The sequence below is a fragment of the Anopheles coluzzii genome, chromosome 3 (assembly GCF_943734685.1).
Source record: "Anopheles coluzzii chromosome 3, AcolN3, whole genome shotgun sequence".
In the NCBI taxonomy this organism is placed as follows: domain Eukaryota; kingdom Metazoa; phylum Arthropoda; class Insecta; order Diptera; family Culicidae; genus Anopheles; species Anopheles coluzzii.
The window spans coordinates 24,423,266-24,710,165 of record NC_064671.1 but is presented as its reverse complement, the minus strand read 5'-3'; the positions used below and the strand labels follow the sequence as shown (position 1 = coordinate 24,710,165).

At 44.2% G+C, this 286,900-nt stretch overlaps 15 protein-coding genes across 19 annotated transcripts; 5 read left to right on the top strand and 10 right to left on the bottom strand.

The window, feature by feature from the left end:
- Positions 1 to 48,449: 48,449 nt before the first annotated feature.
- Positions 48,450 to 49,794, bottom strand: LOC120958809 (lipopolysaccharide-induced tumor necrosis factor-alpha factor homolog). Its single transcript, XM_040381824.2, has 2 exons — positions 49,038 to 49,794; positions 48,450 to 48,953 (listed from the first exon to the last, which is right to left on the bottom strand). The coding sequence occupies exons 1-2, from the start codon at positions 49,060 to 49,062 to the stop codon at positions 48,685 to 48,687; spliced, it is 294 nt and encodes a 97-aa protein (XP_040237758.2). The 5' UTR covers positions 49,063 to 49,794; the 3' UTR covers positions 48,450 to 48,684.
- Positions 49,795 to 50,672: 878 nt separating this feature from the next.
- Positions 50,673 to 51,417, bottom strand: LOC120958810 (lipopolysaccharide-induced tumor necrosis factor-alpha factor homolog). The gene is made up of 2 exons (XM_040381825.2): positions 51,308 to 51,417; positions 50,673 to 51,191 (listed from the first exon to the last, which is right to left on the bottom strand). Exons 1-2 carry the CDS (start codon positions 51,309 to 51,311, stop codon positions 50,947 to 50,949), a joined length of 249 nt encoding a protein of 82 aa, XP_040237759.2. The 5' UTR covers positions 51,312 to 51,417; the 3' UTR covers positions 50,673 to 50,946.
- Positions 51,418 to 52,907: 1,490 nt separating this feature from the next.
- LOC120954914 (lipopolysaccharide-induced tumor necrosis factor-alpha factor homolog) lies at positions 52,908 to 54,369 on the top strand. Its single transcript, XM_040375233.2, has 3 exons — positions 52,908 to 53,133; positions 53,199 to 53,339; positions 53,668 to 54,369. The coding sequence occupies exons 1-3, from the start codon at positions 53,130 to 53,132 to the stop codon at positions 53,916 to 53,918; spliced, it is 396 nt and encodes a 131-aa protein (XP_040231167.1). The 5' UTR covers positions 52,908 to 53,129; the 3' UTR covers positions 53,919 to 54,369.
- A 1,694-nt stretch (positions 54,370 to 56,063) lies between these two features.
- LOC120954911 (lipopolysaccharide-induced tumor necrosis factor-alpha factor-like) lies at positions 56,064 to 59,986 on the bottom strand. 2 transcript variants are annotated; one of them, XM_040375230.2, is made up of 4 exons: positions 59,870 to 59,986; positions 59,149 to 59,443; positions 58,927 to 59,062; positions 56,064 to 56,709 (listed from the first exon to the last, which is right to left on the bottom strand). In XM_040375230.2, exons 2-4 carry the CDS (start codon positions 59,390 to 59,392, stop codon positions 56,607 to 56,609), a joined length of 483 nt encoding a protein of 160 aa, XP_040231164.1. In that variant the 5' UTR covers positions 59,393 to 59,443; positions 59,870 to 59,986; the 3' UTR covers positions 56,064 to 56,606. The 2 variants fall into 2 exon arrangements, with proteins under 2 accessions (XP_040231164.1, XP_040231163.1); XM_040375229.2 differs by lacking the exon at positions 59,870 to 59,986 and adding an exon at positions 59,734 to 59,823.
- Positions 59,987 to 66,268: 6,282 nt separating this feature from the next.
- On the bottom strand, positions 66,269 to 67,480 carry LOC120954912 (uncharacterized). The gene is made up of 2 exons (XM_040375231.2): positions 66,591 to 67,480; positions 66,269 to 66,525 (listed from the first exon to the last, which is right to left on the bottom strand). Exons 1-2 carry the CDS (start codon positions 66,964 to 66,966, stop codon positions 66,269 to 66,271), a joined length of 633 nt encoding a protein of 210 aa, XP_040231165.2. The 5' UTR covers positions 66,967 to 67,480.
- A 1,045-nt stretch (positions 67,481 to 68,525) lies between these two features.
- Positions 68,526 to 169,258, bottom strand: LOC120954910 (cyclic nucleotide-gated cation channel subunit A). Of its 3 annotated transcripts, XM_040375225.2 has the most exons (13): positions 166,649 to 169,258; positions 118,897 to 119,498; positions 118,307 to 118,715; positions 89,219 to 89,467; positions 85,506 to 85,668; positions 80,616 to 80,884; positions 80,247 to 80,517; positions 79,698 to 79,816; positions 79,418 to 79,612; positions 79,113 to 79,323; positions 77,644 to 77,784; positions 77,332 to 77,482; positions 68,526 to 72,370 (listed from the first exon to the last, which is right to left on the bottom strand). In XM_040375225.2, the coding sequence occupies exons 2-13, from the start codon at positions 118,992 to 118,994 to the stop codon at positions 72,085 to 72,087; spliced, it is 2,562 nt and encodes an 853-aa protein (XP_040231159.2). In that variant the 5' UTR covers positions 118,995 to 119,498; positions 166,649 to 169,258; the 3' UTR covers positions 68,526 to 72,084. The 3 variants fall into 3 exon arrangements, with proteins under 3 accessions (XP_040231159.2, XP_040231162.1, XP_040231161.1); XM_040375228.2 differs by lacking the exons at positions 118,307 to 118,715; positions 118,897 to 119,498; positions 166,649 to 169,258 and adding exons at positions 92,451 to 92,737; positions 99,688 to 100,057; XM_040375227.2 differs by lacking the exons at positions 118,307 to 118,715; positions 118,897 to 119,498; positions 166,649 to 169,258 and adding an exon at positions 92,451 to 92,995.
- A 3,453-nt stretch (positions 169,259 to 172,711) lies between these two features.
- Positions 172,712 to 173,963, top strand: LOC120959491 (chitotriosidase-1-like). The gene is made up of 2 exons (XM_040382931.2): positions 172,712 to 172,808; positions 172,881 to 173,963. Exons 1-2 carry the CDS (start codon positions 172,799 to 172,801, stop codon positions 173,915 to 173,917), a joined length of 1,047 nt encoding a protein of 348 aa, XP_040238865.2. The 5' UTR covers positions 172,712 to 172,798; the 3' UTR covers positions 173,918 to 173,963.
- Positions 173,964 to 176,234: 2,271 nt separating this feature from the next.
- Positions 176,235 to 178,391, bottom strand: LOC120958787 (protein arginine N-methyltransferase 5). Its single transcript, XM_040381794.2, has one exon. It carries the CDS (start codon positions 178,279 to 178,281, stop codon positions 176,392 to 176,394), a length of 1,890 nt encoding a protein of 629 aa, XP_040237728.2. The 5' UTR covers positions 178,282 to 178,391; the 3' UTR covers positions 176,235 to 176,391.
- Positions 178,392 to 178,644: 253 nt separating this feature from the next.
- Positions 178,645 to 179,963, top strand: LOC120956537 (replication factor C subunit 3). The gene is made up of 2 exons (XM_040378062.2): positions 178,645 to 179,345; positions 179,415 to 179,963. Exons 1-2 carry the CDS (start codon positions 178,755 to 178,757, stop codon positions 179,898 to 179,900), a joined length of 1,077 nt encoding a protein of 358 aa, XP_040233996.2. The 5' UTR covers positions 178,645 to 178,754; the 3' UTR covers positions 179,901 to 179,963.
- On the bottom strand, positions 179,949 to 182,182 carry LOC120956535 (U3 small nucleolar RNA-associated protein 18 homolog). The gene has a single exon (XM_040378059.2). It carries the CDS (start codon positions 182,068 to 182,070, stop codon positions 179,998 to 180,000), a length of 2,073 nt encoding a protein of 690 aa, XP_040233993.2. The 5' UTR covers positions 182,071 to 182,182; the 3' UTR covers positions 179,949 to 179,997.
- A 96-nt stretch (positions 182,183 to 182,278) lies between these two features.
- LOC120956538 (small integral membrane protein 4) lies at positions 182,279 to 182,713 on the top strand. Its single transcript, XM_040378063.2, has 2 exons — positions 182,279 to 182,525; positions 182,599 to 182,713. Exons 1-2 carry the CDS (start codon positions 182,369 to 182,371, stop codon positions 182,682 to 182,684), a joined length of 243 nt encoding a protein of 80 aa, XP_040233997.1. The 5' UTR covers positions 182,279 to 182,368; the 3' UTR covers positions 182,685 to 182,713.
- Positions 182,714 to 182,742: 29 nt separating this feature from the next.
- Positions 182,743 to 182,979, top strand: LOC120956539 (protein BRAWNIN). The gene has a single exon (XM_040378064.2). It carries the CDS (start codon positions 182,743 to 182,745, stop codon positions 182,938 to 182,940), a length of 198 nt encoding a protein of 65 aa, XP_040233998.2. The 3' UTR covers positions 182,941 to 182,979.
- On the bottom strand, positions 182,968 to 185,542 carry LOC120956536 (coiled-coil domain-containing protein 93). 2 transcript variants are annotated; one of them, XM_040378060.2, is made up of 8 exons: positions 185,332 to 185,542; positions 185,055 to 185,263; positions 184,516 to 184,969; positions 184,369 to 184,407; positions 183,990 to 184,297; positions 183,809 to 183,922; positions 183,542 to 183,747; positions 182,968 to 183,479 (listed from the first exon to the last, which is right to left on the bottom strand). In XM_040378060.2, the coding sequence occupies exons 1-8, from the start codon at positions 185,413 to 185,415 to the stop codon at positions 183,082 to 183,084; spliced, it is 1,812 nt and encodes a 603-aa protein (XP_040233994.2). In that variant the 5' UTR covers positions 185,416 to 185,542; the 3' UTR covers positions 182,968 to 183,081. The 2 variants fall into 2 exon arrangements, with proteins under 2 accessions (XP_040233994.2, XP_040233995.2); XM_040378061.2 differs by lacking the exon at positions 184,369 to 184,407.
- A 264-nt stretch (positions 185,543 to 185,806) lies between these two features.
- Positions 185,807 to 193,606, bottom strand: LOC120957062 (VWFA and cache domain-containing protein CG16868). The gene is made up of 4 exons (XM_040379006.2): positions 192,631 to 193,606; positions 189,635 to 192,565; positions 188,269 to 188,545; positions 185,807 to 188,196 (listed from the first exon to the last, which is right to left on the bottom strand). Exons 1-4 carry the CDS (start codon positions 193,030 to 193,032, stop codon positions 187,232 to 187,234), a joined length of 4,575 nt encoding a protein of 1,524 aa, XP_040234940.2. The 5' UTR covers positions 193,033 to 193,606; the 3' UTR covers positions 185,807 to 187,231.
- Positions 193,607 to 194,793: 1,187 nt separating this feature from the next.
- LOC120957280 (angiopoietin-related protein 3) lies at positions 194,794 to 279,867 on the bottom strand. The gene is made up of 8 exons (XM_049608627.1): positions 279,644 to 279,867; positions 274,007 to 274,618; positions 203,903 to 204,892; positions 203,539 to 203,833; positions 198,044 to 198,175; positions 197,785 to 197,972; positions 197,506 to 197,692; positions 194,794 to 197,419 (listed from the first exon to the last, which is right to left on the bottom strand). Exons 2-8 carry the CDS (start codon positions 274,297 to 274,299, stop codon positions 197,234 to 197,236), a joined length of 2,271 nt encoding a protein of 756 aa, XP_049464584.1. The 5' UTR covers positions 274,300 to 274,618; positions 279,644 to 279,867; the 3' UTR covers positions 194,794 to 197,233.
- Between the last annotated feature and the right edge of the window lie 7,033 nt (positions 279,868 to 286,900).

Here is a 286,900-nt window from a genome sequence, read left to right as displayed (position 1 = left end):
CGCAAAAACTTTTGCGACTTTTGCGACTTTTGCGACTTTTGCGATTGTCGCAAAAACTTTTGCGACTTTTGCGATTGTCGCAAAAACTTCTGCGACTTTTGCGATTGTCGCAAAAACTTTTGTGACTTTTGCGACTTTTGCGATTGTCGCAAAAACTTTTGCGACTTTTGCGATTGTCGCAAAAACTTCTGCGACCTTTGCGATTGTCGCAAAAACTTTTGCGACTTTTGCGACTTTTGCGATTGTCGCAAAAACTTCTGCGACCTTTGCGATTGTCGCAAAAACTTTTGCGACTTTTGCGACTTTTGCGATTGTCGCAAAAACTTTTGCGACTTTTGCGATTGTCGCAAAAACTTTTGCGACTTTTGCGATTGTCGCAAAAACTTCTGCGACTTTTGCGCTTGTCGCAAAAACTTTTGCGACTTTTGCGATTGTCGCAAAAACTTTTGCGACTTTTGCGATTGTCGCAAAAACTTCTACGACTTTTGCGATTGTCGCAAAAACTTTTGCGACTTTTGCGATTGTCGCAAAAACTTTTGCGACTTTTGCGATTGTCGCAAAAACTTCTGCGACTTTTGCGATTGTCGCAAAAACTTTTGCGAATTTTGTGATTGTAGCAAAAACTTATGCGACTTTTGCGATTGTCGCAAAAACTTTGTAAAGTCGCAAAAGTCGCAAAAGTTTTTGCGACAATCGCAAACGTCGCAGAAGTTTTTGCGACAATCGCAAAAGTCGCAAAAGTTTTTGCGACAATCGCAAAAGTCGCAAAAGTTTTTGCGACAATCTTAAAAGTTTTTGCGACAATCGCAAAAGTCGCAAAAGTTTTTGCGACAATCGCAAAAGTCGCAAAAGTTTTTGCGACAATCGCAAAAGTCGCAAAAGTCGCAAAAGTTTTTGCGACAATCGCCAAAGTCGCAAAAGTCGCAAAAGTTTTTGCGACAATCGCAAAAGTCGCAAAAGTTTTTGCGACAATCGCAAAAGTCGCAAAAGTTTTTGCGACAATCGCAAAAGTCGCAGAAGTTTTTGCGACAATCGCAAAAGTCGCAAAAGTTTTTGCGACAATCGCAAGAGTCGCAAAAGTTTTTGCGACAATCGCAAAAGTCGCAAAAGTTTTTGCGACAATCGCAAAAGTCGCAAAAGTTTTTGCGACAATCGCAAAAGTCGCAAAAGTTTTTGCGACAATCGCAAAAGTCGCAAAAGTTTTTGCGACAATCGCAAAAGTCGCAAAAGTTTTTGCGACAATCGCAAAAGTCGCAAAAGTTTTTGCGACAATCGCAAAAGTCGCAGAAGTTTTTGCGACAATCGCAAAAGTCGCAAAAGTCGCAAAAGTTTTTGCGACAATCGCCAAAGTCGCAAAAGTCGCAGAAGTTTTTGCGACAATCGCAAAAGTCGCAAAAGTTTTTGCGACAATCGCAAAAGTCGCAAAAGTTTTTGCGACAATCGCAAAAGTCGCAAAAGTCGCAAAAGTCGCAGAAGTTTTTGCGACAATCGCCAAAGTCGCAAAAGTCGCAGAAGTTTTTGCGACAATCGCAAAAGTCGCAAAAGTTTTTGCGACAATCGCAAAAGTCGCAAAAGTTTTTGCGACAATCGCAAAAGTCGCAAAAGTCGCAAAAGTCGCAAAAGTTTTTGCGACAATCGCCAAAGTCGCAAAAGTCGCAGAAGTTTTTGCGACAATCGCAAAAGTCGCAAAAGTTTTTGCGACAATCGCAAAAGTCGCAAAAGTTTTTGCGACAATCGCAAAAGTCGCAAAAGTTTTTGCGACAATCGCAAAAGTCGCAAAAGTTTTTGCGACAATCGCAAAAGTCGCAAAAGTCGCAAAAGTTTTTGCGACAATCGCCAAAGTCGCAAAAGTCGCAAAAGATTTTGCGACAATCGCCAAAGTCGCAAAAGTCGCAGAAGTTTTTGCGACAATCGCAAAAGTCGCAAAAGTTTTTGCGACTATCGCAAAAGTCGCAGAAGTTTTTGCGACAATCGCAAAAGTCGCAGAAGTTTTTGCGACAATCGCAAAAGTCGCAAAAGTTTTTGCGACAATCGCCAAAGTCGCAAAAGTCGCAAAAGTCGCAAAAGTTTTTGCGACAATCGCCAAAGTCGCAAAAGTCGCAGAAGTTTTTGCGACAATCGCAAAAGTCGCAAAAGTTTTTGCGACAATCGCAAAAGTAGCAAAAGTCGCAAAAGTTTTTGCGACAATCGCAAAAGTCGCAAAAGTTTTTGCGACAATCGCCAAAGTCGCAGAAGTCGCAGAAGTTTTTGCGACAATCGCAAAAGTCGCAAAAGTTTTTGCGACAATCGCAAAAGTCGCAAAAGTCGCAAAAGTTTTTGCGACAATCGCAAAAGTCGCAGAAGTTTTTGCGACAATCGCAAAAGTCGCAAAAGTTTTTGCGACAATCGCAAAAGTCGCAAAAGTTTTTGCGACAATCGCAAAAGTAGCAAAAGTCGCAAAAGTTTTTGTGACAATCGCAAAAGTCGCAAAAGTTTTTGCGACAATCGCAAAAGTCGCAAAAGTCGCAAAAGTTTTTGCGACAATCGCAAAAGTCGCAAAAGTTTTTGCGACAATCGCAAAAGTCGCAAAAGTTTTTGCGACAATCGCAAAAGTCGCAGAAGTTTTTGCGACAATCGCAAAAGTCGCAAAAGTTTTTGCGACAATCGCAAAAGTCGCAAAAGTTTTTGCGACAATCGCAAAAGTCGCAAAAGTTTTTGCGACAATCGCAAAAGTCGCAAAAGTTTTTGCGACAATCGCAAAAGTCGCAAAAGTTTTTGCGACAATCTTAAAAGTTTTTGCGACAATCGCAAAAGTCGCAAAAGTTTTTGCGACAATCGCAAAAGTCGCAAAAGTTTTTGCGACAATCGTAAAAGTAGCAAAAGTCGCAAAAGTTTTTGCGACAATCGCAAAAGTCGCAAAAGTTTTTGCGACAATCGCACAAATCGCAAAAGTTTTTGCGACAATCGCAAAAGTCGCAAAAGTTTTTGCGACAATCGCAAAAGTCGCAAAAGTTTTTGCGACAATCGCAAAAGTCGCAAAAGTCGCAAAAGTCGCAAAAGTTTTTGCGACAATCGCCAAAGTCGCAAAAGTCGCAGAAGTTTTTGCGACAATCGCAAAAGTCGCAAAAGTTTTTGCGACTATCGCAAAAGTCGCAAAAGTCGCAAAAGTTTTTGCGACAATCGCAAAAGTCGCAAAAGTCGCAAAAGTTTTTGCGACAATCGCAAAAGTCGCAAAAGTCGCAGAAGTTTTTGCGACAATCGCAAAAGTCGCAAAAGTTTTTGCGACAATCGTAAAAGTTGCAAAAGTTTTTGCGACAATCGCAAAAGTCGCAAAAGTTTTTGCGACAATCGCCAAAGTCGCAAAAGTCGCAGAAGTTTTTGCGACAATCGCAAAAGTCGCAAAAGATTTTGCGACAATCGCAAAAGTCGCAAAAGTTTTTGCGACAATCGCAAAAGTCGCAAAAGTCGCAAAAGTCGCAAAAGTTTTTGCGACAATCGCCAAAGTCGCAAAAGTCGCAGAAGTTTTTGCGACAATCGCAAAAGTCGCAAAAGTTTTTGCGACAATCGTAAAAGTTGCAAAAGTTTTTGCGACAATCGCAAAAGTCGCAAAAGTTTTTGCGACAATCGCCAAAGTCGCAAAAGTCGCAGAAGTTTTTGCGACAATCGCAAAAGTCGCAAAAGTTTTTGCGACAATCGCAAAAGTCGCAAAAGTTTTTGCGACAATCGCAAAAGTCGCAAAAGTCGCAAAAGTCGCAAAAGTTTTTGCGACAATCGCAAAAGTCGCAGAAGTTTTTGCGACAATCGCAAAAGTCGCAGAAGTTTTTGCGACAATCGCAAAAGTCGCAAAAGTTTTAGCGACAATCGCAAAAGTCGCAAAAGTTTTTGCGACAATCGCAAAAGTCGCAAAAGTTTTTGCGACAATCGCAAAAGTCGCAAAAGTCGGAAAAGTTTTTGCGACAATCGCAAAAGTCGCAAAAGTTTTTGCGACAATCGCAAAAGCCGCAAAAGTTTTTGCGACAATCGCAAAAGTCGCAAAAGTTTTTGCGACAATCGCAAAAGTCGCAAAAGTTTTTGCGACAATCGCAAAAGTCGCAGAAGTTTTTGCGACAATCGCAAAAGTCGCAGAAGTTTTTGCGACAATCGCAAAAGTCGCAAAAGTTTTTGCGACAATCGCAAGAGTCGCAAAAGTTTTTGCGACAATCGCAAAAGTCGCAGAAGTTTTTGCGACAATCGCAAAAGTCGCAGAAGTTTTTGCGACAATCGCAAAAGTCGCAAAAGTTTTTGCGACAATCGCAAAAGTCGCAAAAGTTTTTGCGACAATCGCAAAAGTCGCAAAAGTTTTTGCGACAATCGCAAAAGTCGCAGAAGTTTTTGCGACAATCGCAAAAGTCGCAGAAGTTTTTGCGACAATCGCAAAAGTCGCAAAAGTTTTTGCGACAATCGCAAAAGTCGCAAAAGTTTTTGCGACAATCGCAAAAGTCGCAAAAGTTTTTGCGACAATCGCAAAAGTCGCAGAAGTTTTTGCGACAATCGCAAAAGTCGCAAAAGTTTTTGCGACAATCGCAAAAGTCGCAGAAGTTTTTGCGACAATCGCAGAAGTTTTTGCGACAATCGCAAAAGTCGCAAAAGTTTTTGCGACAATCGCAAAAGTCGCAAAAGTTTTTGCGACAATCGCAAAAGTCGCAAAAGTTTTTGCGACAATCGCAAAAGTCGCAGAAGTTTTTGCGACAATCGCAAAAGTCGCACAAGTTTTTGCGACAATCGCAAAAGTCGCAGAAGTTTTTGCGACAATCGCAAAAGTCGCAGAAGTTTTTGCGACAATCGCAAAAGTCGCAAAAGTTTTTGCGACAATCGCAAAAGTCGCAGAAGTTTTTGCGACAATCGCAGAAGTTTTTGCGATAATCGCAAAAGTCGCAAAAGTTTTTGCGACAATCGCAAAAGTCGCAAAAGTTTTTGCGACAATCGCAAGAGTCGCAAAAGTTTTTGCGACAATCGCAAAAGTCGCAGAAGTTTTTGCGACAATCGCAAAAGTCGCAGAAGTTTTTGCGACAATCGCAAAAGTCGCAAAAGTTTTTGCGACAATCGCAAAAGTCGCAAAAGTTTTTGCGACAATCGCAAAAGTCACAGAAGTTTTTGCGACAATCGCAAAAGTCGCACAAGTTTTTGCGACAATCGCAAAAGTCGCAGAAGTTTTTGCGACAATCGCAAAAGTCGCAGAAGTTTTTGCGACAATCGCAAAAGTCGCAGAAGTTTTTGCGACAATCGCAAAAGTCGCAAAAGTTTTTGCGACAATCGCAAAAGTCGCAAAAGTTTTTGCGACAATCGCAAAAGTTTTTGCGACAATCGCAAAAGTCGCAAAAGTTTTTGCGACAATCGCAAAAGTCGCAAAAGTTTTTGCGACAATCGCAAAAGTCGCAGAAGTTTTTGCGACAATCGCAAAAGTCGCAAAAGTTTTTGCGACAATCGCAAAAGTCGCAGAAGTTTTTGCGACAATCGCAAAAGTCGCAAAAGTTTTTGCGACTATCGCAAAAGTCGCAGAAGTTTTTGCGACAATCGCAAAAGTCGCAGAAGTTTTTGCGACAATCGCAAAAGTCGCAAAAGTTTTTGCGACAATCGCCAAAGTCGCAAAAGTCGCAAAAGTCGCAAAAGTTTTTGCGACAATCGCCAAAGTCGCAAAAGTCGCAGAAGTTTTTGCGACAATCGCAAAAGTCGCAAAAGTTTTTGCGACAATCGCAAAAGTAGCAAAAGTCGCAAAAGTTTTTGCGACAATCGCAAAAGTCGCAAAAGTTTTTGCGACAATCGCCAAAGTCGCAAAAGTCGCAGAAGTTTTTGCGACAATCGCAAAAGTCGCAAAAGTTTTTGCGACAATCGCAAAAGTCGCAAAAGTTTTTGCGACAATCGCAAAAGTCGCAGAAGTTTTTGCGACAATCGCAAAAGTCGCAAAAGTTTTTGCGACAATCGCAAAAGTCGCAAAAGTTTTTGCGACAATCGCAAAAGTAGCAAAAGTCGCAAAAGTTTTTGCGACAATCGCAAAAGTCGCAAAAGTTTTTGCGACAATCGCAAAAGTCGCAAAAGTCGCAAAAGTTTTTGCGACAATCGCAAAAGTCGCAAAAGTTTTTGCGACAATCGCAAAAGTCGCAAAAGTTTTTGCGACAATCGCAAAAGTCGCAGAAGTTTTTGCGACAATCGTAAAAGTCGCAAAAGTTTTTGCGACAATCGCAAAAGTCGCAAAAGTTTTTGCGACAATCGCAAAAGTCGCAAAAGTTTTTGCGACAATCGCAAAAGTCGCAAAAGTTTTTGCGACAATCGCAAAAGTCGCAAAAGTTTTTGCGACAATCTTAAAAGTTTTTGCGACAATCGCAAAAGTCGCAAAAGTTTTTGCGACAATCGCAAAAGTCGCAAAAGTTTTTGCGACAATCGTAAAAGTAGCAAAAGTCGCAAAAGTTTTTGCGACAATCGCAAAAGTCGCAAAAGTTTTTGCGACAATCGCACAAATCGCAAAAGTTTTTGCGACAATCGCAAAAGTCGCAAAAGTTTTTGCGACAATCGCAAAAGTCGCAAAAGTTTTTGCGACAATCGCAAAAGTCGCAAAAGTCGCAAAAGTCGCAAAAGTTTTTGCGACAATCGCCAAAGTCGCAAAAGTCGCAGAAGTTTTTGCGACAATCGCAAAAGTCGCAAAAGTTTTTGCGACTATCGCAAAAGTCGCAAAAGTCGCAAAAGTTTTTGCGACAATCGCAAAAGTCGCAAAAGTCGCAAAAGTTTTTGCGACAATCGCAAAAGTCGCAAAAGTCGCAGAAGTTTTTGCGACAATCGCCAAAGTCGCAAAAGATTTTGCGACAATCGCAAAAGTCGCAAAAGTTTTTGCGACAATCGCAAAAGTCGCAAAAGTCGCAAAAGTCGCAAAAGTTTTTGCGACAATCGCCAAAGTCGCAAAAGTCGCAGAAGTTTTTGCGACAATCGCAAAAGTCGCAAAAGTTTTTGCGACAATCGTAAAAGTTGCAAAAGTTTTTGCGACAATCGCAAAAGTCGCAAAAGTTTTTGCGACAATCGCCAAAGTCGCAAAAGTCGCAGAAGTTTTTGCGACAATCGCAAAAGTCGCAAAAGTTTTTGCGACAATCGCAAAAGTCGCAAAAGTTTTTGCGACAATCGCAAAAGTCGCAAAAGTCGCAAAAGTCGCAGAATTTTTTTCGACAATCGCAAAAGTCGCAAAAGTTTTTGCGACAATCGCAAAAGTCGCAAAAGTTTTTGCGACAATCGCAAAAGTCGCAAAAGTCGCAAAAGTTTTTGCGACAATCGCAAAAGTCGCAAAAGTCGCAGAAGTTTTTGCGACAATCGCAAAAGTCGCAAAAGTTTTTGCGACAATCGCAAAAGTCGCAAAAGTTTTTGCGACAATCGCAAAAGTCGCAAAAGTTTTTGCGACAATCGCAAAAGTCGCAGAAGTTTTTGCGACAATCGCACAGGTCGCAAAAGTTTTTGCGACAATCGCAAAAGTCGCAAAAGTCGCAAAAGTTTTTGCGACAATCGCAAAAGTCGCAAAAGTCGCAGAAGTTTTGCGACAATCGCAAAAGTCGCAAAAGTTTTTGCGACAATCGCAAAAGTAGCAAAAGTCGCAAAAGTTTTTGCGACAATCGCAAAAGTCGCAAAAGTTTTTGCGACAATCGCAAAAGTCGCAAAAGTTTTTGCGACAATCGCAAAAGTCGCAAAAGTTTTTGCGACAATCGCAAAAGTCGCAAAAGTCGCAAAAGTCGCAAAAGTTTTTGCGACAATCGCCAAAGTCGCAAAAGTCGCAGAAGTTTTTGCGACAATCGCAAAAGTCGCAAAAGTTTTTGCGACAATCGCAAAAGTCGCAAAAGTTTTTGCGACAATCGCAAAAGTCGCAAAAGTCGCAAAAGTCGCAAAAGTTTTTGCGACAATCGCCAAAGTCGCAAAAGTCGCAGAAGTTTTTGCGACAATCGCAAAAGTCGCAAAAGTTTTTGCGACAATCGCAAAAGTAGCAAAAGTCGCAAAAGTTTTTGCGACAATCGCAAAAGTCGCAAAAGTTTTTGCGACAATCGCAAAAGTCGCAAAAGTTTTTGCGACAATCGCAAAAGTCGCAAAAGTTTTTGCGACAATCGCAAAAGTCGCAAAAGTTTTTGCGACAATCGCAAAAGTCGCAAAAGTTTTTGCGACAATCGCAAAAGTCGCAAAAGTTTTTGCGACAATCGCAAAAGTCGCAAAAGTCGCAAGAGTCGCAAAAGTTTTTGCGACAATCGCCAAAGTCGCAAAAGTCGCAGAAGTTTTTGCGACAATCGCAAAAGTCGCAAAAGTTTTTGCGACAATCGCAAAAGTCGCAAAAGTTTTTGCGACAATCGCAAAAGTCGCAAAAGTTTTTGCGACAATCGCAAAAGTCGCAAAAGTTTTTGCGACAATCGCAAAAGTCGCAGAAGTTTTTGCGACAATCGCAAAAGTCGCAAAAGTTTTTGCGACAATCGCAAAAGTCGCAAAAGTCGCAAAAGTTTTTGCGACAATCGCAAAAGTCGCAAAAGTTTTTGCGACAATCGCAAAAGTCGCAAAAGTTTTTGCGACAATCGCAAAAGTCGCAAAAGTCGCAAGAGTCGCAAAAGTTTATGCGACAATCGCCAAAGTCGCAAAAGTCGCAGAAGTATTTGCGACAATCGCAAAAGTCGCAAAAGTTTTTGCGACAATCGCAAAAGTCGCAAAAGTTTTTGCGACAATCGCAAAAGTCGCAAAAGTTTTTGCGACAATCGCAAAAGTCGCAAAAGTCGCAAGAGTCGCAAAAGTTTATGCGACAATCGCCAAAGTCGCAAAAGTCGCAGAAGTTTTTGCGACAATCGCAAAAGTCGCAAAAGTTTTTGCGACAATCGCAAAAGTCGCAAAAGTTTTTGCGACAATCGCAAAAGTCGCAAAAGTTTTTGCGACAATCGCAAAAGTCGCAAAAGTTTTTGCGACAATCGCAAAAGTCGCAAAAGTCGCAAAAGTTTTTGCGACAATCGCCAAAGTCGCAAAAGTCGCAGAAGTTTTTGCGACAATCGCAAAAGTCGCAAAAGTTTTTGCGACAATCGCAAAAGTCGCAAAAGTTTTTGCGACAATCGCAAAAGTCGCAAAAGTTTTTGCGACAATCGCAAAAGTCGCAAAAGTCGCAAAAGTTTTTGCGACAATCGCCAAAGTCGCAAAAGTCGCAGAAGTTTTTGCGACAATCGCAAAAGTCGCAAAAGTTTTTGCGACAATCGCAAAAGTCGCAAAAGTTTTTGCGACAATCGCAAAAGTCGCAAAAGTCGCAAAAGTCGCAAAAGTTTTTGCGACAATCGCCAAAGTCGCAAAAGTCGCAGAAGTTTTTGCGACAATCGCAAAAGTCGCAAAAGTTTTTGCGACAATCGCAAAAGTCGCAAAAGTTTTTGCGACAATCGCAAAAGTCGCAAAAGTTTTTGCGACAATCGCAAAAGTTTTTGCGACAATCGCAAAAGTCGCAAAAGTCGCAAAAGTCGCAAAAGTTTTTGCGACAATCGCCAAAGTCGCAAAAGTCGCAGAAGTTTTTGCGACAATCGCAAAAGTCGCAAAAGTTTTTGTGACAATCGCAAAAGTAGCAAAAGTCGCAAAAGTTTTTGCGACAATCGCAAAAGTCGCAGAAGTTTTTGCGACAATCGCAAAAGTCGCAAAAGTTTTTGCGACAATCGCAAAAGTCGCAAAAGTCGCAAAAGTTTTTGCGACAATCGCAAAAGTCGCAAAAGTCGCAAAAGTTTTTGCGACAATCGCCAAAGTCGCAAAAGTCGCAGAAGTTTTTGCGACAATCGCAAAAGTCGCAAAAGTTTTTGCGACTATCGCAAAAGTCGCAGAAGTTTTTGCGACAATCGCAAAAGTCGCAGAAGTTTTTGCGACAATCGCAAAAGTCGCAAAAGTTTTTGCGACAATCGCAAAAGTCGCAAAAGTCGCAAAAGTCGCAAAAGTTTTTGCGACAATCGCCAAAGTCGCAAAAGTCGCAGAAGTTTTTGCGACAATCGCAAAAGTCGCAAAAGTTTTTGCGACAATCGCAAAAGTAGCAAAAGTCGCAAAAGTTTTTGCGACAATCGCAAAAGTCGCAAAAGTTTTTGCGACAATCGCCAAAGTCGCAAAAGTCGCAGAAGTTTTTGCGACAATCGCAAAAGTCGCAAAAGTTTTTGCGACAATCGCAAAAGTAGCAAAAGTCGCAAAAGTTTTTGCGACAATCGCAAAAGTCGCAGAAGTTTTTGCGACAATCGCAAAAGTCGCAAAAGTTTTTGCGACAATCGCAAAAGTCGCAAAAGTTTTTGCGACAATCGCAAAAGTCGCAAAAGTTTTTGCGACAATCGCAAAAGTCGCAAAAGTCGCAAAAGTTTTTGCGACAATCGCAAAAGTCGCAAAAGTTTTTGCGACAATCGCAAAAGTCGCAAAAGTTTTTGCGACAATCGCAAAAGTCGCAAAAGTTTTTGCGACAATCGCAAAAGTCGCAGAAGTTTTTGCGACAATCGCACAAGTCGCAAAAGTTTTTGCGACAATCGCAAAAGTCGCAAAAGTCGCAAAAGTTTTTGCGACAATCGCAAACGTCGCAAAAGTCGCAAAAATTTTTGCGACAATCGCAAAAGTCGCAAAAGTCGCAAAAGTTTTTGCGACAATCGCAAAAGTCGCAGAAGTTTTTGCGACAATCGCAAAAGTCGCAAAAGTCGCAAAAGTTTTTGCGACAATCGCAAAAGTCGCAAAAGTCGCAGAAGTTTTTGCGACAATCGAAAAAGTCGCAGAAGTTTTTGCGACAATCGCAAAAGTCGCAAAAATTTTTGCGACAATCGCAAAAGTCGCAAAAGTTTTTGCGACAATCGCAAAAGTCGCAGAAGTTTTTGCGACAATCGCAAAAGTCGCAAAAGTTTTTGCGACAATCGCAAAAGTCGCAGAAGTTTTTGCGACAATTGCAAAAGTCGTAGAAGTTTTTGCGACAATCGCAAAAGTCGCAAAAGTTTTTGCGACAATCGCAAAAGTCGCAAAAGTTTTTGCGACAATCGCAAAAGTCGCAGAAGTTTTTGCGACAATCGCAAAAGTCGCAAAAGTTTTTGCGACAATCGCAAAAATCGCAAAAGTCGCAAAAGTTTTTGCGACAATCGCAAAAGTCGCAAAAGTTTTTGCGACAATCGCAAAAGTCGCAAAAGTTTTTGCGACAATCGCAAAAGTCGCAAAAGTTTTTGCGACAATCGCAAAAGTCGCAAAAGTCGCAAAAGTCGCAAAAGTTTTTGCGACAATCGCAAAAGTCGCAAAAGTCGCAGAAGTTTTTGCGACAATCGCAAAAGTCGCAAAAGTTTTTGCGACAATCGCAAAAGTCGCAAAAGTCGCAAAAGTTTTTGCGACAATCGCAAAAGTCACAAAAGTTTTTGCGACAATCGCAAAAGTCGCAAAAGTTTTTGCGACAATCGCAAAAGTCGCAGAAGTTTTTGCGACAATCGCAAAAGTCGCAAAAGTTTTTGCGACAATCGCAAAAGTCGCAGAAATTTTTGCGACAATCGCAAAAGTCGCAAAAGTCGCAGAAGTTTTTGCGACAATCGCAAAAGTCGCAAAAGTCGCAAAAGTTTTTGCGACAATCGCAAAAGTCGCAGAAGTTTTTGCGACAATCGCAAAAGTCGCAAAAGTCGCAAAAGTTTTTGCGACAATCGCAAAAGTCGCAAAAGTTTTTGCGACAATCGCAAAAGTCGCAAAAGTCGCAAAAGTTTTTGCGACAATCGCAAAAGTCACAAAAGTTTTTGCGACAATCGCAAAAGTCGCAAAAGTTTTTGCGACAATCGCAAAAGTCGCAGAAGTTTTTGCGACAATCGCAAAAGTCGCAAAAGTTTTTGCGACAATCGCAAAAGTCGCAGAAATTTTTGCGACAATCGCAAAAGTCGCAAAAGTCGCAGAAGTTTTTGCGACAATCGCAAAAGTCGCAAAAGTCGCAAAAGTTTTTGCGACAATCGCAAAAGTCGCAGAAGTTTTTGCGACAATCGGAAAAGTCGCAAAAGTCGCAAAAGTTTTTGCGACAATCGCAAAAGTCGCAGAAGTTTTTGCGACAATCGCAAAAGTCGCAAAAGTTTTTGCGACAATCGCAAAAGTCGCAGAAATTTTTGCGACAATCGCAAAAGTCGCAAAAGTCGCAGAAGTTTTTGCGACAATCGCAAAAGTCGCAAAAGTCGCAAAAGTTTTTGCGACAATCGCAAAAGTCGCAGAAGTTTTTGCGACAATCGCAAAAGTCGCAAAAGTCGCAAAAGTTTTTGCGACAATCGCAAAAGTCGCAAAAGTTTTTGCGACAATCGCAAAAGTCGCAAAAGTTTTTGCGACAATCGCAAAAGTCGCAAAAGTTTTTGCGACAATCGCAAAAGTCGCAAAAGTTTTTGCGACAATCGCAAAAGTCGCAAAAGTTTTTGCGACAATCGCAAAAATCGCAAAAGTCGCAAAAGTTTTTGCGACAATCGCAAAAGTCGCAAAAGTTTTTGCGACAATCGCAAAAGTCGCAAAAGTTTTTGCGACAATCGCAAAAGTCGCAAAAGTCGCAGAAGTTTTTGCGACAATCGCAAAAGTCGCAAAAGTTTTTGCGACAATCGCAAAAGTCGCAAAAGTTTTTGCGACAATCGCAAAAGTCGCAGAAGTTTTTGCGACAATCGCAAAAGTCGCAAAAGTCGCAAAAGTTTTTGCGACAATCGCAAAAGTCGCAAAAGTCGCAGAAGTTTTTGCGACAATCGAAAAAGTCGCAGAAGTTTTTGCGACAATCGCAAAAGTCGCAAAAGTTTTTGCGACAATCGCAAAAGTCGCAAAAGTCGCAAAAGTTTTTGCGACAATCGCAAAAGTCGCAAAAGTTTTTGCGACAATCGCAAAAGTCGCAGAAGTTTTTGCGACAATTGCAAAAGTCGCAGAAGTTTTTGCGACAATTGCAAAAGTCGCAGAAGTTTTTGCGACAATCGCAAAAGTCACAAAAGTTTTTGCGACAATCGCAAAAGTCGCAAAAGTTTTTGCGACAATCGCAAAAGTCGCAGAAGTTTTTGCGACAATCGCAAAAGTCGCAAAAGTTTTTGCGACGATCGCAAAAGTCGCAGAAATTTTTGCGACAATCGCAAAAGTCGCAAAAGTCGCAGAAGTTTTTGCGACAATCGCAAAAGTCGCAAAAGTCGCAGAAGTTTTTGCGACAATCGCAAAAGTCGCAAAAGTCGCAAAAGTTTTTGCGACAATCGCAAAAGTCGCAGAAGTTTTTGCGACAATCGCAAAAGTCGCAAAAGTCGCAAAAGTTTTTGCGACAATCGCAAAAGTCGCAAAAGTTTTTGCGACAATCGCAAAAGTCGCAAAAGTTTTTGCGACAATCGCAAAAGTCGCAAAAGTCGCAAAAGTTTTTGCGACAATCGCAAAAGTCGCAAAAGTCGCAAAAGTTTTTGCGACAATCGCAAAAGTCGCAAAAGTCGCAAAAGTTTTTGCGACAATCGCAAAAGTCGCAAAAGTTTTTGCGACAATCGCAAAAGTCGCAGAAGTTTTTGCGACAATCGCAAAAGTCGCAAAAGTCGCAAAAGTTTTTGCGACAATCGCAAAAGTCGCAGAAGTTTTTGCGACAATCGCAAAAGTCGCAAAAGTTTTTGCGACAATCGCAAAAGTCGCAAAAGTCGCAAAAGTCGCAAAAGTTTTTGCGACAATCGCAAAAGTCACAAAAGTCGCAGAAATTTTTGCGACAATCGCAAAAGTCGCAAAAGTCGCAAAAGTTTTTGCGACAATCGCAAAAGTCGCAGAAGTTTTTGCGACAATCGCAAAAGTCGCAAAAGTCGCAAAAGTTTTTGCGACAATCGCAAAAGTCGCAAAAGTCGCAGAAGTTTTTGCGACAATCGAAAAAGTCGCAGAAGTTTTTGCGACAATCGCAAAAGTCGCAAAAATTTTTGCGACAATCGCAAAAGTCGCAAAAGTCGCAAAAGTTTTTGCGACAATCGCAAAAGTCGCAGAAGTTTTTGCGACAATCGCAAAAGTCGCAAAAGTTTTTGCGACAATCGCAAAAGTCGCAGAAGTTTTTGCGACAATTGCAAAAGTCGCAAAAGTTTTTGCGACAATCGCAAAAGTCGCAAAAGTTTTTGCGACAATCGCAAAAGTCGCAAAAGTTTTTGCGACAATCGCAAAAGTCGCAGAAGTTTTTGCGACAATCGCAAAAGTCGCAAAAGTTTTTGCGACAATCGCAAAAGTCGCAAAAGTTTTTGCGACAATCGCAAAAGTCGCAAAAGTCGCAAAAGTCGCAAAAGTTTTTGCGACAATCGCAAAAGTCGCAAAAGTCGCAGAAGTTTTTGCGACAATCGCAAAAGTCGCAAAAGTCGCAGAAGTTTTTGCGACAATCGCAAAAGTCACAAAAGTTTTTGCGACAATCGCAAAAGTCGCAAAAGTTTTTGCGACAATAGCAAAAGTCGCAAAAGTCTCAAAAGTCGCAAAAGTCGCAAAAGTTTTTGCGACAATCGCAAAAGTTGCAAAAGTTTTTGCGACAATTGCAAAAGTCGCAGAAGTTTTTGCGACAATCGCAAAAGTCGCAAAAGTCTCAAAAGTCGCAAAAGTCGCAAAAGTTTTTGCGACAATCGCAAAAGTCGCAGAAGTTTTTGCGACAATCGCAAAAGTCGCAAAAGTTTTTGCGACAATCGCAAAAGTCGCAAAAGTCGCAAAAGTCGCAAAAGTTTTTGCGACAATCGCAAAAGTCGCAAAAGTCGCAAAAGTTTTTGCGACAATCGCAAAAGTCGCAAAAGTCGCAAAAGTTTTTGCGACAATCGCAAAAGTCGCAAAAGTTTTTGCGACAATCGCAAAAGTCGCAAAAGTTTTTGCGACAATCGCAAAAGTCGCAAAAGTTTTTGCGACAATCGCAAAAGTCGCAAAAGTCGCAGAAGTTTTTGCGACAATCGCAAAAGTCGCAAAAGTTTTTGCGACAATCGCAAAAGTCGCAAAAGTCGCAAAAGTTTTTGCGACAATCGCAAAAGTCGCAAAAGTCGCAAAAGTTTTTGCGACAATCGCAAAAGTCGCAAAAGTCGCAAAAGTTTTTGCGACAATCGCAAAAGTCGCAGAAGTTTTTGCGACAATCGCAAAAGTCGCAAAAGTTTTTGCGACAATCGCAAAAGTCGCAAAAGTTTTTGCGACAATCGCAAAAGTCGCAAAAGTCGCAAAAGTTTTTGCGACAATCGCAAAAGTCGCAGAAGTTTTTGCGATAATCGCAAAAGTCGCAGAAGTTTTTGCGACAATCGCAAAAGTCGCAAAAGTTTTTGCGACAATCGCAAAAGTCGCAAAAGTCGCAGAAGTTTTTGCGACAATCGCAAAAGTCGCAAAAGTTTTTGCGACAATCGCAAAAGTCGCAAAAGTTTTTGCGACAATCGCAAAAGTCACAAAAGTTTTTGCGACAATCGCAAAAGTCGCAGAAGTTTTTGCGACAATCGCAAAAGTCGCAGAAGTTTTTGCGACAATCGCAAAAGTCGCAAAAGTTTTTGCGACAATCGCAAAAGTCGCAAAAGTTTTTGCGACAATCGCAAAAGTCGCAAAAGTTTTTGCGACAATCGCAAAAGTCGCAAAAGTTTTTGCGACAATCGCAAAAGTCGCAAAAGTCGCAAAAGTTTTTGCGACAATCGCAAAAGTCGCAAAAGTCGCAAAAGTTTTTGCGACAATCGCAAAAGTCGCAGAAGTTTTTGCGACAATCGCAAAAGTCACAAAAGTTTTTGCGACAATCGCAAAAGTCGCAAAAGTTTTTGCGACAATCGCAAAAGTCGCAAAAGTCGCAAAAGTTTTTGCGACAATCGCAAAAGTCGCAAAAGTTTTTGCGACAATCGCAAAAGTCGCAAAAGTCGCAAAAGTTTTTGCGACAATCGCAAAAGTCGCAAAAGTCGCAAAAGTTTTTGCGACAATCGCAAAAGTCGCAAAAGTTTTTGCGACAATCGCAAAAGTCGCAAAAGTTTTTGCGACAATCGCAAAAGTCGCAAAAGTTTTTGCGACAATCGCAAAAGTCGCAAAAGTCGGAAAAGTTTTTGCGACAATTGCAAAAGTCGCAGAAGTTTTTGCGACAATCGCAAAAGTCGCAAAAGTCGCAAAAGTCGCAAAAGTTTTTGCGACAATCGCAAAAGTCGCAGAAGTTTTTGCGACAATCGCAAAAGTCGCAAAAGTTTTTGCGACAATCGCAAAAGTCGCAAAAGTTTTTGCGACAATCGCAAAAGTCGCAAAAGTCGCAAAAGTTTTTGCGACAATCGCAAAAGTCGCAAAAGTTTTTGCGACAATCGCAAAAGTCGCAAAAGTTTTTGCGACAATCGCAAAAGTCGCAAAAGTCGCAAAAGTTTTTGCGACAATCGCAAAAGTCGCAAAAGTCGCAAAAGTTTTTGCGACAATCGCAAAAGTCGCAAAAGTTTTTGCGACAATCGCAAAAGTCGCAAAAGTTTTTGCGACAATCGCAAAAGTCGCAAAAGTCGCAAAAGTTTTTGCGACAATCGCAAAAGTCGCAAAAGTTTTTGCGACAATCGCAAAAGTCGCAAAAGTTTTTGCGACAATCGCAAAAGTCGCAAAAGTCGCAGAAGTTTTTGCGACAATCGCAAAAGTCGCAAAAGTTTTTGCGACAATCGCAAAAGTCGCAAAAGTTTTTGCGACAATCGCAAAAGTCACAAAAGTTTTTGCGACAATCGCAAAAGTCGCAGAAGTTTTTGCGACAATCGCAAAAGTCGCAGAAGTTTTTGCGACAATCGCAAAAGTCGCAAAAGTTTTTGCGACAATCGCAAAAGTCGCAGAAATTTTTGCGACAATCGCAAAAGTCGCAAAAGTCGCAGAAGTTTTTGCGACAATCGCAAAAGTCGCAAAAGTCGCAGAAGTTTTTGCGACAATCGCAAAAGTCGCAAAAGTCGCAAAAGTTTTTGCGACAATCGCAAAAGTCGCAGAAGTTTTTGCGACAATCGCAAAAGTCGCAAAAGTCGCAAAAGTTTTTGCGACAATCGCAAAAGTCGCAAAAGTTTTTGCGACAATCGCAAAAGTCGCAAAGTCGCAAAAGACAATCGCAAAAGTCGCAGAAGTTTTTGCGACAATCGCAAAAGTCGCAAAAGTCGCAAAAGTTTTTGCGACAATCGCAAAAGTCGCAAAAGTCGCAAAAGTTTTTGCGACAATCGCAAAAGTCGCAAAAGTCGCAAAAGTCGCAAAAGTTTTTGCGACAATCGCAAAAGTCGCAAAAGTTTTTGCGACAATCGCAAAAGTCGCAAAAGTTTTTGCGACAATCGCAAAAGTCGCAGAAGTTTTTGCGACAATCGCAAAAGTCGCAAAAGTTTTTGCGACAATCGCAAAAGTCGCAGAAATTTTTGCGACAATCGCAAAAGTCGCAAAAGTCGCAAAAGTTTTTGCGACAATCGCAAAAGTCGCAAAAGTCGCAAAAGTTTTTGCGACAATCGCAAAAGTCGCAAAAGTTTTTGCGACAATCGCAAAAGTCGCAAAAGTTTTTGCGACAATAGCAAAAGTCGCAAAAGTCGCAAAAGTTTTTGCGACAATCGCAAAAGTCGCAAAAGTTTTTGCGACAATCGCAAAAGTCGCAAAAGTCGCAAAAGTTTTTGCGACAATCGCAAAAGTCGCAGAAGTTTTTGCGACAATCGCAAAAGTCACAAAAGTTTTTGCGACAATCGCAAAAGTCGCAAAAGTTTTTGCGACAATCGCAAAAGTCGCAAAAGTCGCAAAAGTTTTTGCGACAATCGCAAAAGTCGCAAAAGTTTTTGCGACAATCGCAAAAGTCGCAGAAGTTTTTGCGACAATCGCAAAAGTCGCAAAAGTCGCAAAAGTTTTTGCGACAATCGCAAAAGTCGCAAAAGTTTTTGCGACAGTCGCAAAAGTCGCAAAAGTCGCAAAAGTTTTTGCGACAATCGCAAAAGTCGCAAAAGTTTTTGCGACAATCGCAAAAGTCGCAAAAGTCGCAGAAGTTTTTGCGACAATCGCAAAAGTCGCAAAAGTTTTTGCGACAATCGCAAAAGTCGCAAAAGTTTTTGCGACAATCGCAAAAGTCACAAAAGTTTTTGCGACAATCGCAAAAGTCGCAGAAGTTTTTGCGACAATCGCAAAAGTCGCAGAAGTTTTTGCGACAATCGCAAAAGTCGCAAAAGTTTTTGCGACAATCGCAAAAGTCGCAAAAGTTTTTGCGACAATCGCAAAAGTCGCAAAAGTTTTTGCGACAATCGCAAAAGTCGCAAAAGTTTTTGCGACAATCGCAAAAGTCGCAAAAGTCGCAAAAGTTTTTGCGACAATCGCAAAAGTCGCAAAAGTCGCAAAAGTTTTTGCGACAATCGCAAAAGTCGCAAAAGTTTTTGCGACAATCGCAAAAGTCGCAAAAGTTTTTGCGACAATCGCAAAAGTCGCAAAAGTTTTTGCGACAATCGCAAAAGTCGCAAAAGTCGCAAAAGTTTTTGCGACAATTGCAAAAGTCGCAGAAGTTTTTGCGACAATCGCAAAAGTCGCAAAAGTCGCAAAAGTCGCAAAAGTTTTTGCGACAATCGCAAAAGTCGCAGAAGTTTTTGCGACAATCGCAAAAGTCGCAAAAGTTTTTGCGACAATCGCAAAAGTCGCAAAAGTTTTTGCGACAATCGCAAAAGTCGCAAAAGTCGCAAAAGTTTTTGCGACAATCGCAAAAGTCGCAAAAGTCGCAAAAGTTTTTGCGACAATCGCAAAAGTCGCAAAAGTTTTTGCGACAATCGCAAAAGTCGCAAAAGTTTTTGCGACAATCGCAAAAGTCGCAAAAGTCGCAAAAGTTTTTGCGACAATCGCAAAAGTCGCAAAAGTTTTTGCGACAATCGCAAAAGTCGCAAAAGTTTTTGCGACAATCGCAAAAGTCGCAAAAGTCGCAGAAGTTTTTGCGACAATCGCAAAAGTCGCAAAAGTTTTTGCGACAATCGCAAAAGTCGCAAAAGTTTTTGCGACAATCGCAAAAGTCACAAAAGTTTTTGCGACAATCGCAAAAGTCGCAGAAGTTTTTGCGACAATCGCAAAAGTCGCAGAAGTTTTTGCGACAATCGCAAAAGTCGCAAAAGTTTTTGCGACAATCGCAAAAGTCGCAGAAATTTTTGCGACAATCGCAAAAGTCGCAAAAGTCGCAGAAGTTTTTGCGACAATCGCAAAAGTCGCAAAAGTCGCAGAAGTTTTTGCGACAATCGCAAAAGTCGCAAAAGTCGCAAAAGTTTTTGCGACAATCGCAAAAGTCGCAGAAGTTTTTGCGACAATCGCAAAAGTCGCAAAAGTCGCAAAAGTTTTTGCGACAATCGCAAAAGTCGCAAAAGTTTTTGCGACAATCGCAAAAGTCGCAAAAGTTTTTGCGACAATCGCCAAAGTCGCAAAAGTCGCAAAAGTTTTTGCGACAATCGCAAAAGTCGCAAAAGTCGCAAAAGTTTTTGCGACAATCGCAAAAGTCGCAAAAGTCGCAAAAGTTTTTGCGACAATCGCAAAAGTCGCAAAAGTTTTTGCGACAATCGCAAAAGTCGCAAAAGTTTTTGCGACAATCGCAAAAGTCGCAAAAGTCGCAAAAGTTTTTGCGACAATCGCAAAAGTCGCAGAAGTTTTTGCGACAATCGCAAAAGTCGCAAAAGTTTTTGCGACAATCGCAAAAGTCGCAAAAGTCGCAGAAGTTTTTGCGACAATCGCAAAAGTCGCAAAAGTTTTTGCGACAATCGCAAAAGTCGCAAAAGTCGCAAAAGTTTTTGCGACAATCGCAAAAGTCGCAAAAGTCGCAAAAGTTTTTGCGACAATCGCAAAAGTCGCAAAAGTTTTTGCGACAATCGCAAAAGTCGCAGAAGTTTTTGCGACAATCGCAAAAGTCGCAAAAGTTTTTGCGACAATCGCAAAAGTCGCAGAAATTTTTGCGACAATCGCAAAAGTCGCAGAAATGTTTGCGACAATCGCAAAAGTCGCAAAAGTTTTTGCGACAATCGCAAAAGTCGCAGAAGTTTTTGCGACAATCGCAAAAGTCGCAGAAGTTTTTGCGACAATCGCAAAAGTCGCAAAAGTCGCAAAAGTTTTTGCGACAATCGCAAAAGTCGCAGAAGTTTTTGCGACAATCGCAAAAGTCGCAAAAGTTTTTGCGACAATCGCAAAAGTCGCAGAAATTTTTGCGACAATCGCAAAAGTCGCAGAAATGTTTGCGACAATCGCAAAAGTCGCAAAAGTTTTTGCGACAATCGCAAAAGTCGCAGAAGTTTTTGCGACAATCGCAAAAGTCGCAGAAGTTTTTGCGACAATCGCAAAAGTCGCAGAAGTTTTTGCGACAATCGCAAAAGTCGCAAAAGTTTTTGCGACAATCGCAACTTTTGCGACTTTTGCGATTGTCGCAAAAACTTTTGCGACTTTTGCGATTGTCGCAAAAACTTTTCCGACTTTTGCGATTGTCGTAAAAACTTTTGCGACTTTTGCGATTGTCGCAAAAACTTTTGCGACTTTTGCGATTGTCGCAAAAACTTTTGCGACTTTTGCGATTGTCGCAAAAACTTTTGCGACTTTTGCGACTTTTGCGATTGTCGCAAAAACTTTTGCGACTTTTGCGATTGTAGCAAAAACTTCTGCGACTTTTGCGATTGTCGCAAAAACTTTTGCGACTTTTGCGACTTTTTCGACTTTTGCGACTTTTGCGATTGTCGCAAAAACTTCTGCGACTTTTGCAATTGTCGCAAAAACTTTTGCGACTTTTGCGACTTTTGCGATTGTCGCAAAAACTTTTGCGACTTTTGCGATTGTCGCAAAAACTTTTGCGACTTTTGCGATTGTCGCAAAAACTTTTGCGACTTTTGCGACTTTTGCGATTGTCGCAAAAACTTTTGCGACTTTTGCGACTTTTGCGATTGTCGCAAAAACTTTTGCGACTTTTGCGATTGTCGCAAAAACTTTTGCGACTTTTGCGATTGTCGCAAAAACTTTTGCGACTTCTGCGACTTTTGCGATTGTCGCAAAAACTTTTGCGACTTTTGCGATTGTCGCAAAAACTTTTGCGACTTTTGCGATTGTCGCAAAAACTTTTGCGACTTTTGCGACTTTTGCGACTTTTGCGATTGTCGCAAAAACTTTTGCGACTTTTGCGACTTTTGCGATTGTCGCAAAAACTTTTGCGACTTTTGCGATTGTCGCAAAAACTTTTGCGACTTTTGCGACTTTTGCGATTGTCGCAAAAACTTTTGCGACTTTTGCGACTTTTGCGATTGTCGCAAAAACTTTTGCGACTTTTGCGACTTTTGCGATTGTCGCAAAAACTTTTGCGACTTTTGCGATTGTCGCAAAAACTTCTGCGACTTTTGCGATTGTCGCAAAAACTTTTGCGACTTTTGCGACTTTTGCGACTTTTGCGATTGTCGCAAAAACTTTTGCGACTTTTGCGACTTTTGCGATTGTCGCAAAAACTTTTGCGACTTTTGCGATTGTCGCCAAAACTTTTGCGACTTTTGCGATTGTCGCAAAAACTTTTGCGACTTTTGCGACTTTTGCGACTTTTGCGATTGTCGCAAAAACTTTTGCGACTTTTGCGATTGTCGCAAAAACTTTTGCGACTTTTGCGATTGTCGCAAAAACTTTTGCGACTTTTGCGACTTTTGCGATTGTCGCAAAAACTTTTGCGACTTTTGCGATTGTCGCAAAAACTTTTGCGACTTTTGCGATTGTCGCAAAAACTTTTGCGACTTTTGCGATTGTCGCAAAAACTTTTGCGACTTTTGCGATTGTCGCAAAAACTTTTGCGACTTTTGCGACTTTTGCGATTGTCGCAAAAACTTTTGCGACTTTTGCGATTGTCGCAAAAACTTCTGCGACTTTTGCGATTGTCGCAAAAACTTTTGCGACTTTTGCGACTTTTGCGACTTTTGCGACTTTTGCGATTGTCGCAAAAACTTCTGCGACTTTTGCAATTGTCGCAAAAACTTTTGCGACTTTTGCGACTTTTGCGATTGTCGCAAAAACTTTTGCGACTTTTGCGATTGTCGCAAAAACTTTTGCGACTTTTGCGATTGTCGCAAAAACTTTTGCGACTTTTGCGATTGTCGCAAAAACTTTTGCGACTTTTGCGACTTTTGCGATTGTCGCAAAAAGTTTTGCGACTTTTGCGACTTTTGCGATTGTCGCAAAAACTTTTGCGACTTTTGCGATTGTCGCAAAAACTTTTGCGACTTTTGCGATTGTCGCAAAAACTTTTGCGACTTTTGCGATTGTCGCAAAAACTTTTGCGACTTTTGCGATTGTCGCAAAAACTTTTGCGACTTTTGCGACTTTTGCGATTGTCGCAAAAACTTTTGCGACTTTTGCGACTTTTGCGATTGTCGCAAAAACTTTTGCGACTTTTGCGATTGTCGCAAAAACTTTTGCGACTTTTGCGATTGTCGCAAAAACTTTTGCGACTTTTGCGACTTTTGCGATTGTCGCAAAAACTTTTGCGACTTTTGCGATTGTCGCAAAAACTTTTGCGACTTTTGCGATTGTCGCCAAAACTTGTGCGACTTTTGCGATTGTCGCAAAAACTTTTGCGACTTTTGCGACTTTTGCGACTTTTGCGATTGTCGCAAAAACTTTTGCGACTTTTGCGATTGTCGCAAAAACTTTTGCGACTTTTGCGATTGTCGCAAAAACTTTTGCGACTTTTGCGATTGTCGCAAAAACTTTTGCGACTTTTGCGATTGTCGCAAAAACTTTTGCGACTTTTGCGATTGTCGCAAAAACTTTTAAAATTGTCGCAAAAACTTTTGCGACTTTTGCGATTGTCGCCAAAACTTTTGCGACTTTTGCGACTTTTGCGATTGTCGCAAAAACTTTTGCGACTTTTGCGATTGTCGCAAAAACTTTTGCGACTTTTGCGACTTTTGCGACTTTTGCGATTGTCGCAAAAACTTTTTCGACTTTTGCGACTTTTGCGACTTTTGCGACTTTTGCGATTGTCGCAAAAACTTTTGCGACTTTTGCCACTTTTGCGATTGTCGCAAAAACTTTTGCGATTGTCGCAAAAACTTTTGCGACTTTTGCGATTGTCGCAAAAACTTTTGCGACTTTTGCGATTGTCGCAAAAACTTTTGCGACTTTTGCGACTTTTGCGACTTTTGCGATTGTCGCAAAAACTTTTGCGACTTTTGCGATTGTCGCAAAAACTTTTGCGACTTTTGCGACTTTTGCGACTTTTGCGACTTTTGCGATTGTCGCAAAAACTTCTGCGACTTTTGCAATTGTCGCAAAAACTTTTGCGACTTTTGCGACTTTTGCGATTGTCGCAAAAACTTTTGCGACTTTTGCGATTGTCGCAAAAACTTTTGCGACTTTTGCGACTTTTGCGACTTTTGCGATTGTCGCAAAAACTTTTGCGACTTTTGCGACTTTTGCGACTTTTGCGATTGTCGCAAAAACTTTTGCGACTTTTGCGATTGTCGCAAAAACTTTTGCGACTTTTGCGATTGTCGCAAAAACTTTTGCGACTTTTGCGATTGTCGCAAAAACTTTTGCGACTTTTGCGATTGTCGCAAAAACTTTTGCGACTTTTGCGATTGTCGCAAAAACTTTTGCGACTTTTGCGACTTTTGCGATTGTCGCAAAAACTTTTGCGACTTTTGCGATTGTCGCAAAAACTTTTGCGACTTTTGCGATTGTCGCAAAAACTTTTGCGACTTTTGCGACTTTTGCGACTTTTGCGACTTTTGCGATTGTCGCAAAAACTTTTGCGACTTTTGCGACTTTTGCGATTGTCGCAAAAACTTTTGCGACTTTTGCGATTGTCGCAAAAACTTTTGCGACTTTTGCGATTGTCGCAAAAACTTTTGCGACTTTTGCGATTGTCGCAAAAACTTCTGCGACTTTTGCGAATGTCACAAAAACTTTTGCGACTTTTGCGATTGTCGCAAAAACTTTTGCGACTTTTGCGATTGTCGCAAAAACTTTTGCGACTCTTGCGATTGTCGCAAAAACTTCTGCGACTTTTGCGATTGTCGCAAAAACTTTTGCGACTTTTGCGATTGTCGCAAAAACTTCTGCGACTTTTGCGACTTTTGCGATTGTCGCAAAAACTTTTGCGACTTTTGCGATTGTCGCAAAAACTTTTGCGACTTTTGCGACTTTTGCGATTGTCGCAAAAACTTCTGCGACTTTTGCGATTGTCGCAAAAACTTTTGCGACTTTTGCGATTGTCGCAAAAACTTTTGCGACTTTTGCAATTGTCGCAAAAACTTTTAAAATTGTCGCAAAAATTTTTGCGACTTTTGCGATTGTCGCCAAAACTTTTGCGACTTTTGCGATTGTCGCAAAAACTTTTGCGACTTTTGCGACTTTTGCGATTGTCGCAAAAACTTTTGCGATTGTCGCAAAAACTTCTGCGACTTTTGCGATTGTCGCAAAAACTTTTGCGACTTTTGCGACTTTTGCGACTTTTGCGATTGTCGCCAAAACTTTTTCGACTTTTGCGACTTTTGCGACTTTTGCGACTTTTGCGATTGTCGCAAAAACTTTTGCGACTTTTGCGACTTTTGCGATTGTCGCAAAAACTTTTGCGACTTTTGCGATTGTCGCAAAAACTTTTGCGACTTTTGCGACTTTTGCGACTTTTGCGACTTTTGCGATTGTCGCAAAAACTTCTGCGACTTTTGCGATTGTCGCAAAAACTTTTGCGACTTTTGCGATTGTCGCAAAAACTTTTGCGACTTTTGCAATTGTCGCAAAAACTTTTAAAATTGTCGCAAAAACTTTTGCGACTTTTGCGATTGTCGCCAAAACTTTTGCGACTTTTGCGATTGTCGCAAAAACTTTTGCGACTTTTGCGACTTTTGCGATTGTCGCAAAAACTTTTGCGACTTTTGCGATTGTCGCAAAAACTTTTGCGACTTTTGCGACTTTTGCGACTTTTGCGATTGTCGCAAAAACTTTTGCGACTTTTGCGACTTTTGCGATTGTCGCAAAAACTTTTGCGACTTTTGCGATTGTCGCAAAAACTTTTGCGACTTTTGCGATTGTCGCAAAAACTTTTGCGACTTTTGCGATTGTCGCAAAAACTTTTGCGACTTTTGCGATTGTCGCAAAAACTTTTGCGACTTTTGCGATTGTCGCAAAAACTTTTGCGACTTTTGCGATTGTCGCAAAAACTTTTGCGACTTTTGCGATTGTCGCAAAAACTTTTGCGACTTTTGCGATTGTCGCAAAAACTTTTGCGACTTTTGCGATTGTCGCAAAAACTTTTGCGACTTTTGCGATTGTCGCAAAAACTTTTGCGACTTTTGCGATTGTCGCAAAAACTTTTGCGACTTTTGCGATTGTCGCAAAAACTTCTGCGACTTTTGCGACTTTTGCGATTGTCGCAAAAACTTTTGCGACTTTTGCGATTGTCGCAAAAACTTTTGCGACTTTTGCGACTTTTGCGATTGTCGCAAAAACTTCTGCGACTTTTGCGACTTTTGCGATTGTCGCAAAAACTTTTGCGACTTTTGCGATTGTCGCAAAAACTTTTGCGACTTTTGCAATTGTCGCAAAAACTTCTGCGACTTTTGCGATTTTCGCAAAATTTTTTGCGACTTTTGCGATTGTCGCAAAAACTTTTGCGACTTTTGCGATTGTCGCAAAAACTTTTGCGACTTTTGCGATTGTCGCAAAAACTTTTGCGACTTTTGCGACTTTTGCGATTGTCGCAAAAACTTTTGCGACTTTTGCGACTTTTGCGATTGTCGCAAAAACTTTTGCGACTTTTGCGATTGTCGCAAAAACTTTTGCGACTTTTGCGATTGTCGCAAAAACTTTTGCGACTTTTGCGACTTTTGCGACTTTTGCGATTGTCGCAAAAACTTTTGCGACTTTTGCGATTGTCGCAAAAACTTTTGCGACTTTTGCGATTGTCGCAAAAACTTTTGCGACTTTTGCGACTTTTGCGATTGTCGCAAAAACTTCTGCGACTTTTGCGATTGTCGCAAAAACTTCTGCGACTTTTGCGATTGTCGCAAAAACTTTTGCGACTTTTGCGATTGTCGCAAAAACTTTTGCGACTTTTGCGATTGTCGCAAAAACTTTTAAAATTGTCGCAAAAACTTTTGCGACTTTTGCGATTGTCGCAAAAACTTTTGCGACTACTGCGACTTTTGCGATTGTCGCAAAAACTTTTGCGACTTTTGCGACTTTTGCGATTGTCGCAAAAACTTTTGCGTTTTTTGCGATTGTCGCAAAAACTTTTGCGACTTTTGCGACTTTTGCGACTTTTGCGATTGTCGCAAAAACTTTTTCGACTTTTGCGACTTTTGCGACTTTTGCGATTGTCGCAAAAACTTTTGCGACTTTTGCGACTTTTGCGATTGTCGCAAAAACTTCTGCGACTTTTGCGAATGTCGCAAAAACTTTTGCGACTTTTGCGATTGTCGCAAAAACTTTTGCGACTTTTGCGATTGTCGCAAAAACTTTTGCGACTTTTGCGATTGTCGCAAATACTTTTGCGACTTTTGCGATTGTCGCAAAAACTTTTGCGACTTTTGCGATTGTCGCAAAAACTTTTGCGACTTTTGCGATTGTCGCAAAAACTTTTGCGACTTTTGCGACTTTTGCGACTTTTGCGATTGTCGCAAAAACTTTTGCGACTTTTGCGACTTTTGCGATTGTCGCAAAAACTTTTGCGACTTTTGCGATTGTCGCAAAAACTTTTGCGACTTTTGCGATTGTCGCAAAAACTTTTGCGACTTTTGCGATTGTCGCAAAAACTTTTGCGACTTTTGCGATTGTCGCAAAAACTTTTGCGACTTTTGCGATTGTCGCAAAAACTTCTGCGATTTTTGCGACTTTTGCGATTGTCGCAAAAACTTTTGCGACTTTTGCGATTGTCGCAAAAACTTTTGCGACTTTTGCGATTGTCGCAAAAACTTTTGCGACTTTTGCGACTTTTGCGACTTTTGCGATTGTCGCAAAAACTTTTTCGACTTTTGCGACTTTTGCGACTTTTGCGACTTTTGCGATTGTCGCAAAAACTTTTGCGACTTTTGCGACTTTTGCGATTGTCGCAAAAACTTTTGCGACTTTTGCGATTGTCGCAAAAACTTTTGCGACTTTTGCGATTGTCGCAAAAACTTTTGCGACTTTTGCGACTTTTGCGATTGTCGCAAAAACTTTTGCGACTTTTGCGATTGTCGCAAAAACTTCTGCGACTTTTGCGATTGTCGCAAAAACTTTTGCGACTTTTGCGACTTTTGCGACTTTTGCGATTGTCGCAAAAACTTCTGCGACTTTTGCAATTGTCGCAAAAACTTTTGCGACTTTTGCGACTTTTGCGATTGTCGCAAAAACTTTTGCGACTTTTGCGATTGTCGCAAAAACTTTTGCGACTTTTGCGATTGTCGCAAAAACTTTTGCGACTTTTGCGATTGTCGCAAAAACTTTTGCGACTTTTGCGATTGTCGCAAAAACTTTGGCGATTGTCGCAAAAACTTTTGCGACTTTTGCGATTGTCGCAAAAACTTTTGCGACTTTTGCGACTTTTGCGATTGTCGCAAAAACTTTTGCGACTTTTGCGATTGTCGCAAAAACTTTTGCGACTTTTGCGATTGTCGCAAAAACTTTTGCGACTTTTGCGACTTTTGCGACTTTTGCGATTGTCGCAAAAACTTTTGCGACTTTTGCGACTTTTGCGATTGTCGCAAAAACTTCTGCGACTTTTGCGATTGTCGCAAAAACTTTTGCGACTTTTGCGATTGTCGCAAAAACTTTTGCGACTTTTGTGATTGTCGCAAAAACTTTTGCGACTTTTGCGATTGTCGCAAAAACTTTTGCGACTTTTGCGATTGTCGCAAAAACTTCTGCGACTTTTGCGACTTTTGCGATTGTCGCAAAAACTTTTGCGACTTTTGCGATTGTCGCAAAAACTTTTGCGACTTTTGCGATTGTCGCAAAAACTTTTGCGACTTTTGCGACTTTTGCGACTTTTGCGATTGTCGCAAAAACTTTTGCGACTTTTGCGATTGTCGCAAAAACTTTTGCGACTTTTGCGATTGTCGCAAAAACTTTTGCGACTTTTGCGACTTTTGCGACTTTTGCGACTTTTGCGATTGTCGCAAAAACTTTTGCGACTTTTGCGATTGTCGCAAAAACTTTTGCGACTTTTGCGATTGTCGCAAAAACTTTTGCGACTTTTGCGATTGTCGCAAAAAATTCTGCGACTTTTGCGACTTTTGCGATTGTCGCAAAAACTTTTGCGACTTTTGCGATTGTCGCAAAAACTTTTGCGACTTTTGCAATTGTCGCAAAAACTTATGCGACTTTTGCGATTTTCGCAAAAAATTTTGCGACTTTTGCGATTGTCGCAAAAACTTTTGCGACTTTTGCGATTGTCGCAAAAACTTTTGCGACTTTTGCGATTGTCGCAAAAACTTTTGCGACTTTTGCGATTGTCGCAAAAACTTTTGCGACTTTTGCGATTGTCGCAAAACTTATGCGACTTTTGCGATTTTCGCAAAATTTTTTGCGACTTTTGCGATTGTCGCAAAAACTTTTGCGACTTTTGCGATTGTCGCAAAAACTTTTTCGACTTTTGCGATTGTCGCAAAAACTTTTAAAATTGTCGCAAAAACTTTTGCGACTTTTGCGATTGTCGCCAAAACTTTTGCGACTTTTGCGATTGTCGCAAAAACTTTTGCGACTTTTGCGACTTTTGCGATTGTCGCAAAAACTTTTTCGACTTTTGCGACTTTTGCGACTTTTGCGACTTTTGCGATTGTCGCAAAAACTTTTGCGACTTTTGCGACTTTTGCGATTGTCGCAAAAACTTTTGCGACTTTTGCGATTGTCGCAAAAACTTTTGCGATTGTCGCAAAAACTTTTGCGACTTTTGCGATTGTCGCTAAAACTTTTGCGACTTTTGCGACTTTTGCGATTGTCGCAAAAACTTTTGCGACTTTTGCGATTGTCGCAAAAACTTCTGCGACTTTTGCGATTGTCGCAAAAACTTTTGCGACTTTTGCGACTTTTGCGACTTTTGCGACTTTTGCGATTGTCGCAAAAACTTCTGCGACTTTTGCAATTGTCGCAAAAACTTTTGCGACTTTTGCGACTTTTGCGATTGTCGCAAAAACTTTTGCGACTTTTGCGATTGTCGCAAAAACTTCTGCGACTTTTGCGACTTTTGCGATTGTCGCAAAAACTTCTGCGACTTTTGCGATTGTCGCAAAAACTTTTGCGACTTTTGCAATTGTCGCAAAAACTTTTGCGACTTTTGCGATTTTCGCAAAATTTTTTGCGACTTTTGCGATTGTCGCAAAAACTTTTGCGACTTTTGCGATTGTCGCAAAAACTTTTGCGACTTTTGCGATTGTCGCAAAAACTTTTAAATTGTCGCAAAAACTTTTGCGACTTTTGCGATTGTCGCCAAAACTTTTGCAACTTTTGCGATTGTCGCAAAAACTTTTGCGACTTTTGCGACTTTTGCGATTGTCGCAAAAACTTTTGCGACTTTTGCGATTGTCGCAAAAACTTTTGCGACTTTTGCGACTTTTGCGACTTTTGCGATTGTCGCAAAAACTTTTTCGACTTTTGCGACTTTTGCGATTGTCGCAAAAACTTTTGCGACTTTTGCGATTGTCGCAAAAACTTTTGCGACTTTTGCGATTGTCGCAAAAACTTTTGCGACTTTTGCGACTTTTGCGACTTTTGCGACTTTTGCGATTGTCGCAAAAACTTTTGCGACTTTTGCGATTGTCGCAAAAACTTTTGCGACTTTTGCGATTGTCGCAAAAACTTTTGCGACTTTTGCGATTGTCGCAAAAACTTCTGCGACTTTTGCGACTTTTGCGATTGTCGCAAAAACTTTTGCGACTTTTGCGATTGTCGCAAAAACTTTTGCGACTTTTGCAATTGTCGCAAAAACTTATGCGACTTTTGCGATTTTCGCAAAAAATTTTGCGACTTTTGCGATTGTCGCAAAAACTTTTGCGACTTTTGCGATTGTCGCAAAAACTTTTGCGACTTTTGCGATTGTCGCAAAAACTTTTGCGACTTTTGCGATTGTCGCAAAAACTTTTGCGACTTTTGCGATTGTCGCAAAAACTTATGCGACTTTTGCGATTTTCGCAAAATTTTTTGCGACTTTTGCGATTGTCGCAAAAACTTTTGCGACTTTTGCGATTGTCGCAAAAACTTTTTCGACTTTTGCGATTGTCGCAAAAACTTTTAAAATTGTCGCAAAAACTTTTGCGACTTTTGCGATTGTCGCCAAAACTTTTGCGACTTTTGCGATTGTCGCAAAAACTTTTGCGACTTTTGCGACTTTTGCGATTGTCGCAAAAACTTTTTCGACTTTTGCGACTTTTGCGACTTTTGCGACTTTTGCGATTGTCGCAAAAACTTTTGCGACTTTTGCGACTTTTGCGATTGTCGCAAAAACTTTTGCGACTTTTGCGATTGTCGCAAAAACTTTTGCGATTGTCGCAAAAACTTTTGCGACTTTTGCGATTGTCGCTAAAACTTTTGCGACTTTTGCGACTTTTGCGATTGTCGCAAAAACTTTTGCGACTTTTGCGATTGTCGCAAAAACTTCTGCGACTTTTGCGATTGTCGCAAAAACTTTTGCGACTTTTGCGACTTTTGCGACTTTTGCGACTTTTGCGATTGTCGCAAAAACTTCTGCGACTTTTGCTATTGTCGCAAAAACTTTTGCGACTTTTGCGACTTTTGCGATTGTCGCAAAAACTTTTGCGACTTTTGCGATTGTCGCAAAAACTTCTGCGACTTTTGCGACTTTTGCGATTGTCGCAAAAACTTCTGCGACTTTTGCGATTGTCGCAAAAACTTTTGCGACTTTTGCAATTGTCGCAAAAACTTTTGCGACTTTTGCGATTTTCGCAAAATTTTTTGCGACTTTTGCGATTGTCGCAAAAACTTTTGCGACTTTTGCGATTGTCGCAAAAACTTTTGCGACTTTTGCGATTGTCGCAAAAACTTTTAAATTGTCGCAAAAACTTTTGCGACTTTTGCGATTGTCGCCAAAACTTTTGCAACTTTTGCGATTGTCGCAAAAACTTTTGCGACTTTTGCGACTTTTGCGATTGTCGCAAAAACTTTTGCGACTTTTGCGATTGTCGCAAAAACTTTTGCGACTTTTGCGACTTTTGCGACTTTTGCGATTGTCGCAAAAACTTTTTCGACTTTTGCGACTTTTGCGATTGTCGCAAAAACTTTTGCGACTTTTGCGATTGTCGCAAAAACTTTTGCGACTTTTGCGATTGTCGCAAAAACTTTTGCGACTTTTGCGACTTTTGCGATTGTCGCAAAAACTTTTGCGACTTTTGCGATTGTCGCAAAAACTTTTGCGACTTTTGCGACTTTTGCGACTTTTGCGATTGTCGCAAAAACATCTGCGACTTTTGCAATTGTCGCAAAAACTTTTGCGACTTTTGCGACTTTTGCGATTGTCGCAAAAACTTTTGCGACTTTTGCGATTGTCGCAAAAACTTTTGCGACTTCTGCGACTTTTGCGATTGTCGCAAAAACTTTTGCGACTTTTGCGATTGTCGCAAAAACTTTTGCGACTTTTGCGATTGTCGCAAAAACTTCTGCGACTTTTGCGATTGTCGCAAAAACTTTTGCGACTTTTGCGATTGTCGCAAAAACTTTTGCGACTTTTGCGATTGTCGCAAAAACTTTTGCGACTTTTGCGATTGTCGCAAAAACTTCTGCGACTTTTGCGACTTTTGCGATTGTCGCAAAAACTTTTGCGACTTTTGCGATTGTCGCAAAAACTTTTGCGACTTTTGCAATTGTCGCAAAAACTTATGCGACTTTTGCGATTTTCGCAAAAAATTTTGCGACTTTTGCGATTGTCGCAAAAACTTTTGCGACTTTTGCGATTGTCGCAAAAACTTTTGCGACTTTTGCGATTGTCGCAAAAACTTATGCGACTTTTGCGACTTTTGCGATTGTCGCAAAAACTTTTGCGACTTTTGCGATTGTCGCAAAAACTTTTGCGACTTCTGCGACTTTTGCGATTGTCGCAAAAACTTTTGCGACTTTTGCGATTGTCGCAAAAACTTTTGCGACTTTTGCGATTGTCGCAAAAACTTTTGCGACTTTTGCGATTGTCGCAAAAACTTTTGCGACTTTTGCGATTGTCGCAAAAACTTTTGCGACTTTTGCGACTTTTGCGACTTTTGCGATTGTCGCAAAAACTTTTGCGACTTTTGCGATTGTCGCAAAAACTTTTGCGACTTTTGCGATTGTCGCAAAAACTTTTGCGACTTTTGCGACTTTTGCGATTGTCGCAAAAACTTTTTCGACTTTTGCGACTTTTGCGACTTTTGCGACTTTTGCGATTGTCGCAAAAACTTTTGCGACTTTTGCGATTGTCGCAAAAACTTTTGCGACTTTTGCGATTGTCGCAAAAACTTCTGCGACTTTTGCGATTGTCGCAAAAACTTTTGCGATTTTTGCGACTTTTGCGACTTTTGCGACTTTTGCGACTTTTGCGATTGTCGCAAAAACTTCTGCGACTTTTGCAATTGTCGCAAAAACTTTTGCGACTTTTGCGACTTTTGCGATTGTCGCAAAAACTTTTGCGACTTTTGCGACTTTTGCGATTGTCGCAAAAACTTTTGCGACTTTTGCGATTGTCGCAAAAACTTTTGCGATTGTCGCAAAAACTTTTGCGACTTCTGCGACTTTTGCGATTGTCGCAAAAACTTTTGCGACTTTTGCGATTGTCGCAAAAACTTTTGCGACTTTTGCGATTGTCGCAAAAACTTTTGCGACTTTTGCGATTGTCGCAAAAACTTTTGCGACTTTTGCGACTTTTGCGATTGTCGCAAAAACTTTTGCGACTTTTGCGATTGTCGCAAAAACTTTTGCGACTTTTGCGATTGTCGCAAAAACTTTTGCGACTTTTGCGATTGTCGCAAAAACTTTTGCGACTTTTGCGATTGTCGCAAAAACTTTTGCGACTTTTGCGATTGTCGCAAAAACTTTTGCGACTTTTGCGACTTTTGCGATTGTCGCAAAAACTTTTGCGACTTTTGCGATTGTCGCAAAAACTTTTGCGACTTTTGCGATTGTCGCAAAAACTTTTGCGACTTTTGCGACTTTTGCGACTTTTGCGACTTTTGCGATTGTCGCAAAAACTTTTGCGACTTTTGCGATTGTCGCAAAAACTTTTGCGACTTTTGCGATTGTCGCAAAATCTTTTGCGACTTTTGCGATTGTCGCAAAAACTTTTGCGACTTTTGCGACTTTTGCGACTTTTGCGATTGTCGCAAAAACTTTTTCGACTTTTGCGACTTTTGCGACTTTTGCGATTGTCGCAAAAACTTTTGCGACTTTTGCGACTTTTGCGATTGTCGCAAAAACTTTTGCGACTTTTGCGATTGTCGCAAAAACTTTTGCGACTTTTGCGATTGTCGCAAAAACTTTTGCGACTTTTGCGACTTTTGCGATTGTCGCAAAAACTTTTGCGACTTTTGCGACTTTTGCGATTGTCGCAAAAACTTTTGCGACTTTTGCGATTGTCGCAAAAACTTTTGCGACTTTTGCGATTGTCGCAAAAACTTTTGCGACTTTTGCGACTCTTGCGACTTTTGCGATTGTCGCAAAAACTTCTGCGACTTTTGCGAATGTCGCAAAAACTTTTGCGACTTTTGCGATTGTCGCAAAAACTTTTGCGACTTTTGCGATTGTCGCAAAAACTTTTGCGACTTTTGCGATTGTCGCAAAAACTTTTGCGACTTTTGCGATAGTCGCAAAAACTTTTGCGACTTTTGCGATTGTCGCAAAAACTTTTGCGACTTTTGCGACTTTTGCGATTGTCGCAAAAACTTTTGCGACTTTTGCGATTGTCGCAAAAACTTTTGCGACTTTTGCGATTGTCGCAAAAACTTTTGCGACTTTTGCGACTTTTTCGACTTTTGCGATTGTCGCAAAAACTTTTTCGACTTTTGCGACTTTTGCGACTTTTTTGACTTTTGCGACTTTTGCGATTGTCGCAAAAACTTTTGCGACTTTTGCGACTTTTGCGATTTTCGCAAAAATTTTTGCGACTTTTGCGATTGTCGCAAAAACTTTTGCGACTTTTGCGATTGTCGCAAAAACTTTTGCGACTTTTGCGACTTTTGCGACTTTTGCGATTGTCGCAAAAACTTTTGCGACTTTTGCGATTGTCGCAAAAACTTTTGCGACTTTTGCGATTGTCGCAAAAACTTCTGCGACTTTTGCGATTGTCGCAAAAACTTTTGCGATTGTCTTTTGCAACTTTTGCGATTGTCTCAAAAACTTTTGCGACTTTTGCGATTGTCGCAAAAATTTCTGCGACTTTTGCGACTTTTGTGATTGTCGCAAAAACTATTGCGACTTTTGCGATTGTCGCAAAAACTTTTGCGACTTTTGCGATTGTCGCAAAAACTTTTAAAATTGTCGCAAAAACTTTTGCGACTTTTGCGATTGTCGCCAAAACTTTTGCGACTTTTGCGATTGTCGCAAAAACTTTTGCGACTTTTGCGACTTTTGCGATTGTCGCAAAAACTTTTTCGACTTTTGCGACTTTTGCGACTTTTGCGACTTTTGCGATTGTCGCAAAAACTTTTGCGACTTTTGCGACTTTTGCGATTGTCGCAAAAACTTTTGCGACTTTTGCGATTGTCGCAAAAACTTTTGCGATTGTCGCAAAAACTTTTGCGACTTTTGCGATTGTCGCTAAAACTTTTGCGACTTTTGCGACTTTTGCGATTGTCGCAAAAACTTTTGCGACTTTTGCGATTGTCGCAAAAACTTCTGCGACTTTTGCGATTGTCGCAAAAACTTTTGCGACTTTTGCGACTTTTGCGACTTTTGCGACTTTTGCGATTGTCGCAAAAACTTCTGCGACTTTTGCAATTGTCGCAAAAACTTTTGCGACTTTTGCGACTTTTGCGATTGTCGCAAAAACTTTTGCGACTTTTGCGATTGTCGCAAAAACTTCTGCGACTTTTGCGACTTTTGCGATTGTCGCAAAAACTTCTGCGACTTTTGCGATTGTCGCAAAAACTTTTGCGACTTTTGCAATTGTCGCAAAAACTTTTGCGACTTTTGCGATTTTCGCAAAATTTTTTGCGACTTTTGCGATTGTCGCAAAAACTTTTGCGACTTTTGCGATTGTCGCAAAAACTTTTGCGACTTTTGCGATTGTCGCAAAAACTTTTAAATTGTCGCAAAAACTTTTGCGACTTTTGCGATTGTCGCCAAAACTTTTGCAACTTTTGCGATTGTCGCAAAAACTTTTGCGACTTTTGCGACTTTTGCGATTGTCGCAAAAACTTTTGCGACTTTTGCGATTGTCGCAAAAACTTTTGCGACTTTTGCGACTTTTGCGACTTTTGCGATTGTCGCAAAAACTTTTTCGACTTTTGCGACTTTTGCGATTGTCGCAAAAACTTTTGCGACTTTTGCGATTGTCGCAAAAACTTTTGCGACTTTTGCGATTGTCGCAAAAACTTTTGCGACTTTTGCGACTTTTGCGATTGTCGCAAAAACTTTTGCGACTTTTGCGATTGTCGCAAAAACTTTTGCGACTTTTGCGACTTTTGCGACTTTTGCGATTGTCGCAAAAACATCTGCGACTTTTGCAATTGTCGCAAAAACTTTTGCGACTTTTGCGACTTTTGCGATTGTCGCAAAAACTTTTGCGACTTTTGCGATTGTCGCAAAAACTTTTGCGACTTCTGCGACTTTTGCGATTGTCGCAAAAACTTTTGCGACTTTTGCGATTGTCGCAAAAACTTTTGCGACTTTTGCGATTGTCGCAAAAACTTCTGCGACTTTTGCGATTGTCGCAAAAACTTTTGCGACTTTTGCGATTGTCGCAAAAACTTTTGCGACTTTTGCGACTTTTGCGATTGTCGCAAAAACTTTTGCGACTTTTGCGACTTTTGCGATTGTCGCAAAAACTTTTGCGACTTTTGCGATTGTTGCAAAAACTTTTGCGACTTTTGCGATTGTCGCAAAAACTTTTGCGACTTTTGCGACTTTTGCGACTTTTGCGACTTTTGCGATTGTCGCAAAAACTTCTGCGACTTTTGCGAATGTCGCAAAAACTTTTGCGACTTTTGCGATTGTCGCAAAAACTTTTGCGACTTTTGCGATTGTCGCAAAAACTTTTGCGACTTTTGCGATTGTCGCAAAAACTTTTGCGACTTTTGCGATTGTCGCAAAAACTTTTGCGACTTTTGCGATTGTCGCAAAAACTTCTGCGACTTTTGCGACTTTTGCGATTGTCGCAAAAACTTTTGCGACTTTTGCGATTGTCGCAAAAACTTTTGCGACTTTTGCAATTGTCGCAAAAACTTATGCGACTTTTGCGATTTTCGCAAAAAATTTTGCGACTTTTGCGATTGTCGCAAAAACTTTTGCGACTTTTGCGATTGTCGCAAAAACTTTTGCGACTTTTGCGATTGTCGCAAAAACTTTTGCGACTTTTGCGATTGTCGCAAAAACTTTTGCGACTTTTGCGACTTTTGCGATTGTCGCAAAAACTTTTTCGACTTTTGCGATTGTCGCAAAAACTTTTGCGACTTCTGCGACTTTTGCGATTGTCGCAAAAACTTTTGCGACTTTTGCGATTGTCGCAAAAACTTTTGCGACTTTTGCGATTGTCGCAAAAACTTTTGCGACTTTTGCGATTGTCGCAAAAACTTTTGCGACTTTTGCGATTGTCGCAAAAACTTTTGCGACTTTTGCGACTTTTGCGACTTTTGCGATTGTCGCAAAAACTTTTGCGACTTTTGCGATTGTCGCAAAAACTTTTGCGACTTTTGCGATTGTCGCAAAAACTTTTGCGACTTTTGCGACTTTTGCGATTGTCGCAAAAACTTTTTCGACTTTTGCGACTTTTGCGACTTTTGCGACTTTTGCGATTGTCGCAAAAACTTTTGCGACTTTTGCGATTGTCGCAAAAACTTTTGCGACTTTTGCGATTGTCGCAAAAACTTCTGCGACTTTTGCGATTGTCGCAAAAACTTTTGCGATTTTTGCGACTTTTGCGACTTTTGCGACTTTTGCGACTTTTGCGATTGTCGCAAAAACTTCTGCGACTTTTGCAATTGTCGCAAAAACTTTTGCGACTTTTGCGACTTTTGCGATTGTCGCAAAAACTTTTGCGACTTTTGCGACTTTTGCGATTGTCGCAAAAACTTTTGCGACTTTTGCGATTGTCGCAAAAACTTTTGCGATTGTCGCAAAAACTTTTGCGACTTTTGCGATTGTCGCAAAAACTTTTGCGACTTCTGCGACTTTTGCGATTGTCGCAAAAACTTTTGCGACTTTTGCGATTGTCGCAAAAACTTTTGCGACTTTTGCGATTGTCGCAAAAACTTTTGCGACTTTTGCGATTGTCGCAAAAACTTTTGCGACTTTTGCGACTTTTGCGATTGTCGCAAAAACTTTTGCGACTTTTGCGATTGTCGCAAAAACTTTTGCGACTTTTGCGATTGTCGCAAAAACTTTTGCGACTTTTGCGATTGTCGCAAAAACTTTTGCGACTTTTGCGATTGTCGCAAAAACTTTTGCGACTTTTGCGATTGTCGCAAAAACTTTTGCGACTTTTGCGACTTTTGCGATTGTCGCAAAAACTTTTGCGACTTTTGCGATTGTCGCAAAAACTTTTGCGACTTTTGCGATTGTCGCAAAAACTTTTGCGACTTTTGCGACTTTTGCGACTTTTGCGACTTTTGCGATTGTCGCAAAAACTTTTGCGACTTTTGCGATTGTCGCAAAAACTTTTGCGACTTTTGCGATTGTCGCAAAATCTTTTGCGACTTTTGCGATTGTCGCAAAAACTTTTGCGACTTTTGCGACTTTTGCGACTTTTGCGATTGTCGCAAAAACTTTTTCGACTTTTGCGACTTTTGCGACTTTTGCGATTGTCGCAAAAACTTTTGCGACTTTTGCGACTTTTGCGATTGTCGCAAAAACTTTTGCGACTTTTGCGATTGTCGCAAAAACTTTTGCGACTTTTGCGATTGTCGCAAAAACTTTTGCGACTTTTGCGACTTTTGCGATTGTCGCAAAAACTTTTGCGACTTTTGCGACTTTTGCGATTGTCGCAAAAACTTTTGCGACTTTTGCGATTGTCGCAAAAACTTTTGCGACTTTTGCGATTGTCGCAAAAACTTTTGCGACTTTTGCGACTCTTGCGACTTTTGCGATTGTCGCAAAAACTTCTGCGACTTTTGCGAATGTCGCAAAAACTTTTGCGACTTTTGCGATTGTCGCAAAAACTTTTGCGACTTTTGCGATTGTCGCAAAAACTTTTGCGACTTTTGCGATTGTCGCAAAAACTTTTGCGACTTTTGCGATAGTCGCAAAAACTTTTGCGACTTTTGCGATTGTCGCAAAAACTTTTGCGACTTTTGCGACTTTTGCGATTGTCGCAAAAACTTTTGCGACTTTTGCGATTGTCGCAAAAACTTTTGCGACTTTTGCGACTTTTGCGATTGTCGCAAAAACTTTTGCGACTTTTGCGATTGTCGCAAAAACTTTTGTGATTGTCGCAAAAACTTTTGCGACTTTTGCGATTGTCGCAAAAACTTTTAAGATTGTCGCAAAAACTTTTGCGACTTTTGCGATTGTCGCAAAAACTTTTGCGACTTTTGCGACTTTTGCGATTGTCGCAAAAACTTTTGCGACATTTGCGATTGTCGCAAAAACTTTTAAGATTGTCGCAAAAACTTTTGCGACTTTTGCGATTGTCGCAAAAACTTTTGCGACTTTTGCGACTTTTGCGATTGTCGCAAAAACTTTTGCGACTTTTGCGATTGTCGCAAAAACTTTTGCGACTTTTGCGATTGTCGCAAAAACTTTTGCGACTTTTGCGACTTTTTCGACTTTTGCGATTGTCGCAAAAACTTTTTCGACTTTTGCGACTTTTGCGACTTTTTTGACTTTTGCGACTTTTGCGATTGTCGCAAAAACTTTTGCGACTTTTGCGACTTTTGCGATTTTCGCAAAAATTTTTGCGACTTTTGCGATTGTCGCAAAAACTTTTGCGACTTTTGCGATTGTCGCAAAAACTTTTGCGACTTTTGCGACTTTTGCGACTTTTGCGATTGTCGCAAAAACTTTTGCGACTTTTGCGATTGTCGCAAAAACTTTTGCGACTTTTGCGATTGTCGCAAAAACTTCTGCGACTTTTGCGATTGTCGCAAAAACTTTTGCGATTGTCTTTTGCAACTTTTGCGATTGTCTCAAAAACTTTTGCGACTTTTGCGATTGTCGCAAAAATTTCTGCGACTTTTGCGACTTTTGTGATTGTCGCAAAAACTATTGCGACTTTTGCGATTGTCGCAAAAACTTTTGCGACTTTTGCGATTGTCGCAAAAACTTTTGCGACTTTTGCGACTTTTGCGATTGTCGCAAAAACTTTTGCGACTTTTGCGATTGTCGCAAAAACTTTTGCGACTTTTGCGACTTTTGCGACTTTTGCGATTGTCGCAAAAACTTTTGCGACTTTTGCGATTGTCGCAAAAACTTTTGCGACTTTTGCGATTGTCGCAAAAACTATTGCGACTTTTGCGACTTTTGCGATTGTCGCAAAAACTTATGCGACATTTGCGATTGTCGCAAAAACTTTAAAGATTGTCGCAAAAACTTTTGCGACTTTTGCGATTGTCGCAAAAACTTTTGCGACTTTTGCGATTGTCGCAAAAACTTCTGCGACTTTTGCGACTTTTGTAATTGTCGCAAAAACTTTTGCGACTTTTGCGATTGTCGCAAAAACTTTTGCGACTTTTGCGATTGTCGCAAAATCTTTTGCGACTTTTGCGATTGTCGCAAAAACTTTTGCGACTTTTGCGACTTTTGCGATTTTCGCAAAAATTTTTGCGACTTTTGCGATTGTCGCAAAAACTTTTGCGACTTTTGCGATTGTCGCAAAAACTTTTGCGACTTTTGCGATTGTCGCAAAAACTTTTGCGACTTTTGCGACTTTTGCGATTGTCGCAAAAACTTTTGCGACTTTTGCGATTGTCGCAAAAACTTTTGCGACTTTTGCGATTGTCGCAAAAACTTTTGCGACTTTTGCGATTGTCGCAAAAACTTTTGCGACTTTTGCGATTGTCGCAAAAACTTCTGCGACTTTTGCGATTGTCGCAAAAACTTTTGTGACTTTTGCGATTGTCGCAAAAACTTTTGTGATTTTTGCGACTTCTGCGATTGTCGCAAAAACTTTTGCGACTTTTGCGATTGTCGCAAAAACTTTTGCGACTTTTGCGACTTTTGCGATTGTCGCAAAATATTCTGCGACTTTTGCGATTGTCGCAAAAACTTTTGCAACTTTTGCGACTTTTGCGTCTTTTGCGATTGTCGCAAAAACTTTTGCGACTTTTGCGATTGTCGCAAAAACTTTTGCGACTTTTGCGATTGTCGCAAAAACTTTTGCGACTTTTGCGATTGTCGCAAAAACTTTTGCGACTTTTGCGATTGTCGCAAAAACTTCTGCGACTTTTGCGATTGTCGCAAAAACTTTTGCGACTTTTGCGATTGTCGCAAAAACTTTTGCGACTTTTGCGATTGTCGCAAAAACTTTTGCGATTGTCTTTTGCAACTTTTGCGATTGTCTCAAAAACTTTTGCGAAAACTTTTGCGACTTTTGCGACTTTTGCGATTGTCGCAAAAACTTTTGCGACTTTTGCGATTGTCGCAAAAACTTTTGCGACTTTTGCGATTGTCGCAAAAACTTTTGCGATTGTCTTTTGCAACTTTTGCGATTGTCTCAAAAACTTTTGCGAAAACTTTTGCGACTTTTGCGACTTTTGCGATTGTCGCAAAAACTTTTGCGACTTGTGCGATTGTCGCAAAAAATTTTGCGACTTTTGCGATTGTCGCAAAAACTTTTGCGACTTTTGCGATTGTCGCAAAAACTTTTGCGACTTTTGCGACTTTTGCAATAGTCGCAAAAACTTTTGCGACTTGTGCGATTGTCGCAAAAACTTCTGCAACTTTTGCGATTGTCGCGAAAACTTCTGCGACTTTTGCGATTGTTGCAAAAACTTTTGCGTCTTTTGCGATTGTTGCAAAAACTTTTGCGACTTTTGCGATTGTCGCAAAAACTTCTGCGACTTTTGCGATTGTCGCAAAAACTTCTGCGACTTTTGCGATTGTCGCAAAAACTTTTGCGATTTTTGCGACTTTTGCGACTTTTGCGACTTTTGCGACTTTTGCGATTGTCGCAAAAACTTCTGCGACTTTTGCAATTGTCGCAAAAACTTTTGCGACTTTTGCGACTTTTGCGATTGTCGCAAAAACTTTTGCGACTTTTGCGACTTTTGCGATTGTCGCAAAAACTTTTGCGACTTTTGCGATTGTCGCAAAAACTTTTGCGATTGTCGCAAAAACTTTTGCGACTTTTGCGACTTCTGCGACTTTTGCGATTGTCGCAAAAACTTTTGCGACTTTTGCGATTGTCGCAAAAACTTTTGCGACTTTTGCGATTGTCGCAAAAACTTTTGCGACTTTTGCGATTGTCGCAAAAACTTTTGCGACTTTTGCGACTTTTGCGATTGTCGCAAAAACTTTTGCGACTTTTGCGATTGTCGCAAAAACTTTTGCGACTTTTGCGATTGTTGCAAAAACTTTTGCGACTTTTGCGATTGTTGCAAAAACTTTTGCGACTTTTGCGATTGTCGCAAAAACTTTTGCGACTTTTGCGATTGTCGCAAAAACTTTTGCGACTTTTGCGACTTTTGCGATTGTCGCAAAAACTTTTGCGACTTTTGCGATTGTCGCAAAAACTTTTGCGACTTTTGCGATTGTCGCAAAAACTTTTGCGACTTTTGCGACTTTTGCGACTTTTGCGACTTTTGCGATTGTCGCAAAAACTTTTGCGACTTTTGCGATTGTCGCAAAAACTTTTGCGACTTTTGCGATTGTCGCAAAATCTTTTGCGACTTTTGCGATTGTCGCAAAAACTTTTGCGACTTTTGCGACTTTTGCGACTTTTGCGATTGTCGCAAAAACTTTTTCGACTTTTGCGACTTTTGCGACTTTTGCGATTGTCGCAAAAACTTTTGCGACTTTTGCGACTTTTGCGATTGTCGCAAAAACTTTTGCGACTTTTGCGATTGTCGCAAAAACTTTTGCGACTTTTGCGATTGTCGCAAAAACTTTTGCGACTTTTGCGACTTTTGCGATTGTCGCAAAAACTTTTGCGACTTTTGCGACTTTTGCGATTGTCGCAAAAACTTTTGCGACTTTTGCGATTGTCGCAAAAACTTTTGCGACTTTTGCGATTGTCGCAAAAACTTTTGCGACTTTTGCGACTCTTGCGACTTTTGCGATTGTCGCAAAAACTTCTGCGACTTTTGCGAATGTCGCAAAAACTTTTGCGACTTTTGCGATTGTCGCAAAAACTTTTGCGACTTTTGCGATTGTCGCAAAAACTTTTGCGACTTTTGCGATTGTCGCAAAAACTTTTGCGACTTTTGCGATTGTCGCAAAAACTTTTGCGACTTTTGCGACTTTTGCGATTGTCGCAAAAACTTTTGCGACTTTTGCGATTGTCGCAAAAACTTTTGCGACTTTTGCGACTTTTGCGATTGTCGCAAAAACTTTTGCGACTTTTGCGATTGTCGCAAAAACTTTTGTGATTGTCGCAAAAACTTTTGCGACTTTTGCGATTGTCGCAAAAACTTTTAAGATTGTCGCAAAAACTTTTGCGACTTTTGCGATTGTCGCAAAAACTTTTGCGACTTTTGCGACTTTTGCGATTGTCGCAAAAACTTTTGCGACATTTGCGATTGTCGCAAAAACTTTTAAGATTGTCGCAAAAACTTTTGCGACTTTTGCGATTGTCGCAAAAACTTTTGCGACTTTTGCGACTTTTGCGATTGTCGCAAAAACTTTTGCGACTTTTGCGATTGTCGCAAAAACTTTTGCGACTTTTGCGACTTTTTCGACTTTTGCGATTGTCGCAAAAACTTTTTCGACTTTTGCGACTTTTGCGACTTTTTTGACTTTTGCGACTTTTGCGATTGTCGCAAAAACTTTTGCGACTTTTGCGACTTTTGCGATTTTCGCAAAAATTTTTGCGACTTTTGCGATTGTCGCAAAAACTTTTGCGACTTTTGCGATTGTCGCAAAAACTTTTGCGACTTTTGCGATTGTCGCAAAAACTTTTGCGACTTTTGCGACTTTTGCGACTTTTGCGATTGTCGCAAAAACTTTTGCGACTTTTGCGATTGTCGCAAAAACTTTTGCGACTTTTGCGATTGTCGCAAAAACTTCTGCGACTTTTGCGATTGTCGCAAAAACTTTTGCGATTGTCTTTTGCAACTTTTGCGATTGTCTCAAAAACTTTTGCGACTTTTGCGATTGTCGCAAAAATTTCTGCGACTTTTGCGACTTTTGTGATTGTCGCAAAAACTATTGCGACTTTTGCGATTGTCGCAAAAACTTTTGCGACTTTTGCGATTGTCGCAAAAACTTTTGCGACTTTTGCGACTTTTGCGATTGTCGCAAAAACTTTTGCGACTTTTGCGATTGTCGCAAAAACTTTTGCGACTTTTGCGATTGTCGCAAAAACTTTTGCGACTTTTGCGACTTTTGCGACTTTTGCGATTGTCGCAAAAACTTTTGCGACTTTTGCGATTGTCGCAAAAACTTTTGCGACTTTTGCGATTGTCGCAAAAACTATTGCGACTTTTGCGACTTTTGCGATTGTCGCAAAAACTTATGCGACATTTGCGATTGTCGCAAAAACTTTAAAGATTGTCGCAAAAACTTTTGCGACTTTTGCGATTGTCGCAAAAACTTTTGCGACTTTTGCGATTGTCGCAAAAACTTCTGCGACTTTTGCGACTTTTGTAATTGTCGCAAAAACTTTTGCGACTTTTGCGATTGTCGCAAAAACTTTTGCGACTTTTGCGATTGTCGCAAAATCTTTTGCGACTTTTGCGATTGTCGCAAAAACTTTTGCGACTTTTGCGACTTTTGCGATTTTCGCAAAAATTTTTGCGACTTTTGCGATTGTCGCAAAAACTTTTGCGACTTTTGCGATTGTCGCAAAAACTTTTGCGACTTTTGCGATTGTCGCAAAAACTTTTGCGACTTTTGCGACTTTTGCGATTGTCGCAAAAACTTTTGCGACTTTTGCGATTGTCGCAAAAACTTTTGCGACTTTTGCGATTGTCGCAAAAACTTTTGCGACTTTTGCGATTGTCGCAAAAACTTTTGCGACTTTTGCGATTGTCGCAAAAACTTCTGCGACTTTTGCGATTGTCGCAAAAACTTTTGTGACTTTTGCGATTGTCGCAAAAACTTTTGTGATTTTTGCGACTTCTGCGATTGTCGCAAAAACTTTTGCGACTTTTGCGATTGTCGTAAAAACTTTTGCGACTTTTGCGACTTTTGCGATTGTCGCAAAATATTCTGCGACTTTTGCGATTGTCGCAAAAACTTTTGCAACTTTTGCGACTTTTGCGTCTTTTGCGATTGTCGCAAAAACTTTTGCGACTTTTGCGATTGTCGCAAAAACTTTTGCGACTTTTGCGATTGTCGCAAAAACTTTTGCGACTTTTGCGATTGTCGCAAAAACTTTTGCGACTTTTGCGACTTTTGCGATTTTCGCAAAAAATTTTGCGACTTTTGCGATTGTCGCAAAAACTTCTGCGACTTTTGCGATTGTCGCAAAAACTTTTGCGACTTTTGCGACTTTTGCGATTGTCGCAAAAACTTTTGCGACTTTTGCGATTGTCGCAAAAACTTTTGCGACTTTTGCGACTTTTGCGATTGTCGCAAAAACTTTTGCGACTTTTGCGACTTTTGCGATTGTCGCAAAAACTTTTGCGACTTTTGCGATTGTCGCAAAAACTTTTGCGACTTTTGCGATTGTCGCAAAAACTTCTGCGACTTTTGCGATTGTCGCAAAAACTTTTGCGACTTTTGCGATTGTCGCAAAAACTTCTGCGACTTTTGCAATTGTCGCAAAAACTTTTGCGACTTTTGTGACTTTTGCGATTGTCGCAAAAACTTTTGCGACTTTTGCGATTGTCGCAAAAACTTTTGCGACTTTTGCGATTGTCGTAAAAACTTTTGCGATTGTCTTTTGCAACTTTTGCGATTGTCTCAAAAACTTTTGCGAAAACTTTTGCGACTTTTGCGACTTTTGCGATTGTCGCAAAAACTTTTGCGACTTGTGCGATTGTCGCAAAAAATTTTGCGACTTTTGCGATTGTCGCAAAAACTTTTGCGACTTTTGCGATTGTCGCAAAAACTTTTGCGACTTTTGCGACTTTTGCAATAGTCGCAAAAACTTTTGCGACTTTTGCGATTGTCGCAAAAACTTCTGCAACTTTTGCGATTGTCGCGAAAACTTCTGCGACTTTTGCGATTGTTGCAAAAACTTTTGCGTCTTTTGCGATTGTTGCAAAAACTTTTGCGACTTTTGCGATTGTCGCAAAAACTTCTGCGACTTTTGCAATTGTCGCAAAAACTTTTGCGACTTTTGTGACTTTTGCGATTGTCGCAAAAACTTTTGCGACTTTTGCGATTGTCGCAAAAACTTTTGCGATTGTCTTTTGCAACTTTTGCGATTGTCTCAAAAACTTTTGCGAAAACTTTTGCGACTTTTGCGACTTTTGCGATTGTCGCAAAAACTTTTGCGACTTGTGCGATTGTCGCAAAAAATTTTGCGACTTTTGCGATTGTCGCAAAAACTTTTGCGACTTTTGCGATTGTCGCAAAAACTTTTGCGACTTTTGCGACTTTTGCGATTGTCGCAAAAACTTCTGCGACTTTTGCGATTGTCGCAAAAACTTCTGCAACTTTTGCGATTGTCGCAAAAACTTCTGCGACTTTTGCGATTGTTGCAAAAACTTTTGCGTCTTTTGCGATTGTTGCAAAAACTTTTGCGACTTTTGCGATTGTCGCAAAAACTTCTGCGACTTTTGCGATTGTCGCAAAAACTTCTGCGACTTTTGCGATTGTCGCAAAAACTTCTGCGACTTTTGCGATTGTTGCAAAAACTTTTGCGACTTTTGCGACTTTTGCGATTGTCGCAAAAACTTTTGCGACTTTTACGACTTTTGCAATTGTCGCAAAAACTTTTGCGACTTTTGCGACTTTTGCGACTTTTGCGACTTTTGCGATTGTCGCAAAAACTTTTGCGACTTTTACGACTTTTGCAATTGTCGCAAAAACTTTTGCGACTTTTGCGACTTTTGCGACTTTTGCGACTTTTGCGATTGTCGCAAAAACTTTTGCGACTTTTGCGATTGTCGCAAAAACTTTTGCGACTTTTGCGACTTTTGCAATAGTCGCAAAAACTTTTGCGACTTTTGCGATTGTCGCAAAAACTTCTGCAACTTTTGCGATTGTCGCGAAAACTTCTGCGACTTTTGCGATTGTTGCAAAAACTTTTGCGTCTTTTGCGATTGTTGCAAAAACTTTTGCGACTTTTGCGATTGTCGCAAAAACTTCTGCGACTTTTGCGATTGTCGCAAAAACTTCTGCGACTTTTGCGATTGTCGCAAAAACTTCTGCGACTTTTGCGATTGTCGCAAAAACTTTTGCGACTTTTGCGATTGTTGCAATAACTTTTGCGACTTTTGCGACTTTTGCGATTGTCGCAAAAACTTTTGCGACTTTTGCGATTGTCGCAAAAACTTTTTCGACTTTTGCGACTTTTTCGACTTTTGCGACTTTTTCGACTTTTGCGACTTTTGCGATTGTCGCAAAAACTTTTGCGACTTTTGCGACTTTTGCGATTGTCGCAAAAACTTTTGCGACTTTTGCGATTGTCGCAAAAACTTTTGCGACTTTTGCGATTGTCGCAAAAACTTTTGCGACTTTTGCGATTGTCGCAAAAACTTCTGCGACTTTCGCGATTGTCGCAAAAACTTCTGCGATTTTTGCGATTGTCGCAAAAACTTTTGCGACTTTTGCGACTTTTGCGATTGTCGCAAAAACTTCTGCGACTTTTGCGATTGTCGCAAAAACTTCTGCGACTTTTGCGATTGTCGCAAAAACTTCTGCGATTTGTGCGATTGTCGTAAAAACTTTGTGCGACTTTCGCGATTGTCGCAAAAACTTTTGCGACTTTTGCGATTGTCGCAAAATCTTTTGCGACTTTTGCGATTGTCGCAAAAACTTTTGCGACTTTTGCGACTTTTGCGATTGTCGCAAAAACTTTTGCGACTTTTGCGATTTTTGCAAAAACTTTTGCGACTTTTGCGACTTTTGCGATTGTCGCAAAAACTTTTGCGACTTTTGCGATTGTCGCAAAAACTTTTGCGACTTTTGCGATTGTCGCAAAAACTTTTGCGACTTTTGCGATTGTCGCAAAAACTTTTGCGACTTTTGCGACTTTTGCGATTGTCGCAAAAACTTTTGCGACTTTTGCGATTGTCGCAAAAACTTTTGCGACTTTTGCGATTGTCGCAAAAACTTTTGGGACTTTTGCGATTGTCGCAAAAACTTCTGCGACTTTCGCGATTGTCGCAAAAACTTCTGCGATTTTTGCGATTGTCGCAAAAACTTTTGCGACTTTTGCGACTTTTGCGATTGTCGCAAAAACTTCTGCGACTTTTGCGATTGTCGCAAAAACTTCTGCGACTTTTGCGATTGTCGCAAAAACTTCTGCGATTTGTGCGATTGTCGTAAAAACTTTGTGCGACTTTCGCGATTGTCGCAAAAACTTTTGCGACTTTAGCGATTGTCGCAAAATCTTTTGCGACTTTTGCGATTGTCGCAAAAACTTTTGCGACTTTTGCGACTTTTGCGATTGTCGCAAAAACTTTTGCGACTTTTGCGATTTTTGCAAAAACTTTTGCGACTTTTGCGACTTTTGCGATTGTCGCAAAAACTTTTGCGACTTTTGCGATTGTCGCAAAAACTTTTGCGACTTTTGCGATTGTCGCAAAAACTTTTGCGACTTTTGCGACTTTTGCGATTGTCGCAAAAACTTTTGCGACTTTTGCGATTGTCGCAAAAACTTTTGCGACTTTTGCGATTGTCGCAAAAACTTCTGCGACTTTTGCGATTGTCGCAAAAACTTTTGCGACTTTTGCAACTTTTGCGATTGTCGCAAAAACTTTTGCGACTTTTGCGATTTTTGCAAAAACTTTTGCGACTTTTGCGACTTCTGCGACTTTTGCGATTGTCGCAAAAACTTTTGCAACTTTTGCGACTTTTGCGATTGTCGCAAAAACTTTTGCGACTTTTGCGATTGTCGCAAAAACTTCTGCGACTTTTGCGATTGTCGCAAAAACTTTTGCGACTTTTGCGACTTTTGCGATTGTCGCAAAAACTTTTGCGACTTTTGCGACTTTTGCGATTGTCGCAAAAACGTTTGCGACTTTTGCGACTTTTGCAATTTTCGCAAAAACTTCTGCGATTGTCGCATAATGTTCTGCGACAATCGCACAAGTGTTTGCGACAATTGCAATAGTGTTTGCTATAATCGCAGTAGTATTTGCGACAATCGCAAAAGTGTTTGCGACAATCGCAATTCAAAGGAATTTGTACAGTGTAATAAGGAATATATTTCATTTTAAATTTGTGATAAACTGTAGAATGAAAACGAACAGTAGGCGAAATTTACCGTGTTGAAGTGAAGAACTATTTATTATATTTTGTCAGTTAATGAAACACATTTCTCTTCTTTTTAACGTTATGTTATACAACCGCTGCATATTACATGAATTAAAGATTAAAACGCTGTCTAAAAAGCTCTTCTAGCGTTGATGCACCGGCTTCTGCAGGTGTTTGTTCTGGTTGTTAATCGCACTTAATGGCACCAATGTTAGAAAACTTTCGACGACCGCCGAAACTTTAGCGCCGATACACACCGATGAACGATTTGCAGCGAGGGCAACGGTGTACAGTGTCCCGGCATGAGGTACAGCAGTACGGCAGGCACACGCACGGCCAGCACAAGGCCAAACACAGCAACAGCGCGTAGATGTGCGTTTTGGTGTTTGCCTCTTGCTCGGTTTGGGTAACGATCTCGGCGTGACACGATGGGCACACAACCTGTGCCGGTTCGGGACCAGTCGTAGCCGACACGACACGTGTTGGTGGAACGTACGGTGGAGATGGATCTAGAACGCAACGTGTATCGATTACTGTTTTGCATTGAAAGGAATCATTGTTCACACTTGACACTTTTCCGCCACAAAACTCACCCATCTTATCCAGTGGGACTGACATAGGGTTTTGATGAAAGCAAAATGCTGAATTACAGGAATGAGAGCACTAATCTGCTGGACTGGCGCAGCACAACTGAAACGCTGCAGAAAATTGACGATGCAGCCAGGCACGAATTGTCGTAATACGCTGCTAGAATTCATGCTTTCAAAACATATGCCACACGCCATTCGTGGAGAACAAAACAAAAGGGTCGTCTGTGTAAATGTCTGTAAAGGCGAGAGCGAGAAAAAATCTCGTTATTGTGTCCACAGCCCGAACGAAGCCGAAAGAGGAGAAATGGTAAAGTGCTATCGACAGCAGAAAATGATCGCATTCTCATCGATGTTTGCAGCGCGTCCTACCAAAGCCTACAGAAGGGAACGAACGAGTTGATCTAGCACGAAGTAATTTAAATCAGAGTTTGTTTACACCCCAGTTTGCTTCATTGTATTATTATAAACAAACGATTCATTTGCTCTTATCAATTAAGGATAGCGAGGGCATTTGTGAGATGTTCATACGCGGCAAGCAGGAAAGTATTTTTTGTGTAGTTTTAGTTTAGTGTACTTTCTTTGTGGTAAATTCAAAGTACCATTAGCACAATCGATTTCGTTGGCAATTAGCTCCTTCGATCGTAACTTTTAAAGTGTTTCGGTTTGTTCAGAATAGTTTGCTAGACTCACGGTGGACCCAGAACGAAGTGATCTCATTCTTCTCTGGAAACGGCCGTCGCAACCTTGGTTACTTTTTGTTGATGTAATATATACATAAAAATTATAAATAATAAATTTATAAAAATATTCAATAACTATACTTAAGCAATCAGTGGACAATTATTAGCTGTAAATTGTAAATTGTAAATCTAAATTGTAAATTGTTTGATGCCACACATTAATGATTATCAAATAGAACACATTCTCAAAGCACATAACCGAAAAGAAAACCTTAAAATTAAAACCATTTGGTAGTGATCGTAAAAAACATGATTCAAAATATGGTGTACTGAAGGTGTATGAATTATTTCATATGATGTAAAAATTAGGTAATATAAAAGTTTACTGAAGAGCTGCATTCTAAACAGTAAAGAACATAGAAGATACCATAGCAAAACTGGTTTGAAGAAGAAATGTGTTTCTTGTTCGACTACCGTTGTTTGCATTTTAAACATAATTGGAGGACTGGTGTAGGAAGACTCCGTGACATAACGAATACAAACGAATTATTTGAATAGCGTTTATATTTACCGCATGCAGAATAGCAGCAACTCGAATAAAATTGACATGACAAACTTATAAATAAAATGATCTTGGCCATATTAAGCAAGTAAATGTATGTTTTGTAGTACAACATAACGTTTTAAATTAAATATAATTATTTGTTTTTATTGCATTCAATGATCTTTAAAATGTCTAATGTTTCGAAAGCAGAATAAGAAAAGGATTTGAGCATCGAATATTAGCGGAGGCCTTCTCCGATGCGCTGCAATACGCACATTTGTCCGTTATCTGTCGAGGAACTAATTAAATAGACAAATATGTACATCGAACAGGCTGCGATAAGATTGGCCACAAAGTCATTGTTCCATGTTTGCCACTGTTTGTAATGAAATAACAAAATATACTGCGCCCGGGTTTGTGTTTAATGGAATATTCCCTAATTTATTTTACACCATTATTAAATAAATAACACAACATGAGATGTACTATACAACATACGTACAACACAGGCAGTAATGAACTTAATAACACAATAGACACTTTTTCTTAATCAAAACGAGAAACAAAGAGTCCAAAGTTTAAGCAAAAGCTCACAATTTTCACTTCTGGCCTGCCTGGTTGGTGAAGCAAACGCGATGAACGCAGTTACGCACAGTTTGCGTAGCTGCGTGCCGGTGTCTGATGTCCTTCAATGTTTGTACGAGCCAATGAACGTGTTGCATCTTGGGCAGTAGTGATTCGCGTCACGGCACGAGTTGCAGCAGTACGGCAGGCACAGGCAGGGCCAGCAGACGATCCACAGCAGCAGGGCGCAGGCGTGAGTGGACGTCGTCGATTCGTGCTTCACTTTCGTGCGTACCGTTGCATGGCAGGTCGGGCAGGTGATCGTCATTGGGTCGGGGCCAACCTGCGGGTTCGTCACTATGATGGTAGCTGCAATGGGTGAAGTGGGAGAAGCGAGGGAGTAATGTAAACAATGCCACAGCCGGTAAATAGATGCGGCTAGAAAAAGCTCGACGCGTTGGTGGTCGACGTACTAAGGTACTTACTCATTGCGGTGCTTGCGTTGTTCACTTGGCTGTGTCTGTACCACTACTAGGTCGTTTGGCCGTAAATAACGTCTGTTATATTGAGCGGAGGGTTAACTGTAGGTTGGTGCTGTTATCTCTCTTGAGGCACCGTACACGAGTTTGACTCTCGCATAGCTTCGCAAAAATGCTCATTTTGATTATTCTATAATATTTTAATGCTGCTAAAACTTATAATACTAATTATGAGGAAATGACTCTAATAGTATAAAAGCTACGACAAAATTTTGTCTAAAAATTTTTTTCAAAAAAAAGGTCAGTTTTTATTGCTTCGTTACCTACAATAAAAAGGAAAATACATAATCAAAAATAATGTTTTTCAATTTTTTTTTATTCCTAACCATTCTTAACAATCGTACAACCGAATTGTTGTGATGATCATCTCACGCACACACAAGCCGGCTTTACTACAGCCTCACAGATGCTGGTGATTCATCTCTCCACGGTTGAAATAAGATAGTTCACACGACGATAAGCGCTATCAAAATACGGAGTGTACGGAGTGTGTTCCATTCAATGTTATACAACGTATTTGTTGAATTATTTCTGTACGCGTGTTCGCGTGCTCATAGTAAATTGTGCCATTACTCACAACGCATCCGCCGATGAATCATGCCCGTTCGGTTTAGAACGAGCGTTTAATGTTTATTTTTGGGCGTATTGTTGATAGAACAGGCTGTTGGGGGTACATGCAAGAAGTATGTGCTGGAATTTTGACATGTCCTTCAGCGAAGGAATATCGACAAAATGATAACAAGTGTGAGGAACACTGTAATTGATTACAATTCGCTACAATTAATTTGTTATAAAATTATATGAGTGACTTGTCTTTTTTTGTTGAATTTGATACATTTGAATATTTTGAGGAATACTTATTTTAAGAATTAATTTAAGCTGCTTAATATGCATCTTAGTATTCTAAAAGCTTTCGAAGTGCCTTGGATTCAACTCAACAGTAGAATGATCGATGACTCTGATTGCAACTCCAGAAAAAACACATTCTTGCTCTAAATTTATTGAGATCTTGTCACATTGAAATGCAGCAGAATACAAATGGTTAGCATTACCTTAATGTCAACAGTTCGGCCCCAGCGTTAGCATGTAACCGAGCCTGTTATAGTAGTAGTAGTAGGCGAATCTGCATGTGCACACGCGAAAGCTGTGTAGAGCGACTTAATTGAGCCGGTAAAAACAGTTGCACTGCGGTAGCTCCCTTAACCAACACCCTCCCCACAGCACCAGCTAGTAATATCCATTTTCAGTAGCTTTACAGCAACAAATACTCACACCTACAACACACATGCGCTAGTATTAGAACGCGTACCTTTGGCACGGCAAATCAATGAATCATTTGCCCCACCACACCGTTGTGCAGAGCAAATACGCGGGAACCGGCCGCCCAGTTTCAAAGTTTTTTGGGGGTGCCCCCTCCCGGCAAAAAAAAGCTCACGCGGAACATGCAATCTTATCATTCTTATCGAAAGGGGAAGGTGATTATTCCGTCGCCCGTCCCCTCTCACGCCTCGCCGAAGCAGCCTCAAAGGCCACAAAGCTGGTACATAATTTAGTACGACAAGTGCGACAATACTGCTGGGTGGCAGGTTCCTTCCTCCAGCGTGTATCGAACCGCCGTCAGTGTGCCATTCCATTTCATTTGTGGCAGTTGAGGTGTTAGTCGAGCTGTCCGGACGCGATACTACTACTCCAGGGCAGTGATTCAGCCAGCGAGGTGAACTTCTGCTTCGATTGAGTGCGTGAATTTTCGTAGGAAAGCGACAACATAATGGGTAAGTGAAGGAATCGTGCCCTGCTCTGCCCTTGACTAACATCCGTTCCAACAACGATCCCAAAGACGGAACGGGTACGACCGATCCACCGTCGTACGATCAGATCAGCTCCCATCCCGTGCCGGCTGCCTATCCCCACCAGCAAGCGCCAACGGTCGAACCGTTCAAATCCGCTAACTTGCACACCCAGGAACCGCCATCGTTGCGTAAGTTCCGTACCATCATCCCTTCTCCCTTTGGTACCGGTGACGTCAATCGTGTGTGTGTGTGTGTGTGTGTGTGTGTGATGGTGTACGTATGTGTGTATTTGTGCATTGTTTGATGTCAGCTTTGAAGAGTTACCCCAAACTCCTGGATCTGGCCCTTGCAACCTGTCTGGGATGGGATGGCATGGCAGGGATGTGCAGATCTGGTCACAGACCTGTCGGTCTAGCGTTGTTTCTTCTGTATTCTTTTTTCGGGCAGTCGTTTGCTTGATCCCTTTGACTCACTATATTTACTATCTCTTTTCTATTCGCTTCCAAAATACAACAGAGACCACCGTGATCGTTACCAGCCCGAATGTTGGCCCCGATCCGACCACCATCATCTGTCCGTCCTGCCGGGCGACGGTGGTAACGAGGCTGGAGTACGAAACGACCACCAAGACGCACCTGTGTGCCGGGCTGCTGTGCCTGTTCCTGTGCTGGCCGTGCGCCTTCGTGCCGTACTGCTCCACGTCCTGCCGGGATGCGAACCATTACTGCCCGAACTGTGGTTCGTTCATTGGCACGTATCGGAAGTAAAGTGCAGGGACAACAACACGGCTATCGATTCATTGTTCTAGTACTAGTACGTGTCTGAAAGAAGAAAAAACAGTCTACATTCTTGTACTGCTAGTGTTTATGTGTGCGTGTGTATGAGTGTGTTTAGTCAATGGTCAGCTTCTTATCAGCAATCGTGAATCGTGTGGAGAGTTAGAGTCAAGCGAACGCGCGAAACCAAATCGACATTGCGACACCGTTTGGTAGATAAGATAGGGAGCCGTTTATCGACGAGTTGCAGGACGCTTTGCTGCCCAGTGCTGGCACCGAAACACGAATTTTCGTTACTTCACCCCACAAGCTGCGATTGTGAGTGCAGAAATGGGCAATTGAGCGATGGCGTGGTCCTCATTAGGGGCGATATCGATTAAGCTATATTAACACATATTAATCACAAAATAAAAATCATTATAATTGCTTTTAATCGTTTAAATGTACTAGCGACTTACTATTTTGTACTATAAAAAATAATCAGCCTTTTTCTTTCAATATAGAACTAATAACAATAATAAACCATAACATAACACAAGATGAAGCGGTCGTACGCTTCAAACATACCGTCGGGTTTACCCGAAAGAATTTTCAGTCCGCCACATCTGGTAGCAATAAACAAAAGGATCCTATTTCATTGGGCTTGCATATTTTCACCAAAGTGTCATAAAATCGAAAGCACCCTTTTTCGGTTTAGCCATGTGGTTTAAGTAAAATAATTAACATTTGTTATTTGAATCCTTGCTTCAGGGTGGTAGGATTTTGTTTTTGTTTTTGGAAAGCGTACGTGTCTTTGGAAAGAGACATAACGAAGAAAGTTGATAACAAAAGCGGTACAATCGGTACAACCGGGCAGCTTGCACACAAATGCGCAACATTTGTAAGGTTCTGTCGGTAACGTTATTCGGCGCAAGCAGAATGATCAAAGAGCACAGCTGATCACCGCAGGCAACGATTTCATTGAAGTTTGAAGAACGGTTTGAAGAAGGCAATGTATGAATTTAATTATATTTTGCAAATAATTTGAAATTTTGGTGAATTAACAGAGCACGTATTTATTGTTTTATCTGCCATTGAAGTATGTTCCTCATCGACAGTTTTGTCAAACGTTATTTGTCCCTGGGAATTTTAAGAATTTTATGTGCCTATTTTCATTGAAATAGTCATGTTATTGGTTGCGTCTTTGATTTAACTTAGAAAACCCGACATTTCAATCCGTCAGTGGATAAAAATGATTCATTCGAGTTGTACTTTCCATTTCCAATCGACAATTGCGTGCTGCCATATTCGGTAAGTGCGCAGAAACACCGTTTTGCTTTCCTTTAGTTTTACGTGTGGGTTTGTATGGTGTTTTGACGTGATGTTAGATATTAACATTATAATATTCAAAATATGTATAAAAAAATGTTTGAAATTGATAAAACGCAATGTCAGCAAAGTGAAACTGAAGGGTGGAGAAATATGAAATACTTAAATAAAATAAAACAAGATGGCACTACAAACTCATAATAAGAATTGTAAAAATTATACAAGCTAAGCAGCAAAGAATTTGATTAATTACTTATTGAGTTACTATTGAATAAGTATCTTTTTTCTTTCTTCGTTGGCACGCTTATGATCACGATCGTAAGCACGATCACTTGTTTCATGTTATAAGCAGATTTCCAATCATTGTCCAGGATATCCGGAATATGGCTACTTCGATGCAATTAGAGTCTGTATTCGATCTCCAACAGGTGTTGCGACTACGGTTACATCAAACACGCAATTATTTTGTTGATCAAGGGTTGAGGCTTGGCTTGATCAAGAAATTGTTAGTAAGTATATAAAATCCCAATTCAATCATCAGTCTTGCCGCTTTTCGCGTTTGTTGCGTGTCTGGACCTCAATTGCAGGTTTAAAGCATAAAACTTATATATGTTCTAAAATTTATCTATGTTATAATATTGAATTCAAAACAGTTTAGTTAGTTTTGCTAAAATTAATAATGAAAATAAAATATCACCCATTTATTAAACTAATATATTACGTTTGATTGTGCATCAGCTGTTAAAATTACCGCAACTGGGCCGTTCGCTCAACTATTTGCTTCTATTAGAGGTGAATTCATAATGAGTACGAGCCATAAGCCACCGGTTGAAGTGTTGATAATGTAAATACATTTATTATGCAATTTTCAGCGTACGACGAAATCAACAAACAATGTTCAATACATAATAATAATAAACGTAATAACAGTCGTCTTGACAAAGCTATCGTTTTCACTTTTCACATACTTTCCTCTCTCTTTCTCTTTTGCGGTCCTTATCCTATCTACTTCTCTTACAAATATGCTTTCTGTTGCAGGCACTTTCTTTTTTCTCCTATTTTTTTTACCGTCTTCCCGCATATTCCCTCTTCCTTCACACATTTCACAGCAGCTTCCCTGCCGTTTTGCGTCCCATGCTGAACGACGGGTTTAAGAAAAAACAAGGGGTGGGAATGATCATTACATCACAATAGTCTCGCACACGTACACGTTGGGGGATTATCATAATAATAATAATTTTTGGTGACCATGGGCAACACGTAGTAGGCGCGGTGCGCGCATCTTGATCGAGGGTGGTGATCGGTCTGACTGGCGGGTGTGTGTGTGTGTGTGTATATCTTCACATGGTCGGTGAGGTTAGGGACTACGCCTTAGCCACGGTATGTGCCAATGTACGCCCCACAGTTCGGGCAGTAGTGGTTGGCGTTCTTGCACGAATCGATCACGTACGGGATCCAGAAGCATGGCCAACAGCTGAAAAAGGAAAGAAAATATTATAATATTGGTATTTTTATATTATTTTTAAATATTTCTATTCTTAATTTACATCGCATGTGTACACTTTGGCATTGTTTTTCAAACATATTTATATCATTTTAAGAAAATTACTCATTACTTTCAATTGTAAAACACACGTAAGCTAATAAATATAATGGGTGCTTAAGAGGTTCATGAGTCATTTCTGCTGCTTCTAATAAATCATTTTAATAGAAATAACAAAAACCACTCTTCTAACGAACAGATCCAATTCTTTTTCGGCACTTTTTCAAGGACCACCATCGTCGCCAAGGTGCTGCGCTTATTGATGGGCAAAAACGGAAAAATAAACAGTCCTCCAGGATTGGATTAATTTAGCTTCATCGATAATGTGGTTTGCCCTGTCAACGGGCGGTAGACTCCATTTTCTGCCCCTTCTTCTTCCTCCCGAACATTCATCATGTACTCCCGCACCGTCCATCAATCAAACCTCACACACAACAATAACGATGGTGCACGCAAATGGTGCAATATGAGCGATTGGAAACGATGCGGGGCTCTAATGAGGCTTTCCTAACCGTTTTTTTTTTCTTCATCCAAATCACCCCACCCACCTGTTGGCATCGGTAATGGCATTTTGTTTGGTCGGTGCGATGGGGGAGTAAAATGGGGAATTTGTTATCTTTCCGTAGGTAAGTTGAGGCGGCTGACGCGTGGTAACAAATAGCAGTGGTGGAACAAATGCGAAGAGCATTTTTGCTTCTTGTTCGCCTTTGTTTGAATCTCTAACTGGCCTCTAAAGACGAGTATTGTTGCGTACTTTAATTGCTACGAAAAGGGGACCACACGGGGCAGGGTAAAAAGTAGTGAAAGCGAGGGGAGCTTTTGCAAACAAGATAAGATAACAGACTGTTCGCGTTGATGGTTAACGTTGAAGTTAGCGTAAAAATTCGTTGAAAAATACGTTTCATTACAATTTATTTTACATTGTACTTCCCCAAGCAATCAGAAAGTGACAATGAAAATATAGTGATAAGGAGAAAAAAACGCTAAAACTGAACATTTAACTGCTCACCAGGCAATTTCCGGTGTGCTGTTTGAACGAACACTTCAACGAGTTGATAGCTACACCTGCGGCTACACAGCTAACAAACTCGTGAATGTGCAATATGCAACACTTGACTGAGTCTGTTTGTATGCACGAAGATAACAGGAAATAGTGTGTGCCGCCACCCTTATTCTAACCTCGAGTGCTTTGAGCACTTTATTTATCTTGGTTCAACAGTTACGCGCTGCATGAACTCATTTCTGGTGGGATTTCGACGCCACCGTTGGCCGCAAATATTTGCCATTTGGACACATCTGGTGGGTTCTGGTGCTGCTGTGACTGCTTTGCTTAATAATAAGCACGATAATGTACCGGTAGCGGTACTGAAATTGTATAGAATTAGATACAAACTCGAGCAAACAGATTGAAGAGCGAATTTGACTCTTTCCGATGGTCGTTTCTCAAAATTATGCAAACATATTACGTCCAGCTATACAACTATCTCCAAAAATCAAAACCGGATTTCATCTTCCGATGCCGTCGTTCCGTCTGCCAGACAAGACACCTGTATCCAGTCATAAATGTGTACCAACAAACCAACAAAAAAGAAGTGTCTCCCAAACGTGAACGAACGTGAGAAGCAGACTGGCAGAACCATGTCGAATGTTCGCACGATCACAGTTGATTCTTAATTTTGTGTGCGGTGTGGTGTTCTTCTTGTTCTTCGATCACTCTCTCTCCCCCCCCCCTATAGCAACATTCTTCTCCCTTAAGATCCGGTTCGACTTAAGGTGTTAGCCGAAGGCTGTGTGTTGGGAGAAACTGAACCAGCCCAGCTCGGACGTAGTGGCTTAAGCTTGCTCAAGAACGAGCTAGTTCAACGACACAGCCAGCGGCAAAAGATCGTTCGAAGATCGATGTTGGGATATTGGAGAATGATTTGAAGCAAGAATAAGTAAGCTTTGGAAGCCACTATTTTACTAGATTTTGATGTTATCAGAGTTCCAGGAAATTGTTAGTATCTCACAGCCGCTTATCTTAAGATGGGTACAATTGCTCAAAGCCGTATTGCTTACTTCCAGTGCAGATTACTCCAACGGGGGATCATAAAACTATAAGCCCCAAGCCCACGGTCATTTGTCATGCCCCTTTACTCGAACACTTACATGAACAAACAGAGCAAACCGGCCGCGATGTGCGTTTTGGTCGAGGTTTCATAGTCCAGCCGGGTGATCACGTGCTTGGTACAGGAGGGACACACCATCGAGGCCGGATCGGGCCCTACCTGAGGTCGCGTTACCACTGTGTTTTTTTGTGGGAAGGGGGAAAGAACCATATTGTGTTATTATAAAGACTGGTGAGTTGACCGTCGAGACCACCGTGTCTACCTTGAACATAAGTCGTCGCTGCAGTCTGTGCCGGTGGGATTACGTTCGAGTTGGCATCGTACGGTGGCGGCGGTGGTGGATGCGCATAGTTTGGTGCGTTGGTCGTGGCATGCGGATAGCCACCACCGGTTGTAGCTACCGGCACCTGGCCCGGGTAGGGCGGTGATTGGGCAGGGTATGGTAGCTGATTTAGCGGCTGCGTTTGAAACCCTTCCGGGCCGGATCCCTTACCACCGGGGTTCATTTTGGAGAGTGTGTGTTTCTTTGAGTGGTTTTGCTGGTGTAACTTATTCAACTGCAAAAACATAACGAACAGACACGATAAGAATATGGTCACAAATAAAAGGAAAAGTTCAACTTAAAAGTACACTTCGACAGTACGAGTCACAATCAGAATTAAAGGAGCAACTAAGTCACTAAAAATAAGGGGAATCCAGCTTCAAATCACAACTGGCACCAAGCAACGACCGATGCACACACACACAAGCACACTCTCGGGCACTTTCACTCCGTTTTCCGTTTGCAAAACTCGATCGTGCGATCGTGCTGATCTTCTCGCCGCCTCACGACCACGGGATCACTCACCGGGGGCACCGGTTTCTGTGCGATCACTTTCCCTTTTCGTTTCAGGTTTTCTGCACTCATTCCTGGCTACAACATTCTACAACCTGAAGTCTGCAAGTCCGCAAATGGGGGTACCAGGTTCAACGACAAACTATACCTGTTTTTGTTATCTGATCCTCGCCTTGCAATTGCACTATGTGTGTGTGTTGTTTTCGATTTCCTGTTCCTCTTCCAAAGACGCACACAACACGGGACTGGATGCGTGTTGCGCGTACGAAAGTTCGTTGCTCACTGAGCAGCCGCGATAAAGCCGTCCGCCGTCAGCCGGTACCTGATGATGGCGGTGGCTCGCTGTTATTGCTGTGTGTGCGTGTATGGTCAATTCTAACAATGTGGTAGTTTTATGCTTCACCATGCGACATCGGCTGCTGGTCGGTCGGCTTGGGGGGGCTCGGAAGTCGTATGGAAACCCCTTGCCGTTTTGTTTGTTCAGTTTGGTTCCCGTTTTGTGGTGCAGTGCGAAGAAACGTTGATCTAATTTTGAAGTAATCATCTTCATACGGATGTTATACTTGGATGTGGAAGTTCACTCATTTGATTAGAGTTCTGAATAAGTCGTTTTTTCTTTTCTTAATTTAAGTCAGAGCAAACTACATTCGATTCTAGATGAATGGCATTGATAGCTCACGTTCTAGACGTTGCGTGGCTGTTTGGAGTTTTGCATAAATCAAGAATTAAGATCGGTTTCTAGAAATTAATCGAAAAGGCTTCCAATGTTTTGATTATCAGCAGCAGACATAAAACTAACCGAATACCGGAAGGTTTTTTGCTCAGCAAGAATCGTTTCAAAATTGTCACACATTGCGTAATGCGTCGCAGACAATGTGCCCGTCCATAATCGGCATACACATTTTAAAAACTAATTCACTAATGCCACACCACACATTGCTGTATTCAAATTCCATCATCATGATATGAGCTACTGCCTGGTGGTGGTGTAAGCGGGAAGTCTGCATGACTCAAGCGCAAGCACAACCATTACTCACCTATTATCTGTTACCAATTGTAAAACAAAAAAAGAAATGAAAATACAAGTAAAACACATTTCACAATGAAACAATGCAATGGCTGCCAAGTGGTGTGATAAAAGGGGTTCAGTGTGATAGCCGCACTTCAAGTTGCGGATGACGCTATAGAGTGCCTATGTTGGCGTGGATCTAATCAATACTGGTGAGCCCCTCTTCTGGTGTCATTTCAATATGATGGTTGTCCCCTTTTTCTTTCCGATCCGGGACTTTTTGGCACGTGTGCGAGTGTGTGAGTGTGGCAAGGAAGGAAGGAAGAGAAATGGTGGTTACGTGGTGGTGACGTTCACCAAGGGTGGAGCTTTTACCCATTACCTCACCTAGGCTCTTGCCTAGTCCGTTGCCATCCGTTTGGTAATTGGGGCTGTAAGGTTCGTGTTAATGTGCGGTGCAAGCTTTGCCTGTTCCCGTACACCTATGATTTGGTGATCGTATCGCAACGCCCTGTTTCCAAATGCAGTGTGTGTGTGTGTGTGTGTGTGTGTGTGTGTGTGTGTGTGTGTGTGTGTGATTGTATGTTTGTTGTGATTTTAGTTCGGTGATGGGGAAGTCACGCACGACGCGGTCAAGGTGGATGATGTGAGTTAGGTTTTGTTTTTGGAGTACTGCAGCATTAAACACGCAATGCATGTTTGTTTGATACTTCATTTACATGCATTTTTTTAATTATTTGAGTACTTCGGCTACTAAAACTAGTGTAGGATGTTGATGATTTGATTCAATTATTATTTCATCTAATGCGTATCATTAATTTGCTTACTTACACAAATATTTATGTATGTCACTTTTGGTCTAAAAGTATAGATTTTTAAGGTTCAAGTGTAAGGGTACGTATAACCTTATTGTCCTCTAATATCTCTAATACTTGTTAAAAAAGAAAGAATTGGAACTTAAAAATTTTTATTACTTTTTTACAAAAATATCGATTCGATTGAACATATTTTTTTGGTTATTACTTGCGTTGTGGTCTTGATCATACTGCAAATTGATCACACAGTCCTCGCGTCTTAGTCTGTCAATCCGTTATCCCGGAATCAACGGCGAACGGCCTAAAAGGACTGTGCAGGCTGTGTCGTCTGGTTCCAAAACCCCTTCTGAACATCTTCCACTCGAAAGTAAGTTAGCAGGGTTTTGTCAGATTGGCACAGTGTCCATGTCTTGCGTATGTGGCACCCGTCAGAGGCGTATGAGAGTTCTGGTATATTAAGGCCGGGCTACATTGATCGTACTCCGTAGTGTAATTTCGATTTTCACTAGCGCATCTGGCGGCGGCTGGTGGAAGCATTTTTTGGTCTTCAAGGGAATGGTCGTGCCGGATCTCAAATTTAAGTTGTTTTTTCACCGTTTTTTGATGCGAAAACGGCTGAAATACTTGCAAAACATATTAATCTATCAATTACAAAGCTTTTCCAGTCCAGTTAAGGTAAAAAACATGGAAAAATAACATATTTTCTGAAGCGGCTCCAAATTGTTTGGAAAAATGCTTCGGTCAGCCGCCGCCAGATGCGCTAGTGAAAATCAAAATTACACCAGAGAGTACGATCAATGTAGCCCGGCCTTTATAGGTACGATTTAGTTCCAGCTTTATTCGCCGCGACTGTTAGCAGTTGGCTGCTAGGATCTTTTCGCTCAAAGACGCCATACTGTTGTTGACCTTTGACCCGATATAGGTTAAATCTTGCTGAACTTTAAAAGTGTACACCTATCTAGTTCTGGTTTTGTTAGTATAATAGTATTGCTGGTAGTGTCACCATCCGTTTGGCCTTTTACTCGTTTATATCAATCAATCCGAGGTGCTCTACCGCTTGGTAGATTCTTTGGTAGGCTTCAACTACAAAAGAAGAGGCATAGACCAATAATGTTTTTTTTTATAAGTATAAGGCAGGATAGGAGATCAAGGCCAAAAGACGCTGAGAGATTTTGTATTCATCTTCACCTGATATGGGGTTTTAAAGGTTCTCATAGTTGTCGGAAATTTTTCTTACTTCTTACGACGAAAGGTACAATATGTGATCGAGGAATTGGACTCAATAGCAACCATTTTGTACAAATATAATTGGGATTTCCAATGAGCTTTTTCGAAACAGATGCCGTATAGTCTTATTCGCATTATACAGAGCTCATTTTCCACAAGAAAGCGTTAAGAATGTGTCCCACAACTCTGAGAACCCCTGGAAAGTCCCTGTGTGTTGCGCGCAGTCATGCTAACCAGTTTTCTGACAGAATTCAGTTTGCTCGGAGCATTAAAAGAGCTATCACATCCTAGTTATTGCAATCTTTGCAGAGATGGTACGTGTTTTGTCTATATTCTGCTTTATTTCTGTATCTATGTCATGTCTGTAATGTCTGTGACTTTTCCAAGATCCTGCGCATGATGATGATGAAGATCTGGTCATTGGTTGATTATCCGTTACCTATTCTTTTTTGATAGTTTTATACACCCTAATAACCCTTATGTTTCTTGGGGCCACCTCGTAAGAGACTGCGTTTTTTATCCTTAAACTAGCCGTATTAAACCTTATTTTTGAATACCGCATTTGAATGCTCCTATTCAATGGTAATTGTATGCATTATCCTAGCTTATGTATCCTGCGCCTTCCCTTGCAGCAACAGGGACAATGAGGTCACAGGAGGTCATGAGACCACTCACGCGCGCCAGACAGACAAACAAATCACCACACACACTCTGCACTGATTGCACGCTCACGCTGCGGTGGATTAGTTTTCCCGCAATAACGCACAGTGAGTGGAAGCGCCACAATGACCCCATTTCCTAGACCAGTTCTAAAGCATCAACATGTTTGTTTAGCCGATAGCGATAGCAGAGCCGCTCGGTGAATCATCGCTCGCTCGCGCTAAGCAAAGGTACAACACAAACAACATACAGTGTCTCTTTGGTTCTGAAATGGAAAACATTAGCAATTTAACGCCACGCTAGCCGTGTCATTTTAAAGCCTAGAATCGTGCATAAAGGAGCTAAAAAGTGAGCCACAAACACTTAGCCCGCGTTTTGACGCGCTGGAAACTACACCGCCGGTCATTGACGTCACTTGGCGATGGCATTGTATGCTTCCGTGTGTACGTGTCATGCTGCCTCGTACGTTCATCTCAGCGCTGTGGACGCTTCGGGCTTCGGTTATCGGTTCTTTCATAACCGCTTGGATGACCATTCGCCGGGTGCCGGCCGGATTGGGGATTGTGGAGTGTCCGCCCCGCCCGCCGATACAGAAGGTCAGACCGATGTGGCATCGACGCATCATCCCGTAGCGAGATTAATACGATTTTCACGCGCACTTGCGCTCTCTTATACGCGGGAAGTAAGGCTGTTTGCGTGCCGTGTCTGCGTTACCCAGTGCGTCACTGCTGTGGACGTACTTTTTTAAGGGGTCTATTTTTTGTTCTTGGGATTAAAATTTGGCGGCAAACAATTGAATGGGGATTGTTACGCGCATTAAGAAGTTTGAACAGGGTTGATAGAAGAAGAGACAAAAACAACGGCTCTGTCTGCTGTGCTGTTTTGTAGGCTTTGTGTCATTCAGGCAATTCAAAACCCGGTAAAGCCAGGTGCTTGAATGTCCTTCCGATTGTCTCAAGGACAGTATTAATAGATGTGACAACCATTTTTTTAAAACGGTTTAATAATTGTTCTTACACGTCTAGATTATGAATATGACCAAACACTCGTGAGCTCGTGAGGGTCAACCTCGACAATGAAAATGTTCATTTAAATTTTCTCATCACTGATAAATGCCACCTCAGCCACCGACACCGCTTGCAACAAACTAATAATCTATTTTTAACGTCCCGATGCCCGACCCCTGACTGCTCACCTCTCAGGGTTAGATATTTTCCATCCCATCCCAGGCGGCTGACCGTGACGGTGGCGGGTGGCGCACCGAGCCGCACAGGGCTTCGATTACGACATGGAATTGATCTTGACGCGGTGCATCGCGCCGTCACCGCGCGTTGCACAATCTCGGGCGCAAGCTGTGAATTGCAGTTCGACATCGGTCAGCCAGCCACCAAGCTCGAGGTTAATCGCGAGAACTCGCACTCCCCATCTGCATAATGCGAAACGGAAAAGTACGACGACGAAAGCAGCATCAGCATCGGTCGTGCTGAAACCGTTTTCGCATGCAACACATAGCGACGTTTGGGACGGTATTGGAAAATCCAACCAGCTGCGTCGTTCGCTCGGACTGCAACCGGTTTTTGTACCGGTCGGTCAAAATGTGCACTTGCACTCTCGCTTTCAATGCAGCTTGCTGTTCGGTTCGTTGGCGCACGCAAAAGCTTCCAACGAAAAACTGTTCTGTAAATAAATTCACCTTCAATACACACCCGGTGCGGCGGTGTAAAACCGCTTAAGAGTAACGTTTTTTTCCTTCTTCATCCCACCGTACGCGTTCGCTTCGATCGGTTTCGTTGATGTCTCTCCATTCACGTACATTCTAAAAGATTGCTGTGTGTATGTGGAATCCGCAACCAATGCATACCAATTGCTGCACCTCGGGACGAAACGATCATTGACCAGCCTTGTGCCAAATTATGGCTAGAACTAGTTCTTGATTTAGACAAACATGAGCTGCTCAAGAGAGCGTTTCGCTTGGGGTGGGCTACAACATGGTATGGGTGGGTAGAGTGTACCGTTCTGCACGATTTGATTTGCAACGGCACTAATGCTTAAGCCGAGGGAAAGTTATTGGCGGAGGTGATCATTGGCACAAACGTTCCGTGAGAAAAAATGTATTTCTGTCCTCGAGGTTTATTTCATTTATGGCTAATGGTATGATTATTACCTTAAACATTTTAAAAGGGAAATGTAACGCAAGGGTGTGGTTTCACATTCATATTGATTTTTGAACAACTGGAAAAAAGTAGTTAAATAAATACCTTAGCAGTTTGAATAACATGAAAAGCACAGAATACACAGTTTTATGATGTCGAAAGGAGCGTATTTTGTAGACTTTTTCTTTCAATTTGTTGTATTGAAAATTACTTGTGCAGCATAAACGAAGCTAGTGCTTTAAGTACGCCGATGATGTAACGTTACCGATGTGTTATTAGCTGTAGCTCCCAGCGATTACACTAGGTGGCGCTGCTTGCGAAATTTATTCCAAAGACACAAACCATGTATACGAATATGAAAAATAACGCTTTTATGCTCTGCTCCAGTGGTCGGCAATGTCATGGTGGCTGGTGCTATCCGCTGCTTGCTTTAAAAAACTGAATCAAAACATTTATGATTATTTCAACTAAGTTTAGGCATTTTATGTGTGAAACCCAAAACCTTATGAAAGCTTTAATAAGCCTTTATGGGTGTAACATCTTTAAAGAACTACATGAATAATTGGAAAACTAAACAAAAGAAGTATAGCAAACAAGCATTATTTAGTATTTATGATCTGAAATTAATCAAAATGTTGCATTATAACAAATCAAACAAATAGTTTATTCATGTACTCTCCCCCTCAGGCTTTTCCTTCCTTCAAGCAATCACGCTCGACATCGTACAGCCCGAGATAAGCGTTACAGTTCGAGCAGTGCAGATGGTACTTGCTCGCTGTGGTGAACAGTGCGGGCAGAAAACAGAACGGCCAACAGGACAGTATGCAGGCAGCACCAAGTCCGTTCGATATGCGGCTCGCAGCATTACGAATGGTGGGATAGAAACGGCCACCACACTCGCCGCACTTCACACGAAATCGGGCCGGTTTCCATTGCGTAACTGCGTAAGGTAAAAACAAATGAATTTTAAAAAGAAACCATCAAACTAAACACCCTTCTATTTACCGGTAGTTTTGTAGACAGTTTTCCTCGCACCAAGCAGCACATTCCGCGGCCGTTTCGGCCGATTTGAGCGGACCGCCCCAGCGTCTTGCCGTTGCTCCTGCTCGCCCGAATCATCATCCGCCACTAATTGATTTGATCTTTCGCAGCGAGGCACCGTGAGTTTCGTTGGTGGGTTTGAATTTTGATTGCACGCTAGCGGCATAGCTTCCGGCGGATGGTGGTTATCCAGCAAATGACGTATCAGTATCCACGAGTTAGAGCTCTCGAACGGTAACCTAGCCTGGCACAGGATGCAGGTCGCAATTAGGCTCATAATCTTCCGCGGTGGTTTCGTTGTTTTGCTTTCGCACTGTTGCGGCTGTTTAATTTGCCACATTAAATTAGCGAATGACGTTTTGTGCCGTTCCCATGGTTACTCTGATCAGGGTGCACACGTGAGACGAATGACATTTCGAGCGGGGAAGACACATCCATACAGTAGCTGCTAAAAATAAGCCCATATTGAATGACGATACGCACAGTAATGAAATTGCAATTATTTTCCAAACCGGCGTCTAATGATGACTTTTGCTGTGCGTGTGTGTGCGTGTTGTAAATTTAATTTCTCAGTCCCATATCATTTTGTTGCTTGCACATGAACCCAACAGCGATTGGTATGTTTTCCGTTAACACGACTTTTATTACCCAACATTTGGAGAACAATTTGCTAACACTTGCGCTACCCACCCTCCCCCCGCTACCCAACACTGCCACCTGGTCATCACCGAATGGAATGCATTTTTCTGCATGCCACATCCAAAACGGACCTTCTGCTGTGGACGTTTACGTCTTCTCCTTCTTGCCCTCAATACAGTGTCACTATCTGCTCTCAATACATAATTTGTGTTCTTGTTTGTTTTTTTTTTTTAATTTTGTTGCTGTTGTTGCAAACTATTATGCCCGTGGCGATAAACACAATTTCTGTTTTTCTCCCGCCTAATTCCTCCGTTTACGTTAGTCACTAAAAAATATACCCTATGTTAGTTCCGCACTTCGGCTACGCCAAACCTTTATTTATTTGTTTATGCTGTTGTTTTCCTCTTAATTATCTTCCACGTAGCTTCTTTCTTCATTGTTTTTTTGTTGTATCATAACCCTTGCTAGAACCTCCGCACAATTAGCAATTATGCTGCACTTTTTATCGTGCCATGTGTTGTTTTTATTTTTATGTTTTTTTCAATTTTTGTAAATTCGCTTTCGCTAATGTTTCTTACAGTAATTGTCTGTCAACCACTCATCTCCATCGGGCCTGTTTTTGCCTACTTATTAGGAATTGATTTGCTGCTGTGTCAATTTCCAATGGCCGCAATACATATTTCGGCTTGATCCAATGTTAACACTAGTAGGTTTTTGTTTGTTTGTTTAAATGTTCGACCATTATGAACTAGGACTCTTGGTTGCTTATTTGCTTACTTATTAATTTCTATTAAGACGTTGCGGTTTCTCTTTCAGTAAAAAACAAGGTAAGATAATGTTAATTGGGGGTACAATTTATATGATGAAAACAGTATGCATGCAGAAACTAATGCCCATGGTATTGTTATTCGATTCCAATGCTAAATAACTACTCCTTCAACTGTTTAGTGACAAAAGATGAGACATGAAAAAGGTAAACCCAAGCACAACCCAAAACTGTCTTCACAATAGACGAATAGTGTGTTAGTATAGTGTGTTCCGTATATAACTTGTCCAACGTTGCAACGGACAATGACCACGGACCGAGTAATCGTATCGCGCAATTATTATCGATTTGGCTTAAGGGTTAGGGAAAAAGTGATGTTTAGATCCTTAGTGATAGGGGTTTTTTTATACTTTGTTAGACGCTAGCATTGTTTGGTAGAGTTAAATTCAACTTTGTGGTTTTTTTTGTTGTGTGTATGATATTCTACGCTCCGAACGCTCGTTCGTGTTAAAGGGACACATTTGTCGCACTCTTTTAACTCTTCCATGTAGTTCTACTGATTAACATTTAATGGTGCGCTTTCGATTAGTTTTGGGACAAATAAAAGAGCAGAAGTGAATGTGAATTTGTGTTTAAAACAAACCAACAAACAGGAGAAAAAAATTCGTTGCACATTATTGCCAAAAAGGAGTTACACACAGAGTGAACGTTGCCCGCTAAACTGCTACTACTGCTAACAGATATGTGATTTTGTGCGCAAAAACATACACGACGGACCCACAAGAAGCACGGAAATCATGCTTAACCTCTTCCCAACATTCCGGATGATGAATTATTATTCAAACTGAAGCCGAATGTGCAACGACGGAACAAAGGACAGACTCCCCAAAACCCAATGATCCAGCTCCCTCCCCAGTTCCAGCACGGCGTCATCGTCGTCGTAAAGCTATATCCGTCCCTAATCGCAGCGAAACTAATCTATCATCCCGTGGCACGGGGGCGTACGGTTTTAACCGATAGATTGTGTTCGTTCTTACAAACTAAAAAACTGCAACAACAATCACCACAACGATTACCGCGCTATCCGCTGCTATTGTATTTTTGTCCTCGAAAATATGACTTGTTTCCGCCCGCTTCTGGTTAGCGGTGAAACTCGGCAGAAAGATGGAAAGGCGAGCTTTTATCATTTTTGAGCAAAAGAGGCAAAAGCAAAGCAAAAAACGCAAACGCCGAATGATAAGGCATGTGTATTATTAAAATTTGCATATTAAAATGAGCCGCCTGTCCCAAAGCCCGGCCCTACTCGAAGTTACTCGAATGCTCGAAAGTTCAATGAAATCGATCTGCCGCTACGGAAGGTTGCGCAGATATGGCAACTCATCTCACCTCACCTCAGGATGCTGGCAGCACAACAGTCCTTGTGCCCGCGCGAAGGTGCTGGGGCGTTTTTACCCGCCTACTTCGACATTCAGTGGGGGCATTGATACATTGTTGAGTTATTGTTCGAAAGATGTTTTCGCCCGCATTTCGTGCTGCATCATCTCACGCTACCACGTGGCGCCACGCATGCATGCGGAAGAAGACATGGGAAGGAGAATACATTTCCGCTGCTATGGAAATCGTTGAGCAAAGCAGGGCCGGGTTATGCTGGTGATCGGTTATGCAATGGCGTGGTTGCTTTTATTGGGTTCTCGTTGCCTTTTCAGGTATGTGTATATGCCCCGAACCCAGCTTTTTGTTTTGCTGTGTTTTTGGTGAATGATTTCTCACATGCTTTGTTATCCGGGGCGGGTGGCGAGTTGGCTTCAGCAGAACGTCACTGTCAAAGGCGTTGTTGGGATGATTTCTCCTTTCTTCAAGATTGATGTAGCCTGTCATAAACGGTTATGGGAGAAATAAGAGCAAGCTGATCGGCTCTGTGCGTGCGGGGGGCAGAATTTGAGGTTCGTATGCGTGAAACTCGGCAAACAAGCTTTGTTATGGTTGCGTAGCGTGGCTTTAAACTCTTCCTCTGCATAAAATATGGCACAATCGCATTAAAAAAAAACAACGTAAAAGTGGTAAACCGATGTGGTGATTGTTGTTGCCTAAGGTTAACAGCTAACTATTCCCACCGCGACCATTTGCAGGCCGCTTCCGTGGGAGCGTCTTTTAAACGCGCTTTAAGTTTGCATTTGCTTGATGTTTTCTTCTTACAGTGTGTGTTTGTGTCTTATGTGTTGTGTGTGTGGGGGTTTGTATGTGTATATAGTGGTGGAAAAGCTTTTAAACCTTTTTCCGAAACATTTCAATGGTTTGTAATATATATTTGCTAACAATAGTAGAACTAGAAGGAGGGATGGGTGGATGGGTAATAGAGAGCTAGAGTTGTGGGTGATGATGTGAAGTGAAACAGGAGGAGAGAGAGCAGAAAGGGAAGGAAAGAGAGGAGAGAAAGAGAACGAGACTGTGTTAAGAGAGCGTTAATTGGAGTTGTAATCGATATATTGATTGTTTTCTATTATTGAATTGAAGAGCGTTTTGTTTCCAAAAAACAATTCAAACAAAATGAAACACAGGACATGCCAATTGTGTGCATTAACGTGAGATTCTACTTTGAAAAGGTAGCTAACAACTAGCACATTAAGTATTTATCAATAAAAATAATTGATTTAAAATAAAACCATCTACAATTTACAATCAAATACAAGATAAGCTCCTCAAGGCTCTAACGTTCTCTTTTCCTCTTAAAACGTTTAATAGTCAACATTAGTTTGTTTGTTTTTTTCATCAATTTAACACTAGTAGTTAAGTTTCTCTGTTTAATGTTTGAACGTTTAGTACCTTTTGCACTGCTACCTTAGTATTTGTTTAAGTTTTGTTTTAAGTTTTTCGTTTCGTTTTCTTCAATTATTTGCCCCACAAAATGGTATTGGTTTTTTCGTTCGTTTTGGGTTAGTTTACTCAAAACTGTCGTGTCACACATGCGGTTTTACTTTAAACGCACTTTCATCACTTTACTACAAACGCTGCTACCACCACAAATCCAACCCTCAACCAATAGCCCACCAGTACCACCACGTTACTACTACTACCAGATGTGGTTCACTGTGTGTGGTTGAGATTGTTGTTTTTCCCTAGCTTATCACAATCATTAAGTAAAAAACTAAATAGTCATTTCGAGGCACGTTAAATGTTTTGTTTCCATTTTTTGTTTTGTTTTCTCTACATCGTTTGTTACCATCGTTTTGTATTCGAATCATGCATGTAGTTAGTTGCTAGTTTTATTATTATCAACTTATGATTAACACGATGCTGTTCACAAGGTCTTCAATGGTTGTGAATGAAACAATTACTTGCTAGTTACTGGTTGCTAGTTTTGTTGGCCTTTTGTTTTTTTGTTGTTGTTTTTCTCCGTTTGTCCGCACTGGTTAGCTTACTTTTAAATGAAGGAAGAGATTCATTGCTCCAATAACTGCACCGTCTTGAAGGTGTTGTTTAAATTTATAGAAAAATCAGAGAAAAAAAGGACAATAATAACAAATAATATCTTTGTCCAACTGACAGAAACATAAAATGTCTTATGCAACAGAGAAGTGGAATTGTTTCGAAGAAAATGAAGTAATGTGAATTTATTTATAAAGCAACAAACAAAACATGAAAAATGCGGCCATCATTTAAAAAGAAATGAAAAACAATATTGCACAATCAAACTGATCAACGGAAGAAGCACAATTGGGACACAAATGAAAGAACCAAATACCGGCACGTTTGATGTCCTACGGTGCAGCTTGTCTGAGGCAGCTCTCCCGCTGACCGCCACCCTTTCTTTGCAGCAGCCGTCTTGTATAAACCCGTTTTGAAGTGCGCTCCTGCTCGCCGGTTCAGAGGAGGAAGCGCATCCACCCATCCACTATTAAATCATCTTCGATCTGTGTCACCCCGTTATCGTCCGAAACCCCGGAAATGTACGACGTCATCGTCACGTTTCACATCTCAGCCCCACGCGCCACTCGCCAGCAGGATGTAGTAGTAGTGGTGGTAGTACCACGCTGCAAGATGGCGAATGCATATTCATAACGTATTCTGTCGGGCTGGGGCACTACTGCTGGTCCCGCTGCTGGCACTGCCCGCTGCACCCGGCACGGTCGGTGTCGTCCCGGATGCCGTCACCGTCGTCAAGGACTCTTCGGCGGCCGTCGTCGTCGTCGTCGTCGTGGTGGACGAGTGCGATTTGCGTCGTTGCGTGCGCAACCGTCCGGCCGCATTGGATGCCGCGGATCCTCCTGCAGGATGCTGCAATTGCTGGTGCGCCGCCTTCGCTTCTGCACCTCTGCTGGTGGGCGACGGCTTTTGCACTCTGCGCGCACACGTTTTATCATTCCGTGTTTTGTTTTGTGCGTGTTTGAGAAGAGTTTTTTTTTTTGGTTTGGTTTGTTTGCGTCCATTATTATCATAACATCAGCCACCCGCCGGGAGCGAACGGGAGCGTTATTTACGTCGGATTTTGAGTTCATCCGGGAGCCGGATCGTGCGATGATAATCCATGGTTACGATGGTTGCGATGCAGCATCCAAGTGCGCGAAAGTCAAATCCAACCGAAAGAAAGGAAAACAGAGAGAGTGAGAGGGAGACAAAGAAAGAAAGAAAAGAGAAAACAGACACAGAAGAAAATGAGAAATGCACACCGGGAGCCCGAGTTTGCAAATGAGGCGATGAAGTACATCATTGGCCGGCGCACCAATGTAGGTTAGGAATGATTGCAATCTTATCGCTCTCGCCGCACGTCTTCTTTCGAGCCCGGGCCGGGGCGAGAAATGTGCAGCATTCAGCATATTATTGCGCTCACGTTTTCTGCGCTTCACGTGGTTCCGCGTTCTTTGAATAGTTAGGTTTTTTTCTTTCTTTTTTTATTTCGATTGATCTTTTGTGCAGCGTCTCGTGCACATCTTGGTAAGGTGCATACTCAATGGAAGTTTAGTCTATTTTATGTTCCTTAGTCGGTGAATCGATAATAAAGAATAGAAGAAAATTGTAAGGATCTTTTGCCATATGATTGAAATGCCTATTGAAATTCATTAAATACTATTGAATTTCCCATAAATATTCACGATCAAATCAAGTTTTTAAAGGCGTCCTATGTTATTTGCAATCTAGGAGATCAGAATTCTGAATATATTTCCCTGTACCAGTACAGAAATATCGAAACCTTGCGGTCAATGAGACTAGGAAAAAAAACAATAAGCACACTCTCTGTAGTGGACAGTTGTGCAATCAATTAGTCAGAAGAAACGGAAAACCGATAAATTAAATCAGTGAATGGATCTGAATCGGCACCACAGTACCATGGATGGAACGTTCCTCTTGCAGGCAGGTGGCGCTGAATAATTGAACGAGTTTAAAGTCAATTAAGACTCAATACTTAATATCAAAACACAGAAAAAAGAGAATAGGAAATAGCTTCAACTCGCCTGTAATGAAAATGTTGCCTTCGAAAGCTCCATCAATAAAGAATGGCTAGAAAAGCGCCCGCACGATAGAGAGAGAGAGCGAGAGCCCATACTTTCGTAGATTCTGCACGAAAGCCACCAAGACAAAAGTGTGGACGACGGTTCTCGTTCTTGTTCCTGCCCTTCGTACAGCAGTTCAGACATTTCGAATGCTATCCTTACACCTTCCCTTTCTCTCACCGCCTGTACTCCCTTTGGCAGGTGGTTTGATGGCAGGCATAATTTAGAATTCGAAGCTCGTTTTCCGATTTAATCTTCGTTTCGCGTACGATTGTGTTCTATCCTATCTTTCTGGTGTGTGTGTTTTTTTTGCTTTGTTTTTTGGGATCTGAAGTCGAATTTCCCAAAGTTCAAACAAAACGCTGTCAGGCGGGCTTGTCTCCTGAATCCATTCGGTAGCCGCATACCAAGCGCTAGCACACTTTAAGGTGTAGAGTTACATTTAAAATTAAATCTAACTCCTACACAAGCACTCACCAACCGTTGAAATGGGTCGCATGGTCAGTTTGGAGAACGTTTTAAGTGTACAGTTTATTGAAATGTTGGTGCTTTTTTTCTCTTCTCGATGAAAACTTTACTACTTTTGATAACACCAAAGGATATTTCAATAAAGGAAAGAAAATCGTTTTTTTTGTCAACATGCCCGTTCTATGAACCAATCCTAGAAGGAGCAAGATGGAAAGAGGATTTGCAATCAACAATCCCATTCATTGAATTGAACGTAGACTTTATCGCTCCGATAGCGCCGGAAGTGTTGGCGCTTTCACAATCAATTAGTTGCAATTCACTTAGATTGCGGTTTATTTTTGCACGAACATAATAGAATAGCATATTTTTAATACATACAATTACAAACAAGTATCACTGGAACAGAAGAACCTTAATTAAGGTTTCACATCAGGTGGTTGATGTTACGCGTCCCGTGCCTGGTGCTGTTTAACTAGATTAGAATTTAATTGATGCAAGCACGTTGATGATTAATGGCAACCTATTACGGCTTGTTCTGGGAATAGCGCCTTCAAGTTGATTTCATAATGTAATTGGCAAAACTCGATGGCAAGGAGAGTAATCTCTAGGGGTAATTTTTACGATAATATTCTATAAGCTAATCAAATATTTTGCAGGATTTGTAAAATAATAATTAATGTATCTGTTAAAAAAACATTAATACAACTTGTTTTTTTTTAATAAGCGACTGGATTTGAGTTAAAAACAGTATTAAGACGGTTAGACTATAAATATCTTTTTATAGTATTAGATAACTGAAATTGTGTTCAAAATGTATTTTCCAAAAACAAAGTGCAAAGTGGTCATTTTATTTTAGAAGACAAAGCACATTCAATCCCTTTCTCCCAAAAACAAAAGCTGTAATGGCGGGAATTGTACCCCATATCAGATGTCCTATGACGAAAAAGTTGTATTTGTTTCAATACAGGATGCAAAATCTGACTTAAAAACTGGAATTAGTCGCAGAAAACAAAGAAAAATGTTTAAAAAATATCAATGAAGAACATCATTTTCACGAAGAATCATTAAAGACTGATTGAAAACGCTAACTACTGGAACTAAAAAAGGTGATAAAATAGGGTTCAATTTAAAGGTTTTCTGTTACAGTGGTTCTTTGCTCAAGCTTCAATTTCATAAGCAATTCCAATTCAGGTTGCCAATATTCAGACGAAAAGCATGCAATAACACCACCATCAACAACCAATCGGGAAAGCGAAATGAATGCACTTTAACAGCATGCGAGACCGATTGCGCGGTACTGAAATCATTTCAGCACAAAAGCACACCACCAGCTCCAAAGTAATAACGTGCAAATTGTAAGACATTTCTCGTAAAACACATTGTCACCGATCGTTTTGCGGTTCGCCCGCAATTGGCCGCAAAAGTTATTGTCGAATGAAACCTGCACTCCCGTCCTCTGCGTAACCTTAACTGCATTTGGAGCAAATGCGGAGCGAAGGGAGGAGGACAGAAAGGGTAGAATATGCTCACCCCTCACCGGGGTTAGTGTGGTGCAACTGTGCTTAATGTGATTGGCGAGTGGAATTGAAACAATCGCAGCAAACGCAGTTTACGTAAGAAGGTGGTTGCATGCGCAAGCGAACTCTCGCATTGCTTGCATCCACCTGCCACCACATCACCATCTTTATCAACTTTCTCGATGGTCGAGCTCGAGAAGTGTGTCATAAGGAAGGTGGAGAAAGCTGCTGCTCCTTCCATCACTGCAGTGTCCATCGTTCGTGTGCGTTTCGTTCCGGGACTTTGGTTACCGAATTGGATTTCCTCGGCCTGGAGTTCTGCAGATCCACAGGCACAGGCGGGTTGAGGGGTTAGTGTCGTTAACAGGGACCTCCGATTTTGAAAGCGATTACATTTGGCGGAATGCACTCGGTATAACAGGGGGATGTAAAGAGAAAAACGCAACGAAAAAGAACAATCCAAAGGCGCATCCGACTGCACGAGCACTCCGTTTGCGATGTGGAACGTGACCTGCATCCAAGCGCTGGAGCCGGTCCAACCTGGTGCCGGGGCCGTCGAATAATAAACCCAACCACACGTTTAGCCCCGGATTATGTTCGTTGTAGGGTGTGTTATGCTTTTCAGGTTTGGGAAAAACTAGGAAAAACACGTTCTAGGCAAGGGAGAGGCTGCTGCTGCTGCTGCTGCTCCATCTCAATGCCACAAAACTTACACCCGTCAAAGGCAATGGACCGAAGCTGAGTGAGAAATGCGCGAAATAATAGCGAGCTTCACTGGCGACTGCACTGTTTCCGGGGCTGTGGGGATAAATTTCTACAATGTACCTAGAAGAAATCAGAACACAACAGCACAACACAACACCGGAAGCTCTACAGTCGTCCGTTGCTAAGGAAACCGCGCAAACGAATCGGCTCTAAGTACAGCTGCTATCACGTGCTTCCGAACAAATCCGCGCAAGATTGGTTCTGCTTTTGCAGGTTGTTTTACGACGTCTAAGCTGCAGCAAATCTACCTGCTGCTACTATCGGGAGTTTGTAGCGCTGGGAAAACTTTCTTCCACGTTTCCTTGAGGGCTGCACAAATGGTACCTCCCCCCTTCCATTTCCGTATGCCGTTGACGCAATACTAAATTTTGTCGTTGAAGCTTCCGGATCGTTCATAATCCTTATGTTCTGGCTGCTAGTTTCACCCGATTGAGGACATTAAAATTACGCTTGACCTTTTGTGGATTATCCGCTCTCGGTGCTCTAAAACTCAAGCCCCGAATGCTAAATGCTTCAGTTCGCTGACCGCTGAACCAAATCCAAGGACGATAGTTGGTACGTTCTTTTTTACAACCTCGTTTACTTCCCGAGCAGGCCACTGCCACTAATGGACTATCAACGTGCTACAGTTCAGAGCAACTCCCGGCTCTTGCGGAGGTGTCCAATAACTCTATCCCCGTGGAGCGTTGAACTCGGTAAACCTTGAGAGCGTTTCGTGCTCCGGCTACAGGATGCTGCTGGGAGGGACTACCTAACCTGCCACCTGCCCTCTTTGGAAAGAACGATGCACAAAGTGGACAAACTCACAGCAAACTGGACAGCGATGGTCTGCCGTGGGATGGCTTGGTAATGATGATGGCGATTTTTATCGAGTTTTGACTGCCACTTGACAGTTCACAAAGCTCTGGGATGAGATTTAAAGGCAGGCGCAACCGTGCATTGGGGTAATTAATGCTAATGAAAGCTGAAAGACCATCCGGGCACGCTGGCGCAACACGCACCTGAAGCGTTGGAAGCTTATGGAAATGTGTCGCGTGACATCGGTGTGGGGCATCACTTACCTGTCCTCCAGCTTGGAGATGCGCTGCTTCAGCTTCGCCTGGCTGGCGGAATATTCGGCCAGCAGGCGGGCCAACCGAAGGTTCAAGTTTTCCACCGTCTGCTCCAACCGGGCCACCCCACTCTCGAGCGAATCCTGCGTCTGCTGGGCGTCTGTGAGGTTGTGGAAATGAGAGAAAGAGAGAGGGAAAGAGAGAGAGAGAGACAGAGAGGGAGAGAGAGAGAGCAAAAATCCCGAAATGAAGATCCTGCATACTATGCGCCCCAAAGTATGCAAATGTCAAACGTTATCACCCTGCCACGTGGTTACTCACTGGCAAAGACTGCCTCGTCCAGCAGACCATCTTTTCGCAATAATTGACACCCACGCTCGGTCAGCGACGCTCGTGCCTCCGGATAGTCGGCCAGCGTTTCCCACAGGTCACGCTTCGCCAAACAGAACAGATCGGAATAACCTGTGGGAGAGCAAACAAATACAACAAAAAAACAGCAAGCGGGAAAGTCCCGGTAAGACTCGAGCTCAATTTCGTAGCGTGCGGGTACGGTTGGCGGGGGAGTCCAATTATCCTAGTCCGTGCCCTGGTGCCGGATGGTAACGTCATCGAACCCACCGGGTGGTTCGCACCGGATCGATACAGGTCGATTGCTTTAATTGGCAATTTTTGATACGATGTTTTGCTGTTAGCGCACGCGAAGATGCGAGATTTGAAAGCCCCCGGTGCTTGAGGCACGTTGCGAGGGTTGTAATAATTTATGCCTTTTTCACTCAGTTCACTTTCAGGCGATAAGTATGAGAATTGAACGGGACGAAAAAGCTTTTTTTTACCAGTAAAAGAACTTAAAATTTTATTTCTTCTTATAGACGCAGATCCTTTTCGGAACTTTGTGCGTAGGAGCAGATATAAGTCTTGTTGGAAGTTAGAAGTTAAAAGAAAGTTTCTCAAATCCAAATTAAGAATCCTACCAGCTCAACCCAATTTCCTTCGTGGGAAACGAAACAGGGCAATAAAAATCGATACACCAAACAGACATACGTAAACAAAGTTCCCAACGAGGTCCCAAAACCTCCCAAAAACCTCAATTAGAAAATGAGCCCAAAAAGATGAAAGAGCACAGTCGAAGCTCGAAAAACGATGAGTTACAAAATTAAGTAAACTTTCCGTCACTGTGGCACTGCTTTCTGTGGGCGCGTCAGGAGGATAGCTGAAAGGATGCTATGCTAGCCCCACTCGGTGGTCGAGACTTCCGTCCGCCGTTCATTTCAAATTGAAAGCACTGGGGAGGGTGAAATCAAGCCGCTTAACGGGTCATTGGGCACGGGTTGCATGTTGGAAGCGGTTCTTGTAGCGTACCGCTGTCTTTACTGCTGTCTCTGTAAACAATGCTCGAGCAAAGCTTATGAATTATTCAACCCGGCGTTGGAGTTGGTGATCAAAATAAAAAGAATTGGCAAAATTGGCTGTTTTGCAGACAGAGTGGTTGAATCCAATGATAGATGAGTCGAGAATGTTGTAATTTCGTTCATTGGAACTTCTTCAAAATGTCCTGTCTTCTTAAAGTGTAATTTACAGCATTTTGTGGTGAAATTTAATTAATCTTCCAATGTCTGTTTAGATCATTTGTTCTTACTCCTGAGCGAACGAGTTACTTGGCAACATGGCAGCTCATTTAAGTGAAAAGCTTCAATTTAATTTCCTTTGTGTTTTTTACAAGAATTCTACGAATTAACATTCAATTTGCAGTCAAACTGAAAGTTCTGTACACAAAGCGTTAAATTACTTACCAATGGAACGCACATTAGCCGTCCGGCGGTTTCCGGTACGATTGCCCGCAATTTCCAGCACCGACACCTCACCGAACACGGACCCAGCCCCCAGCGTGGCCAGCACCGTGATGCCATCGTCCGCGACGACCGACAGGCTGCCGCGCTTCACGATGTACATCTCCTTGCCGACGTCACCCTTGCGGCAGATGTAGTCACCGGGGCTAAACACCTATGCGTTGTGCGAATGAACGAGACACCATCGTCGTTAGCAACCAGGGGCGCGTGAAACCTAAAACTCTGCTCCCATCTCCCAGCATATTTACCTGTAGCTTCAGCTTGAGCACAAGCGCCTCCAGCAGGCCCGGCTCACAGTCCTGAAAGATGCGGACCTGCCGCAGCGTATCCATGTGTACCCGTATCGCAATCTCGGCCTTCAGCTTGTCCGGCAGTGCGGCCAGCACGCGCTCCTCGTCCAGCGCACCGCTCTGCGCCCAGGTGTAGGCAAACCAGCGTATGACCTGGTCGGTGTGACATCAAAAACACACAAATACGATTTGAAGAGAACACGAAATCGATGGCTGAACAAGGACTGGCTGGACTTACCCGTGCCTCCAGCTCGCCGCCCACCTTCCGAAAGGCCATGTATTGCTTCACACCGTCCATTCGGTTTTGGAACTCGACTCGCGTTACGTTCATGTTGGATATCATCGAACCGATGTTTCCTGCGGGTGAAAACACACAGCGCGAGTGGCAGAGAAAGTTGTAAGTTGAGTAGAAGCACACCCACGAGCACGCAACGGGACGACACTGGCGGACTGACAAACAGATGTTGCGTTTGAACGATCAGTTCTCAACTGACACGGCTGGTGTGATCAATCTTTTGGTGGATTTAAAGCGAATCGAAAGGGATTTGTTACTGGGAAGATGGGACTTGGAGGTTGTATCTATTCACAAAAGCTTCATGGCAATGGATCAAAATAATGTGCTAGCATTTCTGAATTAAAGCCAGATTAAATAAGAATTTCAGAATGCGTGAGAGTTTTGACATACGATTAAAATTGTAGCATTCTGCAGACCTTTTCCAAATAAATGTTTTAACTAATTCCAAAAAAACTCTCTCCAAAATATCCAACCCCCTACAACCAAATTTACCGACAATGGTGGCAAAGATGAGCACGCCCGCGAGAAAGTCCGCCACGACAAACAGATACTCGGCATCGTTTTCCGGCGTCGGCGTCTCGCCGATCGTGGTCAGCGTGAGCGTGGACCAGTAGAAGCTGTAAATGTACTGCCGGGACAGTGTCAGGTTCTTGGGGCCGTTGATGTTGTACACCCAGTTGTCGGTGCTGAAGCCGAGCGCGTAGCTGATGGCAAAGTACAGACACGCGTTCCAGTGGATGAGTACTAAAATAGCTAAAACAACCTGCGGGACGGTAATGAAAAAAAAACGGCAAGCTTGTAGTGAGCTAGTCCAGAGCTACGGTTCAAGGTGATTGGGCTTGTGCTGGCATGCACACTTACTTTACATATCCTAAAGGCGTTCGGGTAGCCGGTGGCCGTTTCCGTTCGATCGAACCATTCCCACATTCTTGGAAGACGCAGTAACCTATTAATTCTAACTATAATTGGACACGGCAGCCGGGTGGCGGCGCAGGAACTCGGCGCCCACCAGATGTAGGCGAGGTCGGTCGGCAGCATCGAGACGACGTCGAGCCACCAGCGCTGCTTGGAGAAGTAGTGTTTCCGCAGCTTGGGCGCATCACGCACCAGCAGCCCCTGCTCCAAGTATCCTGTTTTTGGGAGAGAAGATAAGCACGAAGTTGAGTGACTGGGCACAGTAATTCCGAGATTCCAGCAAATAAAAGGATTCAATCTGCTTCCTGTGTAACGTTAGGGGTCTTTTTTTTTCTTTGTTTCACTAGCAATTGCTTTGACGATGCGAACCGTTTTAAATGCTCTGGATTAGAATTTGCATGACGGTAAGATTGGTTGTCAAGTTAGTAGTAGGCTATACGTTAGTCCGAAAATGTTGGAGTAATTGCTTCCTTCACGATCAAATACTCTAGGGCTCTCGTAGTATGCTCCCAAAAAGGAAAGATTCTCTCGAGTTCGGCGTCACATTCCAGCCGCTCGGGATAGCTGCCCCATTTCATTTGAATTAGCGTCGAAACAAAAGGCTAAAAAGAGCCTTGGGTAATGCTCTCATCATCAAAGAAGCAAAGGTTCAGTGCCCGAAAACCCCTCCGTCTGTAGTAGTTCCAAAGAAATGCAAAGGCCAAAAAAGTGCCATCCCCAATAAAAGAAGGATTCTTCCGTGCCGTTCTATAGCGCCACGCAACGCTGCGCCTTCCAAGTCAACCAATTGTTGCTTCCTTCACGGCAACTCGCAATCCTGAATGAATTGAATTTCGAGGTTGATTTGATTTATGCTATTTCAGACGACGCCACAGCACAGCCCGGGAAATGACGAGATTTTGGCAGATTGTGTTTTACTTTTGGTTTATTTCCAGTTTCATGTGGTACGGCACTCGTACAGGCAAGCCGTGTGTGTGTGTGTGTGTGTGTGTGTGTGTGGTGGTTGTTCCCTGTGTTTCCCGGGACGAGGGTTGCTTTATGGCACTTGTGCGCTCCCGACATTCCGGGGACAAGTAGGGTTAACGTTTCGCCAGCCCACCCCAAAGACGGGTTTCGGGATCTCATGTTCCGCGGGCAGGGAACCCAGGCCTCCGACTCGACGATTGGATAATCAATAAAATATATATCTCGTGCGTCACAAAGCGCCTGCCTGCGCTCCATATGCTGTCGCTACCAACGGCGGGTGGTTTGCCAGAGCATGGGTTGACGTTTGACGGGAGCCACGGCCATAAATTGATTGATTTTCCTGTTTGCTTCCCACTTACATGCAGGCTGCGTGAAAAAGCCGCCCTTGCGTGTAGTATTTTAATTTCGCTCGATGTAAGCATCATCGCCCGGCCATCGCCCGGTCTGTGGAGTTGTTTGCTGTCGAAGCGGAGATGGCAAACAAAATAGCAGGCAAAAAAAAGAACGCTCCGTCTAACCGGTGAAGAAAAATTGTGGAGAAAAAGCTCCCGATCTCCCGAAGTAAAAGTGGTTGGATATGTGTTGGCGTGTATGTAATTGGAGACTTTTTCATAACGGCGCGACGGCGTCATCGATGATGTTGTGTGGTGACCTTTTTCAAGTCGTTCGATAGTCTCGAATGGCATCGGTAGACTATGTAGGAAGAAGGGTAATATTGTGACGTTGTGATCATTAAATGGTTTAGTGCTCCTTCATTGAATTCTTTTGCATCAGTTTTTGTTTTCTTTTCATAAGGATATGTACAATAAAAGGCCAGACTGATACATATACATAAGAGGAACATGGGATGAAATTTTCCAAACTCTTATAGTAAATTAGCTACTTTTTCGAGTTCTCCGACCAGTTCTTAAGGTGGGCTCACTATTTTTGACAGCTTGCTATTGCTGAATCCCAAGCTTTTTTGACGCTCACGACCCCATATTCTGCCTGTTGGCGAGTCTTTAACTCCGTCTGTGACCTGTACGAGCCAGGAATTACGGCGGCGAGGCAGGAATTAATCACACTTGTTCAAAGTGCTTTTGTATCAACGTATGAGTATATCACTAGCAATTTCAAGTGAGCTAAACTTGACAAAACCTATTAAACATATTATACATATTAAACATTATTATTTGATCCATCTTCAGTAATGTCAGCCCTGCGTGAGAGATGACGGTGTGGATGAGAATTCATGCTATCTGGATGAGTCAGTTATTGGCAGCCAATTTCATCAGAACGATCATAACGATAATCGCATGAACTTAAGAGGTTTCTTGGACATAAACTTAACTGGTCACTGTAATGTCACCTTTTGTTGTAAAAGTATAAAATTAATTAAAAGGCTTGCTTAAGCTTGTTTGAATGATTTTTAGTTGGCATGCTTCTTAGTCTTAGTTTGAAGTCTAACAATTGAATAATTTTGGTTAGGAATATCAGTGCACAAACAAACATCGCAAGACCACCTAACCGTATCAACTTGCAAAAGAGTAAATTCAATAGTTATCATTGACAATTGCATTTTCAGATGAAAGTTTGAAATACGATGCAGTGTTATTGCAACATACCAAAGTCACATGTTGAACTTGATGTGATATTTTACAAAGAAAAACAGATTATCTGTACTACTGTCTGGTATTTCGCAGAACTGCCAGTTACTCTATTGTGGTATGTTAAGTTATATGGAATATTGGCATCACTAGAGTGTCCTTCAACCCATCTAAGCATGTCCAATAAACCAAGCACATTTCAAGGATAGCAGCAACCATTCGGTGAAAACGATCGGAAACAACAATTACAAGCACCCGCAAGCTTCCATGTTTGGTGTAGAAGCTGTTGAAAATGTTGTCCTGATAGCTGCTGAAACAACACTCCTTCCCCAACTTCCCCATATCGTGTGCACTGTGATAAAGTTTTTGTTTTTTACTTCCAGCAGCCCGTTCAAAATGTTCGGGTTCGGTTCGGGCAAATCTAGTAGTAAAAGACCTTCCCGGGAAGACGACCGCCACAAATCACTACACACTACTTCGCCCCACGTCACACACACACTTCGCACACTTCTGTCCAAGGCTCGTGATGGGAAGATCCCGAAGAAAGGCGGCCCAGCTGGGCTGCACGAATTCTACAAGCTGACCGGGGCACAATTTAATGAATCACTCGTTGCTACTGCCTTTTTGCGGAAACAGAATGGAAAACCAGAGAGAGAGATAGAGAGAGAGCAAGAGAACGATTGCCAACGGGCGCATCGCTTTCCGGGAACCAACCGATGGCATTGTTGGCCACACTACTTGGCCAGTTCAATCTCATTTTCCTAATCTTCGAAGAAACCCTCTCGGGCTGGAGCTGCAAAACCATCGCAACCCCAGAAAGAGGCTGTGCGGGGTACAAGTAGTTGCCTGCATTTAAGCCCAACCAGTGTCGGATCCTTCCGCACAGTGGATCTGCAACGCGAGCCAATCCGGCCAACCCGGCCTGACCTTCTTGGACTTGGCAGCTTGGGGAGGGTGTGCGAGACATGGCTTCGTGTGTCAGCGCCCTGTCACCCAGCCAATGTCTTCTACCAGCCTTTTCTCTTCTCCTCCTGGGAACATTGTGTGCCAGCAGGAAATAAATTATCTGGCCCGGCGATCGATTAACCTATTTTCTAGCTTCAGCAACAAATTCTTGAATCCAACCGCCCAGCCCCAGTTTGTCCCAACTCGCTTCAAGAACACGTGGCGGATATGGTCGGAAGCATCGGAAGCAGGAAGCAATCGGGCGTTTGGGCCGCACAAAACGGACACCGCAGTTGCTCGCATATTGTCTTGGGACGATCGGAAGAGCTCTGGCTGGGTTGCACAAAAAGGGAGAAGTTTTCGTATAATTTTCAAAGGCAAGCAACTTTTTCCGTGCCTCAGGGGCACCCCGCGCCGATGGTTGGGTGGCACATGATCGTAAGTCTAATGATGGGAGGATGGAGTACGAAACGGAAGTCGGCGGCCAAAAGGCAGAAATGTGCTTCCGGTAGCGCATTGTCAACGGCCTCCTCTAGACGACCATGGCGAACGAGCGAAGCGACATTTCCGTGACTTTGCTTTCGTTCGAATCCGAGCTTCAGTCCGGTGGGACTGTGCAGTTTCTTCAGACGGGAAGCGTTTCCCGAACTTTTCCCCCGAACGCCTCCGTACACGTGTACTGGTACTGGTCGAAATGATGCGGCTGCGGTAATTAAAGCAAGATCCATCGAGATTACAGATAATTTGTGAGTTATGCCACATTCTGCGGTCGAGTGGGAACATTCTTGGTCGGCTCCATACCATCCTTTGCCCATTCCATACTTGCTAGACGAAAGTACGCTTTCGTTTTTCGGATTGGTGTCCCAACACACACACCCACCCGGGGAGGGGGATATTGTGGTTTGTACAACTTTTCTCTCTCGAAACGCACGAAAAAGAAGTCTTCCCGCAGCAGCATCAGCATGCAGAGAACGCTTGTGAACGGTGGTGCGATGTTGTTGTTTATGGAACCGAAAAGACTTGCAGCTTTTAGCTCGTGAATAAGTGGCGGGGCGTGGTAAGGTTTTGAGATTTTCGGGCAAACGATGCTTGCGTGCACAACATTAGCCACGATTTTTCCGCATAACAAAAGCGATCATCGGGGGAGATTACGCTCATTATAGGTTTATTAGGAGTGTCAAAGAGGCGGCACATGGCTCCTGGGAGCGACGTTTATGTGCTGATGAGATGTGACTAATTTTAATACCGGTTTATCGGAGCAGTAAGCTTATAAAGACATTCCAAAAGCATGGAGTTTAGTCCACGAAATTGTTATTCATGCATAACAAATTGCACTTACCCTCATGACAATGCACCAGCGTGTCGGTCAAGTAGATGAAATCACACAGATAGTCCAGGATCCACCAAAGCACGGAGGCTTGCTTGTTTAGCTCCCAGAAGACCGCTCGTCCTATCACAAATATGATATTGTACAGTACAGCCAGCGAAACGACAGACAGCCACTAGAAGATTACAAAAAAAGTTGATTAAGTAGATAGAACTAAGTGTTGAAACTGGAGATTTTGAATAAACATGTAAATAAAGCTTCAATAATAATGGTCTGCAAACCTGATGAGCGTTTGCTCTGCAAATGAAGTAGGATTAGGAGACATGCAATTTCTTGGGACTCTTGTAATCCCACTCAATTGAAAGTAATTCCAATCTCCAGGATAATATCGACCGAACTGCGACGAAATATGGGTTAACCCGTTGATTGAACTTGTTTTATAGCTTCCTTTTTATGATCTCGGACCATTTTCGCGGCACGGAATGAACTGAACTTCGATCAGCCAAAAACTCATTCCGCAACCTACGCACGTCCGATGTACTTAATGGATAATATTGACTCACTCGCATCAAACCCCGACAAGCCTGGCATGATTAATCAATAAGACGAATCATGATGAGCCACCGTGCTGCTGCTGCTCCATCTGCCATTACCATTAATCCTTATTCGCTGTCTGGGCTGTCTTTATCCTTAGCAACCGTAGCGCGTCCCTCTCCAAAGCTCGCGAGGAGTGTTCAATATTCAAAGCATCCTAAGCAGCCTAAAAACGTTCGAGCGCAGCTTTTCTCATCGCGTTGATGTTTCATTTCGAAGGATTTGGAAGATGCCACCACGGTGTGTCTGTGTGTGACTGTGGTGTGGGCATGAACGTTATTACGTAAAGTAGGGGGTGTGTTCTCCCAGCCAGCAGTGTCTATGAAGCAAAGTACAGTGCTGCTACACCAAAAACCACGCGGACCACCACACGGTCGTGTTTTGACTTCTTGTGTACTTCAGCCAAACAAGTGAGTAAGTCAAGGCGGGGGAAACGCACGTCCCGTGCGACGGGTACGTTTCGTTAGCGGGCGGGAAACCGCAAAACCAAGCCAAACCCCACGGACCGAGCCAAAGCAAACTAAGCTTGAGGAGGGGTAAGGGTGCTTAATTCTCGCTCATTATTTACCACCACACAGTACGGTACCCACGGCAAGCGGGCGAGCGAGCAAGCGGCCATCAATGTCGATGAGTTTGGTCGAGAATATTTCCTATTTTGCTAATGTTTTCCGAAAACGAGGGCATCTTCACACTTCTGTCCCCCCGACTACTACGTTGAGGACGATCTCGGTGCTGAGGAACTTTAATGACCTTTGCACATTTGCCTGGAAACTGAGCGCTTCATTCGATGCTCGATGGGCAATCAGAAGTCGAGGACGTGTACTTCGCGGGTTGCTACGATCGTTGTCCGTGGAGTGTCTTATTAATTTATTTTTTCCAACAGCGATCTTACGAAATCTTTGTTCGGTGGAATGGTATCTTCTTTATTAGTGTAATCATAATAACGATAATTGTATCAGTACCTGGTGAAGAAGAAGGAATAACACCATTTTGGCCTACTCTTTTGCTCTGAGGAAGTAGACTCCCAGGGATGTGCGCTGTGCTATGAGCTTTGTGTTGTGCATTCTTAAGAGTAGGCCAAACTTCTTGAATCTATTCTGTTATCCTGCTATACACATGGTACTAAGAGAGTGCTTTAGAATTTATCGTATACGACAGCTGACATAAAAGAAACGTGTGGCGTTCTATGGAGATGCTCTGGAATGCCATATCAAACATGACAAACAGTTTCTAGAACACCTTCATAATAGTGCCATACTTTTGTTTTTGTCTATAGTTGGATACGACAGATTCTAGAGAACTCTCCAAGTGTAGGTGTAGGTTCAGAATCCATTCCACGACTGATATGCGCAAGATCCTGGACTGGTAATGGGTGAGGATCTGTTCCAGAAACGGTATAGGAACGGGGATTGATTCCAGAACCGGTAAGAAGTTTAGGAGATGTTCCAGGACAGTTATGGTGTCGAAATCAATCACATAACCGATATGATGGTTAGGACAGGTTCCTGTGTCAGGATGGGGCTAGGATCAGTTCAGCGCCGGTATTGGTATTGGAGTTCCAGAAACAATAAAAATAGAGCATAAGATCCAGAATGGGTAAGGATTCTGGAATAGGTAAATAGTACAGAGTGCCTTAAAATTCCGTTGCGTAGTATTGTAACCTGGCCAAATCATCTAGTCGATACAGAATGTACTCACATCAGTAATTAATCGATAGAAAATTTCCCATTTTTTCACACCAACATGCCTCATCTCTTCACACCATCTTATGATCATTCGTTTGCTCCCTTGTTTAGGCTTACGTTAACGTGATCAATAAGATGGCAGGCTCAGCATCTGAGACACGCACCGGTAATGTTGCTCTACTAAGCCATTCAAACAAGCATGAAATTGATACGAAGGTTTCATCTGATTGTGCTGAAATCCGGAAATCGGGATTTTACGCCTCGTTGCCACAGGTTTCTCTTGGCAGACAACAACGGAACAACACGTCCATCCAACGGGTGGAGAGGTGTTCCGGTCGATCAAAACCCAGCAAAAGACGACAACGAATAAGGATGAACAACGCCTTTCAACCGAGTTACGAATGAGTTCGCTACAACCCTGAATTGCCTGAAGGTTTTTTGGAAAGGGCTGGCGTTCGGCAATCGGTACAATTTCTACCGCCCACTCGGCTTTACGGTGGGTTTAACTAACAGCCGTAGACCGAAGGGCACTGGGGCACTGGGTGGAATTGCATTCGAAGGAAAAATGAGCATCATTTTTTTGTCTTTTGTGATGTCTGTTTCCTTTTTTGTTGTTGTTGCAGCTCATCTAATGAATGGGCCAGATTAATAAGATCTTCCAAGGGTCCTCCGCCTTACGGCCAAACCGTGTGTAAAACACACGCAAACAGCACACAAGATAAATGCTTTTCGAGAATTTCCCTCATTTAGCATGGGCTTGGGCATCGTTTATGATACATCATTTGCTACCGGCTTGCTTTTAGTTCGACGACGTTTTTGTTTCAGGTTTGTTCATTTCTTCAAAGTTGGTAACTTCATCTGTATTGATCTGAGAGATCAGAAACAGCTCATTACTCTAGAATAGCGTGGATGGATAATAATAATAATAATAATAATAATAATAATAATAATAATAAGTTGATTTTTTTATCTAAATCCTTGAGGGACCTTTTAAGCATAATAAACAGCTGATAATTACAAACCTTTCCTTAATTTAATAAACATTATGCCATTTCATCAAATGTTAGCTACTAAAACCTTCCCTTAAAACCCATTCATATTTCATCACCATGAAACAAAAGGCCAGCAGTTGGTGGCATTTCATTGCGCGCCCCCCCCCCCCCCCCCGCCATGCCAGCACCGGAGGGAACTCGCAAACCAATTACCCTTGATTTCTTCTAATTGAAACGACAGCAATCAAGCTGCTAGCGCTTGCCGTTTCAGCGCGTCTAATGAGCTATGGCGGTGTTGATGGGAGTGGAAAAATAAAAATTAAACTCACACAATTGGCGACACAATGGTAAACTGCACGCGTCGCTCGGTCGGAAAAAGTCGCTACAGCATCCACCTCCTCCCCGAGAGCGTTTCCCGCTCAGCATCCCCTCCTCAAACCTCCCCCATACTTACCCGATAGTGCGACGGAAGGGACGGATCGACCGACAGCCGGCTGCAGACACCGTCGGACGGGACGGCCTGCGGCGCAACGCAGCCGGCCTGATGCAGGCGGGTGTCGGAGGTGGCGGAGGCGGCCGAGAATTTGTCCAGAAATTGGTCGGGTGGCTTGGAGCGGCCTCGTTTCGATATCCTACAGCGGAGCGCGTTCAGCGAACGGCGCAAGGACGACAGCTTGCCCCGCCGGCCGGCCGATGGTTGGTCCTGGTTTGGGGGGGAAAGGGAGCGTATTAAAAATGAAAGAGAATGAGAACGAAAGAAAATTCAGTGTATAGCAAGTGCATGCTAGCAAATGGTACGTAATGGGACGCAAACGGAAATGGTTCATCTTTTCGCTCGTTTAGATCGTATCACACTTTCGCCGTTGTCCTGGCGTTAGGCTACTAGAACAGCAGAAGGAGGCATTTATTTAGTCGAGTCGAAGGAAAGGAAAATGAACAAGAACGGGCACGCGATTGGGCCTTCTATCAAGATAACCGGTGTGTGTGTGTGTACGTCAAAGGGAGATAGAGGGCAAGTGGATCGTTGATGGAATTTATCGTCAAACAATGAGCCGCCACTACTTCCGCTGGCAATTGACTCATAAAAAACTGAAATTCGTTTGCTTTTGCTAGCGCGGCTTTTGTTACCATTTTCGTCCTCGTGCTTTGGACCGGACTTTTCACTTGAGTGCGTTGAATAAAATATAAGTCATGATAGCGAAATCGAACCATAGCATTAGTTGGCCGGCACACGACTGATGGAATGTTGCTGTTCAGCGTGCAAAAGAATCCCTTCAGGACTTCAGGGATCGTGAGGTGGGCTTTTGTGGCATTTATTTCATTATTCCTAACAGCCGAATCGTTTTCCCGAATTGTGAACTAAGCTTGTTTGAAAGGAACCCTAATTGTTGTATAGATATGTCATTAAATAATAATATCGCCTGCTTCTAATGCTTTTATGATGGACAGGCTTTCGCCAACAAGACGAAACTTCAACAGCCTATTCGCTCAATGAAGACTTTTGAGAGCTGAAACAAGATTTTCAGCTTTTGTGGCAATATTTCTTGGAACGAATCGGATTCAACGGTCCCCACTATACCACTCTTAACGTAAATAATCCATCATATCACTTTATGTCCATTACTGCGTCCCAAAAAGAATACCCTGCAATATTATCGACATAATCATGCCACCGTGAAGGTCACTTACAGTCCCACAGTCCCGGTTTTCTGTTGCATTGTGTCGGTAATATTGGTACGTGACGGCGACTTCTCGCGTTGTTTAAAGTATCACCAACACTAGTGCGACGCTATGCGCACGCTAACTGATGGGACGTGTCTTCGGGGTGGATCTCTATCTCAAGGGTTTACATACAACCTGCAAAGCCAAACCCTTTACACCATGCTCTCCTTTGGGGTTTTTTGTGTGTCTGTGTACAGGGAAGACGCACGCACATTCCCTCCCTCCTATACAGCTTCGTACACCCACCGGTAGACGTGTTCGGAATAATTGTTCTTGAACTTCACGAAACCACACGAAGTGCAAACGGCACCTGTACCCATGGCCACGGGTAAGGGTTAATACGTTAACGAGGATGGGAGTCATGCCGAAGCGTGAACGGGGAAACCTTTTTCGATGACCCTTAAATCGAACGTGTCGCTTCCGGCCGGGTATTACCGCACAACGCTGTTACTATTCGTGGCAACCTTGTGTTCGGTGTCGTGTCGTGCCAATGATGATTCGATGGAATTTTGCATCTTAACCGTGTACTTCAACGTGAGAATGAAGACGTCGGGCGGAATATGTGAATGGAATGTTCGGTATGTGAAACATATGACATCGATCCACGAGGATTTACCCACGAGGCTGAATAGGATCCAGTTAGGGACATAGTTTGATTATTACACAGAATGTAAAAGCAGATACTGACAGTTTTTTCAATTTAAACTCCTTTATAAAGGTTTGGTTTTGAGCTTTTCCATTACAATAAACAATCATTACATCAACTCACTAATATTCTTATCGATGCCAAAATTGCAATTACTCGCTTCCAGCTATTACACACCCACGAACCATTGACCATTCCAAAGGGAACGTCTCCGATCAGCAAAAGCGTCCCCGTCGATGGAGTAATTCCTAATTGCACCCACCTGATTAGGCACGCTCAATTAAGTTTGATTACGTTTCAACCCACCGCGCGGGAAGTGTTCGGTGAATAGGAAGACGCTACGTTCGCTAACTGTTCACCGATGGGAATGAGACTCGTCTCCAGGCGAGTGAGCCGAGGGACCAACAATTTCTTGGCTCATTTGAAGCTATTTGTTAATTTGCGTTGTTACACGGTTTTATGTCTTAACAGTCCCACCAACGCCAAACAAACGCCAACGATGAAGCGCTGTTTTGGATAGTTATTAAAGCATATTGAACACCGAAAATCATTGATATGGTGATACTTTTACGATACTTCTTCACAGCAACTCCAATTCCAATTATCTTAAAATTTGCCTCAATTTCTTTAATGCATACAAAGAAAGGGATCCAACAAGTTCTTATGAACGGACATAATTACTTAATTTCTCACCGCTCCCACTTTATCGACACATTAAGCGTAACCGTGTCTTGCCTATTCAAGAGTACATTTAATCAATTAACGGGGAACTTCGCGTAGTGTTGTTCGTAGTGTGCGGTAAACTTTTAATTAGCCGAATACACACTACAGTGTGCGAACGGGGCGAGGGTCGAGCTTTTGCCGGAATGGTGCTCTGGTTAAAGGGGCAGGCTGGATGGGTGGGTGGTTTGTCGATGAGAGCGCCCTTCCTGATCGGAGGCCCCAAACCCACAATCGTGGAAGGAAGGCAATGAACTTTGATCGGGAAGCTAACGATCTTCCCGTGAACTATGAGCTGCTGTTTACTCAACCGTAGGTGTGCTTACACCATGTAAGTTTTCTTTCACTAGACAAATGTGTTATGAATGTATGGTTGTTTGCATGTTTGTATGTATGTATGGGTGTTATTTAGCTATGAACGTGCACGCATCCTTTCAAACTTGATGACTGAATTAATGTGTTTTGTGTAAGATGTATTTTATGTCGCCTCGCTAAGTTCGAAAGGATAGATGCTACTGAAGAAATTAGTGAGAATTAATATGTTAATCGATTTATATTTCATCACCTTACAGAATGGCTACTATCTTCCATTACATACCAGTATTTTCTCCCCTCCGGAGATGGTAGATATGTCAATTCGTTGTACCATTTTGTTGACGAATTTCTGCTACCACGCTGCTTTTGGCACTGTACACGGCACTATTTGTACTGTTGATGCTGTTCCAGAAGCTTAGCCTTAGCTCTCACCATAAAGCTAGCTTTACGTTGATTGGAAAACTAATTAAGGCACACGCGTGAATGTTCCTCGTGAATTAGTGTACAAAAAATTCACTGAATGGGAGAAATGCTCTCCGGACTAGTTTTGTTTCCTCATATTGCACCCATCTATGAAACACTCCATAAAATGTAACTATTGTTTGAAATAGCGAATTATTCACTGATTTAATTACTACTTCACTTGCTTACTCTTTAAAGCGATCTTAAAACGACAAACATTTCTGTACACCGTTTCAATGCCACGCTACAAATCTCGCCAGGCCTGGTCCATTAGGCGGGATTTACATCATTTCCCCAAAACCTTTATCACGACGCCATCGAATTGGATAATTATCTTGGAATATTTTCATTTGCCCTCGTTTGCCTAGCAGAGCCGAATGGCTAACCAGAGCTAACTGTTTCCTTTGAAACGAAAGGACAAAAAAAAAACAACAAACATTTGCCAAGCGTCTTTCCGTACGCTTAATTCCCGTATACAGTGATTATGCCTTCTTCCATTTGCATTCCAAATCACTTTCATTTCCAGGAGCGAGCGACTACATCAGCAACCAAAAGAAACCAAGAAAATCTTTGCTCTCCGGGCCTTCGGGGGCCGGTGATTGAAGCCTGGTGGCTTTGGCCGTCGAATAGGCACAGACGCGCGGCGCGCGATAAATCGGGCTGACGTCAAACGGTGCAGAAAATGGTGCTCTTCTTCGGAAGGACCACTTTAAGCAGTCGTTTGAGCGAAACCATTACAATTATGAGGTAGCGTGCGATTCGGACGATGCGCGAGCGGAGAAAGCCTTTCGCTAAGTGCATGGTAACAAGCAGACAGAACAGTGATTTTTGTCGCGCGTGGTAAACGGATGGTGAGACACTGAGGTTGGTTTGCTTTCCCGTTGCAAAACCGTTGCATAAATTTGTGGAAGCAACATTGACGCTTCAATGTATATGAGTTATTTGAATAAATGAAATAAATAAGCATTGCATCTGTTCGCTACAATGTTTTGATATGAATGAAATGTTTGAAAGAAGACAATTTAAAAGGATTAGTTAGCCCCATTTGGCAAGTATTCATGAAGAATTATTTTTAAAATTCTAATGATAGGAACTGACAAATGTGGGAAGAAAGACTAGCATAACAATATTAATAGCGCATAGTAGTACATCGTAGCTCAACATCTTATTCCAATATGAATTGTTCCATGTAAGCTGACAAATAGCACATAAACTTCTGTGCTGTGGGTAATTTCAACTATACTGCCACATCTCTCAGACAAGTTAACTACATTTAGCTACATTAAACTGATATGTAACGTTCAATCAACTTTATGTAGCTTAGTAATATCCCTTCTATTCCAGCATGTTACACACGATGAAACGATGCCATTCACCGCACACAACAGCACACAATGCACAGTACCTCCTATCACACCTTACAGCCAATTAAAATTCTACCACGAACAATTTGACTTCAATGAATCAATAATGTTGCAGCAGATACTGAAGCATAAGCAACAAGCGAATGATAAGACCGGCCACGTCTACCATTCGAGCGCGCACAAGAATGGTCGATGGAACACAACCAATAAACATTAAGATTGACACAAATGGCTAATGGTGTATTGTGTGTCGCTTTGTTGTTCGGTTGCTCCCGTCAACCTGTCCCGGCAACCCCGATAACCGCTCCGCGGCGTTTGATGGTACAGCAACATCAAAATACATTACCATGAGAATGCTTCAACTGCTTCCGTGCTGAAGCGGTTTCATGTTGTTGCTGCTGTTTATTTATCATTTTACCTCTTTCTTTTTTTGGTTTGGTTTGGTTCGTTTTGCTCTTTCGCTTCTTCATTCATCCAGAAGTGCGTAGCGAATTTTGCAGTTAAAAAAGCATTATTTGCACACAGGCGGCCAACTCGTCCTCTGCTACCCACGCGGTAAACCAGTGCGCATTGCATTTGCAGGGAGAGAGGGAGAGAGAGAGAGAGATGGGACAAACGAAGCCGTCCTTAATCCGCGGTTCATAAAAATCATCTCCGTGGACGTAACGCAAATGGGAGCGTGCGCAGGCACATTCATTCAATGTCACCGGTAACCGCGCAACGAGCATCTTCAACGAGCGAAGCTTGGATGTAAAGGGGAGCAGGGGAACGAGCCATCGAAACGCCATCATGGACGTTTTGTGTGAAATCAAACGGCCGTAAAGTTTTATTTTATTGCGTTTTTCATTTTCAATCATATTTTATCGAGAGTGGCCAACGGTTTTGCTGACGGGCGGTTTACCTGCTTTATTCAGGGTGAGTGTTTTGTGGTAAACCCCGTTACCGGGTCGTGGGAAGCGTGCTTGAAATATGTACCCCATGGCAACTTGCGGCCATTTGTATTTACCACACATTGAACAGGGTTTGTATTGAAGTGTTTTGTGTAAAGAATAAGGCAGTGGACGTATCCTTATAACGAGTGCCACTTTTTGCGGAAGTTTTCGCAAAATCCCTTTAAAATTCATCTTTTTAAGAGCAACATGTCAAGCGCAAGTAAATGAGCGAACGAAATGCGCTCATGAAGGTGATGATATCTGAAATATGGTATTAGAAAGCATGTCGTATAATTCTGTGTAATTTCTTTGTTTCTATGTAGCCTTTAGTCCAGCCAAATGAATGGCAAAAATATGAGTAAAATACATTAACCATTGCTCAGTCCGCTACAACAACATTATAATACATCCAGAAGTGACAAAAGTGTGCGCGGGCACGATCAATGCTATATACCACCAAGCAAAGCACGATCAATGTTCACCGTCCAACACCACCGTCGCTAGCACTATATCGTAATGACATGAGCACGTCGTTGTCGACAAGGTAAGATTGTCAATTTATGTTGCGTTGCATTATGTTACGGGCAGGCGTCTTACCCACTCAGCCTCCTCCAAGACGACGGCCACGAACCTTTTGCTCGTTTGCACTCATCATTTTATACCTGTTTTGTCATTGCACGCTCGTCCGGCACGCGGGATGGGGCTAGGAAACGCTAGGAGATTCAAACCATCCAGTGCCAGTCTGCCAGTACCACCACCAACCAATGTCAACCGTGAGACATGAATAGCATTCGCAATGTGATTAGGAATGGAGGAAGATGAAAAAAAGAGTGCTGCCGCCATACGGTTGGGTGATGAGTTTCGCTACGGTTTGCGATGAGTTTTAAGCAACTAACAATATTGTGCTGCGGGACGAGATTTTTACGAGCTGCCCGGTTGCCGCGATGCTGAGACATTTGCGCCATTTGCGACAGGTCGAGTGCAGTGCTCGGAGGGGATGGATGATGCTTTTGCTATCTTCTGAGGAAGCACAGCATCTGATTGTGGTATCGTTGGTCTCGTTTGCAGTGGTCGTTTGTATTCACACTTTCTTATTCTGCTAATGCTTTTTGCAGATAAGATGTTTGAAGAGGACAAGCTTGGGACATGGAAACGGACGAAATTGTTGACTAGAAAGATTATGTTTCTGTAGCGTTTGTTTATATTTTCCTGCAGCTCAGAGAATACAATATTAATTTTCTTCTATAATTTTAAAACATTTTTAATACTCAGCAATCAAAATATATTTTTCATAGAAGATTCTACATGTACCAGGAGGATTAAATTGATTAGTTTGATTAAAATAGAATCAATAAAAACATTGGAAGCAAACAAAAACAAAAAAAAAAAAATTGTCTATTTTCTTTTATCAAACATTCTAATATAAAATTCATCTAAAAGATAGCATCAACTTTATCCAAACCAAAACAACAACCCAGACAGGAAAAAAGCTCCACTGCTCCGGTATGCAGTACAACAGTGTGAAAAACCGGTCTGCCACCGTGACATTCCGCCATACATTATCGTTAACAATTCGGGTGAAAAGCCCACACGCTCACAAATCTTTCCTTGCTGTGCTGTGTTCTCCCGGTAACGATTCCATCATTCTGCGAAGATAATCTTGCAACCGAAACGGCCCGAGCGGCCCGATATATGGGGCCAGTCGGGTCAAAAGGGGGAAAAAATTGCCCCCTTGAAACTGCCCGCAGACTTGCACACACACACACACACACACACACACACACACACACACACACACACACACACACATACACAGCCCACGGACGATACACGCGGTCTGTTGACACAATCATACTCGCAAGGAAAACTAACCAATCCATCTTACGGTGGAGCTATTTGTCGAGCAGAAAAGATGGATTTCCCACAAACGATTTTCACCCCTGAGGCCGAAGCGCCAAGGATCCCGGCAATGAACATGAAGGTGTGGGTTACATGGGGGGGTGGAGGGGCAGAGACTCTTACCAACGCATACCGATTGAACAGCCGAAGCTCTCAGCGTTGATTAATTACTTTCCTAATCTCTGTGAATTGCTCAAATTTACACACCCGTTTACACTCTACCACTCCCTTTAACCTGCTGCTTTCCGAAAAAGCCGCCTTGGCCGTTACAACTTTTGCGATCGAATCGCAATAAATCATGGCTTGCTTGCTATGAACGCGTTTTTCTCAAGCACGCGCTGGTGTGTGCTGCTGCTGCTGCTGCTTGCGTACCGTGCCGTTCGCGTGACGTATAGAGCGCAAGAAAGCAAATGTAAACAAGCCCCAGAGGTGCAAATATTTGGTCAAAAATGTCTCTCTGCCAAGCTGTAGGTTGGTGATTGATTTTGGTTGACTAATTGCGTGCAAAGGAAACAAAGGAAACATTTGCTGGGAGGAAATTCCACTCATCAGTATGTGGTTAATAAATCATTTAATGACACGTCAATCATGAAATATATTTAAAAAAAGAGCTTAAGGGCAAGATAGTCAGTCATTGAGCTTTGATTGCTTAGACAACATACGCATAACAGCAAACAGTGCTTAGTGTGTGCAAATTGTCGCAAACTACACGGTACTATCTTAATTGAGCACCAAGTACCAAGTCACTTACACAACACAATGCTTAACCAGATTGAATGTCTGACACACTTCCGGCACTTTGTCTGGTGAGAAAACATTTGCCCCAATCTATTGGACGCAAATATTGACCTACAACTTAGACATCTTGACTACATTAGTGGCGGCATCGTATGCTTGCCTGTACCACGGATGGCGCTCGTAATGTTTCCGCACTGTACGTTCCCCTCGGTTGGAGTACGTACCAGAGTACGTGATTCGATTTTAAACTGATTATGAATGTTGTAGCATGAACTTTCGAGTAAGCACGGCTTGTCTCTTTGGAAGGAAAAAAGTAATAAAGTCAAAACTATGTTGCGGAATGGAAGATGCTATGCTATGCTATGGAAGATCAGTTCGGCCAGTCTCTTAAACCCCTTGCCAAATAGTGTGTTCTTTTTTAATACATTTTCTCTCCCGCTCTCACTTTTTTGCTCTGCAAAATGCATGTGCATTAAAAGTTCTACGCCGTCACTTGCTGCACAAGATGCAGCGCAAAACTTAACCCTTTTGCTCCGATTTTGCTTAATTTACCGGAACGCTTATCGCAGTTCGTAATGTACGAACCCACAGCAGCAGTAGTCTTACTTTGTTTGGCCCGGTGCTAGCCGAAATGGCGCCTGCAAAGTTGAACGATTCCGAGCGATCCCCTGCGTTCTTAAGCCAGAGCCTAGCCAGTTTCCCCCTTATCCCAGATTGGCCAGTGATAGAATTCATTAGCAACAAATCATCCGAGGCAACTGTCCGAAGCGACTGTAGACTGTGTCCGTACACTTCTATTTCCCTTTTTTCACGTGACAGTAACGGCAGAGACGGGCAGAACGATAGCACACTCAGACACACAGAAAAAAAAGAACACGAGACGGGAAACCTAGAGATAAGTTTTCATTTCTGCCAGGGAGAAAAACTGTCATGGAGGATCATAAATTTTAATTGTTTCCGGGAAGAAGGCGACAAAAAAAACGAACTCCCCCCGAAAGGCTTGTCCTGCTGTGCCGTTTGCCACTGTCAACCAATGGACCAATGGAGCCCGAAGATTGCACGGTAGCATAAATTGTGTTTCTTTCGACGGGCTGGGAAGGGACGGCGTTTGTACCTGGGCCGATAGACCCCGCCTGTCCGCGCGCAATGATTCCAGCTAAAGCTAGCCCGCGCTGGAAACAATTATTAATGAAACATTGTTCCCCATTTCGTGGCTGGAAGGAGGCAGGCATTAAGCAAAATACAGCGAAACACAGTGCGCAGTGTGTCGGACAACGACTTGAGCAATCGTATTCATCCCCTGCACACAACTAGCACGCCCGCGCTTGCCTGGGTGGGGAAGTTGCTCTGGTAAATGATTTTTCTACGTCGCCACGTCATTTCACTGGTTTGATCTTTTTTTTTGAGTGTGTGAAAAAAAGGAACTAGCTTAAAACGGATTGCAATTCACATTCGTACGGACGGCTGGCAGAAATGTTTCAATTTTCATCTACAGAACGTGGGAAAAGCATGAGCAAAAAAGCGTTGCAACGCGCCCGTAAATCACTATCACTTAGACAGCTCTTGGATGTCAACCGAGCTTAAAAGGCGACCAGCAAGCAACAATGTGACACTTTTTGAACACGAAGCCCCAGGAACACTTTAGGCGTGTGTGGATGAAGTTCATCCCCTTTTTGTTGTATCTTTTTTGCCTACGGAGGACCTGCGATTGAAACACTTGCTTGCAATTTCACACTTTACGCAAGACAATGTAGAAAGGGGATGAAAAAGCACAGCACATATTTGCTAATGCTTGCAAACTTTCGAGCACTTAGTGTACGCAACATACACGATAAACCATAAATCACTGAGCTGGAAGGACATTTTAGGACACTTTTAGGCATCTTTTGTTGGCACTTTTGTTTTTCATATCGGTCACATGTTTTGTTGTAGCAGTTGATTGTACTTTCTTCTATTAATGCTTCTCATTTAATCACACTTCATCACACAAGCCACGACAAGCAACACACTTCAATGCGAGTTTGCTTTAAAGTTGCCTACCAACTATCGATCAATTTAGAAATTAATTACACAATCGCACACTTGAAACTACACCCTCCCGCAATAGCGAGTTTAAAGGACGAACCGTCAACTTGACTTTAAACAATTAAATTCACCCCGCGCATCGTACGCGCCAGGACGCCAGAGCACGCAAACACTTTGACCGTAATGACCAGGGGGTTGCTGCTTTTTTTGTTGTATTTCTGCTTGCCGTAGTCACCACGGTTTTACGCGTGCCTGCCGTGTATAGAGCGAACGCGTCAGCTACGCTAGAACCGTACCGCACCGCGGTGGGCGCGCAGGTGATCCATTCAAGTGCACGCCGAAAGTGAAACTAATGAATTGCATTCCCCGCAGGCGTCGGAGCGCAATCGTCACCGCGCGACAGACGCAATCGAATCGCCAATCGCGCGCGCCCAGGTCCGGAGGTCCGCGGGCAGTGTTTAAGCAAATAATCTTCCTCCCCCACCTGCCAACCCCACCCCAATCGGTGGTTTTATCGTTGTTTTGGATCGTCGTTGCTGTCGCTTCTTGCCGAGTCGTAGTTTCGGTAGCGCCGAGCGTCTTCAACGTGTCGCGGTATTAGTAACGGCCAACCACCTGCGCCTCCTTGTTCGGTTGGTAGTGGGTGGGTGGACGAATCGACCTGCTTCCTGCCGATGATGCCCTTGAGCGGGAGAGAGGGGGGCGATGTTGGCGACGGACACAGGATGGATCCGATCGTTAAGTGCGTTATTATTCGCGCATTCGAACAGGTGCCTTGAGCTGGTGTTGGTGGAGCAGAAGTTCAATCGAAAAGACTTTATCGAAAAGGGGACCGACTGTTCTGTCTCTCTTTCTCTCTCTTTCTTTTTCTGGAACCCTTACCCTTCGACCAATTATTAACCACCACTATCATCATTATAGGAATGGTCCGAAGGCGTAGTAGATGGAGCCAAAACATATTTACGACAAAATTCAACAATCAACAATCCAGAGGAGAAAGGAGCAACAGGGAAGGGAAAAGTGGTCAGAAACGATCGCGTTTTTCCTATTACTACCCACCAGCAGGTCAATTGCGGTGCCTGCGTTCCGTTTTGACATAATACGGCGCAAATAATTGAATGTCAGTGGAGGCGCGTGACTTTCGGAAGCCGCGTTGGTCGCGTTGGCCTTCCTTTCGGACAAAACTTTTGGGCGCGCAAAGGACTATTGTGTATGTGTTCTTTGGCCTATCGTTGAATACAGAGAGGAGAAAGTAGTCGTAGTAGCAAAAGCAGTCGATTCGCGTGTTTAAGGTGTATTTGTGGTGGTTTTAATTGTCGACCCTGCCCTACCGGGTGGTTAGAATTAAAGATGAGACAGCACGAGAATGGTCGTGTCAGCAGCAGCAGCAGCAGCACCAGCAGAAGCGCTTTCAATGTTTGACAAATAATTGCCACCCCACCCCTCCAATGATGGTTCGGAATGGTAAGATGTAATAAAACTTAACGTCCAATCAGCTCGAACGAACAGGCGAACAGACGGACAGACGCGCGATGCAAGTTGCTTCATGTTGTTCAGCTCGGGGTTAACCGGTGTGTGTGTGTGTGTGTGTGGGCTGGTAGCGTGCGTAAGAGGAGAGAGATAGTGCGTGCAGGTACTTGTGCAGAGTGCAGTTGCAGCACGGTGCAGCACGGTGCAAATTGGCGGATAATTAATTTATGGACTCCAATTAATAGCCGTACTGCGTAGACCGTGCTGCCTTATCGCCAATTGCCTGTTTTGACACATAACCGTGACAGCTGTGCGGTGTCGATTGGGGCTTGTGTCAAAACAAGTGTTAATTTGTCATGTTGTGTGTTGATTGCGGCGCCCTTCTTTGCATTCCTTGCAGCGCTACATTCGCTGTAGGCAGGAAGGAACATTAAAAAGAATCTGCGCACTTAATGGTTTCATTTTTTGCTTTTTTTTCAAATTCATTTATAAATTTGTACATTATAGAAAAGATAAAAAAAAAACATAAATAAAACACACGCACACACCCACCGCAGCAGTAAGCTGCGATTAATAATCATCATCAAAGCAGTTTAATGACACGCCAACGCCAACCACCACGCCAAGTGAGACCACAAAGAAAGTCCACAAAGAACGGCGTAAAACAACGGCGAAAGGTAGCGAATCAAAATGGTCAAAAGCGGGTGCCACACCCGTCACACCACAATGCAGGGGCACAAACACAAACACACACCGGAGACTGCCCACCAAAAACGGTGGGAGTAATTAAAAGTGAATGACTTCAACGACGGCAATAGAACGAGGCCACCGAGACCGAGGGTTTGGCATTGTGTCTCACTCTCGCCCACACCCAGCCGGGTCCTGGTAGCTTTTAAGTGGGTTCAACCGTTCTTCCCCAACACTCCTGATTGCTCCTAGCAGACGATCTCACCACAAGGGTCTGCTATCGCCATAGTAACGGCCACCCACCCCCCGAGGGCGTTTGACGTGATGAGCCTGATTGTGTGCTTTTTGGTGCGTTGTTATTAAGCCAGTGAAATACAAAACCATCTAACCCATGGTGGCGCCATCCGACCGGAGCCGGGACCAAATGCCCAAAAAAAAAGATGGACCGGAAGTTAATTATCTGCCACCGTGATGGGGAGGGGGATGGGATGATTTTTGTTTTGTTTTGCTGCCCCTGCGTCCCTGTAGACGGGAAGAGATGAAAAGCCTCTGTGAATAAGGTTCAATTACCGCATTCTCGACACGATTCAAGGATCGCCAGGGGAAATGGTGTTTCCCTCGCTGGACACGCTGCTGAGCTGCTTTATTTTTGCACACACCCGCGGCACGCCTTGCTACCGTTTGGTCAATGTTTACCTTTTTTCACGGTCCGGGACCTTCGAGCGGTGTGCTCGTTGTCGTGCCCGGTTCGTCGTCCGTGAATGCAATGGTGATGGCAATCGGTCTATAAATTCATCAACCCACTAACCCGGCCCCGGGATCGATTCGTGTTGTGGTGTCATGTAAAGCCGAGGGAAACACATTTATTCACCCTGTCGCTCAGTTGCACATCACGCACAGCTCGAACAAGCTTGACCTCCAGATGTAAGGCGGGCAGCAGCAAGGGGTAGTCGCGCATCCTAGGCCAAGAAGTCGCCCCAGTGACGGTACTTATGCTTGCCGCACTGAAGCTATGGCATTGATCGTGGGGACGTTAAATGCACGATTGCATTGACGGCGGTCAGTGTTACGCCGAGCGGGGAGGGACGCCGTAAAAACTGGACGGCAAATTACTGCACTTTGAATGCAGCGCACAAACACACTGCCCGATGGTTCGGATGGCGTGCGGCCAGTTAGTTGCACTGTCGGATCGAACCATGCGTTTTTTCCTGCCAACAGCCAACAGCGGGCAAATTGTTGCTTTATGGATATTTGCATTGGAATTTATGTTAACACGACAGGGCACACCGAAGCATATTTCCGTAAAAGGAAGCAAAAACAAAAACACGAAACAAAACTGTCTCAAACACTGTAGTAATGAGCATCCGGTGTGCTCAAGGACCCGGCACCGTACGATGGATGATTGTGTGCAAATTTGCGACGATAAATTTCGGTTCAATTTGCCATAAAAATTTACTGCCGTCATTGATTGGCGGCGTACCGAATCAAAATGTCAGTGTTGAATACTATGTGTTGAGATGGTTGAGATGGTTGAGATGAGATGATACAAATCATGTCGAGGTTACAAGTGACATCGTTACATCGGCTAGCCAAATGCATCGTTAAATAGTTTGCTGTGGATGTTTGAAGTATTTCCTTTAGTTAACCAAAAAAGCCTAACAGTGTACGAAACGTTGTTATTCTTGGATTGCGGTTAATTGAGTTCCAAATTAATAGAAATAGATAATATATTGCTTTAAAGATGTACTGAAAATACTTCAAAAACAAAAAGTATTGCTAAACAAATGCGATACAGTCGTTGCCACTATAGTTTGTCTCTAAGGCATCCATTGTAGACAGTGCGTATCAATTTTAGGATCTAAGGCATCAACTTTCGACTGTAAGGCAATTACAAAATTTAACGACATATAATTTAATTTACGTATTTGTTATGTTTATGTATAGTGTTATGATCACCATTAAAGTCAACCATTAATCCTTCTTAAGGTCGCTTTAGTCCTTGCGTGAAAGTGAAATTTTGGGCTATTCTGATATATTCTGATTTGTTAGGCAGTGTGTTAGATCGTCGCCAGGAAGTCTGTGATCTAGGTATTATACTAGATTCTAGTTTAAATTTCCGTTTACATATTGACAACACTGTTAACAAGGCATACAAGATGCTAGGTTTTATCTTTCGAGAATTCCGTGAATGTAATGATGTCTTATGTCTTAAGTCGTTGTTTGCTGGTCTTGTGCGCTCGTGCGTGGAGTATTGCTCAATTCTTTGGTTCCCGAATTGCACTACGATGATTAACAGAATAGAGCCAATACGATGAGAGTTTCTAAGACTTGCTTTAAAATTCGACCAATTCAGAGGACTTACAACCATGGCAAATTATCGCTCGCGTTGCCTTCTGCTTGGCCTACAGACGCTCGAACACCGTTTAAAGGTTAACCAATGTGTATTTGTAGCCAAAATATTAAAAAAAACGAATTAGACGTCCCTTATTTACTAGAGAAGATCAATATCTATGCGCCATCGAGACTCTCGTAATTTACTTGTCGGCGAGAACAGGTGTACCTTATATGGATACAACGAACCGTTACTAGCTATGACAAGGCAATTCAATACATGGTCCCATCACTTTGATTTTAATTGAACGACCAACGCATTTAAAGAAAACATTTCATTAATCTTCAATTTTGGCGACACATCAAGGAAGATGTTAGGGGAATAATTTAGGATTTAGGTGTAAGATAGGTTTTAAGTATTTTTCACAGCCTCAAGAGTGCAAGACACATTTGTTGGTAAATAAATAAATAAATGAATAAATATATTTCATTAAATATTTATCTTCTTCTTCTTTGGCACAACAACCGTTCTCGGTCAAGGCCTGCCTGTACCCATTAGTGAAGTGAGCTTAGCTTTCAGTGACTTATTGTTACCATAGCAGGATAGTCAGTCCTACGTATGGGGGCACAATCTATGCGAGACTTGGACCCATGACGGGCATGTTGTTACGTCGTACGAGATGACGACTGTACCACCAGACCGGTCTAAATTTTTAAAATATTTATCAGACAATAGCTTATTATAGACCAAAGGAAAGGATATTCAATGTCCCAACTATTAAGACTGTAACACATATTGAAATAATTAATTTAATACATTTCCTTGGGATTCCCCGCTGAGCATTATCTTTTCACCGTGAATCACAAGGAAATGCATTTAATTTCTTACTTCAATATGTTTCGCTGTCAAAATAGTTGGGAAATTATATCAGAATAACCCAAAATTTCACGCACAATTCCACTGGAGCTGTAACGCGGGCTTTAGAGGCAAAAATGGATGCACATTGTGAAAAACACGTTATAAAAGTTTACAAAAGTAAGTTATAAATGTTTTACAAACTAAACACAATTTAAAAGAATATGTTTTTAAGTTAAAAATAATGTAACTAATAGTTCCTCAAAACCCACATACAAAAAGCCGTCCGTCTTAACAACGAACGCCAATTAATACACCCACCATCACACTGAGACTCATCTTTCCGTAGCCCTTTTTCCGTGTAGGAAATTTGGTTTTGCTTAAAGTCTGATTTACTGCACCGAGCACAGGCGCAAAGAATCAGTGGCTTTTGGCATTCGGGGGGTTGAGATGGGTATCGTAAAGCACGGCGTAAAGCAGGGGCGTTACATCGAAACGAGTTGAGCAAAGATCGTAGACAAAAAAATGACCCCCTCCGCCGTAAGGAGACGCTCTCGTCCGGAAAAATCCTATTACGCGTGAAGCTGAAAAATGTGCTCATCGATTATTATGGAAATAATGTGCCCGTCCCCGTCGCACGTGCTGCTCCTCCGCAAGGGTGTTCCTACTGTATGCAAATAAAGCCGTTGCCTTGACACTGGCATTCGTACGTGTGCAGCAGACTGGGATTGAGCTCGTTTGTGTGTGTGTGTTATACGGCTGTGTGCATGTGTATTTGTGTGTGTGTGGGTAGATGTGTGATGTCTCCGCTTACATCAACGTCCGAAGGATGTAAAAACAACGCAACCGCACCCAAGGGAAACGGACCAGAAATGACAAAACCCCGAGGCGGAGCATTCATCCAGTCCCCTTTCGCTCCACAATTCAGCAAGCTTCCTTGAGTGCGTCCTGCGTGGGAGAGTGTTGTGACGTGAAACGGCAGGCCAGGATAACAAAACATCCTGGCCGTCCCGTTTGACTCCGCAGCCGTCCCGGTTTCACGCAAAAGCGCTTTGCTGAAACGCAACGCTTTATGCGCCACCCGGCACCACTTCACCAAACGCTCACCACACAACCCAGCTTCCGTCCGGCTATAAATTCATTTTCCGCGCTGTAGCGGTTTTCCAGCGAAGCGCTTCACTTTCGCAGCGAGGTGATATGCAATGGTTAGTGGCGTTTTTTTATTTGCAGGCGAGCATTAGGTGCAAAAACACGGCAGTCGCGACCCACTTGGTGGAAGAAGGAGGGGGAGGGCGCCAAGAGAGTGAGAGAAAATAAAAAGAACAATGATTGAAATTGAAAAATAGCCCCCATTTTGTTACGGCGAAGAGAACGCAAATGGTTCACCAGAATCAGCTAAAACCACGAGATAAATTGGTATGAAAGGGTTGGATGATGAAAGGCGCCGCTTGTTTGTTTGTTACTTCTAAAAACTAAACAAACAATATCAATTTAATTCCCAATTTAACAGAGCTACGGATAGGACATTCGTTTTACATACAATAATATGCAAAATTCATTCCTCATTTTTTACGCAATTTCTGTACGAAGCTGCAACTGCTCCGAGCCAGCCAAGGTGAAAGAAATAACTGTGTGCCAGCTGTTCCAAATCAGCTCTCATATGTGGCGCTGCTACCGAGGTTTCCCTGTTCTACTACCGACCATATGCAGTGAACACTCCCCTCAGCTGCGGATAACGAGAGCAATTCTCGTGACACCATTTGAATAAATGTGACCCTTGAATCCAGGGTTTACGCGGCTGCTCCAGATGGGGTTTTCGCGCCGCTCCAGGCACAGACTGTGTTTTGCACACGTACTCCACGGTAACGGCTCTTCGGGCGAAGGTAAAAGTTCTAATAGAAAGGAGCAAAGTTTTTAAAATTCCGAAAACAATCGTCACGGGAACGGAGGCGAGGGGGGGGCTGATTTACGGGGAAGCACGGTAAAAAGCAAATGCTAGTGGGAAGGACGGATTGGAAAAAAACAGCGCTTCAATTACACGGGGGGCCTTCCCGTGGCACCCAAGTACGCGGAACGGTATTGCCGACAATCGAAAAAGTTTCCGGTGAGGTTTGTTAGGGATTCTTTCATACATCAGAGGCGCATGTTTGGTTTCATTAATTAAATCCAGGCACAGCAAGTTCTACGAGCGTGAAATCTTCGAAATTTAACGACCTCTACACATTGGTTTTGCCGTAGAGTTTTGTGAAGCCAAAATATGTTTGCAAATAAAATTAAATTCCAACTTTGACACGGTAGACATGACTTTGATTCTGTAGGAGAGAGATTTGCCGTAAAAAAAGCTCCAAAGCTCAAATTACAACCCAAAAATTAAGCATAATTGAAGCCAACAGCAAATCTTCCCATTCTTCGGTGGAATAGATTCTCATTGCTCAGGCTATATGAAAACTTATGTGGGTCAAGCTTGCCAACAATCCGCCGGAAGCTAATGGATACTACGAGCTCCGTAATAACCGTTTGCTACACAACCTCGGCTTAAAAACGATCATAATTTTTGCTCCCTTACCGCCCCTTCAGCCACTTGCGTACATCGCGGTTTGGCACCGTTCGGGCTTTGGCACCGCAAACTCCGACAGCAATTGTAGATCATACCCCTTCCTCACCAGAGGCGTACTAACCCACCTCAGAGGTTTGGAAGGTTTTTTTTAAACCTCGTTTGACCCCAGTTCGACCCCCCCAGAACTAGCAATGTGGACACCGGATGGTCTACCGAACCCTTTCACAAACGGGAGCGCGATGGTACGCAAACCGGATCAAGCGTAGCGCGGTTAGTGGCACGAGACGAGACGACAGACGCGCGCGGTTGACATCTTTACTGCTGGTAAACAGAGAACTTTGCGTGAATTGATCTTATGAGGGCCGTGTGCAGCAGGAAAGGAGATCACCCCAAAAAGCTTCCCCCTCCCCCCAATTTCAGGGAACGCAGACAAAGACATGATGAAGATTTTTAGAATAGAAATGTTACGTACGACACTAACTGGCATGGAATGGATGACAGCTTTTAGACAGTGGCTTTTTTTCCCCCCCAAGACTGTTTTCAGACGCTTTCAAACTTTTCGCCCGACTAAAACGTCTCGCTATAAAGGAAAGGAATTTTTAAGGAGAAACCATTGTGGGATGCCCGTCAGCGGGAGAGAGAGAGAGAGAGAGAGTTTGAGGCGGTTAAATTGGAAATGATTTACGAGTACCGTGGTCGTGGAATGGCTACTGCTACTGTGGTGTGTTTGTTCCCTCTTGTTCCTTTAGATAGCCGAGTCCGAGGTCTGCAGTAGGGCACAGGAAAAAGAACGAAATGGATGGATAATATTTTATGCTTGCTTTCTTTGCAACATATTTCACCCCTTGCCTTGCTGCTCTCCAGTGCAGGTTTCTTGCAATTTCAAACCTTTCCATTTATCGGTGTGGCGGCGGTGTCCGTTTTTGGACACGGCTCATCGCGCAGTATGTGTCCGGTCCAACCTAAATCCGTCGACCAGTTCGAAGCAGTACGATGGACATACAAACGGACAATGGACAGGGAGGAAACCTCTTCATCCGGCACGTTTTGGTCAGCAAGAATTTTGGACACAGAAAGGCTTAGCCCCGCACGATTGGATGGACGGTTGAAAGTGTGCGCGCGCGCGAAGGAATTTTTTCGTCTCGAATTTCTCCACCGACACCCTGCTGGGACACGGAAATCGGTGGGACAATGCTTCCTTGCTGTGTTCCACTTTGTCGAGAGTCTATCAAACAAAAGATCAGTTCCGGGCCGCAGGGAATGATAATAATGTAAGCGCTATGGAATGCAGTGTCAGTGTCGGTGGAAATGGAGCTGAAAACAAAAACGCGTTATTTGATGGGGGAAAAGCTTAAAGCTGACTAACGACTTTTTAACGAAAATGCCATCAGCATTAGGAAGAGCAAAGCACAGCTTGAATGAAAACTTAAACACGTTCGAGTATGAAACGTTTTGTGTAAATAACGATTAAACGACATCTCTGCAGGAATTGGGAAGAAACAATCCCGAAAGCAAATGAAAACGCCGAACGTCCGAGCGCTCGACCCTGTCCACTGCTGCGGCTACAGTTCCGGGCAGCCGTTCGGGAGCCCACAGCCCAGCGCCCACACAGCTCTCGAGTCGACGAAAATTCATCATCAGCAAAGCCGCAGTCACATCAAGCCGTTGTCAATCAATTTCGGACCGAGTAGTGTGTGGGGTGGGCTTGGGCGACCCAAGCCACCCGTTCGTCTCGCCAAAGCGGCCGTGCGCGCCAGCCCGCCCGCCCGCGCGATCCCATGCGAGCGAAACCGAGAGCGCCGTGCTGGCGCCCGAAAAATCAATGTCCCGGGCTCCGAAAAAAGAGCGGTGTGTCCGCCTGGGCGCCGGGCACATTTCGGAGGTTGAGTTTATTTACCGCAAATGATCACAATCGGAAAAGCACACAGCATACACAACCATTGCTTACCATTGCAAACAGAAATCGCTGTTAGATCAGATCCGATTCCGATTCCGTCTGGGGAGGGGAGGATTGATTTGCAGTGGACGCGTTTCTTTTTTAGCTTTCTTTCAGTTCTCCTTCCGGGAAACAGTCCCCACTCACGGCCAAGCGGAGGCTGTGGTGTGTATTTGCCTGCAGCCGCTTAAGGACACACAATTAACGCTCGAGGACGTATCGGGGAATCGATTCGGTCGGTCGGTGAATGTTTAGCGTTTTTCCAAGAAACATGCCAAACGGCTGTGTCGTGTCCGCTGCGAATGCCCACCAAAGTGGAAATAGCACAATTCATCGACAAGTTGATTCTCGATCGAATTTCTCGTCCGTTCGTTCGACGTTCGGTTCCGTGGGTAAATATTCTGGAGCGAAGATCTGGAGCGAAGAGTGCAGTCTTTGGCTGGTTGTAGAAGTGCTGTTTGCGATGGAATTATCCTTATGCTTCTTTTTACCTCCCCGTTAAATGAAGCACCCCTGACCTACCCCAGACCTGCAGGCAAAGGGCAACGGGCCAGCTCGGGGCAGGGAGGTGAAAGTTCACTGCCCTCCTCCCGAGCGTTGGACTGAAGGAATGTGCAAAATCGAACGCAAACAAACGGGAAAACATTAATCTTCATCAGAACGGATCAACTACACACTCGCCTTCAAAACGGGAGCCTTCGCTCGCTTCGTTTCATCGTTTAGGGTTCGAGGATAGGGGAAAAGGTGGTGGCTTGAGGGCAGGCCGAGATACCGGGGAAGTATGAGCCCTCCTGATAGTGACTGTGATGGTTCAATGGCAGCTGTGAATGAGTGGAAGTCACGCTTCCGGCACACCGGAACCAACATCCGGTGGCTTCTTATCGACTTTACAGACTTGAAAACGTTCTTGGCCAATCTCGCGCTGCTTGCCGAATGTGTATGTGTGTGAAATTATCTCTATATTCACCGTAGCGTAAGGCGAGAGTGGATTTTTGGTGAACATTTGGAGCGAGTGCTGCACTTGCTGCACGAAAAGTGATAACTCATTGGCTGACGAATGGTGCCGAGATGATGGCTGTGAAGTGTGAATGGAACAATCGATTACTATTTATCATCATCCTCATCCTGCTGCTGCAGATATTGAATGTTTGTTTTCGCGCTTACTTTTGACAGCTTTGATGTGTAAGTGACTCAATTTGAGGGCGGTAGCAGGTCGGTTCGTTGGACAGGTTGATTGAGTGTTTTAGAAACTAGAAACGAATTCCAAAGGCTAAGCATTACGAATTTGATCTATTTCATCATTTATATAATACTAAGAAAATAAACATCGAGACATTTCTTCCTTAAATTATGCACTCATACCGCTAACCGAAATTAGCATTCACATCCTCTAAAACCTAATGTCATCTCATTCTCTAAAATCAACATTTGAATAGAGTTTTAATAGAGACGACAATTTACGACGCTCTTCACTCATTAGAAAAGTATACAAACATCCTGCGCAAAGGACATCATTAGCAGTGGGAATATATCAGTCAACAAGCACGTACATTCGCAGCTGCTGTAATGAGTTCCATAGAAATGAAATAACCATCAAGGCCCAGGTACCGCTCTACCGCAGCTCGCACCGTTGCGGATAGGTGTCTAGCGATGCTAGCGTGCTGCTCACCATAAATATGCTTCCCAACCAGGTTGAATTCCGTGAATGGGCCCACATCCATAAGCTTCTTAACGCTAGAAGTCACACGGCGTGTTTGTACGTGTGTGTTGTATGCGAGTGTGTGTGCTGAAGTTGCATCGCAGTGAGGACGCACAGAGCGACGACTACAATTTCCTGCAGACTTGGCCCGGTTCACTTGACGTGTTACCTACGGGGAACGGAAGCGCAATTTATCGTTCAAAGAAGCTTTGCGTCTCATCCCGAGCGTAAGACCGGGGATGAGTTTAGATCGTGCGGCCTGGAGGCTCCTATCTGAAAGGGTGTGTGAATATTATGGGCTTAAAATTATAGCTGCTTTGTGTTAGGCCCCTCCATGCGGGTAGAATGTTTTTGTGAGCGGGGTATACGTTTCTGGATGTCAGTTGGCATGCTAATTGTTCTTTGAGAGCAAAGCAGAACGTTGCATCAACCAACCGTAGACGCAAAAAGATAAATTTCAACTGAACTTGTTAAATAAAGCGTTTGTAATGGGTGATTCGGTTTATAAAATAATTACCTCTTCATTGACAATTTCACAAATGAAACGAATGTTAACATATAACTCATACAGTTTTCTCAGCTGCTTCTGAATCACTCCTGTGTTTTTTTTTCGTATGTGTTCTTTCGACAATGTATGTGAATGAAAGCATCATACGATAAGAGCTATGTTTAAGTGTGTTTGAACCATGCGGTTAGATTGTTTGTCGGAACGCCTCATCAAATTGACGAATGAAGCTATTGATCTATCTATCATTCATTTGAAATTGCTTCACACACCGTACAATTTGTTGTACAGTTTGTAAGGAAGCACCTAAAACGTATCGGAAACAACGGTACAACAGCATGATTGCTATCATCAGCAGCATGCATAACGAAAGCTTAATTACTGACGTTACGATTTGCGTCGAATGAAAGGCAATCAATCTACCGCCCTCATTTCAGGCTTCAATGATTTGCCGTGTTTTACTCAAAATTTAAGCATTTGATTACTTGCCATTATGAGTTTCTACAAATCATCATTTGTGCTATCAATCACATTCGTTCGTGCAGTTATTTTGGTACTTTGCAAACTGTTATTTTGGTAATAGTTTTGAAATTGTAACACTCATTGAATATGTGCAATAGAAATATTTGTTTATTTAAAAGAACGCACAATAGGTTTTCTATTTATGATTTAAATTCATTTCCGAACAAACCAAACTTTGCTTCAATAAACAACATGAAACTTTAAGCAAACAATACGCGTCAAATATTGTACATCGCTGCGCAGTGCTTTAGGTCCAAGCGAACAGGATACGTTCACTTTTACTTTTCCATTACATTGCACGTTAATGGATCGTGTTGCAATAAACACTGTTGGTTTGAAAACATATTGTTTTGCAGGTGCAAACAATGTGTATATGTACCAACCTAAGCGACTCTGTTCTCTTTTTGTTTACAAGAACTTCTCGTTTTGGTTAAAATGAAATTTGATATTCAATTTACAAGAAAAGTCAAGTATTGTTTACTTCCTCCATTATTGTTCTTCAAATTCTAGCTAAAAAAATATATACCGGATACGTACGCAATCATTGCAACCTATGTTGAGCAAAACGTACCGAAAACAGAACGTCATGTTTTCCCTGAATGCCCCAGTGTTCCGGTCCTGAACTGTAGATAAATGGTTCATTTTAACATGATAGTACCGAGACAATGAACGAACACCAAAAAAAGAATGACAATTTTTTTGCACTGACATCTCTCTGTAATGTGTTGTGTGGACGGTGCCACGAATTGTGATGGGTCATTCATCAAACAGGAATGGTTGAATGTTTGTTCAATGCACTCAATATAAAAACATTGTATTCCATTGTACCTATTGCCATGGTATGGTATGTAATCTGCAAACAAATGAATTTTAATTAACCTTTTTTACAGGAAGTAGTAGCCAAAAAAATCAATCTCTAATTCAACAAACAACCAGCAAACTCCAAAGTCAAATAGCACCACAACTAACGAAGTGAATAGCTCTCCAAAGGCAAACAAGCAAACGCTCCAATTGGTATGCAAAATTCAAACCGGAATGATTTGTGTCCCGGCTATTTGCAAAGTGTATCTTATTCATCAACTGCGTTATTTCATTCACTTTTCTCGCCTAGCAACGGGACCGGGCAAAGGAAAACGCGAACACAGATAAGAGTGTGTCGATCTGTTGTCGGGCATGCGCATTCATGGTGTATTTTCATTAATAAACTGTAGTGTAGTGGAAACAGTGGGAGGAAAAGTATTGAAGAGAGCTTTTTCCACCATCCTTAAGTTTTCCAAAGAATGAAACACACTTGCTAATTTATATACAATTTTGCAATACTGATTCCTCTAACTCGTTAATCACAATTCAAAAACCAAGCGATCTTTAATTCCCTTTAACTAACAAAATAACAAAAAGATAATCGTTAAAACGTGTACGGCGTAACGAACAGTTTTAATATGCAAAATGAATAAACTTTTTACAACGCATTTTCATAGACGCTCTAATCTAATTTTAAAAGTACGCACGAATGGCTCGAAAATCGTTTATCGGTTTTGCCAAATGCATCTGATTTTACGACTGTGTTAAAGGAAATCGTAAAAAAGGGCAACTTTTGCACCGGGTTTATTTGCTCCAGCAGTAAGGGTGCCGGTGTGTGAGTGGGTAAGTGTGTATCGAAACAGTCAAACAAACGCTCTCCATCCCCACAAAAAAAAACCGAGAAGAATGATTGCTCTTAACAGTATGTTACAACAATGTATTGAACCGTGAAGATGAGAGTAAACTGGAATATCGGAAATCAGTGAAACATTAATAACGAAAATTTATGTTCACACCTTCCATCACGCCACCACGGGGTCGCGTCGCTCGGTCGTCGTTCGCCCAACACGCTTGCCCTATGCGGATGGCATGTGGATCAATGGGTCCGGATTGGTTAGGTGTTGTCAAGAAAAAAAAAACAACACGCTCCAACACACTGTAATTCCTTCTCCGTATTTATTTTCCGGTTTATGTCAACACCTGAAACGGGAAGTCCTGTGTTGTAGGAGCGCGAACGGTACCGGGGGAAGGCGGTGTGTGATATGCGAGCGCCCGGGATGAAAAATTGGAGTGGAAAATTATCATAAGCCAATACAAATGATGATTACACATATTTCAAAATGAAGTTTTCACCACCCTCAAACGGATGGTACCGGTGGTACCGGTTGCGCGTAGGAAGGATACGACGCGGCAATGGTGCGGCCGGTAAAGATGAAAATTTACTCTGCCGCTAGAGCGTCGTAATTTATGCCCATTAAATTGCATGCCAACGGTTTAGCTGGTTCGGTGAGCTTCATTTAGTGTGTGGACTTTTTCTTCTACTCTTTTTTTCTTGCTTTGTTTTTGCATACACCGAACGCTAATGTGATGATGATGACAGTACGGGACGTACGGATACGCATTGTGTGCCCATGCAATAATGCCGTGCGACTAGGCTTCGACCGTGCGCCATTCATTATGCATTATGGTCGCTGATAGCACGGCACGAAACGAAGCATCGACCTTCGAATGGATGTCGTCAACAGGCTTGCATGTTGTTCATTAACGAACCTTGGTTCTTGGAATCGCCATGGAGCCGAATTAAGCGCGTCGAGTGTGATATGCAGCGATGTACGTAACAGGGACATTTGAAATTCCTTCGGCACATAACAAGTGGTTTATGATTAATGGTGTCATGAGGATTTTTTGAACAAAGAACAGTTTTAATTAAAGTACTGAGAATACGGAATATAGTTTTCAACTACTAGCATTTATAGGTCAAATACTCTAAAATATAATAAATGGTGAAAATGCTGATTTTTGTCTCGTCATTAACTGGCATGTTAGAAAGGGGAGTCACACCAGTAGTTGATATAATTCTCAACTCAATAATACTTATGATTCCTTGCTTTCTTAATGTTTTAATTGCAATGTTGGAGCTACTATAGTTAAAATCAATTTAGATAAAAAAACCATAATATGACGAAAGGTTTAACGTACAACTTCAATGACTTACTTAAGCATTGAGGAATACAACGACTTATTCGGCTATAAAACTAAAAGTCACCAAAATATGTAACGTTGTATAAAATCTTAAGAGTAAGTTATAGTTTATATAAAGCTGTTTGATACATTTGAGTACAACTGGATATAGTGGGTTTAAACATTGATTTGATATTTGCCACCCATTAGCTATTGAGTGCAATTTTACTCATTTTAATGGAGTTGTAATCTAATTTGCAAGCACAGTGACAGTAATTGCGCGCTGCTAGACAGCAAACCACCAAAAGCGGTAAATCTATAACACTGCCCCATTTATTAAACAAATCCTCAAATCGGACCCACAAATCTAAGCAAATGACCTACTTGTTCGGGTGTCCCCAAGAGAGATTAATCAAATGATTATTTATCAAACATCCACACACCCTTCCGCTCGCTGCATGCCAGTTCTATTGACTATCTGCGATTAGTTTAAATTAGTAGTGGATGTAGTGAAAATCCTGTTTTCTTTCTTGCGATTCCACCAACGGCAGTTGTTTTCACGCTCGACGTTTGATTTACCGTGCGTACATTGAACTACTGATTTTACATCACGCCTCCCATGTACACCCGCCCGTGCCTGCCATGTGCAATCGTGTTGGCCACACAGATGACATTTGCAAATTAACACCACTGAACAGCGCTGCAGGCGAACAACCAACCCGCCCCAGGCCGGAGGACAAAATGCAGCACGGAATTTGCATTTGCAAATCCAAACACGTCCCCATCCCCATAACCCTGTCCCCGTTAAGCTTGCGGTCGTGCGCTCCATGCGCGCCAATTACGCGACAGTCAAAACCTAATCAGGAACGCAACCCCCGAATCGATCGAGGTCTCGCGGCCTCGTCCCGCGGTCGGCCGGACTTTCGCAGGAGGTCACGGTGCGCGAGAGCGCGCGTTGAATTTACCAAATTGATGTTTTTCATTAGGGGGCTCTTTTGTGGCGAAGGCACGTGCCGCTCTTGGTACGCGGTGGTGGTGGATCACACTCACAGGAAACGGCGCGCAGAAGGCAGATGCAGGTTTGGATGAATGTGCTGCATTAAATGAGTGGAGGAAAAAAGCAACAGAGTACCATCACCTCTCGGTATGGTAACATTTCATACACAGATTTGTATGTGGCGGGCGAAGCACAAAATCCCCACCCAACACGGCGCGTGTTAGCCGCAACCCTGGTCGCTGTCTTGCACAATCACAGCAGCGGTGGTGGTCCGAGCAGTGCAACGCAGCAGTACCGCGCCTGCACGCCAACCGTCAAAAAGCCTTCGGTTTGCACGTAAACGGTGTCTTGGACGGCGGTCTTTATCGCAGCCAGTATGGGTATGGTATAAGGTGAGCTTGAATCGGTTGCAAATTAATCACACACGCGTAATGGAGACACCGTTTAGCACGATGTGCAAATTTAAACGATGCTGCACGGGTGGGGTACGATGTATCGCTCATTAGTGATTACCACTGTCAGCTGGGGTTTTGTGTAGAGTTGGATTGCCTCCGGATCGGAGGGGACGAGCAATAATTAAGTTTGTGCGATTATTTACACATATTAAAATATTTGTCTTACAGAGGTGATATAAAGTGTAGTAATGTTGAATAAATAAATTTCAATATTTGTGCTGCGCTGGATATCAATGACGGCCTCACACGCAAATATGTAATAGAAGAATGCTAGATTTTAAAATTAGATTTAATTCTTGATTTAACAGGCGAATGAGGCCAAGAGGCTGAAAATGTCTTTAAAAATGCTGATATGTTAGCCTAAATCCTTTGCTTTACATTTCTTTGATAAAAAAAAGAATCTTACAAATTGGACAAAAACGTGTTTAAAGTGAGGTTACGTAGAAAATCTGGATTGCTTGCTTGCTCTGACTACAATTTCTTCCATTAGTTAAGTCTCTTTTTGTAGATTCATCTTGACTGATAAATTAATTTTGGAATTCGACCTACATTTGCCGACAATTGTTACGTGAAATTCCAGCAATGATGCACAAGATTATAAGAAATCAATTTCAGAACACTGAAGTGGTTGGTTGGTACCAATAACAGTTCAGTAGTGTGTTCAAGATCAGTTCCACAGCCAGAATATACATGATAGTCATTGTATATGTTCAATATTGTTTACTAAACCGAAATAGATAGTACGTATAGTTCCTGTACTTGTATGCGCTTGCTACTACTTCCCGGTCCTAAAAAACCTTCTTCTTCTTCTATTTGGCGTAACGTACTGAGACATATTCAGTACCACGCAGGTAGATAGTCAGTCCTTGCTACGGGCAGACGGTCTATATGAAGATTGATCCCATGACGGGCATGTTATTGAGTCGTATGAGTCGACGACTGCATCGCAGGCCTTCCTTAAACCTTGCAATCCTCTATAACTTAAAAACTGCTTGCACTTTTGATTATCATATGCTCTTAAGTATTACTTATTCAACATGAGTAATTTTGTGATGGAAAGATGCTGGATATACTCGCAAATCCAATAACTCGATAATTTTACTTAACATGTGTATAATATTTCATGTTTAACTTGGTAGACTTGATGTTACCATTCATCAAGATGATGATTTGTTGAGATTTTAAAAGCCTAACGTTGGGCCTCGTTATTTGGTAACAGTTGACAAATATGCCAACAACTAATAAGGAAAAGAAAATTTGCACCTAACATAAACATAAACAATTATGTTGAGGTTTGAGCTCAAACGTAAACTGTTCCTTGCGCTTCTTTGAATCTGATGAGGTAAGCACGTCAAATTTCAATCCGATTTGCACATAAATGGCAAAATTTGTATATAATCAATGGAAAACAGTCAATTTAAATTAATTTTTTGAATCATGGATTGGTTTATCCATTCCAGCTTAAATTTGTAGAAAATGAAGCAATTTCCGGCATCTTATTTCACATTGCGAATGTAATGGTACTAACAACATCACTTTCAAACATTCACTAGAAGAAGTAGTCATTATCAAACACATAATTTATACACCTTCTCCTTTTAATTGCAGAGTTTTTCACCATTTCCATTGCTTTTTTCACGTTGATTCTCAAACTCATAGCCAAGTCATAACTTTGCTATGTTCACTAACGTTTCAATTTTCCGTTCACTTTCTTTCACCTACCTGAACATCGCCCCGCTCGCTCTCTATCACAGCTTGGCTTAGATGGTTGTTCTTCGGCGTGACCGGCAGCTCCGTAGCTACCTCAGGCCGGTTGCGGGTCGTGAAGGGTAACGCTGCAGTGGCCTGCTGTCGCCGTCCGGCCGTCGGTGTGGTGCCGCTTCCGGTGGCCGGCGCAACACGGCCGGATCCACCGAGCGGCGGCGGCGGCGTGCCACCCGTGGTCGAGAAGCTGGGATTCGTGGCCACACTGTTGAAGCTGTCGAGCGAAGCGGTCTGCGGCATGTAGCTCTGGTAGATCGTGTTGCTCCCGAACGGAGTCGTACTAATGCTGACCGGTCCATTGGAGAGCTGTGGTGCCCGGTGCGTCGTGTTGTACAGTGGTCGTTGCACTCGATTGAAGTGGTAAATGCTGTGGACACGACATGTGTGAGTGCACGCGATGGAAGTAAGAAAGAATAGAGAGCAAAAAGATCAATTGAAATTGAATGGCCCAAGCACCAGGCGCATACTGGCTAGGTGGTTCTGTTGCGGTACATAAAAGGAGCGTGTGCGATCGAGATTGCAGATCGGACAGCTGATCGGCCGCTTACCTTGGCGAGTCAAACTCATTCCGATTGCTCTGATGACGTGACGATATCGATGACATTGCCCGGTCACCTCGGGCCGCTGCCATCATGTAGGTCCACATAGCGGCTCATTTCATCGGGTTTCGGGTCGGTGTGCAAGCGAACGGTTCTTATCGTCCCATGCACCGGTGCCTCGTTTAAGGGTGGTTCGGCTCTCAATGGATGGATCTCGCTCAACACGGCACTAGTGCAGACTATTTTCTAGTTGTGGCGAAACACCGTATGCCCTCTATGATCGACACGTTGCTACTGGCGATGCGGTGGTTTGGTGAAAAACCGGCTACTCTTTTGTCAAGCAACGCCCGTATCGTTCACTTCCGACTTGCTTCAGCAGCACGAGACAAGGGAAATTCCAAGGCTCGATCTACATCTACCAAAGCGTCAGGGGGTATGTGGAAACCTTTCTTTGGGTCAAGGCTTTATGGGGTGGTTCAGTTGCTGTCGTCAATCGAAATGCGGGTCTCAATTGATCCAACCAAACCGCATTGGGTGAGTGGAACGAATTCAGCAAACCGTGTCAATTTGTTGTCGTTGTGCTTTTCGTGACTTCAGTACAGGTGTGTTGGCTACGTAAATAAAACGAGAGAAAATAGATACAGAAAAAGCAAATGAAAAATCCAGTTTATTCAGAAGTTATCGGAACTGTAAATAAGAAAAGCAAATTTCATTATCACATCTAAAGAATGTCCTAAAGCAACCAGCCCAACCGAACGTGCCGATATCCGACGAAAATGGGATTAAACATAACTTGACGGTGGTGCGTGTAATGATCAGCACGTTCCATTGTGTCCCTAGCGTTGGCAAGATTTATTACAGCCAAAGCATATCTTGCCTTAAAATCCCTGTAAGCTGTAGGAAAGTGAAATTGTAAATAAATCTTCACCGTCGGCAACGTCTTCATGCTCGGGCTAGTCCTTGAATGTCTGAGGGACTTTTTTGGTCTCTTTTGGAAATCGTGCAAACCGATGGTTCAATAATGGCCCCCTCAAAAAAAACACTGCGTTAACGAGCTTCAGGTTCGATGGAACACGTGTGTGGTCGTTGTGTCTGCGTTATTTTGAACGGCTTTATCATTTTGCTGAAGATTGCTCACGCTCATTATTAAACGACGACCAGAACGCGATCCGTGTCATGTTGAGCGTGTTGAATCGTCTGGAAACACTTTTTGTTTGATGTGATAAGGAAACATGATGGTGCTTACAATGCACAGCAGTTTTGCTTGCCGAGAAAAAGGAAGAACAGTTTTGGTTTACTTTGAATTTACACAACAATCATACAAACAGTGTGTGTGTGGCTCAACAAAACCAATTAGTTATATGTTTTATGAGTCTGCTACAATAAGTAGCGTAATATACGTCATGATTTTCACTTAGTAGTATATACATCAAGTATAATATCTTTTAGAAATATTTTAGATTGAATATTAGACATTACTAAAACGAAATACTTTTAGTACGCCTCTTTATATAAAACCATTGTTTACTGTTATGATTGTACCGAGCTCAGTCACTTATTTACTACCGCTACGAATTGCTGATGCTCGTAAAACAAGAAGAGTGCCTTTTCTTTCCATTTGGCTTCGGCAAAGGGTTGAAGAGTGTAACAGTATTTGACGAGGTTGATGTTATTCCTCCTGAATGTTGTTCTTTTTACATCAGCTCATAAAAAAGGGTGCTCGAATGTTGAAGGTTCCGCAAAAGCTATTTTGGGTTATTCTTGTTTTTTATTTGTTTTTACAGAGATCTTCTTTACGTATGTTTGCATAAACGTCTGTGGATTTTCAACAAGAGTTTTGCAACAAAAAAAAACATTTTGCTTTCCAAACAGCTTGAATAAATGTCCATATAATTGAAATGAAATCAATGAAATATGCAAAAATACAAAATAACCTAATAGCTTTATAATTTTGTTTCTGACACATTGAAGCAGCTCACATCATTTCACCTTTGTTTTTATATTTGTTAATTGAAAAGGTTTTGAAAATAAAATGCAGTAGGTAATAAAATGGCCGGTCTCGTAGTACAGTCGTCAACTCGTACGACTTAACAACATGCCCATCATGGGTTCAAGCCCAAAATAGACCGTGCCGCCATACGTAGGATTGACTATCCTGCTATGGGGGGAAATCAATTAGTCACTGAAAGCCAAACCCACAAGAGGTAAAGGCAGGCCTTGACCGACAACGGTTGTTGAGCCAAAAGAAGAAGAAGAAGAAGGTAATAAAATAAAGTTCTTATTGTTTACATCAATTACCTATTACCTCGGACAAAAGTACCATTCAATCATGAAAAACTTCCGTCCGTTAACCGTCCATTTGTCAGTTGGAAAGGAAAATTCAAGGAAACCGATCGTTCGCTGTGTAAAACTACCCCGAAAGCAGACCATTAGCAGGCAAGTGGAAAGTTTCCTCGAAAACTATCACAAGTAATTTTATGGCCTTTCACATTATCACAGGTCGTCACAATCGAGCGAATCCATTGCCACGGTGGTAAAGGCAGCAGAAACGGGATCCGTTGCACGAAAGTGCAGTCGAGTTAATCGGAAATGGCGTGCAGGCGAACGATCCTATGCTGCATAATCTCATCCTCCTCATCCGTGTGCCGTGTCCGCCGATTGGTAATGCACGGTGTGACGTAAAACTTTTCAAAGAAACAGGTGGTGGTAGTGGTGGTAGCGCTATTCTTCAACCTGTCAGCAGCAGCAATCCCTGACGAACTAGCGTAACCCATACCCTGAATGCAGTGTGTTTTGCTCCAACCATAATCGATGATCCATTCATTGGAAAGTTTTTATCACCCTCTCATCCCCTCACTCCTCCCCAGGAGCATCCGGGCGTTCTGGGACGGTTGTGTTACTTCACACCGGTGTTGTAATTGTTTCCACTTCGTAGTATGAAACATGGTTATCCGATTGCTCGCTCTCTCTCTCTCTCCCATTCGCTGTATTTCTTATTTGCCATTTCACATTCAGATTATGTGAAACAGGACAAATGGGGAAAGTTCGGCAGCGCGCTGCGTACTATGCGTACTGTTGGTAAACTCATTAATGAAACCAATTCACCGTTTTGTACGCCTGAACGATGCTCATTAACCTGTTTATTTGAAATTGAATCAAATTAGTTCGACTCCGACTTTACCAAGCGTTAAAAGCAATGGAGAGCAACGGTTGCAGATATGGGGGTGGTTTGAAACAAACAAATCGTTCAACTCACAAACGATTAGCATAAAACAATAGAATTCGGTCGGGCTTGATGCAAGGTGTTCAATACAATTTTTTAACAAGATGGATAAACAAGGCTTTAACGGGCGTTTAATTTCCATTCGGTAGAATTATAGCAAACTCACTCAAACTACCGTAAGAATCTTAGATTGGAAAAGTGTACAAAATGAAGAGTTTTGTAAAAAACAAAACCTGATTTAACGAATCTTTCTTCTTGAAATATGGGAAAGAACAAACACAACAAATTTGAATTAATACTTAAAGTTAGGCTCAAAGCGAATTTGAGATACTACAAACTCATGCTAAATTTCCGCTGCAAGTGTCGTAATAAACATATGTAAGTTGTAAACAATTTGAACAATTTGCAACTTGATTTTTCGTTTTCAATTTCTTGGTTGGTTTTTGGGAAATCTCTCCAAAGCTTAGTATCTCCATACTCCTCGTAAGACGCCACCCTGCCCATCGTAATTGCCATATAATATAAAATTGTTTTTCAACTATCATTCAGAATGTAATAAAATACTGTCCTTATGCACCCTTAAACGCAAAACCGTGGAACTTTAAGCTGAAAAGAATAGCTCCCTCCCCTTTTTTGCGAAATTCTTTTTCTCCCCCCGTCACTGGTGACCAATTAACCTAGTTGCGAGACGCGTGAGTAAAATCTAGTTTTTACAATCGTGCACAAAAACACATTCCGTGTCATAAAGTTTTGTTCGCCGGCGATTTTTTTGTCACTTCCTGTCAAAACTAAACCATCCATCATGCGTCGCTTAACGACCTACAGCAATTCAATTGTGAAATATGTCGCGCAGCTCGCGCAAACTATCTCCAAACGGACGGCAAATCCAATTCCGGACCATTTGCTCCGTGCCATCGACCATGAGCATAAAACTTTCGCTCTTGCAGCTTTGGTGTTTTTTTTTGTGTTTGCCTCTTCCGTGGTATGTTCTTTATCAAACATAATTAATCGCCATTGTCGCCCGTTATCTGGCGGATATCCTCGTCGAAATGGAATGTTGCCAACCGAGCGTTCGCAGGTCCTGTGCGCATAAAAACGCGCACACGAAGGAAGATTAAAAAAATATTACCCCAAAAGTGGGTTACAATCGGTGAATTGAGACCAACTGAAACGCAGACAAATACAGAGGCAAAAAATGCCCACACGGCTCAAAGGGCACATACAGCGTGACGCCGGGGGAAAATGGGTTTTCGCTTTCGCTTTTTCGCCCGCCTTTTGTTTTGCACTATTTACTACGGCGAACATGACTTGCCGTTCCGGGATGTAATGGTTTTCCTTCTGTGCGGTACGATATTTCTTTACCACTTACTATTGCAAGAAATGGCGTTTTTTTTCCTCATCCGACTTTATTGGAATACAGTTGTGGAATAGAAGAAAAACCCCAACAACAACAACAACATCAACGACAAAATGAAGAAAAAGCGAAGGTACCTCGGAAAGGGATTGATTTCGTTCGATTTCAGGAAGGAACGGTTCGCTTCGTTTTCATCCCATCCCCGGGGCAACAAATAAAGGATCATCGTCCCACAGGACGTCCTCTTAGGTTTCAGGTGCTCGATCGAACAATGAGAGTGGGGCAAATAATAAAGAAAGAATATTATACCACCATTTTACCATTCCTCCATGCCATGCAACCCCATCAGTAGCCGGAACGGTTAGTTGGTCAGTTGACCCACGGTCTTTATCTTTGACACAGGGGGCGTATCGAAGGGCCTGGCGTTCGCTGCTTTAGCAAACAGAATAATGTTGCCTCGGTTTGAATTGTTGTTGCTGCGCAGCAATAACAGGGCAAAAAGGCACACACACACAGACACAGGCAAAAAGTCTGCTTTCACCAGTGTAGAGCTCTATGCAAACCAGCAACAATAGCCAGCAAGCCAGCTTTGCCTTTTCAAACACTGCTCTGCGGCTTCGGCAAGGCTTTGCGAGGCGAATTACGGCGAAAAATAGAGGGCTACGGCCCACAAAAGCATAATAAGAAATGTCAACAGTGGCGAGGTCCGAACAATTTCTACATGTTTCCATTCGCAGGCAGACTACGGCCACGGTACTACATCGACTCCGGTGCCGGTGAGTGTTGCGGTTGGGGCGATGTTTTAAAAGGCGTTTTCTTTGCGAAAGAAATGAAAATACACTCAAAAAATGTACGCACACACCAGGCCAGACTGGTGTTTAATGTTTTGTTGTTTATTTTTGCCTTCCGCGAATGTTTGCTCGAGGCTACGTGCGAATGAAGGTGGTTGCGTAAAACAGTGCTGTATTAGATTAAAGATTAAAATTTAAACCATTTCAAGTGCTTTTTTTATCTACCAAGATTAAATAAAACGTTGCAAATATGTACATACTTCTTCTTCTTCTTTGGCTCAACAACCGATGTCGGTCAAGGCCTGCCTGTGCCCACTTGTGGGCTTGGCTTTCAATGACAAATTGATTCCCCCCCATAGCAGGATAGTCAGTCCTACGTATGGCGGCGCGGTCTATTTGGGGATTGAACCCATGACGGGCATGTTGTTCAGTCGTACGAGTTGACGACTGTAATATGTACATACATTCAATGCAAATTTCATTCGAAGGAATGAACAGTAGTCAAAATTAGCGTCAGAAAACAGTACATACGAATGTTCCAACACATTTTAAATTTCTTCATTTGAACGCTTTTCCCAGTCCCTCCCGTAAGGGGTAAACTGTAACGAATGGTTCGGTATGTACTCGCGCCGATTAGATCCCTTGTTGACCGTTTGCCGAGCAGTGAATCGCTGTAGGTGTAGATTATTTTTCACGGGCACTTCATCACCAGCGCACCAGTTTTTGCCGGGAACATCCCTTATCGCCAGCGCACTGAGCATTTCAGTGACGGAAACATGTGTCTACCGTATCTAACAATCTGCACCGTAGCGAAGCACTGCGTAGCGTATTGGTCCCTCGTGTATGTGAGCTATCCATACACGTGTGTGCCACCCCTTACGGTAAAGCACAGACAGACACGGTGGATCAATTCATTTCCGATCGGATGTTTGCCCGATAGTCGGCATGCGGATGCAGCCAAGCGCCCGGAAATCGGGTAACGAATCATACACCGATATACCGGAGGGAAGGATTGCGTTGTGGGTCAAATTAAAAGGAAGCTGTTTCGAGCGCTACCTTCCCGGTAGTGCGGTACATTGGGCAGAGCCCGGGACTGAGACGGATTGATTGAACTCAATAGCATGCATCATCATATCGATACGTTTTCATTGATCGAACGATGCACGAGACACGTTCCCGGGATTGAGTTGTACATCTGTCGAGGTAACAGTGTTCGCAAGATTGGTTCGCAAAATTGCGCACTATGAATGGTTGCATAGGTATTAGCATGATTTTATTATGAATGTTAAAGCAATGGCGATTGTTGGTGGAATTAAGTAAAAAATAGTATCTAAATAAGTTTTATATTTGTTTTTGAAACACAGCTTCTATTATAAGGTTTTACGGCGTTACACGGCTAATGTTATTCGATGTAAAGTTTGGTTTCGTTCTAAAATTTATTGGGTTTTCAGAGTTATTTGGACTATTTGTATTGATTTTCAACGGGAAAATATCAATAAATCGTGAGAGTTTTTCAAAAATATACGATAAACGGTGAATAAATCGTGAGACGAAGTCACAAAATTACAAAAAACAATAAAACAAATCATGGCAAACCAAATAAAAAGAGTTACTGCCGTTTCAAATCATTTAAATCATTGCTACCGTGTTTGCAGTCACGAGATGATGTGTTTGTCAAACTGTATATGTTTGATTAAAATCATTTTAAAGTTATCAATTTGTAGATTGGAAAGCGATAAACGGTTACGCTAAACTGATAATTTTGGAACGATCTGAACGTTGGTGCCGTGACCAGGAGAGAATATGAACAGAAAGACACTACCACAATTAACTTTTTCTTCTTCTTTTGGCTCGACTACCGCTGTCGGTCAAGGCCTGCCTATACCATTAGTGGGGTTGGCTTTCAATGACTTTTTGGATTACCCCCCATAGCAGGATAGTCAGTCCTACGTATGGCGGCACGGTCAATAAGGGGATTAAACCCATGGCGGGCATGTTGTTAAGTCGTACGAGTTGACGACTGTACCACAAGACCGGCACCATTTACACAAATAATAATAATAATAATAATAATAATAATAATGATAATAATAATAATAATAATAATAATAATAATAATAATAATAATAATAATAATAATAATAATAATAATAATAATAATAATAATAACAATAAAAATAATAATAATAATAATAAAAATAATAATAATAATAATATTGATAATAATAATAATAATAATAATAATAATAATAATAATAATAATAATAATAATAATAATAATAAGAATAAGAATAATTATAATAATTATAATAATAATAATAATAATAATAATAATAATAGTAATAATAATAATAATAATAATAATAATAATAATAATAATAATAATAATAATAATAATAATAATAATAATAATAATAATAATAATAATAATAATAATAATAATAATTCAATAATACTAATATTAATCAAGAGATTTTAAATCTGCACAGTTTTTTATTTGATTTTAATCACACATTCTTGCATAAGTTGGACGTATGACTAAATATATTTAAAAATGGCTGTCGCATAGACAGCATATAGGATTATGAAATGCAAAATTTCACATTTTCATATCATTTCACAATCTTTCATCAATTGATTCCGGACGCACGCAAATGAGTGAAAAGAAAACTCATTTCCTTTGACCAACAAGCAATCAGCCACCCTTCAAAAAGCCGTTTCTTCAACTGCGTAATCGATTCGGTAATATACATTGCAAATTAATTAAAATGTTCAATCCCACACCTTGCAGCAGCGTCTGCATAACCTTCACAGTCTACATTTTACTGCTTCAATCACATCGTTTCTCCATTTAATTTCGCACAAGCAATTATCCGCAGCAACCGCTGCAGCCCGAACCCCCGCCCGTACCGGCGGCCCGTACCGATTGACCGACGTACCGATTAATATCCGATTCGTGCACATCTTGGGAGAAAATCGTTCAAATTTGCATTCACACCCGCCCGCCTGCTGAGTTCGGCCGGCACAGCAGACGGTGTGATTTTGTTGTGTCCCTGGCCGGATAATCTGCTCACGATCTCTCCCAAAACTCCCTCCCGCTCCATTCCCGCTCACCACTGCTTTGCGTATAATCTAACCGAGATGCGAGATTACAGGCCAATGGTATCGTGCGGGAAAGCCTGCCCGATGTTATGGCATCATTAAGCGATGTAAACCACCACCGCCAGCAGCTACCAGTCTCCTGCAGGCCCTTCAGGCACAGCGGGTCACAGGATCATGGTTCTCGGAACCACCCGTAGCACCACCCTAAAGTGGTGTGTGCTGTGCTGAGTGAGTTGTCACGAAACATGCTTTTCATTCCACGCCGAAAGGACCACCACCAGCCCATCGGCCTGGCAATACTTACCGCACCTGCTTCGAAAAGTGATTGAGGAATAATTTTGTCATAACTTTAACGGATGAGTGATTTATGTTAAGCAACATGCACCGATTTCAGGGTTGACTGAGGTTATCTGGAGCATCCCGCTGCCGGGGCGAGTAGGGTGCGGATGCTGTTACGATTCACCGCGGAGTGGAGCGGTTTATTGCTTTTAGCACCACCTTAAGGGTAACCGCTCACGCCCCGGGTGTGGCGTAACGGGCAGAAAAGCTACCTTCATCATCACCAAATCACGCAACGTGGTATGATTTTTAACCACACTTTATTCTCGGGCCTGGTTTCGGGCTGGCACGTAGTGCCGCTGTGTCTGCGCGAATGCTAACCGATCCGATGGACAATCTTTACCAAGTGTTTCCCTTCCGAAGGGTACAAGAGCACGTTACGGATGATTTGAAGGTAATCAAAATGTTTTATTGAATTTTCAACACCCACAATCCCGCTATCGATTTGTATCATACCCAACGATGAGCGCAAATCACGAAGAAGAACAACTGCCACAGGAGCAGCACATACTGGGCGCCTCCATGTCCTTTTGGCGAGTAAAACACCAGGCGTCTGCAAGTACTGCTGTTTGCAAAAAGGTTTCACTGCTGCTGAAATGTTGGGCCTTTTGGTATGAAAATTTAATGTACCCTGTTGCTGGATTGCGCCCGGTAAGTTCAGCGTACGCTCGCCCGTCGTTGATTTTCTTTCAAAAATAAAAGACGATGGTCTCGGCAATAAATCCAGTAGCCCGGGGCAACGGAGCCAATCAGCAAGTATCGATTTGAATTTGCTTTTTTCGAATCAAAACACACATGTAGAAAAGCATACACACACACACCCATACAAATACAAAAAGCACAGTCTATTTTCAAGGATGCCTTTGATTGCACTGCTACCACGATGGTAAGTTTAATTTGCCCCTCCCCTGTTTTCCTGCTTGTGTCGTGTTTCCCGCTTCACTCGGTGTTTACAGCAGCTTCGTCGGTCCTGCTGAAGCACTGATCGATTTTATCCTTCGGTTAATATTAGCAACCGTGCAGCGTATGCACAAAAAGGGACCGCGTTCGATGCTGGTAGTGGCCCACGGGAGATGAGCAGCTAGTTGAACTGGTACCGGCAGGGGCGAGGAAACACATACATACACATGCGCGCACGATAAAACCCCGTACCCGTTTAACCACACGACCACGATTGGGTGTTGGTTTTATGGCAAAATTATTCAAATAACAGCTGAACGCTGATCTCGGCTCGGTGGCAAAGGTTACATTCAACATGATAGCGCCGCCAATGGTCGACTGAACGGGCAGCGATGCTGTACTGCGGCCAGCACAATTGTTTAAAAAGTAAGCAAAAAATAATTTGAGATGAAACTACAGTTCAACGCGCCACTTGACGCTATGAAAACAATCAGTCGAACTTGTAGTTTGGCGTATTTGTGTAGCAGCATTTTGCAGTTTAATTGTTTTCTTTAGTCACTCTCTGCAGCGTGGTAGGAAGAATCATTCGCAGAAGTGCAAACATATTTTGGTTGGCTGCACAATGTAGGGCATTCGCTGTTTGCAGAAGGAGATGAAGTTGATCATTACAGTGCTTGTTATGTTTCCCATTGCTACATCGTAGTTTGTGCATGGTTGTTATTATGGCAGACGCTCAGAACGTGAAATAGCAAAACCTTCTGTAGCTCGTACCGTAGCTTCCAAAAAGCATCATTTTAGTACAAAACCTTTTTACTGAATGAACACAAAACCTGTTCGAAAACCACTCGCCCACCCGTGGCGTGAAATTAGAGTACCTATTTGTACGCAACACAACACGGCACCTACGCACGAGCTGTGCACGAGTGCAGCAGCAGCAACACATCATCCAGGGGCTGAAGGAGTGTGATGGCTCGGCGGGATCGATATTTGATACAGCGGACCAGCTTTATTAATGCGTTTCGCTACAGGTGACCATTCATCCCCTCGCACACCTACCTGGCTACGTGCCTCTACACTTCTCCGCCATGTGGTTAACGTATGGTAAAGAAAATTTTACGTTTGCAGCGACATAATTCATTTGCATGCAAATGAGGTTCGGTGAACGACGGCCAGAACGATGGGCAGAAAATAAGTGCCCCGTAATTGTGTTACTGTGGGAAAATTTAGGATTAATAGTGTTCCAAGGGTGTCATTGCTTTATGTTGGTTCTTTTTTGTGTAGCAGAAGAATGATAATTGGGATGTTTTGTTCCGCGTTCGTGGAGAGCTTAATTGACGAGCTTGTTTATAATACCTAATGACGAACGCTGGCTCATTGCATTTTCTTACATAAGCTCATTAAAGAGTGTATTGAAGCTCCGTCCATTATCGAAAAAAAAACATCATTTTAGCCACCTAGTAGGAATGTATGGCTATGAGCAACTACGACCTTCAAAAGGCATCTACCACGAGGCTCCAAAGATCTGTCACATCAAACGATAAATGCCCATAGCGCTCTAAATAGCATAGCCTATATCAACGTTAGTGTAGATAATCTTAAAATGATTCTTCGAGGCGCATACGAACGACCAAAGTTCTTATAAGTTAAGGCCTTAAGTTCTTTATAAGTTTGTTAATTCATTTACTTATTTATTTATTTAATTATTTAGTTTTTACTCGTTTGCCGTAACAACTTGTTTGTAATTCATTCACAGTATGTTTTCTATGATGTAAATTTCAGTTATGTCCAATGTTAGGCAGTGTATGTAAAAACTTAATAATCATAATAATAATATTAATAATAATATTATTTAATATATTATATTAATAATAATAATAATGATTATAATAATAATAATAATAAAAATAATAATAAAATAATAATTATAATATTAATAATAAGAATAATAATAATTATAATAATAATAATAATCATAATAATAAAAATAATAATAAAAACAATAATATTAATAATAATAATAATAATAATAATAATACTAATAATAATAATAATAATAATAAAAATAATAATAATAATAATAATAATAGTAATAATAATAATAATAATAATAATAATAAATGTAATAATAATAAAAATATTCATAATAATAATAATAATAATATTATTATTAATAAAAATAATAATAATAATAATACTAATAATAATACTAATAATAATAATGATAGTAATAATAATAATAATAACAATAATAATAATAATAACAATAATAATAATAATAATAATAATAATAATAATAATAGTAACAATAATAATAATAACAATAATAATAATAATAATAATAATAATAATAATAATAATAATAATAATAATAATAATAATATTTATTATTATAATAATAATAAAATTGAAAAAAAAAGTATTACAATAAAATCTCGTTTGTTTTTGGAGCGTCTTTAAGCAACAACTGAAAATTTCGTCTAAAACAACAACTAAATATGACTGCAGCAATCTGCAAAGCTCTTCCAATCAGGAACTTCCCTGACCTATCCCACACGTACAACCCGCAAGACTTGTCAGTCAGAAAAATTCGCCTCTCCCGGGCGAAAAACACTGCAACGGACAGTGTGCAACATTCTGCATCGGATTAGCTGCAACTAAAAAAAAACAAAAATCGGTGACACATCTGGAACGATCCGGTTCCCTATTATTGCGTGTGCGTGGGCAACGCGAATGACAACGCGTGTGCACTTGTGAGAGTGACACTCCAGGCTCGATGCTCGGAATGGAAACCAATACCGCAATGGTTGCGCGAGCTGTGGTGTCACCCACAGTTGAGATTGCGCTGCGAACCGAACGAGCTGGTGAAAGTGCATTGGAGGGTAAAAAAATGAGAAAGGGGAGTGGGGGGGAGAAGGGGACAAGGTTGGTTGCCTTCCCACGCTTGGCATTGCAGTAAAATGCCAGGCAATCTGTGAGCATGTTTTTAAACCTTTTCCACTCTGCAATTGAAGCACACTGGAGCGGAGATCGATCAACAGTTTCGTGGAAAATGTCTTCCCGCATGGGGTTTGGATGATGATGAATGGCTATGCTGATGAGGATATTATTGACAGTGAAGTTGGCTTGCTCATGGTGGATTACAAATGCAAGAAGCATTCATGACTTTTTGAGCCTTAGCATAAAAATAAAAAAATAAACGAATCAAAAACGAAACTTTGTTCCAGATCGCATATTTTAAATGAATTTCTGTTGTTTGTTCTATATACTATGTCATTGACCCGATTCACGCGATTTGTCCTCCTTTCAAGACTTTAAATCTACGGGAAAACATTTCCTTACCTGCTTGATCATTGCAACCTCATGAATGTTTCAACAGTAAGCCTCAATTCCCTTTAACGGTACATCTTTTCTTAGAAAAAAAGTCAATCATACTTATCACTGGTAAAAGTTGCATTATCTTTTCACCAAGGAAAAACCTCATATATATAAGTCTAAAGAAAAAAGGCATCTCAAGCCAGCAACTGCCCCCCTCCCCCCTCCCCCCAATCAGCACTGCCTGTCGCCCGAAACCGTCACCCCGAACGAATGGCAACAACAAATCAAAAAGCCATAGTAAAAGCGCAAACAAATTCATGCAAATGGTTCGTCCGCACGTTGTATCAGTTTTCCTTACCGTCCCGGCAGCGGCGAAAAGCGCATCGTTTAATGAATTAAACATCAGTATGCAAAGCACCCCGTTCGCATAGCGAGATGAACACTACGCCACACAGCGCCGACGGAGACGGAGCAACGCCGAGCGGTGGTGGAACGGCAGAAAGTGCTGAAGTGCGGTGCCTAACAAAGGAAACCCTGCGCCACTTTTCCACAGCCCCGTAGCACGACAGACAGCTGGGTTGGGTTGGGCTGGCCTAGGCAAACAGGCTTATAAGAAACAGGCACCAAAAGACAGCGGCACGTGTTTGTGACGCTGCCGCGCGCGCAAACACGGATCGAATGTCGTGCAATTTGTTACCACGCGGGAAAAAGGATACGGGACGCGCAAATGCCCCGTATCCCGGACGCGCATCGTGCGGTGCATTTTCTGCTGTGGCGCTGCTTAGCATCGCGTGGGCGACATACAGCGACGCCATTGGGTTCTTGTGTTGGTGTGTGCATCGCGCACTGTTACTTGGGGCAACGCTGAGCGGATGAAGGGCTTTTTTTCGCCCAGCAGCAGCAGCAGCATGATGTGTTGTAAAAGATGCAGCGTCATGCTGCCGCGGAAAGTGGCATTCGAACAATAACAAAATAGAGTGGACCGGTGGAAATAAGAAAAAAATCTAGAAAAAATTATGAAATAAAAACAGGGGAATTTGGTTAGAGTTAATGGTACACGAGTGATATTCATTTATTTGCTGCACAAGGAGAATTCCTGTAGCCTCAAATTTAAAACATTTTTAATTATTTTTCATTAGTAAATGTTTTTCGATAAAAACTTAAAATATGAAAACAACCTAAAATTGAAATCTGTTTAGTGTTCAACGTTGCACATTTCATATTTTCATACCAAAAATTCTTCACTATTCTTCACTTCAGACGAAAAATCAACCCAATTTGCACTGAAAGTTCATCGCGAGAGCGCTTTTTTCTACCACACAAACCAAAAATAGACAGTTCACCGCAAATATCGAGTGAATTACCAGCCTAGCCTGCTAAAAAAGCCTTGTTACGCTTTTATAACCAGTCTATTAAAAGTATCCTACCGCTACCGACCGCAACAAACAATGGCGCTTGCCAAGTGGCGATTAATTTTGTTCATCAACTTCGGGGACCGCCATTTCGGGTCCCGCCGAAAGCTAATCCCAACTCAAAAGCTGTAATCAACCGGCTTGCGCCTCCCTCGGCACGACTCCGGTGCGGTGGTGGTTCCACTCACTCGCTCGCTCGTCAAAACATGCCACCGACGTCACGGCGTCGCAATGAGTTTCCATCACCATCGCACCATGCATCTACGACATCCGCGGATTAAGCGCGCGGTTGAAAGTACACAATGGATGCTGGATGGAAATGGTTGTGACAATCAAAAAAAGCCAAGCAAGCGAGAGGAAACAAAATATAACACAAGTCGAAACAATAACCCCGCCACCCATGCATACGTTCTTTGGGGGGTTTGCCTTCGTCAGCAATGGAAATGACACGCGCACTTGAGGCGAAGGACAAGTGAGCGAATGAGGTCATCTTAATTTGTGCTGGTGGCATCAAATCCACTTTGTGTGGAGTCTGCGGGCTGGAAAGTTGGGTTCTTGTTTTTGTATACATATTTTTTTTGTATCGCAAGGAATCAAGGAATTGCTGGAAGGAGTTTGCATCGAACTTAGTATCTTGCTTCGAGTGTGACAGCTGAGCGGCAGCCCCACACACACACTCATTCGGGTTGAAGCAGAAGTCCTCGCAAGAAGGCTTCAAAACAAAACAGAGGGGCAGATCAGCGGCGTTAGTGCCGTGGTGCCGTGGCAACGAGGAAAAGTCAAGATGGGTAGAGCCCGGACCGAAGCACGTAACAGCAGTATGTTTATGTATTTCAGCTCAAGCTTCAGCGAACGGCACCCGAACGCTTCTGCCTGAAGGACTTCAGAAAACGTCAAGATGCACATAGAAAGCGGGAAGAAGGGATGGGGGGGGGAGAGAAAGCGACGCTGAGAAGCGACGAACGGAATCAAGTAAACTGCAGCAAGTGCAGTCAAGAGTCACCGTGTGGCAGGATGCTGCCGTGCCGGGGGTGCTTGTGGGTTCAAGGATCGAAATGCTTTGTAAACATGCAATTCTCGGATCGTTGAAGGTGGAGTGCTTCCTGGGCTTGCACGACGGCCTGTTTCGCTTTTCGCCTGGTTACACTTATTCACGTTTTCCCCCAATCCTGCAAAAAGCCCTTATCGTGCACACTCTTTACCGATCCCGAGCCGTCAATCGCTGGACAGTGCGCCCGAGAACGGGGGAGATACTTTAATATCCTTTCCGAAGCACTCTTACTACTTACTACTGATTTTGAACAACAGCGTGTGCAGCGAGTGAGGCAACGAAAGTATCACGAAAAGTGTTTTTAAAATCCCACACAAAAAGCCATTCAATGCACTCAATGGAACGTTGAAAATGTTTGCTGCGGCGTGTCCAGTTCAATCGTTTGGTTGGTAGAGAATACACCAGCAGCACATTATTTACACGTGTAGCGAATTCTGCTTGGTTCAGACGATCCTAAAACATTCAGTTAAAATAGTTTAAAGTGACGATAAAAACAAGCAGAAAGCAATGTTTCTTTTTTATGTTTTTAAGAACCAAAAAGAAATCACTTTCCTGAAGCACTAACAACTCCTTTACTCCCACCGAAACCGCCGGAAAACAAATCTCCCAGCACTGAAACACTGCTGCCAACTTCCCTCTCTCTCCTAAGAAAAGTCTTCTCCTTCTCCTTGCCGGTTGTTGCGTAAAGCTTCATTCTGCAAGTCAAAGTTTTATTTTTGGCAACAAGCATCGGAACACCGGCAGCCCCAAGAGAACAACTTTTGCTCACGTAACACGCTCGACTAACTCCCATGAATGAAAGGATGGTGCAAATAAGTGTAAAAAAATAAATCGCACACACACACCGTCAAGCACGAATGTTTGGTCGCACGAGCAACAACAAAAGAATTGCTGGCCGGCACAATTGCATCGGCTTTTTGGAGTGTGCAAAGGGAAAAGGAGATGAAAGTAAAAAAAAAAAAGCCAAACCCATAACACAACGAGCGGGTGGGAAAGTGAGCTAGGGGCAAGCGTTATAAAGATTCAGCACAAATAACTGGCAAGCTCGGGTGTGGGAAACAACTTGCATAAGAAGCCGCTAAGGATAACGACGCAGCTCGAGAATGGGACCTCCCAATTCGGGTCGTTGATTTTGAGCCCCGCGGCTGTTTTTTCTCCATTCCTCCCCATCGCTCGCCATCGCTCCCCATCGCAAGTCCTTTCCCGATCTTCAAAACCGTAAAATCGCGTAAGACTGTTCCCTCAAGATGCGTATGCCTGTGTGTGTGTGTGTGTGTGTGTGTGTGTGTGCTAGCCCTTCCAAAAGATATTACCACGTGGTGAGGCTGTGTTAGCTGTACAAGATGGAACGCGCACTTTCCCGGACCAGAATTTGTAAGTACCGGGGCTTTTGTTTTGACACCGACGCTCCGAAACACCGCTTCAAATACACTGCCCGTGTCAGATGAGGCAAGAAGGCAACCAAAAAGAGGCAAAACAGCCCCCAAACAAACGGTGGTTGTGCTCCCGTTTTGCGTAAGATAAGAGAGATGGCGATAACCGTACCACAAAAGGGCTCGTTAGGTGTAGGCACTCGGTGGTGTGTGGGCCACATGTGCGTCGTCGTGTGGCACTGCTTAGTGTTTTATTCATGAGTTCATTTTAAAGGTGATGTTTGATCAGTTTTGCTTTGGTTGCTTAATCTCCGGACGATAGCAGCGGTGGTTGGTAAATGTCACAAAAGGTTTTTGTTTTGTTTTAAAATGTCATTAATTTCGAGTGTTGTTGCGTTAGTTCATTGTCTTTTAAAAAATAACGTCAATAATCGGACAACGTGTGATTGAGTTAACCACATTCAAACATCCCTTGTGCTATTGCTTTAAGGACATGTATTCATGATTTAATGTCACAAATTTACATAATTCTAAACGTATTGAATGCGAACCAAAAAAGACCCAGGTAAACGAATCTCTACCGAAGCACCTTCATACCATTCAAGAACATAAGGAAAGCGCGAGAAAATGCTTCACTTAAAAGAGCAATTAATCTCATTAGTGCAGTCTTAACGGCGGCGTGCGTTCCTGCACGACTGTACCATCTGCTTCATAATTACTTCGTCGCACCTTATTTCCGTTCTCCATTCGCAAGACGACATTGCTAAACGCGTGAACGGTTGATATTAATTAATGAAACGCACTGTGGGATTTTTTTCCTCTTTCGCGCACCGCACACACATTTACCAGAGTACATTTGGCAGAAAAGGGAGAAAACAAAACAAGACAAAAACCATCGTTAAGTGTGACTCCCGGTGGTCGGGAGAGATGAAGCGGTCGGACTGGTATTGTTAGAATTTTTGAACGCAAGCGAGCGTGTATAAAATTAACTTTCCCGGAATGTGATGGTGGGTGATTTTTTGATTTTCCCTTATCTTAAATTATGCTCATTACTACAATCGCGAATGACAATGCTTTCCATGCGCACTAATTAGCATTTAAATGGGAGTGTTGTTTTTTTTTCTTGCTTCCTCTGTGACCCCCCCAAATACATGAGCATGCCCTTCGTTTTCTTTTCGCACAGTGACAAAAAAAAAACGGTCCGCGTAAAATGACTCCCGTTCCGTGCAGCGCAGATGATAATGCTATCTTTCGGTATATCAAAGTTTAGATGGTTGGGAGGGCACGCCGTACGAGAGGGCCGTTATGCAAAGGCACACAGTGTTAGTTCATATTTTTTTCTGCTTCTTTCATCTCATTCTCCTGTTCTATGAACTTCATGCTTGTGACGACGAAATAATGGGAATGTATTTCAGCGCGTTCTAACGCAAAATCGGGCAAATGCAAAAAGCCGTAACGAACGACCTCGTGGGTGTCCCCTTCGTTCGGTTTCGTTCTGGGGACTGTCAAAGCAGTGCGATTACTATTTACATGAAGAAGTCGCATATCGTGAGGGTTTTATTGCTTCCTTCTCCATAGGCGTATGACCTTTACAGCTTTAATGTAGATGAACCCGTTAAATCAAATGTGCAAATGTTGTTCGGCACGCATACTAGTGCTGCAACGCAGAGCATTTCTAGAAACAGTGAAGTGATTGTGCACGTAATTAGGGTTTCCATGTTAGATATTATGCAAATTGTTGGCTGTTCTTGTTTTGGCTGTACATGATCATTTGCATGTTATTGGTTTTGTGATAGTTGTCACGAAAAGGTCGCTGTGTATTGGTAATTTAATTTACAGTGTGTTTATACAATTTCATTGTTACAAGCAAAACATTCCACAACATGCCTGGTAAGACGCTGTTTAATGTCACCATTATAGTTTGCGAACTACACAAGTTCCAGTTCTGGTATGGGTTTACTATCAGTTCTTATACCCAATGGGTTCGTGACCAGTTTTAGGACCTGTTTGAGTTCAAGTTCAGTTCCTGAATCGTATTGAATTTAATATTAGTTCCACGACCGGTATAGATATAGGATTAGTTCCAGGATCGTTATGGACCCAGAATCAGTTCCAGGATTGCAATGAGTTCAAGTTCAGTTCCACGGCTAGTTTGGGCTCAAGTTCAGTTCCTGAATCGTATTGGATTCAATATCATTTCCAATACCGCTTTGGGTAGAGAATCTGTTCTAGGATCGTTATGGGGCCAGGATCAGTTCCTATGCCCAAAGGCTTCGCGAACACCCAGTTATAGCTAAAGTTCCGTTCCTGAACCGTGCAGGATTCAATATCAGTTCCAAAACCATCATACGTACAGGATCAGTTCCAGGATCGTTATGCACCCAGGACCAGTTCCAGGATCGGAATGGATTGAATATCAGTTGCACGACCAGTTTGGGTTCAGTTGCTTTTTCTGGACCGTATTGGATTTAGTAGCAGTTCCAGGTCCGGTATGGATCCAGAATCAGTTCCAGAAGCGATATTGGTTAAAATTATATTACAGCAGCACATTCGGTTCTAGTGCAGACATAGTCTCAGTACCGGTTTCAGGCCCGATATGGATTCTGGATAACTCTGGAATAGTTTCAACGTCAGTTTTAATAATTGCAGTATTTTCCTTAAGGCCGGGCTACATTGATCATACTCGCAAGTGTAATTTCGATTTTCACTAGCGCATCAGGCGGCGGATGACCGAAGCATTTTGCCAAACAATTTGGGACTGCTCCATAAAATACGTTATTTTTCCATGTTTTTCACTTGAACTGGACTGAGAAAGCTTTGTAATTGATACATAAATATGTTGTGCAAGTATTCCAACCGTTTTCGCATCGAAAAACGGTTAAAAAACTACTTAAATTTGAGATCCGGTACGACCATTCCCCCGACGACCAAAAAAAGCTTCCACCAGCCGCCGCCAAATGCGCTAGTGAAAATCGAAATTACACCTGCGAGTACGATCAATGTAGCCCGGCCTTTACATTTCGGGGTGATTGACAAGCCCTGTAACTGCGTCACATAAAATGAGATTTGACACATTACTTTTCTAATTGATTTGTTTACGTTGCGGATCTAGCGACACAGTTTTATCCCAAAAAATAAATTAAGTCTTCTGTTTTGTTTGTCTCTTATTTCGACACCCAACTAGAAAGCACTCTGCGTTAGCACAAATGCAAACACGTAATGCAAACCAGTGTGAACCAGTCACACAACGAACCCATCACGGCCCGCCCTGCACGCTGAATAGAGTTGATTTTAATTTCATTATCACGATCCTTGGCCCGCACACACACACACACACACTCACATCGTACGGCTCGTGCCAGTGCCAGTGGACATTGTGTCCTTGGTTGCATCTTGGCTACGGCGGCGGATCCTACCCATGCATATGGCAAGCTGCATGCATCAAGGCAACATTCTTGGAAGCTTGGAGAGCGGCAAAAACAAGCCGGGAAAAGAAGCCACTGCCGCTGCATAACATAGGGTCTAAGTGTGATTGTGTGTGTGTGTGCCTCTTTCGTCAGTCTGAAGGACGGTACTGGCGACTGCATGGGTAATGAACAAAAGAAGGAATTTTAATTAAAAAACTTTTGTTCCGACCCGCTCCATCACACGGGTCCGGGAACGGTTTGCCATACCAAAACCGAACCGCAAACGCCTGGACAGATACCTGTCGAGGCTGAGCGGCCGAGAGTGCTACCGGTTCGGCACTGTGTGAGGCAGGTCATGTTTTCGGAAAGGCCAGCCCAAAAGCATAACAGACTGTGGTTGTCACCAGATTTGTGGGAATTTTTGTTTCTTTTTCGTTTTTATGGTCATTATTAGACCTAGGACGCTAGGACGAGCGTTGTTAGTGAATATCGTTAGAATGTTTCCCCTGTCTATGTAACAAGAGCACAACTCATCGGACTGTATGTGCAGGAAGGTCTGCGGATGACTGCATGATTGGTAATGGTTATCATTCTTCGCATAATCCTTCCGAAAATGGAACATAACTTTGTTTGAGAGAAGCTATAAATTTGAGAGCAGAAATATTCAGGTATGAGTGACTTATGGTTAGCAAAATATTATCATAACATTGCTAATATATCGTATATCGTTTGAAAGTCCTTACTAGATAGACGCTCAAAATGGTAAAATTAACAAATGAATTATTAAAAATGGGCTACCGCTCATAGTACAATACTATAATTACTATTCCAGTGTGAATTGCAAAGCACATTCATCAGCTCGCTTGCTAATCGCTGAAATTACTCGTGCCAGCTGGGTATGTGTTCGTTTCTGGCCCTTCCGCGTGTGTTAAAAAAACCACAGCTAAATCCAATCACACTCAATACACACAATCACAAACACAATCGGATCGATGGTTGATAAATAGCAGCAAAACTTTTTCACATACTATCGCAAAACCTCGACGATACGTGACCAGTAGACCACAGTGGCGATCAGCATCGCCCCTTTCTACCTACCTTAAGAGATAACTTTGGCCGCTGGTTTGCCGTGCTTCTGATTTCATGCTTTTTTTCCTTTTCTAGCAGAACAATTGTTGCTATTTTTTGTTTTGAAATATTTTCTCCACCAATTGAGAAAAGTATCTGTATTTGTGCGCAGATGAAACCAACACGGCCACTCTGGAATATGCTTTGTAAGGAGTAGAGGAAAATCCCCACGGTATTGTAGAACATGCCTAGTTTGTGCAAAACACTTGCAAAGTTCGTGTTGATGCGGTTCTTGAGCAATTGTTGGTAGAAAGCTTTGTTGAGGTGACGTGATCGAATGTCTGCATTTGCACTGCATTAATAGGGATTGTATATGCTAGGATAAGTTCGTTTCTCATGGGAGTGGAGTCATACTGTGATAATGTACATAACTAGGAAGCATTTGAATCAATCATTTAAAATCCATAGGCTCAAGAGATGTTATTTTTCTTTGTAGTTTTTCAAATATTAGACTTATGTCATTAAGTCACCGATAACCCAGCCCATTGTGATATAGGGCAGGCCTTGGCCGACAACGGTTGTTGAGCTAGAGATAAAGAAGAAGTCTCAAGCCCTATGAACATATAGAATATCTAGGACATATTGAATATATTGCAATTCACCACAAACAAATAACGGGAATATTCTCTTCATATGGATCATTAAAATTCAACTTTTTCATTCAAAAAAACCTTTTTTAATTTTTCTCTAGATCTTCAACGACAGTTTTGTATACGATTGCTAAGTGTTTAAAAATTCCAAATAAATGTAGATATAATTTCAAAAATCGTTCCAAATAATTGAGCAGTTTAAAAACCACTACTTCAGTCTGAAATTCAAATCTAAACTGTATTCAAAAAAACAAGCATTCGCAGCAAAAAAAATCATAAATTTCCCCCAAACTCGCTACCCTAAACGCTTTGACAACTGTGCGAAATAGAGGAGCAAAAAAAAGCACAAATCGCATGCAAACGAGTACACTACCATCGAAGAAAACGTTTCGGGGATTCAACGGGAAAATCAAATTTCTACCGATTCACTAACAGCTGCAGCTTATGTGGATGGGTGTGAAGCAGGAGAGAGGCAACAAAAAAGTGTCACCACTTTTACGCCTTTCTGGGTGTCTGCGACAAAACTGGTTGCAAAACCCCCCCGCCTGTATCAACATGGAAATTGTAGCAAGAACATACAGGAACCAACCGGAACACAACAATGGGGGGAAAAATCCAGCATGAAAAACATAGCAAGCGGGCACTGAAGAATTTGCACCGAAGAGTACGAACGGATAAAAATAAAATGCAACAGCAGGCACGTGCACACCAACTGACAGGTGGCTTTCTCGGTTGTGGTGTACATCCTCCAGCCACATCACACAAACCGACGGTGGGCACCCGAATGTGCAAATGTAGTTGCATTCGGTGTCAGTTTGCTTTACGAAATTTAGTTTTTTTTTATTTTAAAAAACACTTTTTAGAGTTACGCAATGTTTTTCAATGATAAGGAAACAAATAGAAAATATAGATATTAACGTGAAGATTTAATGGTAATGCAATGAATCAAGCTTAAACAAACGTCTGTTTCTGATGTTAGTTTTCAGCTCTGATTTAAAATTAACACTTCCGCCAACTATCCAAACAGGAGAAAACGATTTGCTCTCTCTTACATAAACCAAACGCAACACTCTGTAACGTTTCCAGTCACAAAAAAGTGCTACTCCTGTGATGCAGGATGCATTTTTCGTGTGTACTACTTACAAGTATCGTTCCCGTACCCAGCGCAGTTGCAAAAATGCAGAACAAATAACAGCCGCCAATGCGATGAATGCAGCCAAACCCCCCGTTTGGCTCGTAGGGTAAACTTTCTCGTTGCATTTTTCTGGCCCTCGGAAAACTATTTTACTTTTCAGCCAAACTATTCATCCACCCCGCTCCCCTCTCGGTCACCCACGCATATGCACACACCGGAAAAAAACTGGTTGGCACTGGAGGTAAAACGAAAACACATCGCAGAATGATAAGTTATTTCATTTAAAAGTTAAAAGCAGCAGGTCCTACCTTCTGCGGTCCCATCGCCTCTGTCTGCTGCTGTGTGGTTTGCCAGTTGCTTCACTCGCGCTGTACATATTTTGCTGAGTGCAAAAGACAAAAAAGGGAGCAAGTAAAAACAAGACGCGAGCAACGAGGGCAAAAGAGAAACACATTATGAAATGCATCCGAAAGCGAGATGAGATGCAAAGCAAATGCATTACGTTCTAGCAATTTGTTCGCCAATCGGAACGAAAGTGTCGCCCCCGGGGGGCTGAATCAGTTAATGTGCACCCCCCGAGATCGGCATCCATCTTTCAGCACCTCGGACCCCTTTCTGCACCGGATCCGTTGTTGAAAATCCGTACCGTACCACGTGCATCCCTCATGTGGATGAGGTTTTTCGCCGAACAAAGAAAACAACGGAGCTGATAGTGCAGCGGTTGCTGGCTGGCTAGCTGACACAGTCCAACGCATGTGTGTGTCCATGAGTGTGTGAATGTATTTATTCAAATGTAGAACGATATGTTGCAAGATGGCATTGTACGGGTAGATGCGCACATGCGGGAGTGCAAATTCCGCACTGGCACTGCTGAAGAGCAAACGGTTCTATTACTTTACCAAGCATAGATAGAGCCGGTCGACCGATTTCAGCAACCGAAAGCGTCGCCAGCCATATCGTATTGCCCGATGTTTTCACTTCCCTCCTTTCCACTCACTATCATGCACTTGACATTGCCGATACTATCGCCGTCCATAGCCAGCCAGGACGGCCATTTTGTGCACCAACCGACCGCAGTTTCGATCCCGGGGCTTTGCGGGTGGCATCGTAAGGCTCCCCTCAGCAGCTTACAAGGTGATTAGTTGTAATCTCATAGCAGCTGCACCACCCGTCCCACTTACCAAACCAACCAAGGGATACCGAGGCGGGAGGGCTTAATTTGTGTGCGCAGTGCAGCCCGGCCTGGTCCTTCTAGGCATTACAAATCAACCAAAGTCATTAAAGAATTGGGAAATCGTGTGACTTTCCCGAATCGGACCAAACCATGCCCGATGATGATAGTTAAAATTCGCACTTGGTGGCGGTTTGCGCCTGGTAAGAATCAATTTGTAGTGATTAAATATTTACCTAAAATTAATTGAATGTTACAGTGAATGAGGGTTTCTTGGAAGTCAGTTCGATAGGAGTGACATTGGATGGTATAAGCAGAGCGGCTTTAAAGAGTCGTGTACATTCTCCTCCACAATAGTTCATTAGATTTGTGTGAAATGTTGAATTTTGCGAATCAATTCATTTAATGAATTTTAAGTAATTTTAGGCAATCAGGTACTCAAATGGGAAGTTACTCGAACATACCAATCCCCCAGTACGCAGAATAAACTATCTTCCTTTGGTTGTGCCGGTCGGTCATAGATAGCCGAAGATAGCCCAGGAAGAACCATCAATCAATTGAGTACATTCAAGAAACAAAATCAATAATTTAAAATTATAATAAAGATTAAGGCGGTCCCATGGTACAGTCGTCAACTCGAACGACTCAATAACATGCCCGCCATGGGTTCAAGCCCCAAACGAACCGTCCCCCCATAGCAAGGATTGACTATAAGGCTGCGTGGTAATGAATTAAGTCTCGAAGGCCTGTATAGCCCGGCATGTCCACGTAGGACGTTACGCCAAATAGAAGAAGAAGAATAAAGATCAATGATTATGAGGACGATCCCGTGGTACAATCGTCAAATCGCACGACTTAACAACATGCACGTCTTAAAGCCTCACATAGAACGTCCCACGACAGACTGTGACTATTATTCGGCTGTTTGATACTTCATAAGTCTCGAAATCAATAGAAAACGAATTGTCGAGTGTACATACTTATCATGTTTTGCGTAATTCATGGATGACCATTTAGCCAAACCAATACTGATTAAAAGTAAGTCTCTGCTCCGAAGTCATCACACCGAATGAAGGGTTAGGTAAGTTGTAAAAATACATCAAATAGTATTCTGAACTTACCTTCCCATATTCTTAAAATATTTCCCATTTTTTAAACTCAAAAACATTTCGTTCCCCTCTGATAGTGAGATGTGTACTTTCTTCTGCAAAATTGTAAATCAAAGCAAAATACTAATAAACTTATTTTTGTCAATTGCACTTAGCATTTTGAAACCAAACTATAAATCAGTTACATTCCGTTTAAAACAACAAAACGGCTTTTAAAACAAAGACTTCTTCTATAAGCTCGCAATAGTGCAATTTGCAATAAAGCTCCATCATGGCCACTGACATGCTCTGCTGTAAATCATTCGATTTTGATATTTCGATTTTCACTGGCTCACTTTCCATTCTCGGGTGGATATTTCTTTTGCGTTTTCACATTTACTCAAGCTACTGTTCAGTCTTTTCCTGTCTTTCCCGCTCGCTCTCAATCTCATACACTCAGGCACTCTGACTCAGCTTAGCATCCGTTTCACTTTCCCGCGCCAAGTACAAACATGGCTGAACGTAAGTAGTCGACGACCACTCCAGGCAATTTACTTAGGACATTCCAATAACCATAACATTTCCATAAACAATGACCGGTTTCCGAGTGGCACACAGACGGATCGCTGGGTGCTTCTTGCTGCGCGTCCGCAAACATTCCGCACGGAATACAACGGGGCAAAAAGTATCTCTCACCCCAACCCCGGCACACGGGCTCGCACACCATCGCAGGCCACATGGCTCAGCCGAAGTCGAAGTCGAGAAATCGAGCATCGAGGAGGATGAGATTTTGAAACGAACTGACAACGAATGCGGCCATAAATATGTATGACACGCTGCGTGTATCGGGGAAACCTCCAAGCATTGCAAAACCCATCGCTTTCCTCGGAAGCGTACCACGGCCACCGCGATGCAGCGAAGGACGGTCGCCTGGCAAGCTGCTGGGTTCGGTGAGACGGTGCACCAAAGCGATGAACCCAGGTGCCAATTGAGAAGCGCCCGGCCAACACATGAACGTTGACACGTCTCGGGCAATATTTCACCACACACACACATACACACACGACATACGAGTGCGCGTGTGAGGTAACCACCTTCGCCAGATAACCGGAGCGTATCGGAATCGATTCCGAGTATCATCCAATAAGTCCGAATTTCCCTGATTTCCGAGCGCTTCGCTAACGCATATGGAGCCGAAAGGATACTGGCTAGGCATTGCCCCGGATACACACGGAGGGGTACGAATTGAGGCTATTATGAATCGCTTGATTGGCAGTGTAGGCATGGAGGCAAGAGAGCATAGCAAAGGCCTCCCCGAAAAAAGGAAAAAAAGCGCTTTAGCCGATCATTAATAATAGCCCGATTATTGATTGCGAACGCAATGTACAGCGACAGGCGACCGATTCGATCGATTCCGGCTAACTCTCCATACGGGACGACCCAGTCCCGCGAACAGATTGGCGATTCTGGGTAAACAGTAAAAGCCTGAAGCGTCGGGTTTTGCGTCCATCATGGCCGGAATGCCAGTCCGTGTCCCACTAGCCGCTCTACCCTCATTATCTATTCAAAAGCGTGTCGGGTGTACTGCAGCTGAGTACAAGCTTGATACATGCAAAGTAAAGTTCATCCCGCTGTTTCGTTCATCCCGAAATTTTTGGACTATTTCCCGAGTTGTTTATAACCAAGGCTAGCATAGTCCCTGCACCAAGCCAAGGATGGGTAGGTTTTGCTATAAATTGAAAGTGAAATATGAATTTCGATATGCACTATCACGGCGCCCCGGAGCGTAGAAAGGTGGAAGGATCGGCTGGGACTGCTTCCTGTTGAAACTTGGCTCGATTTACCGTTTCCCAGTTTTGGGTGAGTTATCGGTTTGATCATCTTTCTGTGCCAGTTGTTGCAATAATTTAGTGATCTATGGTTTCGCTGTTCACCGCGGTGGTGGTGCAGGAAACAAACGCGCGACTGTAATAGGAATTGCGCATTCATATGCAAACCGTACGTGCATGAACCGTTTCAATTCCGATGCTCTGCCAGCTTAAATGTAATGCATTTTCTATTGAAGCCATATGCTAAGCATAAATAACAGTTTCAGCGTCGGTTTCCTCTGCTCGCTAACAATACGAACGAGTAGAAGAAATGGGGGGGATTTGGCAAACTTCATAAAATGACAGAACCGATTAACGGGGAAAGAACAATCCGTACGATGAATCATCGTCGGTGTATCAATGCAGAACAAAAACACCGTGTCCGGAGCCATTTGTCACGGGATCGGTCGTTCTCGGTGACGCATTTTTTTGTTTCCTTCTCCCATAAGCATCATATTGACGGTTTGCATACACTGGCAGTACATCCCGAGCCGATACGGTGTACAGTAAAAACGAAGTGGCGCAGTAAAAACCGATAGCTCTAGGCTTCGATGACGGTAAAGTAAAGACGAAAAAATGTGTTCCATCTGTTGCCAGACACGTTGGGAAAATATGTCGGTGAGTAAATATATTCAATTTGTAACAACGACTAGCACGAAGAAAAGATAAAAAAGTGTTTGGAGTTAGAGGTTTTAGTTAATGGAAACTGAAGTGAACTGTGCTTTCTTTAAGTAACAGATATTTATTAAGAAAAACAGATTGACTAACTTTCAGAACAAGTGACTACTAATTTTAAAAGGAATTTATCTTATTTTTTGTTGTTGTATATTTTACACATTTTTAAAATATTTTTTCCTGTATGTTAGATTAAACCGAATAAGCAAACGACTCCGGTTGTGACAACTTTCTAACCCAATTTTCCATTACATGAGCTTTTGTCACATTGTAGAGCTTTTAAAACATTTTCATAGCAGACGTAGCAACGCAATAACATTCACAATAAGTTGACTTTCCCTGACGATCGTTCAAAAAACTCAAAAAACTGCCGTACTACCCTGGAGAACGATTGATCTATCACTGTGTAATATGTTTGCAAACGGAAAAAGCTCATTAAATTATTTATTCTTTTCAATCCGTGTTCCTGCCTGTCGAATTAGTTGTTTGACTGTTGTGACAGTGTTTTTCGTAAGGCTTCCAGAGAAGCTCCAAGCGCCAAGTAAATAACTAGAGAAGCTTTACCAGCATACTTACTATTCTGTTCCAAAATTTATAAATTTTTGAGCATTCCGTCGCAGTTGTGGTTTGTTATTTTCTAAAAACTATACTCAACACTTTTGCGTCACTAAACTCATATCAAATTATTAAAATGCTGCCACACTGACACACACACACACGCACAGGCAAACGTTTTTAATGATTTAATACTGATGGGATCAAGCTTACTCAGCTAGAAAACAGTATCTTAGCAAAGTGTCGTATCACCGACTAAGGTCGGCATAGTACATTGAAGTGACATGGAAAGATCTTGCTCGATATTGATTGACATAACTGGATTTGCTTTCCCCTCGCAGCCGTTGGCGCTGGGAGCAGCGCACACGAAAAAGGAAGGTAATATGCTGTCAGCAGACCGAAATTCGATTTCCTATCCTAAAATTGAGGGAGTAGTTTAGGTACAAGACTGGCGACTGGATACGTACCAGTACAGTGCGCCTTCGCAGGATATGTTGACGTTGATCGACATGGTAAAGTGTACATGCGATTGAGTAGTAATTGAGGGGGGAGGGGGGAATAAACTTTATCAACACGTTTTATCTCGCAGTTGGTACTGCGACTAGATTTAATAAATACTTAATACCTACTAGAAGCACAACCATGCTAAAGCAACGCTTAAAAGGAAATAACCGTTCTTTATAAATATTCAATCCCACAGCTTTCCAACGATAATGAAAAGCTTTTTTCGAATGACAAAAAACAAGATCGAAATCTTTCAAACAATAATCGAACTTCACAGCATCCACAGCAATCTTCGTTCCGTTTCATTTTGCCATCGTTTTTTCACAAGCACTAAACAAGCTTAAACGAATTTAAACATCCAGCGCACACTATTGCGAATCACCGACGTACAGCTCGGGGCAACTTATACAGTGTGTGAAAAAAAGCAAAGAAACCCAAAACTCTTCATGTGAGACTACAACCAGCAAGCCAGCGCTCAGAGCTCCTAGAGCGCACCGACTTTCAATTCGATTCATTTCCTCAATCGTTGCTGTGAGGCGGTGCCCATTCTTGACTCCCAGCGGGTTCGAAAACGCACGCCGCAGACAAAGGCAAGAAAGAGACCGCGCCGTAGAACTTGTTTGTTCCCACCACTTGTTTGGTGGTTTTCCTCCATCCCAAATGCCCCGTCGAAAATGGGGTAGATGGCTGCATTTTTTTTTCTTTTGCGTCGTTTGTTCCAGCGCAGCAGACCACCGAAACCTAACGACGAAATCGAGATCGGGTGAAAATCAAATTAGGTTGAATCAATTTTCATACTTAACAGACACAATGTCGATCTCGCCCCCGGAGGAGTGCTGGGCTGGGCTGGGATGGGTCTGAAGTTTTCTTTCTCCGAAAAGGAAGGGAAAATCAAAACCAACCTTCTCCTTTTATTTTGTGTTTCTTCCTCTACTGCTCAATAGCTTTTTTGGGGATGTTTTCTTTTGAAGGGAGGTTAGAATTGCAATCCACACCAGGCAAGCGTACGGTGAAGTTTGTGCGCACATCAAAGTTAAAGAGCCAGCGTGCTGCCAAAAAATCACGCGCACCTTTAACTGCTGCTGCTAGCTGCACAAAGACATCTTGCTCTCGCCGGCGATGGAGAGGATCAAATTTGCAAAAGTTTCACCATGCAGACTCGTCCAGACGATGGGGCCACAAAGAGCGGCCATCAAATTGCAGATGGCAAACAAAAAACCACCCGGGACAGAACCGTGTGATGGAACTGTTACCAGGGTAATAACGTGTAATTTTATCACCCACCGGCCACCATCGCTTCCACTTCGATCGAGGCAAGCATAACAATTTCACACACGAACGGGCATGGGCGGTGTCCATGGCGGGTACGGGGTGTTTTGATTCGTGATTAACAGCTGTAACAAGTGAATCGATAATTTCATACCATTAGTCGATTTGTTTGCATTGTTCACGAGTTCGACACTCGGCTCCCGACATCCGTTGTTTAATCGCTTTTTCGGAGAAGATTCCAGTTTCGGTTGAAATCGAGAAGTGCTTTTTGGAAGCATTTCTAACAAGTTGCACAACAACGAAAAAAAGGGCAAATAAATCTTACACACACACATACACAACTACGCACATTGACATTGTTGAGATTCACGATAAGTAGCGTGAAGTTGTCGAAACTAGCATCTTGCCTTTTCAACTGGTGTGTGGCTTATTTTATCCTTTTCTAGCTCTGGCTTTCATTTCGTGGTAACGAATGGTGCCTATCCGCTCTGGCATATGCCTGCGGCCACGTGTCAGGGCAGCTTCTTGACATACGGGGTACAGATCCGTACAGCCATGTATTGGCCGTTTTATGCAATCAATATATCCTAGCCAAACATTATTCCCCTGCCTTCCCGTCGCACGCCCAACGTAAGGAGAAACATAAATTTATTGCAAATGTCTTCGCGGCAACCGCCCGGAGAGCCCGTACGGCAATAAGCCCGGAATAAAAGATCGATGATATTAGCCGTATCAGTTTGCAAGCGAAGCATTCCTTTTTACTCGAGCTGTCCCATTCCTCCCAGTCGCTCCCCCAAAAACCGTGGGCTAATCAACCGGAAATTTGATGGACAGCGTAGCCGCGGCCATCGAACCTCGGTGCTATCCTCCGCTGAGAACGATACTGTAAGGACACCGCAAGTCATGTTGGCGCTGCAGAAAGAGGTTTTTGTTTTGAACAACACATACAACACACACACACACTTCATTGCGTTCGATTTAAGCACTTGTAGAAACAGCGATAAAAAATGGTGTACTTTGCACATTTTAAAAACGATTTTCTCGAACGGCAAAGGGGCCGTTTTGCAATAAAGCGATAAAGTGCGATCGATCACTTATAACTCATCACGCGCTGCCCAGGTGAGGATTGGGACCAGCTGGCGCGGAATTGAAACACTGCCATAATTTATCCAAAGAGCGCCTGCTTTATCCAATAATCAGCGGCACAACTTTTTGCCACACTTTATCATAAATCAACTCGTTAATGGTGTTTCCGCGGCTCGTTTCGCGACCGGTTCGCTCGCGTGCGCTAGCAAATCCCCTCGGAGCAACGCGGTGGCGCGACAACGATCGATTGCTATTCAATCATTAAAATGCTTCATCTAATTACTGCCTATCGGTGGAGCATTTTTCGCGGATCTTTGCCTACTTTTCGCCTATGCTAGTGCCGTGGTTGTCTCGCAGCTCACAGATCACTTTCAGCTGTTGCTTGGGCTTTTGCTGAGCGATTGTGTTTCGCGGCAAGTGCGGCCACCAATTTGGAACGCTGCCAGTCGAATCTGTTTCGCTGTTGGGAGTCCCAGTGCGCACTGTGCTCTGCGAAAGATACCAGTGTGCAGCGGCTCAGTTCATTAAATATTCATGACGCTTTGACAAGACGTTTGCCTGCGCCTTGATATCTGCGACAGTGACAAAATCCCGAAGTCTGAAGGGAGCCCTGGTGTCTTGATGGGTCCCACCACTTTGGCAACTTTACTGCCTGCTGCCGAGAAGTACGGTGCATCACTTCGCTGTTTGACCCAAAGATTTATAGGGGTATTGTCAGCAGGGGCGGTGTGTTTGTGTGTGTGCGGAAGGAAGCGGCCCGGGCTCGACATTGTTACGCGAATGTCACGCCAGTGCTAATGACTGTCAAAAATCAATTTGAAATTAATTAACAAACATTTTCGCCGGAACCGATGCTTGATGCGAGGAAGCGAAAGATGGTGGCTGGTGGTTCGAAGTTCGAAGCGCCAACTTTAAACAAGGTTGCGAAAAAGTTAAACAATGTTTCATGCTGAAGAGCTTCTTGCGAGCTTGTAAGAAAGTACCAGGCCGAGTCGATATGCAAACTGAAATTTACTTGTCAGTGCGCTGGCACGCAGTACTTAGTCTCCGTATTGGAGAGTGTTGGTGTTTTGTCCGCACCCCCCTTAAACTCACACTATCTGGCATGGGCATCGAATGGTGCGGACCGTTTCACGGGTACATGGGTTTTTGCTGGAAAAAGGTTGCAGCACGCTGTGAAGTACGTCCAAACGAGATAAAATTAGAAATCATCTCATTACGTAACAACTAATTGGACTCGAACCGCTCGCTCGGGACAGCTTTGGGACGCGAACCCTCTATTTATAGTGGAAGCAGAATAAAATGTCACCGAGCAGAAGTTGGAGAGAGAAGGACCCGCAATGAGCGCTGTTATGAGGATGCAATTATTTAAAGTTATTCGAAGGACCTTTCAGTATTTCACCGGAATCACACTGGAAGTTATTGCCAGGTCCTCGACAACGGGAGATGTTTTTGTTTGCTAGAGGGGAGGAGACGTAAATTTACTACACATTAAAGGATAGCTGTTAATTGAAGTAGGAACCAAAGGTTTGCTTGATATTTGATATTTGAAATGGAAAGACGAGTCAATCAGAATTTGTTATTCTAACCATTTTTTTGTATTTTGTTTTGACTTTTGGTGGCCTATTGGTGCGAGGGTGAAGTTGCCACCATTGTGCTTTAAATAATATTTTATATTAAACGTACAATTCTATAACTTGTGTCTATGTTTCTCTTCACTATTTACAAACCGTGTTAGGGTAATATTATGGGTCAGTTATAAATATTGGAATTTTTGAGGCTTTACTGCTAAAAATAGGCACAAAAATAGTTTAACTAGAGGCATTCCGTATTAAACAAGATACAAAATCAGTTAAAGCTAGCGGAAAAAGAGTTCTGGTTAATTTGAAAAATATGTACAAATCAAATGAAAATGGATTGAAGGGTTTATACCAAAAATAATTCTTTAAATGATCACAAACCACCAGGCGTCTCCATGTTTTTTTTTAATATTTTATTGCTTAAAATTTTATTTTACAATATATTATGCAAACAGCACAAAGTCAGTAAAACAACATGCAAAACTATATATAAAATAACTCTTGCTTTTCATATTAAACGAAGCAAACATCGAACATTAAGCTCGCCGTGTTCTGCCCGGTCATCTGCTTTTGAAAACAACTTAATTACGTGTCGCTCAGCGCTCCGTTCGATCAGTGTCCAAAAGCTGGACACGGTCGCATATATGGATTGGCCACCGTTTCGCTTAATTATCCCCGGGTAGCATGTGGTGACGCAAACAGTTTAGTAATCGTACCGGACCGTCCGGAAACGGACGTCCTCGTGGACGTGGACCGAGCCAGTAAGCACGATGGTAGATTTTTTCACTTTCCTCCACAAGAAAATGCCATGGTCATAATCCATAAACACCAACGAAGCACAAGGAGGAAGGGCTACTCCCCCACCAGTAAAGGTAATATGATGGTATTAATTTCAAAATGATGTGACAAAAATTATTATCACACACAAACATTTGCACAGCAGCTCACGCGAGTTCATGGCAGCTCTCTCTCCGCCCTTTAGCCGTATTGGCCAGCCATCGTCGCTGATAGGTTTGGGCGATCGTGTCTGCTGGGGGGGAAAAAAATTCCTGGACATTGAAGTCTACCCGCAGCTCGCTTGGCCATCGCTTGGCCGACGCGCATAACTACGCATAAAGCATAGTCTCGTCAGGGATTGATGTCAAAAACGGGCGCGGTCGCTGTCCATCAACAGCGTGGATTGGATGGTCGCGAACCGTGATCCTATTTTCACGGGCCCCCATCGCAGCCGGTTCCTGCCCTTTCTGTCCTACCATCACCGAGCCGATTCGCTCCGCGAAGTGTTGCCTGCCAAGTGGCACTAGCCTTCCCATGCGTTTGGTTCGCTGGCAGTCAGCTATCGTTTTTCTGCTTCTGTCGCTAGATTTGTTTGCCCACTCGCACATGCACATACTCACACACACACACACACACACATAGCCGTCTCGGAGCGGAGCATGGGTGCGACACTCGTCCCTGACGACGTGCAGTAGGGGGACAAATGTACATACACAATAATAAAAAAAGAAAGAAAAAGTTATACCGACGCCCTGGAGACGGCATAGCTTTTTCTCGCTATTTTTGCCTTCTTCGTCTTATTCTCTATTCCTCCATTCCTGCAGGCAAATCCAAACGTACGAGACGGGAGCTTCTTATGCGTACGGTTTTGGTACGTCTTTTTACGTCTTTCGCTCCAGCCGGCTGCAAACGTGCAATCGATTTGGCGGGCAAAATTTGTCGGAACCTAGCATCGAATGAATTGGCGACAAAATGTGATGCGTTGACAGCCACGCTGGAAGGATCTCGTATCGTGGAAAGGGGAAGTGTGCTGGTAGCAGAACGGAGCTGGCACAGCTTCCGCATCGAACAGTGTTACGGGGCAACAACACAAAAAAAGAACAACCGGAACGATGATATCTTCCGAGTCGTAGGAAGAAGATATAAACTTCCCACTCGCCCGCAGGCAGAGGACAGCTTTGCTATGCTCAGCCTCCTTTTTTTCTGTGGCTATTTTCTTTGCGATTTTCACTCAACCGAGTGGAATATTTTGCTAGCATTTTTATGTTGCCGCTTGCGTGCTTTACGTTGCTGGCTCCATCCGAAGCGCTTAATGCTTTCGCGTGAAATCGCGCACCGATGGATGGTGGGCTTGTCTTTGAAGTGGCAGCGGTGTAAAATTAGATATCAATATAATGATATTTTTTAGCGAAGCTAATGAAACGAGCAGCGGTAGGAGACGAATCGATATGATCGGCAGAGCGCAACGAGCACAAACGCAACTTTATGATGTGTTTTGCTTCTCGTTTTTTTTTTGTCTGCAATAATCATTTCGGGCGAAAGCAAATTGTATGTTTGTAAGCCGAAATGTAAAATATTTATCATTTCTTCGCATGAGCGTTTCAACACAAAGGTGTCCTAGCAAATATGTGATAGCGTCTTGTTCATTCAATCGTATCCTTTTGCTGTTTTTCGAACGTGGAAAGTTGAGAAAAGTTGTAAGTGTCATAAATATGAAAATATAAATGTATAAAATGGTCAAAAAATTAGCTATATATAATAATTGAGAATATAAAAAAAGCTTTCATAATCCCTTTTGCGTTGTTTGTTGCTAAGAAGCTGTTTATTCATATAATGTACTATTATAAAGCAACTTTGTTTATATTTAATTAAAATGTGAAACCTTTCTTTATCTATGATTTTACTACGAGTTTTTCTAGGGTTAAGTTAACATTAGTACGATGAACATTTATATCCAAGATCTATGTATTGGATAAGTAAGGTATAATTAAAAACTCTTGCTTAGGAAGAATGCCAGTATATAGTGTAATTTTTAAACTTTTTATCATTTAAACAGTAGTAATGTAACAATTCCCAATACAACATTAGGTTCTTTAGCCTTCGTTACTGTGAAAATTATTTGTAACGTTTCATTATCGTCGTGTACCATGCGCCTCCATCATGCCGGGCTGTAATTAAAGTTTAAATTGATTGGAAATTAATATGTTGTTTCCTACACGGTGTGATTGAGCTTCACTAGGACCATTAAATACAAACAGTTTAGCTCTTTTACATTTGATTTAGAATAATAATAAGTTACTAGCAACAGTAAAGCGATGAAAGCTTTTTTTCTGTGAAATGTGGAAAACAATTTAGAAAAAAAAACTTTTCACCATAATAGAGTTATTCAACTTCATAACAACTTTATCTACATAACACCATACCTTGCAGAACTGCTTTAGAGCTGTACAAATTGCACAGCATGCAACATCTACAATACTTCAACCACAATGATTGCAAACGCGACAATCACGTCCCAATCGCGCACTGAGCTTGACAGTTTCGAAATGACAGATACTTTTAATTATCCGCTCTCGCTGGTTTAAGCAAAACATCGCTCAACGTCGTCAGCTGTCGGAAGTGACATAATCGAACAATGGCATAAATAAACCACGTCCTCCCGAAGCGCCATGCGAGTCGCGAGCCCTTTTCCCACCGGCCGACCGGTCTCTGAGGAGTCAATTTGAGCACTTCAAGCGCACGGGCCGGCCGGAAGGACGCTCTCCCGGGAGGACATCGTCATCTCCGGCCAGCGGTGTCACCTTTTGATGGGCCAGCGCAACGTCACGGTCTTATCCGATGGCCATAAATTATGGCGGCTAATTACCGTTTTAAATCATGTTCAATGCACTCCCTGCTCCCGGGAGGAGGCAACCCAGCGACGCACAAGAATGCTGATGATCTTTCTGATGTAATTCGCCTGGCTGGTGAGCTTGTGTGTCTGTATGTGTGTGTCTGTGGATATAATTTACGGCAGAGTACACACAGCACAACAAGCGCCAATCCTCTATTTTCCAGACAGAGTACCTCCTTTCTATCCTTCTCCTTTCCGCTCTCTGTCCGTTATTGTGCCGTTTGCCGCTTCGCATTGAGCATAACGCAGACGCATTCAACACTAATTTACCATTTACCGTCGCCACTGTCCGGTCCGCTTGTGGGAGCGTGTTTTTACGGCCCTCTAGATTGGCTCCAATTTGAGAACAATTGCTACCTACCGCCGTGGAGCGTGGAACAGCGTTCAATTACACTCGCGACACGCACCATATAATGAAGCGGTTAACACACCTTGTTCTGTTGAAAGTTGGCTACTGTCGTGCAGCTTCGGGCCGCACGCTTGCCGAAAGCATGTTCATGGTGGAAAACATGCTGCCTGCGAAGCGACCCGGGAAAGGTGGGTGTTTCTACAACAAAGCCACCCGCCGCTCACACACGCGTGGCTCACAAAATGATACAAGTTGGCAATGTTTCTTGACAGCTGAAAAGTCGAAAGTTTGCTACTTTCGAGAGAAACATACAGCAAATGCTTGAACATAGTAAACTCGGTGAAGCGAAGCTGGCTTACATTCTTTGAAAAGTTTAATTAACTAATGAGCAACTACGAACGAAATACTACCGTTTTTGGTAGGGAAGGGTGGGGGGTGGGTGAATGTGTTGTAGAGTGCAACAGGTTTTGCCTTCTAGTGCTACAACAAAAACGGAAATGCTACACGGAAGCTAAAAGTTTTCTAGCCTCCTCTATAATTAGGTCACGTCGCGCACGAACGAAAAAAGGCTACGACACTGGCATAATCGAACAGGATGTACATTGTAGAAGCATTAACAAGTCAAGCATTAATTAGAGAAGGGTTATTTAATTTTGCATTCGGCAGGAGCTGGAATGAACGATGAACATGGCATTCGTTACATTACACCTCTTGGTAAAAAAATATATTTCAGTGTGCAGATATAGGAAATGCACAGTACGCATCAGGCAAGATGCTTTAATTTTTAACAAGTTTTTAACATAAACCCTTCTTTAACATAAACTGTCTTTGTCTGTATCCTATATTAAGGACTTGTTAATAGTTACTTATCTATAGTGGCTCAGAACAAGTAGCTTTCGGATGTTGGGCCCTTTTTTCTTTTAAGCTCGTAGGGCTGAAATTTAAGCCTGTGAGCTATTTGCATTGTATAGCAATTTTCGAGCAGCTATCAAAGTGGGTATAATATACAGGTGGGCTCATCCCAGGGTGTATGTATAGAAGGTGTATAGAAGGTTGATTTTTATCGTAAAAAAACGCTCTGAAAATATTTATTTTATTCACTAAAAGTTCTACAAAAAACGTGAAATACTGCTAATTGTAAGCTAAATCTAATCTGAACGACTTAACATCCATTTTTGTTTCGATGCAACATTGTCCTACCTGATCTCTTTGATGCACCTTGGGAAGAATGAAAAACATGGCATGTTGTTTTGACATTTTTTCGAGCAAGTCTTCTTCTTTGGCTCAACAACCGTTGTCGGTCAAGGCCTGCCTGTACCACTAGTGGGCTTTGGCTTTCAGTGACTAATTGATTTCCCCCCATAGCAGGATAGTCAATCCTACGTATGGCGGCACGGTCTATTTGGGGATCGAACCCATGACGGGCATGTTGTTAAGTCGTACGAGTTGACGACTGTACTACGAGCAAGTACTCGAATCTAATTCTAGCTTTGAGGCTGAAATAATCTAGACTGAAAATCACAGGCTAGTTTTGTAATTTTCGAGTGACCGATCACAAAAATATAGGTCAAAGGATATCAGTTTTTCTAATGGTTTCTTGGATACTGCGTAACAATAAATGTGTCAGGTTTCCTCAACATGAATTTCTTCCTAAGCTGACGAGCCCTGGAAGTTTCACCTTAGAAAGATTTCACTGTGGAATAAATTTCGTTGGCCTGTGTCGTAGGACGGTCGTCAACTCATACGACTTAACAACATGCCCGTCGTGATTTCAATAGCCAAATTATCCTGCTATGCGTAAGCAATAAGCCACTGAAAGCCAAGCCCACTAGAGGCACAGGCTGGCCTTAACCGACAATGCTTGTTGTTCCAGAAGATGAAGAATATATTTTCGTGTTCTATATTCTACAGTTAAACAAAATGATATGTTAAGAGTAAGAATTAAGTTTAAAAACTCATTCGCTTCTATATCAGACACATTTAGCGTTTAGGATATAGTGATTGGCATGGGATTCAAAAGCTTCATCTTTCTTTGCTGCCAGGTCAACCATCAAAGCATAGGCAAAAGAGAGTGTTGATTTCCATGTAGGTTTTCACCCAAATTGACGCATTAAAAGGCCGTTTTACTTCGAATTCGAAAGAAATCTTTCACATCACTGACTTTGCATCCCTCATCCAACCGGTTTGAGCCATTGAGTCGGAAATTAACCATTTTATCTTTGATCAAAAATCTATTTTACCTTTTAGTCTAAAGACCAAGCACACCAAGCACATCACAATCTACCCGTGGCAGAAACATGCTTCGCGTCGATTACCTTTATCGTGCCAGAATGAAACCATGCAGGCAGCATCAAATAGCGTTCAGATACAGGTTTCAGCACCCACCGCCATAAAAGAGTCTGGAGAAAATGTTCCAGCGGAGTTACGGTATTTAAATTTCGATCTCCAAAACGCAAAAAGCACCGAAGGGCACCCGACAGCAGAAAGGGCCCACCAGCCCGGGCATGCCCGAACGATGGCCCTTCCCATTCGCGGGCTCTGCCCAGACAGGGGCGCGCAGACGGGAGAAGTTTTATTTATCGATAAACTTTCCTAATCTTTGCACCGGGATGGCATCGTCTCCTTGGGGCTTTTGTTTTTTTTTTATTCATTCGTTGTTTTGTTTTCAACAAAGGTGAAGGAACACACTTCGATGTGACACAGTGGCGACGGATATCAGCGGCGCGACAGAACACGGGTAGCATGGAAGCAGAGAGTCGCGTAAGATCGTGCAACGACGCAGAGGGCCCCACGGCACTGCTGGTGCCGCCGCCATCGATCCGCCACTGGGACTGGGGCGAAATTCCATCCAAGAAAACATCCGGATTATCATGCCTCATGCAAATCGGTGCCGGCGCCCGGCGGTCCCCTTTTGCGAGGACGGTTCTGCCATGGCGGCGCGTAAGACGAAGGGGATTAAATGAATTACGTTTCGGCGTAAAGGCATGGAGAAAAACGATTAACGGTGTTTATGTTTCTTGGAGGTGCGATGAACCGCCCCCACCGGTTTGGCGCCTGCTGGAACGGCTCGATCGATGGGTGTGCTTCGCTTCCGGTGAAGAGAAACATATCATGAAAACATTAACTTACACGTGGTGTGCCGACTTCACACACAGATTTGTGGTCTGCTTCCAACGAAAAATCATTGCGTTTCTTTACTAAGAACGTTGATATGATTGAGTTTCATGCACTGCTGTAAATGGTATTAGATCCATCTTTGATAAGTTCTGCAAGTTAGTATTTCTGTAAATACATTTTCGGTAAAATTGAGATTAGGATTATGAGATGTTCTATATGCAAACTGTCGTTATTTTTTGTCCACTATCTTTTGAACCAACTAAATTTTGAACTCAATGATAAAGTGCTTGGATCATGTAACAAAGATTGTGCAAAGGGGTTGGCAGTCTTAGGATAAGGTAATAAAAAATAAAACATAAACACAAGGCAGAAGATATAAGCGTACACTACAATACTTTATATGGATTAACCATGTGAGTTTCCTATTATAGGAACTTATCAAAGAGTGCGATTAGTGTTAGACAAATTTAGATACATTCTATCTCGGGACGGTCGTTACTTCGGACAGCGACATCAGCAGCTAAATCCGGAGTCGCTTTGTGCAGGGGAATCGTGCATGCTATGGGCTTCACCGACTGCTGAGATCCAGAAGACTTCGATCCCGCACGAATAGTGAGATATATCGCACATTGATTAGCCCAGTGGTCCTCTACGGGCATGAGTCTTGGACCATCCGAGCGGAGGATGCAAACGCTCTGGGCGTGTTTGAGCAATGCATACTCCGGACCATCTTTGGCGGTGTGTTCGAGCATGGAGCGTGGAGGAGAAGGATGAACCACAAGCTTGCTGAGCTGTACGGCGAACGGAGCATCCTGACGGTGGCGAAGGGTGGCAGGATACGATTGCTGGGGCATGATCAAGAAAGTGTTCGACAGCGATCCCCAGTTCGGCATAAGGCACAAGGGAGCACAGCGAACTCGATGGCTGGACCAGGTGAAGCGAGACTTGTCAGAGATCGGGTGTCTACATGGATGGGAGGCTGCAGCCAGGGACAGAGCATCATAATAACCATCAGTGGGGCCCTTTCCGTTTTAAGTTCGTAGGCTGAAACTTCAGCCTTTCAGCTGTTTGCATTGTATAGCAGTGTTCGAGCAGCTATCTAAGTCGGTATAATATACAGGTGGGTTTATGAATTTAGAAGGCTGATTTATATCTTTTATGTTTCGGAATGAAGATTTTAAGAGTGTTTTGTGTATTCGTCAAGCCTCCAGAAAGCTTGTTTGAACAAAAGTTTTCAATCATCCTGTCGAAAAGTGATATTTAAATTTGGCTATAAAAAACATGCTATGAGACCACCTGGACTACATACACTTTGATTCTGAATTCCATCACCAGATCTCTTTAATGCACCTTGGGATAAATATAAACACCACCTTGTTTTGCCATTTTTCGAGCAGGTACTCGAATCTAATTCTAGCTTTGAGGCTAGAACAATCTCGAGTGAATATTGCAGGCTAGTTTTTTGTGAGGTTTTGTATGGAGTATTTACATGATTTCAGCCTCCAACTGTCAAACTCCATACAAGAAGCTGACTAGAATCGTGAAGGGCCCCAGTAATGGTACATCTAAGTGTATAAATAAACTAATATTACTTTTTAGATACAGTTAAAAAAGATTCCTGCAGTTAAATTGCTTTCGATTGTATTGTTCTGAATTTAACTTTCCATGAAACCATCCATTATGAAACCATTATGAAACCATTCTATCTGGATAATTAATTTAATCAATCTATCAAACAGTAGCCATAAAGATTTTTTTATTTGAAATATTTGCCATTTTTCCGCTTAGCTTTCAAATCACTCCTATTGGAACGATTTTCAAATTGTTTGCCTTTAATGGGAGTTTGTACATTCGGTTTTTTTTTATCGTCCATCGTATTACAACTCGTTTCTGAAGGTTTCATCGTAAATTCAATCACACATCAGTTTAGCCTCAGCACAGCTTACTGGAAGAAAGCATTGAATGACTCATCCCGGATGAATAGCACAAAGAGCGGGAGACAGTATATTGATAAAGTTCTGAGGGAGATCGGTAAAACAAACTTCTTTCCACAAAAAAAAACACCTAGCAATAGTACCAACCCGAACCAAAAGCAGAAAACTAATTAATCAATTTTGTCAAAACAACACTATTCTACCGGCGGCTGACAAAACTTTGCCAGCGCAACATGAAACCCGGGGTTTCCCTATTTCATCCCTGTCTAGGTTTTATTTTTCAATTTTCGTTACGATCCTATTCACATAGATTTCAAAGTGTTTCGTTTACATACGTCACCAACCATTGCCACCCACACCGACACCGCCACCGCATGTAGCAAGTATTATGGTTGGATTAAACGAGTTTCTGATACTGCTAACCCCTACACACACACACACACACACACACACACACACACACACACACACACACACACACACACACACACACACACACACACACACACACACACACACACACACACACACACACACACACACACACACACAAATGAACGGAAGCAAAACAAAAAAGGCCCATCCTTAACCCAACATTGCGAACCCTTGCCATGCGCCAGCACAAACATCCAGCTGTGACGCACCGAAAAACCACCGAAACCAAACACGTGGTAACCTCTGCTCCACCCGTGTGGGGGGAGAAAGAACATTCTCCTACCGCCACCCCTTCCGTGCACAAACACACACACACACCCACACCCAGTGAAAGTGTCCGATCAATTAACCGCACCGGGCACTGTGTGGTTGAACCGCATCGGGGGAAAAGGAAAACCACATGTGCCCACGCACAGCAAGATGTCCTGTCTGGGTTATCGAATTGCCGGAAGCCCGCGCAGTTTTACGGAGAAAGTGAACCCAACGGTAGAAAGAGTAGCACCGTCTGCTTCTTTTTTTCCCCCTGATGGAACTTAATTAATCCGTTCTAATCAGTCACCAAATCAATCAACGCCGTTGTCACGCAGGGAAGGAAATTAATTGAGTGTTTGAGCAGCCTGGGTAGTGGCCGACAACAACGACCAACAGACCGATCGAACCCGATGGCCCGGTGAGCTCGAACGGTCAGTTTTCAGTCAGTTCACCAGCACCAGCGTGTGTTCTTTCTTCACCTTAAAAAGGTTCAAAGAGAAAGCCTCCAAGCATTTTTAGCAATTTAAGAGAAAGAAATATTGTAAGCATTCTAGGTTCTCAAACATAACATACTCTCAGCTCAGGTCAACACATGCTAAACAACCCCGAAAGCTACCCGGTATAGAAGGGCAAAGCATAAAACGAAACGAAGCCACCCAATAGGGTCAGTTAAAGTGTATTTGCACTCGAACCAGAAGATCTTCAAAGTATAAAAAGGGTACTGCAGGTGAAAAAGGTCAATCGTTTGGCACTTCTATTAAGCAATCAAAAGCTGTTCACCACACGCACTCGATATAGCAAAGCTTCACCAAAAGCTTCCGCCGACTAACCGATTGCGCAATCTGCACTTGAAGCGTATGGCGGCGGCGCAGAAGAGAATGAGAGAAGAGAAAAGTCATAAAAAAGCAGACAAAAGCTCGAATTGATCGAAGTGGAAAGGAAAGGATGAAAAAAATGCAACAAGCACATAAAACAAACAGCAGTAGCAGCTACTCAATCAACCGAGTCCATCCGCCCGATAGGACTGCTTCAGGCTGCCCAACGGTAGCTGGCAGTAGCAATCGTACTCGCAGCGGGACACAAACAAACACACAGGTGGTGTGGAGGTGGGCGAGAAGGCGAGATGAAATGGGTTCGGTCAACACATCCACAGTTCTAATTAAATCCGATTCCCTGCAAACTTTCCAGCATCCCGTTGAAACCCACCGGGGCGGAAGTGAGCGCGGTGATTAACGCTCTCATCGGCTGGCTCACTGGTTGGCTTAGATGATTTCGATTCGATTTTCCTTGAAATCCCTCGCCCTCTGGAGCTTCCTGTTCGATAACTCCGCGCCGCAACAACGCCAAGGGTTGCTGTACACGACAAAACAGCAACACAACACCCTGGCAAAGTGATGGAGCGGAACGATTTATAATTACTGTATCTTAATTTTCATCCGAAAGCTCCGGCTCCCGACAGCGGGATAGTGGCAGAAAGGATCAGTAGAGCGCCCCGCCCGTTCGATGAATTTTCCACCACCACCTTCACTGTTGCCTGCTACCAAATTCGCACCGAATTTATGGCACACGGGCACCAATTCCTATTAAGATGTCTGATTTGCGACTTTAAAATTTACGGCCACTTCAGCAAATGACTCCGTTGCGCTAATCGGGGCGAAAATTGTCATTTTATGGAGGTGGCCATTCTTTGTGTTTAATTATTTTTCAGCAAACGGAAAATGGTTGGGAGCTGGTGTGAGGGCGATCGGATTCGGTTGAAAATCCTTCCTTTAACTGTCCCAAACATGCACAATACCGCGTGCCGAGCGTTGCCCATTGTTGTAGTTGTTGATTATTTTTACAGTCCTCAGTCCGAAAAAATATCGAACCTTTTCCCTCTGTTTCGTGGAAAACTCATAATTAATTGACATTTTTAACTGCCCTTTTGAAAAAAAAAAAAACAGCGGTGCAAAGCAGGCAGGCGATGTTGCGGTACATGCACGTGTTTTGCGTACGCAATGAGAACGCGCAATGCCACAAACGGCTCCGGTCGTAAAAATGGGTGTTCTTCGAACAAGATCCCGTTCTCCCATTCTCCCCCCCCCCACCCCTCATCGTTTCCCCAATTGCACAAAAGGTGCAGGGAACGAGGGTGAATTTTCCAGCTGTCCCCACCAGAGATGTGTAAATAATGTGTCACGTTGCGGAGTGTGGAATGTGTTTGCTGGGCCGTGCAGGCTGCCGCCCCGGTGCAGTTTACAACGCGCTGCCTTTTGTTTAATATCATTATGCAAAAGCCAAACATTTGTACCTCCATTTCGGAATGTGCTAGCGGAGCTGCTTAATGGCACACGGGATATTTATGTAAGCGTCATAAACTCGCGCTCGTTATATGATGTCGCTTTGGACTCGAATTGGCTTTGAAAAATGGTTCAATTTGAACGATTTTTCACACGAATTCAGAAACGTTTCAACTCTTCTGTGGTAACAGGCGCAATGCTACAACGTTCTCAGTTAGTTGGTGATTCCTAAGATAGAAAAAAAGTTGTGTACGTGAGTGATTCTCGAGATAAAAGAGGACTTTGAAATGGAAAATGCCAGTATTTTCTTCAATCGGACACAATTTTTTTTGTAAAAAATTATAGCCTTAGATTTTACGGAAAAACAAGTAAATCTTAACAATTTTTTTGGGAAATTGTCCTTTTTTATCGATTTTCGGGACTTTTTTCACTAATTCCATTGATTCATGATTATACCTAGACTAGTCATTTGAGATCATGGTTGAACTGACAATAAGGCTTTAGTAATGAGTAATGATACTCTTAATCATCAATTTATCTTAAGTTTTCGCATTATATATTTAATTCGTATTCGTGTTTGTTAAGTCATTGGGCGACAAATGAGGATACATAACAATATTTGAGACTAAGGTCTAAGAAAAAGCTGATGAGACAGGATAAGTGTCCAAAATCTATGTAATGTTAGTCAAAAACTGCTCCACAAATGAGTGTTTAAGTCTTATTCAATTAATATCAATGTTATATCCAAAGAATTATGCCGCCTAATTTATAAATTTTCCTCTCATCTAGAATCCAACATAGTGGAAGTGGAGCCAGTATCTGACTGAGAACACAAGTGATGCTTCAATAGATATTACATAAACTGTACGTATATGTTTTGGGTCGGTCGCGTGGTACAGACGTCAACTCTTATGACTTACCATCATGCCCGTTACGGGTTTAAGCCCCGAATGGATCGTGCCCCCATAAGTAGGACTGACTATCCTGCTATGGGTAAATCAATAAGTCACCGAAATCCAAGCCCACTAGTGGTACCGACAGCGGTTGTGTTGTTGTGCCAAAAAGAAGAAGATATATCCAAAGATTCACGACCAAAACAGTAAGCACAGTATATTTTGAACAAAAAACATAACACAGTACACACATAAACCTTCATTGAACAACTTATAATCTGTCAATATCCTACATTAGTGCTCAAGGGACAAAGCCTATGATAGAACGGACAATATCCCAGCACAAAGATTTTGGGTTGAAAGGGTCTATGAGTTCCTTAATTTATACAAATCACAAAACGTAACAAACGAAGAGCTTTAGATAACGTATTTTCCAAATGTGACGGAAATGTTAATTAAATTTCTGATTGTAAACCAAGGTCAAGCCAACCGAATCAGATCAAGGAACTAAACTGTCATTTATGCTGTACGCGTATACTGGACTGGTGATGATCTGCGAGAAAACGCCCATGCATTTTGAAAGAAATTGATGGTGAATTCAATTTGGTTAACTTAGAATCTACAATAATTGTTACTTAATTACAAGAAAAGAAACGGACTTAATGAACCTTTGACGAGCTACATTACAAGAGTAGTCAATACCAAAAGCATACCTTTTCACATAAATCCCACCTAATAGTAATACAGTAGGTGACCGCTAACTGAGAGGTAAACAAGCTCCAGTTAACGAACAATGTTCGCTAACTGGAGTGACGTTTCTATGGATTGATTGTTTTGATCGGTGTTGACTGGAATAAACATACCAAACTTTTTTTCATTTATTATTGATATAAAGTATAGTAATTCGTGTAATAACATAAACTAATAGCAAACGTAGGCAAGAGACCCTAAATTTGTTTGAAAAATGCACATTTGCGACAAATTTCTCTTCATGAGATTCCGGATGTTTCATGTTTTGACGTTTAAGTGTTCGTTAACTGAGAATCACTCCAGTTAGCGAACCTCCAGTTAAAAAGCACTCAAGTTAAAACACATCCAGTTAGCACTCACCTACTGTATCTGGTGCAATAGTTCTGACTTATCTACTTACTAGAACTTTTGTGTCCTTAAACTCTATATGCAGAAATAAAATATTTTCAATCTAGTTTAAAAACACTTTTGAGAGCTGTACTCTACTTTCTAATCACTTGCTCTTTAATGGCTCTTAAAAAATATATAAAACTTTTAAAAACTTTACCTCATATGCTCGAAAAATACTATTTCAATTCTAATCTTTTGGTCGTAGCTTTACAAAAGAAAACGTGCTTGATCAGGCTGACCAAAAGGCCCTTTCCATCCCGGATCAAGCGCCATAAAACGATCCCTCAAATCGCTTACATGCCATTGCTTTCAATGCATACGTTACATTTAATCATGTCGATGATGGGTTAAACCCCCCGTAAGCACCATTTATCATCTGTCGACACAGGCTACAGGGCAGAGACTGTGTGCCATTTGTGTACCATTTCATCACGCAAACGAATGGTCAGTTGATTGATCTGACATTTACCCAGCACACTCGCCAGCCAAACGGTGTGAATTACACTCCCGGGCTCAAGGTTACCCCGCCCGACCATTCTGGTCAGTTCCGGTAGTTGTAGCGCAAACGTACAGGAGTCTGGTAGATAATTAAATCATCATTGCAATGGCGACGAAATGCCAGTAAATCAAAAAAAGAATAGGGAACATCATCTCACCTTTCCAGAGGCTGTTTTTAACTGCAGTTTTAAAAACAACACGAACTAAATTATTGATGAATAGTCGTACACGTGGTCTTATAGCTTTGAACGATTTACGTTAGAATGCATGTAGTTTACCTGCGTCTTGCAACTGCACTCCAGGTCCAGGATGAGGGAACGATGTGTGTTAATCTGCTTCTACCGTGCATTCACTCTGTTGCTGGCACCGTTACGAAGTGTTACGAGTGTTATGGGCTTTGATCGCACCAGTTTGCTGCCCTACTGCTTGACTCGACACACTCACTTAATCGCAGCATGCACTGAGCACAGATAAACGCCAAACAAGAGTATGCACCCGCCAGGCGAATGGCTGTAGATTCATTTCCTGTTTTAAAAGCGCCTAGCGCTTTGCGACCGGTGAAATTAATCAACAAGTTTCAAGCCTCGAATGGTGAACTTTGCTTTCTTCTGAGAATTTCACACTCACATACACACTAAAGCTCACACACACACGCACATACGCGCACACAAAGCACAAGTGGTGGGTGGAAATTCGTATGAAATGCACTCACCCTGCTCGCTTTACGCTTCTGTAGTTGAAGGGTGCAACTTTCAACACGGAATTTGAAACAATTTCACTAACAAGATAGAGCAAACTCCTTCAGGATCCTTCACAAACTACACACACACACACACACATACGCACTGACACGACACACTGAAACCGCTGCTGCTGTTGTTGTTGTTGATGCACTCTGGCTTTCAGAAGAGTGCTTTAACCGTGCCTAGGGATGGGATGGCCGGATGGTGTTTGTGGTACATAAATTTTCCCCAACTTTAACACACACATACACACACTAACGGCCCACTCTTGGGCGCGAAACACAACACCGTACCCCGCCGACGGGATGCACAAAATAAAGGGAGGGGGAGGGGGGGTAGACGGCCAGGAAACACTCTCAACAAACACACACACACTCGGATGTCTTTCGGGTTAGTGTGTTTGTGCAACGCAGGTTTAGGCCACGGTCCGTCCGTCCATCCAGGGACGGCACCAGGGAAACTTTAGCAGACGGAGTGCACCGTCGGCCAGCACGGATGGAACCGCTTCAAGAAGTTCATTATGTTGTATTTAATTATCCACTCTCTTTCTATTTTCCACTTTTCTTGGAAGATAAATTTGTTGCCACCACCGGCTTTCCTCCTCCTGCAGCGACACGACGCACACGCAAAGTGGTTCGCGGTTTGGCGCTTTTATTACCACTTTTACCTCGGGACCCTCCCCACCACCCCGGGAGGTTGTTGGCCTTGAACCAGTACGCTGCGATACAACACGCTTATTCACACACGCACAAACTCACACAGAAATGCACTTGTGGGGGAGCAGCTGGAACCCTGGAACCATTAGAAGCAGCACTTAAATTGGAAGTGCATTTTACCAACACAAATCACCGCGCACAACTGCTTCATGGCTTACTGCCACCCTTTACTTTCAGCCTGCCTGTGGCACGGCCTTACCAACACACAAACATTCAAATTCAAACCGCCTGCTACGACGAGCACGTTGTTGGCATCACCAAATCCAGCATCCGGGGCGGCTAACTCACACGCCGTTGACACAAACCAACAGAGAGCCAATATATCTGTTTTAATATTAAAAACTTAAAGTTGTAAATATTGTTAACCAGTTGTCTTCCACTGACCGATTATCCCGTGACCACCACACCACACACACCAAACCGCCACTCACGCGGATACGGCTGACTGGCTGGCGGCTAATATGCTGCTGCTGCTGCTGCTGCCGATGCTGCCGATGCTGCTGGCACTACTGCCGATGCGATTGTTTGTTTACCCGAGACTGGACGCGAGACTGGTCGGGCCCCGTTTCATTCAGGAACGTGCGAGGATCATCATTGTGCCGCGGGCGCCCGTCGGATGCTCGGCATCGGTAAGCCGAATATAACTCACACGCGTGTCCCATCCATCCATCGCACCGTACACCGTGCGGCTTCGGGAGGACGCTTCGGAGTCTCGGGAGAGCCACCACAGGATATAGACGCTTACCGCGGAGAGCGCGTTCGGACGGAGAGCCGTAATGGACGAACCGTTTTTCTGAATGATATCGAGGATGCCAATGATGACGATGGTGGTGGCGATGATGATGATGGTAGAAGCACGAACTGATTCACGATTTTGATCTCAAGCTTGCGCGCAGCATCTCCCACGCTGTTAGGCACTCTCGCTCGCTCACTCAAAAGCGCGAAAGTGTATGTGTGCTCTCACTTTTGCGCTCTCTCGCTCTCGTACGTCGTTTCCAGCTGCTGCTGCTGGCCCCCACCCGTGGAAAGCGGCCCTTCCTTAAGGGTACGCGGGCGCCACCGGGAGGCCCGCTCTCGGGCTCTCGGGGCCGCCGCTACTATCATTGGAGAGATACACGACCTGTGTTTCGTCGGATTTCGCCCCAAACAGTCACGCTTTTTACTATCCCTTCCCTTTCGGGTGCATGTGCTACGCGTGATGCGGAACTGTAAAGAGCCCGAATGATAACACACTCGTAAAGTGGTGAAATAGCACTGTTATCCATTATCAAGGCGGGATTGGTACGGTCATGGTATTGGCCTTGGAGTTGATGCCCGTACGTGCGCAGTGCTTTAAGCAGACAAGGTCCTTCCCGAGCTTCCCACACACACTCACACACAAATCCCGACGCCCCTACTGGAATCATGTGTGTGTGGAAACCTGCTTCCGGTAGTCGTTAGTAGTAGTCGTTATCCTTATCGGCAAGGGATGTGAACAGATTCGAGCTTGTCCGGCGTGGATGAGCTGCCAAGTTGCAGCTCACGGTGGTGAAGATTAAAGGTGTGAACATAAGGTGTCATTAGGAATGAGCGATCAGATCACATGACGAGGTCTGGGAAGTTTGGGAATAACTTTATGTATACGAAAATCAAAAACTAGGATTGTGCAACCGAGAATCGACCACGAAGCAGATGTTGGAGAGGAAGGCTAACTACAGATTTTGCTTCTATAGTAATACCGTTATACGAAGGTACAACCGTTCCAAGCGAACAGAAGTCCTCTATTCATTCAGGGTTGTTGCCGTCTACTAATACGAAGGTGCCATGCCCATAGGGTGACCTCACCGGATCACTAGTTAAGCCTTTGTCCCATTGATCATCATTCCAATTCTCGCACAGTTGTCCTTCAAAGGACGGCAATGCCGGACGCTAATCCAAGGAATTGGTGGCGAAGGAATTAGCGGTCCAAATAATCGCTCCGGACGCCCGATTTCATTACCCGACACCATGCACTTTCCATGACATATTGCAGGGCAACATTGAAGTGCTAACAGTTCGTCAGCTTAACTCAGGCCTTGGTAAGACTCAACCGCTTTCCGACAGCATGTTCTAGATCTGTGTCACCCTGTTTGTATATTGAGTAGATCTTCTGGGCGGTAGATCTTCTCGATCAGAAGATGAACCTCGACAGTAATCCTGGTATGATCCCATCTTCACAAGTTCTAGAGCTTCATTGCTTTTATCTGCTACAGCTGTTGCCCTTCATCTGTTTGATGTCTCTGGCAAACTCATTCACAGTGAGGTGTCCTTCCAAGTAGCATTTTCATATTTCGTTCACCTTCCGTGTCTCTTTCAATTTCCAGTGGGTAGGAATAGGTGTCTCTCTACTAAGAGAGTGGGCTGCTCCAGTAGCCTCTGTACTCCGCTTCAAAACGATGTTTGTTCGAGTCTGATGTCTTTTTCGATAGCTGCCAGAGCGCGGTCTAAGTTGTTGGGCACTTCTCAACTGTTGTGATGATCTTCAGGTGTAGTTGAAGTGTAGTGCATGCTGGAAGAATATGCTCATGCGTTTAAGGGGGATGGCATTGTTTACGTCGTGTTGTGAGCAACGAACGGCCTACCATTCCAGAAAACGCTGATTTGATGCACATAAATAACAATTAGGTTTAATAATCGGTCAAAAACCCTCAACCGGTTCGTGGACAGACTATCGTCCGATAACCCGCTAATACATTACACCCAACACCATGGTCCCTTTGGATGGATGGGTTGCAGAGCCTCTCTATCAACCTGTAGCGAATCAGCTTCGAAGAAGTAGCCAGTACAATTATCTATGGAAATGCGCTTGGCGAACGGACATTCGCAAGTAGAGTTTTTGAACAATCCTCTTACCTTTCTTCTCAAGCTTGTCATGCAACCAATCCTCGAAAACGAGGTAGGTTTTCTAAGTAGACCCACTCTTGGATAATTTAAAGACATTAAGTTTAAAAGGACTTCGGTTCCACTTGTGTATCAACGAGGTACTGCTACAACTCCGCCATAGAGTCGTTAGGCATTCGGAACCGGGCTTTCTTTCGATGCTTCGATTGTTGCCTAATAGAGCCAATATGTTGTAGATGCCGGAACAGGCTTATGAGACGTGCACTAACTGCCGCACGGAGTCCGTTTTTGATGCTACGGGGTGCCGTTCTTTGATCGCGCACGCTTCTAAACGAAGTTGCTTTACTTTTTTGGCCATCACGGTTAGAGTTCGAGTGATAAAGGTGTCAAATGAGTCTACTGGCTCATGGGATACCATTTTTTAAAGTGTATTAAATGTTTTGTTAGAGCTAGTGAACATAATATCATGAAAAATCGATAAATTCGGTCCATTTTTTAAATGCAAACATTACAGGGATTCTCCTTCTTTTTCTATTTGGCGAGAGGGGATGTATCCTCCTATGTTATACAAACTTTTGATTTGAAACATCATTTTCAGAGGCTTACTCTCTCTTTTATAGACTTCGACTGCCTAGGGTTTACGTCGCCTGATTGGAAGGTTTACGTCGCCCCAATAAGTATTTGTGGCAACCGATAACGTCTTTGCGATGCCAAATTGGCAAGGTAAGCTCTGTATTACATTTATAATAACAATTCATCAATAAATGGCGCCAAAAAAACTACTTACCATGGCATAGAAAGTTCTAAACTCCAGCGCAGGAAACGGGCCAAAATTTTGCGCAGGTTTTGTTCCATTTCCTGCCTAAGGAAGGCAGCGAATATCGGTTCGATCAGTTGCTGACAATTGCATGCGGACCAAGCCGACCAACCAACCCGCCAGCCACAGCGCCTGAGAGCGAACTGGAGATGAACTGGAGCACTTTAGCACTTTAGTGTAGTGTTGGGTAGTTCAGAATCTTTGGAATGATTCAATTAATCTGAATCCTGATTGGAAAGATTCATGAATCTCAAAAATTCTTGAATCTTCAAAGATTCATGAATCTCGAAGGATTCATTAATCTCGAAAGATTCATCAATCTCGAAAGATACATGAATCTCGAAAGATTAATTAATATCAAAAGATTCATGAATCTCAAAAGTTTCTTATATCTAGAAACATTAACGAATCTCTAGGGATTCAGGAAACTCTAAGGATTCATAAAACTCTAAAATTCATAAAGCTTGAGCATTTAGTTATTCTTCCTTTATTATTATTTCCTTTTGGCGTAACAACCTACGTGGTCATGCCAGCCTATACAGGCTTTTGAGACTTCATGGAAAGTACCACGCAGTTGAACCGAAAACGGGCAAGTTGTAGGTGGTATTGGGCAAATTCAATTTTTTGGAGATCATACATCTCTAAAGATTCACGAATCCCAAGAGATATATGAATTTTAATGGATTTATGAATATTATAGATTCATGAATCTTAAGAGAGAATATTTAGAGATTCATGAATCTTTTAAGATTCATGAATATTTAGAGAATCTTGAATCTTTGAAGATTCGTGAATCTTTGAAGATTTATGAATCTTGGAAGATTCGTGAATCTTTTAAGATTCGTGAATCTTTTAAGATTCTCAAATCTTTAGAGATTCATAAATCTTTGAAGATTCGACTCGAGATTCGAATCACTCGTCACTGAAGATTCATGTGAAAGAATCTCAACGAAAGATTCATGAAACCCATCACTACTGGAGATGCACTGGAGCACTTTAGCACTTTAGTGGCCTGTCCCAAGAAATTGCTCGAAATTGCACAGCGGCTGATTAACATTCTTCTCCCCCCGTTTCCTAGAGAGAACAGCTCAGGTTTGCTTTGTTTATCAATTATATTTCCAGGAAAAATGGAATCCATATCAAGCAAAAAATATTCAACTGTGGTAAGCACACGTTCCACCTGCTATATATATAGACCACGTTCGACAAACGTATTATTCAGTCGCAGTCGCGGAGCCAAAGAGTTCGTTGTTTACAGTAAATAGTCGTGCTTCATATCAGACACATCTTAACATGCCGAGCAGTGAGTCAGCCATTCATTACTATCGCATAGCGTCGTGAGTTTCACACTTGTACGCTACACGTTCATTCACAGAGCCTATCTTTGGATTCTACGGCGGTTGGGCCACCTATCGCAGCGGAAAGGGTAGATGCACCGTGGAAGACCTGAACCCGCACCTGTGCACCCATCTTATCTACGCGTTTGTGGCGCTGGATCACAGCGGATCGATCGTGCAGAAGGATGATACCGAGCGGAATGCGATGCGTCGCTTTAACTGCTTGCGCAACAGCAATCCGAGCCTGAAGACCCTTGTGTCGGTTGGTGGTGCCGTCGGTTGTGGATCTGCGTTCGCTAGTGTGGCGGCCAGCTCGAGTCTACGCGCGAGCTTTGCGCGGAATGTGCGTGAGTTCTGCGGGTCGTACGGCTTCAACGGGGTGGACATTGACTGGGAATTTCCCGAGAGTAGCTCCGACCAGAGCAACTTTGTGCAGCTGCTGTCTGCATTGTCGTCTGAGCTGCACAGCAATGGTCTGCTCTTGACTACGTCGGTCGGTGTTAACCGGCCGTACGACATGTCCGGCATTGCCCGCCACGTTGACTACATTCTGCTGATGAGCTACGATTACAACGGCTCGTGGGACAGCTACACTGGCCACAATGCGCCGCTTTCCTGGGGCAGTGTAGAAACCGACTACCAGCGACGGCTGAACGTTGAAGCTAGCGTTAGCGATTGGATTGGACGTGGTGGTGTACCCAAGTCGAAGCTGATCGTCGGTTTAGCTGCGTACGGACGTACGTTCACGCTGAGCTGCTCGGGCAACTATAAACCACGGGCGTCCGCCACGGGTGCTGGACGCTCTGGCCCGTACACACAGCAGCAGGGCACACTTGCCTACTACGAGGTGAGGGATGCGTTTGGTGAAGGACGCATTTGGGATGATCAGCAGCACGTGCCTTATGCGGTTAGCGGCGATCAGTGGGTTAGCTACGATGATCCGCAAAGTATTCGCATGAAATGTGAGTTCATTCGAAGGGAAGGCCTGGGTGGAGCAATGATCTGGTCGATCGACCAGGATGAGTTCCAGGGAGGAAGATTCACGCTGCTGCGTACGGTTGCTGAATGTTTGTAAACGTTTCTGGAATGGTGAAATGTTAAATAAACACATTAGAAAATATGATTAATACGTTTATATTATGCTAAAGCACAGTTTAAAGCTTTTTGCATCAATTCAAGATTATATTTTTACAACTGTTGCCAAGCACGTGTTTGTCTCGAGCACTTTCAATTCACAACTGTCTATTTTGTAGTGATGGGAAAAATTAAGATTTCGTCGGAATCGATTCCGGCTAGTTCCGAAGTTTTCTGGAATCGATTGAGGATAGCAGGTTCGGAATCAGTTTTCACAATTGATTCCGGAATCGGCTGCGGAATTGGTTCCGGAATCGGCTACGGAATCGGAATCGGTTCTGTAATCGGAATCGTCTCGGGAATCGGCTCGGGAATCGGAAGTATTGATAGCCGCAAAAGATTAAAATTTACTATCGACTGAATTCGCTCCTGAAACTGTTTATTTCTATTCAAGAACCAATTCTGATTCCGGATCTAATTCCATTTCTGGAGTAAATCCTGATTCCGTTACCGGATATTCTGGAGTAAACTGTGATTCCCACGACGAGTTCGATTCCGGAGCCGATTCTGTTTCCGTAGCCGACTTTGAAATCGGCTCGGGAGTCAACTCCGGAATCGGAATCGGTTCCAAAATCGGAATCGGCTCTAGAACTGATTATGAACACGGAGTCGGAAACGGGTAAGTCCAGTTCCGAGCTCCCATCACTAATACTATTTTGATATGTTTGTAAAAATATTTTGTTATAGATATGTGCTTAAAAGTACTCGACCAATTGTTCTTGTTAGATTTTAAAAGAAGTGTCTGCTGTAGTGATGTGCTCTCTGAAGCGCACTCACGACTCCGATCAGACTCCGACTATTGTTAGTACGATGACTCCGGAAAAATGGGAACCACTAGTTCCGTCCGGAGTCGTCCCAACTCGCTTAGAATCGGCCGATACACACGATCTGACTCTGAACGACTACGGGCGACTCCGAGCGTTACCGGACAGTTCCAGACGATTCCGAACGACTCCGGACAATCCGGCAGGGCGAACGTTCCAAAGTATTACTTACTTACTTATCCGGCGCTACAATCGCTTTGCGGTCTTGGCCTATCTAAGGAGTGTCCGAAACTGGCCACGGTCTCGCGTCTTCGTCCGCCAATCCGTTATCCCGGCCTAAAGACTTTACGGGTTCGGTCGTCTGATTCCAAGCGTACAGTATTCCTCTCGGAGTCCGGAGTCGTCCGGAGGTGTTCAGAGTCGGAGTCGTCCGGAGTCGTTCGGAGTCGTCCGGAGTCGGAGTCGTCCGGAGTCGTTCGGAGTCGTTCGGAGTCGTCCGGAGTCGCCCGGAATCGTCCGGAGTCGTTCAGAGTTGGAGTCATTCGGAGTCGTTCCGAAGTCGATTGGAGTCTGAGTAGTTCGGAGTCGACCGGAATCGGAGTCAACAGGAGCCTTTGTGCTTGTTACCAGACATTTCCCTTCGTTGTGTTTTTTTATCTTTCACTTTGCGCGTGTACTTCTTATACAGAACGACTCCGAACGACTCCTAACGACTCCGGACGACTCCGACTCCGAACGACTCCGAACGGCTCCGGACGACTCCGGGCGATTCTGGACGATTCCAAACGACTCCGGATGATGCAGGACGGACCTACCTTCCCGAGTCGATTCCGCATTAATCGGAGTCGGATCGGAGTTGACTCCGGATTTTTGCCAACTTTACCCATCACTAATATAGTCACAGCTTCGTCCGTCGCGGCAGGTTCTTTGAGGTGAACTAATTTCAGAAACTCCGGAGTCGGATCGGAGTCGATTCCGGATTTAAGCCAGTTTTACCCATCACTAGATTGCTGTAATCTTGCACATGGTCTAAATTTTAAATGCTTCATTATCTTTATCAAATCGCTTGCTGAAAATTAAAACCATTATTTTACTAGAAAAGATAGCATATCATTTCATGATAACGCTTTACTATCAGATTTTCTTCCACAAGAAATGTACCGTTGGGTCATTCATTTCGGGCTAATTTCATCTAATCGCAGCGAGTCAGTATCGCATCATATCGTATTAACATCATCAGTTTCGATTTTTTAGCACTCTTTCCTCCATTTCTGAAAATGATTACCTCTGAGGCTTCGGTTGCACTTGTGTAGCGAGTGAGCTGGTTTTGAAAAGGGCTCGTTCCTGTCCTGCGGCCCTTTTTAACCCTTTTTGCATCCCATACTTGTCGTCTCCTGTACCCTATCGTCGTCGATCGATCGTACGGTAGGTCTACTCCCCCCGGAAGAGTCAAACCAAGTTCTTTCCTTACAACTACACCCTTAAGCACACTACTTAATCATGAATTATGTCATATTTATTACATTTATAAGAACAAGAGTTTGTATTACTTCTTTGAAGTTTTAGAAACAAAAAAAAAACGTGTAAAAAGAAACACCCGTCACTGTCTTGATTGATTGTAACTGTCTTGTTTGAGGTAAATATCGTCCATCTACTGCCATATCGGTTGCCCCCGTCCGTCGATGTTGTGCACGTGCGTCACCACCGGCGCGCTAAGGCTCCACTCGTACCACACCTTGTGCGAGGCAACGCACCGCCAGAAGTGTACCGTAATTTCGTCACCCTTGCGCAGCTGCACCGGATCCGTCAGCGGTATAAACATCGAAAACCAGGACGCCAACCCCTTCGTGTGCGTAAACGGATGTATGCTGAGCGTAATGTCCTTGTACAGTACCGTGTCGAAGTACCCGGTGAACCCATTCATCACGCAGTCCAGCGCGGCACGGAACCGAACCGCCTTGTACCGGTTGTTATCGATCGGATCGTCACTCTCCCTGTTCGGGTGCACGAACTCAAACAGCGGCTGAGGGTTGTCGATGTGGTACGCATTCTTCTGATACGCCACGTACGCTTGCTCCATGTGGCGGGAGGAGATGACCCGATCCTTCCAGTGGGGACTGCGCTCGAGCAGCCGCACCTGATTGTACACCTTCGAGCCGAAGCACGGGTTAATGTACGAGGTCGATTTGCACGGTATACTGATCCCGCTGTCCTTCAGGTGCTTCTGCGCCCCATCCAAACACTCCGGCGACAGTTCATTGTCGCCGAACGAGCCCAACAGCTCCGACACCAGTATGTCGGCCTTTTCCGGTGGGTTAAACTCGCGCATATCCGTCGAGATGAGCTCCACGTTCCGATCGCGCCACAGCTCGTTAATGTGCGCCGTCAGCGTCACGATCGCGTTCGGGTTTTTCTCTATCACGTACACCTTCACCTTGCAGTTGGTGGTTTGCGAAGCGTTTAGTGCGGCACGCACCAACGGTCCCCGCCCACCGCCAACGACCATAATGATGGTGGTGGCTGTGGCACGATCCGCTTCCGGCACCCGATCCAACAGCGCCTGTTCGATGGCGTTCTGGTAGTAAATGTACTTGACCGGATCCTTCTCGAACACTTCGTACGTGAAGCTGTCCAGATTGTCGTACAGCGGTTGCAGCGGGATCTGGAGCAAATCTTCGTACCCGTGCAGCGGATTCTTGACGTAGTTGTGCTGTATCGTGTACTTGATGTAGTCCACGTAATGCGCCAGATGGCCATCCGACGGGTTCGCCTTCAGTATGAAATGGCAGCTAAACGTCCGGTAGAAGAGATTCAACATCGACTGGTGAGCCTTCGAAAGGACGGGATAGTTTTTGGCATTGGTGAGGAAGATGTTAGCCGGCAGTACGATCGCATCGACCGGTTCACCCAGCCAGCGGAAGATTTCCTCCTGCTTCGGCACGTCCGCCGTCAGCTCCAGGGCCACCTTCACGGTAGGATTGTAGTCCGCATGGCAGCGGAAGGTGTTCCACCAGCACCAGGGGCTCTCCACCGTCGCGTCCGCATCCTCCGCCACGTCACGCCGCCAACCGTGCTGTGTGAGTTTCGGGTTCGTGATGGGCACTTCCACCAGCAGCGTTCCCTTGAACATGGTACAGCCGACCGTGCGGGCAAAGTTGGCACAGTTCGTGCTGGACAGCTTCGTGTAAAGGTACCCATTCTGCACCAGATGCTCGGCAAAGGACATCTCCTGCCGGATGGTACGCTCCGCCTGCCGCTGTATATGGTCGACCGGTGAGTCCAGGTCGAGATTGTCGCCGATCCGGCAAATCACACGGTTTAACCATTGCGTAGAGGACAGCAACAGATCGGAGCGCGTGAAGGGACCGTGCTTGGAGCGAAGCGGTTCCCGCACAAACTCCCGATTGTAGTTCCAGTGCACGATGGGCACGGTGACGGAGCTGCAGTTCGCTTTCGATGCGCTGTCGATCTCCTTGGACAGGTTGCCGGCCGTGTCGAGGTAGAGCGATACGGAAATGTTCACCTTTTGATCCATCGCCATCGGGTACGAGCGAAGCAATTTGTCGGAAAAGGGTAAATTTTAAAGCAACCAGACACCGGCTTTTCGCAGCTTTTCACGTGCGTTAAAATGTCAACACATGGATGACAGCTTTGTTTTGGTTGCACAGTGGAAGACGTGCAGGCTTTTCGGAATGCTTTAGTATTTATTATATGCTTTAAAGCGCACTCTTTAATTTTAAGTGATTTTAAAAGCTTAAAAAAATAGTAAAATAATTTTAAAACATGCATATTACAAGAAACAAATGGTTTCCTTCCAAAACGAACGATATTTTTCATTTGTTATTCCGGTGACGTTTCTAAAGGGAGCGCAGCTGCTGTCATTGTGGAGCTGTCAAAAAAACACAAATTCGCGCCATTCAAACGGAGTCCACACAACATAGCACCAAACGAAACACAAGCTCAACTAAAAACCATCTCAAAACAGTGTCGTTTTTTAACATTTAAGCCCTCAAAATGTCGCTCTGGGTTGACCGCTACCGGCCGCGGGAACTGGCGAAGCTGGACTATCACAAACCGCAAGCAAGCCAGCTAATAAATCTGTGCTCGCAGGGCGACTTTCCGCACCTGATGTTCTACGGTCCGTCCGGGGCGGGCAAGAAAACGCGCATCATCTGCCTGCTGCGCGAGCTGTACGGCCCGGGCGTCGAGCGGCTCCGCAATGAGGTGATGAACTTTACCACACCGTCGAACAAAAAGATCGAAATCATGACCGTCAGCAGCAACTATCACATCGAGGTGAATCCGTCCGACGTCGGCATCTACGATCGGGTCGTCATCACGGACATGATCAAACAGATTGCCCAAACGCAGCAAATCGATCCGTCGGGGCAGCGGGAGTTCAAAACGATCGTACTGTCGGAGGTGGACGAGCTGACGAAGGACGCACAGCATGCGCTGCGTCGCACGATGGAAAAGTATGTGGCCACGTGCCGGTTGATCCTGTGCGTAAACTCCACGTCGCGCATCATTCCGGCGGTTAAGAGCCGTTGCCTCGGGATTCGCGTTTCGGCACCGACGGAGGATGAGATTGTGTCCATCATGAATGTAAGTGGCAGTAGTGTACATAAGCCTTCCATTATGAATGTACTAACTTAATTTTTTGTTCTATTTTAGTCAATCTGCAAAAAGGAGAACCTTCACATTCCGCCCGAGCTAGCGGCCCGGATTGCGCAAAAGTCAGAGCGGAACCTACGTCGCGCCATACTCACACTGGAAGCGTGCAAGGTGATGCAGTACCCGTTCACCGCCAACCAGGAAATACCGGACATGGACTGGCAGACGTACCTGAAGGAAACGGCCAACATGATCGTGCAGGAGCAAACGCCCCAGCGCATGGAGGTGGTGCGCGAACGTCTGTACGAGCTGCTGTCGCAGGGCATTCCGCCGGACATCATCTTCAAGGGTTTGGTACAGATACTCGTAAAGAACTGCGACATGAGCCTGAAGACGCAGACGCTCAGCTTCGCCGGCCTGTACGACCATCGGATGCAGCGGGGCAGCAAGCACATTTTCCACCTGGAAGCGTTCGTGGCGCAGTTTATGGCGCTGTACAAGAAATTCCTCAACCAAGTGTCGGTAATGGATATGGATGATTTTTGAGTAAAAATAAGCTCCAATTTGTAATTAAAAAACAGTAAACCATGCATCTTTTACACATGTAAACAGTTGTCGTGCCATTAGCTTTATTGACCGATACTCAATAGTTAGGGTAATGCTTCACTCTGAACAGCAGCACAGTGCTTTGCTTCGTGCCCAGCGCTAAATATCCTCCCGAGGGAGAAAATTCGGCCGCACTCACGTGCCCCAGATGCGTCATGTGCAGTGGGAAGTTGCGGAACACCGTTCTGCTCCTGACGTGAATCAGCCTGACCGCATTCTTCACGGTCGATGACGCGATCACCAGCAACTCCGAGGTCGCATTGAACGCGAGCGAATCGATGTACGTGGTCAAATTGTTGAACGTCTTCACCGGTACCGGTTGCTTCTCCGTCAGTGTAACCTCCAGCGTGTACAGATTAACAATCCCCTGTCGACTGCCGGTCGCCACAAACTGCCCATTCGGGCAGATCGCTATACACGACCCATTAACGCACCCTTCGTCCTGGAACACGTTCACTATCCGCTTCTGCTCCAGGCTGAACACGCTCACCTCCGTATCGTTGCTGTGGCACAGCAGGTACCGCGAGTCGGGCGTAAACGCCAACGACTGGCACGTGTAGCGCAGCTGGATCGTTTGCAGCACATCCTTCGTTCTCGCGTCCATCAGATGCACCTCGCCACATTCGCCGACGGACGCCAGGTACTTGCCGCAGCGCGAAATGCGAAAGTTCTTCATCTGCCACGTGTCGCGCTCGGGTATTTTCAGCGTATCGCTCTGACCGCTGAGCAGGTTGTACACGTGGAAGAACTTCCGATAGCTGCCGAAGATCGCCTCGTTCCCGTCCGGCGACAGCCGGCTGCAGCTGATCCGCACCTTCTGCAGCCAGAGCGTGTGCAGCTTCTCGTTGCGCACGCCATCCACTGCGACGATCGACACCAGGCCCCGGTTCCCCGTCATCATCGCCACCATCGAGGTCGGATGGAAGTTGATGCAGGAGATTTTGCCTTCGATCTTCGTTTCGCGGTTCAGATTTTTCAGCTTCTTCAGCTCGATCATACCCTTGGGCAGGCCCTGGGACGCCCCGGCACCCTTCACGACGTGCCCGACCGTCTGCAGCATCTCCTCGTCGGAATCGGGCTCGCGGACGCGATCCAGATCGGCCCACTTTGGTTGACCCACGATCTGCTCGAACTGCTTACGCCGGCGCTCCTTGGTCAGCTGTTCCGGCAGCTCGTCGTAGGTGAACTTGTTGCGCTTCATGTTGACCGTATCTTCCTCATCGTCGTCGTCTGAATCGTGCCAGACGGCGCGCCGTTTTTTGGGCGTTTGCTTTGCTTGCTTCTTCTTTCCGCCCTGTGCCGGGTCGCTTTTGTTGCTTTTCTTTTCCGATTTAGTTAAGTTCGATACGAGCTCATCCTTGCCACCGAATACAAGCGACATCAGCTCTTTTTCCTGTTTCGAACCGGGCTGGTCTATGGCGGAAGCTTTAGCTTTCTTTTTCGATACTTTCGATTTAATTTTGCCAGAGCGAACCGAAACCTTTTCTTCCTTTGCTTTCTTCACAGTGCGTTCCTGTGACTTTCCTGCCGCCTTTTTGTCCGAGCCTTGGCCCTTAATATTTTCCTTTTTCTTTTTGTCTTTTTTCTGTTTCTTGCCGGCAGTGGCCGGCTTCTCCTCCTCCTGCTCATCCTTGATCTCGTTCGATTCATCCTGCGGCAGTTCGGAATCACTCTCTGTTACGGGTTCAGATTTTACGGAACCAACTTCATCTTCACTTTCATCCTCCGACTTAATCGACACATCATCCTCGTCATCCGATTCATCCCCACGATCGTTCGCTTCCCTCATGGAAGACTTTAGAGCGCTGAGGTAGTTGGAAATGAGTAAATCCTTCTCCGCGTCACCAGCATCGTCGTCCTCGTCGTTTTCTGTTTCCGGTTCCGATTTTATCGACACATCCGAATCTGGAAGCTCAGTATGGGGAAGCCTCAATGATTCCCCGGCGGTCTCTTCATCATCGTCACTTTCCGAGTTGATTGATGCCGCTTCATCCTCCTCGGATGGCACATCGTCCGCGTTGGACGCTTTCACAACGGTCACCGTTTTCCGCACCTCACTGACTTGGCTGGTAACAAGATGATCCAAATCATCGTCGCTTTCCATCGTCATTTTGCCGGGTTCTGGCCGAAAAATGAAATAGAAACAGAAATTGTCCCGAACGCACCACAAAACACGTGAAAAATAATCGCTCCGGGCTAGCTGTCACATTTGACGTGTGAATGTTGTTGTTAGTTGTGCCCCTTCGGGAACGGAGCCATCACATGCGATCCCTTCAGATACGTGTATTCGCCGTCAAACGTACCAGCCGAACGTCAACAACAGCGAATTATGTAAAAAGTGCACTTGCTACCCAAAAATAACTCTCGCGTTGCAATCGATGTAGAATTTAGGCATTGGCTTAGTTTCAATGATTATTCGCAAGAGCAAAACGCTAAAAGAGCTATTGGATCGATGGCCCGGTAAGCGAACGCTGGGCATCTATCGGTTCCTGCCCATCTTCTTCGGACTCGGAGCGGCGTTGGAGTTTTCCATGATCCACTGGCGTGTAGGGGAGACCAACTTTTGTAAGCAATCTGCAGTGAAACAGTTCGGTACTTTGTCTGCTAAAGCACCTTTACCCCATTTTATGCATTTCAGATAATACGTTCAAAAAGCGCCAGGCAAAGGAAATTGTGGAGGAAAAGTTACGCCTCCATCAGCTGGAACCAATTCCGCGCGGCTAAGCCACTGTGCACCACATTGTGAAATAAAGTCGAAAACAGTCGAAAAAAACGGATAACAATGCCGGCCGGTGTTCCTATGCGACAGTATCTGTCCTTCATGGCAGCCGCCCTGCTGTCCATGTTTGTCGGATCGCAAGTAGTGCACACGTACTATCACCCGCTACGAGACCTTAACTACTACGTCGAGCGAGAAATCAAGATGCAACGGTTACGCGAAGTGGCACAGCCACCGGAAAACTCAGCTCAGGGAAGCTAAATAAAAGCCTGAAGTTGAACTAGTTGATAAATCTGTTAATCGTGAAGTAGTAATTGAGTATATATTCAGTTCCCCATCGTAAGCGCACTACGTACCGGCGGAATGCAATAAATGGTTTTGTTCGGTTGGAATCCCCCATCCCTATTGCTGCTGCTGCTGCTGGGTGGATGCTTTCAGCGCTTTGAGGTGCTGCATAAGTGCCTCGTTTCGTTGGCATTCCATCGTGAGCTGCTTGACCGTGGTTGCGTACTTGCGCTGCTGCTCCATCAGACACACCAGCTGACCGTTCAGTCCGTCCCGTTTCGCTCTCTCGTCGTCACACTTTTTCTTCAGCTTCGCTTTCGTCGCCCGAATGCCTTCCACGATCGTTTCAAACTGCTGCACGAATTGTTCGCGCGAGTGTGGCGTCTGCATGGCGTTGGCGTAGTTATCGTAGATCGAGTTCAGCAGCGACAGTTCCTTCTCCAGATACAGCTTCGTGTCGTCCAGCGTGTTGTACAGTGTGTAGAATTGTTTCGTTTCACGATGCTTTGCACTAACTGTGAAAGAAGAATGTGGCCATTTAAACAATGGACAGACAATTGAGAGAAATTATCTATACCTTGATTGTATAGCTCAAGGAATCTTCGCTGATATTGCGCCAACTCGGTACGATCCGGTACGGTGTCCAGCTGGCGTTTGATAGCCACATAGGAACGGTTCTTTTTGGCAAGCTGCAGCCGAAGCGACTTCAAGCGCTCCAGCTCCATGTCGAGCTGTCTCTGCAGCTCCAGCATATCCTCATCGGGGGTTGATGTTTCCGCTTTGCTGAAAAAATTGTAGGAAATTACTAAGTTACCATACCAAGTTATGTCTTAATCATCCATACTCAATTTTCTGCTGCAACTCTGCCAACTCTTTTTTGCAATTTTCTTTAAACTGTGTTTCCTGCTTCTTCATGCGCTCATTCTTCAGCACCAGCTCTTTGACGTGGTCAAGAATTCTGTAACACAAAAGAGCATTGTAATGCAGCTGATCAAAAACGAAATTCGTCAACAATTAATGCATACTTTTGATTAGCTTCCGTAATTTCCAGATTGTCGAGATTTCTAATTTCCTCCTCGAGGGCTTCCTTTTGATTGCCGGCATCCTTCAGCTGCTGTTCCTCTTCCTGTACCGTCGTTTTTAGCTGCTCACACTCGCTTAATGCGAGCTCAAGCTTTTTCTCCAGCGCAAGCTTCAGCGCCAACTGAGCTTTGATGCGATTTCGTTCCGATACTTGCTCGATAGCTTCGCCGGAAAGGGTTTGCTTCATGTCGTCGTATGTTTTGGCCAACGTGGAACGGTCCGCTTCTGTGAGCTCCACCGAAATGTTGTGCTGAAAAAAGGTCCAAAAGTGTTAAAAAATATGAAAAATTCGTAACAAATTTATACAACGAAAAGATTTACCTCTTTTGCGATATTTTTAAACAAAACATCAAAATTAAGCTAAAAAAACAAAGCAAAAATGCATAAAAACAAAACAGAAATAAAGGAAAAAAGCAAAATAACAGATCGAATAAGTAAAAACCAATCCACTGCCAACTAGATTCATACCTCCTGTTCGGTAGACACTGATACGTCTTCCTCTCCTTCCTCCTCGTCCACGTCCAGGGCCTCCAGCACGTCTTCCAACGCTCCATCGGGTGTCTCCTGGTCCGCCACATCCTTCGGGCGCACCGGTATCCAACCGCCACCGGCTGCTTTACGCAGCTTAAACCCTCTTTTCGGCAGATACTTCGACTCGATGGCCTGCAGATTGGCCAGCTGCTTGGCGCGCAGCCGCTGCAGCTCCCGGTCCGATTCGAGGGTGCCGTGGTTCTGGAACTGGGTTGCCGCGAGCTTCCGCAGTGTGTCCGCCTTTTTGCTTCGATTTTCCACCGAACGCTTCACCAGCCACTGAACCACCGGGAAAATGTTGATAAAATCCAGCCCTTGTATTTGATGCGGCTCGATCAGGAACGGACACTTCATGCGGGGCAGCACGGCGACAATTTTCTCCGTCAAGGCACTGGCAAATTGGTGAGAAAAATAATCATTAGTAATAATATGCGGGTGGACACTTTTAATGGATGCGGATGCCGTGGCTGGCTTACATCTTCTGACCGATGGTAAGATTCTCGTGAAACAGCAGATCCACATTGACGTCATAGTCGCAGGCCTCGATGCACCAGGTCATGCCGCCCACTATCTTGTCGAAGGAGGACAGGCCCTGTATGTGGGCCCGGTAGTAGCCAGCACCGACGAGCGTATCGATGATATCCTGCTCCTTCCGCTTCTGCTCTTCGTCTTCCCGCCTTTCCACCTGATGGGACCGAAAGAAAGGAAAGTGACACAACCAGATCGCTTTGCTGGGGGGCTTCCCGCGCTTGCCTGAATTTCGTTCCCGTCCGCGTCGAACCGTGTCGCCAGCTTCACGTTCGGCAGATGCTTGGAAAAGATGTTCTTCGTTGCCATGGCGAAAGGGAAGATTTTACACACTTGAATCACGCAGAATCTTTTGCGCAAACGACGATAATAATCGGCATCCGATACGAGGCGCTGTGCCTGCTGTGGTTCACCGAACTGACAATGTAATCATCCCGTTCCCCCCGGTTCACAGTATCAACAAGACATTGCACTAATACCAGCGCAAACTATGACAGCTCGAAACATAAACAACAATACAATACAACACGAATGGTGCGTTGTTTTGTTTTTTTTTGTACCAATTTATTGGTGCAGTAAAATTTAAGATTCTAATTAAACATAAAAAAGAGTATAAAAACACAGTTTAAAATGGGGAAAAAATTAACACTTTTTTCGGACAAGTTATATTACACTGCAATAACAAGCTTCAATGGCGACATATGTTTAAATAAATTTATTTAGCAGTTGTCGTGTAAAGTTATTAATCATGTAAAAAAGAAACAACTTTACGTATAAGTTTACAAAATCTCTCCCGCACCAGCGGGTCTCCAAATCCAAATTCGCTAGAGGTATAATATATATATAAATATGTGTTCGCGCGCTCCTAATAGTAAGCCTTAAACAAAACTCACGAATCATTCGGAAAACACACGATCACATTTGTACATATACAGTAGTAAGTGTGTAAAGTTACAAAACCTAAAAAGAGCTGCACATCAAAACAGGAAGCACAATTGGATGGGTGGTGGCGACGTACAGTTGGCAGTTGGATATAGTTGTAACTGGGCCGATCTCTTTCCGGCGGTACGTTCTGGCCAAATTGATCGTGTTGGTTTGGTGCGATCGGTCGACAGCTAACTTAGGTGTTTATTCTAATTAAAACAAAAACACTGACGAATGCGACCACGTTTAAGCAAGCGTGTGCAAACAACCGTGATGGTCGGGACGAATTTTCATTCCTGTGTTGGGCTCTGTTAGGCCGGCCTAAGCGAATGATATGTTAAGTGCATCGTGAATCGATTGGTGGTGGTCAAACATTAGCTACCGACGATTGCGTTAAAATAAACGAACAGCAAGCTTGAGCCTTTCCCTATCACTTTTACTGAGAGCAATAGGAATAGAGGGGATATAGTTGATAGGGCCACTAATTTTACGACCGGTGTACGGTTCCTAGCAATAAGATATTAGCTGTATTAGTTGTCCGCACTGATATTCGTCAAGCAGGTGTGTTATGTGTTTGATTTTTTTCTTTTTCAATACGCTCTTATAACCATCATCTTAAACTCTAACTTAAACAAATACAAAAATACACTGTAAAGGCAAGCGTCTCTCTTAGTTTGGGGCGAGGGCAAAAACTCTGCTCGCTCGCAGTGTCGTGTGTAGAAGAGTACTACTTTTTGTTGGCAGCTATATATATATATAAATTGATTTCGGCACATTTCCTGCTCACGGAAGCATTTCCCTCCCCGTTGAAAAGGTAATCTCAGTCTCTTGGGTAAAGCGACGGGTTATGGTTAAGACTTATTATGATCGATGATCGATGTTTGTCAGGAGGGGGGATAAGATTTAAATGATAACTTTATAATAGCACTGTAGCGATGAGGTTGCCACCGGGGTTCTTGGAATGAAGTACTACTGAGAGGAATTGAACTGTTGCGGGTTAAGCTATTGACAACCTTAGCCATACGGTAATACAACTAAACTGGTGAGAGGAATGCCGACAAACTATAAAATGGACTAAACGCATCCGTCATTATAAACAGCGGATGCAGAAATCTGTATCGTGTGGCATAAATGTAAAGGTTACAAAAGGTACCTTTTTTTCCTTGTTGCTTTCTCCTCTCCGCTCTAGAGCGCTTTCAACCTAAGAAATTTCCATATTTCGATGGACGGTTACTGGGACGAGAATGTGATGCCCACTGGTCGTGCCGGAGATGGGCGATCCGGGGGGCAGTATGGTCGTTGCTCCCATCACTCCCGTTCTCGAGATGGACGTCGGGGACGGTAGCAGCGTTTGCATCGGATTCGGATCCGCAAACCGATCGATCGCCGTGCCGATCATTTTCGATTCGTTGAGCATCGGCGGCTTGGAGAGAAAGGAACTGCCCGGACCGCCGGTATGGTTGCTGTACGGGCTCGAAACGGACGTGCTGATCGATGCACTGTCCGACATCGAGAGCCGTTTGCCGCCCGAACCGGCCCCGTGCGCACCACCACCACCACCGTGCGCGGTCGCTATTCCCTGCGGATCCACATTGGACAGGCACAGGTGTTCCGATTCCTCGTGGTGCGTCATGGTGGAGTACCCATGATCGGACGAGCCTCCACCACCACCCCCGTTCGGACGCCGATAGTCCGCCGACATCTGGTACGGGGAGGCCACATTCGGAATAATCATGTAGTTGGCGTTGTGCTGCCCGTTGAGCAGCAGATTTTGCTTCGCATTGGTACGGCTAATGTCGCAATCGTCGGACGGGCTGCCATCGTCGAGATCGAAACGGGACAGCGGTAGCCCGTGGCAGTGATCCGCGACCAGATCGTCGTACAAATGCTCCGACGCTCCACTTTGATCGGCATTCTGGCGGAAGCAGTACATCGCAAAACCGACCACAAGACAGAGCGCCAGTATGGCACCAGCAACCGGTCCAATCGAGCTGTACGCGGGTGGCAAAATGGACTCCATGTTGTTGCCGGTGTAAGCGGCATCACCGTACGGTGTGGGCGCTCCAAACACCCCGTTAAAGCAGGCCAACTGGGCGGTACAGAACGGTGTGTTGAGTCGATTTTCACCATCCACATCCACCTGGCACCATTCACAGCCGACCAATCCTGTGCAAAAAAGGGAAGATATGAACAGTAAGTATCTTCTTTTTGTTGAACATTCTTTGCTGTCACACTTACCCATACACTCGCTCTGCGTCTGGTAATCCTCACAATTAATGTTGGTGCAGCTCTTCAGCTCGTAATCCGCCTCATAGTTGATGGCGTTCATCGAAATAAGCTCCTCGGGCAGTGGGGAGCAGAGTGGCACCGGAAAGCTTCCTGCCGTTTTGGAACGCTTGGGTACCATCGTACAGCCACCGTCCTGCTCCGATACACCGTAGTCTAGTGGACATTCGCACGGACACTCACACTCCGTCTGTTCCATCCGATTGCAGTTCAGGCAGGAGTTGCCAACCTATAAAGAATATACAAGGAAATATGTAATTAAACTAATGTTGTGTAAATTTGATAGAAATCCATGAATCTGATTGAATCTCAAAAGATACACTATTCTTTAGGGATTCATGAATCTCAGGGGATTCATACATCTCCCAAGATTCATAGAGTTTGAGCTTCTCATTATTCTTCTTCTTGGCGTAGCAACCTATGTGGTCATGCCAGCCTAATAGTGGTGGGAGCTCGGAATCGGACCTACCCGATTCCGATTCCGTCTTCGGAATCAATTCCGGAGCCGATTCTTCTTCTTCTTCTTCTTTGGCTCAACAACCGTTGTCGGTCAAGGCCTGCCTGTACCACTTGTGGGCTTGGCTTTCAGTGACTAATTGATTTCCCCCCATAGCAGGATAGTCAGTCCTACGTATGGCAGCACGGTCCATTTGGGGATTGAACCCATGACGGGCATGTTGTTAAGTCGTACGAGTTGACGACTGTACTACGAGACCGGCCCAAAGCCGATTACGATGCTGAAATCGATTCTGATTCTGGAGTCGATTCCGGAGCCGATTCTATATTTGATTCCGGAACCGATTCCGGAGTTGACTCTGGAGACGATTCCCGAGTCGGCTGAGGAATCGATTCCGCGATCAGAATCGGCTCCGGAATCGGAATAGTCCTGGGAATCACAATTTAGCCCGATAACGGAATCATAATTGACTCCCGAATTAGAATTAGCTCCGGAATGTGAATTACAATATTTTGAAAATCATACATCTCTAAAGACTCATCCCTGGAGATATATGAATTTTAATGAATTAATGATTCTTTTAGTTTCATGAGTCGTTTAATTTCATGAATCTTTGAAGATTCATTTATCTTTTGGGATTCATGAATCTTTCGACATTCATGAATACTTGGAGTTTCATTCTTCCAAGTATCTTCGAGATTCATGAATCCTTGGAGATCCGTGAATCTTTGAAGAATTGATTCGAGATTCTCATCTGTCACCACTGAAGATTCATATAAATGAATCTCAACGAAAGATTCATGGAGCCCAACACTAAATTAAAAGAAAATAAAACACAAAGATTGATATCCCTCTACTTACCGTACTGCAAGGACAGAAGGCACCACCATCGTTCGTCGAGTTGACAATGCCGAGGAACATATTCGTGCCCGGAATGAGCGTTATCTGGTACTTTGTTTTCTCGCCGTACATCAGATTAGTGATGACGTCCGATGCCGAGAGGCTCATATTAAACTGATAGAACCGCTGTACCGTCCGATTGACATAGTTGTAGCACATCTTCTTCGTGACCAACTGCTTGTGGTTGAGAATGTCGTTCGCCACCTGCGACTCCTTGTGCGTGATGTGTTCCACGGGACGGCGCGCATTCCCGGGCCGCAGCGGCGGATCCGCAAGCATCGGATGCGCCACCAGATAGCCTCGATCGTCCATCAGGAAACACTTGATGTTATCCATACTGCAAACCGTCGCTGAGTCGAGCAACAGTTTGTAGAAGAACGCCTGCGTAAAGTCCATCGCTACAACGGCGATCGGTCGGTGCGGAGTGTTGCCGGACGAGGTGGTAGTACTAGCCGTTCGACCTTCGAATATGGCGTACGCCACACTCACGACGTAACCGGCCCCGCCCGCATCCAGGTACGGCTGGGTGAACACCAACCGTCCCGGGTACTCCATCGCTTTGACGAACCACGGGCGCTTGGTCGGTTCGAGATCGGTATCGAGCAAACCGCCCGGGAACGTCTGCAGCACACCGTTCACCGTCGCCGCATACCGTCGCACCACGTACCGGCTCAGATTGCTCTGCACGTGGTGCAGCTGATAGTCGAAGAGAATTTGCAGCAGCGCGAGCACATCACTGCGCACGTCCGGCTGCAGCCCCGGGTTGGCGAACAGCAGCTTGCCGTACGTGTCCCTTAGGTACGCCATAATGTTTTGAATGGTGCGCACGTTCACCTCTTCGCCCGCGCCGGCCTCACGGTTGTTGCGAATGTGCGTGAACGGCGACTGGAACGAGGAAGCGCTGAGGTAGAGTGTGCTAGCGTCCGCTACCGCCAGCTGCTTGACCAGCCTGCACAGCGATCCATCGCCACCGGACGGTAGCATTTCGACGGGCGGTCGCTGCAGCTGAGGTGGAAATATGTCGATACGATGGTACAGCAGTGTGGAGAGCAGATTTTTCGCGGTGACACTGCTAGCGGCGATAAAGTTGTACTCCACGCTATTCCTTCCGTCGGGCGTTTCTGCGCCCGGGTGTAGGTAGTGTATCGGTGCGTGCAGAATGCGGGAGGCGCCATCGACGGTCAGGGAGTTGTCCGGCTCCGCTACATCCAGCGTGCGCACGATGCACACGATGTACGAGTACACTCGCTTCCAGTAGTACATGGTCGTCCGGTTCGTGCCGTAGTGATTGATACGCAAGTTACCTTCCGGATCGGCCAGCATGCGCTTGAAGGCGGGTGCGAAATGTTCCTGCTCCAAGCGCGTGATGTTCGTGATGTAGAAGCTTCCCCGTGCCGCTAGTGGTCGCGGAAACGATGGATGCATAATCGTGTTGCCCTGCAGATCGATCAGGAAGGCGTACGAATCATCCTGCTGCCGGTAGTACGCCACGTGCTCGACCAGATCGCTCAGGTACAGATCCACCCCCACGAGTCCATGCGTTCCGGCGGGATAGCTTACCGTCACGAGGGTATCCTGCAGCGACGCGTCATAGTACGGCAAATGGATCCGCAAATGCTCCTCGATGAATCGGCCCGCACTGAGAAACGGTTCCATCAGCGCCACTATGAAACGCTGCGCATCGAACGAATGCTTCGATATCATGACCATCTTTCCCGCCGGATAGATTACCAGGGAAAGGTTGTAGCGGGCATAGTTTTGGGTGCTAATGTCAGCGATCAGCTGCTTCTCCTGTGCCACCTCCCGTTCGTCCAGCAATATCAAGCAGCTGTTGATGATGACCGGATACGGAAGGCGCGTTTGACCTTCGTGAATCGTTTGCAGGATGGCTTTCGGTGCCGCCGAGTTGGCCGGTAACAGCGCACGACCAAGGTACAGAAAAACGATCGGCACTTCATCATCATGCGTGCGGTAAATGTCCGAAAAGGCATCAAACGCGTACTGAAAGCCCGCGGCATGATCCGTCGTTTGTTTGGTACGATTCAACGAATCGATAAAATCCACCAGCCGATCCTTCTCGTCCATCGTTGCGCGCACAAACCGGTTCGCCGCGCGGCAGTCGAAAAAGTCGTCCGACGTGATGACGCGCTGCCCGACCGCTACCACCGCAACGCGATCGTTTTCGTTGAGCAGGTACAGCACAAACTTGCTGATGGCTTTCGCCACCTCGAGCTGATCGTACGTGATCGTGTTGCCGACGTCCAGCAGGATCAGCACGTGCTTGTTGCGCACCGCCGATAGGAACAGTGCCTTCAGCCGGCCATCACGGGGATAGTAGTGGCACTTGTACGCGCTGGCATGATCCAACGAGGACAGGTAGAACTGCTGCCGATAGCTCAGGTAATGCTCATCCAAGTGCGCACTGTGTTCGGCAAAGAGCTGCTGCAGGTTGGCGTTATTGTCGTCGATCGTTTGATCGGTGACACGGATCCTGGGACGATCGGAGTCTGCATTTGCCGGAAAGGCACTGAAGTCGAGGAACCCGGTAACGGCGCTGTTGTTAGCGCCCCCACCGCTTACCAAGATATCGCCGGAAGCAGAGTACGGACGGGTAAGGGACACGTTCGACTGCTTCGTGCTCTGGATGAAACTTTGCAGATCGAACGGTGCTTCGTCTTCCCACGGGTTGATGAGCTCACTGTACGGGCACGGGTTGAGAAGCGTGTTGTACTTGGCGCCGTACTTCGTGCCGGTAGTTTGGATGTACCGGCGCAGCTCTTCAATCACCGCGATGGTCTGGTTGAGCTTTCGTGTTAGCTTCAGAGCGATCCTCTCCAGCAGCTCTACATCGTTGTGTATCGTTGTGGTTATTTCCATGTTGTCGTACAGTTTCTAAAAGTAGGAAAAGAAATAATGAGAAAAATGCCAAAAAGGCCCATCTTTCCGGTGGGACTCACCTGCACATTCGTGACACTCAGCTCCCCATTTCGGATGTGATCGAAGGTGTTTTCGAGCGATTTCGCCAGCTCCTGGATCCCGTATTCCACGGGACCGGAGGCAGATGCTGTCGCCGCATTGCCGGTAACGGGCATCGAAGGTGTCACGGACGACGTAGACGGGGGTGACGATGATGTAGGAGAAGATATCACCGCCACCGAAGGCACTCGTTTGTTATCGGAACTTATCGGTACGCTTACACTTACATTGCTTATCAATGGAACTAGGCTATTTACAAAAATTGTGCTAGAGGACGCTAGCGCTCCCTGGCACCGTAGCGGAATTGGTCCCAGCAGCAGCACCACCACCACCAGCACCAACATTCCCAAATAATACTGGACGGTGTAGGAAAGTCGCTTCATCGTAGTAGCGGTGGTTTGGTTTTAACCCGAGGAGCAGTGGCTTTCTTTCGTGCCTCCGTACCACCCATACGGGTACGGGACAAACACACGCAGCACGATCTTCACGCACACGCACACACCCGCGCACACTCACACAGTCACACAGTAAACAATGTTGTCTTCCACGGGCATCAAATGGAAAGTTCTTCACACGGAATCTTTGGTGCAATCTGCTGCATTTCCGCTATCGACACATCGCGAACCGACTTTACGTGTAATGTCCGCACTGGGGATGAATTTGTCGCAATGTTGAGGCAGCAAGGGAAGCTGTTCCATACGATGATGGAATCTGGCAGTGTTTCCGCCGCTCCGTGTCACAGACCTAAGTTACGATGCTTGTGCGATGGACGCTTGGTTACATATTTTTCGCTGCAACACAACAAATGAAGGATTAACATCCTTCGTGCTGCAACTAGGAACGTATAGATGCAAGTTTTCGACAGTTCTTGGCACTAAATATCAAGCTTTGCTAAAATAAAAACAGAAAACTAATCTCAGCGCGAGGTGCTTTGCTTTGCTGCGAGCGCGTTTTGACAGGTGCGTGAAGGTAGCCCTTGGCTGTATCGCACGTGTCAGCGGAGCCGAACGGTGTGCGGGACGTAAACATAGCTGAACATTCGCGATGACGTTTTAGAGAGCTATTTTTCTTCATTTTAGTAGTTAATATTGTTAAAGTGAAAAGGTTAGCCTGAAAATTGTATTTGAAACAATTTAAGTGGAATTTTGAGGGATAGAACACTTCCAAGGGAGTTTGTTGATCAAGTTCGTATTGTTACTTTCCACTTGATCTAAATCACAGTTCACATAGCGTGTTGTTTTCATTTGGTTGGTGCGCTCTGGAGTCGGTCTAGGTTTATTGAATTGAGGTAAATAATTGATTTTTGTGGAATGGTGAATAAACTGTGTAGTAAAATTTGTACCGTGTACAAAGATAAATACTATAATCATTGACCTGAACATCCATCCTTACAGAATCCTGGCCCGTACAACTGAATCATCATTCACCCAACACAATAGGAATCATTGTTCGTTGAAATACCAAATCATCAAAATACCAGGTAAGCGGCTATCATACACGACGATGCTCCTTTATGGACGCGAGTCTTGGAGCACCCAAGTGTAGGACGCTACGCTCTGAGCGGAAAGATGAACTACGTGCTTGCGGAGCTGTACGCCTGCCGATGACCATGGATTGGAAAGCCTTTCAGACATGGCACGAGCATCCTGGAGAACAATCGTGGACCGGGTCATGTCACGACGACGTGACTTTTTCGTGAGCCGGCCGACGAGAAACAGGGTAAGTAATTCAAATGTATCTTCTTTTTTTTAAATTATTACTTACTTAATTACTTATCTGGCGCTACAACCGCTTAGAAATTATTATTACTTATTCATTGGGACCAAGTTTGTGATACTGCTCTCGCGTAACGCACTTGTTGTGGCAGGCCGAGACCGACTGCGGTTATTGCACCAAATATGAGGATGAGCACTTATATTTATTGATATTTCCACGTGTTCTCTATACCCTAATATTGGATCTTAATTCTCATGTGCTTACTATAGCTGTCAGATCTTATACCTTAGCACACTTTTTATCACGACAATTTTAATTATTTTCTTCAAAACCATACTTACTTCCATTTTTCAACATAACAACTGATTTCGGGAACAACGGTTTTCACCGATTTTTTAATGGAATAACTACAGTACACTCAGGGAATGTAAATTTTTCGGAGGATTTTTATATTTATTTCAATATAAAACATTCTATCAACTATTAAATTAAAACGATATTTACAATTGCATGTTTTGTGTATGTGTAATGTGTGAACATGATTCCATGCAGAGGCGGTCGTGTTTCCCAGCTATCGTTGGGAACAAACCAAGAGTACAGGGTCAGAAACTCTTAACGGAAAGAACGCTTGTATTAGGACGGATCAATTTAAACTTTCTGGATGTCGTTCTAACGATTGGACCGTATTGTTTTCCTCTGGCTGTGAAGCATAATTCAATCAATAAGTATGAAACCCAGGTTCAAATAATATCATCAAATTTGATCGGTTTTAAGTGTAGTGCACCTATATTAGATAACTCGCATTTTTGTGCCGTAAGCAAACGATAAACCATATCGTTTGGGCTCGCAATCGCTCTTGAAGTATTGAACCAACATTTCGTTGTGGCGCCATCCAGAGACACATATCAAGCACATAATTATCTCTGAATATATACCAGCACATTCCATCGACCGTATCGCATTGATCTACGTGTGGCTCGAGCAATCTGTAACGTGCTATATTCCAGACACAGGAATAGGAAATATGTCATCGGTATGTGGGCATACTTTACGGTTTTTATCGCTATTATTATGATTTCACAACTGCTGCTCCAGACAGCCGATCAGTTCCTGATCGGGCCGCTTTAGCAACAACACAAAAAATACAGCCCCCATTCCAGAGATTCATCGGCAAATGTGGAATGAAAAACGAGGCAAAACAAAACAAAAAAAGGCATAAAGATTGCAAATTGCAAACTGTGCAATCGTACCGATCAATACCTTTAATGACAAGCCGTGCACCGGTTCCAGGTTTCGCGCGTCGAGGAATCTGTATTGCAAAATCTCTCGCCCAGGCGATAGATAAATTACGCTTACAGGTCAACGCCGCGGCTCGTACGCCGCCACTCAAATGGATCAATAACATTCAATTTGCGATGATTTATGAGGATTGCATTTTCCCTTTTTTTCCCCCCAGCTGCCCAAAGACGCGAGCTCATGTGATCGTCAAATGGTGAAAAAGCGGCCCTTAAGCTGTGCCACTTCAGACACACACGCTTGGTGTGGTAGGAAAGTTTCAACAGAGCGATTAATATCGTGCACACCAACGGTTGGGGTTGAACGTTTTTCACCCGGTTTGGATGATGGTTGGGGGTTGCTGGGTTTGAGCACTATAAACGCAAGTAATTCATAGCGCTTCGACAGAAAGAGTATTAAGCCATATTAAATTACAGCCAGGCCAGTGCTTCTACATCGCCCTGTCTCGATCCGCACGTTTGTTGCCAATTCAGGAAGAACGAATTACATTCATAACCAATCGCGTACAGAAAAGTTTTAAATTGTTTCTTATGCGAAGAATGTTCTGAGGATAAAGCGAAGATAGGAGATGTACAACAAGTAAAAATATCTCAGAAAATCGCGTACTTTTTGCTGAAAGTTTGATCAGTTTTTTTTTTCTTTTTACCGCCCATAAGAGTTGTCCACTGGTTCGCATCTTTTCTTCGTCTACATTATAAAAACCACCTTTTATAGGATAAGAAAAGAAGTGTCTGAATGCGAAGGGTTTTGCTAATTTTTGCTTTGCGCAGTAATGTTTTGGGGAGACTCCAGCTCGGAAATGTAAGGGAGTTTTTGTTTTTTGCTTTAAAGATTCGCCAGTGGATTGGGACGAAGGTCACTCGCTGCGTGACGCGTGTGGTAGCATCCGATCACGAAACGTTTCCGTTGTTGTTGTTGTTGTTGAACTAAATTTAATAAATAAACAACATGAAGGTATAGCGTATAGGTAGCGCACACGTGGCAGTACACGTGGGAAAAGGATTCTGCAATTCTTGCTTCGAGTGCTGCTTCGAGACGCATTGATGACGGTATAGGCAGTGCATCGTCGTATTTAGAATCAGTCGCTTTTGTCAAGATTAACTATGTTTTTTTTTTTCGTTTAAAGAAGACGACGAGTATGGGATATCAGAACCAAATATTGATGGAGTCAATCAATTCTACTACGGCTAGCATTGGACCGTATAGTGAGAATCAATTTTGCACCCGCATCTCGTCTACTCTAGCCTGATGAGAGGAGGGACTGCTGTATGAATTGTTGGACGATGGACCTTAAGAATGGTTTGAAGAAGTTTATCGTATTTTTCGTCTAAACCGATCGCATCAACTGCTAGAAATGAAGACAAATGAGGTGAACAGTTTGATGATTGATGATTGATGGTCATAAACGGATGGAAGTTTGCTGATTTGATGATCTTCACGAGGGATGCGTGTAACGGTGTACAAGTTGTATGTGTCTGTCTGTGTGCGTGTGAGTGAGTGAGTGTGTGTGTGAGGAGCAAGTGAAAACAAACAGTAATAATTTGTACAATTCGTGTCACGGAAGTATCACTATTACGTCGTGCCGGCCACCTGTGGCTGCGGACCCTTCGGCTTGATCATCATGGTCGCCTTCTTGAGCGTGTAGTCCCAGCCTCTCCAGCGGAACCAAACGATGCCTTGCCGGGCGGTCAGATCCTGCGGATCGTGCAGGTACAGTCCGTTCAGTCCTCGTCCGCATGACTTCCACCACCAGCCGCCCTGTGGAGTGTAATAAGAGGAAAAACATTATTTAGAATGCTGGCCCTCCAAGAGACGCACCACGTGTATAGAATGAGCGCGCTTACTTTCAGCATGCTGGCGCAGTTCAGAGAACTTCGATCGTTGTCGCGATTGTAGGTCGAGAAGGGGCTGTTGTTCGAACCGTACCATGGATCGTTCAGTGAGTCGCCCGCATTGCCCTCGTAGCCATCAATTTCCAGTTTGTAGTAGTCCTGCTCCGAGTGGATCTTGAAGTGCGAATATTGTGCGTATCTAGTGGAGGAGAAGCGTGCGTACAGAAATTATTATTAATATCTTCCATTCGAAGCACCCATACGGGTGTTCCCACTTGCCAACCAGCGCACCTCTTATTGCCTTCGAAGTCTTCCAGCTCGACTCGCAGCGAGTAGTCTTCGTTGTTCGTCAGCATGTAGATGTTTTCATTTCCGAGCCAGAATTCCTTCGCCGGATCGCCAAAACCGTTCTTGTAGTCGGCCCAGTCGCGGTTGAAGTTTTCGCGTGGATCGCCATAGTCATCACGTCGTTGGATTACCTGGTGCGAGGAGTAGGAGGAAGGAATGTAAGCGGGAGTTCATGTAAAATATCGATATCTGGAAACCATACCGTCCATCCGCCGTCAGCAATTTCCTGCTCGCAGAACACCTTCAGGAACCAGTAGGTCGTTCCACGGATCTGTAGGTAGTAGACACCCGATTGCCGCATGCCAGCGTTCATTAGATCAACGCAAGAATAACCCTGGAAAAGATAAGCAGCGAAATGCATAGTATCAATTACAAATTTGAAAGATATAAGTATATTTTGTCCAGAAATTCAGTCCATCTCCTTATCAGATATGATCAGATCATCTCTTGTGTAATAAGCACGCAAAATCGGAGACCCTATTCTTACAGGGTTTCACACTTTATCTCAAGACCGCGGGACCCCTTCCCGAATCTGTCTTAGCCAAAGCCAAGATTGCGGTATGATGCTTGAAATCGTTGATGATACCTGAAAACGTTGATGATACCTGATTTCATCGGATGCAATGCTGAATCTGCGGCACATTTCTCGAAACACACTGGCCCGCGCCGAGGACATGCGGTCGAATATTTTTTTACACGGATAACCTTTGTGTACATCAGTCTATTAGAAACACTCAATTATCCTTTCGTTTTTTTACCAAAAAAGACAATTTAATAAAATGAGTGAATGCATATTTGTTTGATTAAAATATTTACAAGTGTTAAGAAAGTAGTTTGAACTGTTTAAATAATTTTTTTTGGTATAAACACGAATAAATAATTAACTGTTTTCAGTACACTGATGTACACAAAGGTTATCCGTGTAAAAAAATATTCGACCGCATGTCCTCGGCGCGGACCAGTGTGTTTCGAGAAATGTGCCGCAGATTCAGCATTGCATCCGATGAATTCAGGTATCATCAACGTTTTCAAGCATCATACCGCAGTCTTGGCTTTGGCTAAGACAGATTCGGGAAGGGGTCCCGCGGTCTTGAGATAAAGTGTGAAACCCTGTACTACGGGAGACTATTCATATAGGAACCGACATATTCGGCCTTGAAGCAGCTGTTCCGCCTCTTCAATAGACCATCTCTCCAGCTGTCGGCCATCGTGGATAATCAACAATATGATGGAAACACATTTATCAATTCTACATCTATGCTGGTCAGACGGTTACCGGAAGGATTATCGATTGGTTTTACTCCCGTAGCGTAAATTACGTACCAATTACCTATACAGCCCGTGTAAGCGAGCCCGGAATTGGCTGATGTGCACGTTTTACAGCCGTAATTCTTCGCTAATGCCTGTGAACCGTTTGCGAAATCCCAATAGCGTTACGATTGCACCGCGTGAAGACGATAATGGTGGGCGATTTTGTTCATTTCTCATCCATCAAACGGTCTTCCGCTGGAACGTGTGCAATCGGGAGCGGTCATTGCTTAGTCCGGTCCGAAACGAGCTACGGATGGATTTTATTGGCCTTGGCCTCTGGGATCGGGGCAAGGAACATGTTGCATGAATGCCGCGATCAATTCATAAACGATAATTACAGATCAAACGATCGACCAAGGCTTTGTTAACGGTGTGATAGTTATGCTTTACGATGCATTAGATTTATTGTTTCGTGCTGGAATTTGCTATGGTTTGTGTATAAAGCAATCTTGAAACTTCTTAAAATCCCACATTGAATGATCCATTCCACTGATCCGGTTGTGCGAGTGTGATTAAACATGGTTGCGCATCAGACCGGCACACTGGCACGGTGTAAAACTGGCGCAAAATGTCAAGAGTTCGATCGCAAGCAGAGGAAACGCTCTTGTCAGCGAAAAATGTGTCTAAAGATCGCTCAACTTCCTACAACCTGCAGCAATATTAACCACAAACAGCTTCGGATTAAAAAGAAACGACAACACTATAAAAACAAACAGTGTGTGTGCGCGCGCTGGAATGATTCTGCCATAGTTGCCATTTGGTGATAAATGTCTCAAACCATCGAGCGGTGGTACGATCGATGTCCATCTTCAGAAGATGGCGACAAACATGGCAATCCGGTAAAATGGCAAAAGTGGCAGAATTCTACACGTTTTGTGCAAAAACCTTTTGCTCTTGCATGTGTGTGTGAGTGTCTCATCTCGCACTAAAAAGAAAACCTGTTCATAGGTCATCACCAGGTTCTGTGCGAAAGACATTTCCGTCCGAAATGGTTCTCGTTTCGGGGCGAACGATTTAATTATTCTGTTGACCTTTGCGCAGGGTTCTTCCCGCCAGCGCGCGTATCCATTGGGGGAGGATGATACGATGATTTGGTGTGATGATAGGATTAGCATTTTACTACGAAGCTGTTTGGAGTGGATCCAGTGGATCTGTAGTTGTTGACCTGTGGACGGATTCTCGTTTGATCGCCTCAAACCGACCACCGTGCGTAGTCTCATTTAGGCGGGATTAGAAGTCCTTCATTAGCGTACATGAATGGAACGTTTAACGAGGGGACTTTGGACGATTCGGGGGAGAGCGAAATGTTGCTATTAGCAAGTTAATGGTGCTGAACGGCGAACGGCGTTCGGGAGGCGGAATCGCGCAGCACTTGAGCGCCGGATTTGAAGAAGGGCTTCCGCAATCAACACTAAGAGCAACACGGTGCCGTAACATTTGATTGGAGATTGTAATGCACATGTAAGGTTAGCAAAACACACTCCATCAGCATGTGGTCAGAATGTGTAGCATTAGGGCAGTAGGAAAGATCACCTAAAGAAAGGTCAATCTGTAGTGTGATCTGTACCGTGTAAAGCGTTCGTTATGTGTCGATGAACTATATCATTACGACCCATGCATTAGCGTGCAAGAATGCTGCTCCTTGAAGGAATAATTGCCAGTAGCGAATGAAAATGTGCTCTAATTCAACGTTCGAGCAAATGTTGGCAAATCCTTGGCTCGAGCCACTCACCCTCAAACTGCAGTGAAATACGCAAAATCTTTGTGCACTTTTGCCTAGTTAGCCGTCACTGATAGTATAATCCAATGGGGGCAGAGCTAAATGTCAATCCGATTGACTTCCCACCGCAGTCAATTAGCCGGCAGGGGTTTTTTTTAGTGTGCGCTGTGTTGTGTTGGGAAACGATAATCCATTTAGCACCTTCCTGTCGGCCGGTCGGCCGGTCGGTTCCCGTACATTCACTTTCGTCGCAGCTGGCGGCCGACGCCCACGGATGGAAGGAGCCAACTCCAAACTGCCCCGGGTACTGCTACAAAAGCAAAGTAAAAACGGCCCCGTGGCCCTGTGGACAAAGCAAACGGGCACCGTGTGTCCTACCTGCCGTCGGCGGGTGATGAGTGCGGTCAAAAAGGTGCGATACGGTGTGATAACGCGGTTGAAATGTTTATTAGCACCCTTTTTTGTTGTTAGTTTTCAACGTGGGGCCGAGTGAGGAAAGGTTAGAAAACAAAATACGATTCGAAAGAGGCGTTTTCGAAGGAATCTTTTCTACACCTTTGCGGGCTCGCTCCCGTAATTGATCTGACCGGGGGCCGTTGTAGTGTTTTTTTCGAACACGCTTGCGAACATCACCAACCGTCCGGGAACAAGGCGCTGCGCTAATTGGGGAAGGCAACGTGACTGTTTTGGGATTTATATGACAGAAACACGTAGTTAATTGTCGTTGCACAACCCCTGTTAAAGACAGGTAACACCCTAAACTGATGGCGCTGGTGTCTCCTGTCCTACGGTTGTGGGTTCTTTGCTGCAGCGACCCTTTTAGGCGTCTTTCTTTTTTGTACAGCTTCATTTCAGACGAAATATATCGATCCTCCTTCAGCCTCAGCGGTACGTTCTACAACCGGAAACCGGAAAAAATGGCTCTAGTACCATTGTCCATGACATGAGATCGGGAAGGTTCCGCTCCGCTCCGTGAAAGTGAAAGCACCGAAATGCACAACGGGCGTTACATCAGGAGGCCACCGCACATTCGTTACGGCTCGTTGAGATTAGATTATCCTAGCCCGTGCCGTGGGCAGCAGAGGGGTTAAGTCTTCGCTCTTGGGCCGCACCCTTTGCACGCGCTTGCGAAAAAATATGTTTGCAAAAATTGAACCAGTCTTGAGCCGTGGCCTCCCCTTTTCAGCAAGCGAAGGTGGCTATGGCCTGTCGCACTGCTCGGTAGCCGCTACCGGATGAGATACACTCTCCTCGCTGATCGATCGCATGGCTCAACAAGATCGGTTATAGGAGGAGGGGATGGTTCGAGGGTGGTGCCAATCATTTAGCGGCACCACACGCGTGGACACACGTATATGCGCTACTCGTTTCGTTTTGTTTGCTTCCATACGCTTGGAGGGCCTAAACGCGTCGGCCGCGACGTGACCACCTTGCCCAAAACTATTAATTTAATAACGAACACCAATTAATCATCGTTTGTCGCGGTGCGAATGAAGGTAATGCCTTTCAGTGCAGCTACTACTCTTGAGAGGTCTGTGCACATAAAAACACCTATTCTTCTATCATAAGAGAAGGTTTTAAAATTGCTGTTTGGTCCTTTTGAAGCAAAGAAATATCATTCACAAAGTCCAATTCTAAGGGTAGCAATATGCCGCTTAAACATTTTTCTTGAAATCCTATTTGGCAAGACACTCTGATTACACCTGGCACATTGGTTTCGTTCGTTGCAATCAAACGTCCAACCTACGAAAGCGCCAAGAAAAATAGGAAACCAATCAAAAATGGTTGATCACTTTGGAGTTGGTGCAATAAAATGTGGCCCCGTGCCGTAAGGCCCTAAAACCCACCCGATCGGTATTCTCCTCCGATCGGCCGGCTGGTCTGGTCTGTTCCTCTCCTCTCCGCACCAATCCTCTCCAGGTCGGCAATTCATTTGTGACTTAGTGCCCTGTCAACCGTGGTGCGAATGGGTGCACGCGGTTCTGCCAAAGTGTTATTAAAGCTTTGCTGTCCCTTGAGAAAGGTAATTGCGATCGGCCGGCCGATGCATTGCATTGCCAGGCACAACAGGACCCTGCTAAAGGCTAAATGCACCGTACGAGCATGGGAAAACGTATAAGGCTCTCAATCGCAGATATTAGGTTGCGAACAAGATTGTGTGTGTGTGTGTGTTTGATGCGGAATCGTTGTACACACCGCGAACCGTTTCAGTGTGTTGCGTCATTCTTTCCTTTCCGCGCGATCCGTTATGAGGTTTTATTTTTTCTTGTGCTGTTTCTCTTGATTTTTCCCCTGCCGCAATGCGTTGGTTCTCAACTGCAACTGCCGCTCCAGACGCAACGGAGACCTCCACATCTGTGTTGCGCGTCACACTGAACCAGCTGGTCAAGAAACTCAATGCGTTCGGTCAATTTATGCAACACCTCGTAAATTAGAGCCATATCGACCTCTCTCTGGTGGCGCACACGCAAGTGCGCCACTACGCACGCAAAGCACGTGCGTGGTTTGGAGCAGAAGAAGAGGGACAGGAAAATTCTGCGAAACACATGTCTTTCAGTCGGGGTGCAATCGTTACATCTGGTGCATGCTCTAAATAATTCAATTTGTCAATCCACTCAGTTCGGTGTGAAAATTTAAGGATTTAAGTTTCCTCTCCCATTGCTTACCTTGATGTCCTTAAGGAAGATACTGTCGGTGGCGAAGGTACTGTTCAGCACCGAAGGCTTATTCTTGACGCTGGGGAAAATGATGCCACCCTTGCGGGAAACATTCTTGGCAGTGCCGGTCGTCGTTGAGCTGCTGTTCGAGTTGTTTGCATTGCTCTGGGTGGTGCTGCTGGTGCTCGTGCTAGATGCGGTACTCGTTGAGGTAGAAGAAGACGACGATGACGAGGAGGCCGATGACGAAGACGACGGATAGGTCGTCGTTGGAAGCGCTTCAGTGAAGTCTTCCACAATGTATCTGAGATGAGCAGAAAGGAAGATTTTAATGCATCTGTAGCAAACATGCAATGCTGCCATTTCCTCTTACCTGTTAGGATCGTACTCCACCAGCCGATCGATGGTCGGATCCATCAGGAGCTCTGCCGGCACGGGCCGCTGGGCCAGGACCGCCACATCATCCTCCTGCTTCTTCAGCCGCTTCTCCACCATATCGAGATTGTTGATGATGAGGTTCGTTTTCGTTTTCAGATCGTGATGGATTTCCCCGATCGCACGCTCCTGGCGCTGGTTTTGCGTCAGCAGTGCGTCCGACTTGGGCACCAGATCATCGACCGAGCTCTTCGTGCCGACGACCACGTCCCACACCTCGTCCATCTTCTCCGACACTGACATTATAGGGCGGATCTGCTTGACCAGGATGTCGATCTTGCTCGACTTCACGTACGGGGGCAGGGTCGAGGTTGCGTTGTAGCTGTTGTAGTTGCTGTTATGGTCGACGACCGCGTCGTGCACGTCGTTCAGCAGGTTCAGCGTTTTGCCCAGATTCTCCGACACCACGTTGATGTGGAACTGCAGCTTCTTGTCGATACCGTCCGTGATGGAGCGCAGCTGGCCGAGCTCCTTGGTGATGTGGCCCATCACCTCCGAGTGCATGGCTTTGGTGATTTCCGCCACGTTCATGCTGACCGTTTTGCGCTCGCTCGCCTCCGCATTGATGTCGTCCACCGACAGGAAGTTGCTATCGATCTGGCTCTTCAGGCCGTTCAGCTTGCTGTCGATGTCGCTTACCTTCTGGTCGAGCGATACCAGCCGGCTGTCGAGCGAGTTGGTCGACTTGGCCATCCGCAGGCTGTTCGGGCGGTCCGGGCCATCGTCCACGATGGTCAGCTTGCTGTCGAGCGTGCGCAGCTTGGAGATGACCGAGTCGGTCTTGAGGATGTTGTCCGCCATCTTGCTGTCGAGTGATTCGACGCGCCGCATCAGATGCTCGACCGCCTTGTCCAGGTTGTCTATCCGCTGCAGCTTGCCCTCAAGCGTCGACACGACGACCTCGAACACATTCAGTAGCTGCTGCTCTCTGTGGGGGAATGAGAAGCAATGCAAAAAAAAACGCAACGTAAATAATGGTTATTTTAAATAATCGATAAGGCTCTTCCGTTTTGGCGCGCAATGCGTGTTTTATGTAACCGCCGCTTGGTCATAATTTAAAGTTTTATCTAGTCTACATTGTAGCGGCGCGCGCGATGGGCGCAAAAAAGAAACTTGTCACACTCGAGTGCCGCTTCGGTTCAATTTCTTTCGCTAAACGTATTTTTTCCGCCTTGCTTGCTCTCCATCCAGCACTCCATCGACCGAGCGGCAGTGAAAAGTGAACGTCTTCGGTTATCTTAATAATTTAATTACTAACGTGCGCCCGATTGCCCGTTTTCTCCGCTTTTTCGCACTTTAATTAACATGATTTATTCGTGTCGTCGTGTCGTGTTTATGTACACCGTTTCCCGTGCCGGCGAAGCATTTTAGGCTTCTTTTTTTGCAAAATTAAACTCGATAAACGTTTTGCGCTCACGGTACCATGCAAAGTGGGAAGAAAAATGGAAACAAAAAAAAGGAAATATTCATCCATCCTCCAGGATGAAAAGGGTTGTGCGGGTGAACAACGTCTTTCACTTTGTCTGTTGGTATTATGGGAAATTAATCTCACCACTGATACCATTTATCATGCGACACAACAGTGGTGTGGCGGTAAAAGTGCACGTTGCACGCAGCTAGGAAGAAAGTGCCGCCTTGCCAAGCGATTGATTCGAGCCGATTTTCGATTTTGCATTGATTGTTTCTTTGGTTTTGTTCACTCTCCCTCGATGCACAAAATCCAATTGGAGAAAGGGTTTACTTGTAGGCGAACGTCCCTTCGAATCGTACCAGCCGACAGGCCGGGGATTTGTGGCCAATTAATCAATTAATTTACAAAATTCAACATGCCACCTTAATTGGGAATTGGGATTTTAAACCGATATGCTTACATTCGAAGTGTGCAAGACGGGGTGCACTTTGCAACACAGGAATCGGATTCTTGACTATAGGACTTCTTGGTGCAGAATGAAGGAAACATTTACTCACGACGAGCAAACAGTCAAACGAGCGTAGCATAGGTGAAGGAAATTTCGTGCGGCAGTTACTTTGTAGTTATACTTGCTGGCAGGTGTATATGTCACAAGAAGCACTTAATAGCATTAAATAAAGTAGATAAAACTTTTTAAATGAACTCCAATGTAGACGATTGGCCTATCAAGAACGGCAGAATGTGGCCAAACAATCCCAGAGAGCGTGCAGAAAATATTGGAACAATCTTAATACATTTAGTATGTATTGGCATCCTTTTTCTTTTTGTTTATTTGAACAAGAAATTATTGGCTAAGAGTTTAACGGATTGGTTTATGGAAATTCAGCAGGCCATATGATTTATTTCCGATTAATCCTATCAAACCGACCCGAGATGGGGAGAAAATAATCCATTGCTGGCATGAACTTATTATTTGTGTTCCCTCGAGCACTGCTGGCCGGTAGCGTTTTGAACTTTATTTTAAAACGTCCCAACCTACCCAACACTTCGTCGCATGTCTCGTCTATTTGACATGTGCGGCCCGCTTATTAAGCCGCTCTACTTTGGAGTTAACCGTATCGAGACGCATTTGGCTTAATTTGGCGCAAAATTTCAAGCCAAGCGGCAAGCCGAACAACAAACAGCCTTACGTGGACGAGTGCGGCGGCACAGTTTACCTTTTTGCCCTCAGGACCGGGGACGCAATTGTTCCCGAGAGAAGTCCGCCTCCCCCGCTTCTGAGGGTTCCACCAACAACCGCGTGATGTGGATGGGGAAGTTTTCGTTTTTTTTTTCCTCAGAACACCTTGCCGCCAATCGCCCGGGTGGCCAGTAGTTGTCAATTAATGCGAATTTCCATTTACGGACCTAAACATGAGCGAACTTTCGAATTGCGCCTTGCGGGGTCCCGCCACCACCTTCGCCGTGTTTGCGTGTAAAATGATAAAATTGCGCTCTCTATGCGTTACGTGGACGTCAACTGTTCAGTGTCGACGTTTTTCGTAGTGCGTCACACACTATCCGGGAGGGTCGTGCAGAGTGGAAAGATTCGATTAAATCCAATCAACGCATCTCGGGCAGAAGGAAGGCTCCTTGATGTTTGCTACCGTAAGGGACGGACGGGTCGCCCGAACCCTCATTGTGAGGGTGCGTGGCCCATTACACGGCGATCCATTTTCCATCTTTGGTCGTAAATCACTTTCGGACCAACCGTTGGCTTCCGACCGGCGGACGCCTGTGCGCAATTGGAAAATCTTTCTTGCTGTTCTGTTATTTCGTCTCTTACCTTAATGTGTGTGTATTATACATGTTACCAACCAAAGGGAAAAAGGGTGACAAAATTCGTGGGCAGAAAATTGTAATGTCAAGCAGTTGGCAATCGCGCACAAAGCGAACCAAATCGAGTTTAGTGAAGCACCAATTTAGCGGTCCGTTTACCACCCTAGTGAAGGTGGCCTCGTCGTCGGTGGCGGTTGTGTGGTGGTGGTGGCAGTGCTAATAGCAAAATAATTAATTTTTGAATGAAAGCATTTAGCAAAGCATGACGCCACACGGCGTGTTTGCTCGTTTGACAACTCGTTTGACGGTTGGCGGTGGCGAAATTTAAATTCACTCGTTCCTTAGACTTCTCTCTCTATCTCTCTCTATCTCTCCATCTCGACCGATGTAATTACGACTATTTATTGCTCGTTTCAGGTGTGAAATTAGGGCGCCCTCTTTGGTCTCAGAACGCGTACGCTGGGTAATGACAGGACTCATTATATTCGAAACATTATTGTGACATTGCGCAGAAACGCCAAAATGCGCCACATTGAGCGTTTGGCGGCAAAAGTGCTAATCGATGTAAAAAGGGTTCATCAGTGTTTATGGGCCACAGAAATATGTTGCAAAAACCATCAACAGGCTTCAAATTGGATCGGTTGATCGCGTAGTTAGCCACCCAGTATGACACAGTTCTTGTAAGAGTTAAATTTTTTTTGGGGATTTGCAGCAAGAAGTTATTGCTTGCCATGATTTCGTGACGATTTGTGCTGGCGACAATAGTGTTTGATTTGAATGATAATAAGGTCATAAATTCCCGGCGGAGGAGAGATCAGGTGTAGAGGAGGGCATGACTTCCATACCGGAGCGAGCTGGTCAATAGTCGATGAATTATTTAAATTCGATCGATTGCAAAATGACATGACATGAATAATTCAGTACATTCAACCTGGCCGCTGCAGAGCTGGCCAAGCGTGCGGCCTGGAGCGCGGACAAACTGTCCCATGCCGAATGTTTGAAACCCGCTCAGTTCTGCAGCGCTTGCGGTGAGCGAGAACCTAAGCTAAAACTAATGCCGTTTGTTTTGTAGCATTAGATTCCTTGGGGAAAGCAATGTTGTTACACTCCGGGACAGTTTGGTGACGTTCTGGCGCAACACGATGGCTCGTTCGTGCCGAATGTGAATGCAAACAACAAACCAGCTGGGGCTGGATACATAGTTGTTGTTGGCGGCCGACTTGGCCGATTATGCTTATGCTTCCCTGCCAACAGACGGCCAGTGGTCAGTGGAGGAGGAAGAAGAAGAAAAAAAGCGCACACACAAATTCCCGCCAGCTGAACTGGGTTACTCTAGATTTAGCGCGTGCAACAAAACGGGGCAGCAGCAGCAGCAGCATCAGCACCGAGCAACCAGGCGCGGTTTGGTTTAATAAAAATGTAACCTGTAGCAAGCAAGCACGGGAAGGCAGCAGGGGCCGAGATGGCCGAAGCGATCGCAACGCAACGATCAACACGATCGCCGCAGTAAGCAACTTGTTTGACTTCTTCGTTTGTCAACTGCTGAAACCCTTCGCCTGGCCGGGGTTGGAGCGGTTCGGCAGAAGCAGAGCACGCAAGCCGCGGGTGTGCCGCGGAGGTGGCTGGTGGCTGCCGAACGTGTTGCGTAAGGCGGAATAGAAAGCTAGCCAGTGGAGGAGCACAAGCAATCGTAGCTACTTTTTTTTTTGATTGCTGCTGCTGCTGTTGTTTCAGCACCCGCTGCACCGGTCACGAGAAGGAATCTTCGGCCATATGCTAGGAGCACGGCTGTTTGAAGACAGACATCGGCGGAATGTGCAAAAACACGCGGGCTGGCGGGATTTCGGATTCGGCAAGGTTGGATTAGCAAACGAAGGAGTTTAGACAATTCGTGACGCGTTGATTCGGTTCATTTGTTCCTCGTGTTCCCCCAATCAAGCGTTTAATAGACCTTAGCCAATTTTTGGAACAGAGCCGAACGCATGCGTTGGGCGTTCGTTCAAGCGCAGCCTCCGCCAGTACAGAAGAAAGACTTCAACAACAACAAAAAAAAACGGCACCACAGAAAGGTGGGCCCAGAGGGCATGGATAAATATATTTGTTTCCATCGAGGGCCCGTAACTGCATCTAAACCGGGTCGTCAGTAGGCCTCAGCCTCCATCGGATTCGATCGGGGTGGACGACGGATCCCGCCAAACGCGCAGCCGTGTCCTTCACACGCGGGCAGCGATTGCAAATAGGTATTGTACACACTGGTTTTGCGGTCTGCCGCGTACTTCCGTTCCAACTGGCAGCCAAGCCTGCATTGCAGTAGCGATTGGAGCCCGACAAACCCCATACCACACCTAAGAGCGTATCGCACAAGGCGCGCGAGCGGGACGCGTAAAGCTCAATTAACCCAATTATCCCACGCACGCGTGACTCGCTGTGGCAGTTGTGGACGGCTAAGCAGCCCCACACCGCGCCACACTTCGAACCCAAGATTTCAATTCACACCCCGGGCCCAGAGAGAGCCCCGGTCGGTGGTGACCAGCACACACAGCCACGCCGGATAAGCCGCGTCCCTTGTGGTGTACCGGGCATGGTTTGCCTGCCTGCGGGGCTGCCACTAAAATCACCGATTCTCAACACTTATTTAGCAGGGTTGTGCGGCATTTCTGGTGCGGCATGAAATTCACAGCCCACAGCCAGCCACCACTACCCTCCCGTCCGGTGCAACGCTCAACAACTCTTTGCTGTTCAAGTGATTGGTTTGCGTAACACAAGCACACAGGTTTGTGAGTTCAAATTTTGCGCACTATCGGTCGGGCTGGGACTACAGAGAGAGAGGGCTTAAAGGGGTGGGTAACAGAGGATTGAAGCATGTCAGCATTCCAACACCCCCATGTACCGAACAAAAAAAAAAAAAGACCGTTTTCACCGATCCCCGGGTGCGTGAGCGCACCTTTCTGGTGGCTCAAAAGGGCTCAAAAACTGAGGGCCTGTGTTGTGGAGCGGTACGGGTACGGTGGGAACCCTGTAATCACTTAATTAATACGACCGTGCACCCATGCCGTACCGTGGCCAGTGCTGTGAACCCTTGACTCGCGCACCCCCCAAGCCGCCGGTTTCCGTTCCTGCGTTTTGCATGCGTTATTATTATTTTGTTATTTTTCGCGCCCCACCGTGTCCTCCCAAGCGCATTTGTTCCCACAGCAATAGCGGCGGACATAATTGCACTCGGGCACTCTGTTTGGCGATAGTGCACCGGAGAGGGGGGGAGGGGACGGGAAATCGGGCCCGTCAAGAAGCATGCAAACAAAATAATAAGCATCATGGTGTGGTAGCTTCGGTGTCTGTCAAAACGGCAGCAATATAGTTTAACACCACGCCGAGGTCAGGATCGTTTTGCCACCGTAGCTCGGCTTTTGCTAAATTGTTTTGCACACTTCTTCGTTTGCGTTCGCTTCGGCTGGCTGTTGTGGCTCCATGCAGCTGCTGCACGGAAAGGGAAGAAAGGTAAATCATCCCTCGCCGTCACTCACGATCCTCTAACGAGCATAATGATCGTGTGTAGTGGGAATGTATTTTTTTCATTATCTTTAACTATGTGCAATATGTAATTTTAGTGGGTTAGATGTAAATTAAAGTTTTATATGCTAGCTAGGAGACACTGTGACGACGTTTAGAAATAGTGATAGTTGAAAAATTTATTGATTTTGAAAAAGTCATACATAAATCCAAATACTAATAATCTGACACCATTTAAACTGTACCAATAGGCTCACTCAGCAGATCATGAAAGACGGTGTATCATGAAACAATGTAAGCCACATCCTCCCTTTGGGACGTGTGTGCGTTAAACCGCAAAAAAGTGCCGCCCAAGCAACGCTGCCACAAAAGGTGTAAGATTGGTTCGATAGGCGCGGGAGAAACAAACAAACGCGGGCCACCGTGGTGGGAAGCCACACCGGTGACAGTGTTGCCACTTGCGGTCATTACTGAACCAATGATCGCTGACTCTGATTGACAGCTGAATCTCTCCCGAGAGCACGAACGCACGCTTGTTGTCGCTGGTCGCGTGTTCCGGCCCGCAAGACGGCAAATCGAAGCCGACATCCGCTCACGGTGTGTCACGGCTAGCAGTTAGGCCCGAAAGGCGCGTAATGGTGAGGCGGCGGCAATCTCATTGAGAAAATTAACAATACGTGGCGTGGTGGCCGTTTTCCAATTTTTGAAATGCCCATTCAAAATAGCAACAAAGCGGCAGTCTCTACTTTACGGCGGTCGCGAAATCACCCTCGCCCGTTTGACAGCGAAGAAGTGAGAATTGGATCGGACCGACAGCGCTGGAGGGGTTGTGTGTGTGATCAATCAAAGATCAATTGTTCGCAAATATGGACGCAAAGTGTCCTACGCCCTCTCTGAATACAGAGGCCGCAGCGACCGGAGCGAAGGTACCTTCCATTGAGTCGATCAATCACAGAACCTGGTGGTGGTAGGACCCAAGTTTGTGGAAGCGTTAGGTAGATAATATTGGCCACTGCTTTTGCTGTGCCATTTCGGCTGGGGGGGGGGGGGGCAATCGTGAGGTGGCGGAGCAAATCGAACTAGGACACCATCGGGCAAGCTACGGCCCGGTAAAGGTTAGCCGCGATTGTCCAAACAAACAAACCGTACGAGCGAGATCCCACTTAGAACTAAGTAGATTGTTCCTGGCCTCGGCACGGCTTGGCTTGGCAGGCGGGCCTTTTTATTATCCGCTCTGGGTGCTGTTTTTTCCCAGAGGTAACTGACATATTTCGAAGGCGCCCTCTAATTGACGCCTTCCATCTGGGCGGTGGAAGCTGCTTGCCGTTCTTGTGCCCATGTTCCATTCACCGCCGCGTCGCTGTTCGGTACTGACGACTACTGACGAGCCCTTTACGGAGGGCACAAGATCATTTCACTCCTCCAGGGAGCTACCGTTAGGGAAGGGACACTAGTGACTGTGTGTCCGCTCGGCTATGGACGCTAACGTATGGCCGGCGCATACTAATGAGCGGGCAGAACACTGTTAAACCATTCATCGATGCGGACCTGTGCGGCCTTAGACGAATTATCTTACAAAGTGTTTGATTTTTTTCACTCTTTAACCTAGATTCGTTTTGCATGAGCTGATCGTATATGGGGGATCACGCTACTGGCTTTTATGATTCCTCTTTCCACTGAGACAAAAGATGATTAAGTACTTGGTGGTTGTTTTTTCATATTTAAACGTTATAAACGTGTTTCCCGTGTATTGAATAATTGAGCACCATGCGACAGATACGTTTGGGGTAATGTTTTATTAATGAGTTTGCAGATAGATCATGGCTGATCATAGACTCTCAATATGTTCCAGGTGTAAAGCGTCACATTCTATTAAGATTGTTTTACTCAACAAACTCAACTCTCCCGTTGCGACCGACAGTAGATCATCTCATATAAGTTGAAACCAATTTCATGATGTTGTCTGTTTGTGTGTGCCTCCCGGATGAAGCACCACCGCCCATGCTGAGCTAATGGACGATGGCGCTAGAGCATTTTGCATAATTTGCTGCTTTCTAGTCGAACTTTGAGCTGCGAAGACGTGGGAGTGTGGGACGTGATATCGTTTGTTCACACCTTCCGAGTACGGACAAAAGCGACCGGTACTGTGCGAAAATATGCGAATGGCTTTGTAAAGTGACTGGTAAGAGGTACACTTTAATGTTATATTTTACATATTTCAAGCTTGATACGTGTTTATTTTCAATGAGTGTTTTAATAGATGTGCGATCAGGTTCAATGGAGTTGATGATATTTTCAAAGCAGTAATTTTCCTAAGAGTTTAGGAGTAATTCAATGGCGTTATTGTAGTAAAACGAATTCTGGCGTTATTGTAATTCAATGGCGTTATTGTTGTAAAACGAATTCTGACGTCCTTTGCTTACAACTAAGCTACTGAAAGACGTACAAAACTACACTAAAAAGCAAAATCTAGGCGTGATCAAAGGTTATTCCTCCTAACTTGTGATAGTGCTGCCTACTTTATGATATCTACCCTCTTTCACAACCTCACTAATTAATGCCGCCACAAACCTCCGCACTCTGAATGCAGTCAGGCTAACGCTCATTAATCAGGATAAACATTTTTCCATCGATTATGGCTATTAGTTTTATCCACAAACCGGCCAACATCAGACATCACCGTCGGATGCATTGCTGCGCGACGGCGGCGGCGGTGCAATTCGATGAGTCAATTATCACCCAGGTCGCTTAGAGCGGTATGAAATGGTTCCGAGATTACTACACCGTTTAAATTGGATAAATTTTTACCCCATTCCGTAGGGTGGTGGTTCCAGCTGTTCAACGACGCACTACACACTACAGACACGCTGCCTGGAGAGCGAGGTACGCCAGGAACGCGCGTAGTTCTGTGGGACTAGCGGCAACAATTTGTCGGCTTAAATAAACCACCAGAGACGGTCCAATTAGTTGATCATTTTTCAACCGGACACCGATAGCCCAGCGCACACTTTATTGGGGGAGCCTCAAAAACGGGATCGAAGGGCGCAAGGAGGAAAGAAAGTTGCCACCGGCGATAGTGCGATGATTGAACGGAGCCCATTTTGACGGCTGGAGCCCTTTTTGAACGCTAACCTGCCATCAAGTGGCGGTTTCTTTTATGCTTAAATCACGGGCCATCTGTGTAGGGAATGGTTACGTTACGAAAGTGGTTTGAGGCAACAACATGATAGAAATGTGATGTGAAGTTTGGACCGGAGATGTGTTTGAATGAGTAATTTCTGCTTTGCAAAGAAAAACGATTTGTGTGCCATATGTGATTGGTTTTCAGTTTGTAAAAATCGTACAAATCGTTTTTAGTTGTAAAATTATGTCCAGAAGCCCTAACACAGCGAGAATTATGCAAGGAAGGGAAAGGATCCCGGGCTTGCGTGCGTCTTACGTTCGCTCATACGTAACCTTACTCCACGAATGTCACTTTGGTGGCGGCATTTAAGTGCTGAAATTTGCAACAAACTGACACTGCGCGAACAAAAGGTGAGTTCCACCACGTACGGCCATAACGCAGAGCACGTTGACGAAACACGTCGTCCCCTATTTGTTGTCCCCTCGCTACGGCACCATGGCAGATGAGCGTAATCAATTTGATGCGGCCATCCCCGGTACATGGTTATGGCCCTGAAAACCTGACCACCGTCGCACCGAGATCATCCGCATCGGGCGGCCCATCTTGGCGTAGGGTCACACAAATTAGCAACATTTCTAACCCCCCGTGAAATCCATCAAGCATCCATCCAGCAAGGCATTCCCCAAATACGGCCCCAAAGTGTTCGTAAAACGCGTCAACAGCTTTAAGAGTTGCTGCAAAAACCATACTCACAAAAAGGAGGATAAAAAAAACTACTAAAATCATCCTACTCAAGGCACAGTATAGTTTAAAGCGGGGACAGATAATCGTATCGAAGAATCACATGCAGGCACATCGCAGGAAACGGGAACGGCACATGTCCAGCACACACATACACAAACGCACGCACATAGATGGCGAAGAAGCGGCCGTCTTCGCTAATTAGTGTGGGCCCAAAAAATGTATAAAATATCGAAAGACAATTTCCATTCTCCGGTTGAGCAAGGAAAGTGAATGTTGCTGTTAACACGCACGACGGGGCTTTCTTAGCGGTCGTGTTTCGTCCTGAGCATCTTGAAAATGGCATATTGCATGGGCAGGTTTGGTGGTCTGACATCGAGGAAGGGATTGATGGATTGATGTTTAGGTTTGGTAGTGATCGCAGCACTGCTCAAGGCTTAAGTGTGCAAAATATATTTTTTTGGCAAGCCGAGCTGTTCTCTCTTGTAATTATAATGCTTTCCTGATGTAAACGTCGGCTTCGTGACCTTAGTCATTCATCAATGTGGTGTGAAATTATGAAATTTTAGGTGTTCTTTGAACTTTCAATTGCAGTTTGTTTCCAAACTGCTGAACAGGATCACTTAATCCGAAAGCTTGAATGTGGTTGGCATTTTTCCTAACATTCTTTACTGTGAGCCTGTTATCTGTTTTAAAATACCACAGCTCTGACATTCCACAAATTAATTGTCAGGCTGTCCCGGCCCGGTGACATATCGAATGCATGTATCCCGGTGCGGATCAGACACTAAAGCGCGATCTGTCATCGTTGTCATTAATTCCTGGCTAATGCGCGTCTCACATACCGAGGCCGTGTTATACCAACCAAATCCGAAACGGTATGATTAAGACGCAATCCCTCCCCCGAATGTGCGGTATGATTGAGTAAGAAGCTTGACCTGTCAACGAGTCCACACCAATGATCCGATGTGGAACAAACAAACGCTCGACGTCAGCGCCCTACAAGAGCAATGTTTTGAGGCGTAGCGTGAACCGAATCGAATAAATACACACGCACGACAGCGTACACTGGCCGCGTTGACTAATTGCCTCATTTTCGTATACCCAAAACTGCCGTAAATTATTGACCAAATTCGCCTCCGCATGTCTGTGCGACTTCGTGGAAAGTGTGGCTCGCCCTCCGGCTCTTGCGAGAGCGGCTCTGTCAATGTTTGCTGATCCAATCGCTCCAGTCGCAAGTGTCCGTGTGCAAGATCCATATCTTGCCCAACAGCATGCCTGAACATGGGGGGGAGGGCTCAGTCCTCAAGTGCCAATAGCGGGACGGCTTAGTTTTTGTTTCACTATGGCGTTTCAATTATTTCGTAGCCAAATCGGACAGTTTGGAGATGCCCAGGTTCACTTCTCCGGGTCTTATCGACGCTCGCACACACCAAGATGCTGTCGTTGGGGTGGAACATTTCTCAATCACGTCGGGCACACGATGTGCACGCCAGTGGTGGTCAGTGGTCGCTCCTAATTTTTGGTGACCTCTGAATGAGGGTTTTGAGGAGAAAGAGCAATGATGGATTGCTGTGCAAACAATAGATTATTTTTGGCGTAGAAAGAAAAATAAAATGAAAGGTTAATTCCCACCCCGTTTGCCAAGGCTCGTCGTTGGTGTCGTAGGATGTGCGCTAGATGACTACAGGCAAAGTTGAATTCATTACGAGAATCATCTTGAGAAGTGCTGTTTGTCCTTTCTGTGTCCTAAGTTCAAGCTAATGATGACCACTTGTTCGAAAGACTAGGACATCGCGAAGTCCACTTGAAGCTTCACAGAATAATAATAGTCTACAAAATTCCTAGTATTTCCTTTCAAGTGGTGTATGTATATTTGAAGCACTAAAAGATCTAGTCTTGTTTTCATTATAATTAGCTATTAAAATAATACCTTACGTGTGTTTTTGTTTTCTTTTAGCTTGGTTTCTTATAGAAGGATCAAATCAGCTCTGAACCAAAAACTTTCGTAAGCCCAATCATGCCTAGACAAATGCGACTTCAACCAAATATTTATGAGCATGTCTAATATATAGGCTAACTGGTTGACCAGGTGTACGTCATACGTCATGCTTGCGTCGATTCTTCTATCGCTCGCCGTGGTCACAAGCACAATTGAGATGTCAAACTGAATGGTGACTCAAATTTATCAAAAAAAGAGAACCACCCGTTCTTAGACATGCATGCATGCATGCTCACCGTTAGTGTATGGACGGCACAGTTTTTTTTTGTGTCCCAGCTTTGATTGAACGATTTTTGGAATGGAATTAGAGCACCCTGCTAGGGTCAGAGCGTCTAGGCGACCATCTAGCAAATCGTACCGGGCAGATTATAGATAGCAACGGGTGGCGAATGCATTCGATTGAGGCTGTGCAGCGTCACAGTGTGGACACATACTGCCACATGTGCCAGGTGTGAAGGGAGTTGCGTTAGTCATTGTGAAAATGATTTATGTGTTGTATTTTTTCTCATGGTTCTTGATTAGGTTAGACTCTAGAATCTCTGCTATAAGATGTTGCACACCGGCACACGATTCAAAACGAGATCGAGATCGAACGAATGGTTTTTCAAATTGATATCAGCACCTTTCGCATTAGTCTGGTCGTACAACAATGTTGTTTTGACTGTGGTTCAGTCAGTTTCGTCACCAAGTCATGCGGTGACATGGCTTGGACATTCTGTTGTGGGGTTCATTCCTTGCAATCGAAGGCATTAACATCTTGAATGTCATTATAAGCGTATAAAGATTTTGCAGCCTACAAGGTGTGTTCTTTATAGCAGAGATTGTGCAACTTAACAGTAGAACAAAACTGATGTTATTATAGTTGAAGTCTAATTACCAAGAAGCCACAAAAAAGTGATCGAGGAAAGTTCCCAAAAACCGTGAAAATAGCTCTTGTTCGCGAGTGAATACATACACACCTATATCAAATTACTTTCTTTCATGGCGTTTTGTACGAGCGGCATGTGTTCGATTTGTGATCGGATATGTTGTCACGCAAGTTCAACAACCTTTTTGGCGATGGTGTGTTTATGGCACGAATCTTTGGGAACTTCCTTCGGGGTGCAGGCTTTATGAATATTCATTAAATGAACACAAATCCCCCCTCCATCAAGGGGATTATGATACATTGGACACAGTTGCCAAGCCGTAGACGTATTTCATTTCCTGTATGAAGTATATCCGTGTTAGGTACTCGATGGATACAAAATATGTTCAGAGTATGTGTGTCTGTCGTTAAATGAATTAAAATTGTTTTATTTACAACGCACAGCTTAACACGCTGATTGAACTTGATCAATTATCTAATCACCATACATTGCACACCTGGTCAGGTTTGCTCATCGAGGGAAAGTTCAATTGGATTCCTCTTCAAGGTAAGCAGTCTTGTTTTTTTGTTTTTGGTGCTAAATAAGGCACCTAAGTGTTCGGGATTGTTTAAAAGCACCCAACGATCATCTTAGAAAAGAAATGGGATGTTACTTCCTTCCTTCCTTTTTTGCAACCAGTTTCCTTATCCGTCGTAGTCGTCGTCACGGAAGATGCGGCACGTTGTGCTTGCAAAAATGCAACCACCTGTGCTCACCGTACCAACTGCGACAAACGAGACAGCGTGGCTCGTCGTGCGAGATCAGTGTTTGCCTCAATGGTTGCACAGCACGTAACGTGTTTTACGAAAATGTGCGCCTGGAGTAAAGCGGAGACGTTCGAAAAGTTGTCGATTGGCCACAATTCAAACACTAAGCGGACTTGTTTGTAGATACATTAATTGATTACCATGAGCATTACTTGATTGTAGATTGTACTTGATTATCCAGTAATGATTATGTGGAGATTATGTGCAACTTAATATGTTAAAATGCAGTGGATTTGTTGTATTCCAATTTTTTTGTAAAATTGACTGAAAGATACTTCTCAATTGTTCAATTTTCATGCGAGTTTTGAAGCATTTTCTGGATTGTTTCCCTCGAGGATGTGGTCTCACCTGAAATGAAAAAGAAAAAATAGATTTTAATATACAGTTTAACGGATGCAGTTTAAATCATTTTGAGGACTTTATGCAAAATTTAATATTATTACAGTTCATTAATAAATAAATAGTTACATTGCGCAGTTTGAGGTGAAATCAAACAGTCACAAAGCATATAAATAGCAACAAAGCTGGAGATAACATGAATCTGTTATGGAGCTACTAATAGCTATTGTCCTATTTGGTTATGTTGATACTTACCGTTAAACCCATTAAACTGATTGTCAAACAAATTTGTAAATTAATACGTGCTTAAATAACGTTACCGTTTGCTATCTCGGCCTCCATTCTAAACCATGTAACAGCTGTAAGGTGGATTAAACCAGATTGTATGCTGCTTGGAATGGGCAGCATAAAATCACCTCGTTGCGGTTGAATACCGTGCTTTTTTTTTTTGGTTTTGTCTTAATTTCGGTCATGTTTTGTACCGTTATAAAAATTGTTTCACCGCCCAACCAGATCACTAGCCTACCGAATGATGCAATGTGCGCCCGGTCACGATTAATGTGACAAACGGTATGGAAAGAATGAGCGTTGGCAGTAGTAGGTAGAAGGAAGAAAAAAAAACAACATCAACCCATTCCGAGCCATTCCGTTCGTGGTCAGCCGATCTCGAGATTCAGGCAGCCGGGCCCCAAGGTTTTACGTTAGGCCGCCCGTAAACGCCCAAAGTTTGTCTGGCTGGGAAAAGCACCCCTTAGTTTCCCACCCGGCGTTAAGGTAATTCCGGCGTGCCATGTACGTAGCGGACCCGACCGCGGTCCATTTTGGGAGTCGCAAAAATGAAAGGGAATCGAAAGCACATTGAATGTCAACTTGAATTACGTTTCGGTGCCCCGGAAAAGCCTGCGGCAAGCCAGCCAAAGTCACATTATGTGTGCAGCAGTTGCAAGGGCGTGTACAGCATGAGATTCGGTCAGGCACTGAACGGAAAAAAGGAGAATTGTATTGCGCTGTAGAGTGCCCCCCGGAAGGGGTTGAAACGAAGCTGAAAAATTTCGTTAAAATGAAACATATTCGATTTGGACTTTTTTATTTCCTCCGACCCGCCCGATTCCATATACTGGTGATATTATATTAATGCGTCAAAATGAATACCATAAACATTGATAGGCGTTAATATCTATCTGTGACTTTGGCCCCTGGCTTTGGTCGGGCGCGATCATCAAAAACATTTGCTATCGCAAACCGGTGCTTTTTACATACGCTGTGCCGATTCTTTCTCTCACAAAAAAAATCGTACGGAAAAGGGGAAAAAATCGCACGCAAGAAGAAAGAATTTGCAATAACCTGCTAGTCACTGTGCGTGTTTCCTTCGCAAAGTTCGTTTATTGTTCATTTCCGCCGCTCACAGTTAACCTTAGGGCGGTTTTAACTTTCAGTGATTGGAGCTTGTTGCTTTCTCACACACCCGTTCGATTCGTAACGCACAGCCGTAATCGTAATGCAGGCCAACCAAGAAGAAAATAAAATAACATTACCAATTGGCGGTTACGCGAACGCGCTGCTTTTGCTGCAGCCGAAGATGACAATGTATGGTTCAGTTTGAACTGCAAAAAATGAAAAGAAAAAAATTGTAGGCTCCATATCTCTTAAGCCTATCAACGGAGCCAAGTTTTGCAATCATCGAAGAATTGCAACTTTCTTGCAAAGCCTACCGATATTGGGTTTAAAGTGTGAAAGCTCTCTCCTGCCCCACGGGACGGTTGCATTGCCAGCATCGTTTTGGCAGCGTTAATTCAATAAATTTGTTATCTCAAATAAAAAAAAAAAAAACCAACCATCCCTGTTAAAGCGTACTCCTCCCTTCGCAAACCGGCATCCGTGCGTGACTGTATGAATGTACGCTTCCTGCACACCTCGATCGATTTTACACGCCCGCGGAAAGGTGTGCTAAAGTCGCGTTAATAACGCGCGCGCAACTATCCGCCCGGATTACGTTCGGTTACGGGCAAAAGGCAAAACGGAGCACCGGACCCGGCAGGGAAGAGCTACCTCACGTGCAATAAAGTGCAGAAATGACCCGAGAAAGTCGTTTCCATTATCGAATTAATGCGATACGATGTTCGTTATTTGTCACTGTTATGATCGCTTTTAATTGAGTACGAATTATTGTGTTCGAGCGCACCCGACTCGGTTGCGAACCGGTTGCCGGGCAAGAGCTGGATGATTGAAAGGATGGTTTTATTGCTGCGCACGCTGGCTTGCTCGTGACACATCGCTGATTGTCGCCGTGACCGCAGCGGGGAAGCACTGCTTCCGCCGCGCATTTAGCAATGGGGAAAAGCAGAAGCTCGAACAGGAAAGTGGTTAATAATGTACGATTTTTGGTGAATATTCGGTGCGACTGGGCTGCGCTCAAACATGAAAGGAAATTTTAAGTTTATGATCAAAAAATCGAAAATGCATTACACATCACATTACTGTACGGAAAGTTTTTTGCTCTCGCTAATTGTATTGTTTTTTTAAGTAGAGCCTCCTTCGTTTTTGGTTGAGAGCTACTTAAGCCACTGTAGTATGCACGTAGAAAATGTAGAAATAGTTTAAAACCGCTTTTACTAACTCTGTTCTTCTGAGCAATTGAACATATTTGTTTTCCATCGAAATGTTTATACGTTTTAATGCACGTGCGTTAAAACTAATCACGCTGGTAGTTTATTTAACATTTGCTGTGATTATCGGTTCGCGTTGCTGCGAATGGCAAATAATCTTCTTAAACAATCAATTAGGCAACTTAAAAACCGGAAACGTCAGATACGTTAACGAGCATTTTTACCGTCGTTAAACGTATCGAACGATCGTGAGACATCGGGAACTGAAACTGTAATCACTGTTGAAGCTAAAGCCAGCTGATTGGGCAAAATGTTTATTGCAACACCGTTCGGTGGGATCGTCACTTTCCAAGTCAAATCGTAAAAACGCGACGAATTAATGCCAGAAGATCGACAAATCGGATTAAGCGGGACGCGTAAAATGTGAACGTGTTAAGTGTACACGCAGCAACATAGTGAGACAAACATGAGTCGTAACATTCTGCAAAGCACTAACTTTTATTGGCAGAAAGGATGAAGATGAATTCAAGAGAACAGAGAATTTCATAGAATGTTTGGTAATATTTTGCACTTTCTTTAATTTTTATATTCTTCTTCATAGTGGAACGATCTGAGCAATGAAGGCAGCCTAACTGCATGATTAGCAGAAATGTTTGTCCACGCGACGGAATAGTCAGTCCAGGCTACCGAAGGCCTTTGCAGAAGCTGGCGCGTATATTTGCTGGGTAATTCAACCGAGAGCTTTAGCATTAAATTCAGACAGTTTCCAATTTTCACACGCCAATTTGATGTTTAAAAGCTGCCCTATACACCCATCCGAATTGAATAATAACTTTTACATCTTTTTTCCTCAATTTTAATGGTAACCGTGACCAAGAAGGTTAAAACAATTAAACAGTTTAACTCTAAGCGTAACCGACAATGTTCTGGCTGTCTGACGACCTTCGTTTGCGCGAAACCGGCCAATCTTCTGCTCGTTTTGTGACATCATTGGTTGGGCGTCGAGATGGACGGGTGGGACAGATTGTCCAGTGTTTTCGAAAAAAAAAAAAAATAACAGCAACGAAAAAACACAGCTGTGAACGCAAATCCCACCTCCCCAAACTGACAAGGTGTTTGAGCGCGCTGTGTGACCTCTCCTGTCTAATGGAACGGCTCGCGCATGGCCCACCTTGTTGAGCTAACGGCAAACAAGCGCAGATCAACCATTGCGACAGTTGGGTAAATGGAGACAGAGAGCGCGCGAGAGTGGAAAAGCTTCTAAGCATAATGTTGCTTCGCGAGTGAAGTAAAAAAAAACACACACACACAATCTAAAGTAAATATTAGTTGATAGCTACGAACACTAGGAGACGGGCACGAGCCTCTGGAGCTCGAAAAGGGCAGCGGTGGATAAGAACGGAAATTAACACCTTTCTGGGACAGATGATTAAGTTCTGGCCGGTGGGCCGCAAACGAGAGGTTGCAAACAATAAACCAACACATATCCATGACCTATGCTGACCTGGGTTCATTTAAATCGCACCGAGGTGGCCCTCTCACGACTCGGTGGGTCTCGGTTTGGGGTGAGCATATTTACATAATTAATTCACACGCATGGCGCACACACTGTTTGGCATGAAGTGTATGCGTCGTACCTATCGTTCGATCTGCGTAGCTTTTAATGCCACACTGTTGGCTTTGGTATCACGTGTCGCACTGTTTGACTAGATGGTTTGGTTTTGACAGGACTCTTGTTTGTTGTGTGTGTCATAGAATTCTATTTTGGTCGAATCCGTACCAAAATCCTAAGTTATGGTTGGAGTACAGCTTTACATGGGTGTCATAACGTTGAGTAGAAGTGACGGTGTTATTATTTAGCAAACAACCCCACTGTTTACTATGGTAGTAAAGACGTCGAAGGGCTTCATGATCACAATTCAAGGGCAAAGGCATTTTATTTATTTCCGTGTAGGAAGATCTGAGATCTCTGAAAACAAACAAAGGTAGTAATCATAATGAAGTCGAACCTTAGAGCATCGAACTTCCACCACATCTTCCAACATTTCTGATGATTGTTCTGGGGACCTTTAGTCATTATTGTGATGCTATCTTATCACAATCTGTATAACTGCAACACTGTAAGATTTAGCGATAGCGAGACATCTACAAAATGCCAATATCCTACGGTAGCGTCTTATGTCTACAGATACAGCACCATTTTGCAGCGATCTTTCATCTTGCTGGCTGTTAAAAATTACCATATCTTTTTCGGTAGACATCCGCCAAACCCTAACCAACTGAAACATAAGCATGATCATTAGCACCGTTGCATCCGGTTTGGTCGGTAGGTTAGCCGTATCTTTTCTGCTATCTCATTCAAGATCACCCTTTTTGTCAGAATGGATCGCTTATGTCAGGCGATCTTGTCTGTGTGTCTCGCTCTGCCCTGACCATTGCTAAAAGTTTGCAGTAGTGCCTGGGGCTACGAACTAGCCGCCAAATTATGCGAACAATGAAATAAAGGTGGTGAAGAATACTGGGCAGGATTTGATGTGGGGACAATTCTACGACGAGATAATTGCTTCCTAATGGCTCTATCTAATACAAGCCCATGTTAACAAGACGGCAAAGAATACGGTGCAATCGTGGGAAAATAACGTGTATCCTTCAATTCTGAAGCACGGACGAAAATTCGTATCAGTTTTGAGAGTAAGTTTAGTCGAGTTAGGTTTGGATGATGGTTTGGAATGATTTTAAAATATTTCTAGAAATACAAAAAAATATTTTGTCGAATTTTTACTAAGTAATTATATACTGGTATTAATAGTAAACCACATACATAGATTTCAATATTCAGATACATTATGATGATAAAAACGATAAATAATTTGCCCTTAATTGAACAATAATTCTTACTTGTATAATTCCCATAAATCAGTCATCTCATCTAGAAATCCTAAGAGAAACACACCAAGTAAGTATTTCCAGTTTTGCTGGATCAAAGGCAGATTTTGTTGACTCATACTTGGAAACTTATTCTCATAAACACTACAATAACCTAATCTGAAATCGGATTGATGTTTGTGTGTCATCTATCGTGGAGTTTAGAGATGTTTGCTTTGAAGATTTATTTCTACCCTTTCTTGCTTTTACTTATCTAAGCGAATGTCCAGTAGTTTGGTCGAAAGCTTTACACGTTTTGTACACCATTTTTTTTCCTTTCAACCGAACAAGTTTTCCTACAGTCACGCTCTCTGGTTACATCCACCTCATCTTTACATCGCGCCATGCTTTGCGTCGATCATGTTGTGTTGTTTCCTTTTCGTGTTCCAAGACGATTCGGAATTAAGCTGTCGACTTAGCTTTCTTTCGCCTGTCGCTTGAAAAAATATATAGTAAACGGAAAGGAAAATCGATCGCGCAAACGTATGATTAGCCGGTTTTTCTCCTCCCCTGTTTGCTTCTTCGCTGTGCGTTCACGCAAATCATCCGATGCACCTGAATGGCAGTGCCTTGCCGCGCGCGCGCGCGCGTATGGTTGATCAACCGGTGTTTGCACTTGTACTTGAAAGTGCCCCGAACTTGTCGCGCCCACCCATCCCTTGGTCACGGTAGCGGTTTGTGTTTGCATTGAAAATTTGTTTTTCCCTCCCCAGTAACGGGAGATTTCCCTTTCGAAGCCGGGACAGGAAACTGGATCGCGTTTGCTTAACGGTGCACATCGGTGCCTTGCGGGCAGAGGCAGTACGCTGTGCGCGGTACTCTAAATTGCTTGCTGTTATTAAGTCTTCGCAATTTGTCGACGGTTGCTGGTGCCGTCGGCGCCGTTCCATTGCGCAGTTGTGCGCACATGGTGCGTTAGAAAATACGCTTGTTCCGGTGTCACCCGCTGCCATTGATATGGGGTGACATTTAGGCCACGGGCCACAGGGTTGTGTTACGTTTCTGGAAGGGTGACTTTTTGTTGTTGTTGCATCTCTGGCTAGGTCTCCAAAGGGGCGTGGAAGACCCCGAGTTCAAGATACTAATTACCGCATGTGTATCTCCTTGCGGCAGAGTGTGTGCATACAGAGCGAGCGAAGCAAAGGTGTGCGTACTGGGTGACGACGCACGACAGAGGAGGGTCTCCCCCGGTATACTATATCCGTTAAAATTTCAAGTTCAACTGGTTGCACCGATAAGCCGGTTGGCGTTGTTGGAGGACATGCGTTTGTCTCCTTGTGCTCGACAGGAAACAATTGCGAATGTTGCCGGCGACAGGTTGAAAAGAGTTTGGAATTTAGCTCTGGTGCGGTAGAGGTCGTTAGATGTTGTGTGAACGTGTGTTGGTAGCAGGTTTGAAAAGATGTAGAAGGTCATTGCCTTTTAGATTGTATAATACATTTCGGAATAGATTGGCAGGATGTCCAAAGAATCCATACACGGTAGAGACGATCAGAGGATTAGATTAGTTTTAAAGTATTGGAAATGTTGAACTTAATACTCCAAAACTACAGCATTACTGCTGATGGTCTCTATCTGTAATCTCTGAATCATTTTTAAAGACGCACGCCGTAGCTATTTAGCATAGCTCTATACAAGCTCTAAGAATGTAAATACTCCCCAAAGATTTATAAGCATCCACGTCTTGGTCGCCGCAACAGGTTGGTCCATCACCAAAGCACGAATGGAACTCGCCAATGGATCGTCATCAGCGCTGCTCTTTCGTTGGAGTCGGAGTTGTTATTTGCTCATCTCCGCTAAGCCTACGGATCTACGGAACGCGCACCGGTTGACCCTCACCTTTTCTCCAGCATTTTGCGCGTGAACCTCGGGTGAAGCTATCACCACCGGGCAGATCACCTCTCCGTATCCCTTGCTTCCGGATGCTCCGTAATCCAGTTTATGATTTCGCGAATTTCTCTAGCTGCTCGTCGTGTTCCACCCGGCGGGAACACTTTTTTTTCGGTCGTACGGTGAACGGCAACACAAGGAGAAGCAGCAGGGCGGGCGGTGAACCATGTTTTGCATATAATCGCCATCAAGAGCTATCAGAGCCGGAGTGGTTTGGTTGCTTGTGCGACCAGGCCGTGTGCGTTTGCTGTGTTGGTTTAACTTCTTCCTTTTTGCGACATCCGTTCCAATCCCCGTCGGCATAGGCGGATGGATGTGGGGCCATTTTTCTGCTTCTTTTCTGCATCTAACCTGTTTTCTCCCATGACGCACCGGCTTAAACCATCACACCGAAAGCCACCCGGAATCGCTTGGTGTTTCGCTTGCGGTAGCCTGCCCCGAAAGGCCTTGACTCCTGTCCACGTTTCCGTTTTTTTTTGTTATCAGTTGCGTACGCCGCGTTACCGTATGGGAAATTATGAAAATGCTTACACCTTGCAGGGAAAAAGAGAGAGAGTGAGAGAACCCCTTGGAGCAGTGGTCAGATGGTCTCTGCAATGTGCACCCCTCCTGGGAAGGGGCGATATGGTGCTGTGGAGTCATAATTATGATAATTCCCTTCGTAACGTCCGATGATGGATAACTTTGCGGTGAACTGAGGTTAAGTAAGAGGAGATTGTTTGAGCGCGCATGGGTTAATCAGCCGGCGGTGAAACAGGGGACAGTTTTCCCATGAATGAAGAAGCCGGCCATGCAATCAGGTGAACGTGTCGCCGCTTACCAGCGAGGGATTTGTTCCGTTTTGTGTGTTGGAAATTGAAAAATCAAAAACACAACACGAAATAATAATCCCAAAGACAAATTTGATTATGCAGCTCATTTGTTTAGGAATGGTTGATCTTGCTCTTTTCCCGTGCGTAATCAAACGAACGAGCTGGATGAGTTTGGCAGCCGAAAACTGCAGCTCGGGGGAGACGTTTTATTAATGCGATCCTGTAAAAGTGAGGGAAGCTTTCTGTTCCTGCTTGGATCAACTGGCGCGCGCATAAGCCTTTTATTTATGATGGATGAGGATTAAACCAGACGGAACTCATTTGTTCGCGATGCTGCTGACAGTGATAGGCTGCAGCTTTGCTGGTCCCTTTTGGCGAAAGGTTCTCCTTCCAAGCATAGTAGTGGGGCCGCTCGAAATTCAACTCACCGCGAGATATGGGATGTTAACGATGTAATTATGGTACGACAATAGCTTAACGAAACGTGTATTTAGATTAAAATCGAGCTGCGCTTTCAGCGCGGCTGGCGAAACAACAAAGCGCACTGCACGAAACGACGATGAAAATCCGGAAAGTGCGTACAGCAGAGACCGCCAGCCAGCCAGCCCGAGCAGGTAGTAAAACAAGTAAGACGGCTTTCTTACCGGCAAGAAAAAAGGATGTTCACACCGTGTGTGTGTGAGGACGGCCCCCCAAACTCCCCCCACAGCCGGTTGGTGCGTGCGTTTAACGCGTAGCGAATTGCGCTGGGATGGGAAGGCAGAGCGGCGGCCACGTTTTGTCTGTCGGCATGTTGCCGTGCTTATTGTTGTCTAGAGGAAGGGAAGAAGATGTTGCTGATGTTTTCACCGGGCGCGGTACCGAGGCGTCTTAATCATGAGCCGTTTATGGACCGAAAGTGAAAGAAGCCCGAGAGGACTGTGCACCATTTTGTAGCCCGGACGGAGCAGCCTGGTCTCGCCGCGAAGGCCCTGCACACGGCCCAACCCTTCCGTAGCTCAATTCGTTCCGGAAGGTGTGTGTGTGCTTATGGGTGGTCAGGTGCGCGGTGTAGGTTGTTGTTTGGGCGAGGGAAGGTGGTTACTTATTTTCCTGTTTCTTTTCATTATCCGCGTGTGGTTCATGGTGATGATGATCATTGACAGCGTGGCGGGAGATCTTTGCATCGAGGCGTTGTAATGTCATGTTGCTACACAAGCCAGCGGGGGGTTTAAGGCGAGCTGTTAAATTTGGGGTTTCATTGCCCGGCCGGAGAGCATATGCTTTTTTTTTACTTGGCAGACAACGGGTCGCCGCCGGTGGCTTCGGTGTCTTTTAATGCGCTTTGGCGGCGAATGCAAACACATTTTGGTAATCCTATTTTGTGTTTTGTGGTGTTGTAAAGCCGTTGGAAATTGATTTAAGTGAAGCGTCATTAATTTGTCATCAAATCGTTCTTCATTCAGTGCAATAATAACAATGATGAATAAGCAATGATGTTTGATTTTTGATGATAATTCAAACAAAATGTTTGAAGGAGGATCTTCTTGTGTTGGAACTCTTTAAAAGTCACACGGACTAAAACAATAATTTCAGACGGTTCGTGCGTCTCAACTCTGTTTAAACGTGCAAAGCAGTTAAGTTTAACGATAGTTGCTGCGTATTTTTAATTGCAGTGAAATGATCTCAAATTATTTCGCTACGTGACACAGGGTTCAACTGACAACGAAAGTGTACTAACAAGTGTGCTAATTTTTTCCCCCTTATTTGCTTCCTTGCCCTGCAGGCTACCGAGGCTACAAGAGCAGGAAAGAAAATCGTTCAGTACTTTCCCTTATTAGACAGCACATTATGCCTGGGTTTAAACTTCCACTTTCCAACGGCATGTCCTCCTGCCCGGTTGCAGGGCTTTGGAGGTGGGCAGGAGCGAGCGATTCTCATTTAAAGGGAACCCTGCTGTGATTGAACGTTGCTTACGTCGTTGTGGGGCTATAGGGGTTTGGTTTTGCGTTTTCTTTCGCTTCCCTGTACTCTTGATTTAAATTGAATGCACTTGAACTCTCGCGACTCTGTCCTCGTGGCGATGTATGATTGACAGTGCGGTTGGCGTGCACGGCAGGAGAAAAGGCAGCTTATGACGAACTCATTGAGTAAGAGTTTGGCGTTGCAGTTAATACACAATCAAAGCCGGAAAAGGCACAGCAAGCAGGCGAATGCACCGTCGTCAAATTGAGTCAGTTCAGCAATGGTAAAGGGGCGTATCAAAATGCGTCATTTTAAAGTCCTTCGATTGTTTGGCGACGGCTCTATTAACGGTTCGCATATCCGACGACCCCCTGCTAACAAGGCTGATTGTCGCTGTTTGCATTGCCAATCGCGCCTCGCTTTACAATGCCGCATGTACACGTCGGGTTTCTTTTCCGGCGACGCGGGCTCGATAATGAGCGATCGATTGGACAGAGGATGCATTTTCAGCACGGATAATCGCACTCGGGATTGGAATAACACAGTGTGATGGGATCGTGACCAGTGTTCTCTAATGAAGCATGACTGATCGTGAATGTAGGGTGGAACATGCGATGACGGAAGAGATACCTCCGTAGGCGGAAATGTATTGGTTGAGTGGTAAATAATGGGATTGATTTTGATAAAGATTATGACGTTCGTTCGATTGCTAATTATGGGGATTTGGTGCTTTTTTTATGGGCAAAAGAGATTGTTTGCTTTGCATCGCGTTTGCCTACACACGTAAAATGTCAATTTCAAGACGTATGGAATGTTTTGTTTGAACTATTGATGATCCAGGTGCCACTTGTGCCTCTCCGATCGGTGCTGCTTTCTTGCTTTGTTTGCAGCGCCAACTATCTCGTTCGCGGCGGCATAATGAAACATTCAATTTGCGTATCAAATTGTTTTCCTTATTTACCCAACCATCTACACCTGTGCTCGGCAATGTCAAATTAGCTGTCAATGTTATTTTAAAATTCACCTTTTCAAGCCAATTGTTGTTGCTTGGAGCGTATCCTACGGAGAGCGGCGTTTAGTAGCGCTGTTCGGATGCAGATTGTGCGGCGGCAGAAGTAGGGTGGAGTGCGTGTGTTGTCCGTAAACTTTGCAATGATTTATGAAGGCCGCAGCGTGCGCAGTGATCGTTGCGTTTGCTGAATTTTGCTCTACCCGTCCGGGCGGGACAAATGTAAACACGCGGCATTTGTGACACGAAACAGCGCCGGACGGATGTGCGTGAGGTGGAAAAGGGGTACCAAAACAAAAACAAAACAAAAAAAGCAGCATACAACGAGCGGAGGACAAGGGACGGCGATCTAATGCTAGCTTGCCCCGACCCTTGCTGCGGTGATAGTGAAGCTTTCCACTGTGCTCCACTACTGCCACGATGCCACGAAACAGAAGCGAAGAGACGCACGCGGGGGTCCGCCAGACAGTTGGAGGCTGTGTATCATTAGATACCCGTTGGGCTGGTTTTGATTTAGTTCGCTTGGCCCAAAAGGGAGAGGAACTCGCCGCGGTGGTGGGCACCAGTGGGGAGGAAGGGAAGGTCTTGCAATTGTTTCACCTGCACCAGTGCTGGGCACCAGATCGCTCGGGCGTTTAGTTTCTGCCGCCGGGCAGCAACTCTACCGGTGACATTGTAGGCCTTGCGATTGGTTCAGCACACGCCAGCTCCTCCGGTGTGTGACGTTTGGCGGCATTAGGCGAAACTTCATACGGCAAACTGGTGTGGTTGTGATTGAATGCAGATTTCGCTTTCGTTTTCTATTATTAGAATAAAAACCTTGCTGCTTACTATAGGCCGTTGTTGTCGTGCAAAAAATACAAAATAATTAGAAGCAAATCGTAAAAGAAATGCCTTCAAGCTAGTTGGGATTTCTCCGCTCTAGTTAAAGATACATTTTAATTTATTTCTAACCACCCAAGCAACCCCTCCCTTTGCAATCCTGCCGTTAGGGTTACTATTATGCACTGAGCGAAGGGTAGCAAATGATGTGGTGGTAGTGTGTGTGTGTGCATTAGCGTATGCATATCCATCACTAACGTGACAAACGCGCTCGACTGCACCGCTCGATCCACTTGTTCACCTGTGCGGCCGCGGTGGTGAAAGAGAGACAATTGATTAATGGTCATTGGGAAACGAGATAATCGTTGCCGCGTCAGCCTTGTACCACTTGACACGGCTATCGCCCGCAGGGGTGTTACAGTTCGATCGAGGAAAGCGTTCGAACCGACGCCGGTCGAGTTCTGTGCTTTCGTCGCCGTTGCCGGCATTGGAGTCACTTGTTTATTTTTGTTTTCTTGTGTTGCTCCATTGCAAGGGGACGCGATCGTTCGTGGTGTGGTGTGCGCTGTGTCGTATGTGTTTGTGGAAGGGATGGAAGGGGGATCCGTAACCACACGCTTTAGCACGTCGACTAAACAAAAAAAAAAAGGGAAGTCGTTTTCCGTACCGAATGGTGTCAAAAGATCAATGATTTTTCCCTGATTGCCTCTTTCCGGATTTGAGATAATTTATTTTACGCCACCTAAAAGACCATTCGCTTTTCCACAACACTAGCACTTCCCACACACTGGCGATGAATGGCAGGCATGATGGTTGGGGCATGGATGCGTGGGCGGTACCGCCCGATTCCCGTGTGCCAAAGGACATCTGTTAAATGCATTTCACCGCTTAGCCGGGGTCTGCCGTTTTCCCCTTTTGTACCGACAGACAGTCCGGTGATCTTAATCAGACGCGTAAGTGGGCGCTCCATTTATTATTACAGTTATTATGAAACATTACCTTCATCGCCGCCACGTGCCAAATGGTTTTGCCCCATTCCCCGTCTGGCTGCACGGGGCAGAAATGCACATTTCAGACGCCCTTCAGCACCCGCAAGCGGCTGAGTGGTACAGCAGAAAGTGAAATGCTTTCCTAATAGTAGGGTTTTGTGCTTGGGCGTATGTATGCGGTAGGGTTGCGCTGGTGAAAGAGCTGAGTGCACAGATGAAACCGACGGTGATTAGGGTTCTTCGGTGAGGTAAACGAACGACGGCGATAGATTGAATCGTTGGGTAAAATATTCCGTTCACGTTAAGTGCGTTTTTTATGTTTTCTTTTCGAAGCGATGCTAAAAACCTATCTCGGTTTATCCAGTTTACTTATATATGTGTTCATTTTATCTATGAAACTTCAAAAAGTGTTTTCAGGTGCTTAATTGAATATGTTAATGTCGTATTTATCCTCATTATCCCGATTCTCTTGACTTATGTTAGTAAAATCATTAAGTGTCTTTGCTCTTTTTTCTTTGTGTCTTTTTTTAATCTAAGCTGAGCATTTGTATGAATTAATATGAATCTTTTACCCCCAAAAGGTGCACACGATGATCAATCAAACAGCGACATAAATCATATCATCTCAGATGATTAACGGGCTTTGTGTTTGCTTAAACGCCTAAGCTTCAACCTGTCAAGAAGCGCTACTGAAAGATTTGACAACTGTTCGATCAATTATCGCTCGCGCTGAACCAGTTCAGCTGTAAGCGCCAAAACTCGTCATCTTCTCCCACGCAGGCTCATTCGCAGGCTTTGTGCAAACAAAGCGGGGGGAAAAGGTGTTGCTCAAAACCCGGTCTATTGTCCGACCTGGCGTAGGTCTTGTCCTCTTTGCACAGGCACAAGAAGGTATGCCGCCGCCGCCGCCTGCCATTGAAAATGTATCATTGAGCGAACGAACCGAAATGTGTGTCATTGAATACGCACCCAAACTGTCCATTAAAAATGCGTGTATTTCTAAGGCGGTGTGTTTTGTTTTCCAAACATTGGTGTCCTTCTCGGGCGGCTTCCTTTTAGTGACTGCGCACCTAGAGCGTCACTAAATAATGCCGTTTCCCACGGTGTTTTTTTCCTTCTTCTCTCTTTCCTCTGGTATGTGGATAAACATTGTTTGCTTTTCACAGTGACCGCTAGTAGATTTCCTGTATATTTTTTTTTTCAAACCCACCCGGTGCTAATAAAACACAATTCAGTAAGACGCCTGAGACGTCGTTTGTGGAGCAGTTGGAATGGAATCTATTTTTTTTTTCATAACACAAATGCTTACTCGTGGTTGAGTGAAGTGCTTCCTACACAGTGCAACGAAATAATGCCAAGCTGGTTTGCCATTTTCCCACCCAACCGCCGCTCAGAGGAATTGAGTAATTAACGAAGGATCCGTGGTCAAATTGACAGCATTGTTCGTGGCTCAGCAAACAAGCGATCTTGGACACTAATTATGAAGAAGAAGCAGAAAAAAGCAGCAGAGAGTAGCCGTTTTAATCGACCCACAGCTTTTTCGCTTGTGCCCCGGGTATGATCGGTCTGCTGTTCAGCACACAAAAAAAAACTGGCTCCCATTCTTTTCAGGCCCGCTGCGCCGATCTCTGACGGGCCCTTGTGTGAGCGCCCTTTCGGAGTCCACCCTTTGCCGTCCGCGCACGGGAAATCTGGAACATGAAACATGACCGTGCATGGTCGCAGCACCGCCCATGTCATGAGGTCGCACGGGTACACGCGGCTACGCTACCCCGCGGGGTGTTCCGCGAACGTTAATTTGAATCGATCTGGTAGTAATTTATTCCACCACATCCTTTGCGCCCGCTACATTGGATATGAGGCGGCGGGGGGGGGGGGTGGTTTAAATTTTGCTCGCCTTTCTGCCCGGGCACAATGAGGGCGATGTTTACATAACCTTCGCCAGAACGAAGGGACGGAAATGATCAGCCTGAAGCACCAAGCAACAGTGCATTTGTGTCTTGAGTACGACGTAAAGAATGACGCAGAGAATGCCAACAATTATAACCACTGACAGTAAGGTACTAGGATCGAGCTTTAATTGTTTTGTGGGTGGGATTTATTTTAATATTACGTAATCAACAACAAAAATCTTCCTTCAAAACTGGTTCCTCAAATAGCACTATAGGAGCAGGTCCTTCCTGTCTCTTTCTTGGAACGATCACTTAAAGAGTGCTTGTATAATTTTAAACTCGTTTTAAGTTCCAGTATTGAAAAACAACAAGCTTCAGGGCAAGCTACTGCAAAAAAACTGGGACTGATAACTGTAGACAAGGACGTGTTTGTGTGCATGAAACATCGTTGAACTCTTGAACTGTAATGATATGTAGAGCATACCTGTTGATGTCTGTAATTTTGTAAACCTGGTGGAACGATTCTGATCATTCACGGTCGATCAAACCGATGATGAAAGTTTTGGGTTTTTGGCTTTTGCTTCAAAAATACTTTTTATCCTTTTTTAAATGTTTATAATCGAGGGGCATTTCAGAGAACAGCCATGTAAATGAACAGCGCAGGGATCACTAAAAACTTGCATAAAATCTTATTTTTGCTTTACTGCGCAAATATGTAAAATCAAACTAGGCCTATTTTTCCGACCAAAACCGTACCGGTTACACCCGTACCAACACTTTGACGCGCAATAAGCTGCTCGAACCAGGCCAACACACTTGGCCCTTTTCCGCCAATGGGTGAAAAACTGTCACGTCCTTCAATCAATCAACACACCGTCGAAAAATTACTGCTACCGAACTGTTGGGGAGGGGTGGAGAGAGCGGTGAGCAAAAAATGGTCCCGCTGCCAGCTGCAATCCGTCACCGAACCTGTCGGCCTGGGCACACGACCCCACGCCCGATACGCGGTCACACACACTTTACCTGTCCGCCCGCCCGAATCGGTTGTCATAGTTAGCACATGCAGAGAACGAGCTTTCGTGCTGTTTTTTTTGCCTTCTTTCATTCCTTTCCCTTATTACTTCTAGCCCTGCAGCGCGCCAACAAACGCGTCCGAGTGACTTCGGCGCAACGGCAAGCAACGAGCCGCAAATTGCAATCTCTGACCGATGCGTGTCTGCGCGCATACGCATCAGCAACCGCAAGCAACGGGTCGGGCCCGAACAGGTGGAAGATGGTGGAAGTGCCTACCGAGCAGGGGAAGGGCAAGAAAAAACCCGAGCTAATGTTGCAAAAATTGTCCCCCTTGCTTCCGACGCGCGGCAGGTCGAAGGGGAAGGGTGAGCTAATGTCTCACTGGACCGATTACTGGTGCGACTAATAAAGGTGTGTATAATTATTAATTAACTGTTCCAATTTCGCAAAATTGGTCCATCGGTTGGATGCCCGTCTGCATCGCACCGATGCGATCGTTCTGGTGCACACGGTATTAAGGAAACATTAGCGGTTTGCTTCTTTTTTTGTTTTTGCACACACACACACACACACTTTTGCTGCAGGGATTTCCTCTTGCGCGCGCTGGCCGGTACACATGGCCAATGTGCAATCGGGGTTTTCCTTTCATGTTTCAGACGGATTGAATTTAAGCGGGCTTCGGCGCTTCGATGGCCGTATTTTGGTGGCAGCAGGCATTCAAACGCAGCACAAAGCGTAGTAGACGCTGTGCGTGGTGTCGGGTTTTGCCTTGCGGGGTGGCTGCGGGCCCGCTTTTTAGCTTCTTAGTTGCACGCACGCGCCGCACACTTACGCACGGCGGCCTCCTTTTGCTAAACGCAACGAGCGTGCTGTTCACGTTCCAGCATTAATCTATCGTTAGTGAGACAATTTCCCATAATTTGAAAACCATACAGTACGGCAGTACGGGCTGGCGGTCTGTCGCTCGTTGAAACGTTCTTCTCGGTCAGTCGGTCGGTGGGTCGAGCAGGCGCTGTCTGGGCGCTGTTTACGCCGGGGTCGGAAAATGGTAAAATGCTTCCCTGGGTCGGGCTTGCTGCAAAAGTGGGCAGGCAGGCGGTGCAAGCTGGCTCGGCGGGGTTTGAATTTGAGAGCAAACTGGAACTGCCGTAACAATAATCTGCACCAGAAAGACACACCACCACGTTCACGTCAGTTTCTGGTGAATGTGTTGCGACATCGGCCCGCCAACAACAACCGTAGGAGGCTGATCGGACTCGGGGAGGCACACAACGCCACCGTGCCTGCCCTGCACCGTACTTCGATTCTCCCGTCGAACCACACGGAAGAACGAAGAAGCAATAGCTACACGAGTGGGGGGAGAACGTTCGAGCCAACGCTGCTGTACATTTCGTCCTCGCCCGGGTAACATGTTGCCAAATAAGCTCACGATTTTATGCACGGCAAGGTTGAGGCAGGAAGGGTGCCTGGTGAGAACTGTGCCACGTTTCCCTTTCGCTTTCTGCACCAGCGTGTGGTTTTAAATTGGAGCGCCCAGTGCGCGCCAGTGAATGGGGGCTGCATGATGACGCGGAAAAGGGAAGCGGCAAGATTTTGGGACGCCGACGCTCGCTGGGAAATTGCGGGAACTACTGCTGCTGGCGCAAGCAAAACGTTCTAATAAAAATAATGGTATCAATCGATCGAGCGACGCTAGACGGGAAGAACGACGGAGGACAAGCAACTTGCCCCCACTGGGTTCTTTATGCTCTTAGCGCGTAATCTCATTAAAATGATCTTCAATTTCGCGCTTCGCTACTTCCCCCCTTTTTTGCCGCATTGCTGTGTTGCTATTGCGTGGGAGAAAGGAAAGCTCATGACAACGCAACCCCAGTCAATCCCATAAGGGGATCATTTGTAGCGTATTGGTGGTTTTTGATCGAAAATTGGAGGAATTCAAATTGACCCACATTTGCGGCCAGTTGCAGCACGCAACCATTTTAAATTGTTGGCCATTATAGGGCGCTTTTGTTAGCGAACAGCGTTTAGTGGCTGCTAGAGTGTCGTTCGATGGCTCCTACTTAACGACAGGGCATGTTTTCGCGCGGAATGAGTTTGTGAAATTGAAGGCATTGCTATTTAGTGTAGTAATCAATGAAATCGTGTTCATATACGACACTACTTACGCATATTTTCTCCTCAAAATTCATAGTGCTTACCTGAAAATGATAAAAAAAGCTTTTGTTAGAAAGAAGATATTGATCCGGTTGTTTTTGGTTGTAATAATTTATTCCGATGATACTTTTTGCAAGATTGTGCAAAATGTCATTTCAAGCTTTTCATTCATCGTCAACGTCCAAAGATGCAGATTCATTAGTTATTATAGAATGAACGAATTCCAAAGGGTTTGACCGGTTCCGGGAAGTTGTATCAATTTGAATAATATCGCTGTCGATACTAAAAGTCATAAGCTATTTGCTAACGACAAACGGAAAGGCTGCAGTAATCTGCTTTATCTCAAACCGTTAAATGTATTCACTGAAAGGAAATCGTTTTTCTTATTGTTGGTGTTGTTCTTTTACTTCTTTTTTACATAACGCGCGGTGTTTTGGGGTAAGATATTGAGCTAAATTACGCACCGCGGTCCAGTAAAACGGAAACGTTCACCGTAAAATCGATCCATTCACGGAATGAAGAAAGGCCCGGCAGTGGCGTGCAACCAATTTTTGACACCTCACGTAACGCCGCGGTCACTCCGCGCTCGCGTGTCAACAACTGTCCTGCAAGCGGCCCGCCATCGGAAGTCAGTGGCCGAACGTGCCCATAAGTCATGCAAGTTATTTGAGCTGCAGCGTGAAGATAAAAGTAAGTGGAATTTACCTCCACCTTCCTTGAGGCTTGAGGGCCCCGCACGGAGCGTAAAAACGCAACGTAAATGAGTGGACTTAAAGTTTGAGACTTACAGAAAGAAAAAAACACCTTCAGGGCAGACTACAAAGCTTTAGTGATTGAAACGCAACAAAACGGTTCAATTCCGTATTAAGGTGGAGAAAAAAAACGTAGATCAATAAAATAGGGACGGAAATAGGGTTACGGTCGCGTTTTTTTTTTTGGAGCAACATAAACCAAAAATGTTACAGCGAGACTGTACAAAGGTGTTTTTTTTATAACAGCTGGGACATTCGATAAGACAGTAGGATATTGAGCAATGCCCCAGGGGTGAGTGGATTGAATTTTGCTTCAATCAAACGCACGATCGTTTGTTGTTTTATAAGCGAGACAACAAATCGCGGCTGCGTACTGTTTTGCTTACCAGTTTCGAACAATCAAATTAATCGTGAGAAAAGCAAAACAACCTGCTAACTCTGGTCACTCTTACAAAGATTAATAAATTTGAGTTCCGGTCGCTGGAGGTGTTTGTGTCGTTGTAAAAAATAAATCAACAAACAACAAAACCTTGAAACGTTACTGCTTATAAGACCAAAAGCTATCTTCTGTGACTTACAGAAAGGTTTCAATCAGTAGTTAATAAATTCGTTCCCGAATACGTTTTTAATATTCATTCCCTTATCACGATGTTAACTAAGTAGTTATTATACTTGGTTTGGCTTGTTTAATGATATGAGGTTACGCAACTCTGAGACACAACATTTTATAAGATGCTTTAATTTAGAAATGTAGAAATAAAAAATAATCTTAACATGAAAAATGGAGCTTTACTCAACTGCAGAAAAAAACGGTTTCGCTTTGTTACATAGCATTATTCCCCCCGTCAGATCGCAACAAATCGTATAGCAATTTCCGATGCTTCCTCGTCAACCAGCAATCAATCTATTACGCATACGCTAATCACATCTCTCCCCTGGAACGATGATGCATGGCAGTTAGCGAGGCATAAACAAACTACCAGCAACCATCGATGATCGCGCATCGCGTCTTTGCCTCGCGACGCTTTAGCGGCTTAAGAAACTTGATCACTAGCGCCGATGGGAAATCTTAAACACACGAGCAATAAAACTTGCTCATAAGTGTGCATGTGCATGTATGTTTGTGTATGTGTGTGTGTGTGTTTGGATTTGTTTATGAAATGCCATCCGTCGATGCCGCCGATGCTGACTTCGAAACCACTTCGAGAGCCGTGTCCCAAGCGCGGATGATTTAGTGTGTTGCGTTTGTCTGCCTGCCTATAGGTTTCAGGCTGTCGCGCGTAACGAAGCGCCTCACCGCGTGTGCGCGATGAATAATTGCTCGCTGCGCGCTGTTTGCCCGGCAGTGCTGTACGTTGCTGTGTCGCGTGTGGCATTGTGCGAGGGCCCCTGTTCACATGTTGAGATAATTAAATTAACCCTTTCCGTCTGGGCACGCGCGGTCTAGCATTAATGTGCGCCATTAGAGATCGACTGCTTCCGATAAAGGGCAGAAGACCGGCCGGGCCCCCGCGGGTGCGCAGAGAAATTGCAAGAACGGAACGGTGATGGGAACTGGTTGCTTTGGCCGTGTGGGGAGGGTTTTTTTGGAGACATTCTTCATTAGATCATGGTTGTACGCAGAATTGTATGGGAATGAGGAAGCTACATATCGTCGGCAGTCGGCATCAATTCAATAATTGTGCTTAAATGCCCGTAGGGAGTGGAAACTCGCCGCCGCCGTCGTTAGGGGGCTGGTGAGCTAAACCATTAGCTGACTGGTGTGCATAACGAAACAACCGCAGACGCCACCCTGGCTAGGCGGGTCGGTTTTGCGGTCCCGCCAGTGGAATGTTGAAACAATGCCGGGATGATCGTCGGTTTTGGCACAAGATTATCTTGCAATGGGCATAAGTAGTGTATTTAGTGGTTAATTAAGCGAGGAAAAATGAAACAATCTTTTATCTGGCCATCGAGGCGTTATCGCCCCGTGGCGAAGATGGATAGATGGGAAAGGTTATATAAACGGGCCTGCTGTATGCGGCGAAGGGAACCGACGGTCATAATTGGATCAAAATGGTTGCCGACTGAAGATGGCCTCGATTGATTTTTAAAAGTTGGTTGCTTTCGGTATATTAAATTACATTTCGGTGCCAACGTGGAATGGTATGAATGTTGACGAATTGGCTTTAGTGGGTCATTAGAGAAGTAATTAAAGATTGATATAAATCTCTGAAGTTTGAACAATGCAATAAGAGCGTTCGAAACGTCTCGGCTTTAATACTTGTTGATCGCACAACCTACTAACGACAAAGCTGCTTTTACTGGTAAACTTCATCGAACCATCAAGCCATGTCTTGAAACAATTGATTAATTTAAAACACATTTGACTTTACATATGATGGAAATCAACTGTACGAACAAACTTGATTGAAATGTTACGCTTTTGTTTCGCAACGTGTATCAATCTTAACATTTAAATGGTTTTAATTAAATGAATCGCAAAAGAAGAGAACAACCGAAACTTCTTGAGGATGACATTTGCTGACGCTCTCAAAAGACCGGGAATTCCGGAATCGGAATACTGTGAGCCAGGAAACGAAAGCAAGAACTTGCGTGACATTTCGAGGTAGAAAATACACACAGAACGCTCGATCGTTTTCGTTCTAGAATTGCAAGAGGAATAATATATGATTCCTGTTTCTCAATGTTCCGGGATAAATATTGGCTGTAGCCTTGAGAAAGAACGACGGTAAGAGTATAATTCGTATGCAAGACCTTTTAAAAGTGGAGTTCTCAAGAGAGGACGTCCTTCAGACCTTTATCAGCAGATTCTTGCTGAGTCGTTGAGCGTGTGCGTCTGAGCACCAAGAACGTCGTGTCCCGATTTCTTGATTTCACGACTGCCGAAGAGTGTTTCCAAAAGAGTGTATTCAGATGTTCTGACGACTATAGGCGCACACGCCGGGGACACACACCACACATTCACTTTGCATCGGTATGACCTTTAGTGAGTGAATCAAACACATTCACAAAGTCGATTGCATGTTGTGTGGCAAAACCGTCTGCGAGCGTTAATTAGGCAAAGTTAGTACTCGATTTGCGATGAAGACGACCCACGGGTTGAGGAGGTCGTATCGCTGGCGCTTGGTACCGCTTAACGAACGCATGAGGCACACACGTATACATAGACGGCTTAACCCCGCTGGCACCCGTCGCCGTTTAAATTATGTTCATGTAGAGCATAATTTATCGCTAATTGTCTCTCCTTTGCTGCGTTGGATGGCGTTGAAAGTTACGCAAACTATCGCAAGGCACCCGAAAGTATCCGAGAACGATGCGCGCGTGCGGTACAACGGTGGATATGGTCGTTGTACTAGAGAGGTGAATCTGCCTCGCGCCAATGGCTTGAACTTTAATGTACTGAACGATCGATCGGATAGGATGGGTGGTGTTTTGATATTTGAAAAAAATGACGCGCATACGCGCACAAACGCACGTACGATTTACATCGATAGGTCAACAGCTGGTTGCAACGAGCGCATTCCACCGCAGCTTCCAGCAGAGCAGAAAGTGTTGATTTTACACCACGACCGTGCATCGCTGTTCGCAGCATAACACCACGAGTTCATTCATTTTATTTCTTTTTCAACCCAGTAGCATAAGCTTCCATCCCTGCAGGTGGTAAATAAGTGAAAAATTATACATAATTTGTTATTAACGCTTGCCAGCGGTGTGTCCCCTTCATGCATCGCAGGGAGTCGTCGGTCGTGGGATTCAAAATCGAAACAACCAAAAAGCCGACAAAGCATTCCTCGGGGCCGTTTATGCACTCGAGTCTGGCTCAAGTGAACGCTCTCGCACTAGTGGAAAGATGCCGCATGAAGATGCTTTCTCGAAAAGTTCAATCCGACACGGCCAGTGCTTGCAATGATATCGAATTTTGTGATACGAAGTCGTACGATTCCAGCAAAAGTGGATGACATTCATGTTAAAACACATACACAAACACACACACTAACAATTGCATAGCTTCTGTGCCAAGCAAGAGGTAGCACAGTGCTGTTGTGGTTTACCATCATCCACCCGGTGACCTCCTCCAACATAATGACGGGAATTAAAACAAGAACTCTGTTAGAGTGCCACTGCTCATTAAATGGAAATGTTCCATCATGTCAAACGAGGGTCACGACTGCCAAACCTCTCCCCCCCCCCCCCCCCCCATTTAGCACGGCAAAGTGTGCCCCGTAACTGTTTGAAAGTGAGGCCCACGGTTTGCAGTGCAAGTGTTTGTGTTGTTGTGATTGTTTTTTGTCCGCCTGCTTTCAAATGCAGCTCTGTGCTTTAGCTTATCGTACGAGAGTTCCTTTTTGGGGCGTCAAAGTCAAAGGTGGCACCGACCACCCGTCCACGGTGGTTTTCTTGCCAAACCCCTCCCCCCTTTAAGCTGACATTTGAACTAGGAAATTATAGCGAGACGGCGAACCGCATTGAAATTCCTTCGTTTTCATTCAATGGCACTTGGCGGCCGCGTCAATGTTTGTCCAGTTTTCCATCAGATCATCCGGCGGGCAGGGTCGACCTTTTTGAGACGGGGGAGCGAGGATCGGATGAGATCATATAATTTCGCCCTTGCCGAACCAACCAGCCCCGTGTTGTGTTGGTTCGCTGTGTAGAATGGTTCCCGGGAAAGATGTTATGCTGCAAGGGAACGGTTGTGCCGCTGTTGCTCGTAGCGTAACGCGTTGCCGAACGACAATTTATCAATCGCTGGCTTGTGTTACGATGGCAGCAATAAAAGAAAAGGAAAAGGTTTACAAAAAAAAAGAAATTGGATGGAGCGTAACATAAAGTAGGTGTACCAGGAGTAATAATAACTGGGATAGGCGAAAGATTGCAACAATGATCGGGTACCACCCACAAACGATGGGACGAGTTGTGGCGGCTAGTTAGGGGTTACTGTGGAATATGATGGCTATGAAAATCCGACGATGCCTATCTTCCTGGTGGAAATTTAGCGCAGAATCTGTTATTACGTGTTTGTATACAGAGGATTATGACATAAAACTATTTATTTGTATATAAGACGAAGTATTATTCTATTCTGTTCTTTAGGTCAATTTCTATTATATCTTCCTAGTGAGATGTTCAATTATCATTTCATTAACCATGTTTCTACGTTTAAAAACTTTTAATTTTACTTAATTGTTACAAATATCCCACATTTAAACAAGACAGCTTAAACAACGGCTAATATCGAGCATTGAATCCATTATATTGCACAATATCACTCATTTTTGCGCTCTTTTATCCAATAACCTTCAGTCTAATCCAGTGCCACAGATAGTAAAAGCAGGTTTCGACCATAATTTACTAATAATATGCCCCAATGACCTTGTCCCTTGCATGAATGAGCCAGTGACCAAGCCAGTATATGGAATAAAGTGTCTATACTAAATACACTCCAAAAAAATATCGCCACCAATATCCAAGCTGCAAGTTGCTCCTTCAGCTGCGGGTGCTGAGCTTGCCAAAATGGGAAATTGCACCGCGATAAACATTTTACGATCACGTTATTACGTGCGGGAGGTTATCTAGCACCGGGTAACAAACAATAAAACCCAATTCCCGTGCCCCGAGTCGATTGAAATGTGATGAAAAATGTTATACGAAAGCAAGAAATATTTCTCCAACAAGAAAAAAAACCTAACCATTTTAACATGTTTGATATGGCACGAGCGATTCTGTCTGAGATAAGGAACAATATCGAAGCAAACACCCCGGTCAATTAGCAAATAAATACGACCGGTCAATTCACTGTCGAGAGAGAATGTTGTAGGCAGTAAAAACCTTTCTCAACACCTTCTCGCTTTTACGCCAAAACCTGCTCCAGCTTCACTTCGATATCCCGACGGCCGTTATACTAAGCAGCTGCGGTATGGCTTTATTGATTTTTTGTTTTACCAAATTTTGCAATCCACCTCGGGAATGGTGCATCGGCCGTATTATAAAGCGCTCTTGTTGCAGCGCTTAAAGACCCTTTCGTACGCGAAGACGTGCGAACGATATTCATAAAGCCGGGCGACCATAAGCCGACGAGGCAGAAGCTCATCGCTAATTAGCAGCCAATCGAATCGGTGGTCATAATGATGCCGGAATGGAAAAAGGTCATAAAAATGTGCTATTAGAGGATACGATCACCAACACCACCACCGGCGAGCCCAGCCAGTGGAGACGCTAATTTTTTGGAGAAGGAAAGCAAGCCAAGGCCACTGGTTCAGTTGGTACATCACCGCATCGCACAAAAAATACGTTTGCAAAGGAAGCCGCATTGATAAAAACCTAAGCCACAACACAGTTCTGCAAAAAAAGGTTGGAGGTTAGGCTGAAGCTTTCAGTTGCCGGTCGGTCAAACACTGGCAATTTTAATTGCATTGGTCACACCAGTTTTCCGATGACAATCGCCCATTGAAGTCACACTTAAATTGGATTAGATGCGCAATTTGAGTGGGTTGGAACAAGGTACTTCTTTTTTGTGTGGCTTGTGTAGGGCCTTCGTACTTATTTGCAATGTTTCCTTCTGTTATATCCGTTGTCGTTGCTGGACATCCGGAGGGGCTTGCATGGTAGACTAGCGTATAAATGGCCTCCAAAACGTTATATCTGATCCGATGTATCTTTAAGCTCCGGGGCTCGGAGAAGGAATCCATTCAACGGATGTTCCAAATGCAGGATTCATCTTGATCGGCAAACGGATGTCGGCATACAAAGGCGGTAAAGAACGTTGCATCTTACGTTAGATCTTCCACTCCGCGCCGAGTATAGGTACTTGAGAGGCGGTGCAAGTGCAACAGCTAGCAGAATCATAGCTCGCCAGCCTCGCCAGCCCACCGTGCCTAGATGATTTATTCGAGTTTCATCATCTTCCCAATGCCCAGGCACGCGAATGGCTCTCGGTCGTGGAGTGCACGTGCTTGGATGGTTCAATTAAGTGGCCATTCATTCATGCAATTCATTAGCATCGTGAGCTCTTATCATCAACAACATCAGCATTGCTGGAGCTGTGAACACAAGTGACGAAGCTAAGATTCATGCACTAGCGCAGTGGCGTGATAATTTGGGAAACCGATCTTTCTTTTAGTTTGCATGCGCGGTACCGTACAATTCTAAGATATCTGTATATTTTCTATTCAAATGCGTTCAAAAGCCGACTAACTCGTAGAAAACTAGGTCTTGCCTTTTCTGAGTTCTTAATACATCCATTCGATGGATTACGCCAATTAAGACTTTATTCAATATGTTTTGTACTCAAGTTTAAATCCCCGCTATAACAATCGCATATTATACCCTTCCAGCACTATTTTAAACGTATCCTGGTTACATAATAAACCAATCCGACACGAAAAAACACCGTTCTTGCTCGGAACCGTGTTACACAATGGCATCGGATTGTGAGAAATAAAATAAAGGCTTCACCAGAGACCATTCTACCGGAACCCGTTTCCTACCCTGGGGCGATAAAATAATGGGACGAAAACACACACACTCACATATAGCAAAAGTGTAAAGCCAACAGCACACGCTAGCCGCGAGTTTGATCCAGTTTTGCACATGTCACGGTGCTCAACGCGAATCGATCGATTTGTTGCCGCAACCCTGTGAAGGACGTCCGGATGCCTCGCGCTGACCACAAAGATTTGCACCACCGCGCGGCGATCGCGCGCTGAAGACATTCAGCGTTCAGAGCGCGATAGACAGGGCCCCGGCCTGCTCGAATGGGAGGTGCAACTTTTGCACAAACTTAACGACCGCATGGAATTACACCTCCACTCATTCTGCATTCTGATCAGATCGGCGTTAGTGGCGATTGCTTATCCGGCTTGCTCGTTTCTAGATGAGAGGTTGCGTTCCATTCGCTCTACGTACCATTTTAACGGGCTTGTTTTTACGGCAAAAAATCAGCATCATTTTTGACACAGTGATGTCAGCTGGAAAACGTTTTGGGGTGAATAAACTTTCCAAACTTTGCAGGTGTATATATTCCAGCAATCAAAACAAATATGTTTCTATATTCATTCTTAAGCGCTTCTTTCTTCCCAACATGATCGTTAAGCAAAGAAAGAAAAAAGCCGTATCCCTTTACACCTTTTCCTCTGGCGGTAATTTATGCTAAGATTTATAGCGCAATCAAATGAACCATAGAGAAAGGAATGGGCATAAAAGCTGCAAAAAAGCGGATCCAATCCATTACTTCAGTTTGGGATACAGGCTACGTTTCGGGAACAAATGTAGTCGCCGCCCAATGGATTAGAATGGAAATGTTTGCAGAAACCCTCCCCTCCCTACCTGCCTGCTCAGAAAGGTCAACGGTCGAAGGATCACTTCCAAGGTCAGCAGTATGCGTTGGGTAATATTGGAAAATCAACTTTTGCACCAACCGACAGGAAGGTTTGTTTTATGCAAATTTTCATCCCGACTTTTGTGTGGAACGACATAAAACTCCATCCATCCGTTCCCTGATAATCTTCGGGAAAAGAAACAACAGTCTTTAGAAAACGGGTTCAGCTCGGGAACGGCAAGAAACCTGCAGGAACCGATAATTAATTCCACTGGAGACAGCGGGATGCTTACAGCTTCGCATCCGATTTCGTCTGGAGCCAGGGCCCGAAAACAGGAATGAAAAATTGGTACACTTGATCCGGCGGCAAAATTGCGAAAAATAAAAACAGAAAACGATCCATTCCGTACGACCGTAATCCACCGCTAATGGATTAATTTAGATCGGTTTCGGGATCGGTTGGGATGTTCCAATATTACCAAACAAACTGCGCATAAGCTGAAATTTACGGCTTGAAATGGTTTGGTCTGCGTTGGATGTATTTGTTTTGCGTATAATATGGTAGTTCTATAAAAAAACGACGTTAAATTAATATTATTTAAACAAAATCAAAATCGAAACCGTTCGTCGTCAGTGCCTTTTCGTGTCCTTTTTTGTTTGCAGAATCGCACAACAGTGGCTAACGATCAATGGAAGTAGAGCAGAATATTAATTAACGCCAATCATTGCTCCCACACAAATGTCCTGACTGAATCATGCGGTACTCACTGGGTTGGCCATGGCTAATGACGCTAGTCCAGCCAGCAGATCAGTGGTTCAAACGCTCTTAACATCACGTTCTAGTCCTCGATCATGTGTTTGTTGTGTTGAATGCAATTCTTGTGTGGTAAATGTGTAGATTGGATAGCTTAATGTTGGATCATTACAGCAGGAGATAGAGAGAGAGAGAGGCTCTAGTTTCATTAGATGTCCAAGCAACATAGCTACAGATTTGGGGACAACAGCTTAACAAGAAAAATGCTCAATTCTATTATTAGTTAGTTGAAAACTGACACAATCTTAAGAAATAAATACATACTGACTGCATGTGGGGTCCCGCTCGGTCCCCAGATCCCCTTGACCATGCACATAGCCTGACCAACCATGGAATAGCGATAATATTGCAAATAGTTTTCCATCGTAATTGCATGATCTTGATTGTCGCGTAACACAGTACACGATCGTGCGCTCGTCACCGGTGTACGCTACACTGCGAGATTCGGCTTAAAGAATCATCCAACGAGCGCCGGCTGTCTGGCGCTCTAGGTGTTGTCGCACAGTTTTACCCTCACGTGTGTCCATTCCTTGCTCATGTTTTGCACGAGTTTTCTTTTTTTTTTTTTTCGATGTTGCTCGAGCTCGATCAATGACAACCTTAATGAAATTCCTGCCCCCAAGTGCACGCCAACAACACACTGTTACAAGGGTGGAGAACATTAACTGCGTCATTTGGTAGCATAGTAGCCATGAAGTTCCGTCGGATTTACGGCAGTTGTCACCGGCTTAGAGTGTGCACTTGGTAGCTGCAGGTACAGTACACTTTGTACTGATCTTCTCTCCCTCTAACTCTCGTTCTCACTGTCTGATTCAATCTCCACATCGTTAGACCAAATCACCGGCCTGGTACGGGCGGGTACGACGTTTACATTAGTGTCCATCTAGAGCAGCCGGTGTTGCGTGTGTTCTCGATCGCCTTTCTGTCCGTCCGTGCAAAGATTAATACTTCTCGGGCAGATAAATCGCTTTCGGGACAAGTACGCGCACCGCACACCGGCACACGCAGCTGACGTGACTAAGCGTATGTAAATTGAGGCCTGATTGTTTTGGAACAGTTTTAATTACATTACGCCGCGTCCAAGTCGCGTCTCAGTTCGTGCTCGTGCAAACCATTGGGTGGTCCATTTTCCTGCGGCAACCGTGGAACAAACGCATGGGAAAATTAAAAACCGAATCAATGTGCCTAACCCCTAGCAGTAGCGAATGGGTCTGGCCCTCGCCGCGTTAGCAGCCGAATGGTGCAATCAAGCGCAGAAGGTTTACACACACGCAGACGATTGGAACGCAAGTTTGTTGTCAGGTCGTGTTGATTGTTTTGCCATTTCATTTTCCAACGCGCGGCAGCGTCAGCTTTTCATTAGCGAGTATCTCTCAGCGTGGGTGCCAAAAGGAGAGATAGAGAGACAGATACTGGTCTATAGGGGGGGCTTTAATTTATCCATGCCTAACAATGTGTGCTTCGTGTGTTACACGCGTCACGAACTGCAAATGGGGGGAAATATGTTAAGAATATGTGCCGAAAAGCTTCTCACTCCCGCCACATTTGCATAACCTTTTTTTTTTCTTTTTGTTGCAACTCATTTCCACTTGACGATGAAGTAACATTTCACGCCATTCAGCAAACACTTATCACGTCTAAGTGCTACTGTGCAACACACAGAAAAAAAAAATAACTTCAAGTTTGAGAGTGGTACAGTCGATCAGCTGCATATTACAACCATCAAGCTTGTGTAGCTTAACAACGGTGTTGTGGGATAAAAAATGCGCTTAAAGATCTCGTTCTAATGTTTGAAAATCGAGTTTTAGTGTATAAGTAGTAGCTATTATATGTCTCTAATTGGTAGTAAAAGTAAAATTGGTAATATCTTATGTTACCTAACGAGAATTACATGACAAATCCCGCGTTCCTAGTGAAAAATGATTGATTATAGATTAGTTCAACTAATATTAAGCATGAACTCCAACATCAAACCCCTATCAAGAACCTCCCAGCAACACACGACAGAGCGCATTTACATTAGTTTTACATTACACTACCGACCATTTCAACGCTCTGTGCCATTGGCATAGACGAAGAATTTGCACGATGTTGGAACACCGTCCAGAAAATGGACAACTACCGATTGATCAACCAACGCGGTAGGAGGTCGCCCTGCCAACAGCTGAGTGCAAGTGGTTCGGGCCAGCAAAATAGGGAGGTAAACATCAATACGCCCTGCTGGGCAGTAGTTCCCTTATGTAATGTGCTATACTTAACGCTGCATGCACACGAGGGGCTCAAAAAAGCAGCTCCCAGCATATCTCCGGCTGCTCCCGTTTCCTGACAATCCCGCCATGCTTTTTTTTGTCATTCTTTTGTGCTACCGATAAGCGCAAGAGAATACAGTCAAGCGGTTACCCTTACCATTTCCCGAGATGAAATTGATTTCTAAGTGGCGCGATTTGCTTCTTGTCAAAGCGCGCGCAACCCGTAACGAGCTCGGCTGGGACGACTGCACGACTCTCACGGCGATTCTGCTTGGGTAACGGTGCGCTGCTTTTTGCGAGGCATCATGTAACCTATCCCGTTCCTGTTACAAAACACGAACGCTGCTGAACTGGATACCATAGATACCATACCGTTCGCTCAGGTTCATGTGACGCTCACGCTGACAAGCGGTCTTGAATGTCGGGCAAACTCCTCGCGCAAAACCATACCGCGGAGAGTGCCATACGGACGCGTAGTAGCGCCATCAATGCGCTAATGCGCTTTGCTATGGGTCAGTTTCAGGAAATCGTTTCCAGCTACATACCTAAGAGAGTGGAAAGAAAAAAAACACGTCACAAAGAAAGCAGAATTAGTATAATTGACGCTAATGAGTGACATAGTGTGCCGGCACGGTGTGAATAGATGTTGGGTGCGTACCTTCCAGTTTTGAGCATTCAAGGGGGGGGTGGATTGGGGGCACACATGCCAAAGAAACAATCAATAACAATATGACGATAATAACGGAACGAAACCGTTTCCATTCATGGTGGAACAAAAACAAACCTTTACAAAACGCGGTAGCCATTTGTTTGTTGGGACACGTCTGGTCGAGAGCGGGTTGGAAACTAAACTGAAGCTACCGGGACAAGTAGGTAATTTGTTAAATGGACCCGCTCTGCCAAGCCGCGGCGGCCCGCATGCAAATGCGAAGGAAAACTAATGGTGGAGCAACTTAAAAAAACACACAAATAGGTAAAAGTAGTAGCGCACCGTTTTCAATCAACCCGGGCAGTGCAGATAAGCGGTGAATGATCGCAGTGGATCGAACCGATTAGTTTCCAAAATATTGAGGCGTAAATAAGAGGCTACACCAGCAAGCAACGCGTTGTTATTTGTTCCCCCATTTCTTCCGTAATACCATCACAATTTTCTTGTCTTATCGTTTTTCGTTCGTGAGGGGGGGGGGGGAATGTAACACAAACCGTTTGTCTTTCAAAAGACTTATTGTGTGGAGCGCCTGCCTCTCACAAAAGCGTGCTCCTTTCCCGCATGTGTGATGATGCAATAGGTATTTTCATATTTCCGTACCGTAGAGCTCCACACGCTCACGTGGAAATTTTTCGCCGGGCAGGGCTTAATCCCCACTGGACACGTGCACACTGCTGTCCGGATCGGTACAATTTTCCGCAACCTCATTTTATGGCGGCCAGTTTCTTTTGGGAGTGTTTTTATTCATTTTTCACTCTCATTTTCTGCCGTGTCTCCTTCTTGGGAGACTGCTCGAGTTTCGCGCCGAGTCATTCCCACACAGCTAGCCAGCTTGCCAGTCAGTCAGTCAGTCAGTCAGTCAGTTGGTCAGCTATCGATTCATTATGATCGCGATCCAAAAGCAATCGCACATGTGTTACGACACAGAAGCGTTACACCGGAGGAGGCACCGTCTAGCGCCGACCTGCGCCGAGATGCAACGCAGTGCGGTCGAGGGTAGTACCCCCGGCGTACCATAAAAAAAGAAAAGCGAGTCGGTAAAAAATTAGACACCTTGCGAAGGTGCAAAAAATATGTTATTTAATACGATGCTCTGTTTCGGTTGCGGGAAAGCCCTGGGGCGATTAAAGTCGCGAACAAGTAAAGCGAGGTGAGTATCGTAGAATTGAAATGATACTTTGGTACGCAAGGTTTTATTTTTTCCCCTTCTTACCTTCTCCTTATTTGGCAGCTTTCGTGTAAAAAAAAGCACCACATGAATGATGAATTCAATGTAAATCATATCCGAGCGGGACGGAAAAAGACTTTCGTGCAAACGCAAGCGACGAACTCCCTTTAGCTGAACAAATAATACTTCACAGTGGCCTCGGTGGCAGTTGGCAATTATGCAAAGAAAAGAACAGTTTAATTTGTATTGTACAGCACCATCAAGTAATATTACGCAAAGAAAGCCAACGATAGATATGTGCTCAATGGAGTACGTGCAAATATTCTTTTTTTTGTTGTTGTTTGCTGTTATTATTGCTGTTGTTTGGCATTCCTAAACCTTTAGCCACGCCGAATCAAAGCGCCGAAATTTACCATTCTCTACCGTATGCAAAACACCTTTATTGCTTCATTGTCCCACGAACAAATGCTCAAGGAATCGGCGCCCTAACCCCTTTCGCTTGCTCTTGCCAGCACACCTTTCTGGTGGGCTAACGAGCACGACGAAAGGAACCTCAAGATATCAACGGAAAGCAACGCAAGAAGTAAAAAAAAAACACATATAATAAAACCTGACGCAATTTTGCACACTCACGAACAAATGACCATTTGTTGGTGGTCGGACTGCAGGTGAAAAATTACCTGTCACGGCTCAACAATTGCATTCGGTCGCCCTTCATCCTCCGCGTCACGTATGAAGCGGTCAATTGTGGTGCTACGGGATGGTCAAAACCATCCACCCATTTCTTGTTTTACGTTTTTTTTTTGGTCGGTTCTCTCTCTAACGCCAGATAGTGGAAGGGAAGAGCTCTCAAAATCCCACCGTCATCTTAACACGCCACGGAAACTGAACAAACTGTGGGTGATTGCTGTGTTGCAGAAAGGAAAGCATACATTTCGCGGTCCCGTCGCTTTCACACTTCACATTTAACACCTTTGGTGAACCCCTTCCACTCTATTGCACGGTTGAACGCATGTTTGCTCTGTTACTTACGGCTCGTACCCCGCATGGAAAATAAAAGTAATAGACGATCGAGAGAGGACAACCGGGGGGTAAAAAAAAACCTACCACAGATATATGGCAACATAAACCACCCAAAATGCTGCACGCGGCGAATGGCGAGCAATGGGAGACTTTATCGCACAACGGCTCTGCGGCTATGACGCCCCGTGCTAAATGGCACTTTTTTGTTTGACCATGGTAAACACTTTCAATCCGACAAGTGTACCGAAAATACCCGTGAAACCGTTTCACGGGCCAAAAACTGCTGCCTTCGGTGGGTGCCTATTCAGCTGTGAATAGTTATTTAAGCCTTATTTTCTTATCCCATTTATGTGTGTGTGTGTGTTTGAGTGTGTTTCGTCATTACCCAACACGTATATCCGGAGGAGGATGGGCGACATTAGAGTGCAACTGTCCGGCACGAAACAAGTTAGGGCGTACTAAACGTGGACAATCAATTAGCCACTGTCACTTGCAATTTTCACATGACTGTTACACAGTGAGAACAATTAGATGAGGACGATTAGGGCTGTGATAAATTGATTACGGCGGCTGTCTATCTGGCTTTAGCACACCGAACCGGGTTGTATTTCCTGCCGTTGTGCGGTATTAAAAAGCTTGAATGCGACTTTATATAATAAAAGCTTTGGTTAAGTCATTCGTTGCTTTACAGAAAAGCTTGACAGCATATATGTCTTGGATTTGAATCTATTAGAATTTGAAATTTGTTTCATGGATTACCTATGTTGTCTTTTGACAAACTAAAAACACATCGATATTCGAATTCTTTTGAGACCATAATGTTCATATGTGGCCCGTCGAGTACCTGTCATGCCATACAGGATGCAATACTATTTTCATCAAGGCACCTATAAACACTGACTCAACGCAACCTTCTTTGTGCCGTTTTTTGATAAAATGCAATTTGCACAAAAATTAACCGTCTCGACGTGCTGCCGCTTTTGGAACTTGCCAGCGGAAAGCGACCATGAATGCAATGAAGAGCTTTAAAATTTCAACTCCAAAACTGGGAGTTACCGTAGCAAATCGGCAGAGTCAGTACCGGTTCGACTGAGGGTTAAGTTAAGAGAGAGAAAACAACATCTGCCAAGCAGGGTTTTTGCCCTGGTTGAATGATACGCGACATATGTAGTTCATGGTGTTGAAAATTTCATCCCTTTATTGGTACATGTACTTTTAATTAATTCACATACATATTAATGATGGCTGAATATGAACTTGTAGCACTCAAATGTGACATAACAAATTGATGCAAAAGGACGATACACTTATTAGTAATGTTTCACATTTTATGCAATTCATGAGTGAAAATACATTATTTGCAGTGAAGTGCCTGGTTTATGATATTGGACAAGGAAATCATCTGAAAAATATTGAAATCATCCTTAAAATGAGCTTAAAATTTCCCATTTTCCCTGTGCATGTATAAATTTGCTGCTTTGAGCAACTGCTAGTTCTCATCAAATCCATTAAATTGTTAATCATCAGTGATAAACCATAACCCAAACGAAACCGAACGAAACGGTATCCTATTAGCAGGTCATAGAAACGCTCAACAACACTACGGAAATGACATAACACCCAAATGAAAAATCATTGAGCGACATTATGTTTTCGCACATTACAAACCCCATTAAGCCCCGCCAACAAAGCCTGCGAGCCTGCCAGCGATAGTGCAACGTGTGATAAAATTCCTTCCAATTCCTTTCCCCTCCGATAGTTTGGCTCGAAAACCAATTTGTTTTGGTCGTTTGGATGGTGATTTCGGTTTGATGGTTTGATGGTGGTGTTGTCGCATGTTTTCCATGTTATTTTTCCCACACGCGCGAGCGTTGAAATTTGGGAATGCGTCTGCACGAAAAATGATACACGCGTTCCTGTCGCGTATGCCTCTGCCCGTGGACGCCTGCATTCATCGAACAGGTGGCGAGAAATTTATTAATAACTTTATTGGATCATCAATCGCCGGGACCGGTGGTGTCCCGCGAGCCTAGAGCTTCCTAGAGTGATGAAATATTTCATCGACATGCATTTAATTTTCAACGATAAATGGTGATAACTTTGGGAATGTTTACGAGTAAGCCCTAAAAAATATTATTGGCTTTGGAGCACACTTTTATGGTGAGGTTTTTGATTAATTTAGGAGATAAAAAAATGCATTATTTTTAGGGATAATATTTAATGGGCTTTTACCTGCGCCTCATATAACAGAACCAGCTCAACAGCATCGTATTCGGCATTCGATAATTAGATAATCTTTAATCTTTACTCACCGTACATTACAATTGTAGTTCTTCGTTGTTTTAATATGACCTTTTTAAAGACAACTTTGAGCAATTACCCAATTATTAAAAGAAAGGACCCATAAACCAAAATCTCAAAAACCTCTCATAAGCAATGCCCCCAAACTGTGCACGTTCTACAGCAACACAAGCGTGTGTCCGTCCGATTGTGAAACAATAAATCGATGATTGATTGTACGGCAAAAAAGAGCATAACAAATAGGGAACGTCTCGAGCCAAAGGTGAGCGAAAAGGCACGAAGAAAGGAGCATTAGATAACGGTCTACTTGGCTGGATTTTAATCGATTCCCCCCCTTTGCCGTTTGCATCGAATCCACGCGTATTCGTACGAAGAATTCGACAACCGGCAAAACGAATGGAAAAACGGCCTCAGATGCCAGCGCTGATGACGGTAATGATGATGATGATGATGGCAGCGGTGGTGCTGGAGAGATGGTAGTGTTGATGATATTATGTTGAGCCGCTCGGGAGGACGTTATCATGGCAATGCTCTATACCGCCGCCACCGCCACCGCCACACCGAGCCTCGAACGCACCGGTCAGCAGTGTTGATGAGAAGACACAATTTGCATACAAAACGGAATCCGGTGAGCCGCGCGAACGCGTGCTGTGGCACGGCTGTGAAATTTGGCTACAGGTAGATTCGGTCGAAACCGGGCACGCACGCAACACGGGTTAAACGAACATTATTTATGTGTGGCTAAAGCGGTGTTTGTGTATTGGTGCGTGCGCTTAACAGTTGGCGAAGAATGGATTAAAACGCTGCCCATTTTGGGAAGAAACAAACAGAGAGATACTCATGGGGTTGGACACTGTTTCAGTTGGACAAGGTGTGTTATCAACTTCAACAGAAAATGGCTTCTCTTGACGATTCGGCGTGTGTTGTTGGTTTAATAAGATTCTGCATTTTATTAATTCCTTTTTATTGGATTGAAGGCTTGTTCATTCCAGATCTTCCCTGTTCTGTAGATTTCTATTCTGACCTCATAGCGTTGAGGTTTGTGTGATTTCTATACATTAGCACGGATTATTTCAATATTTGACGCCTGTTTACGCTGTTTACAGAATTCATCACTGACAGTGGTCGCAGTTGTTTGGTTTTGCTAGTTTTAAACCAGGAATTCCCCTACTGTTATCTTTCAAAACATGAAGTTTTTGGCATTATCTAGACATTAAAGAATTGCCGACCATTCATCACTTCAGCAAGCGAATTGATGTTTTGCAAATGACTTCACGTCGGTTTTTGCAACCTAACTCTGACAAATAAGTTGTCAAACCGGGTTGCCTTCTTGGGCGAAGAGAAACTTTAGTTCTTCAACTCTATAACGGTTAAATATTTCAAACTTATGCACCCCATCTTCCACGTTAATCCATTGTGGTGCGTTGTCGCTATGCGGTACCTACTGTTTTTCCTTTGCTTCTCGATCGTGCTTGGTTCATCCTTAGAGCTGCGCTTATTGGATTGCTGCGGATGCCTTTTTTTACACGGTGAAAGGTAGCGCACATTTGAAAGGTCGGTCAAGTTCGTTGCGTTGCCCTCCATGGGTCATCCTCTTCAGTCACTTAATGCCACTTGCACTTGCCACAGCACATTCAAATTTCGACTCATCCTACCCCCGTGCCATGTGCGGTTGCCCTGGGTTGGATGTTTATGCGCCCGACCAAGAAAACGCTTCTCATCGCGTGGCATTGGGAAGCGCATCTTGAAAGCGCTATCATTCGTTCGGTTACCGTTTGAGCAAAAGGAGAAAAAAAAATATATGGAAACTCGCAACACAAATGTCATCCCAAGCCAAGACGCTAGACATGAAGATCAATCGCTCATTATGGGCCGAAAATGTCACCTGCCGCTGCTGGTTTGCCGTTGCGCGTGTCGTCAAAGCTGCCGTCGGGGTGTTCCAAACAGCACAATATTTGATGATCGTGTTGCTCTTTGTCACCATCAGTGGCGGGCGCAATGTTGTAGGCGCTAGCATGTCAGCGTTAGTGACCACAGTGTGCATGAGCATATGATCTTTAAAATGACATTATTGTTGGAGAAAAAGTAACAAAAACAGTAAACCCTTAATTACAATGTATTCATCTAGCAAAACAACTCACGCACAGCATTAGCCTTTGAAAAGGCGTATTTTAATTTTGCTTTGTGAGAGATGATTTCAAAGGTAAGATCTCCGAAGAAACTGCTGTATTTTTCGGCATTTAATTACATTATTACAAACTTTAGCTGATCAAAACATTGCAAACCTACACGTTCGTGCGGCCGCTGTGTGCGTACGTGTTTCAGTAATTCTTTCTCAGCCAGCATCACAACGCACATCGAAAGTGCAACAGCAGCAGGTCGATTTCATTACGATCGGCTCCGGGGGTTCGTCGCTTGGCTCATGCAGCGAGGTTCTTCGTTTTGTGGCCAGCTTTGCTGCCATTGCCAGGTTTGCCGTTTTTGAATGACGGCCACGATTGCTAACCAGTAACGAGGTGTGCGGCACAGGAAACCCGATTGCGACTGATTTGTACCGGGTGCTTGCTAATGATGCGTACGTACGCAACCGTATGCAACTGCAATGTACGCAAAATTCTGCCCACCCTTGCGTAATGCTACGCAAGGTACGTACGTACCTGTGCTGGTCAGAGAGTAGGGGTAAAATGTAGCTAAATATTTGATTGCTATTTAGATGTGTGTATCGGTTAGGTGTTTTTTTCCTATTTGCTTCAGTTTCCTCCCCTTTCCTTCTACCCTCACACACTAGTTCTCTACGCTTGTTTGCTGCACGTGAAGAACACCTTGCCGAGTGTGGAACGTTACACCGATGGTCAAGTAGATCGATCTCGAATGCATGGAAGACGAGAAAAAAAGCGGAGGAAATTGGCCCAGCACCCTTTCAGGGGGGCTGCACGGCTCGCAAATGAATATGAAAGCAGTGCGAAAAGTGTAACATGTTGTGCGTGGTACAGAACACGATCGCTGCTTAATAGTTTCGTCGTCGACGTTGATGTTGTCGTTGATTGATGAAGCGATAAAAAGTCGGTTACATACTGCGCGGCAAAGGTTGTTCACTTTTGTAGCTCGCGGACGGACGAGCGGCCCCCTAGGTGAGTCGAGCGATTACTTATTAGATGTTATGATAAACGTATTAAATGAGACTCGCTCGTATAGAACATATTAACGACTTAATTGACTGGGTTAAAGTGGTTCAGTTGCCTGTTGGAACAGCAAAACTACTGCGTATAATCAAATTGGTCTGTAGAGTTTGCTCTTGTAAAGTCCAAAGTTCCAAAAAAGAAATCATCAAGGTCGATACAATTTATAGAAATCCAATTGCATAATTGCATTGCATTACATCATGCGTAAAATATTATCATTATTTTTTAAATATTATCATAATTTTACCCCATGTAAATGTATAAATATTCACAACCACCAAATGCCACAATAACGCCTGTCCTACCCAAGGATAGCATAAATTCGGTTTTAAAATATTGCTAATGGTTTCTCCCCAATCAACCTCGCATGAGTTGCTGCAGTGCTCCGATTCTTGTGCAACACCATTAGTGCAATTATTTTCGCTTTCTTTCGCATGCTCTCGCAGCCGCAGTATTATGACACAAAATTTCTTCGCCGATGTTTACGACGCGTGCACAGTCTGAGAAGGTGGTGTTACTTCGCACTTGAATTGGGTGGCTGGTGCTGCAAACAAACACTGCCCCAAAATGGTCACACAGAGGAAAGTGCCGAAAGTAAAAAACAAAACAAAAAAACTCCCCTACTGCTAATCCAGTTATGCAATTAAGCACAGGGTGGTACCGTTTCGAAGAAAAGCAAAGAAAAGGAAAGCGAAATTATACACAAGCGTAATACATAAAATGGGATCATTAAACAGGTGTCTGGAACGTGAATTTTGTTTTTACTAGATCTATGATTTCCAGCCAATTCAATGCTCATGAGAATTTATGATTGATCATTATACTATTAGATTTACCATATTGGAGTTACATAGACTATTTAAACAATTAGATAACAATAATATTCACATGAAGATAACTGACACTCAAAAAGTTTTGAATAATCGTGAACATACTTTTTGGACTTTATAACATTAGGATCAAACTTGAACGTAATGGACATTCCTTGTTTTTTCAGTAGGAACACATTGCGTCTTAGATTGTTGAACCACCCATATTAGTGTGTTAATTAATGAGCAACACAATCTAAACTGCTATCTAAGTTCCGATCTAACAACGTCGATCAAAATAAGACTAGAAAAGATCATCATCCAAAGGGAAGGCATCAATGACATCCTTGATTGGATGCAGCAGCGCGGTCCGCGTGAAACCCACAGCAGGCGGATGGTGGTTACTATGCGTATGCATTTCATTCCTCTTACTATGCTCACTGGCCAAGAGACACCATGGCCACCGCCTTTTCCTTCCAAAATTAATTGGCTTAAACAACTCTGAAACAAAAACCGACATCGACAGAACAAATATAGGCACAAACATGCGAAACACTTTGTCTCGATCGTATGCAGTTCATTTTTTTTGTGTGTTTGTTTGATTTCGTTACTACTCCACTGTATGTCGCTGGAACGAATTGTGTATCGGCTCTGCACTTAAATCAGATCCGAACCATTGATCCCACCTTGATTGTAGCTTTGTCTGGCTCTGGTTCGGTAAATTAGTATCGCCACGGTGGATGGGGCAAAGCAATACAGCATCCAACAGCGAAAGGTGGTTCCGTTTCAGTTCAATCTACCGCTATCTGGCGAGCGGGCGGGGTATTGAGTGATTTCATCCAACCCAAGGTCAACGCGGCGTTCGTTGCCCGTGCACCTGCGATCGCTGACTGTAACAATCTGATGCACGCTGAACCGACAGAACTTGGGCTGGCTTTATTTCGTCAATTATCGACGGCCCCGAGCGGTCGATACCGTTCTTAATGGTGATGGTCGTAAAATTGTACCCTTACCCATTAAAGGAGACATTTTTTGGAGCAACCATGGGGTGCAGGAGAAATAAGCAAAAACAAAAAAAACCTTCCCGACCCACATCGTTGCTCCACAAACATTGCAGTAACGCCAAAAGCTGGTTGCTCATACGTTTACTGCTTCGCTCGTAAAAATTGAAAGTAAATCTCACTTTCGGTCCGTTTGCATCCTTCGGGGACGTCAATTTGCAATACTCCACTTTTCGCGTTGCGCCGGGATCAATAGTAAAATCAACGGCGTTAAAAAATAAACGCTTTCTGGGGGAGGCTCGCGTGATGACCTTCATGATACTGTTATGCATTAATTAATTTTAATTGCACCTGTCCCGGTCCGTTGACAAAGCTCTCCTCTCACGCAGAAGAGTTTGATCGGCAGGAATCTCGCTCGGCTGAAACACGAAACTATCACATCAAGGGAACACGTACTCCTTGGACCGCACACGAAATTATCCGTCGCTCACGAACCGCCGTTATCAACGTTGTTCCAGCTGATGGTTCGTTTCGGTGTGGCGAACCTTTCGCGCCTCACTGCTAGCCTACACCAGTGGCTGGTAATCGCAATCGAAGCTTCGGCTTTTTGACACCCGGTTAATGGAACAAGTTTCGAGTGTAAGGGTGATTTACATTTTTTTGGCACCATAATTTGGCACGCCGCATTAAGGCAAGTGTTCTGACGAAGGACACTTTCCATTCCAGATGGTTTACTGGTTTGCGCAAGGGCGCAGAATTTTGTACAACAGATGTGCTTACTGTTGCATCGTAACAAGCTAAAATATGCTATATGGTTTGCTTAAGTAGTTGGGCGAGATGGCATAAAGTTTGCTTTAAACTCTAGCGAGAATCATCGAATCACGTTAAATTTTCAAAAAAGAAACATTGTAATATCTCTACTCCTTTTCCCTTCGCAAGGCAAAGATCTTGTTCACAATGATAAAAATGATAACGTTTCAGCAGCAAACGCTCCACCCATGCTCACCCTCAACTCAGCCGACCTGAATTTCGAACCTACATATCGCGTCGTGGGGTTCGTCGCTTATTTTTCTTCGCTCAAAAAAAAGCAGCACCGAAGTCGTTTGTTTTGCGGGTATCGTTTCGACATTACCCAACACGGTGAAGGAATTCATTCCATCGAATCCGTAAATCGAACGTCGATCCGCTCGATTGATGTGCGGCAACCGGCCTTCCCTCGAGGGGGTTTTCGCCATCAGACTCAGCCATCTCCCGTCCAGGGGGAAAATCAGCCGATTGTTCGAGCCCGGCGAAGCGGCCGACGTGACCGATAGACCGACCACCGTCCCTGCCATGGGTGCCCGGTGACCGAGATCGGGCGAACCACAGCTCCGACTGATTACGTGTGAACTTGGAGATTTGTAGCAACGACCTGGGGGCCATTGAGGGCGATAAAATGGAGGGCATCCGTGTGCTGCAGCCGAGCCGTGTGCCGTGGGTGTGTCGTTCGCACCCGACGGTCGCTGTAGTGGGCTTACCACCTAACCGCCGATCGTTGGGTTTGATATTTGTTTCTCCATCTCCCAGCGACGGAAACCTAATCGGAACGAAAGGCATTCCAATCAACACTTCAAAAGGGCTGCGAGAGTTCAACGATGTAGACGAACAACAACAAAAAAACATGCGCCACTTTCGCTTTCAAGGTTGGCTACGGTGCGTCGAACTTGTGGTCAAGAAAACAAGTTTTCTCGATTATGACTGGTGGCAGAAGGTTCAGCCAACACGAAATGACGAACGCATCCAGTGTAGCTTCAATCCCACCGCCTAGAAAGATGCTCTTTAGCGAGGGAAGGCTCTTACGATGCACACTTCGGAGTGAGATTTTCGCTTGGCACTCATTTATTGATTACTATCAGCATTTTTAATGAAGTGTTGCTGGGGGGAATAAAAAATAAATCTTTAGGCCGGTATGCCGCCACGTTTGGTGCGCATTGGGTCAACGGTCAGAAGACGTGCCGTCTCCCGTGTTTGCCCACGATGACCTACTGACCGTGTCCCGTGAAGAAATAATGTATTCAAATCCCCATATTCCTATGCACGACCGGCTCTGGTCGGCTTGTTTTGAAGATCTAGGACATTACGGAAGCGGCAGAGCATGATTTGCCCGGCAAACAATGAGCCGTCTTGCTTGCTTGATGGCTTTCCAGCATAATGATCGATAAATAACTCGCCTCCAACGCGACATTTGAGCAGTTTGAGTGCTTCATGTGTGTCATCATGGGATATGAAAACGAATACCGAATGGAATGCATCTTCCCAGCCGATTCTAGGTCTCATCGTTACATCCATTCAAACCGAAACGCATTGCAAGAGGAGGATGCAGTTGAATAACCTTTCGGGCGACATTTAAATTTCAATCTATTAGCCATACAGGGCCTGACCGATCAAGAACAACTGGTGTAATTCGTTTGAATGAAAAATGGACAGAAAAGAGGGGTTAAAGCGAAGGTGAAAAGCCGGAGCTAGACGGCGTATGGAAGAGCCAAGGATTTTTGTCCATCGTTGACCATCAGTTTAAAATTGTTACCATTGTGTTGGGATGTTATTGAACCATAAGCATAGTTTTATTGCGTGTTTATTAAATATTTGTTTATACGTAATGTACACAGCAAATTTTCTCATCCTGCTTCAGTAAAGTTTTTTACTGAAACGGTTCAGTAATAGAATATTTTACTGATTTTCAGCATAAATGTCATTTTTTACTGATTTTCAGTAAAACAATTTACTGAATGCATTTCAGTAATACACATATTACTGAAAATCAGTAAAATAAGTGTCAAATTAGTCGTTTCACTGGATATCAGTAAAACAAATTACTGAAAATGCAGCAATTCATTCTGTCAAATCGACCTGTCAGTCAGATCATCTAAACAAAACAATGCGGTAGCCACTTGTTCGTGATGTGCAAAAAGTTGATTTTGTAGGCGCTTACAGGCACCCTGGTGAAATTTCAGGTGATATTTCGGATTACGGGATTCATTTAGAACAATTGGCAGCCGTGTTGGTGTGTAAAATGTTTGCTACAATCCACTGTGCTTGCTGAAATTGCGTGGTGTCTGTGAGCGCTTACTGAACCATCTACACTTGCGGCGGCAAAATACAGTATAAAAACTGTATAAAACAACACAAAACATGTATGAACATGAATTGAGGAACTGGGAATCTCTGCGCATCAATAAAAGCTCAATTTAAAAGAAATATTTCGTCATTTTTTAATCGCTACCAACTACTGAAAAATCAGTAATATGAGAATGACTTTACTGGGATTTCAGTAAACGAGCTGTCATTTTGGTGAGCACCGGACATTACTGAATGATTCAGTAAACATTCTTTTTACTGAAAGGATTACTGAAACTTCAGTTAAAAAAAAATCAGTAAAATTTTACTAAAGTTCAGTAAAAAAAGTTTTCTGTGTACATTTATTCAGAAATTTAAACTGCATACAAGAGTTTATTTTAGTGCAATCTATCATGTGTGTTAAATGCATCTATTTGCAATTTCATAATAATTTATCTCTTGTTGCGTTACATGATTTTCTGCAAAGAAACACACATATCGAAAAACCGTGACAATCCAAAAACATACATCTGGGGAGCGTAACATGCATGGCGAGAACATGGTCGGAACAAATTGAAAACAACCGAAGACCGGTGACGACATACTGGATTAGTTTGATTGAATCGTGGCATGATTGCAAGAAAGAGAAGGTGTGACAAATGCACTACAAAAGTCTATGGAAATCAATTTCGCACAGCGGCAGCTGCTGATGATCACTCGCGTTATCTTGTATAACTTTCCGTCACCGAGGGAGGTATGCGATCTGCACGAAAATGTCTTTAAGCAATAAATGGAATTTCGATGACTGTGGTCCAAAGCCCTTTAAAGGCGGGAGCTTGCAGGCTCGTGTGTACAACATGTTGTTTAATAGAGATAGAAGTACGAGGAGCAGGAGGAGGACGTAGTTGAACGCCCCTTGCTCCAATATGGACACGAACAAATCTTCCTTATTCGCAATCGTACCGTACCCAAACCGAGATATTGATTCCAGAGAGACAAATGACGAAGTGATAAATCGATTAGTTTTCTCTAGCACAAGCCCCCATTGGGGTGGTTGGAAAATTCATAAGCAAACCCCCGTACATGGCTACTGCCGCTGGGCCGTTGAACATAGCGGCCATCTCCTCCGGGCACATCAGTAGCCTTCGCAAATCAATTGGCTAACAGTGTTGTGTAGAATATCGGGCGTCGATGGTGGCACATGCCGGGCGAAACACGAGCAGCACCACCCCGTTCGCGCACCGATTGCATAACGACATGTTTGCAATTTCCAGCTTTTGTCCCAAAGTCGGTAGAACACGCTGCTGTGGCAACCACCGATGGAGCGCGCGCGTGTCGATTGAACCAGTTTCGAGGTCCGTGCCATGATTACCAGACGGTTTCCTGCTACAACCGTTAAGATGGGCCCGAGCTGGGGGGCTCGTTTTGCACCACACGCTTGACGCTGGTCGCGGTACACGCCTGCCAAACGATCACCGTTTGCTTGCCTGATACGTCCCGTCGCGGCAAAACGGCTGACCGGTTAGAGTGTTCTGATTTGTAGGTTTGAAAAATGGAGCAGCATAGCGCTGGCAAAAGAGGGTCTCTTTGGTGCAGGTGCCGCGCAGTGGTTGGCAAGCACTTTTGACAAGCATTAATCATAGATTCAACTCACGGGACATGCCAATTTTTACACTCCTCTCTCTTCAGCACACACACACAAAGCCACCACACCTGCCACAATTTTGCCAACGATCTTGGAGGTCGCTTGGACATGAAAGGGCGAAAAAAAAAACTACCGCAAATCATTTAACATCAACAACGACGATCGGCAGCAGCAGCACGGTGCCATTGGTAAGCATTCGCTGTTCACCACCATGTTTGCTACCAATCGTGGCACTTTGGGACGTAATCGGTTTCGATATCTGATGCCGATGGATTTCGATACTCACGTCCGATTTATGTGACCGAAACGGGATTACTGCACAAACCCCATCTACTGCCGACTAGGGTTCGGCTCCACTTTTCGGCCACGTTTGCTTCACGATCTCTGCGCCAATGGCCAATAGTTTGCCGGCCGCGCAACCTGCACCGCGCAGCAAGAAGGGTCGTATCGATAAATAATGCCACAGAAAAGATTGATGTCCATACCGTTGTGAGCAAGGTGCTTTTCCGGCCATTTGCTGTGGCCATGGTTGTGGCGGCAGGCTGTTTTCTTTGTAGTGAGCTAGAACCACAAAAGCTTTCGCCAACAGACTGTACGATCGTTGTACGGTACATGGCATGGCACACTCTGTACTGATGATAAGCTTCGATACCAGGCGCTATGCTCTAAGCAGCAATGCTATCTTGTGGGTCATAAATTTGAGTTAACAATCACGAGATAATGTTTCGATCAGCCGGCTTCACAGCCAGCAAGAAAAGAAACTCACTTTCGCCCGAGCCATGCAAAATGGTGATAAATGTTCACTCGAAGCAGTAAATTGTCCTCTCCATTCTCAGCCGGTCGATGAAATGAGTCTTTTAATGGAGTTTAGTGTGGCTCTGTGCCAACTGTTGCACAACTGTAGTAACATCAAGTGGCCCTCTTCCGTATTTGAGTGACGAGAAGAATTAAGCTGTTTTGCTTCCTGAGGTTTCTCCAGCTACTTTGTGAAGCAAAGCGGTTGAAGATGCCAATCTTGGGACTCTTGGTGTCTCATTAGAGATAGTTTAGATGTGACGGCTTCGGATGCCGCACTACAGAAACAAGTGCCGACAAGACAACTTTGTCATCACCCAGAGTTGATGGGTGACTCTGCGCAACTGATGAACTCTGCTAAATGAGCTTGCGCCGTCTTGTCGGTCGTCGACACGTAGTGATTCATGTTGTGTTACACCATCCAAGGCACATCATAAAACCACTCCATTACACTTTACGTATTAGAAGATCACTCACTAGATGATTACTTTCGATTTTGTGCCCGTAGTTGTCGTAACGTTTTGGGTGAATATTTCGTTTGGGAGTCATAAAACGCACACGAAACATCAAAACGATTCGGCAGTCCATTTTCCACATCGGAGTTCTACATCTCATGCGTGCACGTTAAGTAGGAGCATGCTGGAAGCCTGAGGGTGTCTGATTAACCTTTAAGACACCCGCTGTATCGCTGCAGAGCTGCAAATCGAAGCAAAGGTCACGCCATTTTAGGGACACCAAGTCAATGCAGTGTGTCAGCTGTAAGAAAATCATCCATCAGGTACGGTCGGGACCGTTTTAACATTTCCTTTGCGCCATGCCCGTAGAAGGAACGCCATTGTCAATGTCAGTGTGTCGGTTCCAACCATTAGCGAAATATATCTGTCCAATAGACAACAAATCGTTTGTGGACGACAACAATCGGGTTTGCGTTGGTACGTTGGTAAACCGCCCCCCCTCGGTGGTAACCTGTTCCGCCGCGATCGAAAGCAAGAACTCGTGGTTCAGTTCCGTTGCGTTCGATCCTGGATCGGTACGGAGGTGATTTATGCAACGGCCTTGGCAGACCCGTGGGTGCTTGGTTCTGGCGAACACAATCACCAGCTTGTTTGACGCAGAGTAGTGCCCCGAGTGTGTTTGCATACGTGCGCGCAATACCTTGGGTGGAAGGCACCGGGTCTGTGTGTATTAAATCATGATTGGGATTATCGTCAGAACCACCCGTCAACGATCATTGCAGAGGTCGTGAAGTTAATGCGATTTGTACTCAATCTTTTACAGGCTTACTCGCGTGCGTTTAGAACTAAGTCCAACCAAGTACACGGTTCTCGGTGCTGACCTTAATCCTGTATTTTCTATTTCCAAGTTGTGTACCGTACGAACTGTTTGGCCCTTTCCCACCAATCACAACATCTGAGTAATGTTTCTCAGGAACTTCTAGGATCAAATCGTGGCGCTGTACATTACGTCCCCATAAATCATTGGGTTCGCGAGCATTGGAACGATCTGACTGATGGTTTGATGTGCGAATGGTTTGAGTGACGGGCGCGCATCATCATCATCATCATCATCCGCTCATTATCGTTGCACGATTGCGTGAAACGAAGTACCGCCCGCAACATCTACCTTGGGCTGTTGTTTGTTGGCACCCCTCCAAACTTAACACCTTCAAGCGATAGGCGAGCGTACTAAGATGTCTGTTCTGCCAAAGGAAGTCACCGCGATGAACTTCGCGCTCGGAGATTACCTAAATGAGCATCGAATGAAGACACCGTAGCGCGCTAAAATCCATTAACACCATGGTTTGTCTTAGAACTTTGTCCAAAACAACGTGTCAAGGGGAAGCGTCCCCAAGCACGCTGCTCATCGATTATTACCCGAGCCAGCCGTGAAACCACTTCCTTTCATTGTGTTGGGGTTTCTTTTTTTTTTCTTTCGCTCGTTTCGTTTGTAAATAAAGTTTGCGATCTAATGAAAAATATGATTCCAATAGAAAAGCACTATTACGATACGCTGAATCACGGCGGCTGCCCAATTGCACGAAACAATTGCCGGTGCAGCTTCCTGCCGGTTGGGCAACAACGGTAATGCAACCGTGGCACGGAAATGGGGCAAGATTGGACCCCCTTGGGCTTCAACGGCCCTATGCTTGGGGCTGCTCGACTGTTCGTTCTGTTCCGTTTTATCTGGCCCCATCTTCCGGAACCCGCAGCCGCACGAGCTGACCGATTGTAACGCTTTGATGCCACCGTGATCACGTCTGTGGATGATGGTCGTGCTGTACCACCTTCCGTTAGCCGTTACCGCATCCGCGGCGAAGCAAACGAACTGTGCTTTTAGTCACTACGTTGACGCTAGATCATTAGTGATCTAATCGCGTCCCTCTCGTGAATCACGGATTTTTAGCTCGTGGAAGTGAATTGTTTCATTATACGGATTTACTGCAGATTGTGAGTTTTGTCGTTTTGTAGCTCATGCTGTCCCTTTTGTGTTACTAGATACGAACAATTTGTTCTAAAACGATGCACAAGCACCGATGTGGTTAAGTTTTTGTAGAGTCAAAACCACTTTATTACCAATGAACGTCCTAACACCAAGTTGAAATTCACAACAAAAAAAACCTCAAAAATGACGATGTGAAACATTTCTGCACAGCAGCCTCCTACCAGCTATCAGTTATCGCATTAAAACTTCAAACCCTCATATTTGGAAATGAGTTACGATGTAACTACCAATGCATGCAGGCAATGTGTTTGCAGCTTGTGTTTTCTTTCCTTTGCCCTACAAATGGCAAGCAATTGATGTTGCATCAAGCTGCGCGGTGCATCCCGTATCGAATCGATTACGTTGAACTTTGGCAAACCCTTCATTTCTATTAGACGTTTTCTGTTTTGGCACTGCAATACTAAATTTTTGCTTATAGCAAACATACCTTTGCTTTGGCAGGCATTTGTTAACGCAACTGGTATGTGTTCATACCATCACAGCTAATAATTTTTTGATTGTTTTGGGTTGATGAAACGTAGATGCATATAGAGAAAAGGCACACAAATTTGGTATGAAGCAATGAAATGCTACTAAACTGTATACAGCTTTCTATCTTACGCACAACAGGTAAGAAATCGAGCGCTACCGAGTAATGAAAAAAATATAAGTCAAAAATCGGAAGGTTGTTCATAATTTACGAAACAATAAGATTTGTTATCACCCAAGCGCTGGCGAAATTGGAATCCATTATCATTTCGCGATATCGCGTTTCAGCATTGCAGCAAACACCTGTGACAGCAATCCTTGCAGGCAGCATAGCTTTAAAACCAGCCTCAGTAGATCACCGCTACCAATACCGATGTGCTCGATTTTTCTGCTCGAATGCCCGGTTTTACTATGCTGCCCAAACTTTAAACAAACACATGCGCACATGCTCAAGCAGGCTCTCTTCTCTTTTCTTGCCCAAAGCCGCCGTCGAAGTAAATCAAACATATTCGTATATGGATGGTCGTTGACCACACTACCACGGTGCGATCGTACGCAAAGTTCATGGTTTGTTTTCCAACCCACCGCACCACCACTCCCACCATGCCACACCACCACTGTCTGGCAATGCCACCACGCGAGGCACGCAACACGTTCGCTCATCGTCAGCTGTATTAGATTAACATTTTGAAATGCAAAAAAAAAGGTGAAAAAACCGGCCGCCGCGGTTCGATCGGCCAAAAAGAAAAAAAAAAATCACGCACGCCACTGAATGATCCAACTGTGTATGGTTTCGTCCATGTTGTGGTGTGAGGCTCGTCACTATCTCAGCTTTCCTACGCAAGGTATAACTGTGCATGTGTTTACAAATATCAGAAAGAATACATGAATTTGAACTATCTAGAAATTTTAAGCAAATCTCACTGTTTGCTTCCTTCTCTTCTAAAGTTTTCATCATCAAAAGTTTTGAAATATAAAAATAGTTGAATGATAAAAAGCAATGCTTTCTTGTAGTGAAATATCCCCTATTTTTGAAGCTCTCACGGTTCACGGTGTGCTTGGAATATCGCATGACTCAGCACCCCCGTTACTGAAACCGTAAATCTTCTGCCAATCTGCTGCCAAAAACCCGAAAATCTGCGGTGGCGTTTGTAAAATTGATTTTAACAGCCGCAAACTCGGCTGCAAAAGTTCAAACGGCCTCCTACGAGCGAAGTTTACAAATTTGGCCATAATAACTTCACGGTCTCTGTTCAATGGTCTGTTGGTTGCTAGCATGGTTTTTGCGGGGCAGTCCCATGCCATCTTACGGTTGGTTTGGATTGAAAAATTTGCAATGGAATTCCGATCAGTAACAGCAAACTATCCCACTGTTAGGATGGAAAAAGGTAACAAAAGGTATAGAATAAAGTGGAAAAAAAAGCTTTAGCATCGAATCAAACTCGTTCCTCGTGCTCAAATGACTTTATTTTATTTGGGCATTAAGTATGACGCAGCTGCTCAGCGAATTGGCAGCGTGCGTGGTGGGTCGCCGCAATTAGAAGCTTTAACTTATTGTCTGATCTGGATTTCGTTTCTTTTCCTGACACGTTCTTTTGTATGCTCGGAGGGGGACACTTTTTTACGATCAGCGCCGTCCTCATTCTGTGAGCATCATCCGAATGGTGTGTGTGGTGGCTCATTTACATTCCACCCAATGCTGGAACGCTAGCAAGCAAGCGAGCACAGCGTGATTTCCGATTGATCCGTCGACCCATCAATGTAGAGTTAAAACAAACAAGCTGCTCTGGGTGTTGATGATCTAGATTGTAGGAACACGCAGGTAGTAACCCCGTTCTGTTTGATAGGTCAAGGCTAGAGGAGTGGCAAGATAAGAGCATAGTTTCTTCAACGAAGCATTGTTATATCAGCAAACAGATAGTAATGATGTTTCTTCAGCAACAGAGCATGAAATAATGGAAGATAATGAAAGAAATGGAAAACACTACGGCATACTATGCACTGTGCCAGGTGAAAGGGAGCTACGATAGCTAGCAAGCACAATCTCTAGGCCCAGCTCTGTATCCTTGAGCACATCCGATCGTGCACGGGAAACGCGCTACGAAAGGATTAAGAGTCATGCCCACTCCTGGTAAGATTAATGCCTGGATGCTCTTGCCGGGAGAACTGAAAGTAGCACCGGATTCCTTTTCCATTTTGGTTTGGATTTTTTGGTGGAAACTCGCTGACCTCCATAGCACGGTGGTAAAATAATTACCGCTGCGCACGAGAATGTTTTCGGAAGTTCTAGAAACGTTCGATCCTGCTCCGGTGGTGGATTCGACCCCGGCCGGTGATCGACGGCACGCCAAACGAAAGGAAGAACAAGCCGGCAAACTCCCCATGCCCTGGAAACAGTTCACCGGAGTAGGCGGTGCCGACGGCGTTCATTACTTCACGCGTGTGTGTATGCTCGGCGTGTGTACAGCGACAGCGACGGTGTGTCCCGGCAAGGACGCCTAGTTCTCCTCTCCGCCCAACGAACAAGGCAGGGAGGGGAGGGTAACCTTCGCCCGCAGCCACTGTCGAGGGCCCCGTTCTGATACAATCGAATCCGTCCGGATGAAAGCCGGCTGCTGAAAGGGTTCGACACAGAGAGCTCGTGGTGCTCGTTCTGCCACTGCCGACTTTTGCTCGCGAGGTTTGGACGGCGAGATTTATTAAGCACGCCAGTACATCGTGAGCACTCTGTTAGCGCTATACCGGAGCTTACAGGTGAAACAAATTGAAAGATTGCATGCTTTGCAAAACTATCTTGTTCAAAGTAATTGTAAAAAAAGCTAGAAGCACTGCGGACTTGTTTAAAGACCACACAGACACGCATAAAGCATAATCAGAAGGTTTCATAACGACTCTTTCATCGGCTGCCCCGCGAACTTCAACCTATGGCACGAATTTGTCTTGCGTTTCGTTGCTTCACTATATCCTACATCGAAATTCCACTCCAACTCCTGAAGCATCGAGCGATAAGAAGCGATGGCAAGATGCTCCAAGCCGTTCGCTGTTGACTTCAGACTTCTTCAAATCGTACCAATCGTAGCTCTTTCGCTGGTGAATGTTTATGCGGTGCGGCAAAAAAACTCTACCGAAGGAGTTGTTGATACTGAGGTAGGTGATGTTAATGATGATGATCATGATGATCCAGCACAAATAAATTTGTTGTGTGGGAGTCTAAACACTTGTGATCCTTTTGCTGTACATGTAAGTACTTTGAAGTTAAAGTTTACCAAATCAACTGGACGTATGTACATTAGTTGGGAAGTAGAAAAGCTCCATTCCAAGACAGCGAAACATGTCTTAACAACAGGCATTTAACGTTTTTGCCAAAAGCCCAAATAGAGCGTCCATGTGTGTGTGTTGTCAGGTTTTGCCAGCAGGTCAAGTCACAGCCTGCTATGGAGAAAAGTGTGTGCGTCCACGCAACACGCTTGTTGGACCCTTGGACTCTACTAACCCCCCCTTCCAAAGGCGATCAGATGGGGTGCACACACACACACACACGGGTGAGCTATCTCACCCGGTCCGATACGCGGCACGATCCGATGGAGCAACAAACGCGAGTTAAATCGATGGAGATTGTCAACGGGTTTGCTGATCGCTATCGCCTATCGTTTCATGATCGCGTAGCTCGTTCCATGATAGACAACCTGCATTTGGTAGCCGTCCGGGTTGTTTGTTTTAACTGGCGCGCTCGCTGGTGGCGGTCCTGCCCGCCACCCATTCGCTGTGCACGGTGGCATCGTGAGCCCGGGAGAGTGCGTCCAGAAAGAAAGTGCCGCCTTTATGTGTGTACCACCGGTTACGCACGCTCGTGATTGATTTCGATTTCACGATTCGATCTGAAAGTGTGCAGGTGGTAGTAGGACTGGCGGGGCAAGGTAGTAGTAGGAAAGGGAAACACACACACACATAGATAACTACTCAAAGTAAAGTACAAAAAAATGATGTTAGGTTTAATTAATGTAGATTTATGTTTAGGAAATTTTAGAAAAACCCAGACGAAATCCAAACGTTTCTGAAATTTTCGGCAGCTTCTGTTTTGAAGGCTGGTTGCAATATTTCTCACAATTGTTCGTAGAATGTTGAGCAAAACGGTAGCAATAAAAAAAAAACCCACAAAAGACTTCAACGAGTGTCAAGCGCAAGACACTTATTGCAGGTTTGCGTTTGGACGGGCCTCTGGTTTTTCCTGTATCTATCTGTGCGTCGGTCGGACAAAAGGTCATTGGATTTCGCTAGCCCCCCGATAGACTGCAGAATAGACACACACGCACGCATTCACACAAAAAAAAACTAAACGTCACTGCCAAATTTCTGCTTTGCAACAATTCCTAAATGCCTCCTAAATCACGGTAACCTGTTTTGGGGCCGCATGCCAGCCACCCGGCCGGAGGTCAAAATCAGCTATGCGGGCTTTTTCTTTTCCATCGTTACATCCAACCAGAGGGGCAAAAAAAAACCAAAAAAAAAAACATACCCCTATGCGTGCCACACATCTACACTTTGTATGCACGGCTGTGTGTGTGTGTGCTTGTGTATGTAAATGTGTTTTATTTTTTTATCTTTTCTCTCCATTTTTGCGGTTTGCGAGCGGCCGTTTTCTGCAATTAATTAATTTGCCAAAAAGACAAACGCACACCACACCGTCTTTTGCATGTGGTGTGTGTGTAAGTGTGTGTGTGTGTTTGTGCGTATGGCTTGCCGTTTTCCTGTTTCGTCCTGCCCACCACCACCTTTGCCCGAGTCAGGGAACTGCGCAAAGGACTTAGGTAAGTGTCATTAATTTGAGTGATGGCGAAATAAGCTCGGCGCATTGCGATTGCTCCGCGGAATAGCTAGACGGTATCTTACTCTTCATTAATTTTTCGTGTGTGTGTGTGTGTGTGTGTGTGTGTGTGTGTGTGTGTGTGTGTGTGTTTAACTCTCTTCCTCCCTCCATGCCTCCTTTCCTTCGGTGGCAATTGGTAGTAGTTGAACTCTGAAGAAGCCACAGCAACCTGCTGCGCTGACCGATTAAAGCATCAGGCTTCAACGAGAAGGCAGAAAACCTGTTAAGCGCCTACCGACGACCGACAGCTACCGACGACAAAAGCGACGAAATTTGCCGGTGATCTATCGGGAAAGAGCTGGTCTTGGGCATTCGGTCAGCGAATCGATTCGTCGCCGCCGATATGCAGACGCTCGGTAGGATTAACTTTGACCTATCGCGGCAAAGTGTTGACGACGCTCGACAAAACACACTGTCACCGAGAGGGGCGCACGCGCATTCCATCGCCGACTTGGGTGCCGGCTTCCCGGCTGCTTTGTGTGCCTTTTTCGGTGGTCGCAGCATTTAGCATCTGGCCACTTGTCAAGGGTAATTAAAGATAATTTGCACCGCGCGCGTAAACGTCTGTGTACAATTGCATTCCACATGCCGCGCTTGCTGACAATGCGCAACGAAGGTGAAGATTGGCAACATTGAGCCTGAAAATGTGTGTTTAATTTTCTCTCAAGGAATCCAAAGAATTCCTGTGCAGGTTTGGGGGATCGTCGATTCTTCTGTGCCAAGTGTATATGTAGGTAGTTACACTTGAAAATTTTATTTAAAAAATTACAGACTAATGTGTCTACGAATCTGATAAATGAGTTGCTGTTTCATCCTCACATGATACTCAAGAACTTCTATTTCTTATCTTAAATTCATGTGATAATATGTTAGCTCTAAAACGTAATTAACGGCTGTAATTAATGTTGAAGCACGTTCTACCGTCAATTCAACATAATTCAACCATTTTGATGGCTTTTCATTACATCCATCCCATAAAGAAGTATCGTTAAAAATTGCTGTGAAACATTAGCTCTACCTTTTGTCTCGTTTTTTTTTTTTTTGTGGTATCTCTTCTCAAGCGTACCATTTTTGCCAACCCAAACTCACCGCCATGATTGGCATTATTATCTCAAAACACTTGTCCGGCTCTTCGTATCTCCCAGCGAAACAATGCTGATTAATATTGGCCTTTTAGGTGCCAGAAGTGATGTTAAACTTTGAAGGTTATTCAAGAACCTGGCTGGCTACCAGGCTCAATTAAGAAAAAGTGCGGAAATTGCAAAACAAAAAAAATATCACCATTCGTCACACTGAGATTAGTTTACCATTTGCAGCCGCCGAATGTTGGCTCGAATTCTCGTCTTACAGGGTTTTTTCAGGGGTACTCATAGCTGTGGGATACTTGTTTGACTCTTTCTTATCGGAAATGAACTTTATGTGAAAGGTATTGGAATCTATGGCACTCTTTTGGAAAAACTCATTGGAAATTCCTGTTAGATTTATCTCAAAAAGGGTGCCATAAAGTCCAATTCCTGTCAGAAAAAGTTCATTTGATGAAAGAAAGAATCATGAAAGTATCCCAATAGTATGAGAACCCCTGAAAAACCCTGTATACGCGTTATTCTGCTGGTAATAACAAACGAAGCAAACAAACAATCTAAAAGTTCATCATTTCCTCCACCTACCTTGTTCTGTAGTTACCCCGGCTTTGGGCTGCCTGGGAGCTGGTGGCGGCACTGTTGGTCAGATTTCTCGAGGCTGTGCCGCGCGTCGCGGTGGTATTGTTCTGGGCCGAGAGCTGGCTCGCGCTGGTGCGGGGCAACCTTGGCGACGGGTTGCTCGAACGGCCACGGGACGCCTGTGGCTGCGGTCCTCCGGTGGTGGTGGAGGTGGTGCTGGTGCCAGCGGCTAGGGCGGCGGCTAAGTATAGCAGCAGCAGCAGCGCCAGACAGCAGTAACTGGCCCTCCGAAAGGCCATCTCGGCTGTGGGCGGTCTCTCAGGGGAATGGGTGCGCGAAACGGCGGTGCAACGGAAGTGCCACCCGGAACGCTCTCACGCTCCTCCGACACAACGACAGCGTAACGATCCCCGTACACAAACACTCTCCGATCGGCACCGCGATTGGGCCCAGCGTTAGTTCACTAGCAACCACGTTAAATGGGTAAGCACGCGGCTTCACCTTTTCGCTAACAAATTTTCACTACTAAAGTAAACTTTATTCGAGTAAGAGCAAAGGCAATGGTTCACTATTGATTGGAATGCAAATGCAGACGAAAACCCGCTAATGAAAAGAAAGCTAATTCCGAGCATCAAACAATTAATAAAACCATGGTCGTATCCTTGTCGCAAACTTTTCAATTTCGGCCCCACCTTCGCCTGCGCAAACAGCTTAATTACTAGCGCACCGTTATTCGGGTGTGGCTCATCAGCTCATCCATCACCTCCCCAATGTCACCGGATGTGCGTAAATCATCATCATTAGTGGCAAACACAGAACCGCTACCGTTACACATTCGATTAATGTGTTCTCACCTTACATTTTTTGCACCTGGTGGGGCTGGGACAGCGGTGAAATAAGACTGTTCCGACCGTGGTGTGGTTTTTATTGTTTTCTTTCTTCGCTTTTGTCTCTTCTTCTTCTCAGAGGGCGGACCAATCTCAGTAGATCCTTGACGGGGTGAGCCGGTGAGTGCACCAGCCGAGTGCTCGCTCCGGTTAATGACTATTTGGGGGTGGTAAAAATTCTTCTACCCATCCTTAACGGCCGCTTGTAAATATCGACCATCCGATGCCATCCGGAGATGGCCGAGAGCCAATCGGACCGAGAGTCCAATAAAAACCGGTGCGAAATTGACACCCAGCGCGCGTCCCCTTTCGGTGTTGTGTTGTGTTTTATTTTCACTTGCACCCACAGCTACTGCAAACACGTGCACGCTCAGACCGCCAAAGTTTCAGGGTCTCTGCGCTAAAGGAGCAGCAATTTAGCTCTCGGCGGGACCAATCATCCGAATCACGGTGGAAGCGTTCAGACGTGGAGAGGGAGTGGAAAGAGATGTCCGTGAAATCGTCGTGCGCTTACCTTTGCGAAGGGAAACCCATTACATGCCAGTGGCGGTGAAATTGGAGCAAACATTTATTGCTCTGCTACATTCACACACATACGCTGTACAAGGAATGCGACTAGCTGCATTCACTTACGGTTGCAGCCCTGAACTAATGCTTGGTGTTGTTCGTTTGGCGCGCATTGCTCATGTTTAAACACACTCGTGAGCATATTGTTTAAGGCGAGCAATGCAATGTACACACTAATTCGATTACAATTAACATGTTCGTAGGAATGTTGGTATGTTTGATGTCGAAAATATAGTGGACGAGCTTTATAGCAAATGGAGCCTAGGTTTTTTTTAGATATTTTCTAAACATAAAACTTGCTTACAATGAAACCATATTCAAATTACCTTTCAACGTAATTAATACATCTTAAACTGACGATAAAATCCACCACGATTTCACAGCCGAAACCACCACGCACTGCTTGCTACTCTGCACCGAAAGAAACGTGGACGCTAAACGTCCTTACCCTTAGCGAGGGCCGACCTAGTACACGGACTCAGTTTCTGCGGTACGCACTGTATTTGTTCTCTCTTTCTCTCTCGTTGCTAGTGATGTAAATGCAGTTCGATGGGTATATATACAATGTGATGGTTGATGATGAACGAGGGTTGATGATTGTGGTGTCGTAGCAGTTCCTATTTTACTCGCGCGAAACAAACATTAACGATACGCATTTCTTCCGGTGCAGCGGTAAACAGTACTGGCGGTAAAATCGGATGGATTCATAATATCGGCCATGTTTTCGATGCTATTTTATTAACAAACAAAACGGCATGCGACTCAAAACGCTTTGTTTCGGTTCGAACACGTCGAACAAATCGAAAGACTTCAATGCACGAGCAAGTAACGAAAGTGTAGTGTCCTCAAGCAATGTCTCGTTTGCAAGCGGACATGTAATTGGCACAAATTACAACCCGATATCTTCATCAACAACACACTCTTCGCCCGGTGCATAACTTTTCATTTCATTCGTTTATTTTTTTTGTCTCTCTGTTACCCAAATGTCCATTCTTCACAAAACCTCACAACCAATCGACCGTTTAAAAAACGTCCCACCGTCTGCGAATGCTTAAACGTCTTGTTTAAAGTTGTTCCCCCACCCTTCCCTTTCCCCCCCCCCTCTCTTTTCTTGATATGCTGCACTTTTTATCATTTCCCATCGCATCGCCCGATTCTGTCCAGCCCTTCGCCCTCTTTCCTTCCTTCCAAGTGCGATGTGTGTATACCGTTTTCTTTCTTCATCTCGCACAAAAGAGCGCACGCCCTGAAAGGTCACTGTCAATACGCGAGCGTATGATTTACGGCGTAACGCTTCCGTTAACTCACTGCCCTTGAGGTACGAAATCAACCAGCCACCCCTTTGCCAGCACGACCGCCAGCGGTCCAAAAAGGTGTCCAATCAGTCGCAACGGGCGTCAACACGAGTCAACTGCTGCTGGATGGCGATGGAGCTATTTAGCATACGACCAAAAAGAAACAATACACAAGTATCAACGGTTAAAGTGTTTGTCGTTTAAACAAAAAGGAACAACAATTGAACACGTTCTACGACGTACAACCAAACTAAGAATGCTGTAGATTGTGTTTTATCATTCAGGAAGCTGAAAATCAAACTCAGTATGTCTTCCAAAAGTTGTAGTCCTGCCAAAACGAGAGCAGCAAACGCGTTCACGGGGCGTCCCTTAGGTTAATAGTAACCTTTCGCACAAATGGCAGTGTCGTAAACTGGTGCAAAATCTTATCTTGTGCCAACGTGCACACACACACACCTGCACTGCTCTGCGCCCCGTGTCTGTCGCTAAACGCCGCGTACGCAATGGGACACCACGTCGCTGGGCCTTGCTGCAGGGTTGTTTTGATGCACTGTGTTTTTTTTTCACTTCATCTCGCTACATCTCGTAGTTTAAAAATGTCAGCCCGGTTCCCGAGCTACAGGGAGGCTGTAGCTGCGCGTAATCTCTCGACGTAACACAACAACTGCGCGTGCTGCGGTGACATTCTCACCCCGTATTCGCTTGTGCCCTGTGCGCCACTGCTGGTGGTGGGTACTGCTGGTGCGTCTATCACACTCGTGTGCTCACACACACGCACGCTGGCCACAACAGTGCCTGCCTGGTGACGGTGACATTGACAGCTTTGACCATAAATATCAGTGCGTCAATAAATCGCTGCAGCGCGGTTTCGGTTTCGAGCGCGGCGAACGTGAGACAGGGCTCGTAGTAAGACTCCAAATGGCAGTTGAGATCAAACTAACCCGATGAAGGGGACCTGCTGTTCCAGATTGAAGCAACAATTTTTACCATCCAGATCCAGATGTGTTATACGCGGCATATTCTTAGAACGTGTGTAAAGGCTTTCACTGAACATCTTATGCTCTTTTTCCCAAAAATGTTTGTGTTGTAACATTCACAAACAGATATCCGAAGGTATTTCTCACTTCCTCAAAAACTGTGCAGAAAACAATGCGGCCCATCACTCGAGTGTCATCCACTCTACCCAGTACCTTACCGGGGACGGTAGGCGTGGGAGTTGCTTCCGGAAAAGAGATCTCTCCAAACCTGCCAACTGCTGGCCTGGCAAGGCGTCACTAATCTGCCGTGTGCTGCTGGTACCGTTCAAATGGCACGTCAGGCCCTCAACTCCCAGCCACTGATGTCCAGCCTGGGAACGAAAAGTGGTTCAAAACACAAAACCGAGCACCACACTCGCAGCCCGCAGAAGTCCCGTAATAACGTGTCATAAAAACTGCCCCCCAACCCTATACCGCACCGGGCCACCGGGTTGTCGGTTTTGTTCCAAAGTCGTTCCAGCGCAGCAAAGAAAACCAGCGACGACCAGCGCCACGCAAACTACCGGCGGCGGCGGCGGCGGGGCAGCACTTTCTATTTTCCTTTGCGTTTGTCGTCTGCCACGGCGATCACGCACGGCCGGTGACCCTGCCCCGTTCGTACCACCACCACAACCATCCTGCCTGCCTGCCTGCCAGTCCAGTGGTGCTCCCTTGCACATGCTCTGCCAACGGGCACACCGGGTTGACAACTTCCCCCCCCCCCCTCCCTCGACCAAGCGCGGGTGCGCAGACTCCGTGCGGGGAGAAGCCGGGTGAGCAAAACCAAGAAAGAAAGAAAAACAACAAAAACACGTCGCATCTCTCATCTCCGACTGCCGACTGGAGGATGAAGTGAAAAATAAACAAACCTCCAAACATTATCATCATTATCGACGATCGATCGATCGATCGCCGGCATCGCCGTGGGGACGGCATCAAAACGGGAAGTTGGCGAAAAAGAGCCACACACACACAAACATTATCACACACACACACGTTGGTGTCACCGGTGGAGATGAATGCTGCGTTTGGAATACAGAAGGCACCGTTTGTCCGGCACCGCTCGGTTGAAATAATCGGAAATCCTGTCCCCAAATCCGGTAGGGAACAGCACACGCACACGGGGGCTTGCGAAACAGCTTGCAGGGAAAAGCAAACGTACGGCAGTGGACGGCATAGGGGGGGGGGGGGTGGTAAACGGGGCAAGGGTAAGATAAATCACCTTCGGCACCAGCCTAGCTCCCCTAGCGCGGTAAAGAAATCGCTGCTGTCGGTGCGGAATCTTGCGCGCGGTACGGTGGAAAGCGAAGACAAACGCCAACTGCTGCGACAAGGTACGGATTACATGCGGCCCATCGAGTTTGATAAGCCTTTTCAATTGACTACCGATCATGCCGATCCTTCGGTGAGTAGTGTGTGTGCTCGCTAACGAACTAGGAAAGCTAATTTTATGCCGGAAGTTATGCTAAATTCGTTTTGCTGCAGCATTGCACTTAGTTGTACGTCGTTCACGGGATTAATCCATACATTCACACATGTCGGTGTGTTACTGATACTGTTTTGCAACTCGAACACGAACTTCTGTCACTTGCACACTGTTGGTCAGTATTACATAGCTTCACTATCACAGCAAGTAAAATATTCGGAAAACCCCCTATTGTACTCCTTTTGCACGAACACCACAGTGGACGGATCAATCACTCTGATTTTGCAATTCGTACATCACTCTCCTCAAAATCTTAGCTATACGTGGTGGATCATACTTTTGGAAGGCCCAAAAAACGCGCGCACACACACACAAAAATCACACTCGCTGGCAGTTGGCTTCTCGATCGTACATTCAGCCTTGTGTTTTTACACTTTCCTCAAAAAATTTACCTTCTTCAAATCACCGCGCAATAACTTCAGCTTTGTCACGTTACAAACACCCAGCCAAAAAGGGCAGGGCGAGAGAGAGCTCGACTGTTCGGAATCGTACGGCACGCGACAAAAATACACGCGACGCACCAGTAACGCGTTATAGCACACTCACACGTGGGGCCACGGGAACAACAGTGCGACCGATGCGGACCGTAGTTCAGCAATTTCTGCGCCTAGCAGGCCGCTGCTGGCCATTCGTTCGCTGCTTGGTGGAGATTGTGTTTCCCACCATGCACACACACACACACTCCCCACGCCATCCGCGGGAGCGCTCACGATTGCAGTGCGAATTATGTGCGCTCCCCCCAGAGCATTCACACGATCGCGCGTTCGATCGCGCTCTCACTTTTGCTGTAGCGTTTGCTCACGCTCAAGCTGGCGTAGTAGCATAACTCACATCTCGCGCAACGAAATCGCGCGATTCGCTCTCACTTTCGTTTGGTTTCGCTCGCTCTCGGCTGACGATCTTCGCCGACTCAGCATCCGCGCAGGGTCTCGATCGCTCATGGGACTCAGCGTGCTCTCCCGGTGGGAGAAAAAGCTCCGTCCGAAAGCTTTTGAGTGAGAAAACAGCAGTAAACTCGGAGCGTAGTGCATCGTTGTGTCAAATGGTGCTACTAAACGGAGTGCATCGGGAGAGCTTTTATGTTGAAATGCATTTTAAATGGATTTAATTAAAAAGAAATGTCGTGTACAATGAAAACAAGTTTTATCAAATTTTTTTAAAATGTCTATATTGCTGACTGATTTATCGCAGATAATTTTATGAAGTCATTTATTATTTTATGAAAGTAATGTTTCAAACAGTACAAATTCTTATTTGAAAATTAATTCAAAGTGCAAACACACTGATTTTGTTTTTCTCATTTCAAAAATATATTGAATGCGTATAATGTTTATCCGTTTGCAATAGCAAATAACAGCCCACCAGGTGTGAAAATCAGTTCCATCCACTAACCGCCATCACCATCGATCGAGTGAGCAGTTAAATCGTAAAAATTAAAAATCAATTGCCCTGACCAACACACTTACACACGCACACAAACTGATTGATTGCAACTCTGCAGGTGGAATGTACTATGTGCTAAATCCTCGCACGAAAATGGCAGATATCGGCTCGCACGTTCGCCCCGTTATATCTTGGGCAATCATTTTCGCACCAGCCTTCAAAGATGAAAAGCCCCATCGTAAACCAAAACACTTGGCCGTATTATTTCATGACTCTTTTTTCTTCTCGCGTCCTCTACGCGAAGGGTGGTAGCTTCAATCCCGTGCCTTTGATAGGAATATCAGCCGCTAAGAAGACAGACACGTTGTAGCAATTATAAGCGCTTTCGCGGATCTCCGAGCGATGCAGCTTGCAGTGTGTGATGCATGTTGTTTCCGATCCACTCTTAGTGCATCGGTCTGCGATCGTCTTCATGGGCGTGTGTGTGTGTGTGATTGAGACTAGACTTTCCATGGGCTTTCCAAAAAAACACAAACACACACACACACACACGTAATACATCCTCACAGCACGTTCGATTGATCCTCCAGCAGCCGCCAAACCGAAGCCGGCCACTTTTACCTTAATATCTTCTTAATGACCATTAAGCTACTTTTCATGCGTCCACAGCCGCAAATGCCATCCGTCCGTTTCCTCCTCCCACCCTAGAGAGGGGGGATGCAATACGCATCTCCAACGGTGGTGGAGGCACTTAGGCACTCTTGGGCAAACTGCTTCATCTGCAGCGGTCGCGGTTGATCTACCGATTAAAAAACACGACATCCAATAATCAGCCCAGCCAAAAGCTGCCTGCGAACGTTCCCCATCACTCAAGCACGGCGTCGACGCCGCGTGGAAACCCGTTTAGCCAAGATCACGCTGGCTCTCCGGTGTGGCGGCGGAGCATTCCGTTTTGCGAGCTTACCGTTTCCTCGCCATGTTGGAAAATTTCGTTCGCAAACCCCACCGCGCAGAAAGCGAGATGGGACGAGTTACGCTCGCAGAGGTGCAAAAACGCTTCACCTGCTTTTCATACTTTCTTCACACGCACGCACGCTGGGACGGGAGCCTGCGCCCCTGCGTACGCACGAACGCGCAAGTCGCAGGAAAATGCACCCGGTGCGGTATGCCCGATCGTGTAAGGCTGTACAAACGATTGTTTCACTCGTGTTTCACCTGAGGGTTAGACGATAAAAGGGTCCAATGGTTTTAGCCAGGTGCACTACGAGGCTGAAACGAAAAAATCAATAAATTATGTTAATTGTTGTTTCTGTTTGCTGCAAATGCTTTCTCACGTCAATCATACATGCTGGGCTAAAATAAACACAAGCGAAAGGCATTTAAAAATCTTCTTTTTCTTGCTATGATAAATATGAAGTGAGACTTTAGTACATTATTTTAACATTAGTAAACTTGCCAACAATTCTCTTGTATTGTAAAATCAATTGCATATGTTATCTTGTTGTAAACATATTTTTAAAGTCTTTTTACTACTTATCAATTACTCTATCTATAAAGTCTAGATACAACAATCTTAGCGGCAACATTTTTAAGTACCTGTGGGAAACAAACAACTTCCATCTTAACTACCAGAAACGCCTGTTGCTCCTTATGACATCAATAGCCGGGCCGAAAGAAATTCGCTACTCGGGCGCCATGATATCATCCACCTAATGATTTGTTTTCGTGCTGCACCGTTTTTGTACGCAAAGGGAACTGGTTTTGTTTACATTTCACCGAAAAAACCACCCATCATCCCGCACCAACAGGTTGGCCATGTACGCCCTGCTGAAGGTAGAAAGGACACCCCAAAACTCCCGTATTGCATAACGCAACGTTCTACGTTTACCTTCCATTGTCGGCGGTATGGACAACCTCCAGCATAAGCCAACATAAAAAAAAATCAGTAATGAGTGTGATAATGGAGGTATTTTATAAGTTTCCTGTGTGTGTGCCCTGGCGGCTGCACTTTTCCTCTTCGCTCTTTCATTTATTTGCCATTTATTGAAATACTTTCCTTCAGGTAGCTTGCTGTTTTGCTCTCCTTGTCTCGAATCTGGGAGAGACCACCCGCCCGGGCGTCACCTCCCCCCTTTCTACCTCTTCCTTTTGGCGCGGTGTGGCAGCCTGCGTGTCACCAGACGCCGACTTTCGCGCGAATGATTGATTATGTATGAATCTGCCCCTTTCTCATTTCGCGTGCGTGTGTGGGGCCGCTTTTTGGAGCCGCTTTTCTTCGCCACTCAAGATCCGCAAAACTACCCGGGGCTGTATGAGCGTGTGTGTGTAAGAGTGTTTATTTCCCCCTATATAGTGTGTATGCAGCTTACCACCCTGACCACCAGGATGTACACACCGGTACTGTCCAACACAAGGGCAGATCAATTTCACTCTCATAGGAGAGAGAGAAAGAGTTGGGAAAGAGCTGAGAGTGCAAAGTATGGCGGGCGAGATAAGATTGAGATAACGCCACGCATCCGAGCGCCATCGGCGTAGGATTGATTAATGATTCCGTCAAGTGAGATTCCGGTACATACAGTAGGTCAGAATGGTCAAACTAAAATGCTCAGCATGCCCTACCTTTATGCTCATAATTATACATGCTTTCAAAATTTTGTAGCATAATCAATTTTAACACTAGAGGTACGCTTTGTTGCGCTGCGTAAGTCAGCAGCATTTACCTATAATAATTCAACTACATTTATAGCTTCTTGGTGCAAAGCATGATTACAACGAAAATACGAATTATAATCTAAACAAAGCGATTTTCTTTTTGCTGACGTAAGCCGATGTTCTGGCGTCAACTGCGCAAGCCCAGCTGTTGGTCATAAAGCCGTCATAAACAGTTCACCACATGCGTACGGTCGGCAAGCGACAGCGGTCAGTGAAAGTGAATCCAGCTGTAGGCGAAACGGTGTGTAACAATAACGGATAGATAGATCCCATTAAGATAAGGGCTGGACTACGAGCCTGCACATGAGCAGCGTTTGTTAGTGTGTTTCAACCCAATGCAGCGACGACGACGACTGTTTTATGTGCTCGTTGTGTGTTATTTCATTTATTTTATTTTTTTGTATTTAAAATATGTTCAATCAACCTCTTCAAACACCATGATTTTGTAAGAAATATTTCTTTTATTTTTAATTTAGTTTTTAAAAATTGGTTCACTTTCTTACGTTTCCCTCCGATCGCGTGACATGATCGACGCGGAAGCGATGACGAATACGCTGATTTTTTGCTAGGTTTTTACGTGACATTCCAGAGCGGCGGCAACAGAGATGTCAGGAAATCCCGTAACCTCGTCCGGCAACAAACACAATCGCACAGCAATTCCGTTTTACACACGCTGGCGAATTTTTCCTTTCCTCGTAATTGCTCACGGAAATTGCACAACCATCTTATTTTTTCGCCCCAAACATACACACATTCCACAAACGGTTATGGTACCTGATTGGTGGTGGTGTTGTTGTTTTCAGAACATCCCGTTCAAAATCGTGACCCACAAACATCGCACACGCCGGAAGCATTGTCGCTCAAACATATCATTCAAGCGGTAAAGGTGAAGATTCACCATCAAGAATAAATCACAGCGCCACGCAAACCGTGTGAATAGGGAGAGGAAAATTCATCCATCACAAGGCGACGGCAGCCGGCCGCCTAATGCCCACCAGCACCACCAGCATAATGAAAAGCGACCTTCCCATGATAACCGCCTTATGACGAATGGGGGTCGTGCGATGACGTCGAAACGGTGAAAAGGGAAAGATCGGTGACTTAAAACGGAACGAAACAACAGCGAGCACACAACAGCCGGATTGCGAATGGAAAGAAAACCGACAGTTTCCGCCAGTTAGTCACCAGCCAGTCAGTCACGTGCAAACAATCCCATTTTTCTCTCTTTATATATTTATGTAATAATGACACAGACACTCTTTCTCGCGTCTGTGTCTGGGCTGTAGGGAATAATGGTAAAGCCCAACCTTATGACAGCTCATACTGCCATACTTTAGGTGCTATCTTTAAGCACAAACATATCAACACAAAAACGACCATTTCTGCTCATTCTGTGAGCGTGTGAGAGTGTTAAAGACACTTGGTGGGATGGACCGGTAGGGCTAATAAAGCAGTGCCATAATTCTAATGAGCGACGCTAATAAATTTTCATCAAGATAAACAAAAAGACAATTTCTATGATATAATACATCCCGTATGTTTATACAGTCTGTGCAAAAAAAAACAAGAAACAAACAAACAAAAGCCCGAGCAAACGATAACGAGGCACAGCTGATCATGGTTAAGCACAGCGAAAGGCAACGATGGGAGGAGCAAAAAAGGCCCTCCATCCGTTTCATATGCCTTCCCGCAAAAGCCCCCCCCAAGCATCCATCATGGTCGGTGTGAAGCAAACGTCAAAATCAGCACCAATGACTTCCCGTTTCAGAGCGCATCATAAAGATACGAAACGACTTGCGCGAAAGTACAAGCGACGAACGTACGTGTGGTGCAAAAATATATACTATACATATATCGGACGGAGAAACTCGTCACGGCGCAACGGATGGCAGCAGCATCAGCAACATCGTGTCATGTGTTGCCGTACCGGGTGTGTGCGATTAAGCGGTAACGAAAAATGTGGACGGTTTAATAAAGCAAATAAAGTTGTGCAGCAAATTAAAGCCACACAACGACGGCGATGGCAAGGAAGAAGAATAAACCAGTGAAACGGGCCCCCTCGCACACGCTGTGACCCATTTGGGGCGCGCGGGAAGCGCGGGACGAGTAAAATAATGAAAATTCGTAAAATAATTTCGCCCGACTAGCGACGGTGCACTTACCAGTTGCCCTGTTTGTGGCAGTATTGTTTTCACCGTATTGGGACGTTCAATTACTTGCTGCACGGGCCGGGCCGGTGCACGGGACGGTTGCAAACAATCTTAGACACTTACACGGAAGGAGAAAGTTCTCGCTCCAAATACAGCGCAACGAGAGAAAGGGTTGGAAATCTCTGATCGGCAGGCTGTGGGTAAACCATGTTTATGATCTAGTTTTGCACTGTTTTCACGTCCGACTGAGGAGCGCATTATTATCTGTATACTTTACACCTGACAACGAACCTTGTTTGCACAAAACGGCAAAGAACTGATTTTGAAATGAACTAGGGAATCATTTGAAATTCTTTAATTGTAATTGGAATTTAAAGTTAGTCCTCAACTTCGTAAATATAAATTCCGACTACATTAGCACATACAATGTATAATTCTTGTCAGTAATTTAAATTGACATTTGTATCCTGGCCTGTCATATGTTTGGAACTATACGCCAAACCACATTAAACCTCAGTTGCAAACCAAGCCACCTATCCAGGAAAACATTTCGCTACAATGTATTTGATGTAAAAGTACACCAAAGTGTTGTGCGATCGATCATTTTATACATCACTGACCGCTGCTTTGCCAGCACCGCAACCGAACTCTCCCAGCTCTGAAACAAAACCATCGTTAATTGATTGGCAACGGGCCCGGCTGTGGTTGATTATCTAATTTTAATTAATAAAATTTTCACCGCACCCCAAACACAAACCGTTGACTAGCGCGGCCCCCGCTAGTACACTTAGTACGGTGTGCGGCTTCACATAAAAAGGTTTCCCACTCACTTGCCAATTCAATGCATTCTTCTTCTCCATCCCTCTTGCAGCGGAGGGGCAGTTGCGACCCACCAAAACGTTGCTGGTCAAATGGTTTTGTGCGCAAAGAGCACGCAAGAGCGAACTGACGATGCGTACGCGGCATTAGCACGCGCTGGCCGCGAATTGGTCAAGCAATGATGGATCACGGCGGCAATAAAACGGTGTGCGAAAGATTCGGTGGCGTAGGTGGCGTACACAGGCACGTAAATCGCCAATCGTAACAAGAAACGTCTAATCGAAGGAAACGATCTTGGCAGCACGCACCCGTCTCTTCGAATGCATTCCACCGCGGGTAATGAATGTGAGTTAGATTTAAGTTTTTTATTTTCCACCGATGGATTGGCACGCTTATAAGCAAGGATGAAGCGCGGTATGCGTGGGCGAGTATCTTTGCTCGAGTGGTGCTTGTGCAACACCTTTAACGCGTAAAACGGATGATAAGATCTGACTCTGAAAGTACAAAGTAAGTTGGAATTATTTCAAAATTACGATCGATCAGCGACCGCGGTCGGGTTGATCGTTTTCCTCGAAAGTGAAAGTG

Excerpts from the sequence above, each read along its gene's own strand:
- LOC120958809 (XM_040381824.2), bottom strand. The coding sequence starts at position 49,062 with ATGTCAGTCCCACTGGATAAGATGG. Across the intron at positions 48,954-49,037 it reads AGTCCCACTGGATAAGATGG|ATCCATCTCCACCGTACGTT; the intron begins GTGAGTTTTGTG and ends GTTGCGTTCTAG.
- LOC120956536 (XM_040378060.2), bottom strand. The coding sequence starts at position 185,415 with ATGGCAACGAAGAACATCTTTTCCAAGCATCTGCCGAACGTGAAGCTG. Across the intron at positions 185,264-185,331 it reads CGGACGGGAACGAAATTCAG|GTGGAAAGGCGGGAAGACGA; the intron begins GCAAGCGCGGGA and ends CGGTCCCATCAG. Across the intron at positions 183,923-183,989 it reads ATTACGGAAGCTAATCAAAA|AATTCTTGACCACGTCAAAG; the intron begins GTATGCATTAAT and ends TTTGTGTTACAG.
- LOC120954911 (XM_040375229.2), bottom strand. The coding sequence starts at position 59,793 with ATGAGTGCAGAAAACCTGAAACGAAAAGGGAAAGTGATCGCACAGAAA. Across the intron at positions 59,444-59,733 it reads CACAGAAACCGGTGCCCCCG|TTGAATAAGTTACACCAGCA; the intron begins GTGAGTGATCCC and ends ATGTTTTTGCAG. Across the intron at positions 59,063-59,148 it reads AGCGACGACTTATGTTCAAG|TGGTAACGCGACCTCAGGTA; the intron begins GTAGACACGGTG and ends AAAAAAACACAG.
- LOC120958787 (XM_040381794.2), bottom strand. The coding sequence starts at position 178,281 with ATGGCGATGGATCAAAAGGTGAACATTTCCGTATCGCTCTACCTCGAC.
- LOC120957062 (XM_040379006.2), bottom strand. The coding sequence starts at position 193,032 with ATGAAGCGACTTTCCTACACCGTCCAGTATTATTTGGGAATGTTGGTG. Across the intron at positions 192,566-192,630 it reads TGAGTGTCACGAATGTGCAG|AAACTGTACGACAACATGGA; the intron begins GTGAGTCCCACC and ends TCCTACTTTTAG. Across the intron at positions 188,546-189,634 it reads CCTTCTGTCCTTGCAGTACG|GTTGGCAACTCCTGCCTGAA; the intron begins GTAAGTAGAGGG and ends TATTCTTTATAG.
- LOC120957280 (XM_049608627.1), bottom strand. The coding sequence starts at position 274,299 with ATGGCCTTTCGGAGGGCCAGTTACTGCTGTCTGGCGCTGCTGCTGCTG. Across the intron at positions 204,893-274,006 it reads CGGGGTAACTACAGAACAAG|AGAGCAGCAGCTACTGAATG; the intron begins GTAGGTGGAGGA and ends ATTCCCCCACAG. Across the intron at positions 203,834-203,902 it reads GTGGAGTACGATCCTAACAG|ATACATTGTGGAAGACTTCA; the intron begins GTAAGAGGAAAT and ends TGCTCATCTCAG.
- LOC120956535 (XM_040378059.2), bottom strand. The coding sequence starts at position 182,070 with ATGACGATGGAAAGCGACGATGATTTGGATCATCTTGTTACCAGCCAA.
- LOC120956539 (XM_040378064.2), top strand. The coding sequence starts at position 182,743 with ATGCCGGCCGGTGTTCCTATGCGACAGTATCTGTCCTTCATGGCAGCC.
- LOC120956538 (XM_040378063.2), top strand. The coding sequence starts at position 182,369 with ATGATTATTCGCAAGAGCAAAACGCTAAAAGAGCTATTGGATCGATGG. Across the intron at positions 182,526-182,598 it reads TGTAGGGGAGACCAACTTTT|ATAATACGTTCAAAAAGCGC; the intron begins GTAAGCAATCTG and ends TATGCATTTCAG.
- LOC120956537 (XM_040378062.2), top strand. The coding sequence starts at position 178,755 with ATGTCGCTCTGGGTTGACCGCTACCGGCCGCGGGAACTGGCGAAGCTG. Across the intron at positions 179,346-179,414 it reads AGATTGTGTCCATCATGAAT|TCAATCTGCAAAAAGGAGAA; the intron begins GTAAGTGGCAGT and ends GTTCTATTTTAG.
- LOC120954910 (XM_040375225.2), bottom strand. The coding sequence starts at position 118,994 with ATGTGGACCTACATGATGGCAGCGGCCCGAGGTGACCGGGCAATGTCA. Across the intron at positions 118,716-118,896 it reads AATGAGTTTGACTCGCCAAG|CATTTACCACTTCAATCGAG; the intron begins GTAAGCGGCCGA and ends TCGTGTCCACAG. Across the intron at positions 79,324-79,417 it reads TGCTCAAGCTGAAGCTACAG|GTGTTTAGCCCCGGTGACTA; the intron begins GTAAATATGCTG and ends CACAACGCATAG.
- LOC120954912 (XM_040375231.2), bottom strand. The coding sequence starts at position 66,966 with ATGTGGCAAATTAAACAGCCGCAACAGTGCGAAAGCAAAACAACGAAA. Across the intron at positions 66,526-66,590 it reads AACTGTCTACAAAACTACCG|TTACGCAATGGAAACCGGCC; the intron begins GTAAATAGAAGG and ends TACCTTACGCAG.
- LOC120954914 (XM_040375233.2), top strand. Across the intron at positions 53,340-53,667 it reads CCAGGAACCGCCATCGTTGC|AGACCACCGTGATCGTTACC; the intron begins GTAAGTTCCGTA and ends AAAATACAACAG.